General features: G+C 42.4%; 2 protein-coding genes across 7 annotated transcripts in view; both read left to right on the forward strand.

Annotated features, from left to right (window-relative positions):
* Nucleotides 1-43513, forward strand: part of tbc1d2b (TBC1 domain family, member 2B) — a 168255-nt gene extending 124742 nt beyond the window's left edge. For 3 of the 4 annotated variants that reach the window (XM_072553298.1, XM_072553301.1, XM_072553300.1), the window contains 6 exons: nt 13392-13585; nt 17443-17937; nt 32676-32793; nt 36286-36471; nt 36803-36924; nt 41472-43513. In XM_072553298.1, coding sequence (XP_072409399.1) covers nt 13392-13585; nt 17443-17937; nt 32676-32793; nt 36286-36471; nt 36803-36924; nt 41472-41670 — 1314 coding nt within the window. In that variant the 3' untranslated portion in view covers nt 41671-43513. The remainder of the gene's footprint in view (nt 1-13391; nt 13586-17442; nt 17938-32675; nt 32794-36285; nt 36472-36802; nt 36925-41471) is intronic. The other variant, XM_072553299.1, reaches the window with a different exon arrangement.
* Nucleotides 43514-48580: 5067 nt separating this feature from the next.
* On the forward strand, nt 48581-203616 carry dapk2b (death-associated protein kinase 2b). Of its 3 annotated transcripts, XM_072553305.1 has the most exons (12): nt 48581-48636; nt 67726-67867; nt 130316-130537; nt 157464-157602; nt 159404-159530; nt 164854-164902; nt 166324-166350; nt 166460-166612; nt 170746-170791; nt 195828-195917; nt 196031-196114; nt 198250-203616. In XM_072553305.1, exons 2-12 carry the CDS (start codon nt 67791-67793, stop codon nt 198328-198330), a joined length of 1095 nt encoding a protein of 364 aa, XP_072409406.1. In that variant the 5' UTR covers nt 48581-48636; nt 67726-67790; the 3' UTR covers nt 198331-203616. The 3 variants fall into 3 exon arrangements, with proteins under 3 accessions (XP_072409406.1, XP_072409403.1, XP_072409404.1); XM_072553302.1 differs by lacking the exons at nt 195828-195917; nt 196031-196114; nt 198250-203616 and adding an exon at nt 171515-172716; XM_072553303.1 differs by lacking the exons at nt 48581-48636; nt 195828-195917; nt 196031-196114; nt 198250-203616 and adding exons at nt 49952-50059; nt 171515-172716.
* Nucleotides 203617-247802: the final 44186 nt, after the last annotated feature.

Raw genomic sequence — 247802 nt, forward strand, 5'->3', positions numbered from 1 at the left:
CACACTCTCCCTATTCCTTGCCTCACTGTCACATGGCACCGGCAACAACCCAGCGATGACGACTCTGTCCGTCCTAGCTTTTAGCTTCCAGCCTAACTCCCTGAGCTCCTGAATGACCTCCCCACCCCTCTTCCTACCTATGTCGGTGCCAATGTGCACCACGACTTCTGGCTGAACACCCTCTCCCTTAAGGATTCTGACGATACGGTCTGAGATGTCTCAGACCCTGGCACCCAGGTGGCAACAAACCATCCGAGAGTCTCGCCCATGTCCACAGAACTGCTTGTCTGTCCCTCTAACTATAGAGTCTCCTTTTAACTAGCGCTCTCCACCTCTTTCTCCCTTTCCCTTCTGGGCCTCAGAGCAGGACCTTGTGCCAGAGACCCGGTCACTGCAGCTTACCCCTGCTAGGCTGTTCTTCCCCCCCCCCCCACCCAAACAGTATCCAAAGCGGTATACTCATTGTTGAGGGGAATGACCACAGGGGATCCCTGCACTGCCTGCTTTCTCCCCTTCCCATCTCTAACTGTTACCCAGCTACCTCTGTTCTCTGGCGTAACTATGTCCCTGTAGCTTCTATCACTCTCTCAGCCTCGAATAATCCTCAGGTCATCCAACTCCAGCTCCAGTTCCCTAACGCGGTCTGTGAGGAGCTGGAGCTGGCTGCACTTCCTGCAGATGAAGTCGGCAGGAGAATCGGTGGTCACCCCTACCACAAACATCCTGCAAGAGGAACATTCCACTGCCTGCGCTGCCATAACTCTACACTTAGTCTCCAAAACAAGAACACTAAATCTCACTGCCAACTTGATTATTTAACCATTGCCTGCTGTGACAAATATGCAAACTAGTCGATGCTTAAAATAGAATAAGTTAAATAGAACTGATCGTGAAGTGTAAAAGAAGAATCTTCCCCAATGGATAGCCTCCAACATCTCACCATTTAAATATTTTGCTTTCTTTCCATTAGCATTACAAATATTTTTCTCTTCCTCTCATCCAAGTTGTTGGAATGAAACAAAGACATTGCTCCAAATTTATTATTTTCCCATTTAAGTTGCTGATTTCCCCTCAGTTATCACTTGCTCCTTGAGTCTTCACGATGGTACCTTGGTATCACTAACACTTGATTTACCACCAGTTGTTTCTTTAATGCTTTTTAGCCCCTGACATTCAGCATTTCCTTCAGGTTGCTCAATTTAATAAAAAATATACAGGTACAAACTCAAAGATCACAAGGGAAAGCCAATATCATGTGGAACAATTTGTGTTTTATGTATTCTAAATCATATGTATTCTAAATCCTTGTCAAAAATGCAAGGCAGCAAGTGGTGTTTAGGGGATGTCCAGCAAACCAGCTTAATCCAACTATGTGTCTAAGTTACAGTATCTCTGCCATCAGCAGTCTCTGGTCATAAGAATTTCACTTTTTCCTTCTTCTGTATTTGTGGTAATGTGCATGATTCAAGCGGAAAGTTCTATGTGGTATAACTTAAGGTTTTTAGAGAGAATCTTGAGAATTGCCAAAAAAAGGGAATTTTGAATATTTTCTCTCGCTATTTTGAATTTTGCAACTTTTGAGATGTATGTGATTTCTGACTTAGCTGAGGTCTGTGACTGTTTCTTTACTTGTTTGGTAATGTTTTCAAATCAGGCTTAAAATTTAATTATTCACTACTTTTAAAAATTGTTCACCAACTTTCTCTCTTGAGCAGATGGTATAGGAAAGTATTTAATTGGGGGAGAGGGAATTACAATGCTATTAGACAGGAACTGTGGAGCATAAATTGGGAACACATTCTCGGAAATTACGACAGATATGCAGAGGGAACACTTGCTGTGACTGCTGGATAGATTTATCCCACTGAGGCAAGGAAGGGATGGTAGAGTGAAGAAACCTTGGATAATAAGAGATGTGGAACATCTAATCAAGAGGAAGCAGGAAGCTTACTTAGGCTGAGGAAGCAAGGATCAGACGGGGCTCAGGGTTACAAGGTAGCCAGGAAGGAACTGAAGAATTAATGTAGGGCGGCAAAGGGGATTGTAAAAGCCTTGGGTAGGATTAAGGAAAGCCCCAAGGCATTCTACACTTATGTGAGGAACAAGAGGATTGTCAGAGTGAGAGTAGGGCCAATCAGGGATAGTGGAGGGAACTTATGCCTAGAGTCAGGAGGTAGGGGAGGTCCTTAATGAATACATTGCTTCAGTATTCACTCGTGAGAGGGTCCGTGTCATTTTGTGAGGACAGCGTGAAACAGGCTGATGTGATCGAGCAGGTTGGTGTTCCAGGATGTGCTGGAAATTCTGAAAAATAAGAGGATAAGTCCCCTTGGCCAGACGGGATATATCCAAGATTACTATAGGAAGCGAGGAAAGAGATTGCTATGCCTTTGGCGATGTTCTTTGTCCTCACTGTCCACTGGTGTAGTAGCAGATGATTGGAGGGTGGCAAATGTTATTTCCTTATTCAAGAAAGGGAATAGGGATAACCCTGGGAATTACAGACCAATCAATCTTGCATCTGTGGTGGGCAAAGTATTAGAGAGGATTCAGAGAGACAGAATTTATTCTTTGGGAAAAACATAGTCAGTATGGCTTTGAGGGGCAGGTCATGCCTCACAAGCCTTATTGAATTCTTTGAGGATGTGACAACACACGTTGTTGAAAGTAGAGCATTGGATGTGATGTGAATGGATTTTAACAAGGCTTTTGATAAGGTTCCCTATGGTTGGCTCATTCAGAAAGTAAGGAGGCATGGGATACAGGGAAATCTGGATACAGAATTGACTGGTCCATAGAAGACAGAAGATGGGAAGTATTCAGCCTGGAGCTCGGTGACGTTCTGCTGGGGTCTGTTCTGGGACCTCTGCTCTTTGTGATTTTTATAAATGACTTGGATGAGAAAGAGGAAGGTGATTGGGTTAGTAAGTTTGCTGATGACATAGGTTGGTGGAGTTGTGATAGTGTGGAGGGTCGTCGTAGGTTACAACGGGACATTGACAGGATGCAGAGCTGGTTTGAGAAGTGGCAGATGGTGTTCAACCTGAAGTGATTCATTTTGGAAAGTGGAATTTGAATGCAGATTACAGGTTTAAAGGCAGGAACAGAGGGATTTTTGGGTCCGTGTCCACAGATCCCTCAAAGTCACCACCCAAGTTGATAGGGTTGTTAAGAAGGTGTAAGGTGTGTTGGCTTTCATTAGCATGCGGAGTGAGTTTAAAAGCTGCAAGATTATGCTGCAGCTCTATAAAGCCCCGGTTACACCACACTTGGAATATTGTGTAATGGTCTAGTTAAGAGTGCGCTGCTGGAAAGGCACAGCAAGTCAGGCAGCATCACTTTCTCCTAAGTTCTAGTTGCCTCAATATAGGAAGGATGTAGACGCTTTAGAGAGGGTGCAGAGGAGATTTACCAGGATGCTGCATGGACTGGAACACATGTCTTATGAAGAAAGATTGAGGGAGCTAGGGCTTTTCTCATTGGAATGAAGAAGGATGAGAAGCATAGATAGAGTATTTAGCCAGAAAGTTTTTCCCAGGGCAGAAATGGCTATCGCTAGGGGCCATAATTTTAAGGTGATTGGAGGAAGGTTTGAGAGAGATGTCAGAGGTAGGTTCTTTACACTATCAGCAGTGTTAGTGGAGTCAGACAAATAAGGACGTTTAATTGACACTTAGATAGGCACATGGATGATAGTGAATTGTAGGCTACTTTAATCTTAGAGTAGGATAGGTTGGCACAACATAGAGGGATGAAAGGCCTGTACTGTGCTGTACTATTCTATGGTCTATGATTGGTTATAAGTATCTCATTGCATTTTGTACTCATTTGCTACTTATTATACACAGTGGATGTAAATTACATTATAAAGCCAGGAACGTGTTCCTTTGACGATTGAAATGTAAATTGGCAATCCGAGTTTGAGAAAATGAAGCCTTCCATAGCTATATGGGTATGCAAATCAGAAGATACTGTCAACCAGTCATTTATTGAAGGTGGGGAGGGTGTAAGAAGAAACATTTGCTCAGTGTTCAGCATCTTGCCGAAGTGGTCTGAACCCTCCGTGTTCGTCATCAATTATTACCAATCAATTCCACCATAAATTTATATAGCTCCTTTCTCAGTAAAATGTTCAAAGGTGGTACACAAATGTGTTTGGACAAAAATTGACAGTGATTCACTAAAAGAAACATTAGTAATGCTTGGTTAGAGTAGATTTTAATCAGTACTGTAAAGGAAGAGAGGGAGAGGTAAAAAGCCAAATTTTGGTAAGGGAATGAGAGTGTGAAGGCCCTAGGGAGCACCAATTTGATAACTAAATTGCTGGTTTAACAAATTGACAATAAAACTAATTTGTCATCACCAAAATCTGTCTTGGATACATTTATTTCTTGCCTTAAATAAATTGTCCTGCATTTTTCGGTGTAGTTTGTGGTTTTGTGCAATACTTGGTTTGTGTCATCAGTCCTTTTCTTTTAGGAATTGACTGATCTATTATAAAGTTCTATGCAAGAATTTGTTCAGAAACAAGAGGCTTTTTATTTATGACTTGAGTTTAGATTATACTGATTTGCAGCACAGAAACAGGCCGTTCAGTTTAACCAGTTCCTACCGGTGTTGGTGCTTCATTTTTAAAAATCTATAATCATAACCCTTTTGTCTCTTCTCCTTCATGTTTGTATGGCTTCTCCTTAAAATACAGTTCATTTCAGATTCTGTCTGTGGGTTATCACCACTCTTTTTGGCTAAAGCAGCCTTTTCTCCATTCCCTATTGAACCTCTTATATCTTGAATTGGTAGACTCTTGATATCCACTTTTTCACATGTGAAAACATTGTTTCAGTATCCGTTCTATCAAAATCTTTGATAATTTGAAAGACTTTTGCTAAGTCACATTCACCCAAGTGAAAAGAGACCCTGCCTTGTCAGTCCTTTCCATAATGAGTCACTTTTGTTTTTAGAAAGTGCAGATAAATGTTGTCTACTACATTACCATTGTCTACTCTGTTACTACTTCAAGGTTGGTTAAACAAGCATTTCCCTTTGAAATCTATAGAATCTTGACAATTATATAAATGTCTTTTCTAGATCATCATCTTCCATTCTCTCCTTTTGTAAAACTGTCATTACTGTTCCTGCCATTGACATTAAGTTCACTGCTCCATAATTCCCTGGAGAGATTCTGCCTCCCTTTAAATACAGGAATTACATTACCTAGCTGCCAGTCCTCTGGCATTGCACTTCTTCATCTCGCCCCATCACTGGCCTTTTTCGAGATATTTCCTTTATGCATATGCAATTCACATCAAATACCCCATGTGATGCAAAGCAGCAGGCTAAAGTTTATGTTTATGGGATTGAAGGAAAGTTGTAGTAATTCTCGTCAACTTATTTGGTCGTATTGTGATACATCCTTCAGGACAGACTGTATCTCCTGGCTCAAAGGTATATACACGGCCACAATGATAGAAGCCCCTGTATGAAGACAACTATAACAATGAAAACAAAATACTATGGATGCTGGAAATCTGAGACCAGCATTATGCAGGAGAAACTCTGAATCTGGTAGCATCTGGGGAGAGAGACAGACGTAATGTTTCATGGTCGCACGATGGCTCAGTGGTTAGCACTGCTGCCTCACAGAACCAGGGTCCCAAGTTTGATTCCAGCCTCAGGCGACTGTGTGGAGTTTGCACATTCTCCCCATGTCTGCGTGGGTTTCCTCTCTCAGGTCCAAAGATGTGCAGGTCAGGTGAATTGGCCATGCTAAATTGTCCATAGTGTTAGGTGCATTAGCCAGAGGGAAATGGGACTGGGTGGGTTACTCTTCAGAGGGTCGGTGTGGACTTGTTGGGCTGAAGAGCCTGTTTCTACACTGTAGGGAATCTAATCTAATGTCCAGTATGCCTTCTGAAGAGCAAGGCAAGTCATACGTTTGGTTAAGAGGTACAAGGCCATGAGTTGGTGTTCATCTTTTATGTCTTTATCAATAGTCCTAGGAAGCCAAGACCATTGCTGTTCTGACCTACACTAATTAGTTTGATAATAGTTTATGCTTTTTTTAAAAAAAAGTCGATTGAGAAATTTCTTATTTTTGAATATGTTCAATATATAGTCCACGTTATTTACATAATTAATTTCATTAATTGAGTGACCTTTGCATTCCTCAATACTCAAAACTGTTGTAATTTGACAGAAATTCATCAAGTAGCCTGGTGCTGTTGTCCTCTCTGTGGTAAATATTTTGTGCATCTGATGAGAAATTTTCCCTTCAGCATCACTCTTGAAATACTGCTTTTGGGTCTAATTGGTTCATATTCTTTTTGCACAAAAGTGAAACAAATTGTAAAAACAATTCTTCACTTTTGGTCTGACCTTGAAACTATCCTGAGCCACTCTGTCATGGATTGTATCAGCAACTGCTCCTGTTCTAGTTGGTGCTTCAGGGGAGGCTTTGACATTAAAGGTCAAGAACTTCAAAAGCCTTGACAGTGCACAGGCACAACTCTAGCTTTTTGCTGACAGCCAGTCTTCACCAACCTAAATCTTACCTTGTGGATGTACGTTTGCTCATTAAACTGGAAGGTTCGTTTTTGGATGTTTCCTCACCATACTAGCTAACCTCATCAGTGAGCCTCTGGTGAAGCGTACATCCACAAGCTAAGATTTAGGTTGGTGAAGACTAGCTGTCAGCAAAAAGCTAGAGTTGTGCTGTGCATTGTCGAGGTTTTTGAAGTTCCTGACCTTTAATGTCAAAGCCTCCCCTGAAGGGCAGATGTTCTATCTCCCTTTCTATTTATGTTTAGATTTCCTTGGGTTCGTAATGTCATTTCCTGTTTCAATGTCATTTCCTGTTTTTTTGAGTATGGTAGATGGGGTCCAAATCAATGTGTTTATTGATGGAGTTCCAGTTGGAATGCTATGCTTCTAGGAATTCTCATGCGTCTCTGTTTGGCTTGTCCTGAGTTGATGTGTTGTCCAAGTCACAGTGGTGTCCTTCCTCAACTGTATGTGAGGATACTAGTGATAGTGGGTCATGTCTTTTTGTGGCTGGTTGACGTTCATATATCCTGGTGGTTAGTTTTCTGCCTGTTTGCCCAATGTAATGTTTGTTAGGATCCTGCAAAGTAAATGACGTTTATTTTGCCTGTTGCCTATGTGCATTAGCTGCTGTTTTAGTGTGTTGGTGGGTTTGTGAGCTACCATGATGCCAAAAGGTCTGAGTAGTCTGGCAGTAATTTCTGAGATGCCTTCAATGGAGGGGAGAGTGGCTACGGTTTCTGGACACGTTTTATCTGCTTGTTTGGGATTGTTGCTGAGAAATTGGCAAACTATATTCATAAGGTATCTGTTCTTTTTGAATATGCTGTATAGGTGATTTTTCTCTGCTGTTCGTAGTTCCTCTGTGCTGCAGTGTGTGGTGGCTCGTTGAAATAATATTCTAATGTATCTTTGTTTGTGGGTTTTGGAATGATTGCTTCTGTAGTTCAGTATTTGGTCCCTATGTGTTGTTTTCGTCCTCTTGTGAATTTTATACCAGTAAGGATATTATTGATGGTCTCAAGGTTTTCTCTAATTTGTTTCATTTATTGATGACAAAGGTGTTATCCACGTAACGGACCCAAAGTTTGGGTTGGATGGTTGGCAAAGCTGTTTGTTCAAGTCTCTGCATTACTGCCTCTGCTGAGAACCCTGATATCAGACCCCATTGGTGTTCTGTTGGTTTGTCTGTAGGTTTTGTTATTGAAAGTGAAGTGGGTGCTAAGGCACAGGTCCACGAGCTTGACAATGTTGTCCTTGCTGATGAGATTGGTGTTTGGTGTATGTGTCTTTGGTTCTTCTAATAACGTAGCCAGTGTTTTTTTTTGGCTAGGGTGACGTTGTTGGATGTGAACAGGGCTGCTTTGTCAAAGGAGACCATTATTTCATCCTCCTCCTATCTTGGAATCTTTGAGTCTTCTACTAAGTGTTGCAGTCTTTGGTGTAGTTCCTTGGCTAGCTTATATGTTGGTGTTCCAGGTAGACTATGGGTCGGAGGGGGCTCTTGAGTTGTGAATTTTGGGTAATCCGTAGAAGCATGGTGTGTTGGATCCAGCCGGTTTCATTTTTTTTGGGAAGTCTGTCTTGTTTAATTCTCCAGATTTCTCAAGTTTTTTGAGGAAGGATGTGATTCGGTTCTCTTGTTGTGGGATCGGGTCTACTGCCACCTGTTGGTACGTGTCAGTATTTGCAAGCGTTCACTTTCTTAATGTAGTCTGTTCGGTTTAAAATGACTGTTAAGCATCTTTTGCCTGCAGGGAGGATAACCATGTTTCTTTTCTGAGTCTTTCTAGTTCTTTCCTTTGTGTATGGAGTGTATTTCCTTTCTCCTGCTTAATGTTAGTGTGACTGTTTGATGGTTTGCTGAGTTTCTTCTGTGAGTTCATTGTCTTTGTCTTTGTCTTTGTTTGTTCAGTGTTGTTTCTGATGCTGCTAATATCTATCTTGTGCGCATCCCGGAAGTTGTAATTTAATCCACTTACTAGGATGGCTTTTTCAGTGTCTGTTAAGGGTTATACAGACCAAATACTGAACTACAGAAGCAATCATCCAAACGTCCACATACGAAGCTGCATTAGAGCATTATTTCAATGAGCTGAAAATGTGTTGCTGGAAAAGTGCAGCAGATCAGGCAGCATCCAAGGAACAGGAGAATCGACGTTTCGGGCATCAGCCCTTCTTCAGGAATGAGGAAAGTGTGTCCAGCAGGCTAAGATAAAAGGTAGGGGGGAGGGGCGTTGGGAATGCGATAGGTGGAGGGAGGTCAAGGTGAGGGTGATAGGCCGGAGTGGGGTGGGGGCGGAGAGGTCAGGAAGAAGATTGCAGGTTAGGAAGGCGGTGCTGAGTTCGAGGTTAAACCTTGTAGAGGGAGGAAAGGAGCTTCTTCAAGGAAGGCATCCTTGTAAGAGGATTCGCAGTAGGTTAAAATCTTCGAGGAGAAAGGTTAATCCTTGTAGAGGGAGGAAGAGAGCTTCTTCAAGGAAGGCATCCTTGTAAGAGGATGCCTTCCTTGAAGAAGCTCTCTTCCTCCCTCTACAAGGATTAACCTTTCTCCTCATTATTTCAATAAGCACACTGCAGCACAGAGGAACTATGAAGAGCAGAGGAAAATCACCTATACAGCATATTCAAAAATAACAGGCACCTAATGAACACAGTCTGCCGATTTCCTAGCAACAAGCAGACAAAACATGCCCAGAAACCCTAGCCACTCTCCCCTACATCAAAGGCATCTAGGAAATGACAACTAGACGACTAAGAACTCTTGGCATCATGATAGCTCACAACCCACCAATACATTAGAACAGCAGCTGCTGAACACAAGACCTATACAGACAACAAGCAAAACTAACGTCATTTACAAAATATCTTTCAAGAACTGTAACAAATACTACATTTGAATAAACAGGCAGAAAACTAGCCACCAGTATATATGAACATCAACCAGTCATGACCCATTATCACTGGTATCCTTATATACAGATGAGGAAGGATACCACTTTGGCTGAGACAACACATCCATCCCAGGACTAGCCAAACAGAGACATGCACAAGAATATCTAGAAGCATGGCAATCCAACCGGAACTCTTGTCGTCAAACACTTTAATTTGGACCCCGTCTACCACTCTGTGAAAAAGAATGGGAAATGACATCATCAACACAGGAAATGACATTACGAACCCAAGGAAAGCTAAACACGTAAATAGAAAGGAGGATAGAACACCTGCACTTCACCAGAGGCTCACCAATGATGTTACCTAGTATGGTGATGAAACGTCTGAAAACGAACCTTCCAGCTCAGTGAGCAAACTTACATCCAGAACCTTAACCTGAGCTACATGTCTTCTCAAAACCTGCTATCTTGTCTTGTTTTTCCCTGAACTCTCATCTTGTTCAGCTGTGTCATGTAGACTTTGCTTATGGGCTTTCCAAACTCCAGTATCAGTAATCCAGATCTATTAATGGCACCTGTCTTTGTGAGAGTCCTTCCAGGACCTTTCTAAGTCCTGACTGCAACACCCAGCTGTCTAATAACTCCTAATTGTCTAACTGAATTCTATCAGCACAGAGATATTCAGCTATTGTTGGGATTTGACTCTCCATCTCCTACATAGGTGTAAATTCAGTTTTTCTTCCTGAATCAACTCTTTTTGTCTTATATTCTTGAATGACCTCAAATCTCTAATTTTTTTGAACTGTTTTCAGTGATCCCTGCACCTTTCCTCAGTGACCTATTAAAAGCCTGCAATAAACTCTCCCCTCTTTGCAGACAGAATTTAATGTTGCCATTTAGCAACACTTTGAACTGCATGCGCCATGAACATTATCAGGCACAGGTTGCCAGTTTGCTCAGTACAAAAGAAAGAATACAGCTAGGAGATTTCATCACTATTTTAAATGGTTAAGCAAGTTACTTTCTCTGTCTGAAGAAGAAAGTAATAGAAATCAAAAAAGGTTAATGCAAGATTTCTGTTTCTGAAGCAGTTTTCACGATCACAATGTTTCAAAGCACTTCGTAGTCAATGATGTACCTTTTGAAGTGTAGTCACTGATGTAATGGAAATTGTAATGTTGTAAAAAAAATGTGACGGTCAATTTCTGCTCAAATATCCATAAACAACAATGTGAAAGTGGATAAATCTCCTCTTCAATGACGTTAATGTAGGGATAAATGTTGGCCAGAACACTGAAGAATTTGCCCGGCTCCACTTTGAAATGCTGCTATTGTTACTTTTACAACCACCAGTGCAGGAAAATAGAAATTCAGCTTAATACCCTCTGCATTGCACAGGAAGCTTTGGCTTTTGTACTGTAACCCTGGAGTGGGGCTTGAACCTAGAAATTTAAGATTCCAAAGCATGAGTGCTATCTACTGAACCACAGCTGTCACAGAACTCTGGATGGGATTGTATTGTTCAGATTTGAAGGAAGATCAATAGTATTTAGGAATTTAGATTTTTTTTGTTTGATGCTTGATACAGAGATATTCAAAAAAAGGAAATGTTCCACTAATTTTATATTTCTTGACTTTCATTGTCAAATTTCAGTACGTGAACAATGGGCAAGTTTACCCATTTGATATTGTAGGAAGCATCTGTTCTGATCAATCCCTTAGGAAATGCTTTAGAGTAAATTATATTTCCTTTTTATTACATTTCTGCTACCTTTTATTAAAAATAATGCTTTGTAACAGCCATGGGGAAAAAAAAATTACGGTCATGTTATAACTTAAAGCTGTGATGGAAATTAGAGGAAAAGCTAATTAAATCAGGAAGCTTTCCATCTTCTGAATCAAAATTACTGCATTCAATCTGGTTTATGTTATTTTCCAGGTTTGAGTATAGTTGCGAGTATAACTACCTTCACACTGACAGTCTTAACCTGACCTTGATGAAACCATCTATTTGGTTGAATAAAGTAACTGCATTGGTCTGATGCTGCTAAATCCATTGCTTGGTTTTCTGTAACTGTAACTGTATTTAATTGGAGGCGCTACCTTCCGAGCGCTGCTCCTTCATCCAATTAAGCCTGTTAGACTATAACCTGGTGTCATGTGACTTTTAATTTTTTTACACCCCAGTCCAACGCCATCTCCAAATCGCAACTGTATTTAATATTGTTGAGACCGTGTAATAAGTTGGCTGTCAGGCCAAGTGCCTGATTTTGGAATACAGTTGTAAAATTGTGATTATAACTTCTCCCTTTGTGCTCATGGTTCTGTGCCCAGTTAACTCATTGTGGGCAGTAATAAGAATGTTTCACAAAGCTTCAGTCTTCATCTTTGGCTGATGCCCGTGCGCACCTTCTGAAAATCACTTGAGAAATCCAAAGTACTAACTCAACTTGAAATGAGATCCTGACAGTTCCACAAACAGATTGCCAAGGAGATCAAAGGTAATGGGGTTGAATGGCAGAGCAGACTCAATGGGCCAAATGGCTTAATTTCTCCTGCTATGTTTTATGATCTTATGAATATTGATTGTGTGGTTCACACTTCAAATACGCAAGCTCTTTCAGTTTTTGGAGTTAATATGAAAGGTACAGTTTCGAGTGATTGAAATTGGTTTGTAGAAATACAGAACTCATCATTGACTAAAATATTTCAGTTTTGAAGCACTGGGGACTTTCTCAGTTCTGTGGAGCACAGTGCCAAGTGTTGCTCCAACTCACTAAGGCTGTTTTGACAGCCCCTTTCAAACCCTCTGCCACCTAGAATAAGGCAAGGAGACACATGAGAACAGTATTGCTCAAAATTATGCACTATCCTGATTTGGTACTAGATTACTGTTCTTCACTGTCATTGAGTCAGAATCCTAGAACTCTTTCCCTAATAACACTATTCATGTGGACTTCAATGGTTCAAGAAGACTGCACACCAATCAGCTGAGCAGCAAATGCTAATCAAAGTGAAGTAGAATAGAGTCCCAGGGAACAATACATCCCTACCTAACAAGCTCAATGCATTCTACACTCTCTGTGAGCAGAAGGTTAGTGAAATGATGCTACCTATCCCAGTGTCACAGTCTCAGATGCAGCTATACCCACAGTCTTCACTACAGAAGATCAGCTTTCTTGAGAGTGAATCCATGGAAAGCAACCAGCCCAGTGGAAGTATTTGTTGATATCTTTAACCTTTCCTAACTGCTTCAAGAAGGCCACCATCGCCCTGGTGCTAAAGAAATATCATGAGATTGCCTCCGTGATTACGGCCCAGTTGCTCTGACTTCCATAATTATGAAGTGCTTTAAGAGGTTAATCGTGGCTCACATCAACTCCAGCTTACCAAATTGCCTTGATACTTTGCAATTTGCCTGCTGGTGCAACATGTCCACAGCAGACATCATCTCTCTAACCCTGCACTCATTATTGGAACATCTAGATAACAAGTATACTTGCATCAGGTTATATTTGACTATAGCTCCGCCTTCAACACCATAATGTTTTGAGATAGGGAATCATAATTGGTCGTTCTACTGGGGTGCTCCTGATTCTGTACCACAGCCATTTTGGAGGATGTTCAAGGTAAGTTTCTTTCAAAACAAAACCCTCTAGTAGAACAATTAATGCCAGATATCTTATGCAAGTTTTTTTATTTAGCTGGAATTTTGATTTAGGCAGGTGTATGTGTCAGGGTGAGTCTTCAGCCTGTGTTGGTCCAGGTTTAATGAGAAATTCTCTACCTTGCGTGGGTAATGATATGGGAAGCCTGATGAATTTCCCCTCCCATCCTGATATGCATAATATAGGTTTAATTGCATGCCTTGGCTAACTGAAAATTGTTGCTAAAGGTTCTGGTGTTAAAATAAGAATGCTATCTTCTGATGGTAACTTTTTTTTTCTATTTCACTAGTACTCTGGCCTGGAAGCTAGACTGTGCCAAGTAGAGAGCAAGTACCTTGTTCTCCTTCAGGAAGTTAAGAATCCTATTTGTTCTGGAGGAAAGGGCCCTACACACGAAGTAATTTCCAGACTTCTGGAAGATGCTTTGAAGGTGGATAGTGCTGAACATGCTGAACAAACTACTCTCAAACCGCATCCTGTCAGGTAATCCCATGACTGCACTATAATTTAGTTTTATAAAATAGTTTTATGTTAAAGGTTCTGCTGACTGAAGATGAAAGATTCTGGATTAGTGGTGCTGGAAGAGCACAGCAGTTCAGGCAGCATCCAAATAGCTTCGAAATCGACGTTTCGGGCAAAAGCCCTTCATCAGGAATAAAGGCAGTGAGCCTGAAGCGTGGAGAGATAAGCTAGAGGAGGGTGGGGGTGGGGAGAAAGTAGCATAGAGTACAATGGGTGAGTGGGGGAGGGGATGAAGGTGATGGGTCAGGGAGGAGAGGGTGGAGTAGATAGGTGGAAAAGAAGATAGGCAGGTAGGACAAGTCCGGACAAGTCAAGGAGACAGTGCTGAGCTGGAAGTTTAGAACTAGGGTGAGGTGGGGGAAGGGGAAATGAGGAAATTGTTGAAGTCCACATTGATGCCCTGGGGTTGAAGTATTCCAAGGCGGAAGATGAGGCGTTCTTCCTCCAGGTGTCTGGTGGTGAGGGAGCGGCGGTGAAGGAGGCCCAGGACCTCCATGTCCTCGGCAGAGTGGGAGGGGGAGTTGAAATGTTGGGCCATGGGGCGGTGTGGTTGATTGGTGCGGGTGTCCCGGAGATGTTCCCTAAAGCGCTCTGCTAGGAGGCGCCCAGTCTCCCCCAATGTAGAGGAGACCGCATCGGGAGCAACGGATACAATAAATGATATTAGTGGATGTGCAAGTAAAACTTTGGATGTGGAAGGCTCAGGGAGTCCCTCTCCCACTGCAACTCCCAGGTCATTTCCTCCCCACCCCCACCCTCCTCTAGCTTATCCCTCCACACTTCAGGCTCACTGCCTTTATTCCTGATAAAGGGCTTTTGCCCGAAACGTTGATTTCGAAGCTACTTGGATGCTGCCTGAACTGCTGTGCTCTTCCAGCACCACTAATCCAGAAACTGGTTTCCAGCATCTGCAGTCATTGTTTTTACCTTGAAGATGAAAGACTTCTCTGCAGGAAGAGAAAGGAAGCCAAAGGAAGAATAATTTACTGACTCTTCTATCAGATTTCTCCTTCCCTACCCCAGAGCAGCAGACATCTTGCAACAAGATCTGGACAATATCCAGGCTTGGGCAACAAGTGGCAAGTAACATTCGTACCAGATAAATGCCAGACAATGACCATCATCAATAAGAGACACTATAACACTGCCTCTTGACATTCAATGGTATTTTCATCACTGAATTCCCCACTGTCAACATCCTTGGGGTTGCCATTGACCAGAACCTCAACTGGGCTCATCACATAAACAGTGGCTACAAGACCAGATCAGTGACTAAGGATACTGCAATGAGTAACTTCCCTCCTAATGTTCCAAAGTCTATCCACCATCTACAGAGCGCAAGTCAGAAGTGTGATAGAATATTCCCCACTTGCCTGGGATAGATGCAGCTCCAACCACACTCAAGAAACTTGACACCAGTCAGGACACAACAACCCGCTTGAATTGGGATTACAAACATTCAATCCTTCCACTACTGGCACTCAGTAGCGGCAGTATGTACTATCTACAAGATACACTGCAGAAATTTACCAAAGATCCTTAGACAGCATCTTCCAAACCTAAGGCCACTTCCATCTAGAAGGACAAGGGCAGCAGGTACTTGATAACACCACCACCTGCAAGTTCCCCTCTAAGCCACTCACCAGCCTAATTTGGAAATATACTGCCGTTCCTGCACAATCTTGGGTCAAAATCCTGGAATTCCTTCCCCACCAGCATTGTGGGTCAACCCACAGCAAATGGGCTGCAGTGATTCAAGAAGGCAGCTCACAACCATCTTCTCAAGGGCAAATAGGGATGGGCTATCAATGCTGGCTAGCCAGCGACACCCAAGTCCCACAAATAATTTTTTTTTAAAAGTACAGATTACCTCCTTGTTAGACTCTTATACATGGCATAGGGTGACTCGAGCACGCGGGAGAAACCAAGGAAAAAGATACCTTAAAACTGAATCGCTTATTACAAGGAATTGTCGTAGATAGCAATGCAAACACAAGCTATTCAACCCAAAAAGTTTTGAAAATCCTTATCAAACAATTTCTTCTTCTAACCCTCCAGTGAAAACAGCCCCACACTGTCTGTCTATTTATATTCCAAAGTACCAGCAACCCTCTGTTTCTGGGTTAAATTCTCTCTGCCTTAATATTCTGTTCAGTATTTGATTCCCAAAGCAGCACATGGTTCTCCAGATCTTACTAAAGATTTGTATAGATTCACTATTACATCTCCGCTTATGTTCTGGGCCAGTTCCTGTGAAATCCAGTATTGCACTAACCTTGTTTATGGCCTCATCCTTTTAAGGTTTTGTGCTTGATGGCTTATAAACCTTAACCCACAAATCCCCAAACTTCTCCACCAAAAAGTAGTCATTTTTTTTAAGATTAGATTACTTAGTGTGGAAACAGGCCCTTCGGCCCAACAAATCCACACCGACCCGCCGAAGCTCAACCCACCCAGACCCATTCCCCTACATTTACCCCTTCACCTAACACTACGGGCAATTTAGCATGGCCAGCCCACATTTGGAATATAATGAGCAGTTTTAGGTCCTGTATTTAAGGAAGGATGTGCTGGCCTTGGAGGGAGTCCAGAGGATGTTCACAAGAATTGTCATGAGAATGAAAGGCTTGTCATATAAGGAGTGGTTGAGTTCTCTCAGTCTGTGAAACTTATTGAATACTGAAAGGCCTGGATAGAGTGAATATGGAAAAAATCTCTCCACTGAGCTGAGGACACAGTATCAGAGTGAAGGAACAACTCTTTAGAACTCTGTGGAGGAATTTCTTCAACCAGAAGGTGGCGAATCTGTGGAACTAATTCCCTCAGAAGGCTGTGGAGGGCAAGTCATTGAGTGTCTGTGAGACAGTTTCTTGATTAGTAAAGGGATCGAACAGTGAGAAGGCAGGAAAATGGGGTTGAGAAATGTATCAGCCATGATGAAAAGCAGACTTGAGCTCAGTGGTCTAATTCTGCCCCTATATCTTATGGTCTTATTCATGATTGGTCCCCTGAAGGTGGATTACAGAATTTCTTTCCATATTGCTGCAATAGATTCTCTATTATAGCCATACAGATGTAGACTTGTGTGACTTCCAAGGTAAGCAATGCCCATCATTAGATACTACAAGTAGACATCACAGCACATTCCTTATCTGATTAACACACGGTTATTTTCAAGTTTGTAAGAATGACAAAGTATTTCTGGGCTGAGAAAATAATGTCTAAGTAATTTTAGATTTATAACTGCAATAGGACAGAACAAGTGCTAATGCTGTGGAATTGAATATTTCTTTTTGGGATCAAATGTCAGCAGATATTAAGTTCATAATAATGAACAGATACATGGTTTCTCCTGACAAATGTGTTGACTGCATCTGCTAAGAATCTTTAAGAGCGGAGAAAAGATCCTTTGGTGACAATTGTTTGCGTATAGTTAAATTTATGTTAGCTTCCACGTAGCCATTAAGTCTTCCAAGTTTCAAACCACTTGAAAATGAACAGTAGATGTCAGACAGAAACTCCTTTTGTATGATTATTGTGCATCAATCCTTGAAATTTGTAGTAAAAATATGGAATATTTTAGATCAATTTCCATAAGGAAGATCGGCAATTTAAATAATATCAAAAATGTCCTTTTCTGTGCTGATATGGAAATGGCAAGCAGAAAGACCTTGGGTCACAAGGGAATAAGAATGAACAAATATTAGAGCTTTAATATTTGAAGCTTTAGATTTTAAACAACAATTTCATGTTTTTTTTACTGTAAGTAGCTTAAAAAAAATCATTTATTGTAAAGCATTTGGTCTTTTTGCTTTCAGTGAGTACGACATTTATGGCTTCAAGACTGTCCCTGAAGATGATGAAGAGGAGAAGTTGGTTGCCAAAGTTCGGGCTTTAGATTTAAAATCTCTGTCACTCACTGATAGCCATGAGATATCTGTGGGAGTCAAGTGGGCAAATTACTTTGCTAGCACTATGAACCGAGAAATGGTGCGCACACCAGAACTGAAGAACCTAATTCGCTGGGGTGTTCCACATGAACATAGGTCAAAGGTCTGGAAATGGTGTGTCAACCTCCATGTCCGAAAATACAGGGATAAACATAATTCAGGGTATTTTAACTCTTTGCTGGAAAAAGCACTAGAGAAACAGAATCCTGCTTCGAAGCAGATTGAGCTGGACCTTATGCGCACTTTGCCAAACAATAGGCACTATGCCTCACCAACTTCTGAAGGAATACAAAAACTTCGAAATGTCCTGTTGGCATTTTCCTGGAGGAATCCAGATGTGGGATACTGCCAAGGCTTAAACAGGTATGAACTTGCTCTATTTGAATAATATCCTTGGGTTTACAGTAAGCTAGTTCTGTTCAATTACATTTTTCTTGTGCACATACCCTGCTTGTAGAAAATAACCTGTCTACAAAAATTAGAATCTGAAGCTGGCTTTCTTATATAAAAAAGTTACTTCTATTAAATTTCCATTGTTTAAGTTGTTGCACTGTTGCATCAAAATGCAGTTCAAAGCATAATCTATAGCCTGTTTAAATGTGTTGATGTATGATTTTAGTTTGGCAGCTCTATTAAATAAATTAGAATAGGGGAATTCCCAGTGACAGTTTGCTGTGCACACCAAGTAGTTAAATCCATTCTTTATGAACCATTTTATGATTTAATTACATATGGCATGGAAAGAGGCCCTTCGGCCATGTCTATACTGGTCGTCAAGCATCTATCTATTCTGGTCTTATTTCTCAGTCCTTGGCCTTTGATATAGCATTTGATGGTTTGGCTACTACTAAAATGTTGAGGGTTCCCACCTGTGTTACTCTCAGGCAATGATCTAATTTCTTTGTCTCTTCAAACTCACTCTGCAAACCACAGGGGCCTCTGATATCCTGTTATTAAGTGAATCTCAAGAAATGAAGTGAGGCTAGCTAGCTTGGGAAGCTCCAGATGATTGCACACTCAATTTCCCTGCATCTACATTGCTGTGATCACAGAATGTTACTTGCTTTCTGTGCTGATATCATGTTGAAAAACATATAGGTTTCTCAAAGGGAGAAATCAAAATTTCCAAACTTTTTAAATGGGTTGACTGCTTTTTAAACCATTTCTGTTGTTTTGGTAATTGATTCCAAATTCGTCTGCTGTTCACTCTGCTTGGTTATCTTGCATCCTGGAACCAGAACCAGGAGGAATCTGTCTCTAACTAGGTTACATGAAAGAGGAATTGACACCAGTTTGACTCATAACAGCTGTCTGAAATGGCCTAGCAAACCATTTAGTTGTAACAAACAACTACAGAAAAATGAAAAGGAATGAAAAGCTAGACAGACCATTTGGAATTGACTTGGCACTGGACCTGACAATGCTGAACCCTACTATAGAGATCCTCCTTAGTAACATCTGGGAGCTGCTGCCAAAATTGAGAAATCTTGTAGACTAGCCAGCAATGGTCTAACAATGTAATGCGATTCTGTGAATAGGACAATGTCCCAGACACTGTCATCACTATCTCTGGATATGTCTTGTACCACAGCGGGGGGAGGCCCCCAGTAAAGGCAGTACCACGTTGTTAAAATCTTGGAAGGGAGTTGTCCTGAATATTGATTTCCAATCTGACAAAGTCTTATGGTTTCAAATCAAACGTGGAATGGAAAATTCCTACTGATTAACTGACATTGCCAACAGTCACCTGAGGTTGGAATCGAACTCAGGTCTCTGGTGCTGTGAGGCAGCAGTGCTAACTATTGAGCCACCATGCCGCCCTTGAAGGAGGAAGTTTTGGTTATTCTAACTTGCATTAAGGTAGGCAAGTCCCCAGGGCCACATCCAATCTATCTCTAGTTACTGAGAGAGGCAAGGGAAGAAATAGCTGCGATATTGGCAGATATCCTCATGTGCTCTTAGGCGAGGTTCCAGAGGACTGAAGATTAACTAATGTTGTTCCCTTTTTAAAGAGAGAAAGCAGGGATTATCCAGGAAATTATAGGCCAGTGAGCCTGACGTCTGCTGTGGGAAAACTCTTGGAAAAGCTACTAAAGGACCAGATTTATGCACAGTTGGAAGAAAATGGACTAGTGGTTTGTACGGGGAGGGTCATGTCTCACCAACCTGACTGAATTTTTTGAGGAGGTAACAAAGATGATTGAGGGAAGAGCTATGGATGTGGTTTATACGGACTTCAGTAAGGCATTTGATAAAGTCCCATTTACAAAAACTAAAATCCAGAAAAATACGATGTGATGCATTTTGGAGGATCAAATTTAAATGTGAATTATGCTGTAAATGGCAGAACCCTTTAGGGACATTAACTTACAGACTGATCTGGGTGTGCAAGTCCACAGTTCCCAGAAGTGACAACACGGGTCAAGGTGATGAAGAAAGCTTATGGCATGCTTGCTTTCATCAGCCGGGGCATGGAGTACAAGAGTTGGCAAACCATGTTGCAGCTATATAAAAACTCGTGTTAGGCCACGTTTGGAGTATTGTGTGCAGTTTTGATCGTCTCACTATCAGAAGAACATGGAAGCTTTAGAGAGTGTGCAGAGAACGTTCACCAGGATGTTGTCTGGTCTTGGGGACATTAGCTATGAGGAAAGGTTAAAAAGACTTGATTGTTTTCATTGGAAAGATGGTGGCTGAGCGGAGAGCGGATAGATGTCTACAGAATTATGAGAGGCATAGATAGAGTAGATAGTCCAGAGGCTTTTTTCCCAGGGTTGAAGTTTCAATTACAAGGGGGCAAAGGTTCATGGTGAGAGGGGGAAAGTTTAAAGAAGATGTATGAGAGAAATTTTTCACACAGTGGCAGCAGTCTGGAATGCACTGCCAAAAGAGGTAGGGGAAGCAGACACATTGGCAACATTTAAGAGGCATCTGGATGGTCACATGAGGGAACAGACGGATATGGACCGAATAAGGGCAGAAGATTTGTTTAGTTTAGTTAGGATATGATTGGCCCAAGCTTGGGGGCCAAATGGCCTGTTCCTGTGCTGTACTTTTGTTGTTTGTTCAGATCTAGCAACTCAACTGTGTATCAGTGAAATGCTGAGGGCTATCATCAAAAAATTATGTTCCAACACAATCTGCAACAGCATGACCTGATATATCCCCCATTCCTTCAATGCTGTGAAGCTGGGTGTTCAGCCTTGGCGAAATGAAGTGTAGGAGGGCATACCTGAAATGAGATTAACAACCTGGTGAAGCTGTAACACATGACTACTAGCATGCCAAGCAGTGGAAGCAGTATTCAGTAGATAAGACTAAGCGATCGCCAACTGACAGTTCAGATCTCAGCTCTGCAGTTTTGCAACAACTAGTTGTGAATGGTGGTGAACAATTCAATAACTCACTGGAGGAGGAAGCTGCACAAGTATTTCCATTCTCAATGGTGTATCCAGCACATCAACGTCGAGACCAAGTTGAAACATTTCTAACTCTCTTCAATTGGAAGTTCTTAATAGATGGCCCACCCTGCTTCTGGTTGAGTGGCATGGCCATGGAAATGTACATGAGAATTTTATCGTCTCCAAACATTTGACAATTGACTGGTTGTTCATGAAAAGCAACATTAAGGGGATGTCATGTCTGACCAATGGTTGAATTTTCAAAATAGTGACCAGGCATGTACATGAGGGCAGTGGTTTTGATGTAGCCTAATTGAACTTCAAGGCTTTGATAAAGACCCATATAGGAGACATAGCAAAGGTAAGAACCTATGGGATCCAAGGAAATTTGGTAAATTGGATAGGCAGTTGGCTGAGTGGCAAGAAGCAAAGGTTGAAGGGTGTTGTTCTGACTAGAGGTCTGTGTCCAGCAGGATTCAATATGGGTCAGTGCTGGGGGAACTTGCTGTTTGTGGTTTGTGTGTCATTTAGACTTGAATGGACTAGGGTTGATCAGTAAGTTTGCAAATGACTCAAAACTTGGTGGTGTAGTAAGTAGTGAAGAGGATATAGACAGGCTGGTCAGATGGGCTGAACAGTGGCAAATGGAATCAGAGGCATCGTGGTGTGCATGTGCATGGGTCCCTTAAGGTAGCAGGACAGGTGGATAAAGTGGTTAAGAAGGCAGATGGTATACTTGCCTTTATTACCTAAGGTGTAGAATTTAACAGCAGGGAAGTTATGCTGGAACTGTATAAAACCTTGGTTAGACTGTATTATGAATAGTCTGAAATCCACATTGTAGGATGGCTGTGATGACACTGGAAAGGGTGCATAAGGAATATACCAGGATGTTGTCTGGATAGGAGATTTTTAATTATGAAGAGAATTTGGACAGACTTGCATTATTTTTCTTAGAGTAGAGGAGATTGAGAGGGGGTATGATTGAGATAAATTGAAATAGAGAGACATAGGATCGACAGAAAGAAATATTTTCCATTGATGGACTGACAAATGACTGGATAAATTTAAGCTAAAGTAAGGTTTAGAGGAGATGAGAGGAAAACATTTTTTTCAGAGGATGGAGGGAGTCTGGAACTTACTGCCTATAACAGTGGAAGCGACAGCAGCCCTCATCGCATTTTAAGTGTTTAGATATGCACTTGCAACCAAAAACTATAGTCACATTACTTTACATCAAAGACACATCAGAAATAACTTCCAGACTACTCGGACCCCTTGGCATCATGGTAGCCTACTAACAATGACTAAATGAATGTAAAGAATCCATTAGATGCTATCAGCAAAACTAACAAGATGCCACCCAAGAACTGTAAAATGACACTACGTCGAACAAACTAGCAGGAAACCTGCTCCCAGGATACATGAACACCAACTGGCTACCAAATGACATGACCCACTATCACTAGTTTCTATACATACAGAAAAAGGACACCACTTTGACTGGGACCACACACACACACACACCCTAGGACAGGCAAAACAAAGACACGCATGAGAAATCTTAGAGGCATGGCATTGAGTTGTGAATGCATGGAATGCATTGCCAGCCGTGGTGGTGGAAGCAGAGTTATTGGGGACATTTAAGCGACATGCACATGGATAGCAGTGAGTTGAGGGGTGCGTAGTTTAAGGTATTATATTTTACATTCGGATTAAACCTCTGCACAACTTCATGGGCCAAAGGGCCTGTTTCTGAGCTGTACTTTTCTATGTTCTATAACCAGAACTCCCCCAATAAACACATCGATTTAGACCCTATCTACTTTTCCTTGGAAAATAAAAACTGGAAATGATATCGTCCACCTTAAGAAACCAAGACCTCTAAATAGAGAGGCGGGACATACCACCAGCGTTTCACCGCAGACTCTCACTGATGATGTTACCTAGTATGGTGACGCAACGTCTGAAAACAAACCTTTCAAGCTCAGCGAGCTAACTTACATACTAATCAATCTGAACTTCAAATCTTTTCAAACATCTCTAATGCATTTGTCTCTTTACATCTGACAATGGTGTGGTTATATTTGCAGTAATTGTAAAGTCTCATGAAAATAAATTGACATCAATTGATTTTTAATATGACTTGGTCTAGTAGTAAGGAGAGTATAAGATGCTTACTAGTTTATGTTCTGCTGTACTTCTGGCATGGGTGGGCAAGGTTCATAATTTGAAATAACTTACCTTTCTCTGTCCTTTCCCCTTCCTTGTGGTAAAGCTCTTTAAGAAAAAGTCGACTATCGATGAATCTGTTACCTCTAATGACTAAGCTCCAGAAGTCATGATCACTGTCATTATTGTGGGGAAGCTCAGTTAGCTTGCAAAAATTTTCAATTCCCCTCTGGCCACAGGAGAGGTGCTGGATGACTGGAGTACAGCCAGTGTTACTGTTATTCAAGAAGGGAAGTAAGGATAAACCAGGAAACTACAGGCTGGTTTGTTTAACCTCACTGATGGCGAAATAATTCTGAGGGATAGAATTAATCTGCATTTGGAGAGACAGGGATTAATCAAGAGCAGTCAGAGAATGGGTTTGTTAAGAGGAGGTCATGTCTAGCCAATTTGATTGAAGTTTTTGAAAAGTTTTTGTAGATTAAGGACCGTGCTTTTGATGTAGTCTACTTGGGTGTCCGGAAGGCTTTTTATAAGGGAGACTGATGAGAAAAGTAAGGGCCCATGAGATCCAAGGAAACTTGGCAAATTGGATCCACAATTGGCTGTGAGTGGCAGGAAGAAAAGAGTGCTGATTAAGGTGTGTTTTTCTGGGGGAGGAGAAATGGAAGGATTTGACTCCCTTGATCCAGGCAGGAAAATGTTTGAGATTTATCTGAAATTAATTTTAAATTACTGAAACAGCTACTTGTATTTCTTTTTTGATTCATTCAGAGGATGGGCATTGCTGGCTGGGCTCACATTAATCGCCCACCCTAATGGCCCCTGAGAAAGTGGTCTGCCACCTTGAACTGCTATAATCCATTTGGTAGTGGTACACCCACAGTGCTGTTAGAGAGGGAGTTCCAATGTTTTGACCCAGTGACTGTAAAGGTAAAGTGATATATTTCCAAGTCAGGATGACGACTGGCTTGAAGGGGAACCCAAATGTGTCTGCTGTCCTTGTCCTCCTCGGCAGTAGTGGCTTTGAAAGGCCTGAAAAGGCTTAGTGAATTACTGCAGTGCATCTTTTAGATGCTTTTCTCTGCGTCTAATGAGCATTGATTGGTGGAGGGAGCAAATGTTTATGGATGTGGTGCCAATCAAGCTTGCTACTTTCTACTGGATGATGTCACATACCTTGCCTGGATGTGTGCAGCTCCCACAATCAAGTGGGCAATATTTTATCACACACCTGACTTGTCTTGTAGAAAGATGGTAAACAAACCTTGGCCAGTCGTGAGGTGAGTCACTTGCTGCAGGATTCCTAGACTCTGGATTGCCCCTGTAGCCATTGTGTTTATATGGCTCATTCATTTTAGTTTCCCATCAATAGTAAAACCTCTAGGATATTAGTATTGGGGGATTCAGCAATAATAATGCTGTTGAATATAATCATCTAGAGATGAATAATAGGGATGGTCTACACAGTTTTGTGAAGGGTAGGTCATGCCTCACAAACTCTTGAGTTCTTTGAGATGGTGACCCAACAGGTCGATGAGGGTAGAGCGGTTAATATGTGTTTGGATTTCAGTAAGGCGTTTGTTAAGGTTCCCCATAGTAAGCTATTGCACAAATTAGAGGCATGGGATTGAGGGTGATTTAGCAGTTTGGATCAGAAATTGGCTAGCTGAAAAAGGTGGTGGTTGATGGGAAATATTCATCCTGGAGTTCAGTTACTAGTGGTGTACTGCAAGGATCTGTTTTGGGTCCACTGTTTGTCATTCATATAAATGACCTGGATGAGGGCATAGAAGGATGGGTTAGTAAATTTGCAGATGACGACACTAAGGTCAGTAGAGTTGTGGATGGTGATGAAAGCTGCAGAGTGAGGTTTGAGAAGATTTGTAGCTCAGGTTGAGGTTTCATTTCCAGATATTTTACCTGAGGCCCACTGAAGGTGGATCACTTAAGGTGATGAAATGTCTGGAAATGAACCTCCCAGCTCAGCGAGCAAACCTACATCCATGAGCTGGGCTGAGAGGTGGCAAATGGAGTTTAATGCGGAAAAGTGGGGTGATCCACTTTGGAGGAGTAACAGGAATACAGAATACTGGGCTAATGGTAAGATTCTTGGTGGTGTAGATGATCAGAGAGCTCTGTGTCCTGGTACATAGATTCTTGAAAGTTGCCACCCAGGTTGATAGGGTTGTTAAGAAGGCATATGGTGTGTAAGCTTTTATTGGTAGAGGGATTGAGTTTCAGAACCATGAGGTCATGCTGCAGCTGTACAAAACTCTGAGGCCACATTTGGAGTATTGTATATAGTTATGGTCACTGCATTATAGGAAGGAGGTGGAAGTTTTGGAAAGTGTTCAGAGGCGATTTACTAAGATGTTGCCTGGTATGGAGGGAAGGTCTTATCAGGGACTTGAGGCTGTTTTCATTAGAGAGAAGGTTGAGACGTGACTTAATTGAGACATCTAATCAGAGGGTTGGAATAGTGAGAACACTTTTCCTCTGATGGCAATGGCTAGCACGAGGGGACATATCTTTAAATTGAGGGGTGATAGATAAAGGACAGATGTCAGAGGTAGTTTTCCCTACTCAGAGTAGTAGGGGCGTGGAACGCACTGCCTGCAACAGTAGTAGACTCGTCAACTTTAAGAGCATTTAAATGATCATTGGGTAGACATATGGACGAGAAAGGAATGGTGTAGGTTAGATGGGCTTCAGATTGGTTCCACGGGTTGGCGCAACATCGAGGGCCGAAGGGCCTATACTGCACTGTAATGTTCTACGTTATAAAGCTGGTCTAATTAGTAAGTTTGTGAACAATACAAAGATTGGTGGAGTTGCAGATAGTGAGGAAGATTGTTAGAGACAATAGCAGGATGTAGGTCAGTTGAAGGCATGGGCAGAAAAATGGCAGATTGAATTTAATCCGGCCAAATGTGAGATGATGCATTTTGGAAGATCAAGTACAGTTGAAAATTGTAGAGTGAATGGCAGAACCCTTAGGAGTATTGATGTGCAGAAGGATCTGGGTGTGCTGGTCCACAGCTCACTGAAGGTGGCTATGCAGGTAGATCACGTAATAAAAAAGGCTTGTGGCATGCTTGTCTTCATTGGAAGGGGCATTCTGTATAAGAACAGAGAAATTATACAGCAGCTTCATGAACTAACTAATGAAGTTAGGCCATACTTGGAATATTGTGTGCAGTTCTGGTCACCACACTACCAGAAAGATGTGGGTGCTTTGGAGAAGGTACAAAAAAGGTTTGCTAGGATGTTGCCTAATACAGAGGATTTTAGTTACAAAGAAAGATTGGATAGACTGGGTTTGTTTTCCCTGGAACATAGGTTGAGGGGTGACCTGATAGAAGTTTATAAAATTGTGAATAGCATGGATATGATGGAAAGATTCCCAGGATGGAAGGGCTAAAAATGTGTTGCTGGAAAAGCGCAGCAGGTCAGGCAGCATCCAAGGAACAGGAGAATCGATGTTTCGGGCATCAGCCCTTCTTCAGGAAGAAGGGCTGATGTCCGAAACGTTGATTCTCCTGTTTCTTGGATGCTGCCTGACCTGCTGTGCTTTTCCAGCAACACATTTTCAGCTCTGATCTCCAGCATCTGCAGTCCTGACTTTCTCCTCCCAGGATGGAAGGGTCAATTACTAGGGGACATGGATCCAAATGCAGGTGGGGAGGTGCTATGGAATTTGAGATATGCGAGGCAATATTTTCACACAAAGGATGGTGAGTGCCTGGAAAACATTGCCGGGGGAGGTGGTGGAAGCAGACACAATAGCAGCGTTCAAGAATTATCTGAACAAATACATGAATGGGAAGGGAATAGAAGGATATGGATTCTGTAAGTGAGGACAGGTTTAGTATGGAAAAGCAAACTGTGGCAGCACAAAAACATGGAGGGCCTTTGTTCATTGTTCCCTGATGTTTGGACCAACAGCCTGACAAATTGGAGACTCCAGCCGGTTGAGAGAGGTAGAATTGTGTGTGGAAACTAAAACTTTGCTTTTCTATGTTGCCATAAGCAACATGTTCACGAGAAATAAGAGGGATCAGGACACACCACTGAGAGGCTGGGTGGTACAGTAGCATGGTGGTTAGCACTGCTGCCTCATAGCACGAGGGAGCTAAGGTTCATTCCATCCTTAGATGACTGCCTATGAGGAGTTTGCATGTTCTCTCCAGGTCTTTGTGGGTTTTGCCTACAGTACAGAGGTGCAGATTAGGTGAATTGCTTGTGCTAAATTGCCCTGTAGTGTTCAGGGATGTGCAGGCCGGGTGGGTTAACTATGGTAAATGTGGGGTTACAGGGAGACAGTGGGATGTTCTTCAGAAGGTCAGTGCAGACTCAGTGGGCCAAATGTGCCTGTCTGCACTGGAAGGATTCTATTGATTCTATGAAGTCATTAAATATTCTTTCTCAACTTTATTCGAACAGATGAAAGGCTTAACAGCCAATCAATTTTTCAATGTATAATTTCAGTGACATCACACTAAATGTTTGCTATAAATTCTGTTAGGATTGAGCCCTCCACTATCACCTGATGAAGGAGTGTCGCTCCGAAAGCTAGTGTGTTTCCAATTAAACCTGTTGGACTATAACCTGGTGTTGTGATTTTTAACTTTGTACAACTCAGTCCAACACCGGCATCTCCAAATCATAACTGTGGAAAGGTTGCCATCTAGTGGTGGTTGTCAGCACCTCGAGATCATGACAACAACTATAACTAAGATCACAAACCTATTGTTTGTGTTTCTTGAAATTGAATCAGCTGGATTACTGAAGTTTTATTTTGGAAATGTTGCTATCTGCTGTGTTAAAGAAATCTAATGTGAAATGTTGATGGCTCTCCAGCAGTCTTATCTCAGATGTGTGTAAAATGAATTGCTAAGCTATTGAGAATTGATGAAAGTCAGTTTCTGAAATCAAGGCTCCAGACATGTGCCTGGCTTTTTGCTGTTCTTCGGCATAAGGTCAAGAATTGTATAGGATGCCGAATCTCCTTGAGTGCACAGCGACAACAATTAAAGCAAAATTAAACAAATAGCTGGCAGATATATAAAACAAAGCCACTGGTACTGAGAGTCTAATGACATTCTTCAGAACTAATAGTAGCTAGGAAGAGGGATATGCTCAACACTGGGATGCCACCACCGGACATACATTCCCTTCCCCTCCCTTGTCAGCATTTCACAGGGGCTGTTCCTTCTGGGACACTCAGGTCCACTCCTTCAGTCCAACAGCTCCCACACCCACCTCTGCATCTTCCCATTGCAAGCTGCAGAAGAAGTAACACTTCCCATTTACCTCCTCACTTTCCAAGCTCCAGGGACACCTTCCAGGTGAAGTAGTGATTTGCCTGCACAAAACATCCTGTAGACTCGCTACCACAGCCACATCTCCTTCCTCAGAACCGTCTGATCTCACACGGACTCCAGACCACATTCAGACCAACCCAGTTTGAACCAGTACACACTACAATCTGAAACCTTCAACAACGATTCTGTTTGTGGATCCACCGCCCCACGTTATCAGCCATGCACTGCCAGCTACTCTACCTGCAGTCAGTCCTGCTCCAGCTCAAAGCCTCACTTTCCCAGACCTGCAGCGGACCTCTGTATTTCTACATCCTCTGTATTTCTCCTGCTCTCAACAAACAGTATTTATCTACTGCATCAGACATAAAAGAATGTAAGCTAAACAAACTTTCATGCACTTCCCTCCATACATGGGCTCCCTCGAACCTTCCAGAACTTTCTCCTGGCCTCTGCAATGGCCCAGACACCATTAGCCAATGGCCATGCCTTCCATGATGGCCGGGGCATTCGATGATGTCACTTCCGCCCCCAGTGCCATCACGCAACCTGCAGCCATTGGCGACCACACCACCTCAGATCAGTGTCCACCCAACCACCTGCACAGCTGGAGAGAAGACTACCACCACAGGATACACCGGTACTGCTGGATTCACTATCACTGACGTGTTACCTACCTTGAACATCACGTCCGTCCCTGTAGTTGCAGCCGCGACGGTCTCTTTTGCCCAGCTGGTAGGGCCCATCGGTGACATCACTTCCATTGCCATTGACAGCAGCCGAATACTCTTCAGCAACGTTGCCCTTCCCACCTGTGATATCACTTCTGCCCCCATTAACTCTACCATCAGCACTACTTCCACCCCCTTTGTAAGCGTCACCTCCTTTGGGGGACATCACTACTGACCCCATAACCACACCAGTCAAGCCACTGTCTCCGCCCCCACCTTGAACTCCAGTCCCATCCAGGTCCCAGCTTCCATCCCTGCCATGTCTTCACCACTCCCCCAGACCTCCCCCTCACTGAGGACAAAAGTTCAGTCCTCAGTAAAGGTCTCACCTTTATCCCTCTTCAGTCCCAGATTAATGAGTTCGACATGCGTTGTGACGTTGAACGTTTCTTCCATTGCCTCTGCCTCCGTGCCTACTTTTTTTAACCAAGATACCTGCCCACCAACCGAGGAGCCCTTCTCCCACCTCAAACATACCCCATCCACCTGAACACCCTGTGCTGGCCTGCTACCCGCCGTTGACCTCTTCATTTCAAACTGCCACTGTGACATTGACCGCCTCAACCTGTCCAACTGCCTCCCCCATTCCAACCTCTCACCCTCACAACACACAGCCCTCAACTCCATCCGCTGCAACCCCAACCTCACCATCAAACCAGTGGACAAAGGGGGTGCAGTGGTAGTTTGGTGCACTGACCTCTACACCACTGAAGCCAGACGCCAACTCAAAGGCACCTCCTCTTACTGCCCCCTCAACCATGACCTCATTCCCCATCACCAAACCATCATCTCCCAGACCAAACACATCCTCATCATCTCAGGGGATCTCCCAACCTCATTGTTCAGAAACCCCGCACTACCCGATTCTACCTCCTACCCAAGATCCACAATCTTGACTACCCCAGCCGACCTATTGTCTCAGCCTGCTTCTGCCCCACCGAACTCATCTCCACCTATCTCAATACTGTCCTATCCTCTCTGTCCAATAACTCACCACATACGTTCGGGACACCTCTCACGTCCTCCACCTCTTCCAAGACTTCAGTTTCCCAGCCCCCAATACCACATCTTCACCATGGATATTCAGTCCCTCTACTCCTCCATCCGCCATGACCAGGGCCTCCATTTATTCCTCTCCCGATGTTCCCACCAGTACCCTTCCACTGACATTCTTATTCGTTTGGCTGAACTGGTTCTCACCCTCAACAATTTCTCCTTCCAATCCTCCCATTTCCCACAGATGAAAGGGGTAGCCATGGGCCCCAGCTATGCCTGTCTCTTTGTTGGTTACGTAGAACAGTCCATCTTCCGGAGTTGCACCGGCACCACTCCCCACTGCTTCCTCCGCTACGTTGACTGCATCGGCGCCACTTTGTGCTCCCACGAGGAGGTCTAACAGTTCATCAATTTCACAAACACATTCCATCCTGACCTCAAATTAACCTGGATGTCTCTGACGCCTCCCTCACCTCCTTAGATATCTCTATCTCCATCCACGAGGACCAACTGAACACTGACAGTTTTTCTTTACAAATGCACCGACTCACAGCTATCTGGATTACACCTACCTTACCTCCTGCAAAAATGCTATCCTGTATTCCCAATTCCTCTGCCTCCACCACATGTGCTCCCAGGAGGACCAGTTCCACCACACAACACACTCCTTTAAAAAAAACAAATTTTCCCCACACGTGGTTGAAGATGCCCTGTAACGCATCTCATCCATGTCCCTCACATCTGCCCTTGAACCCCCACCCCTCCAACCGTAACAAGGACAACATCCCCCACCCCCCCACCTTCCACCTCACCGACCTCCACATAAATCCCATCATCTGCTGACATTCCTGCCACCTACAAACGGACCCCACCACTAGGGATATATTCCCCTTCCTACCCCTATCCGCAAAGACAGTTCCCTCCATGACTACCTGGTCAGGTCCACGCTCCCCAACAACCCACACTCCTCAACAACCCACACTCCTCAACAACCAACCCTCCCATTGTGGCACCTTCCCTTGCCACTGCAGGAATCGCAAAACCTGCGCCCACCACCACCACCCGCCCCCACCTCCACATCCGTCCAAGGTCCTAAACTTTCATCTGCCCTTCCACACGTCATTTATTGTATCCATTGCTCCCAATGTGGTCCCCTCTACATTGGGGAGACTGGATGCCTTCTCGCAGAGCACTGTAGAGGATGGCACGGTGGCACAGTGGTTAGCACTGCTGCCTCACAGCGCCAGAGACCCGGGTTCAATTCCTGCCTCAGGCGACTCTCTATGTGGAGTTGCATATTCTCCCCGTGTCTGCGTGGGTTTCCTCCGGGTGCTCTGGTTTCCTCCCACAGTCCAAAAATGTGCAGGTTAGGTGAATTGGCTGTGCTAAATTGCCCGTAGTTAGGTGAAGGGTAAATGTAGGGGAATGGGTCTGGGTGGGTTATGTTTTGGCGGGTCGGTGTGGACTTGTTGGGCCGAAGGGCCTGTTTCCACACTAAGTAATCTAATCTAATCTAATTTCCGGGACACCCACACACCAATCAACCCCACCTCCCCATGGTTGAACATTCCAACTCCCCCCACACCTCTCCCCCCACCCCCCACTCTGCCAAGGACATGCAGGTCCCATATTATACACTCTTTTCCTATTTTTTTGCCCACTTGTTTAACCTATTGTCTCTCTCTGTATCTGTTTGTATCTTCTCACAACTTTCCTTTACACCTGTTTGTGTTACCTTTAACTTTGGAGAAAGTGAGTACTGCAGATGCTGGAGACCAGAGTTGAAAAATGTGGTGCTGGAAAAACACAGCAGGCCAGGCAGCATCCGAGGAGCAGGCGAATCGACATTTCAGGCATAAGAAGAAGGGCTTATGCCCGAAAAGTCGATTCCCCTGTTCCTCAGATGCTGCCTGGCCTACTGTGTTTTTCCAGCAACACCTTCTTTTACTTTTAAATTTGGCTACAATACATTCACTTCCTTCCTCCAAGTCAGGAATATGATCATGCTGTACATGAAAGTTAATGGAAACAATAAACTAAGATGTCAGATATCTTCACCACAAAGACTGCTGTGGTTCAAGAGCACAACTTATCACCATCTTCACAAGGTGCACAATCCCATGGATGAGTAAAATAAAATACATTGAAAATACGACATGGCAGCTGAAGGTAATAGTATTTATGTCATCTGGTCATTTCTCTTCCTATTAAAAACCACCAGATGTAATTGTAATTCTAAGGGCATCATGAACTTAAGATATAGACTTCATTATTGAGTAATTGTTTATTTTATTAATTGTCTGTAATTCTGTACACTGTTACAGAAGGTATAGGTCGCAAACAAGGGTGGCTTACTGTTCTTTGCACAGAATGGCTGCATGTAGAAATGTTAATTATTATATGTTAGCAGTGAGTGTATTCTGAGGAGAGAATCAGCAATTTAGCTTGTACTAAAATGTGTGAAATCTTTCGTATAGGTTGGCAGGAATAGCACTTCTGTACCTGGAACAAGAGGAGGCGTTTTGGTGTCTAGTTGCTATTACAGAGTGTTTTATGACTCCAGATTATTATACAAAGAACCTGATCGGGTCACAGGTGAGATCATTACACATTTGCTTTCTCTTTTTGATTTAATTTACCGTTGGTATATTTCTGCTGTGTATATGTAAATGAGGCCATGGCAAAGATGAAACCTTTGCTGACTTCCTCCATTTTTAGTGACCAGAGCTGTCACCTGCCGAAAGTGTCATTTAATAGAATCCAAAGATAAAATACTGTGCATTCTGGAAATGTGAAATAATCACAGTACTGCTGAAATTCAGTAGGTTTGAGGAGGGAGAAACAGAAACATTTTGAAGTCTGATATAGGTCTTCAGACAAATAGTGTCTGTTATGACCCTGTGGGGAGCAGAATATTCCACAGGGAAAGGGACTGAGCCAGAAGTTGTGATGCACGTCCGTACTAACAATGTGGTACCTGTCCTCTCTAACAGTCAGTTTTCAGGAGCTAGGAGGAATGTGTAAGAAGTACACTCTCTGATTATAACCTCTCCATTAATCCCATTACCACACACTAGTCAGAGTAGTAATAGGAATCTGTAGAGGATCACTGCATAGTGTAGAAGGGAGGGCTTCACACTCTTGGGACGATGGGACCAGCTCTGATAGAAAAGGAATAGCTGCCCGTCAACATGACACGGGGCCAACATCCTTGTAGAGTGAGTCACTACTGGACTATAGAAGTTTCATTTAAGAAACGACTTGAGAGTTACTACACCCTTAAGTGAGGAAAGAGGTTGAGAGGGGAGACACGGTTCATAGTAATAGAAGCAGGAGTAGGCCATTTGGCCCGTCAAGCCTGCTCAGCCATTCATTAAGATCGTGGCTGATCTATTCATCGTCTTAGCTCCTCTTACCAGCATTATCCCCATAACCCTTAATTCCCCTATCATGGAAAAACCCATCCAACTGTGTCTTGAATACATTTAATGAAGCTGGCTCAACTGCTTCCTTGGGCAGAGAAATCCATAGATTCTCTACTTTCTGGGAAAAGCAGTTCCTCCACATTTCTGTCCTAGCACTCCCAGATCCCTTTGCACTTTGGCAAAAAGAATAAAAGCACAGACTACTTTCTAAACGGTGAGAAAATTCGTAAAGCCAAAGTACAAAGGGATCTGGGAGTGAAAGTCGAGGATTCTGTAAAGGTCAACATGCAGGTTGAGTCTGTGATTAAGAAAGCGAATGCGATGTTGTCACTTATCTCAAGAAGGTTGGAATATAAAAGCACCGTTGTGCTACTGAGACTTTATAAAGCTCTGGTTAGGCCCCATTTGGAGTACTGTGTCCAGTTTTGGTCCCCACACCTCAGGAAGGACATACTGGCACTGGAGCGTGTCCAGCGGAGATTCACACAGATGATCCCTGGAATGGTAGGTCTAACATATGAGGAACGGCTGAGGATCTTGGGATTGTATTCATTGGAGTTTAGAAGATTAAGGGGAGACTTAATAGAGACGTACAAGATAATACATGGCTTGGAAAGGGTGGATGCTAGGAAATTGTTTCCGTTAGGTGAGGAGACTAGGACCCGTGGACACAGCCTTAGAATTAGAGGGGGTAAATTCAGAACAGAAATGCGGAGACATTTCTTCAGCCAGAGTGTGGTGGGCCTGTGGAATTCATTGCCGCAGAGTGGAGGCCGGGACGCTAAATGTCTTCAAGGCAGAAATTGATAGATTCTTGTTGTCTCGGGGAATTAAGGGCTACGGGGAGAATGCGGGTAAGTGGAGTTGAAGTGCCCAGCAGCCATGATCGAATGGCGGAGTGGACTCGATGGGCCGAATGGCCTTACTTCCACTCCTACGTCTTATGGTCTAAATCCACTTCCCCTAATCTTGAGGCCATGTCCCCGAGTTCTAGTCATATCCACCAAGAGGAAATAACTTGTCTGCCTCAATCTTATCTATCCCTTTCATAATTTTATATGTTTCTATAAGATTCCCTCACATTCTTCTAAATTCTAGTGAGTACAGTCCAAGGCGGCTCAACCTATCCTCATAGGGTAACCCCCTCATCTCTAGAGTCAATCTCCTCTGCACTGCCTCAAAGCCAATATATCCTTCCTCAAGTAAGGAGACCAAAACTGTGCACAATACCCCAGGTGTGGCCTCACTAACACCTTATACACTTGCAGCAGAACTTCCCAGCTCTTAAATTCAAACCCTCTAGCAATGAAAGCCAATATTCTGTTTGCCTTCCTGATTACCTGTTGCACCTGCAAATCAACTTTTGCAATTCATTGTGGTAACTTCAGCTGATGCAGGAGTTGAACCCACGCTGTTAGCATCAGTCTGCATCGTAGAGTAGCGATCCAGCCAACTGAGCTAACCGACCCATAAAGGTCATCTTGTGGTTGGAAAGGATTCAGACTAAGTTGACAGGGTTTAGACCCCAGTACATGCAAGTACAAAAGAGGAATAAGGTATCTAACGTAAGAGCGTTGGACTGTTTTAGAGAAAGTAGTACTAAATTTGATAGAAACAGATTGAAAAGGACCACAGAGAATGAAAAGATGAATGAACAGTCCCTGTGAAATGCTGACAAGGAAAAGGAAGGGAACATATATCTGGCAATGGCATTCTGCTGGAGGTGTTGGAAATGGTGGCTTATGATAATTTGAATGTGGATGCTGGTGGGATGGAAAGTCAGTACCGGGGGACCCTATCGGTGTTGTGGGAGCGAAGAGATGGTGCAAGGACAGACATTTGGGATGTAGGCGAGACACATCTGAGGGCCCCGTCCACCTTTAGTGCAGGGAGTCCTTGGTTGAGAAAAAAGATGGACTTTTCTAGAGGCCCCTGTGGAAGATGGCAACATCAGAACAGATGCAGTGGATCCAGAGAAACCGGGAGAGTAAAATGGAATTGTTACAGGAAGCAGAGTATGAGCATGAATAGTCAAGTAAGATTGTAGTGGCACAAGAGGGTCTGCACATTTTGGAAGAACGATCTCTCATTTCCCACTTGAACACACTGCCACTTTTCAGATGCTATTGAGTTTAATGATTGTGTAACCTCTATCGTTTGTGCATTCCCATACCCTGTCATGATACGGTCTGCTTTCAGCATAGCCAACCTTTCATTTTCAGCTTCTTGCAGGCCCCGTTATCAGTTTTTCTTTCTCCTTAGCTTATATTATTCATCCTTCTGTCTTTGCCTAACTGTCCTCTCTCGCTTTCCTGCTTGGTTTCACCTTCTCCTATCTGCTTACTGATCTGTTAAACTCCCCACCCACCTAGTATTCAGTATGTATACTACGTTTTCCTAGCGACAAACTGTTCTGACAATGGACCACTGGATTTGAAAAGTTAACCCTGCTTTCTCTCCACAGATGTTGTAGACCTGAGTTTCTCTGGCAATTTCTATTTTTTGTTTCAACTATTTCTTGGACCTCGTGTGTAAATTGGCAGCACTTCATTATAAACACATTTGCGCTGGAGAGTTTTGAGATATTTTGAGGGCATGCAAAATGCTGTATGAAAAGTTGAACTTTCCAAAAGACTTGAAATTGTCCCCTTCTCTACACTAGGTTGACCAGCGAGTATTCAAAGATTTGCTAAGTGAAAAGTTGCCGCGATTACACACTCACTTTGAACAGTACAAGGTTGATTTCTCTCTCATCACCTTTAACTGGTTTCTCGTGGTATTCGTGGATAGTGTTGTCAGTGATATCATGTTCCGTATCTGGGATTCATTCCTGTATGAAGGTCCAAAGGTAGAGTCTCTGATTCCCTCATTTAAATGGTCATCTTTGGGTTTAGAGTACTGTAGTTGGAATGTCTAATTTTTGTTTTCATTGTAACTGCTGATAATATTTATGATTCTTACAGAAATTTCAAATCAAAAATTAAGTTACTTTAGAACAGGTAGTGAACCTTGTACAAACTTGACTTTATCTTGGTGTAGCACTTAAGTGTATTTGTCATTTTCATTGGTTAATCTTAATGTGCTAATTTTTAAACTAATTGTAATTAGGATATTGCTAATTGTAGTCATCTGGAACTAAAGCTGTTTATTTGGTTAAATCACTTTCTGCATAAATACAGGTTATATTCCGATATGCACTTGCAGTCTTCAAATTCAAGGAGGACGAGTTTCTGAAGCTTCAGGATAATATGTCCATATTCAAGTACCTGAGATATTTCACCCACACTATTCTAGATGCACGGTAAGTTTAGTGCTATTAACCCCAATACAAACGTCCTGAGTTGATTATGAATTCTGACTGTTCTTTTCCCTCGCTTCTCGCTACCCTACTCTTCTGAAATAATGTAAACTTAATGTTCAATCACTATCCAGGCTATGTCACCCCTCATTTAGAATTTTTAAAAAAACTCTTTATAATGGGCAAGGCAAGCATCTTTAATTGTCCTTGAACTTGGCTGCAATTGGAGTACAGTTTTGGTCACTTTGTTATTATAAAGGATATTATTAAACTGGAAAGAGTGCAGAAGAAATTTACAAGGGTGTTGCCTGGACTCAATGGTCTGAGTTATAGGAAGAGAGAGGACCTTTTTTCTTTAGGGCATCGAGACTGAGGGGGAACTTTTATAGAGGTGTATAAGATCATGAGAGGCATGAATGCACTCCATCTTTTTCCCAGGGCTGGGGAATTGAGGACTAGAGGGCATCAATTTACAGTTAAAAGGGAACATGAGGAGCAACTTTTTTTACACAAGAGGGTGGTTCGCATATGGAATAAGCTGCCAGCGGAAGTGGTTGAGGCAGGTACATTAACAACATTTAGAAACCTAGAACCCCTACAGTGTGGAAAGAGGCCATTAGGCCCAAAAAGGCATTTGGACAAATACATGGATAGGAAAGGTTTCGAAGGATATGGGTCAAGTGCAGGAGATTGGGGTTAGTGTGGATGGATATTTTCGTCAGCATGGACCAGTTTAGGCCAAAGGGCCTGTAACCGTTCTGCAGAACTTTATGACTTTGGCTTGCTAGTGCCATTTCGGGGACAATTGAGAGTTGTGGGTCTGGAGTCACAAGTAGGCCAGACCATTCTGAAGAAGTCACTGGACCTAAAGTGCTTAACTTTGCTTTCTCTCCACAGATGCTGCGAGATCTAAGTTTTCACAGCAGCTTCCATTTTTGTGGCAGGTTCCCTTTTGGATAATCGGTTGCTGAGATTAGATTTCAATTCCAGGTTTTATAAATTGAATTTAAATTCTGCCAGCTGACTTTGGATTATTTGTCCACTGACATTATCACTCGCAGCCTAGTGCTACTAATTTTCTGGTACTTTGTGCTTAATGAAGGTGTTATCTTGTCTACATTGCAAAATTGATGTCCTGTTAAACTATTAGCGATAGAATCCTGGCATCAGACATTGAGCCCTTTGACGCCCTCGGTTCCTTCTGTTTCTTTGGTCCACCTTCCCTCTTAATATTTCCCAATATATCCCATATCATTCATTGGTAGACCATCCTTCAGTCTCTATGCCTGTGTTTTCTAGAGGATTTTTTTCTAACTCCTCCACACTTCCCAGTTTCAAATGAATCTTCAGAGCCTTCCTTTGACCTTCAGTCACTTCCCTTAATCTTATTCCCACTTTAGGGTCCCTTACTCCAAAATGCCTGGTAGGATTGTTTCATTCTTTTGTTGAATGTGAGCCATGGCACTTATTGCCATTCCCCCACATGCCAGTGAAGATGAGGTGGTAGCCATCTTCTTGAACAGTTGCAGACCATGGTGTGTATACTCGCCCAGACTGATTAGAGTAGCACAATTTGAGGATATGAATGCAAGTAATAGCAAAGGAATGGCAATAAGTTTCCAGACCAAGATGGTGTGCGATTTGGGGAGCTCTCAGAGACTGTTGCTCACGCGCGTTGCTGCCCTTGTCCTTTTAGGTAATCAAGGTCACCAATTGGATGTTGCCTTGATGTGTTATTGCAGTGCATCACGCACTGTGCATTGATGGTAGATGGGAGGCCAGTCAAATAGGCTACTTTGTCCTGGACAGTCTCAAGCTTCTGACTTATTGGAGCTTGTGGGGAGTATTCCATCAGGAAGTGAGATATTTACAGCAGAATATGTAACTTCTTAACTCCATTGTCTATTTAATGGCTGGTCTTGCAAGGTTTCTGGATAACACGTACCCCCAGAATATTGTTGATGAAATGTTTAGCATTGGTAATGCTGTTGAATCCCAAGAGTGATTGTCTTGGAGAGTGGATGCTCCATTTCTGAGTATATTTATGGTTGGCATTGACATATTTTAGTCTCTCAGTGAATTGAGGAAAATGAGGAGTAGGCAGGAATGGAAATTTTACAGCCCAAAATCAGCCATAATTGTATTTAATAGTGGAACTGGCTCGAAGGGCTGAATTGACTTCACCTGCTCTTTTCCTTATGTTCTTGGCCTTCAGGATTTCTGAAGAGAGAAGTTAGGGTACACTACACCACATGATTATGGCATAAAGCAAGGGTGAATGGAGCCATTTAGGGCATCATCATCTTATGCAGTGTGACGGAATGCTCCCTACTTGCCTGGATGAGTGCAGCTCCAACAACACTAAGGAAGCTAGATGTTATTTAGAACAAAGAAGTGCACTTGCTCGGTAGCAACAGGTGTATACCATCCACAAGAAGCACTGCAGAAATTTACCAAAGCTGCTTAGCACCTTTCAAACTCATGACTCCTACCATCTAGAAGGATAAGGGCTGCAGATACATGGGAACACTGCCACCTGCAAATTCCCCTTGAAATCACTCACTATCCTGACTTGGAAATAAATAATCATTGCTTTACTGTTTTTAAGTCAAAATCCTGGAACTCCCTCCTTAACAGAATTATGGGTCTACATACCTCAAGTAGACTAATTGGTTTATGAAGGCAATTTAACACCACTTCCTTGAAGGGTAGTTAGTGATGAGCATACATGTTGGCTTGGCCAGAGGTGCCCACATTCCCTGAATTACTTTTTTTATATAAAAGCTGGCTGTTGGAATAAATAGATTTCTGCATCAAATTGGGGTAGTCCATTCACGATATAGTTTTGTACTTCAGGCCAATTTGATTAACCATTCAGTGTACACCTGTAAATTTTAAGTTTTGAATAATTTAATCTCAAATCTCAATATTAAATGGTTTTGAGATTTTAACCACTCAGACAACAGGTGACAGTCTGTGCAGTAACTCAGGAAATTTTACTATGTTATAAATACTATCTATTAAAGCAGGCCAGTGACTTTATGGGCATACTATGGCTCTTGTTTTCTGGTTCAGCTTAGGGTGCTGATCAACACGGGGTCTCTGGCCCTCTCCAATGCCCTGATTTGAAGTCAAATAACTACAAAATTCTCTCACGCCTTTGACCAAGAGCTGCTGTTTATTAACTCTAAGCCACAAACCACAGCATGATCAATACATTCTGATTGGCCCAGGCTAGGTGAGACTTATAGCTAATTGGTTGAAAGATGTTTGCTCAATCTCTAATTGGCTCTCAAAAGTGATGGACATTGATGTCACCTCCCACTATCTCCTGACTGGCTCCTTAAGATGCCAGTTCTCAAAGGGTCCATCTACTTCATTATGTTTTGTTATAATTACTTACCAAGATAAAGTGATAGTTTGAAATATATTTTATAATAAAGAAGTAAAGAAAATGAGAGGGATTTGCTGTCAGGAGGTTACTGCACTCCAAGGTTGTGTGCAATGTGGTAGTGACTTTCATCTTGGAAGCCCACTCAGCTGGAAAGAAAATGAGAGAGAGCAATGGTAAAGACCCCGTGATCGATGTCTACAAGCTCATTCCTGAATCCTTATTTACTTTAGCAAAGTTCCCATTAAATCAGGTACTTAATACTGTCATTTACTATTTTCTTTTGACTCATTTGTTCTATTTGGTATTAGTTTTGCTGTGTTTGAATGCTTGGAAACAGTCTGTTTTACCTTTTTATATAACAACCAACATAGAAGCTCAGTGTACTAATCTCTACAAACTTGTTGTACAGGATATGTTGAAGTCTAAACAATTATACTTTTAAAATTTTAGACAGTGTTACAAAGTGAAATCTTAACTGTAGTTTTGCTGTTGTAATTTGCTTTAAGTCAGTGTAATTTTTGTATTAGAGTAAGATTTCTTGACAAGAACCGAAGAGCCAGGAGTATAGCATCTCAGTCTTAGTCTTAGTCAACCTCAGAACTCTGGGTTTAAGCTACACACAAATTAAACTGAGCCCCGTCATCCTTAGAGCAGTAATTCTAAAGCATCAGTGTATTATCTTCAGTCTGTCCACAATCCCATGGTGCATTTTTTTTTAATCAAATGAAGCTAAGTCACATGATACAGTACCAAGATCTACATTGGCTGCATTTAGGGTTAAATAGCCTTCTCCTGCTCCCTATTTGTATGTTAAAATTGGAAAAGGCCCATTTGACCTTGAGGATGCCCCAAATTGCTTTATTGTCTATGAAATAGTTTTGAACTGTTGTTATTGCTACAATGCAAGATATTTGGCAGCAACTGTGGAAAGCAAGCCCACATTAACAACCAAGTGTCAACTTGCCACCTTGGCTCCTGTGAATGCCCAGAATTCCTTGCTGATGGTTATAACTTAACAAGGGAGTTCTATGACTAATGCTGCATGTTTGACTAGGAATGAGGAGGGAGAATATTGACTGGGTAGTGGGGAGCTAGAGACAATGAAATGTTTCCCTGAAGTTGTTTCCAAATTCCTAATTGCTGATTTTTATTGTAGAAAACTTACCAACATCGCCTTTGTGGACATGAATCCCTTTCCAATGCGGCTGATCCATAGTCGCAGAACATTCCACTTGGAGAAGGTGCGCCAGGAGTTGAGTGAACTCGAAGCAATCCGCCAAGATTTTCTCCGGGAACGTGAAACTGCAACCCCGGAACGGAGGGATGTGATCAGTGATGACGACGAGGACACCTAAGTGCACTTGCAGTCCTATTTTCGGACTGAACGGCCTTTCTGCATAACAGAACCTGTAAGAATGGCCCAGAAACACACCTAGAATTTCCCAACTATCTGCTTAGGAGTTTGAGTCCCAGGGCTATCTAGTATGCTGAGCTGTTGGAGGACAGTTCCCTGGTTGTCAGCTCAGTCAGGTGGTGGAAGCTTTGATGAGGTGAGTGCTCCAACATGGATCACTATTCCCTCCTTGTTAGGCTGCCCACCTTTTGACGGCTAAGTATACCTGTATCAGTCATCTGCTTTCAACTGAATGTTCTAGCGAGGCCAATGGCTCTTTTTGGCAATCTCTTTATATATAAGAAAAAGTTATTTTTTGAGTTGCTTTTCATCCTCAAAGTAAACTTTATCTTCCATTATGAAAGAAATATGCTGAGCATATTTTGCTGTAAGTGCACATAATGGAAGATTGTGTCAAACTAACCTTTGGACTGACAATGGACATGTGCCAGATAGCAGCACTTAGAACACTCCGCTTACCTTTTGCTCTTAATGATGACAAAAACTGTCCATTCTGGTTAGCCAATTGTGGGACCAATATCTGAAGATCCTAACTAGCGTAATTTGATTGTCTGCATTGGCTTCGATCTTCACTTGTTTATCATATCAGTATTTTGGGAAGCGGGCTTCCTTAACAACCAAAAACTATTTTGTATTAAATATGGAGGAAAAGACTTTAAAATTATTTTTGCATGCAATTTCCTTCTAAATAGTAAGGAAAAGGGAAAATGTGCTCCTTGATGTAATTTAGCCTTGCTCAGACTATCAATTCACTACAATATTGTGCGTTTTGAAAATCTTGGTGTTGATAAATCTTGAATTAAGCTTCACCTCCATTGATTATTCAACTGAAGTATGATTTCATGTTTACACTCAGATGACCTTCATTTGATCATTTATAACATCAGTCAGCCCATTTGTCACTTCACAAAATGTCACTTGTGAATTCTATAATCCACATTATCTTCACAATTTCTTGAGGATTGTTTCCTCAGTTTACAATACTGGCTACAAAGTGGAATTTGAAATGTTTCACATTGGTTCATTTTTGAGGCTTGAACTTTTTTCTTGTCTGTATTGCAACCATGAATTGGCACTGGAAATTGTGTGTAGCTAAAATGACTGTGACACTTAAGTTTGGCAAAAAAACAAAATCTTAGCTGTAACCTGAGAGTGGAAGTTCTCACCCTGATTCACCTTCCACTGAAACAGCAAGGGAAGGACAAAATATGGTACAACATGGATCAACACCAAGATACGTATTATTTTGGTGAAACAAGACCATATTTCAAAACCCAATACTAGTTTCATGAGTTTGAGTTGTGTTTGATGTATACCAGACCAGGATTATTTTACACTTAGGATGTCTCATGCAAGTTTTGTCCCTGAGGTTCACTATAATTCAACTGTAGGGATGTTAGAGGAGCATGTAAGTACCTTTTGCTGGCAGTGGACCTCTATATTAAATGGTTATACAGTTGTATGCAGTCTTGTGTTCAGACTTTTTGCAAATGATATTTTCTTGACTGAAATGTAGGAGCTGATCTAAAGTCTGAATGTCTATAACCATATTGCTATATCTCCGGTACATAAACGTTTCGGGGTGAGCCCCACAAATTGAGTTTCCATATGATCGGTACCTGAAGAAAGCAGGAAAATATTTTGTTTATGCTGAATGTTGACTTTTTTGTTTAAAACATTTGTTTCCATATTCTTGATTTCAAAAGCACATCATTTTGTATGTTCAATAAAGTATAAAGGAAATTTGTTTAGTGATTCTGAACATTAAACTGATTTTTCCACAATGAAGTGTGTCTTGAATTCAGCACCTTTTAAAAGATCCTGCCTCAGTTATCTAATTTATTGGTACAGAAGATTAAATTTGTGCTGAATGTATGAAAAGTACAAGAACAGATTGTCCTTCAGAATTCAACACCTTTGCATTGATGCTGTGTTCTGTTCTAACCACAGCAGGGAAGGTTGACATAGACATATTTTAGTCTCTCAGTGAATTGAGGGATATGGGGAGTGGGCAGGAATGGAGACCTATAGCCCAAAATCCACCATAATTGTATTTAAAAGTGGAACTGGCTCAAAGGGCTGAATTAACTTTACCTGTTCAACATTTATTTCTCAATGGTTCTCCAAAACAAGACATTGGTACCCTTTAAAAGAAAACAAGACCACAGCTATATCAAAGATTTGCCCTCAAAATAAGCTATTCAGCTTTTCTGTGCTCATTAACTGCATTGTGTGGGATTGGAGCATTTTATAAAGATATACAGAGAGATGAAAATGGATGGGGTTTTTAAATTGTATTCTAGAAATTTGCACTGATAGTCTAAACATATTTATGTGGAGAAAACAGACTTCCTCCTGACTATTAGCATTCTTAACATTGGTTACTTACCAGCATGAATAGGGACTGTTCGGAGGTGGGGGCCTGACATATGATCAGGGACTGTGCTTTAGTGTGATTCACACTTAGTGTAATAGTGAATTTTGTTCATGTAAGTTTTTCTTGCAGTTAAATATAGATTAAACTAGATTGTGACATAGTATTAATGATCTTCAGGTAATTCAAATGACCTTGTTAAACAGGGCTGCTTAGATATTTTAATCAACGTGTTCACAGATATAATGCCCAGTCCAGAGGCAGGGATGCTACCACTGTGCCACAAGACCCCTAATGGAGATGCTTAAATCTTTTATTTTCTAATCAGCCTATTCAGAGATATCACTACACACCACCTGGAGCAGGTGAGACTTGAACTGGAGTTTCTCAGTCCAGGGATTGTGCCACAAGAGGGCCAACAGGGCTGCGAACGGTCAACCAGCTGAAAGTAGTTGACTCAAGTGATTATACCTGAGTGAGGCATAGATAGTGTGTCTAATAACAAGTTTGAGATTACACCTGGCTGTTTTATCAGGTTCAAGTGTTTGGTCAGTTTTTCTAATTGTCTCCAAATGAAAATGAGAGTTCCTATTCTGTTACTTCAGTTGTGCAATCTACTAGCTAAGTCCTTACCAAATTTGTTTATTTATTTAGTTAAAAAGTAGCAGGATTGGTGCTATGTTGACTTGCAGCATGTGGAAACCTGTGGAATCTACTGTAGTTTTGGACAGCTATTTCTGCAATAAGCGTCTAGCTTGTAGTTCAGAGTTGTTGAACTGGACTCAGAGTTGCAGACATCAGGGTGGAAAGACGTGCCTAGACACATTGTTCCAGAAGGAAGCACCCTCCCACCACAACCCCTGGGTTTGATTAGGTATGATCGGATAGGAGGATGTGACTGAGAGTTAGGCAGTTATGGGAAAGTAGCATGTAGTGATCGAATAGCCTCAGATCCAGTGCAGTTGGCATATGTTAGTTACAACTTCTGCAGGTGAGTGGGTGAACAGAACCTGGTGAAGGATGCCTTTCAAATGGACAGATCAAACAGTGATGTGATAATGATTAGGGACAACAAATCAGGGAATAGATATTGTTCTCTACAGCTGCAACAAGGAATTCTGAAGCTTGTGCTGCCCTATTGATGGCAGAGTTAAGGACATAGCTGAAGATGAACTTGGAGAGATGATCCAGTTGTAATGGACTATGTGGGAACTAATGACATAGGTAGGACTAAGAATTATGTTCTGTGAAAATAATTTGATATGCTAAAATGTAGCCTAAGCAATTGGGATAGAGCTGAGCAGAATAGAGAATTGTACAAATGCTCAGAGTGATGTGAGAAAAAGGGTTTTCTATTTATGGTGCATTAGAAGAGTGAGCTGTTTTGTTGAGATGGACCTGACTTAAATTGGACTGGGTAAAAACAATGACTGCAGATGCTGGATACCAGATTCTGGATTAGTGGTGCTGGAAGAGCACAGCAGTTCAGGCAGCATCCAAGTAGCTTCGAAATCGACGTTTTGGGCAAAAGCCCTTCATCAGGAATCCTTAAATTGGACTGGGACCAGCATCCTGGTGAATCGTATTCTATGGACAGTGGTTTAGAAATACAATTAGGGAAAATGTTCAGGAAAAGGGAGATCCAGAAGTCTAAAGATGGTCGAAGTATCTGTACAATATAACAATATGGTTAAAGACCAGCAAAGTGAGCAGAAAAACAAACAGTTTAACAAGAATTGAACATCAAATTTGATTATAACAGAAAATAGGAATGTAATTTTTTAAAATTTCTAATATGAAACGTCTTGATAAGACATCTTTGTAATCAACCTGTTTAGAGATGTTATTACACACTTCTGGAGCAGATGGGACTTGAGTCCAGATGTCCTCGCTCAGAGATATGGGCACAACAACTGTGTTAATGGTTCTAGTTCAAACTAGGCAATTTGCCTGTGGTCAGGTTATTGTTGTGGGGTTGCAGCAGGAATTGACTATCTTAAGAGCCCTTTCCTCATTTTGAAAAGGTGTAATAAGTAGGCATATTCAGTTGAATTTATCCTCCGTAAGTGAAATCTTCTACAATGGGCATGTATCATAGGTGAATTTCCTACCAGACCATAGATGTTTTCAAGTGTTTTGCTGTTTTGTGTAAATACATTAAAAATCCTTTTCCACATTAGTAAGTTATCTGGAGGTAGTGTAAAATATTAGCACAGAGTAATTGGAGGATACTGAGCAGAAAGAGGACATTGAAATGTATTTGCTAGTGACTGCATAGTGATGAAATAAACTTTTCAAAAAAAACTTGCAGATGCTGGAATCCAAAGTAGATGAGGATCATCGGAAAGTGGAGAAGTAACATTTTTGGTGTAATCCTTCTTCAGGGGTCCTGAGGAAGGGTTACACTTGAAACGTTGACTTCACTTCCTGATGCTGCCTGGCTTGCTGTGTTCTTCCAGCCTCCTGCTAGTCTACCTAGTGATGTCGTAAAGGTATTCACATATGTCTAGCTAGCAGGGCGAATTGAGATTGCAAAAGTTGCCTTTACTTTTCACTGATCAAGAAATTGGACCAGTTTTTTTCTTGTTCTTGTAGCCTGGTGGAAATACCACTAGAGGGAGTACCTTGAGCTAAATGCAGCAGTGAGTAATTGACAGTGAGGATGCAGTACCGTGGAAACTGTTAATAGACCTTGCACATTCCAGCGGCTGTGAAATGATATATAAGTACCATTACTTAAGCGAGTATTTATAAACTGGTGAAAATCTTAATCAGTTTCACATTCAATTGATATTTAATTGAATAATTATATCTGGTGCAGTGATGACCTATGACTCATTGGAGAGACACCATTTTAGGCCAAGGCTGTCTTATATATGAATTCGGCCTTTTCAAAATAGTAGGAGTAATTGGCGGGGGGGTGGTGTTGGAGGGGAGAGAAGAGGCGTTATCGCTTATTCACAAGGAGTTTATGGAAATCTATTGAATGGAAAACATAGGGGACTGTTTAAGTTTAAATATCTCAATCATCTTTTACATTCACTAACTGTAGGCATTACAAAGATGAACATATATATTTATCGCCCATCCCACTAAGAGATGTTTTAAGGTTTTGTGACGTAATATGTGGTTCATTTGTGACAAATTGATGTAACAAGATATGATATAGTTAGGAAAATACCCACGCCCTATTACCTTCTACCGCCCTATAGTCTGTTAAAAACCACCAATTCGACTGGGACAAGCTAAGCAAAGATATGCCAGAGAATTCCTAGAGGCCTGGCACTCCAACCACAATGACACAAACAAACACATAGATCTAATTACCGTCTATCAACCCCTCAGAAAACGAACAGGAGATGACATCACCACACACCCCAGGTACCCCATCCAGGACAAACCTATAAATAGAAAGCAGGTAAGACAGCAGCTTCCCTTCGCTTCACTTGGAGGTCGCCACTGATGATGTTACCTAGCCAGGTAATGAAACGTCTGGATATCAAACCTACAGCTCAGCGAGCAAACCTACAACCTAAACCTCAACCTGAGCTACAAACCTTCATAAACTTTGCAGTCTGTAAAATGTAATTTAACTATCAATATATTCAACAGCCTCTGCAGTCAAGAATTACAACACTAACAACCCTTTTAAAGAAGATGTTTCTTCTCATCTCCATCTTAAATGCTTCCTTTTCTCAAGTGGGTGTCCCCTTGTCCTAATGGAAAGTCTCTTGACATCACCCAGTCAGTCTCCCCCCGGATCTGATTAGATTATGGCCATCTGTGTGTGTGTATATCTCTCTCTCTCTCTGGATTTGTTGTATGTGGTGATGGAAGGGGTGAGGTTCCCAGCAGTAGATTGGCCCTCCTGTTATTGGTGTGTACACAGTCACAGTGGGGCATGTTGCACGTGCCAAATGTACGGTATTTGGCCACGCTCCTGGAGGATTCACCCGCCTGATCCGACCCAACCATCTGCCATTGGCTGATTGAGATGTCCGTCTCACTATGTCCAATCGCAAAGCAGGCATTCTTCCGATTGGCTGGCATCCAGCTACCAATTGGGTTTTCACTTTCATTCCCGCCCCAACACACCGGAAGTTCACAAAAACATCGCACCGTCTTTCCCCGGTTTCTGATTGGCTGCGGAAACTCTCCAATCCGAGGAGGGTTGTGAATGGGGCTCCCTCCCACTCTCAGCACAATACTTTCTGATAATGTGTTCGAGTGTGTTACAGTTTATTGCAGGTGGTTACAATGTATTTGGTTGCAGTTTGTTACAGTTTCCATTCTTCTGGCTACATTGTAACAATGCACTTTTCCGGGGACGATCGGGTAGACAGGCGCGTCCCCGGGATGTTTGCCAGCTCCTGGGGGGGCTATGCGCGCTCATGTTGCCGCAAAGGTGGTTCGATGCGTGCCCACGGTAGCGCGTTCACGTCCCCTGCCTATATGCGCGCTCCCGGCTGCGTTATAAACTCCCCCTGTCAGGGAAGCTCCTGCTAGTGGCAAGCGGAGAGTCGCGGGGAGCGGGTAAGTGAAGGCTCCAACTCAGTAACTGCTCCTTTTCCCTCCTTCCTCCAGCCCCGGCTCAGCATTTTGGGGCAGCCTCCCCCTCACTGTAGTCCCCTGTCCCTTACCCCACACTGTCAGCTCCCTGTCCCTTACCCTACACTGTCATCCCCCTGTACCTCCACCCGCACTGACTCCCTCTCACTGATAGTCCCAGCACTAATTAACCAACACAACTACAGTGACAACAAAAGCTATTCCGACTCTCAAAAATTCTGTAATCATCCCACTAACTGCTGTCTGACTGAAACCAGTCCTGTTCAATTTAAAGTAGACTTTTGAAGTCTATTCTCTCCTACCGATGTGAATATAACATTGCCTCAACCCTACCTTTTTATTTTTAATTATTTAGACTCGTGGATAAAATTTAAAAAGTCAGGCTTTTTATTTCAAATGTTATTCTTTTATTTTTGAACAGAAAGCTTGCAGATCTTTTGAGATAAAAAAAATCTCCCTTGTTTTGATAGTCTTAGAATATTCTCTATCGAGCTCAGTATAAAACAAACCTTTCACTGTGAAAGATTTTAAGGTGAACCCAGGGAGCTCTGAGTAGTGGATTGCTGGACACTCTATGTAATGACTTAGTGCCGTGTTATCTGATGCGGTGCACTCATAAAATTCTGCACAGTTTGCAGCGTTTCTCTGATGAGCCTGTCAAAAGCTAGGATAAAGATCGAGAATCTGCGTTGTCTTAAATATTGGAATCTGATTTATATAGCCTTTGCGAGGATGAGAGGTTTGACTCAGAAATGATCGATTCCTCGAAGTTGGCTTTCAACAGGTCGCTGCGAAGAGTTTGAATGATCTCCCCGCGAAGTGTTCATACCGGGAACAACGCATGGTCACACTTGGGTCTTCATGTTATTGGGATCATGAAATTATGTGCGGATAATGATTTTAAAAGACTAAAAACAATGCGTGATGAATGATTCGTTTATGCTCTCTCTGATCGGCCTGGAAGTGATCTTTTGGGGGGGAGGAAAGGGGGTTGAGTGGCCCTCGAGGGAGGGAGTCCCTCTCAGAAAGGGAGGTGATTATTTTGGGAGGCGGGGCAATGGTGAAAGAAGGTTTGGTGAAGGTATACCTCATTCTATTTAGTTGACATGTTGGGAATACATGCGAGTTGCTAATTCTCTCCCTCGAGCATGGGCTGCATCCATCAGTGTAGTTTACATGGTAAATCTGAATATTTCCAGAAAGAGTAATGGGCCAGAAACAGTAGAGAGAGGGGAATCTGGGACTATTGAGAATAAGGAAACTTGACTGTTTTTTTTTACTACAGTCCAGACACTGAACAGAAAATGCACAAAGGTTCCCATTTCCAAGTGACTCCGATAATCTGGTTCTGAATTCCTCTCGGGGAAAATCAACTGCATAAACTACAGTGAGTTCTGTAAATATTAGCCGGTTACAGCTACAACTAGCAATGCTGATGACAAAACACACTCTTCCACTGATCCAAATTCACCTGTCTGGTATATCCCAGATGTGATCACTTGGTTCAGGTCCATCCTTCTCATTACTGAACATTTAGATAGAGCATTATTACAATGAAGGAAGAAACCATTTCAAAATAAAAACAAAGTGCCGAAGAAACTCATCAGATTAGGGAGCATCCGTGGAGAAAGCAAGAGTTAATGTTTAGAGTCCGGTTATAACTTCTTCAAAACTGAAAGAGGCTTGAATGGTGGTTTTTATGCTGTTGACAGAGGAGATAGGAGGAGAGTGTGGAACAGATGGTGAGAGTGCCCAGACCAAAGAGAGTGCTAATGAAACAGATGGTGAGAGTGCCCAGACCACAAAGGGAGTGCCAATGGAATAGATAATGAAAGTGCCCAGACCAAAGCGAGTGCTAATGGTGGTAAGGGGGAGGGGGAATGGCAATGCTGCTCACTTAATGACAATGATGACATCTTTGTTTTTTTTTTCAGAGCAGTCACAAAGATGCAGGTTCGGGGGTGTCTACTTTTGATGGGTTTTTAGGGCCAATTTGATTATAACTAGCAGATATTGCCTCAGTCAAATGGCTTTCAAGTTTTTAAAAAAACACATATAAAATGAAAGGGGAGTGGCCAGTTCTCCAGCTCAGCTTTTCTCTGGTTTGGTTTTAGCAGTCTGACTGTTCACTGAAAGCAGCCAGTCTGTTTGAGGCAGCTGATTAAAGAAACAGCTACATGAAAGAAGGTGTTTCATGTTGAGTCTCTCTCTCTCTCTCTCTCGGGGTGTTTATGGGGATTGTTGCAGTATTTGGAACAGCATCATTAAGATGGGATTGTCTTCGCTTTCAGATAGGTTAGGTTATTCTATATTCTGTTCTCTTTTGTTTGTGTTTAATTTGGTAATCTTACAAATAAATTCTGTTTTGTTTAAAACTAAGTAGTTTGACCAGCTACAATATTCCTGGAATATCCACTTCACATATACTCAAAACATCGAGCAAAGTTAGGGTCTGGGCTACTTTCTTGAAATGTTCTGAGGGGATCTGGCCTGGTCCATAAAAATAGTAGTAAGTTAGGTAAAGGGAAAAATGGATTCACTGTGCTGAGTATGAAGTCGACAATGTATGTGGTGGGGTTTGTAATTAAAATAAAGCAGAGTGTTCATGTTCTGAAGTTGTTGGATTCAGTGTTATGTCCTGAAGGCTGTCAAGTACCTAAACAGAAAGTGAGGTATTCCTCCACTTTGAATTGATCTCCAGTGGATCATTGCTGTTAGCCTAGGATGGAAATGTTAGCATGGGAACAAATGGTCAAGCGTCTGGGAAGATTGTAGTCATTCTAACAGACACTGCAGAGGTGGTCTACAATGTGGATACCTGGTCTATATTCAATTGCTCCCAAGTAAAGCAGATTGTATTCACTGCTCACAATGCAAAGCAGCATTTTATTTATCCTTTCAGTCTAGTCTACGGTATTTGCTGCTTTTGCTATCTTCCAGGTTTTCAGCATCTGCAATATTTTACTTTTACTAAAATATTTCAAGATGTTTGTTTCTGTCTTAAAAAGTGAAGTAGAAACATGTTCAACTGTCTTCCACTTGTGTGTTCTCTGGTTCCTCAGGCTAATTGTTTTTGTTCATGCTGTCATTTGCAGAAGCTTGCGTCTCATATACTCAACTATGCTTTTAGAAACATACCCGTGGAAACTGTATAGCTGTGTTTAAATAGAGACATTTCCACTTTTGAGTCAGCTTTCAGTTGACCACACTCCATAGAACTCATATCCTACTGATTACTAGCTTCCAATATTTATACAACAAAAAACAAACCCAATTAACTCTCAATAAATATATCCCATCACCTGTCCCTTCATTCCATTAGGTACTCTCATGCTCATTGATGGTCCTTTGCAGGTGAGGATGACTCTCTCCCACTTTCAAGATGAGTCTGTAGGTGGTTGTATGGTCTGATATGGCTTCCATAGACTCTGCTACAAGGTGGTCATGGGAAGGGGGGAATGGGGCAGCGCATTGTTTTCGCCTGGCTTCCACTTGGGCTCGACACCTTCCTGCTATGGACCGTCTTTGGCCGGTAATTCCCAGGTGTCAGTGGGAATGCTGCGCTTCACCAGTAAGGCCTTGAGGGTATCCCTGAAGCACTTCCTCTGTCCACCTATGCAATCCTTCAGACCATATTGGATGACAGCATTACCATTAAAGAAAATGTGTACATTGCTGAATAAATGGTTCTGTAACCCAGCAGCAGTTTTGAAGAGCAATGGAAGCTTCAATTTACTATATTAACTGGGTTATTGTCTTCTGAAAAAGTTTAGGGAAAATGTTAGTTGTTTTTTCTAAGCACATGAGTTGCCATTTCTTTACCTTTATATCACTGTCAAAGAATTGACTATTCTGGCTACACTGCTACCCTCTCAAATCCATTCAGCTGTTTCCCAAATCTCAATGCCCCACAAATTCCACTTATCAACGCTCTTTTGATGTACTCTGACTGTCAGCCCCTGGGTATTTCAAACTTACTTTATTGTGTCTTGCTTTTCATTCACTCCCTAACTTGAAGATGTTCTCCGAATCTACAATTCCAATAAACTACCTGTTCCTCTGATTATGACTCCCATCACTTGTTTAATTCTCATGTTGTGGGATTCCCTCCTACCCACCGTCTCCCTCCCCTGCTGTCAATCTCTTTAAAATCTACCTCTTCTGCCAAACTTTTGATCATCTCTCCTGATAATTGTTTTTCTTAATTTGGATATTTTAAGTAGATCCTTTCACCTCTGAGCTGAAAATGTGTTGCTGGAAAAGCGCAGCAGGTCAGAAAGCATCCAAGGAACAGGAGAATTGACATTTCTGACATAAGCCCTTCCTCAGGAATGATTCCTGAAGAAGGGCATATGCCCGAAACGTCGATTCTCCTGTTCCTTGGATGCAGCCTGACCTGCTGCGCTTTTCCAGCAACACATTTTCAGCTCTGATCTCCAGCATCTGCAGTTCTCATCTGTACACCTCTGAGGCAATATAGAATGTGGTTTATCGTTTACAGTTGCTATGAAAATGCAAGCTGCAGTTGTTGAATGTTATCACTATGCAATAATAACATGACTACAGTGATGACATGAAATGATGTGTGTAGATTAGAGGAAAGGCTGGACAAGTGAGAGTGTAGGGAATAAGAAGTTTGTGAGGTTGAGTTAGGAGCAGGAATAGAAACAGTGTTTCCTGTTGAAGAGCTTTTGCCCAAAACATCGATTTTCCTGCTCCTCGGATGCTGCCTGACCTGTTGTGCTTTTCCAACACCACACTAATCTAGACTCTGATCTCCAGCATCTGCAGTCCCCACTTTTGCCTTAGGAGCAGGAATAGGACATTCAACTCATCTCACTTACTCCACCGTTCATATTATCATCCACTTCAATGCTTTCTTCCACACTATCTTCATATTGCTTCTGGATCATTGATATTCGGAAACCTATTTACTTGAAACAACGGAGCTTTCCACAGCCGCATGGGAGGAGGAGCTAAAACACCAGTTTAGACTGGTGGGGCTGACTGCTCTGACTCTGTGCTGTTACATATCTGAGAATGTGTCCCTGCTACACCACTACACCCAGAGGAGCCAGAAACATTTCCCACACCAGACATGGACCACATACCACACTGTGATCGTATTCAAATTGGCTGATTTACCTATGATCCTGGTACATCCCACCTTCTCAGTCTGCCTGCAGCATCTGCTCATTCCTGTGGTGCTGTCAGTTTTTACTCAGTGTGGTGGCAATCACCGTCTCCAGTGTGTTTGGTTAAGTTAAGCCCAATGAACCAGAATTGAGAAGCTTCTTTCAGCCAGGATCTTTGATCATTCCTAATACATTCTGGAAAACAATGGCCTTTATTTCTTATTGATAATAATCTTAAAGCTATGCTCTTTAGTTACAGACTCACTGACCATGATAATTATCTAATTCTCAACAGCTGGCCACCAGCTTTGACCTTGGCTGTCAGTTCCTCTGAACCCAAATTCAGGAAATGTTCATCACTCAGGACTGACGCTGCAAAGGTTGAAGTTAACTTTGCCCACTCCTCCACCCAAACATTCAATATTTGCCTATTATAACTGTGTCCATCCTGCTAGAGCCAACATCCAATAGAAGCTAAGATCAGGACTTGGTGGCAGGGCAGTGTAGTCAGTATGGTAAGGGATGGGTTTAAATCATCACCAGTGGCCCAGTCATGATATTAACACACAGCACCCTATCAATCCCCTTTACAAGGTGGTCATTAAGATCATACAGCTCCAAACTTGCTGTCCAGTGAGCCTTACTGCTGTTTCTATTGTCACAGAGTCATCATCTCACACAAGGTGCAGCAGAATGTTTAAAAGGATTTAAATGTTGACCTTCAGAACAATAATTGAATAATCAATGCACCTTTCCTGTAAACTCTCAGACTCCCATTGCCAGCTCTCCTAGTGCACACACTGCTTGACCTCGGGGTTAATTTCTTGCTACATTCTAAAGCTCAATCACACCTGATCAAGATGCTCAGGGCATGTCAGAGCAGATATCTGCATTCCAACTTGCAATGAATTTGCTGCAAATGATCTGTGTTTTCTGTTGTAAATTATCCAGAAATAACAATCACTACTGCTATATAGCAAACGGGTACCATAGTTGCAATATATTTTAAGCTGCTTATTTCTTTTGCTGGACACAACATGAAACAAACTCTTCTGATTAGAAAAATCAGTTGGGTGTTGTAAGCTCATTGCTGGAAGGCTATGTTTCCAATTACCTAACATCAAAGGTTCTTAGATATTGCTCTTTCTGCTTTTATTCATTCATGGGATGAGGAATTTGTTAGTGTGGCCAGTGTTTATTGTACATCACTAATTGTCCTGCACCGTGAGTCACAATGTGCTAGGGAGGAAGTTTCAGGATTTTGACCCAGCCACACTGCAGGAGCCATGACATTATTTCCAGGTCAAAATGATGAGTGACTTGCAGGGGAACTTGTAAGTGGTTGTATTTCCATGTATCTTCAGCCCTTGACTTGTGAATGGCAATGGTTGTAGATTTGGAAGGTGCCATTGACAGTGGATTTCTGTACTGCATCTTGTAAACAATATACTCTGGTGTTATTGAGTGTCAGTGGTGAAGAGAGTAAATATTGAAGATGGTGCCAATCAAGTGTGATTTGCCCTTGATGGTGTCAAGCTTCTTGTGTTGTTTGGAATTGCATCTGTCCATCACACTCCTGACTTGTGCATTGTAGCTTGTGGACAGGTTTTGAGCTGCTCATTACAGAATTCCTACCTTCTCACCTACCCACTCATGTAGCCAACTGTGTTTATGTGGCTAATCCATTTCAGTTTATAATCAATAGTAACCCCCAGAATGTTGATGATGAGAGATGGTAATTTTTTGAATCCTGTGGGAGAAGACCCTGCCAACCCAGAATAGGCCCACAAAAGCAAACTTGGCCAAACTGTACCAAAAAACACCCAGCATGCCTCAGCAGGGGCCAAGCAGGCTGACCAGCGAAACTAGACAGCATTCACAGACAAGGGAATACACTTCAAGCACCCACTAGCAATGACAGAGCACCACAGTTATCCCAAAGCTCCGAGGGCAGTTTCACAACCCAGCAATACCAAAGCCCCACAAACAGCAGGTCAGACAGAGAGGCACCAACAAGAGCATTGACCTCCAGACAGGACAATGAAAGCACCTCACCACTTTAGAGGAGACATAAGCACCTACCTGCGAAGAGGAATGGAAGCTCCGAACCCTTGGATACTGTCAGGATGTTGCTTTGTGTAGAGAATTAGGACATTCCTCTGATAACAGTTTTCTGATTAGCTTTATGGTAACTAGATTACTCCATTTCCAGATACATTGTATTTTCCCCATTTCTAATTAGCCTCATTGTACAGGATTATTACAAAAACTGGCTGCTTCTTCAGCTCGAGGAAGAGAAATTCTGATCTACCTGCACAGACTGTCAGCCTAGTCAATTTCTCTTCCAGCAATATGGATTGTAATAAACAGCATGTCAATTTCACCTGATCTGGTTTGTGTGGTCTCTAATTTATTGGGCAAATTTCTCCAACAAGTTCATTCATGGAATGTGTGTGTTGCTGGGCAATAAATACTGGCCTCGCCAATCTTAATTTCTAGAGCACAGTTAAGAGTCAACCACATTGCTGTGGGTGTAGAGTCACATATAGGCCAGATCAGGAAAAGATGGCAGTTTCCTACCTGAAAGAAAATTATTGAACCAAATGTCAATTTTCAGAAAAAGCCAATGGATTCATGGTCATCATTAGGCTCTGAATTCCAGATTTTGTTTTTTTTTCCTTTTGTGCCAGATATGTTTCAGTGGAGAGTTTCCCTCTGATTACCATTGACATTGAGTTACAAAGGCCCAACCACATCTATTCTTCCTCAGGCAGCTGAGAAAATTTGGCCTGATGGTGAATACCCTTGCCAAATTTTATAGGTGCGCCATCGAATAGCATTCTGTCTGGATGTATCACTACCTGGTATGACAACTGTACCATTCAAGATTGGAGACGGTTACAGAGAATGGTGAACTCAGCCCGGATAATCTCAAAGGCCAATCTCCCGTCCATACTATCCATCTACCAGGCCCGCTGTTGAGGAAAGGCCACCAGCACACTCAAAGATCCATCCCACCCTGGCAATGCTTTTCTATAACCTCTACCTTCTGGTAGATGTACAGAAGCCTGAACACACGCACCAGCAGTTTCAAAACAGTTTCTATCCAACTGTTGTTAAATACTGGATGGACTCACGACTCTTAGCATTCGCCTGTACCTGTGTTTTTCTTTTTGCCGCTGTTCACCTATTATTTACTTATCTATGCTATTTAACTCTGTGATCTGCCTGTATTGCTTGCAAAGAAAAGCTTTTCACTGTGCCTCGGTACACGTGACAATAAATTAAATTCAATTCAATTAGTTCACATTATATTTGTGAATGCTCTTTGATATATTTGATAAAATGCCAACTTGATGACCAAACACTGTCATTTCCACCTGCCATCTTAGGATCAGCTCCTTTTTCTGTGTCTAGATTGAATTTATAATGAACCCATACAAAGTGTTGATGAAAGGCTTATTATTGCGGAGTTGCTATTTGATAGCACCGACAATAACTCCTTCCATTATTTCAGGCCTGTGAACTGATTGGATAGTAATTGGCTGGATTAGATTTGTTCATTTTGTGTACAGGACCTAATGACTTTTCTTATATTTGGGAAGATGCCAGTGTTGTAGCTATACTTGAATAGCTTGGCCAGGGATGCGATTAGTTCTGGCAAATAAGTCCTCAATTTTATTCCCGAGTATTGTCAGTGCTATCAGCTTTGCATCATCCAGTGTTTTCAGTTGTTTCTTCAATTTGCCTGCTCTCAAAATAAGCCACTGTTCCTATTAGGGCACATTGGATTGGTGATCTGCACCGCACCGCAGTGGCCTGTTATGATATACTGTCCCCTGGCTGCCCTTTCCCTAAGGTACTCTTCACCCGCTCCACCTGAAACCCTATCAAAGTTTGAAAGTGAAAACCCAAAAGTCTGAAATAACTAATCCTTGAGTGGTGAGATTGAAACATTTAACGTTGTTGTATCAAATACATTTGTTTCTGGAGTGGAGTGTCTGTTGAGCAAGAACAATCCAATGATCAATTCCAAATGCATACGCTCACCTCCTCCATATTTTTATAGTCAGTTTGTAAATTGCAACGGTGGGAAGAAATGGAAACAGCTTTCCTATGTTTGACACCCCAAATATTTAAAGCACAAAGAACAAACTGAATAATTCCCGATAGATATTGACTATAAAAATAAGCCAGAACGTTTTTGAAAACTCTGCCATATTAATGCACATATTGGCCAACAACTAAAGGCAAGAATGAAATAATTACAAACTGGGGCATTTCACTCTTAAACTGTCATGATTAACAAATTACTGATTGGTTATCCATTTAAAGCTGTCACAGAAATCAAGGCAATTAAGTGTCAATTTTCTTTTTAAATGAGGAAAGATTGTTAATGACTGCCAGTCAAACACCCTGTACCAGAAGGTTAAGCACCTTAAGTGAGTCTCAATCAGCAGGTTGTGAATTGTTGTGGTGATTTAAAAATATCAAATTTTAACTTATTTTCTTTTAATTTCCTTTGTCCCCTTCCTCTTCCCTTAATCTAAAATTTGACTTAATTTGTACTTTAATTTGACTCTGGTTCATCTTTTCAGTCTCTTCCTGCTTACTTCTCAATCAAATGAATCTCGTTGATTAAGATTCAATTTTTTTGCATTGCTGCTTCAGTATCAGCTGATAATAACATAGTGAGCAGCACACACTGGAGCTGAAGGCTGAATGAGCTAGTTTAACAATCTATGCTGTGCACTGCTCCTCTGCAGAAATCCTGGACCAATATAACTTGATTGGCTGAAGTTAGGTTTTATTGTTCCTAGTATTTAATATTCTGCTTAAGGCCATAGAATAGGAAATAATTTTAAGGATGCTGATGCAGTCTGTACCTATTGATGGTCTCATCCCATCTAAATGTCATTACTTCAATCAACAGCTTGTGATGGAGCCTCCAGGGGAGCAGGCTATTTGGGACTTAGTGCTCTGTAATGAGCCAGACTTTATAAAAGATCTTAAAGTAAGGGAACACTTAGGAGGCAGTGATCATAATATGGTAGAATTCAGTCTGCAGTTTGAAAGAGAGAAGGCAAAATTGGATGTAATGGTGTTACAATTAAATAAAGGTAACTACAGGGACATGAGAGAGGAACTGACAAATCAACTGGAAGCAGAGCCTGACTGGGAAGACAGTAGAGCTACAATGGCAGGAGTTTCTGGTTGTATTTGAGAACACTGTACAGCAGTTCATCCCAAAGAAAAAGATTATCTGGAGGGGGATTAGACAGCCATGGCTGACAAAGGAAGTCAGGAAATCTATCAAAGAAAAAGAGAGCCTATAAAGTAGCCAGAAATACTGGGAAATCAGAAGATTGGGAAGACTACAAAAGCAAACAGAGGGTAACAAAGAGAGAAATAAGGAAGGAGAGGATCAAATATGAAGTTAGGCTAGCCAGTAATATTAGAACTGATAGTAAAAGTTTCTTTCAATACATAAAAAAGAGAGCCAAGAATAGACAGTGGGTCACTCCAAATTGATGCAGGAAGGCTAGTGCTGGGAGATAAGGAAATAGCTGAAGAACTTAATGAGTACTTTGCATAAGTCTTCACAGTGGAAGATGTGAGTAATATCCCAACAATTAAGGAGAGTCAGGGGGCAGAGTTGAGTACGGTAGCCATTACAAAAGGCAAAGTGCTAGAAAAGGTCTAAAACATAATAAATCTCCTGGCCTGGTTGGGCTGCATCCTAGAGTTCTGAGGGAAGTGGCTGAAGAAATAGTGGAGGCGTTGGTTATAATCTTTCAAAAATCACTGGAGTCAGGGAAAGTCCCAGATGATTGGAAAGTTGTTGTAACCCCCTTGTTCAAGAAAGGATCAAGATAAAAGATGGAAAATTATAGGCCGATTTAGGCTAACGTCAGTTGGAGGTAAAATTCTAGAATCCATTGTTAAGGATGAGATTTCTAAATTCTTGAAAATGCGGGGTCGGATTAGAACCAGTCAGCATGGATTTAGTAAGGGGAGGTTGTGCCTGACAAAGCTGTTAAAATTGTTTTGAAGAGGTAACAACTAGGTTAGACCAGGCAAACCCAGTGGATGTTATCTACGTAGACTTCCAAAAGGCTTTTGATAAGGTGCCTCAAGGGAGGCTGCTGAGCAAGGTGAGGGCCCATAATGTTTGAGGTGAGCTACTGGCAGGGATTGGCTGTCTGACAGAAGGCAGAGAGTTGGGATAAAAGGTTCTTTATCAGAATGGCAGCCGGTGACAAGGGGGTGACAAGTGGTGTCCCGCAGGGTTCAGTGTTAGGGTACAGCTTTCACTTTATATATTTAATGATCTGGATGAAGGTCGAGGGGAATTCTGCTGAAGTTTGCTGATGATATGAAGTTAGTTGGACAGGCAGGTAATACTGAGGAGGTGGGAAGGCTGTAGAAAGATTTAGATAGTTTAGGAGAGTCGTCCAGGAAATGGCTGATGAAATTCATCATGAGCAAATGCGAGGTTTTGCACTTTGGAAAAAAGGAATACAGGGATGGATTTCTTTCTGAATGGTGAGAACATTCATAAAGCCAAAGTACACAGAGATCTGGGAGTGCTAGTGCAGGATTCTCTGAAGGTTAACTTGCAGATTGAGTCCGTGATTAAGAAAGCAAATGTAATGTTGTCATTTATCTCGTGGGTTAGATTATAAAAGCAACGATGTGCTTCTAAGACTTTATAAAGCTCTGGTTAGGCCCCATTTAGAATACTGTGTCCAATTTTGGACCCCACACCTCAGGAAGGACATACTGGCACTGGAGCATGTCCAGTGGAGATTCACACGGATGATCCCTGGAATGGTAGGTCTAACATATGATGAATGGCTGAGGATCCTGGGATTGTATTCGTTAGAACTTAGATGGTTGAGGGGAGATTTAATAGAAACTTAATGCACGGCTTAGAAAAGTTGAATGCTGGGAAATTGTTTCCATCAGGTGGGGATACTAGGACCCGTGGGCACAGCCTTAGAATTAAAGGGGGTCAATTTAGAAGGGAAATGAGGAGGTGTTTCTCACTGAGAGTGGTGAGCCTGTGGAATTCATTGCCGTGGAGCGTAGTGGAGGCCGGGACATTAAATATCTTCAAGGCAGAGATTGATAAATTCTTGCTTTTGCAAGAAATTAAGGGCTACTGGGAGAGTACGGTAAGTAGAGTTGAAATGCCCATCAGCCATGATTAAATGGTGGAGAGGCCTCGATGGGCTGAATGACCTTACTTCTACTCCTACGTCTTATGGTCGAATATGTACTTTAATAAACAACTATAAAAAAAACTGCCATATTTACAAAGCATAACTTCATAGGATTTTATATCCAGCACATATTTAAGGTTTTCCCTGAGTATGTTCGCTAATTATTTCCATCACTATTTGCAAACATTATTGGTGAATGGGTGGACTAATCTGAATCATAATGATTGTTGTTTAAAAATTAATTCCCAGTCTGGGTATTTGTTGCTTATCATCAGACACCCATGGGGCAAAGATGGCACTGAACCATCTTCCTGAGCCACTGCAATCTTTAACGTGAAGGGGAATGTGCAGGTTGCTGTGTTCTGCTGCCTGAGTTCTTTCAGTTGGGAGAGGTTGATTTTGGTAGATGTCATCAAAGGAATCCTGATGAGTTGCTGCAGTGCATCACTGTGCATCAGTGGTGAAAGCAGCAAATATTCAAGGTGATAGATGTGGTGCCAATCAAGTTGACAACTTTGTCCTGGATGGTGAGATCCCTTTTGAGTGCTGAAGTTTATCATCCAGACAAGGTGCGAGTATTCCAACACACTCCTGACTTGTCAGTGGGGGAGAGATTAAAGCAGTCAGGAGATCAGCTGTTTTCTGCAGAATGAAAACCTTTGATATGTTCTGATAACTATGACATTAATGGTCTGGTTGAGTTTCTGGGCAATGTTAAGATTCCAGGATTTCTCTGGTGTTTCCGTGATGATGGAACTATTGAATGTTAGGAGGAAGCAGTTACGCTGTTACTACTGATAGTTGTTATCGCCTGACACTTGTGTGCTGCACATGTTATTTACCACTTATTAGCTCAGGTCTGGATGTAGTCAAAGTCTTGTTAAGGCAGGTATGAATTCTTTCCTTATCTGAAGAATAGAAAATAGTGCTGAACATCACACACTTCCTTCTGACTTTATGGTGGAGGGAAAGTCATTGATGAAGCAGCTAAAGATGGTCAGGCCCAGGACACCATCCTGAAGAAGGGGCTCTTGTGGCTTAGTGGTAATGTCTGCACCTCTCAAAAGGAGGGTCAGGTTTAAGTCCGACCTGCTGCACAGGTGTGTGATGACATCTCTGAACAGGTCTGCGAGCTGTGATGATTGACTTTCAGTTTTCAGGACTAACAGCCCTGTGACCCAATCATTGGAGAGTTTCCATACCATCTATTCAGACTTGTTCTCCTAGATTTATTTTTGCCAAATCCAATACTGCCTTAACATTGAGGGCTTTCACTTTCTCCTGATCCCCTGGGATTCTGGTCTTGTCGGCATATGGTGCTGTAGTTCTGGTCAAACCCAAACTGCGTATCAGTGAGCAGGTTACTGCTGAGTGAAAGTATGTTGAAGGAAAAATATTCAGAGATCTTACAAAGTGCTTTCCATACCCAGCAAGCTTTTTTAAAGACAAAAACAACACCAAATAGTGGGGTTGAATTTCCACTGTCCTGCACTCACAGTGGAGAATGATGGGTGTGACTTCCTCCTGGGAGGAGTGAGAAGATCTCTGGCCATTCTCTGCAAAGGTGTCCACTATGGCCATGGCTCTGCTGCAATGTGGGCCTGAAATTCCTAGTTAGAGCACAAAGGCATGACCTTTCCCTGGATACTGGAGGAATTCTCTGCTCTTTTTCCAGTTTTCAAAATAACACAACACCAGGTTATCATCCAATAGGTTTATCTGGAAGTACAAGCTTTTGGAGCACTGCTCCTTCGTCTGAAAGCTAGTGCTTCCAAATAAACCTGTTGGACTATAACCTAGTGTTGAGAGATTTTTAACCTTGCCCACCCCGGTCGAAAACCGGCACCTCCACGTCATGACTTTTTTTTTCACAGTGGGTGACCTATTCCAGTCCTGCACTGGGACCTGGACTGACTCTGACAGGAGATCACTCTCAAGGCAGGAGAAAATGGTATGTTCAGCTTTTGGTGGACATTCACCACCATGGAGGTGCTCCATTGCTACTCAACACAATTGGAAGAATGAGACGGGAGCATCGCTGAAAATCTGAACCGGGAATCTTGGACACAGCTTTTCCACACAATGTGGTGAACAATTGTGTAAATGCAAGGGGATGAGTAAAACCATCAGGATTGAGTTTGATGGGTATTTGTTCAGTAGAGTCACTGGAGGTAAGACCAGGCAAATGGGAATTGATAGGGAGAACAGGCATGAGGGACTGAATATCCTCCTGCTCCTGTCTAAGACCAAATGTATCATTGGTTCAGAGGTGCATTCAACATTCAGACGATGTATAATTTAAATATATTTTTATTGATTTAAATATATTTTACCACATTAAGCTCTTACAATGTATGAAGAATATGTCCCTTCACTTGGCCGGTTTCTGTTTTATTAACTGGCACAGGTTCTTGCTGATTAATGCACAAATAATTTCTCGCAGCATTCTGGTTAGAAAGCATTTTCTTTCACAGAAATTGATTCACAATAGAACAAGACTTGACAAGGCTCATTCACTTTATATTCCATAGTAATGACATCTTGGATGAATCATTCTGTCAATAATTCAAAGCTATTTTTAAAAAAAAATTTGAAAGTGCTTAAGATCTTTGAATTATCCATGCCTCTACTCATACAAAATACATCAAAGTCTGAGTTCAGTGCTAGTGTCATCCCTATACTTAAAAATGGAGGTTAAACAAGTTGAGAAAACTAGGCTAATTAATTTGACATCTGTGGTGGGAAAAAGAATGCAGTTATAACTAAAAGATGGACCTGGGCTCAATTCCACCCTCAGGCGACTGTTTGTGTGGACACTGTTTGTGTCGACTTTGCACATTCTCCCCCGGTCTCCGATGGTCATCAAAGGCAGGTTTCGTATGGGTGCTCCAGTTTCCTCCAACAATCCAAAAGATGTGCAGGCCAGATGAATTGGTCATGCTCAAATGCACCTATGGGCAATAGTCAGGGATAGGTAGAGGCTAGGGAAATAGGTCTGGATGAGTTACTCTTCGAAGGGTTGGTGCAGAATTGTTGGGCCGAATGGCCTGTTTCCACTCTGTAGGGAATCTAATCTTAAAAGAAAAAGCTAGCCATTTGGATACAGAACTGGCTCGAATGTAGAAGACCGAGGGTAATGATGAGGGTTGTGGTGTGCTCCAAGGATCGGTACTGGGTCCACTACATTTTGTCATTTATATAAATGATTTGGATGTGAACATAGCAGTATAGTTAGTAAGTTTGCAAATGACACCAAAATTGGAGGTGTAGTGGACAGTGAAGTAGATTACTTCAGAGAACAGTGGGGATGTTGATCGGATGGGCAATGGGCTGAGGAGTGGCAGATGGAGTTTAGATAAATGTGAGGTGCTGCATTTTGGAAAGACAAATCAGGGCAGGACTTATACACTTAATGGTAAGGTCCTAGGGAGTGTTGCTGAACAAAGAGCCCTTGGAGTGCAGGTTCATAATTCCTTGAAAATGGAGTTGCAGGTAGGCAGGGTAGTGAAGAAGGTGTTTGATATGCTTTCCTTTTTTGGTCAGAGTATTGAGTACAGGAGTTGGGAGTTCGTGTTGTGGCTGTACAGGATATTGGTTAGGCCACTGTTGGAATATTGTGTGTAATTCTCATCTCCTTCCTATCGGAAAGATGTTGTGAAACTTGAAAGGGTTTAGAAAAGATTTACAAGGATGTTGCCAGGGTTGGAGGATTTGAGCTACAGGGAGAGGCTGAATAGGCTGGGGCTGTTTTCCCTGGAGTGTCGGACGGGGGGTGGGGTGGGGTAACCTTATAGAGGTTTATAGAATCATGAGGGGCATGGATAGGGTAAATAGACAAAGTCTTTACCCTGGGGTGGGGGAGTCCAGAACTAGAGGGCATAGGTTTAGGGTGAGACAGGAAAGATATAAAAGAGACCTAAGGGGCAACGTTTCCACGCAGAGGGTGGTACATGTATGAGCTGCCAGAGGAAGTGGTTGAGGCTGGGACAATTACAACATTTAGAACATAGAACAATACAGCGCAGAACAGGCCCTTTGCCCCTCGATGTTGCGCCGACCTGTGAACTAGTCTCAGCTCGTACCCCTACACTATCCCATCATCATCATCCATGTGCTTATCTAAGGATTGTTTAAATCTCCCTAATGTGGCTGAGTTGACTATATTGGCAGGTAGAGCATTCCACGCCCTTACCACTCTCTGCGTAAAGAACCTGCCTCTGACATCTGTCTTAAATCTATCACCCCTCAATTTGTAGTTGTGCCCTCTCGTACAAGCTGATGTCAACATCCTAGGCAAAAGTCTTTCACTGTCTACCTTATCTAATCCTCTGATCATCTTGTATGTCTGCATCAAATTCCCCCTTAGCCTCCTTCCTTCCAATGAGAAAAGACCCAAGTCTCTCAGCCCTTCCTCATAAGACCTTCCCTCCAGACCAGGCAACATCCTGGTAAATCTTCTCTGCACCTTTTCCAATGCTTCCACATCCTTCCTGTAATGGGTCGACCAGAACTGTACACAATATTCCAAGTGTGGTCGCACCAGCGTTTTGTATAGTTGCAGCATGATATTGCGATTCCAGAACTCAGTCCCTCTACCAATGAAACCTAACACACTGTATGCCTTCTTAACAGCAGTATCCACCTGGGTGGCAACTTTCAGGGATCTATGCACATGGATTCCAAGATCCCTCTGCACATCCACACTACCAAGAATCTTTCCCTTGACCAAGTACTCTGCCATCCTGTTATTCTTCCCAAAGTGCATCACCTCATATTTAGCTGCATTGAACTCCATTTGCCCAATTCTGCAGTTTATCCAAATCCCCCTGCAACCTGTAACATTCTTCCACACTGTCCACTACTCCACCGACTTTAGTGTCGTCGGCAAATTTACTAATCCATCCACCTATGCCTGTGTCTAAGTCATTTATAAAAATGACAAACAGCAGTGGTCCCAAAACAGATCCTTGTGGAACACCACTAGTAACTGGACTCCAGGCTGAATATTTTCCATCAACCACCACTCGCTGCCTTCTTCCAGAAAGCCAGTTTCTAATCCAAACTGCTGAATCACCCTCGATTCCATGTCTCTGCATTTTCTCCATCAACCTACCATGTGGAACCTTATCAAAGGATTTACTGAAGTCCATGTACACCATGTAAACTGCCCTACCTCATCTACATGCTTGGTCACCTTCTCAAAAAAGGCATTTGGATGGGTATATGAATAGGAAGGGTTTGGAGGGATATGGGCCGGGTACTGGCAAACTGGACGAGATTAGGTTAAGGTATCTGGCCAGCACGGACACTTTGGACTGAAGGGTCTGTTTCATCTCTGACTCCAATTGGAAATACAGTTTCAATGTTTGTGTCTCCCTGGGTTGTGAAGGTGCGGTTTAATGTAGAGGATGCCTCTGATAAAACACAAGCAAGACATTAATAAACTTGCGGAGTGAGTGCACAATCATTGTGTGGTTATATATTGTAATGTGTGCTGTTGCATCCTGATAGGAAGAATTAAGGAGGCCACATACACATTGGAAAATCAGTGTGTGTGGGGCAAATGAAGGAGAGAAATCTGAAGGTACAAATTCACAGATTGTTAATTGTATTGGGTTAGTAAGTCCATTTGGAAGCAAACTAAGCACCGGGATACACCAAAGAACTGTGGATGTTGGAAACCTGAAACAAAAACAGGAATTACTGTTTAAAAACTCAGCTGCTCTGGCAGCATCCGTGGAGAGAAAACCGAGTGAAAGTTTTTTGATTCAGTGGCCCTCCTTCAGTTCTGAGACAGAAACCCTCAACATTTAAGACGTATTTCGATCACCTGTCGCATTGTATGCCTTGGTGTACAAGTGCTAGAAAAAGATTGCTTTTGACCAGGTATGGACTTGCTGGGTTGAAGGGCCTTTTTTCTGTGCTGTTAAATCTCTATTACTGAGTCAGGTGTAGAATTGGAAAAACACAGGCAGGCACCGGAGAATGTATGGAAAAGTTTACTAAACTGAGACCAGAGCTGCGCAATTATAATCAGGTTAAACAAGTTGGAGCTTTACGCTTCAGAGAAGAACCTGCTCAAAATTGAAGATTACAAAGGAGGTTGTTCAGGTTTTCTTAGAGAAGGTGATACCACTTGTAGAGCAGACCTGAACTGGGGATCATACAGATAGGAAACGACTAATCCAATAGAAATTCAAAGCAAACTATTTACCAGAGTGCTAAAATGGGAAACCTGTTACTGTAGGAATAATTGAAGCATCAAATGGATTTAAGGGAAAGACAGATAAACACGTGAGCAAAAGGAATAAGATATGTTGATGGTGCTGGATGAAGAAAGATGTGAGGGCAGCATAAATGCTGGCTTGAACCAATTGGACTGAATGTCCAGTTTTGTTTCGCTGGAATTACTCCCTGTAAATTCATAGAATCTGAATTACAAATAGACTGTGGTAGAGTTTGATGTTGCACAAGTTGATGAAATGTCACTTATAAGTGAAAGGTCTAATGGACTTTTTGTCCAGTTCATCCATTTGCTGCTGAACCGAACTTGCTGTGTTTCTCTAAGTTTTTCTTTAATTTAAGTGATACTTGCGAAGTTAAATCGCAATACTTATTGTAAAGAATGTTGAATATTTTGTGCCCCTCTGTAACTTCAGCATTTTCTAAGAATGTTTGTTTTTGTCACATAGGAGCCTGATGCTGACAGATTGTGGTCGTCCTTCCTGAATTATATGGTCCTCTGAACCACCTATCAATGAAGACATCTGGAATGGCTTCCTTTAAGCAGCAGAGAGTGGAAGACTTTTATGAAGTTGGAGAAGAACTGGGAAGGTTAGGAATGTTATAATTTGACATTGCAGACTTTGTTCAATGGAGCTACATGTTGAAGCATGAAATATGGAATGTGCTTCTGAAGTTGAATCAGTGTTGATCTTCACTCTGTGCCACCTCCAGTGCATAAACTAGAGTGAAGGCTTTGAATACTGAACTAGTCAAAACCTTTACTGTAGTTTATGCACTGGAGGTCACACGGAATGAAGGTCAACACCAATTCAACTTCAAAAACAAATTTTCATCCTTTTCCCATTTTTAACTATTTTTTTATTTTGAGTCTGTCTCTCTCTGTTGAGTTCACAGACCTCCCACCTTGTTGTTCCTGAGAGCCTGCCAGCTCTGCTCTGCAGCCAGTCATTACAAAGTAATGTGTGCAACTGGTATCCTGTCTCATGTTGTATCTAGCTAGTGTTTGCATTAAATTTCATTGTTGAATTTCTATTTCAGTATACAGCTAAATTACATTTTGTAGTATCTTCAATTCAAAAGCACTTTTTGGAAAAAAACCTTTTGCTCAAAATTTTTTTTTGTTTAAATGTTAGAAATTATAGCTAATTTCTAATAACCCTTGAGAAGCTAATAGTCCCTCAGATGAGTCTGTGGAACTACTCCCGTCTGAAGCATGCTGCCTCTTGATTAAAGAGCTCATTTTGTAATGTCAGGGATGAGTGGTTGATATAAATTGTGAGTGCCCCCATAGTGATGAAGCCAGGATTCTGGTAAGTTTGGCACATCTCTTGTCACCTTCAACACTCACTAACCATTCCTTTAGCGCTTATCTACTTTCCTGTCATGTGTGATTTCACGTCATTGTGTGTCCATGATATTTCTCTGTTGTCTACTCCATTCTCTCTTGCATTTCTGTCGAGTCTGTAGCGTGTTCCAATCAAATTGTATTGATTGAAGTCTGATATGTAGATTTTTTTGTACTCTTTCCCCCCCCCCCCCCCCACCACTACCACCACCACCACTACCACCATCACTGTCTCATTCCTCTGGCATGTTTCATAACATTAAGCATAAACTTAACAGACTTGTAAGGGAGAGATGATTATTCTCCAATCTATCGCTAACAGAACATCGTATCAGCCGATAGTATAATTGGTGACCTGGTATGGGAGTCACTTGCAAATGAAGAAGGCCACTTGGACCAGTTTTTATTTTGTCCATTTGGAAGCACTAGCTAATACCTCCTATGCACTATTCATCTGTCTGCAATTATTTTGCCTCAATTACAACCTTCTGGACTGCATTAAGTGTAAGACCTAACACCCAGGGGCTCTTTCACTGACCCACTTTTCACAGCATTCATTGAGTTATAAATGCCTCCTGTTGGTTTTCCATTTAATGTTCAACATCTTGTTTTGATCCACATTGAATTTCATCTGACATTTGTTTACCGTGTTAGCTCCATTTGTAAACTCTTGGCTTTTCATCAGAATCATTGGGCTGCTCCCAAATTCCAATTCGTATCAAGTGTGAGCCAGACAATTTGTAAATGAACTGCTGAATCCAAACCATGTGCGGCTTTCAGCAGTTCTGCATTGAATGGAATCTTCCATTCCTGTTCTACCTCCCAAAATCTAGCATTTTGAGTATAAGAATAAATGATGACAGCAATACCCAGTGAGGTTTGGACTTCCCATAAAAGAAAGTGCATGAAAAATACAGAGACCATACAGTGTAAATTACTGAGCTGATTAATGGGCTTTCAACCTTACTGATGTACAATGGTGTTTGCACTCATTTCCTGTACCCACTCTGCATTATGCCTCACCCCTCACCCCCCTATTACATTCTCAGAAATATGTTAAGCTTCCCTTGCAATGTGTCAATCTTTGCCTCCTTTGACCACACTATACAGAGGAACCAGAACGGTGTCAGAGAGTGAATATGTTAAATTTCAAGTCAATCATTTTACTGTGAGATAGTGGTGTATTTGGTGGGTTTTCTTTCACCGGGAATAGTGGAGCTTTTTGAATCTTAGATCAGGGCAGGGAGAGGAAGCAGGGCAGTGAGATTAGTTTTGGATTCTTTGTTGAGGCAGGAGAGCAGACACAGGCAGCTACTAGGCCTCGTTTGGTTCTGTTACCTTGATCGATGTGTTCTTTTTGGGCTCTCGTAATGATTAGTTCAAGTATAATATATGTAAAATAACATCATAATCAGTGAGAGAGGTTATTCAACATTATTCTCGACTCCTTAGAGATCGAAGCAGTCCATGTCTAAATGCAGCAATATCTGGACAAAATCTAGGCTTGGGCTGGTAAGACACAATTAACATTCATGCCACACAAGTGCCAGCTAATGACCATCTCTGACAAGAGACAAGTTATCCATCACATTCAAAATCAACTACCAACATCATGGGTTATTGCAATTGACCAGAAAATGAACTGGAGCTACTATGACTATAAAAGCAGGTCAGAGTCTGAGAATTCTGGAGTGAATCTTGACCCCTCTCTCAAAGTTTGGCTACCATCGAGAAGGCACAAGTCAGGAGTGTGATGAACACACTCAATTTACCTGGATGAACACTTAAGATGCTTCACACTGTCCAAGAAAAAGCACTGCATCCATAAATGTTCTCTCCCTCCATCACCAATGCTCAGTATCTGCAGTGTGTAAAATCTGCAGTTGCACTGCAGAAATTTGCCAAAGCTCCTTAGAAAACTCCTTCCAAATCCATGACCACTACCAACTTGAAGGACAAGGGCAGCAGATACATGGCACCTGCAAGACCTGCTCTAATCTACTCACCATCCCAACTTGGAAATATGTCATTGTTTCTTCACAGTTGCTGAGTCAAAATTCTGGAACTCCTTCCCTCAGGGCACTATAGGTCAACCCACAGCATGTGGACTGCAGTAGTTCAAGAAGTCATTCACCACCACTTTCTTTAGCGATCTAGAGACTGGCAATAAATGCGGGCCAACCAGTTACACCATGTCTCAGGAGTGGATTTGAAACAAAATGAGACCAAAGTTTAAGGAATATGTTAAAACTAGCAAATTTAAATATGTTAAATTTAATTTAAAGTTCGATTATTGCTCTGACATACTGTACTGCTCTGTTGATGAAATTGTGGCTTGTTACTTGTGCTGTTGAGAATCTGGGGGATCAGAGCAACACGATGGCTCAGTGTTTAGTACTGTTGCCTCGCAGTGCCAGGGAGCCAGGTTCAGTTTCAGCCTCCGGCAACTGTCTGGATGGAGTTTGCACATTCTCCCCACGTCTGCGTGGGTTTCCTCTGGGTGCTCCAGTTTCCTCCCACAATTGAATTGGTCATGCTATATTGCCCATTGTGTTCAGGGATGTGTAGGTATATACGTTATTTCAGAGTAAATGTAGAGTAATAGGGTAGGGAAATGGGTCTGGGTGGGTTACTCTTTGGAGGGCCAGTGTGGACTTGTTGGACCAAATGGCCTGTTTCCACACTGTAGGGATTCTATGAGGAAGCTGAAAATGTGTTGCTGGAAAAGCGCAGCAGGTCAGGCAGCATCCAAGGAGCAGGAGGATCGACGTTTCGGGCATGAGCCCTTCTTCAGGAATCTCCAGCATCTGCAGTCCTCACTTTCTCCTCAGGATTCTATGAGGAAGCAAGATAAAGGAAATAAACTGGTGGAAAAACACATTTTAAAAACCCAAAGGGAAACATATTTGCTTGGTAATGCTTTAACCCTTTCAGAATTGCATGAGCATACCATAAAGCAAGGTTTCTACCATCAAGTTTTTAACTGGATAACATTAATGAATATTTTACAGCTAGGGTTTAATTTTCCCTTTTCAGTTATGGATTTTTATTAACGTATTGGAGGATGACTAGACAGTTGGCTTTTGATGTCCAGCACTGAAGACCCTTATTCCTACTTGCAAAACGTCTATCATTAGCTTTGAGGAATCTGCAGGCAACAGCTGGTTACACAACCATCTGTGAGATTGTATCTTGTTTCAATGTCATTAGAATGACATAGGAGCATCTCTGGATTTTAACTTTTCAGAGATCAATAATTCACCTTTTGAGTAATCAAAAAGTTGTGTTTTCATAATTGAAATTCAGTAATGTCTTCTTAAAATGCACTTTTTGAGTTAACTTTAAGGCCCCAATTAACTAGCAAACCGATTGAAGCCCAAACGTATACTTATTTGAACTAAAATTCACCAATCATATTTATTGGAAGTACAAGTTAAAAGTGCAATGTCTTTCAGTTTAAAAACTGTAGAAAATATGGTAATAGGCTCTGACAAGTAGATCAACAAACACAGATCATAGATTTGGCAAAAGATCCGGAGAAGGTGAGGTGTCATTTGACATCTAGTAGTCGGGGTTTCCAAGGTTCAAGCCAAACCGGCAGTGGATGTTAATTCTGTCAATAATTTTAAAAGGAAGTTGGGCAGGTTTCAGGTGAAGGAGGCTCAGGGTTATGACAAAAAGCAGTGATGTGTAACCAAGTGCTCTTTCAAAAAGCCAGTGCAGGAACAATGGGCAGGATCTGCAGTATTATATATTTCTTTGATTCAATAAACTTACATTATTTTAGAATATCATTCTGTGCCTGACAGCTGTAAAATATTCATTAATGTTATCCAGTGAAAAACTTGATGGTAGAAACTTAGCTTTATGGTATGCTCATGCAATTCTGAAAGGGTTAAAGCGTTACCAAGCAAATATGTTTCTCTTTGGGTTTTTAAAATGTGTTTTTCCATCAGTTTATTTCTTTTCCTAAAAACGATTGCTCCCTTTGATATTCCCTCTTCCAGTGCAATCAATTAGATTCTAAATTTTAGAGCAATTTAAGAAACATTTTGTTTTGTTTTTGCAAGCAAGTTATTAAGATAATATGAAGAAACTTCTCTAAAGCTGAGAATGCTGAGGTCAATCTTTTGTGATGTTCATCCACATTGGGTTAGCTCACTGAGCCGTGAACAGATCTGGGGTTGCAACTTAACAGTGCTGTCTCAGTAATATGATCATGTTCACTATCCAGGAAAGCAAAAAGCAATGTCAATCATGGTTCTTCATCAGCATTAAACTTTGAATCACCTCCTACAGTAAACAAAACTCTTCCAAGCTATATATTTAACTCCTAAAACAGGACATAACTGATATCATGAAACATGCATTGAGTTTCTTCGTGCTGCTTGTATAGTCATGCTTATAAAAAAAATTGAAGAATGTCTCTTTTTAAAATTTAGAGTCTGATTAATTGATCTGGCAGGAAGAATATCATAGTGAACTTTTTTTTAGGAAAGGAAATAAACTTGTAGAGAACCAGATTCAAAAAAACCAAAGAGAAACATTTGCTTGAACATAAAGGTACAATTCTGTTCCTTTTTCACGTTAAGTTTAAACATTGCCTTAAGCAGGGCTGGCTACAAACAGGACTTCCTGTTACACCACTGTTTGAGAGTTGTTCCATCGTGGTCAGGCTGTGTCTTTACATGTCACTGCTGAGTCAGATAAACCCATAACTAACCACACTATTGTCCAACTCGCGAGTAGCTACAATTAGAGCTAATGTCTTTGTTAATATTCTGTTTCCTTTTGCTTGTCTTCTATCCTCTTCACCGGTTCAGACTAAGAAATGTTCTTATTTTCACTTGATAAACCTGCTTGCTATTACACTCTCATGTCCTTTTGTTTAAATTCATTCACGAGATAGCGTCACTGGCTAGGCCAATATTTTATTTCTCATCCCTAATTTCCCAGAGGGCAGCTAAGAGTCAACCATGTTGCTATGGGTCTAGAGTCATGTGTAGGCTCTACCAGGTAAAGGTGGCAGTTTCTTTCCCTAAAGGACATTAGTGAACCAGATGGAGTTTTCCAACAATTGGCAACAGTTTCATTCTACTCCTAATTCCAGATTTTTATTGAATTCAAATTCTGCCATCTACCATGGTAGATCTCTAACCCTAGTATCTAGAACATTACCTGAGTCTCTGGATTAAGAATCCTGCAATAATGCTAGTAGGCCATCACCTCTCCAGCATGTATATCCAACACTTTGTACAGAGAAGGCTCTATGTTCAGATCTGTGGGATTTTGGGGTGAATTTTCACCTTGTCATCTTGGGATCACAAAATTAGCTACCATTGATGTAGAATCAACCAGGACTTCAATTTCTCCACCTTTTTGAAAGTCTACTCGTAACCCAAGCTACAACACAAGTAGGCGAGGACATGCTTTAGAAGGTGAAATGTTCTGAAAATCTCTTGACATGAGACATTGCTGGTTTTTGGTGGATGAAGTGGCAGAACAACAGGATCCTGTGAGAGAACTGAATGCACCAGAGATATGTAAATAATTGGGATTCAGATCAGACGTATGGGTGTTTGAAAACAGCTGTTGCCTCTAGATTAAAGGACAGAGCTAATGACGTGAAGGACCGCACCACAACACAGGAAGGTAGTAAATAGCCAATTAAATTCAACCTAGTGAATCATGAGATAGACTCATTCAGTGAGAGGAATAAGGAGGCCCTTATTCCTTAGAAATAAAATACTTGGTACAGGGGAATTGCAAAGAAAACATAGAAGAAATGTGAAACTGGAAATACCCTTCAACAAATCAGTCAGAACAGCAAATAGAGTTGAGCAGAAAGAGGAGCACAATGGGCTTGAAATACCAGCATTGTTAGCAGTGAGTTCAGTGATAGCTATTCAAACTGAAGGGAACATTTACTATAGTTTCCCATTTACTTTCAGTTGCACCTTCTTTCTATGTTAGGTCAGTCTGAAAATGTCTATTTTAGGCCTAGCTCCTTCTCTCTGGATTTCCTTTAACAGTTTAATGCAGCAGGTTTTGAGTCCCACCAAGAGGATCCCAGCGTCAGCTGATTTTAACTTGAAGAATCATGTGGACCTTGGGAACCTTGGATGAAGGAAAGCAGAAATTAAAGTGTGGTTGGGTTGATTTCAGATTCATGAACATATGTACATTCAATAGCCAATTGTCTCCTGCATTTAGGAATACCAGTTAGACTGGATATTGGAAAGTAGTCCTGGAACCGTGCCATATTATGACGTACAACTTTCAAAGGTAGAAGATAGATAATTGACAGGGGTGAAAGCTTCTCTTTGTAATATTGTTAATAGACAATGCTTAATTTGTTATTCATCTTGGCATAAGTAGAAGGTTATATTCTATAATGACCATGATGTTGGAGAAGTCTATCTGAGTCAATAATTCTAAACAATTAGAGCACATTACTGTTGTGTTTCTTTGTATCATGTCTGGGTTAATGTTTTCAGCAGAGGATAGATTTGCAAAACAAAAATCTGAAAATTATCTGCACTTGGCATATCCTACTAGATCAGAGTCTGGACATACGGGAATGATTATGTTAAATGTAAGTGGTATTCTTATTCTTGGAAATATCAATCAGGTGGATTTGACAGTTAATTTTGCACTTAAGATGCAATAATTTGTAAAGTACACCATACATGTATCACATCTGTAGTGAATACCTTCATAAAAGCATGGTTCAAATAAGGTTACTCATTGTGAATGGGAATTGGTTCACTCAGTTGGCCAGGCAGCTGGTTTACAATGCAGAGTGATGCCAACAAGCTGGTTTCAATTCCCACACCAGCTGAGGTTACCGTGAAGGATTCTTCTCAACCTGTCCCCTCACCTGAGACATGGTGACCCTCAGGTAAAACATCTAATGAGGGAGCAGCCTGTGGTCTAGTAAGAATATGGCAAGTTTATCTTTTACAGAGAAAACACTGTCAGCTGGTGTGGTACATGCAGAATCTGTACACTTTTGTAGAGGGAGCAGGATTCATAGTCTTCCAGTCATAGAGCAATATGGCATGGAAACAGACCCTTCAGTCCAACTTGTCCATGTCAATCAGGTATCCCAAACCTAACTGGTCCCATTTGCCTAAATTTTGGTCCATATTCCTCTAAAACTTTCCTATTTGTGTACCTGTCCAAATGTCTTTAAAGATTGTAACTGTAACCACCTCTACCAGTTCCTCTGGAGGCTCATTCCATACACCAGCCACCCAGTGAAAACGTTGCCCCTCAAGTCCCTTTTTAACTCTTTCTCCTCTCGCCTTAAAACTATACCATCCAGCTTTAGACTCCTCCCCTCTTCGAAAAGGATGATGGCTATTCAGCTTCTTCATGCCCCTCATGATTTTATAAACCTCTATGTTATGTCACCCCTTAGTCTCTGATGCTCCAGGGAAAAGCCCCAGCCCATCCAGCCTCTCTCCATAACTGAAATCCCAGTAATATCCTTAATTTTGTTTTCTCCACCCTTTCTAATTTAACAGCATTTTTCCTACAGCAGGGAAATCAGAATTGTACGCAGTATTCCAAAAGTGGCCTCCCAGTTCTTGTACAGCTGCAATGTGGCATCTCAACTTCTGTTCTCTATGCTCTGACCAATGAAGGTAACCTTTTTAAGGAAGTATGATCCTGCACCTCTGGTTCCCTCTGTTTAATAACACTCCCCAGGACCCTACAGTAAACTGTGTAAGTCCTGCCCTGGTTTGCTTTGCCAAAAATGCAACATCCCTCATTTAACTAACTAGATGTAACAAGCAAGGAGGATGGATAATGGGAGCCCATTCAATGTACATTTATAATATATTTGGACTTCCCATCGGCCTCATAAAAAGTTACCACACAAGATGAAGCTGATACTTTTAAGGGTGAAATTTTAGGACAAACCGAGGAATGGTTAACTAACAGAATTGCGATTCAGCCTTGACTGAGGCACTCTGAAATTAGCTGAGGGGCTTTACAATTAAATCTTGGTTGATGTAATCTCCTGGACTTGTTCTGATTAACTTCTGGTTGTGAGAGAGGAATTATACAGAGTACTTTTTCTTTCTTTGTCCTTGGGAATTTCTCCTTGTTTGCCTTTTTTTGCAAATTTAGATGTCAGGGCTGCTGATTTACCCTGGCTGTGGGGCAGAATTGGAAGAATTGAGTCAGGTATGAATGAATCAAGGGTGATTTACAAAGTGATTGTTAGTTTATGGAATGCACTGCCTGGAAAAATAGTGGAGGTTCAATCGAGACATTCAAGAGGGTTTTGAGTGGTGTTTTGGATAGAAATAGTGTGCAGGGATGTGGGAACATGCAGGAGATTAGCATTAGGGTAATAGAGTCGGACTAAATACTAGATTTGGTACAGTCATACGTGGCTGAATGGCCTCCTTCAGCACCATAATCATTTTGTGATGGACCATGTTGTCTTTTCCCCATGTGTCAGTATCATCTGTTGGGATACCTGTCCCAGGAGTGATTTATACTGAGTCATTGGGGCTGGAGGTTCTCTGATTATCTCCCTGCACTATGTTGTATACATGCGGCTATTTTCACCCTTCCTGGAACAGTCAGTCAATTAACATCCAGCACCATCGGTTAGACAGTTGCAGTCAGGGATAGTTGGTAAAATCAGGGTTTCAATCCTCTTGGCTATTATTTATTGTTTAGGCTTGTACAAGGATAGCCATGTGGGTGAAATGGATAAGAACTTCTGGGCCTGTGGAATTCCATTGGGCTTGTGGGAAATCTCTACTTTAGCATGATTCGTCTGAGGCAGAAAAGAAGAGGAAAGTAGTCAAAATGGCTGTGCCTCAGACTTGCTTCAAACACCTTAACTTGATTTGTTCAATTAATTGAGAAAATTCGACAAGATGCTGCAGTAACTCTAAGGCTATTTAGACAGCCTCTTCCAAACCCACAACAACTACAATCTCGAAATGCAAGGGCAGCAAAGACAAGGGAATACCATCACAGTAAGTTTCCCCTCCAAGCCACACACCATCCTGATTTGGAAGTATATTACCATTCCTTCACTGTCACTGGCCAAAATTCTGGGGAGTTTCCCTCCCTAACTGCATTGTGGGTCTGTCTACACTAAATTGACTGCAGTGGTTCAAGAAGGCCGCTCATTATCACCTTGTCAAGGACAACTAGGGCTGAGCAATAAATGCTGGCCCAGCTAGCATGGATATAGGATTGACTAGGTAATCGGGAGAAGAGTGTAGAAGTAAATGAGTCCTTACTAGTTGACAAGTCATAACTAGTGGAATGTAAGAGTGTTAGTTAACTCAGTCAGCTGGAAGGCTGGTTTGTTTTGCACAGTGACACTAACTGTGTGGGTTCAATTCCCACTGGCTGGGACCACCATCAAGATCCTGCCTTAATCTTTCCCCTTGCTTGAGGGGTCTTGACCCTTGGGTTAAACTCACCGCTTGTTGTTTCTCTCTAATGAGAGATTTTCCCTACAGTCCTCTGGGATCTTATTTTCCACTGGAGTGCCAACAGGGATCATGCGGTCATATAGCACAGAAGAGGCCCCGAGCCCATCGTGTCAGCAATGACCTATGTTTATAATATAATATATTTTTACTAAGAAAAAATAGATTTTTAAATATTCAACAAATACAAAACAATGCAATTCAAAACAGTACAAAACTAAACCTAAATAATAAAAAAGATTCCCCAACCCACCCTCCTATACGAATGTATAAACATATATAGAGAAATATAAAATAAAAAAAAACCTTTACTAGCTATTTCACTAACTAAATAAATACCTAACAACAAACAAATAAATAGTAATAACTCAGCCCAGCCAAACAAAACACTCATACATTCACAGTTCCTCCTCCCTGGATATTGGACTCATGAAACACAATCATTACAGATTTATAAAAGCCCTTGTTAGTGTGGCAGATAAATCTGTGTCCAGGTATTTCAAAAAGGGATGCCATGTCTTGTAAAAATTCTCAGTTTTGTGGTGTACCATATTTGTGAGAAAATCCAGGGGAATATGCTCCATAACAATCTCCCGCCAACCCGACAGGCCTGGGGGGGTTTTCTGATATCCAACCCAGCAAGATATTCTTCCTTGCACAGAATGTAAGAATATTGAAAAGTTTTTTCTTATGCGAGTCTGCAGGAAATATAATGGGTAGGCCCAAAAGGAGAGAAATAGGGTTCTTCCCCACCCCTACACCCAAAATCCTCTTCTTTGCACCCACCACAGCACTCCAATATGTTTGAAGCCTGTCACAAGACCAAACTGGTTTAAATTTTGACAAACGGTCTGGGGCTAAGTGGACCCTGTGGAGAATCTTCAACTGTGAAGCATGGATCCTATTGCAAATTGATATCTTCCTTGCATTCTCCCAATTATCCTCCCATGTCTCTGAAGAAACTTCAACACCCAGCTCTCTTTCCCACATCTTGCAGAGTCGATCAGACTCATCGCAATTGTTACGGCTATATCACCCAATTGGTGATATAGAGTACTGACAGAGAGTGTACTCTTAGCCCTTAGTACCCCTCTTTCTATGTCAGATTTGTAGGGATCAGTCAAAAGTGTGGTCCTTTTTTGAATAAAATCCCTAACTTGAAAAAAAATGAAAGAGGTCTCTATTAGGTAACTTGTACTTCCGTAATAACTGATCAAAGGACATCATTACATCTCCCTCAAATAAATCACCCATGCAAGATATACCCCTAGCTGCCCAACGTTTAAAACCTGAATCTATCATACCTGGTTGAAAACTCGGCATACCCACCCAAAGGTGTAAACAAAGATGTTTTGCCAATATTACCTTCCCTCTGCCGAATTGCCCTCCATGCTTTAACAGTATTGATGACTATTGGGTTATGGAAATATTCCCTAACTGTCCTCACCTTGTCCAAAAACAGCAAACTGGTAAGGGGGCACCTTGCCTGGGAGACTTCGATATCTAGCCATATTGAAAGAGGGTCCCCACAAACCCAATCACTCACGTAGGTTAAAAGCGAGCTTAATTGGTAATTTTTAATGTCCGGAAGGTCTACTCCCCCCAATCTGTGAGGCAACTGCAATTTGGCTAATTTAATGGGGGGCTGTTTGCAGTGCCAGATAAAGGAGCTAAACCAACTGTTCAGTCTCCTGAGTGTCTGTTTATTGAAAATCAGGGGGAGCATCCGTGTAGGGTATAGCAAATGAGCGAGAATATTCATCTTAATAAGTGCTATCCGACCCAACCATGAGACTGGAAGTGCCTCCCATCTTTGGAGATCTTGTTTAATGTTTTCAAATAATTGAGTAAAATTGGCTTTGAGCAGCCAATCCAGAACTGGAGTAATGAATATGCCCAAATACACAAAACCCCCCTGTGACCACTGAAATGGGAATCTATAGTCACTCTCAAGAGCCAACTCTTTTGTAAGACGACCCATAGGCATAGCCTCTGATTTAGCAAAATTAATCTTATACCCTGAAAAAGCGCCAAACGCGTGAATGCATTGTATCTGACAAGGCACTGAGACTGCTGGATTTATCAAGAAAATTAGAACATCATCTGCATACAGCGAGATCTTATGTAATTTTGCCCCCACTTCTGGAGCTGATATATTGAGATCCCCACGAATGGCCTCTGCCAATGGTTCAATCACCAACGTAAAAAGTAATGGTGAAAGGGGACAGCCCTGCTGGCTGCCCCTAGAAATATTAAAATTGCTTGATCGTACCCCGTTGGTAATGACCGCAGCGAGGGGTACACTGTAGAGAACCTTTACCCATCTTATGAAAACTTCGTCCAGACCAAACCGGTCTAGAGTATAGAAAAGGTACGGCCACTCAACTCGGTCAAATGCCTTCTCTGCATCTAAAGAAACCACCAATCCCTGTATTGACTGCTGTTGGCATGCTTGAATTACGTTAAGCAGCCTCCTAACGTTATTGGAGGATCTGCGATGAAGCCCATCTGATCCTCTTTAATAATAGAGGGTAACACAGTCTCCAGCCTTAACACAAGAGCCTTAGAGAGGATCTTAAAGTCCACATTTAAGAGCGAGATGGGCCTGTATGAAGCACAGTCTTCTGGATCCTTCCCTTTTTTAAGGATAAGTGAAATATTGGCCTCTCTCAGAGATGGTGGGAGACAAACATGAATGTATGAATCATTAAACATATTCAGCATCGGGCCTGACAGTATACTTAGAAGTTCCTTATAGAATTCACTGGGAAGTCCATCAGAACCGGGCGCCTTTCCACTCTGAAGCTGCCTTACAGCTTCCTGCACTTCTTGCTCTGATAATGGAACATTGTGAAAGGACTGTTGTTCGGGAGTCACACCCGGGAGCTTCAGGTCTCTAAAAAAGGATTCCATTTTAGCCTGCCCCTCCTCACAATTCTCAGACTGATATAATTTAGAGTAGAATCTCTGGAACGCCACATTAATCTTTTTAGAATCATGTTAGGTTCCCAGACCCTTCCCTAATCACTGTGATGGTTTGTGGGTCACTTCTCTTTCTGGCAAGGTATGCTAAGTATTTCCCTGGCTTGTCGCCATGCTCATATAACCTTTGCTTTGCAAAAGCCAACTCCTTCTTTGCCGTCTGCGTGAGCACGAAGTTTAGTGTAGACTGCAGTGCCGTAATCCTCTGTAGTTTGACCAACGAAGGTCTGTCAAAAGAGGCCTTCTCGGCTGCCTCCAACTGTGCTTCAAGGAGATGTTGCTGCTCACCCTTCTGCCGCTTCCTACTTGTGGAATATGAAATAACTAACCCTCTGGCATAAGCTTTGGCAGTTTCCCAGAGAACAGATGAGCTATCAACCGAGCCTATGTTGATGTCTAGGAATGCCCGAAATTCCCTAGAGAAATTCCCATGAGAATAAAGGGGTCCATTCGCCAGTACCTTGAATCCACTGTAACATCCTTAATTTTAACCATGAGGTACACTGGAGCATGATCAGAGGTGGCAATATTACCAATTGTACAGGATGCCACCAGATCTAGGGTTACCACAGGGGTCAGAAAAAAAATCAATTCTCGTGTGACATCTGTGCGGATTGGAGAAAAACGTGAAATCCCTACCTGTAGGGTGGAGACACCTCCAGACGTCCACCAATCCTAATTCCCCACACAAACCCAATAATTGTTTAGTTTGTGCAGAGGATATCGAGGGGTCTTTAGGCAACCTGACTACTGTGGGGTCCATGAGGCAGTTAAAATCTCCCCCTATAATGATGTGCTGAGACTTGAGACTTATCAGTTGAGAAAAAGCATCTACCAAGAATTTAAGAGGATGAGCTGTGGGACAATAAACATTTAAAATGCCATATTCTTCCCCATTTATCAAGGCTTTAAGAGTTACAATCCTCCCGTATGTATCTTTAACACATTCCAACAATTTAAATGAGAGATTTTTCCTTACCAATATAGCCACACCCCTACTTCTGGTATTAAATGATGAAAAATAAACTCGGTCAAAGCCATTCTGCTGTAATTTCAGATGCTCCTTGTCATCCAAATGTGTCTCCTGTAACAAAGCAATATCCACCTTCTCCTTTCTAAGACTCAAGAGTACCTTCTTCCTCTTAATTGGTGAGTGACTTCCCTCGATATTCCAGGTACACCATTTAATCAAATCATTAGCCATAATCTTCTGCAATTACATTTAAATTCCAGAGCAGAGGAACCTGAACCACAAATTGCTGAGCCTTAGTGTCGCATGATCCACCAAATATAAAAACTACATAAACTAAAACCACTACATTTAACAAACATACAAAATTATTAAAAATAAGAAACAACAAAAACCAGAAAACAAACCAACATATAAAGCGCCAATAGCGGTGAGTAGGGGAACTCATCCCCTGCCTGGAGGGGGCAACTACCCATCCTGAACTGCCCATAAATAGGCATCTAACCATCTCAACTACTTTCACTTCTCCCAGCTAGAGCCGCATCGCAAGCACAATCTAAAAAGAATAAACATCCCATAGAATATCAATATGAATTTAAAAATATTCTTTTATATAAAAAAAGGGGAATAAATACCCCACCCATCCTTTGGTATGTCCTAACTTAGAAATTTAAAATGTACATCTTAACCACTGCTAGACATAGTTTGAACCAAATTATTATCAATAGAGGAAAAAAAAGGGGAAAAACAAAGCTCCAACCGGATTTCCTCCATTTCTTTTACAGAATGATAAATGCATACCCAAGCAACAATATTTAAATTAGGTTAGTTTGTCCACAAAGTCTCTTGCTTTCTCCGATGTGTCAAAGAGATGCATGGGTCCATCTAAGGTGATCCGAAGCACTGCCGGATATCTCAGGGAGTACTGAATCCCAAGCTCCTTCAATCTTCTCTTGACACCATCATACGATTTTGGTTTCTGGATCACCGCCGCTAAAAAGTCCTGAAAAAACATTATCTTAGAGCCCTCGTAAATTAGGGCCTTTGGATCCTTCCCCTGGAGTCTGGAAGCCTCCATGACTCTCTCCTTATCCCAGTAATGATGGAACTGTACTAGGAATGGATGAGGGCGTTGACTTAGACCCGACCTCCGTGCTGCGACCCGGTGAGCCCTCTCTATCTTCAATCCTCTCATGCCAGTCTCCAAGTCAAGGAATTTTGGAAGCCAATCTTCAACAGATTCCGCAGGCCACTCACCTTCCTTACCCTCAGGCAGACCGATGATCCGAATGTTTTTTCTCCTGCCCCTGTTTTCAAGATCATCCACTTGGTCACGCAAATTACGGACCTGCATCTTCAGGGTTTGGATCTCTTCCTTGAATGAACTGGCATCAGCTTCCACCACTGTGACTCTGTGCTCCACCTCATCCATCCTCTTCTCCAGGTCTCCCAGCTGCTGCTCATGCTTCTGCAACATGAGAGAGACTGGAGCCAGCTTCTCTTCAATCTGTTTCCCCAACATCTCGTGAGATTTCGAGAGCCGGGTCACCAGGTCCTGGAGAGTAATCGGCTCCGAGGCTGCTGCAGGCTGAGCTGCAGGCCCGACCTCAGATGCTCCTCCTCCCTTTTTAGGCATTTCTGGACAGCTGAAAATACAGGTAAGGCAATTTTCAAATGTTTCTTGGGGCTCCACAATCTTTCCAACGCCCCAAGAAATCCTGATGATCTGGGTTGTGTGGGTTATAGGACAGTCCCGCTCCTGCTGCGATGCGAAGCTCTGCAGTGTGATCTTCTCAGATCGCCGCCATCTTGGATCCCCCAGCAATGACCTATCTATATTACACTCATCCCACCTGCAGTGCTGGAGCTTCAACTGTTTACAAGCTATACCAATGATTTGAAGAAGGCATCAAATATATGGTAGATACATTTGCTGATCACACAAAAGGTGGGAAAGTTAGCCGTGAAGGGGCATGCGATCTGAAAAGGAATGTAGATAAGAGTGCGTGGGCAAAAGTTTATCAGGTGGAGTATGATGTGGGACAATGTGAACTTGTGCACTTTGGCAGGAAGAATAAAAATGCAGCATTTTAATTGAATGAATGCAGAGGGAGAAGGATACATGAATCACAAGAAAATTAGTATTGTAGGTGCAGCAAATTAGCAACCCAAATGGAATTTTGTTTATTGCAAGGGAATGATATTTGAACACAGGGAAATTTTACTGCAGATCTACTGGGTATTGGTGAGTCAACATCTGGAGTACGGTGTATGTTTTGGACTCTTTATTTGATGAAAGATACACTTGCATGAGAAGCAACATCCTCAGCAGTAAAGTGCTGGAAGGGGTCATCAACAATGCTATCAACAGCACTTGCTTAGAGATGCCCAGTTTGAGTCTCGCCAGGGTCTCTCAGCTCCTGACCTCATTACGGCCTTGGTTTTAAACATGGACAAAAGAGCTGAATTCCAGAGGTGAGGTGAGAGTGACAACCTTTGACCGAGCATGGCATCAAGGAGCCCTAGCAAAACTGGAAACAATGGGTATCAGGGAGCAAATCTCCTGTGGTTAGTCATACCTGGCATATAGGAAGATGGTCAAGGTTGTTAGAGGTCAGTCATCTCAGCTCCAGGGCATCTCTACAAGAGTTCCTTAGGGTAGTGTCCTCGGCCCAACTATCTTCAGCTGCTTCATTAATGACCTTCCCTCCATCATAAGGTCAGAAGTGGGAATGTTCTCTGATGAATGCACAGTGTTCAGCACCATTCACGACTCCTCAGACAATGAAGCAGTCCATGCTCAAATGCAACAAGCTCTGGACAATATCCAGACTTGGGCTGACAAGTGGCAAGTAACATTCGCAACACATAAATGCCGGGCAATGACCATCACCAATAAGAGACGATCTAAACACTACCCCTTGACATTCAATGGTGTTACCATCACTGAATCCCCCACCATCAACATCCTGGGGGTAATCATTGATCAGAAGCTTAAGTGAACTCACCACATTGGCTACAAGAGCAAGTCAGAAGCTAGGAGTACTGTGGCAAGTCACTCACAGGAGGTTGTGGGTTACATTACTCCCAAAAGTCTGTCCGCCATCTACAAGGCACTCATCAGGAGTGTGATGGGATGCTCATCCTTGCCTTGACAACATCCAGGACAAAGCAGCTCACTTGATTGGCACAACATCAACAAGCATCCACTCCCTCCTTCATCGATGCTCAGTAGCAGCAATGAATACTATCTACAAGATGCACTGCAGAAATTTGCCAGAAATCCTGAGACAGCACTTTCCAAACCCATGACCACTTCGATCTAGAAGGACAAAGGCAGCAGATATATGGGGTCACTACCACCTGCAGGTTGCCCTCCAAGTCACTCACCATCCTGACTTGGAAATATATTGACGTTCCTTCACTGTCGCTGGGTCAAAATCCTGGAATTCTTTCCTTAATGGCACTGTGGGTCAGCCCACAGCAGGTGACTGCAGTGGTTCAAGAAGGCAGCTCACCACCACCTTCTGAAGGGCAACTAGGGATGGGCAATAAATGCTGGCCAGCCAGTGACACCCATATCTCACAAATGAATTCTTTTTTTTAAAACAAGTTCAGAGACCATTCACTTAACTGATTCCTGGGATGTTGTGTAGGGTTTGCTTGAAGGAAAGTTGAATATGTGGGCCAATATCACTTGGACTTAAAAGAATGAGAGGTGATCTTATTGTAATAATGGAGATCCTGAGGGGACCTGACCAGGTAGACACCAGGAGGATGATTCCTCTTGAGGAGACTGGAACATGAATAAGAGGCCTACTAAGGTGGAAATGAGGTTCCATTTCTTCTCTCATGAGTTACGTCTATGAAATTCGGTTGCCCAGAAAGTTATATATAACCATTGGATATATTTGAGGCTGAGTTGGATTATGGTAACCAAACTCTAAGCAGGTCAATTACATTATATAACTTAAACTAATCAAATACACTGCAAATAAAGACTTGCGCTTATATAGCACCTTTTTGTTTTAACTTTACAACCGATGAAGTACATTTTGAAGTACTATTAATAATGTAGGCAATATAACATCAATCTGCACGCAACAAGCTTCCACACACTGTAACTATAGAACCTATTTTAATGATATTGGTTGAGGGATATTTTTGGCTCCAGGATACCTTGGAGAAAATCCTTTGTCCACCTTTGAGAAAGTGCCCTGAAAGAGTCTCAAATAGACAGTAGTTTTCATAGTGTTGTCTTTCTTACAGTATGCATCATAGGAGTATTGTGTTAGGACTCTGGACCAACATTGCAGTGATGTCAGAGATACTCCCCAGTGGACATAAATAATACAGTGGGCAGAATTAGTGAGAGATTGATAGAAGCACATGTGCAGAATATTCTATCTGTATGGGTGTAGCACGATGGCTCAGTGGTTAGCACTACTGCCTCACAGTGCCAGGAATCTAGGTTCGATTCCAGCCTCGGGTGACTGTCTGTGTGGAGTTTACACATTCTCCCTGTGGCTGTGTGGGTTTCCTCCTGGTGCTCCCATTTCCTCCCACCATCCAAACATGTGCAGGTTAGGGTGAATTAGCCCTGCTAAATTGCCCATAGTGTTCAGGGATGTGCAGGTTAGGTGAATTAGCCATGCTAAATTGCCCATAGTGTTCAGGGATGTGTAGGTTAGGTGCATTAGTCAGTGGGAATGGATCTGAGTGGGATACTTTTCGGAGGATTGGTATGGACTTGTTGGGAATTCTAATTCTAATGTCACAGTAAAATTGCATCTTGGTATATCGCTTATTACTGCGAATAAATTTAATTTCATATTTGTCTGCAATAAATAAAGCCCTAAAGAAGCCTTTAATCTGGAAGACCTGGCTTAATCTTCCCCAGTCTGTGTTGAACCCAAACTCTTCGATGTGGGCAGAAAACCACATGTCCAAAGAAGGACATGATGCATGATCACCATCACTTACAAGCAGCAATTTGTATCTGCTGGCTAAAGAGGTTAAATCTTCACTTCTACAATGATGTTTTAATTTGAGCTTCATGAGATTATCAGCTAAATAGTCATTGGAATGTGGCTGTGTTTGAAACCTAAGTGTAATGAGACCGGGCAAGAGTGCTCCTGAATGAGCTGTGTTGACAGTGTCTGCTATTCCTTTCCATTTTAAAAGAGATTGCAGACTGTTATTTTTCACGGTTTGTCTTTTCCTGTCCCTTTTTATCTCTTTTTGGTTTGGCTCTTTGTTCCTCTGATGTGGTTTGTTTATCATTTCTTTCTAAAAGGTGTGGAACAATGTTTTTGACAGACTCTGATGGAAAACACCTGCAGACAGGTTTAACAATGGCTTGCTGCGCAGACTGGTTGGGAAGTCTTTGTATTTTCATTCATTTTGTGGGTGTCACTGACTGGCCAGCACTTATTACTGATCTCTGATTGCCCTGGAGAAGATGGTGAGCTGCTGCCTTGAAACATTGCAGTCCATTTGCAGTGGGAATGCATTCAGTGTTGTTAAGGAGAGTGTTGCAGGATTTTGACTCTATGGTACTGAAGGAACAGCAATATATTTCCAAGCCAGGATGGTGTGTCAGGAGGGAAACTTGCAGGAAGTGGTGTTCTGTTGGCCTTGTCCTCCCCAACAGTAGAGTTCACGGCTTTTGAAGGTATGGTTGGAGGAGCATTGGTGAGTCACTGCAGTGCATCTTGTAGATGGTACGTTCTGCTGTTACTGTGTGCTGGTGGTGAATGATTCTGCTGAAGTATTATCCTGAAATGTTCGCGTTAAGCATTCATTTAGAATAGAGTGAATTATATAAATATATTTCTCAAGCAATTCAGACTGACTTAGCCAATATCTTCCCTTCACAAATTGCTACTTTACTCTGCGATGCACAGAAGCTGACCTCGGGCCTTTCATTGCAACTGAATCCTATTCATTTCAAGCACATACTTTTAACACAAATACAGAATGCTGAAGTAACTCAGCAGGCTTGACAGTATCTGTGAGGAGAGAAACAGAGTTAACAACAGCATTTTCTGTGCTTGTGTCTGATTTCCAGCATTCACAGTATTTTGCATTTATACACTTTAATACTATCTGTATGAAAAGTTCAGAATGGCATAAGCCCACTGGCAGATCTTGTCTTAATACTAATTCTGCCAGGTACTGTATTAATTTTAGAGTTTGCACCTCTTTAGCAACTACCACACCCACTGAAGAGTCACACATACTTCACAGCCAATGAAGAATTGTAAGTATAGTACACAACGACACCCCCATGGATAATGCATTCCTCATCTCCTCCTGCTTCTTACCAGCATTTCAAATGTCATGTCTTGACCCCTGTGAACTGTTAAAATGTAAGTAAAACTCAGAAAACGATGGTTGTGGAATTGAGCAACAACTGACCGGGCAATTTTACCTCTTCTTGAGGCCCACTTGTTCAGGATTGCTCTGAGTCTTACCAAGTAAGTGAAAGTTACTGAAAAGTTTGTTTTGGCTGGATGGGTATTGTCTTTGACTTATATTTTTGGTCTTTAAATTATTCCCCTCTGTACCTGGAAGGAACAACTAGTATTTGTTGAATATCATTTCCTGTAATATCATTTCTGACATTAAATCCGGTTTTGTTTTGTAATCTTTGTAACAGATAACTGTTTCAACACATTCAGTGATGTGTTCATCAAACTGCAGCCTCTTCGGGGGGAAAGGAGGTAAATTATTATATCAGTTCTGTCAAGGGATCATTGATAACTTCAGGCTCTCTCATCCCCATGACAACTTAATATAATCAAACTGCTTACCTTTAGAAAGTTTCTAAAAGGATATTTTTTCTGCATCTAATATTGCCTTATGGTGAATTAATGTCAATTTCACTTGCACTGTACAACGCATGTGTTTGTCTGAGCCCCAGGACTATTGTGATGATCATAGCAATAAGTCTGGCAAGTAACTATATGCTCATTTATTGTATTATATCAAATAAAAGCATTACATTCGACATTCACTAATGCATTTGTTGATACCAATTCTTCAAATATCTGTTACTCGCATTTTTTAAATTAGTGCGGCACGGTGGCTCAGTGGTTAGCCCTGCTGCTTCAGTGTCAGGGACTGGGTTCGATTCCAGCCTTGGGCAACTGTCTGTCTGTGTGGAGTGTACACATTCTCCCCGTGTCTGCGTGGGTTTCCTCCAGATGCTCTGGTTACCTCCCACAGTCCAAACATGTGCAGGTAAGGTGGATTGGCCGTGCTAAATTGCCTATAGTGTTCTGGGATGTGAAGACTAAGTGCATTAGTCAGGGGAAATGTAGAGTAATAGCATAGGGGAATGGGTCTGGGTGGGATACTCTTTGGAGGATCCACGTGCACTGTTTCCTCACTGTAGAGATTCTATATCCCCATATCCTTTCATTCCTCTTTTGCAATATTTACCCAATGTGTTTTTAAGCCACACATTCACTGCCTGATTTACGATAATGCATTCCATCTTCTGATGCCTCTGCCTCTGCATTTTCCTCTCCCAGTTTAGAAAAGAACCCACCGAACTATACTCCTGTAAACCTGCTGTTCTTTACCTCGATCTGCGCCCCCTGTTTGTTGCTCCCTCCATCAATGGGGAAAAGTCCCTCTTTATCCATCCTATCTATGCTCCTCATAATTTTATACATGTTAATCATGTCTTCTTTCGATCCCCTGAGCTCAAAGGAAAATAACCTCAGTCTGCCAAATCTCTCTTCACAACTGGGAAACTATCCAGCCCGGGATCCATCCTGGTAAATTATTTTCCTCTGCGTCCTCTCCGGTGCTATCACATCCCTCCTATAATGTAGATTCCAAAACTGTGCACAATACTGCAGCTGTGGCCTAACCAAGGTTTTATACAGTTCCAGCATAACCTCCCTGCTCTTAAACTCTATACCTCAACTAATAAAGCCACTTTAACTGCTTTATCCACCTGTCCTGATACCATAAAGGGACGGTCTGCTCTCACTCCGAGGTCTGTCTGATCTTTGGTGTTCCCAGGGTCCTACCATTCATCATGTATTCCCATGCCTTGTTTGTCCAGCCCCACGCACATCAGGATTGAATTCCATTTATCACTGTCCAGCCTCTTGTAGTCTAAGGCAGTCCTCCTCACCATTGAACACCCATCAATTTTTGTATCATCTGTGAACTTACAAGTCCAGCCCTGCCAGAGTTTTGTTTCAATGAGATTTCCTCTCATTCTTTAAAATTCCAGCGAATGCAGGGCCAGTCAGCCTAATATCTCCTGATACGACAAAGCTGCTATCCCAGGAACCAGTCTGACGAACTTTCGCTATTCTCCCTTTTATCACTCATTTGTCATCAGCCTCCACTGTAAGATTCTGCTCTGCTTTAAACATCCTGTATACGGATCTCAAACATCTGCAAAAAAACAATCAATGGATATTATGCACATCCTTTGTGCATCAACCTTTCTAAGTCTATCACCAGTTGAATAATCCTGTCATTCTGTTTTTCAAACCGAAATGGATAACCTCACATTTATCTACATTATACTGCATCTGCCATACATTTGTCCACCCACTTTCTAATGCTTTGAATGGTTGGGGGTTTGGAAGGTGCTATCTTAGGAGCCTTGGTGTATTTCTGCAGTGCATCTTGTAGATGGTACTCATTGCTGCTATAAAGTGTTGGTGGTGGAGGAAGTGAATGTGTAGATGTGGTGCCGATCAAACAGGCTGTTTTGACCTGGATTGCCTTGAGCTTCTCAGTATTGGGACTGCACTCATCTGGCCAAATGGGGAGTATTCCATCACACTCTTGACTTGTGCCTTACAGATGGTAGACAAGTTTTGAGGAGTCAGAAGCCGAGTTATTTGCTGTAAGATTTCTAGTGTCTGACCAGCTGTTGTAGCCACAGTATTTATATAACTAATCAAGTTCCATTTGAAGTCAGTGGTATCTGCCAGGATGCTGAGAGTGGGGGATTCAGTGATGGTAATGCCATTGAATGTCAAGGAGTGCCTTCTCATTGAAAATACCTTCAAACATGTAATGTGGCCCTGTTCAATTGGGATGGATTTCAAACACATCTGGCAATGCAAGACTGATATCACAGCCATCAGTAGCAGCAGAATCTTGCTTCAACAAAATGCAACATCATTTTGAGTTGCTGGTCTGTCCCATTTAGCACAATAGCAGTGTCATGCAACACAATGGAGAGTATTTGCAATGTGAAGGCAGGACTTCATCTCCACAAGAACTGTGCAATGGTCACTCTTACTGATGCTGTCTTGGACAGATGCGTCTGCAGCAGGCAGATTGGGAAGGTTGAGTCAAGTGTGTTGGTATTGTTGGTTTCCTTACCACCAATCGCAGAGCCAATCTAGCAGGAATGTTCTTTAGGACCTGACCAGCTTGATCAGTTGTCCTACTGCCAAGCCACTCTTGATGACAAACACTGAAATCTCCAACCCAAGGTATGTTTTGAGTCCTCATAGACTCTTCCAAATGTTATTCAGTATGGAGGAGCATTGATTCTTCAGCCACTTTTGGGAGGGGAGTGGTATGTGGTAATTAGTAGGTTCCCTTTTTTATTTACCCATTTTTGACCTGAAACTATTTGGAGCTGAAGTTGATGGGAGCTAGAGACTGAGTGCTTGCTCATAGATTTCTGTGAAACTTCAACTCTGTCTTTAAGAGATCATTAGCTCTGATGCAAGATGAGAATGTCTTGCATTAAGACTGTCATTCTGGTTCAGAAGCAGCCTCTGAAGGTTAACTTACTTTGGGCTAGGCTATTTGCATTCATGTTTAGCACAGGGTCCACATAGTTCCTATTTCCATTTTAAATAGTTTAGAAATTTCCAAAATCCATGACCTTCATAACTATCACTCCAATGAAGGAAGTCAGGCTTTTGTGATCCACGTCTTTAGGTTAATGACAGATTTCCTGTCCTTCATTTTTCATTTTCATTCCCAGGGTTTATCATCTATGAATTTATTCTAATGTTTTAAATAACCCTTTGACCACGAAATTTCTTGAAAGAAAAATTAATCCCGAACTATAAAATTTGAATTGTGCAGATATCTTGATTGAGCTGCTGTATCTGTGTTATTACTGATATTTTATTTATCCAGCTTTCAAAATGAAATGCATGTAAACTAATTTCCAAAGATGTAAACTCTGTACTGGACGTTGAGCACTCTCTCTGGGTGCTGTAAGTGGGCACCTGATCTTTAGCTCCTTATGTTACTTTCCTCAGCAATGGTGTACAGTCTATAATATTCAGGATCAACATCACCAATCAATCTCGTTGGAACAATGGCCACATCCTGAAAATTGTGACACTGTTTGCATTCCTACCTCTGGACCAAAGGCTCCAGCTTCAAGTCTCACTTCAGGACTAATTGGGCACAGAACAGAATTCAAACAGCTGGTCAAACAGCTGATCGATTTACTGTTTCCACACTCTGAAAGGGAAAAAGTGTGTGAAGACACACCGGGGAAAAGATAATCTGAATAAGACCTAAACTGTTTTATATTTCCAACAAAGTCTATACTAAGCTTGAAAGAGTTACCTTAATAATTCCCAACCTCTGCATAATATCTTAAAAGGATTGAATGCAAAATCTTTGGATCCACATTTTAATTTAATTGTCTTCCAATGCTTTGGCTTGAAGTCTTATCACTAATTTTAACTTGTGATGTGCCCTGCGATGTTTCTCTCCATCTGCTAGAGAGGCTTTCAAAAGGAAATTGCTGTAACTATTACTGCAGTTTTACCCAGAGAGTGGTGGGAGCATGGAATGCGCTGCCTGTGGGAATGGCAGATTCAGATTCATTGGTGACCTTTAAGGGGCAATTGGATATGTACATGGATGGGTGCTTAAGCTAGGATAGATGTTCGGCACAACATCGTGGGCCGAAGAGCCTGTTCTGTGCTGTATTGTTCTATGTTCAGTGTCAGTCTTGTGGCTCAGTCTCCTGTTTGCAGTATGATCAAATCATAGAAATCGCACAGGGCAGATAGATACCATTCAGCCCATTGTGTCTGTACTATCCCTTCAAATGAGCATCATTACCCAGTGCCAATCTTGTGCTTTCTCCCCATATCCTTGTATATTACTTTTACAAAATAACCATCCAATGGCCACTTGAATGACCCTAATTACTCTGATTTTTTTTCCACAGTGCCCTTGCTTCTTTGGCAAATCACTTTCAATCTATGTCCTCTCATTTTTGTTTCTTCTATGAGTAGGAATAGCTTCTCTCTTTCTACTCAATCCAGCCCACTTGTGATTTTGAAAGCCTCCATCAGAATATCCTCCCAGCCTTCTGCTGTCATGGTAGAGTGGGGATATACTGTGTTTGCATTTTGTGTTGGAGTATGACTCTGCTGCTATTAATGGTCCACAGCGTCTCTTGGATGCCAGTCTTGAATTGTTGAGTCTGTTTGAAGTCCATCCCATTCAAAAAGGGCCAAGTAATGCAATTTAAGGTATTCTTGATGTCACATGGAGAACAGTCCCAATTTTTTAAATCTACTCTCATAACTGGAGTTCCTCATTCCTGGAACCATTTTTGTTAAATTGCTTTTGCATGCTTCTCCAAGGTGTTTACATCCTTCATATAAAACAGCACCCACAAATGTGTGCAACACTCCAGCTGAGGTCGAACCAAATATCTTACACAAGTTCAACATCACAGTTCTGAGGAAAGGTCACCAGACCTGAAATGTTAACTCTGATTTCTCTTCACAGATGCTGCTGGACTTGCTGAGCTTTTCCAGTAGTTGTAGTTTTTGTTTCTGCTTTACAGTATCCGCAGTTCTTCAACATCTCACAAACCTTATTGAATTCTTTGAGAAGGTGACGAAGGAGGTAGATGAGGGGAAAGCGGTAGATGTAGTATATATGGATTTTAGTAAGGCGTTTGATAAGGTCCCCCATGGTAGGCTACTGCAGAAAATACAGAGATATGGCATTGAGGGTGAGTTGGAGGTTTGGATTAGGAATTGGCTCTCTGGAAGAAGACAGAGGGTAGTAGTTGATGGCAAAGATTCATCTTGGAGTGCCGTCACTAGTGGTGTTCCGCAAGGATCTGTTTTGGGACCATTGCTGTTTGTCATTTTTATAAATGACCTGGAGGAAGGGTTAGAAGGTTGGGTGAGCAAGTTTGCGGATGATACGAAAGTCGGAGGAGTTGTAGACAGTGAGGAAGGATATGGCAGGTTACAGCGGGATATAGAGAAGCTGCAGAGCTGGGCAGAAAGGTGGCAAATGGAGTTCAATGTAGCTAAGTGTGAAGTGATTCACTTTGGTAAGAGTAATAAAAAGATGGATTACTGGGCTAATGGTAGACTACTTGGTAGTGTGGAAGAGCAGAGGGATCTTGGTGTCCATGTACACAGATCTCTGAAAGTTGCCACCCAGGTAAATAGTGCAGTGAAGAAGGCATATGGCGTACTGGCTTTTATTGGTAGAGGAATTGAGTTCCGGAGTCCTGAGGTCATGCTGCAGTTGTATAAGACTCTGGTGCGGCCGCTTCTGGAATATTGTGTGCAGTTTTGGTCGCCATACTATAGGAAGGATGTGGAGGCACTGGAACGGGTGCAGAGGAAGTTTACCAGGATGTTGCCTGGTATGGTAGGAAGTTCCTATGAGGAAAGGCTGAGGCACTTGGGGTTGTTTTCTTTGGAGAAAAGAAGGTTTAGGGGTGATTTGATAGAGGTGTACAAGATGATTAGGGGGTTAGATAGGGTTGACAGTGAGAACCTTTTTCCGCGTATGGAGTCAGCTATTACAAGGGGGCATAGCTTTAAATTAAGGGGGGGTAGATATAGGACTGATGTTAGGGGTAGGTTCTTCACTCAGCGAGTCGTAAGAACATGGAATGCCCTGCCAGTAGCAGTAGTGGACTCTCCCTCTTTATGGGTATTTAAGCGGGCATTGGATAGGTATATGGAGGATAGTGGGTTAGTGTAGGTTAGGTGGGCTTTGATCGGCGCAACATCGAGGGCCGAAGGGCCTGTACTGCGCTGTATTGTTCTATGTTCTATGTTCTATGTTCTATCACCACCTTGGTCTTACCTTCCATGCCCCTATTAATAAAGTCGAGGATATTGTATGCTTTATTTACACCTGTCCTGCCACTTTCAATGACCGGTGCATGTATGCGCCCAAGTGTCCCTGCTCCTGCATCCCCTTTTAGAACTATGTTCCCTATTTTATTATCTTTCAACATTCTCCTTACCAAAATGCATCATCTCACACTTCTCTGCATCAAACTTCATCTGCCACCTCTCTGCCCACTCCACCAACTTGTCTATTTGAGCCAGAAACGTATTGGCTCAGGTCCTACTCTACGACTGGAGCATAGAAGCCGAGGCTGAAGCTGATTGATGAGATATTAAACTGATTTTCGGCTGGTGTAAATCGTTTCATGGCACTATTGCATAGAAGAGGAAGAGAGTTGTCCCTGTGTCCTGGTCACTATTTTATCCCTTGATCAATATTACAAAGGAAGAGATTCTACGGTTGTTATTGGAGATGTCTTGCTAGGAGGTTTGCGGTGGACACATTTGCTCCTCCCACAGCAATGTCTTGGTTTCTCTGCCTGAAGCCAGATCCTTGATGATTGTTGCAAAATGTTGAGAGATTTCTTTGTCCCAGTGGGTGGAATGAGGAGGCAAGCCCCTAGTCTACCTCAGCCAGAACAGGAATAATGCAGCCATACTCCTTCAACCGAGCCAACCAAACCCCCACATACAGTGACTGACTTTAAAGCACTTTGAGATGTCCAGAGGTCATGAAAGGTTCTATATATGTATGCAGGTCTTTCATTCAATTCGAAATTGGCATTCTTTCATTCCCAATACATTTCCTCAGGTTTAATACTGTCTTGTTCCACTGTAAAGATTCTGTTTTTGATGATTAGTGGCATATAGTCAAAGAGTCGTACTTCAGGAAACAAACCCTTTGGTCCAACCAGTCCATGCTGAACATAATCCCAAACTAAACTAGTCCCACCTCCCTGCTCCTGGCCCATATCCCTCCAAACCTTTCCTGTTCATGTATCTGTCCAAACAATCTTTTAAACATTGTAATTGTACCTGCATCCACCACTTCCTCAGGAAGTTCATTCCACATGCAATCCACCCTATGTATATTAAAAAAAAATTGACCTTTTATGTCTTTTTTAAATCTCTCACCTTAAAAATGTAACCCATGGTCTTGAAATTCCCCATCTTCGGGGAAAAGACAACTACCATCAACTCTATCTAATATTTCTCATCATTTTATAAACTTCTATCAGGTCATCTCCCAACCTCCTCCGCTCCAGTGAATAAAGCCAGCCTATCCAGCCTTCCTTTATAACTTGAACCTTCTATACTCAGCAACATCCTGGTAAATCTGTCTGAATCCTCTCCAGCTTGATAATATCCTTCCTATTACTGGACAACCAGAACTGGACACCGTATTCTTGCAATGGTCTCACCTGTATAACCTCTACATAACGTCCCAACTCCTAATCTCAAAAGACTCTGCAATGAAGGCAAGTGTGCTAAATGCCGTCTTAACCAACCTGTCTAGATGTGGTGCAAGCTTTAAAGAATTATGAACCTGGACCCCATGTCCCTCTGTTCTACAACACTATCCAAGGCCCTAGCGTTAACTGTATAAACCCTACCCTTGTTTGTTGTACCAAATGCAATACCTTGCACTTATCCAGACTGAACTCCATCTGCTGTTTTTTAGCCCATTGACTCATTTGATCAAGATTCTTTTAAGGTTTGGGTCTGTGAGATTTTCCTCTCACTAGGCCACATTCAACTTCTCTGTGCAAGGAAGAGACAGAAGGGCAGAGTTGCCAGTGTTATCATTTGATGCAAACCTGCTATCAGGTACCTATAGGTCATACAACATGCACCCATGCCTTGTGTCTGTAACCAATCATTGTAGTTTAAAATATTGTAGCCTTTGTGTTGTGCCAGCAACATAGAACATAACAGCGCAGTACAGGCCCTTCGGCCCTCGATGTTGCGCCGATCAAAGCACACCTAACCTACACTAACCCACTATCCTCCATATACCTATCCAATGCCCGCTTAAATACCCATAAAGAGGGAGAGTCCACTACTGCTACTGGCAGGGCATTCCATGAACTTACGACTCGCTGAGTGAAGAACCTACCCCTAACATCAGTCCTATATCTACCCCCCCTTAATTTAAAGCTATGCCCCCTTGTAATAGCTGAAAACATCTCTCTCTAGTTTGCACTTCCCATCCTGCTAGTGGGTTAGCTGATCATCTTACAGTCAAGTGTTATTCATAGCTCACTTACCTTCAGGCTCAGAAATGATCACTTTGAATTTATCCTTCCAATCTCTAAATGTTCACATCCTGTGACCAGAAGACCATAAGGTTGACATTTGCGATAACTGAAGAACACAGCCTGTTTAACTCGAACGGACTTTAGACAACGTATCTTTGGCCAAATGCAGGCAAGTGGAACTAGTTCGGTTTAGAAGACCTGGTCAACGTGGACGAGTTGGACCAAAGGGTTGATTTCCTGGCTTGATGATAATGGTGATATGGGTTGTGATATGCCAGGCCATGAGGTTACAAATAGCGAGGCAAAAGTGAGGACTGCAGATGCTGGAAACCAGAGTTTAGATCAGAGTGGTGCAGGAAAAGTACAGCAGGTCAGGGTTAAGTACAATTCTGCTGCTGCTGCTAATGGCCACAGCACTGCATGGGATTGAGTCTTTTGAGTTCTGAAGTAGGAATGCCTTATTGCAGTTATGTATGGCTTTTGTGAGACCATGTCTGAAATATTTCATGCAGTTTTGGTCTCCTTATCTAAGAAATGATTTACTTGACATGGAAGGAATGCAGCGGAGGATTACTTGGCTGACACCAGGGATGGCAGCACTGTCTGAGAGGAGAGATTGGTTCAATTGGACCTGAATAAATTAGATATTAAAAGGCTGAGGGAAGATCTGATTGAAATGTATAAACTTCTAACAGCTGAACAGAGTAGATGCAGGGAGGATTGGACAGAACAAAATCTCAGCATATTGATTATGCCGTTTTAGGACTGAGATGAGGAAAATATTATTTTCTAAAAGGTTAGTGAACCTGTTACTAGAAAGGGAGAGATACCTTTTCAAATTTGAAAGGTATGATGGGGAGAAAGCAGGAAAATGGGTCAGCCATGATATTGAATAATGCAGGAGGGTGGAAGGGCCTCCTGGTCTGAGTTTCTGTTCATATGTTTCTATCTGTTATGGGAATGGTGGGAGTGAGAGGAGACAGTGGTGCAGGGGGAGGGGTTTTCATGATCAATAATCAACAAGGGCTCTCCTTATCTCATGAGAGCTCATGGGATTTGGAGTCAATGTTGAGGACTCCTAGGGCAGCTCCCTCCCAAATTACATCCTTTGCCAGCATCTCAATGGGACAGGACTTACCTGGGGATGCTGATGGAGTCTTGAGCATGAGCTGTAAAATAGTGATTCTGTGAGTATGACTATGTCATAGAATCCTATAGCACGAAAACAGGCCGTTCGGCCCAAACTAGTCCATGCTGACAAACATGTTCATCCACATTAACTCCATTTCCCTGCACTTGGCCCATATCCTTCTAGCCCTTTCCTATTTGTATATTTGTCCAAATGCCTTTTAAATGTTGTTAATGTGCCCGCCTCAACCACTTCCGCTGGCAGCTCATTCCACATGTGTACCGCCCTCTGTGTTTAAAAAAAAAGTTGCCCCTCAGGTTCCCTTTTATTCTTTCCCCTCTAACTTTAATCGGATGCCCTCTAGTCCTCGATTTCCCCAACCTCTGGGGAAAAAGACTGAGAGTGCATTCACTGTATCCATGCCTCTTGTGATCTTATACACCTCTATAAGATTCCCCTCAGTCTCCTTCACTCCAAAGAAAAAAGTTTTGAGCTTATCCAAGATCTCTCTATAACACAGATTGTTGAATCCTGGCAACATCCTTGTAACTTTCTTCTGCACTCTAGTTTAATAACATCTTTCCTATAGCAAGGTGACCAAAACTGAAGACAATACTCCAAGTACATCCTCACCAACATCCTGTACAACTGCAACATAACTTCCCAACTTCTATACTCAATGCCCTGACTGATGAAGATTAGTGTTCTAAAAGCCTTATTCACTGCCCTGTCTGCCTGTAACTCCTGAACCCCAAGATCCCTCTGTTCAACTACACTCTTTAAGGCCCTACCATTTACCATGAAATTCCTCCCTTGATTTCACCTTCCAAAAAGCAAGACCTCACACTTGTCTATATTAAACTCCATTTGCCATTTCTAGGCCCACTTCCCCAGCTGATCAAGGTCCTGCTACAATTTCTGATAACCTTCCTCACTGTCCATACTACCACCTATTTTAGTGTCATCTGCAAACCTCATAGATTCTCAACCAAATCATTGATACAGATAAGAAACCGCGATGAGCCCGGCACCGACCCCTGAGGCACTCCACTAGTCACAGACCTCCAGGCATCCTTCCACTTTTATCCTCTGTCAGGCTGTTGCTTGACTAGTCTCTGAGAAGCTCCTCCAAATTCTGGTGCCAAGGTCAATACCAGGTCTCCTGTATAGTTTTACTCCTATTCACTTTGTCTTTCGCTTCTGCTGAGTGGCTGCTTCAGAGGACAGTATAGATTACATCTAGGCTAGACTGGGTAAGGACAGCAAGTTTCTTTCCTGAAAATGTATCAGTGAACCAAACGGGTTTTCATGACGATTTTGATCTTCGTTGCCACCGTCACTGAAACTAGTTTTTTTTTTAATTCTAGAATTATTAACAGAATTTAAATTGCACCAGCTGCTATAGTGGGACTTGAACCAGTGACCCCAGAAATTGAGCTCTGGATTACTGATCCAATGATGCTTTGACAATCCTAACAAGGAGCTGGAATAGTCCATTTGCACCCTCAAGCCTACTCTAGGTATATCTTCTATTTATTCCTATACTTCCCCCATCACCATGGCCCTGGGAGACTGGCTCTGTGTCAGTTGGAGCATTGTCTTTTTGTCTTATGTCAGACTTTGCAGGGCCTATTTCTCAGGTTTAAGTTTCTTCAAAATTAAAATCCTAAGCCTTGGTCCAATGATAGCTAACTGACTCGTGTTCTTTCTGGGTCTGAACCAAATGGTCTCAGAACAAGAGGCCATTTGTGCCATTATGTCCATGCTGTCTCTCTGCAAGAACAAATCAGCTGATTGCTCTCCCTAATTTTATTTTCTCTTCAAATGATCCAAGTTCCTTCTTGGAGATGTGGGGATAATGTTTGACCTCACTGCTAGGAGAAATTGTGCAGGTTCTGTACAGAAGGAGCTAACTCACTTCACAAGATCACCAAAATACCCTGCCCCTCAGCGACCATTTGGAGACAGCATAATGCTTAAATGTTAAATGTTTTATGACATTGGTTGCCATGTCGTTAAACTATGTGGAGAAGAATTTCATTGAATTAATTTATCCTACGTGGTTATTTTATTTGCTGTCTGAGGTAATTGAATGAGTTTATAGCCCTGAAGTAGACTGTTCAGCCCATTTTGTATTTGTGTTTGCTCTTTCAACAGGCTATCTCATTAGTCTTACTCTGTTCAATCTTCCTTTGATCATCTTTACTCAAGAGAGAACAACCTCAGTTTTCCTAATATTATGTCCAAGTGGAATCATAGTTACATAAAATACTGATAATATACAAAATAATATTAGAAAAATGATTAACTTATATTTATGATATTCTGAAGGTAAAGTAGTAATTAATAAATCACTTGGAACATTCTTGACAGTAATGTCTTTCTACTAGTTAGTGTGTAACCAGCCTGTCTCCAGACACGACATTGGTTAGATTCCATTGTTCTGGCCCAGGGATTGAAATGGAGCAGTGGTGCTGCAGATGGTAACACTAAAATGAGAAACACATGTCCCCGTTCACACTGTTTGCTGCTGAGGCTGAGAAAAAAGTTTGGACTAAAGCCAGGAGCTAACTGGGAGGAAATTGATAATAGAAAGTTACTGTAAGGTTGAACACATGTGAGACATTTTTCTTTGGATCTGTACAGTGTGAATTTCACTTGTGGAGTATCATTTGGGTATTTAATGTTCAGTATACATTGCAAACTTAAACAGATGTTGTTAGCAATTTTGTTTAGGTTTATGGTTATCTGCCCAGACATGAATAAATTAATTTGTGTCAATGATTATGTGAGCTGGGCCACCATTTATTGCCCATCCCTAACTGTCCTTGAGAAGGTGTTGGAAGCTCCTTTTTGAGCCACTGCAGATTGGAGTAGGGAGCCCCCAGTGCTGTTATGGAGGGAATTTTGACCCATCAACAATGAAGTGAAGTGTATTATTTCCAAGGGAAGAAGATGAGTACCTTTTAGAGGGGAATTTGCAGGGGGTAGTTTTCCCATGTATCTGCTGTCCTTGTCCTTCCAGATGGAAATAGTCATGCATTTTGAAGGGTATGTCTAAGAAACCTTCGTAAAATCCTACAGTGCATCTTGCAGATGATACACACTGCTGCTACTGAGTGTCGATGGTGGAGGGAGTGAATGTTTGTGCATGTGGGGCCGAACAAGTTCTTTGTCCTAGATGGTAGCAAGCTTTGTTACTGCTGATTGTTTATTGTGCAAAAGGATTTAACAGTTTTCTCACAGAAGTTCCTTTGTCAATGCTTGGGGAAGTTGTCTTATATTTTGATATATGTAGCCTGTTTATTTTAAAATGAATTTTCTGGATAAATCTATTGGCCATTCTTAGACTCAGCATGGATAAGGGGGACCTGGAAAAAGCACAGCAGGTCAAGCAGCATCAGAGGAGAAGGGGAGATCAATGTTACAGGTTGTAACCTTTCATCAGGACTGGGGAGGGTAAGGGGGCTGCGAAGTAGAGAAAGGGGGTGGGGCTAGGGGAAAAGTGTGAGGGATGGTGATAGGTGAATGCAGGTAACTGTGATGGTCAGTGGGAAGGGTGGAGGGGATAGGTAGTTAGACACTTAGAGTATAGAAGGAGGCTCTTTGGCCCATCATGTTTGTGCCAGTCTATAAAGATCTAATGACACTAATCCCATTGCTATGGCAACATGTGTGAATCTCTAAACACGTGGGTGGCACGGTGGCACAGTGGTTAGCACTACTGCCTCACAGCGCCAGAGACCCGGGTTCAATTCCCACCTCAGTCAACTGACTGTGTGGAGTTTGCACATTCTCCCCGTGTCTGCGTGGGTTTCCTCCAGGTGCTCTGGTTTCCTCCCACAATCCAAAAATGTGCAGTTTAGGTGAATTGGCCATGCTAAATTGCCCGTAGTGTTAGGTGAAGAGGTAAATGTAGGAGAATGGGTCTGCGTGGGTTGATCTTCGGCGGGTCGGTGTGCCGAAGGGCCTGTTTCCGCACTGTAAGTAATCTAATCTAATCTAAAAAAACTGCTTAAATGTTAAGAGTTTCTGATTCAAAGATGCTCTTCTGGCAGTGAGTTACATACTCTCACTACCCTCCTTGTCTAAGTCTTTCTCCTCAACTCTCCTCGTAGCCTTCTACCTCTTCCAATCCACCTACCCAAGCTCTTCATAATCCTACATACTTCTACCAGGTCTCTCCCAAACCTCTCTGCCCCAGGGGAAACAGTCCCAGCCTCACTAACCTTCCTTCACAGCTCAGGTAACACCCTGGTAAATCTCCACTGCAATAAAAAAATCTGAAATGGAAACAAAGCGCTAGAGATACTCTAGATTTTTAGGGAGGAAAAAATAATTAAGGTTTTGAGTCCGATGAAGCATAATTGGACTCAACCTTAACTGTGCAATTAGCATTGTCCCTACAATGTGCTGACCAGAATTACACAGTATTCCAGTTGTGATCACCAGTACTTTATTTTTAGATTAGATTAGATTAGATTACTTACAGTGTGGAAACAGGCCCTTCGGCCCAACAAGTCCACACTGCCCCGCCGAAGCGTAACCCACCCATACCCCTACATCTACATCTACCCCTTACCTAACACTACGGGCAATTTAGCATGGCCAATTCACCTGACCTGCACATCTTTGGAGTGTAGGAGGAAACCGGAGCACCCGGAGGAAACCCACGCAGACACTGGGAGAACGTGCAAACTCCACACAGTCAGTCGCCTGAGGCGGGAATTGAACCCGGGTCTCTGGCGCTGTGAGGCAGCAGTGCTAACCACTGTGCCACCGTGCCACCCAACTCTCTGGCATTTTCTGGCATAATCTGCTTGGTCTTGCATTTTATTTTACACCTAATGAAGACAACCATCCCATGGAAAAAAGTGAGGACTGCAGACGCTGGAGATCAGAGTCTAGAGTGTGTTGCTGGAAAAGCACAGCCGAGGGTCAGGCAGTATCCAAGGAGCAGGAGAAACAATGTTTCGCGTATAAGCCCCTCATCAGGAATGTCGAGCATAAGCTTTTCCTGATGAAGTGTTGATTCTCCTGCTCCTTGGATGCTGCCTGACCGGCTGTGCTTTTCCAGCAACACCCTTTTTTTGACCACAATAATCCCATATGCTGCCTTATTCACTTTTATCTGCATGCCCTGCAACCATCTGATCTGAAGGGGATGAGGAAGTGAGTGAGACAGTTGGTGACAGTGTCTACAGCAAAAGACCAAGTGAATGCTACTGGTAGTAAGGCAGAATTTGAGATGTGAGATCGGTGTGAATGATCTGTGTAAAAAGGGTAGAAGCTCACAACACCAAGTGAAGTCACCTGACAAAGGAGCAGCACTCCACAAGCTTGTGATTTTAGATAAACCTGTTGGACTGTAAAGTGGTGTTGTGTGACTTCTGACCTTGTCTACACCAGTCCAACACTGGCACCTCCACAACATGAAAACGAGAACACTGTAAACAGCTTAGGCTGAAAATGAAGTGTTGTTCCTCAAGATTGTGCTGAGCTGGTTGGAATACCACAGCAGGTTCAAGATGGAAATGTTAGAATCAGAGCAAGATGGTTTATTGAAATGGCAAGCACCTGGGAATTCAAGGTCCTTCCTACCATTTAGAGGGGAGGTATTCCCCAAAGTAATCTCGCATTTTTGTTTGATTTTGCCAATGTAAAGGAGTGAGCAGCGAATACAGGCATTTCTGCCGCTTCCAGCAGGATACCATCATCAAGCATATTCTCCCATGTCTCTGCTGACAACATTTCACTGGTACTATTCTTTCTGTGCCACGCTGGTCATCATTTCAAACACATCTAATTCCTGCTTCCACACCCCCCTCCCAAACCATGGCACTTTGCCATGGAATCACAGAAGATGTAAACTTGCCCTGTTATCTCCTCCTTCCTCACTGTCCAAGGTGCTTCCAAGTGAAACAGCATTTCACTCTCAATCTCGCCTACTTGATTCACAGCTCACAATGTGGTCTCCTTTACATTGGTGAGACCAGATGCAGACTGGTGCCCACTTCCCCCTCTGTAGAGTGTAAAATCTAACATTTACCAGCTGCCTTTGAATCTGGTATGTTGTGTCTTCTGAACTAATGTTCAATCTGATCCTTTCTTCAGAGTTGCTGACACACTTGCTGACTCTTTCCAGGATTCTGTTTTCATGTGCACATTGTTGCATAAACCAGGGCAAAGTGGAATTCAGTCTGATGAATAGAGAGTGTGCAACTCACCCTACACCTCTTTTGTATTATTTCCTTTGCATTAAAATCGAAGGAAATAAAAAATTGAAAGAGATATAAATCTTTATTCAATATTTAAATTCAATATTTGCTGATTCATCACCACCACCCATTGTATCAATTGCTCAAGTACAGATCTATCTCAATGAGTAATCAGACTGAACACACAGGGAGGACTCTGACTGTTCTTAAAAAAAAATTTAAACCAGCGCTACCCAATTTGATGGGATGACCTTTTTTTTTATATACAACGTGAAATGCAATTGGGGAAGCTGGGAGAGCTTAGCAGCAGCTGCAGTTACTTTGACATTCCTGCTCATACCAGAGAAGATTGTGCTGTATTTAGAAATCTTCCTGAATGCACCTGCATGTGAAGATTAAGAATGTTTTACTGAAATAGGAGTGTTAATTAGAGAGTTAAATGCAGAGTTTGGGTTCGCAATTTGCAGCTGTTGGAAGAAAAGCCCCTGAGAGTGGAATTGAGCTGAGAAATCCTGCCCTCCTTTGTTGGAATGAGCCCTCTCGTCGCGCTGTTGAGAGCAGCTGGTGAGGAGCCACATTTAGAGTTTTAAGTTTCTTACTGAACTAGTGGAACACAAAACTGCCTGACTCAACATATTTTTCAGTTAGCTGCCCAGACGTTAATTCCTTAAAACAAAGTTGTGATTATTAATATGAATATATTCATTTAGAGTTCCATCCATGTTTAATTGAGTTAATTTTGTGGTTGCCATTGTTACCAGTAACAGAGGGTGCTCTATCTTGGATGTTGGGAGCTCCCAGTGAATCTGCATGAAATCCTGAGCATTTTGGGATGGTTTAGTTTTGTTTTGTGCTAATGTTGGCTGGCCCCGGACACGGTTCATCAAAGCTTCCACTTGATCAGGAGAGGACAGAGAATGGTGAGGATGTCCATTCCTGCAAATGCCATTGTGCTTGAGGGAAAGCTACAAGGTGTACCTAATGGAAGGGTGAATGGTAGTATGTTTGGAAGGCAAATTAGGAATTGAGAGGAGGAGGAAGAGGCTTATGTAGAGTAGTCACTTGTCCAGAACAGTTGGGCAGGTTGGGCTGTTTCATTGCTTCAAATTCTCTGAATCCTATTCTGTCAACAAGAAGATCTACATCCTGTTCAGATGTGGAGAGTTTTCTGTTGTGCTGATCCACTTACTTCCTTTAATCAGCAAACATTCCAAGGGGAAATGAAATTTCTTTAGTGATTGGATGATCTGATGGAACGATATGTGTCAGTGATAATTTTTCCTGATTGCAATTCCTGGTCACCTAGCACTTGGCTGTTTACTGATCTTTCACCTGTCGATGTTAATTGACTCCAGGTGTGTTGAGTGATACTGAGAAAGTTGCAAAATAATTGTTACCTTAAAATTTACAAAGAGAAGTTGTGCAGTTTACATTGTATATATGTCATTGTATTTTGGTTAATATAATCTTCAAAGTAAGAAATGGATTTGAGTGAAGTTTCTCATTTTTAAGATAATAAATATGAATAGACTTTAATGCTAGGAGAGAGTGAGGACTGCAGATGCTGGAGATCAGAGCTGAAAATGTGTTGCTGGAAAAGCGCAGCAGGTCAGGCAGCATCTAAGGAACAGGAGAATCGACGTTTCGGGCATAAGCCCTTCCTGAAGAAGCGCTTTTCCAGTAACACATTTTCAGACTTTAATGCTAGGCCATGATTACTGTATACCAATCTCTTCTGTAAACTTCAATAATTTTATTTAAATATACACATGGACATAATAAAAATGTTCTTAATTTTTTTTAATCATTCATAGCATGTGATCACTTCTGGCTAGGACATTGTTTATCGTATATCCTTTATTCACTTCAAGAATGTTGAGATGGCTTCTTGCACCTCTGCCTGTAATTTTCCTATAGAGATTTGAAACAGTTGAGTGGTTTTACTGGATTTTTCTCAAGGCAGGTGAGAGTCAACCACATTGCTGTGGGTCTGGAGTCACAAGTTGGCCAGCCAAGAGAGGATGGCAGATTTCCTTCCCTAAACTGCATTAGTGAACCAGGTGCCACTAGTAGTGGTTATTAATAATAGCAACTCTTTTTAGTTCAGAGTTTGTTTAATTGATTGAATCAAATTATCAGCTGCCATGATGGGAATTGAACTCACCTAGCTTGATTATTATAGTAGGCTTCTGGCTCACTAGGTCAGTAGTGTAACTATTATGCTATCATCAAATTATTATCCGGAGTTAAAAACAATTGCCCATAGTGTTAGGTAAGGGGTAAATGTAGATGTAGGGGTATGGGTGGGTTACGCTTCGGCGGGGCGGTGTGGACTTGTTGGGCCGAAGGGCCTGTTTCCACACTGTAAGTAATCTAAAAAAAAAAAAAAAAATTTGCATAAGTATTGTTCAGCAATGAAAGTGGCACTTGTGACCCCATGTAGTGAAGTCAGAGAGACCTATTGAATTTCAAAAAATAATTAGTGATAAATGAATCTGTGTGTACCTGTTTTTACATCCAACAATTGCAAAAGTAATAAACGGTCATTTTAATCTGTAAATTGACACTTGGAGATGTCAGAATAAATGACAAGATAATCACTGCACTTTGAGTAATGTGAAATTAAACCACTTCACAGCAATACAGCATATACATGGTTTTGGTATATTCTATACACTGTACAAAATCAGACTTCATGCAGTGCATATTTCACCCTTGATATTACCAAAAATCCATAAATTTACTGATTAATGCTGATTTTTGTTTGCATGATCAGGAAGGAGATTCCTCTTTAGATTATAATCTTACCTGGGCTTAAAGAGAAAGGTCAAGTAGAGAGTGTGGTGCTGGAAAAGCACAGCAGGTCTGGCAGCATCTGAGGAGCAGGAGAATAGACGTTTCGGGCAAAAGCCCTTCATCCGGGTTGATTGTCGTTTGAAAACTATTCTCCTGCTCCTCGGATGCTGCCTGACCTGCTGTGCTTTTCCAGCACCACACTCTCGACTCTAATCTCCAGAATCTGCAGTCCTCACTTTTACCTTGAAGAGAGAGGTGGTGAACCAAAAACTTGGATTTTTTTGGAGGTGAGGAATATGTTGACCCACTTTCTGCATTTGCTGAGCTTTCAATGACCTGCTGAACAACAACTGAGGTTTGCATGTTGATTTAATTTAAAAACAAAACTGCAGATGCTGGTATTCTGAAATTAAAAACAAATGGATGCAGAAACTCAGCAGGTCTGATTACATCTGTGGAGAGAAAGCAGCGTTAATATTTCAAGTCCAGTGACCCTCCTTCAAAACTAATGTGCTGATTGTCTGGCACCTTTTATCACTAATCAAGTGACCAAGAAAGCTTTGTGTGTGTGTCTAGTCTATGCTGGAGGTTGTGGTTCACGGTGTTCATTTATCACAAGAGGGTTTGGGTAAAGGGAGTAAAGATATCTTTGACCGCGACATCCGTACCAATATCAAGATCCTGCTGTAAAAGGCAGTCAACCTCCGTACTCTCTTTTATACAGCTCTGAAATTAGAGCTACTTCTAGACTCCACTTCAAGGCCATTGAGGAATACCATTGATGCTCTCTGAGATGGATTTTCCACATCCGCTGGGAGGACAGACATACTAACATCAGTAACCTTGAAGTTACCAATAGCCTCCGCATCGAGGCCGTGATCATCTAAAAGCAACTCGACTGGGCCAGCCACGTTCTTCAGATGCCTTGAAAAAACCCATTGGCAATAGGAAGTATGGGAAAGGAATCTGAGATAGGAATGCCAAAAGTCTGAAGGTCAAGGACTAATTACACCTCCCAGAAAAACCAACCAAATATCTGATTGGAGATGCAACTCTATGATCAGGTTTATCAGCCACATGGGACTCACAGAATCAGGCCGAGTAACATGGAATTTCCTAGGTGGACTGTCATGCTGGTTAGCGAGTGATGGTCAATGACAAGTTCCCAATATCCTTTTGTGTATGACCCTCTGTTCTGAACACCCCAGTCATCAAGAGCATGCTTCCTGCATACCCTGTCTAATCCTGTTAGAATGTTACAGATTTTGAGATCATAGAACATACCCCTGCTCCTGTGTTCCAAGTTTGCACTAACCAGTTTCCCATCTGGTTGCTTGTTGGGCATGTGTCTCATTCTACACGAATGTTCCAATGTGCAGTACTCTAATGCACAAGCGACTTCTTAAAATCTTTATCTACACAATGGCCCCATGAAAAGAATCTTCTGTGGTCATGTATAAAACAACACATTCTAAAAATATCCTCTCTGATGTGCAGAGCGATTTGTGAAATGTCTTTCTTTTTTATAAAAAGACCAAGTTCGTTCTTTTCAAAGCAGGATAAAGATTAGAAATTAATTGAATCTATTTCCGAGAAGTCCAGGAAAACTCTGGGCTGTGTTTTGAAAATATTTGGTGTATGTCGGTGGTCCCATTGCAGATGGGCCCATGAGGGGCCCAACTCACCTTGTTAGCATGGACAAATGTTCAATTGTACTTGATCTAGCTCTGTATGGTAAGTCTAGTGTTTGTTTCTGCCTCTTTGCCTTCTTCAAATTGGCCACTTTAGGAAAATACACTAACATTAAAAAGAATCTTCCCCAGTTTCTGCTGAACAGTGGGAGTTGGAAGTATCTGTTTTCAGTTTCCTTCTGTGTGAGAGGTTATTCCATTCCTCAGTTTATTAATAAATTAACAGAAAACAGATTCAAATGCAGCTGGATGTTCAGGGAGAGGTGAGCGCCGCAGGGAGTGGAGTGCATCATTTCCCCGTCCAACTCTATTTTGATTTAGTCCCTACCCTCCCCTTCACTGTTTTGCTCACACAGCATTGCCCTTTGATGTGAAGGGCAGTGCTTGTCACTGGCCACTTGGGTGTTTTCCTATCTTCCTGGTGGTGGAAATTGAATAAAGATTCGTGCACCTTGTGTCTCTCACTGTGTCTCACACCTGCACACACACACCATGGGTGCTGGGGAAAAAATAAGCACTACCGCAGTTAGGCGGCAGTGTGGGGGTTAATAAAAAAAAACAGGAGTGTTAGCATTAAAAAAAAAACAGGGATGGCAAACATCCTGAGAAAAAGAAAGTAAAGAAAAAAAAATCAAATACAGCTGGAAGGTGAAGCTAGTAGCAGAAAGTGCAAAAGAAGGGAGGTTTCTTTATAGATTCCCTACAGTGGGGAAACAGGCCTTTTGGCCCAACAAGTCCGCACCAACCCTCCGAAGTGTAACCCACACAGACCCATTTCCCTCTGACTAACGCACCTAACCTATAGCATGGCCAATTCACCTGACTTGCACATCTTTGGACTGTGGGATGAAACCAGAGCACCCAGAGGAAACCCATGCAGACACTGGGAGAATGTGCAAACTCGCCTGAGGCTTGAATCGAACCTGGGACCCTGGTGCTGTGAGGCAGCAATGCTAACCACTGAGCCACCTTGCTGCCCCATGGTTTTGGTGAACCATTTTTTAAACCAACACTAATTTGGCTTTGACTGGACCACAGTTTATGAAAATATTGTAGAGGATTCAGGAAAGATTCTGGAGAATAGCTCCAGGGATGAGGAGGTTAGATTGACTTACTGGGCCTGTTTCCATTAGAGAAGAGAAATAGTATTCAACTTCGTGAGATAGATGAACATACTGTTCCTGTTGGTGGAATGGTCAAGAATCAGAAGTCACAGATCTGAAAGAATTGGAGGTGACATGAGGAAAGCAGTTTTACACAGTGAGTGGTTGGTTCTGGAATGAACCACATGAGTCTGGGGCAGGCAGGTTCAGTTGAGGCCACCGAGGAATTTGGACAATTATCAGAGAGAAGATTTGCAGGCCTATATTGAGGAACAGGATCCACTAAGTTGCTGTTGTTCACACAGGTCCTCTGCATGGCAGGCTAAATGGTCTTTTTCTCTCCAGCAACCATCACTGATTACATGATCTATTAGAGATGGACAATGATGAGTTTGATTAATTTATTGATGTCACATGTACCAAGATGCAGTGAAAGGCGTTGTTTTGCGTGTTTTACAGGCAGATCAGACCATAAAAAGTACGTCAGGGTAGCAGAACAGAGTGCAGGATACAGCATTGCAGCCACAGAGAAGGTGCAGAGTGAGAGATCAAAATTAACATTGGAGGGGTCTTCTGCCTGATGGAAGTGAATGGAAGAGAGTAAACCAGGGTGAGAGGGGTCTTTGGTTATGTGGTTGCTTTCCCAAGAGAATTCCAGATGGAGTCAGTGGTTGGAAAGCTGGTTTGCGTGATGGACTGGGCTGTGTTGATGATTCTCCGTACTTTCTTGCAGTTTTGGCAAGAGCAGTTGCCATAGTATACAATAACACATCCAGATAGGATGCTTTTTATAATGCATCTATAAAAATTGGTAAGAGTCCTTTAAGGACATGTCGAATTTCCTTAGCATTCTGAGCAAGTAGTGATGTTGTTGTGATGTTTTGACTGTCATGTCAACATGGGTGGACAAATGTTTGGTGACCATCACTCCTCGGAACTTGTGGTAATGAATTCCACAGGCTCACCACACTTTGGGTGAAGAAATATCTCTCCTCATCTCCGTCCTAAATGGTCTCCCCTGAATCCTCAGGCTATGATCCCTGGTCCTAGACATATCCACCATTAGAAACAGCCTCCCTGCATCTCCCCTGTCTAGTCCTGTTAGAATTTCATAAGTCTCTGAGATCACCTACCCTACCCCACCCCACATGCTCACCATTCAAATGAAACCCAGCAAAAACATTGCCTAATGAATCTCTTAGGGAACTGTGCACACAGCATTGCGAGCCATTGGTGTTGAGGATTATGGTGGAGGAGGTATTGTTACCTATAGTTACTGATTGCACTCTATAGATCAGGAAGTCGAGGATCCAGTCGCGGAGCGGAGACCTCAGTCTTGGAGTTTAGAGATGAATTTGTTTGGAATTATGGTGTTGAAAGCAGAGCTGTAGTCAACAAGTTGTAGATATCCTTGTTATCTGGATGTTCCAGGGAGATGGTGTCCGGGGTGGACCTGTTGCACCAATAGGCAAATTACAAAGGATCAAGGCAATCCGGGAGGCAGGAGTTGTGAGCCATGACTACCTCTCGAAGCACTTCATAATAATACAGGTCAGAGCCACCAAGTGGTAGTCATTTGAGGAATGCTGCATGATTTTTCTTTGGCACTGGGATGATGGTGGTCATCATGAAGCAAGTGGGGACTTCAAATCGTTGTAAGGAGAGGTTAAAGATGTCTGTGAATACTCCCGCCAACTCGTCTGCACAGGGTCTAAGTGCATGGCCAGGGACTGTATCCAGGCCAGTTGCTTTCTATGGGTTCACCCTCAAGAAAGCTGTGTAACAGCTGCAGCAGTGACCGTGGGTGCATTGGAGGCTGTTAGCATAGGCGACATTGTTCCACTGATCTTCTGTTATAATTGAGTCTGCAATTCCTTGAGCTTGTTGGGTTGGGATTGTTGCCCAGGATTCTGCTTGACTTTGTAGCCCAGTATGTCATGTGAGCCTTCCCATATTTGGCGTGTGTCCATGTGATTGGTCTGGATCTCCAGCTTAGTTTGGTGTTGCCTCTTGGCGTCTGTGACATCATGCAGGTCATACCTGTGTTTCCTATATAGGTTAGAGTTGCCCGACTTGACCGCCTCAGATCCATACTTCAGTAGGGAATAGATCTCCTAGTTTGTCTATGGTTTCCAGTTGAGGAACATTTGGATTAACTTCATCGGCAGACAGTCTTCGACACATTTAATAACGAAGTCTGTGACAGTGCTGGCATACTCATTTAGATTGGCTGCTGAGTTCTTGAATATGGACCAGCCCACTGACTGTAAGCAGTTCTGTAGAAGTCCCTTCCATTGCCTTAGACCAACACTGTACTACTTTCTGCACTGGGACCTCAATTTCTGGTTGTAAACTGGGAGGAGGAACACAGCATTGTCATCTGACTTTCCTAATTATGGACAAGGGATGGGGCATAATGGTTGTATAATAATGGTCAAGAATGGTGGGATCAGACGAAGCATTGATTGTGTATTGGTAGCATGTTCTTGAGGTTGGCCTGGTTGAAGTTACCAGCTACAATGAACAAGGCCTCATATTCTGTTTCAAGACTGTTTGTAGCGTTTTGTATTTTATCAAGTGTGCTCTTCACTTCCACATGTCAGGATAGTGGAGATTAACTTCTGTGGCAGATAGTGTGGCACAGTGGTTAGCACTGCTGCCTCACAGCACCAGAGACCCAGGTTCAATTCCCGCTTCAGGCAACTGTGTGTGGAGTTTGCATATTGTCCCCGTGTCTGCGTGGGTTTCCTCCGGGTGCTCCGGTTTCCCACAGTCCAAAGATGTGCAGGTTAGGTGAACTGGCCATACTAAATTGCCCGTAGTGTTAGGTGAAGGGGTAAATGTAGGGGAATGGGTCTGGGTGGGCTGCTCTTTGGAGGGTCGGTGTGGGCTTGTTGGGCTGAAGGGCCTGTTTCCACACTGTAAGTAATCTAATCTAATCATAGTAGGGACGACACTTCACTGTAATATATTCTAGGTGCGGGATACAGTAACCTGCCATGGTCATGATATCTGAGCACCAGGAGGCAGACCCCACTGCACCTGAGGATACCAAGTGAGCCGTTTGGTGAACTGAGAATCCCTCTGGTTATAAGGCATAGTCAGGTGTAGCAGGTGTGAGCCATGTCTGTGGAAAACAGAGCACAGCTCTCTCTCTATTCCCTTAGGAAGGTGAGTCTACCTTTTTAAATTCATCCACTTGATTGCTAATGGCTGGATGTTTTCCAGTTGTATGCTGGGGAGGGGGTCTTGAAACCCTAAGGTTTGCCCCAAGTGGCAGTAACTTGGTCATTGGTGTGGCATGTTTAGATGATGATTATTAATCATTGATGTTCATTCAATGTCACTGTGAGACTCCCAATTAACTCCCTCCAATCCTGATGAAGGGTTTTTGCCTGAAATGTCGATTTTCCTGCTCCTCGGATGCTGCCTGACCTGCTATGCTCCAGCACCACTCTAATCTACAGTCCCAATTAACTTCAACCCATTATTATATGGTAGAAGAATGAATTTTCACAGAAAAGGCAAGGTGTACCAAAGGAGCTCAGTGCCCTTTGTGGCAGTCTTGCTGTGGTGTTTCCAAATTGTGATGCATTTAATTTCCATTGACAAGTGGTTCAGTGAAAAATAATTGTTAGAAACCCCATGATTCAGCAGCAAATAGTAAGATAGTATGGAGTTTATTATTGTTCTATTCCTTACCACAGTCCCTTCAGTCATTTGTCCTGAAAGCTGTTTCATAGGATGAATCATTTCCCTACAGTGTGGAAACAGTCCATTTGGCCCAACAAGCCCACCCTGACCCATTTCCCTATGTTATTACTCCACATTTACCCCTGACTAATGCACCTAACCTTCACATTCCTGAACACAAGGGGCAATTTAGCATGGCCAGTTCACCCAACCTGCACATCTTTGGACTGTGGGACGAAACCAGAGCACCCGGAGGAAATCAATGCACACACAGGGGGAATGTGCAAACTCCACACAAACTCGCCCAAGGCTTGAATTGAACCCGGGTCCCTGGTGCTGTGGGGCAGTAGTGCTAACCACTGAGCCACTGTGCCTTTTCCCGTATGTGTCTTATGTCCCACTTTCTTTCTTTCTTCTGTCAGGCTCTCACTCAGTGAGACCGAACCGACACGGGTCCATTTCCATCTCGGGTGACCGAATCAACACGGACATTTACTATAAACCGACCGACTCCCACAACTACCTAGACTACTCCTCCTCCCACCCTGCCCCCCCTGTAAAAACGCCATCCCATATTCCCGATTCCTTCGTCTCCGCCGCATCTGCTCCCAGGAGGACCAGTTCCGAAACTGTATCACCCAGATGGCCTCCTTCTTCAAGGACCGCAATTTCCCCCCAGACATAGTCGACGATGCCCTCCACCACATCTCCTCCACTTCCCGCTCCTCCGCCCTTGAGCCCCGACCCTCCAACCGCCACCAGGACAGAACCCCACTGGTCCTCACCTACCACCCCACCAACCTCCATGTCCAGCGTATTACCTGCTGTCATTTCCGCCCCCTCCAAACGGACCCCACCACCAGGGATATATTTCCCTCCCCTATCAGCGTTCCGAAAAGCCCACTCCCCTCGTCAGGTCCACACCCCCCACCAACCCAACCTCCACTCCCGGCACCTTCCCCTGCAACCGCAAGAAATGCAAAACTTGCGCCCACACCTCCCCCCTTACTTCCCTCCAAGGCCCCAAGGGACACTTCCATATCTGCCACAAATTCACCTGCACCTCCACACACATCAACTGTTGCATCCGCTGCGCCCGATGTGGCCTCCTCTATATTGGGGAGACAGGCCGCCTACTTGCGGAACATTTCAGAGAACACCTCTGGGACACCCGGACCAACCACCCCGTAGCCCAACACTTCAACTCCCCCTCCCATTCCACCAAGGACATGCAGGTCCTTGGACTCCTCCATCACCAGACCATGGCAACACAACAGTTGGAGGAAGAGCACCTCATCTTCCGCCTGGGAACCCTCCAACCACAAGGGATGAACTCAGATTTCTCCAGTTTCCTCATTTCCCCTCCCGCCACCTTGTCTCAGTCAAATCCCTCGAACTCAGCACTGCCTTCCTAACCTGCAATCTTCTTCCTGACCTCTCTGCCCCCACCCCACTCCGGCCTATCACCCTCACCTTGACCTTCCTCCACCTATCACATTCCCAATGCCCCTCCCCCAAGTCCCTCCTCCCTACCTTTAATCTTAGCCTGCTGGACACACTTTCCTCATTCCTGAAGAAGGGCTTATGCCCGAAACGTTGATTCTCCTGTTCCTTGGATGCTGCCTGACCTGCTGCACTTTTCCAGCAACACATTTTCGGCTCTGATCTCCAGCATCTGCAGTCCTCACTTTCTTCTCACTCAGTCTGGACTGAAACTGCTTCAACAATGTTGTGGACTAAATGTGAAGAGTCTCTCTTAGGAACTGAAAAGAATGTTCTTCCTCTCACTTCTCTGGTTTGCATCTCAACTCCACCTCCTGTCAGCCCACTCTTCTGTCACCGCCAACCCACCCTCAACAAGTGCTACATTTTGAGCATAGCACCAGAGCTGGTTGACCTGATTAAACCAACATTGATTCATAGGGATATGGATATGTTACATAAGTGGGCAGTAAGGTGGCAGATGGTATATGAAGTTGGGAATATTGATGTTATTCACTTCGGTTGTCAGAATAGAAAAACAGAATACTTTTTTAAAACGCATGAAACTTGTACATATTGATGACCAGAAGGATTTGGGTGTCCTCATACAAGAACACAAAATTAACTCTTATAAACAGCAGGCAATCAAGAAAATTGATGATTTGGAGATGCTGGTGTTGAACTGGGGTGTACAAAGTTAAAAACCACACAACACCAGGTTATAGTCCAACAGGTTTAACTGGAAGCACACTAGCTTTCGGAGCAAAAGCTAGTGTGCTTCCAATTAAACCTGTTGGACTATAACCTGGTGTTGTGTGGTTTTTAACTAAGAAAATTAATGGCTTTTTGGCTTTATAGCAAGAGGATTTTGGTGCAGGAATAAAGAAATTTTATTACAATTGTGCAGCATTTTGCTAAGCCCATATTTGGAATGCTGTCTGCAGTTTTGTTTCTGAATTTGAGGAAGATACTTCTATTGGAGAGAGTACAGGAGGAGGTTCATGGAATTGGTCCCTGTAATGAGGGGGCTGGCCTACGATGAGTGATTGAATGAATGGCCAATGTTCCCTGTAATGGGAGGCGATCTCATTGAGACAGATAAAATTCTGAAGAGGGGTGACAAAGTAGACAGTCAGGCTATTTCCACTGGCTGGGGAATCTAGAATATCCTGGGGCACATTTGAAGCAAAAGGGGCTGTGAAAATTAATGGTGGAGTGAAGAAATTCATCCTCGTGGTTAAAATTGGGAAGAATTCTCCACTCCAGAGGGTTGAGAGTATGCCATTGTTGACCGTGTTTAAGGCTGAGAGAAACTGACAGTTTTGGTGCTTTGGGAACTGAGAGGCACAGGGAATGGGCAAAGATCAATTTGGCAGGCAAATCTTAACCAGCCAAGTGGACTACGCCTGCTTTTATTTCTTCTGATGACTCAGCAGGCTAACGAAACACACAATTTCTGTACACAATATACGACTTGTTGCGTTTGGACCCGAAGAACGTTTTTGAGTTCCCTGCACACAGACTCCCACCACCCACATTGAAAAACTCAGTCTGGAACCTGCCTATAAGAATACAAGCCACTCTGCAGCCATTTTGAACCTGACAGGGTGTTGATTGACTAAGGATGGGACTTCTGCCCCTTTTGCGAAGGAGGCCCTACTATAGAGGGCTGCTGGCCAGTCAGATTAGCCAGAAGCTTGACAGGGCCTGCAGCACCAGGTGGGAGTAGTGGACACTGTAATATCAGCCTGTACCTGAAGACAATGATGGTCTTGGAGGCCTTTTTTTTGAAGGGAGGTCTGCAGTAATGAAAGCATCAGTCAGGTTTGAATGCTCAGGAACAAGACGTACGAAGAAGGATTATGACCTTGAGCAGGAAAGGGAGGCAGGTTAGCCTCTGATGGACAGAGGATCCCCAAAAGTACATCTGCCACACTCCCCTAGACACCAGCTCAACTACTGGGTCTGTGCAGTTGCCAGCTGTGGAGAAGATAGCAGTGGTTGCTTAAGAGGACAAAGTAGGCCTAAGGGTGAGCTGGCTGCTTTACCTCTCTCCCCCACCCTGTTCTGGTTTGTGTTGGGAGACAAGGCAGGTGACAAGGAGTTACACTGTCTTTTATGATATACCCGTACTGTTTTAACCAAACCCTCCCATTGGGAACCAGGCAAAATGGACAGCAGCACTGGATTTTACACCATGTCGAAATTATGGAATTAGAGTTGACGTCATCAGGATGTTAAAATAGCATTCCATTTGATCCTGTAAAATCCTGTTTGACAGGTGCTTTCAAGTTACCCTTCATTAGAATTTAGTTTCAATTTAAAAGCGTTTACAGAGCCACAGTATATATAAAACTATATATATATATAGTGCTGGTGACATGCAGTGGATCAGATGGGATATCTATGATGCATATGTTTTTCAAAGCACTTTTAACTCTTGGTTGTTTTTCTCTGCTGTGATGTTGGTTTGCAATAGGAAAATACAATACAGGAATTGATTTGTTCACCAAGTAGTTACCACATTCCTGCTGAAATCATTGATTGTTTTCGCTTACAACTATCTGTAGGAGTTTGGAATGAATTGGGATGTTCTAAGGTCTGACAGTGATCCCTGAGACTGAAACAGAATCAGGGACAGGTGTTCGTTTGATATTAAGAGAGAGAGATTTGGGGAGTAGAGTGCTTAACTGGTGGGGAGCAAGTAACAGATTGGTTAGTTAAAGTTAGTGAATGTGTAAGTTGAAATAAAATGGAGTATCTGCCTGGACTCAGTCAAACAAGCTTTTAACCTCTGGAGTGTAATACAGATTCAAGGAGGAAAATCAGCAGGTTGGAAAAATGATGCTTACTCAATCTCAAGACTTCCCGCTTGAACAGCTAGTTTTAAAATTACTCTGAATGAGAATTTATTGGCCAATCTGAGTTTCTAGAGCAGTAGCATGTATGTCATTAAACGTTTCTCTCATTATCCTCTCTAATTGGGGCTGTCCTAACTTCAGTCCAGGTATGAGCCCTGAATCCTGGCAATGCACTTCCTGACATTCAGATAACTATCCTGTTAGTGCTTCTATTCCCTGAGAACTTATTCCATTTGAATTCTCTGGCTTGTTCCCAGAGTTGTTTTTCAATGCCAGATGGATTCTAAATAGAGACATTGCAGACTGTGCTAGTATCTGCAGTTTGAAATAACTGAATTATTCAGAACATAATTTCAGCTTTATATGTGACCTGTGAGATGCCATGTTGTGAAATTCTGCTCTGTGCAGAGATAAAAGACTTAGTAGCTACTGATCAAAATGATCTTGAAATGGCCTGATCATATGATAAATTCAAAGCATTTGGCACCAAATAGTATAAACAGGTGCTTGCTTAAAAACACATTTTCAATACTGACACTAAAGCATCCTGATAGTCCTGAGATCGGTTTAGCAGGATGAAGGAGTTCATAACAGACAAGTCCTTAATCTCAAGAGGAAGGAAACATGTTGACAAGCCTTGTGCGACTGAAGTCACTCTCTGGTCAGCTGTTAAAGGAATAACATTCCCAATAGTAGCCAATGTGCTGATAGTCTGGATATCTTTGCCCAGCTCACATACTCTTCCAAGTTTTGTCATCTGCAAATTGTGAAGTTGCAGACACCCAGGTTTAGGTCAGTCATATGTATTGAGAAAAATAGGGATCCTAACATCCTCGGGTATCCTCAGCTGTGTACCTTCCTCCAGTCTGCAAAGCAATATTTATCCCTACTCTGTTTCCTGTCACTCAGCCAATTCTAGTTCCATGGTACGTTTTAGTCAGTAGTCTCTAAGTTGCTAATGGGTTTCTAAAATGGCACTTTATCAAGGACCTTTCGGTACCGTGCCCCATGCACCGTGTCTAAACATTACCTTCCTCAACAACCCCCTCCCAATTACCTCATTTTAAAAAAACTCCAAGTTAGTTAAAGTCAATTTGTTATTAACAAATCCAGTCTGGCTTTCTTTAATTAACACATTTGCTCAAATGACTATTTATTTAATACTAAATTATTGTTTCCAAATCTTGCCCACCACAAAGTTTAAACCAACTGACCTGTATTTGCCGGATCTAAACTTACATTCTTTCCTTTAAGGGTGTAACATTTGTAACTCTCCAGTCTTCTGGCACTACTCCTCAGTCTAAGAAAGAACATTGAATTGAACAGTACAGCACAGGAACAGGACCTTCAGCCAACCAAGACGCCATTCTAAACTAATCTCATCTGTCTACACATGGTCTGTATCCCTCTTCCCTACCTTTTCACGTCTCTATCTATATAACTTCTTAAGCTTTGCTAATGTATCTGTTTCTATCACCTCCCCTGGCAGTGCATTCCAGGCACCTGCCATCCTCTTTTTCAAAAATATTTTCATCACACATCTCTTTTAAACTTTCCCCTCTCACCTTTGAAACTATGCCCCATAGTATTTGATATTTCCACACAGGGGGAGAAATGCCTCTCAGAATTTTATATACTTCTGTCAGGATGCCCTTCAGCCTCTGAAGCTCTAGGATGAGACATTTCAAGTTTATCCAACCTCCTTGTAGCTAATACCCTCCAATCCAGGCAACATCCTGGTAAACCTCTTTTGCACCCTCTTCAAAGCCTCCATATCCTTCCTATAGTGTGGCAACCAGAACAGCACACAGTACTGCAAATGTGGCCTAACTAAAAGCTTTGTACAGCTGCAACTGATTTGCCAGCTTCTGTATGCAATGTCTCGACCAACGAAGGCAAGAATGCTGTATGCCCTCTTTACCACCTTCTCCACTTGTGTTGCTGCTATGGACTTAGACCCCAATAACACTGTGTATATCAATGCTCTCAGGGGTCTTGCCATTTACTGTTTTCTTTTCTCTTGATTTAACCTCCAAAAATGCATCACCCAAGATATTATAGCCAGTGCTTCTGCAATTTCCACCTTACTTTCCTCAGTGTCCTTTTGCAGCCGGTGCAATTTCAAAAGATGCGTCACTTTGGAAATGAGTCACATGAAGTCAGAATATGGCTAACCTTCCAAACACCATTACTGAGGTACTGGCCACAATGTTCCATTTTTAATGGTTACAATCATGCGTTGCCATTTAACCTGGCTGGACAGAAAGGGAATAATTCAAGCTGTGTGGGATAAGGGGAATGGAGTGAGGAAAGGGTCTTCACAGGAGGATATAAAGTCAGGTGGAATGGCAGGACTTTTGCCAAGGGTAGGGGAGGCTCCAGGCAGCCTGTTTAGTTGTGGGCCTCAAATGGCCAATTAATAGCATCTTAAGAGGTGATAAACAGGCCATTTGTCAATACACTTTGGGGAGATGGATATTTGTTGTGGTAATATGCATGCAATGGAGGCCCCCACAGGTGGTCTTCCATCCCATCCATGTGTTCCCCCTACCCTGCAAAATCCTCGTGCCCCTCACAGGGACTCGCCAGGGAAATCCTGGACTTAAAGTCCAGAAAAAAATGGCTCCTGTGGGAGGCTACCTGTAGTTCCAGCACTGGCCATCAGACCCAGTGGTGCTATTGGGATTGAAAGCTCATCAGATATTTGGCTGGCAATTCTAAGTAAACTGGAGTGAGTCCATTATCGTAATGTACAACTCCCCTTTCCCGTGCAGTATCTCTGTTATCCATTCTTTACCACTTACTATGTTGGAGTTTCTCAAATTTAACAGTGAGGGAAACTTTCAACCACATCACATGGGAATGGGTTAACATGACTCATGGATCTTAAATGTTTGTGGGAACAGCACATGATAAGTTATTATCGCACTCACCAAGATGCTCAGTTGTAGGAAAGATCTAACTCAGTATTCTTGTTAGATTCTCCATCTGAAGCTTGTGAAAGAAAAAGATGTGATTTTGTGGTTATTGCAACTTATGTCTCTGTTTAAATTTTGAATTAACAGTGCAGCAAACTCCAGGCCACAGAACTCCTAAAACACATTGTTCCCTCGGATACTTTCAAAATGTAGGTGATATCGGAAAGCCTGCACACACCCAGCTTCCACAAGCAGTAACGATTATATTGATTAAGGGATAAAGATTGGCCGGGATGTTAGGAGTAACGTTATTTCTTCTTCAAAATAATGCCACGGAAGCTTTGACACCACTCCGGGTTCTATGGCAGCTCCGTCTTTGCAGTACATTCTTAGTACTGCAATGGATTAGGATTTTAGTGTTTAAGTCCTGGAGTTGGACTTGAACTGGAAATCTTGGACTCCAAAGACAAGCGTGTTTCTAACTGAGCCCCAGCTACCACTTTTCAACAGGAAGCCCTTAAATAATTCTTGAAATAGGAAGAAACCCAATAGGAAGAAATTTATTTTCACTTTGAGTGGCACTGGCTCACGTTATTTTTCAAAACTATACCTCTATGGAATAAATGGAAGCTCAGTCTGTGATGTATCTTTTATGAGTACCTGATAGGATAAAGGAAGGAATAGCTTGGTTTTAGAGCTTGGCAATTGAATTAGGAAACCATTTTGGAATTTTGAAATATATCGGAAAGTTTCTTTATAAAACATTTACATGTATGGAGACTGCCTTTTTTAAAATGTGTCCATAAAGTATTCATTTCAGTTTACAATCAAACTGCAGTGACAGTTTTGGGCATTTCTGTCCTTGTTGTTGACCTACATTGTATCCAATGGATGGTTTGGGTTATAAATACTTCCTGGCTCAAAAATCAACATTATTCTTGCTCCTCCTGGTAACCCTTCCCAATGAGTCTGTGCACACTCTGGCCCACTTATTCCAGGGATGGAATGAATCGTCCTTCATTACACCCACACAAATGATGCTTTAATTGGTCTTCGTAGGTGACCCAATTGGTTTGTAGGTTACACTCTTAAGTGCAAATTGCTACCAGATGTCTCCCATGTTGCTCTGAGCTAAGTAGTTGTGTGTTAACTGTCCATAGGGACATAGTAAGGAGTTTTTTATAATATTTAATTTATTCATAGGATGTGAACATTGCTGGCTGGGCTAACATTTTATTGCCTGTCCTTAACTGTGCTGAAGAAGCTGGTGGTGAGCTGCCTTCTTGACCTGCTGCAGTATTTGTGATACGCAGGCCCTCTGTTGTTAGGGAGGGAGTTCCAGGCTTTTGAAGCAGCAACATTGTAGGAATGGCAATATATTTCAAAGGCTAGATGGTGTGCATCTTGAAGGGAAGATGGTGGTGTTCTCATGTATTGCTACTCTTGTTTTTCTAGACTGTAGCCATGGGTTTGGAAGGTGCTAACTAAGGAGTCTTGATGAATTTTTGTCGTGCATCTTGTCAATGGTACACACTGTTGCGGTACTGAGTGTCAGTCGGAGAGGGAGTGGATGTTTGTCCTGGATGGTGTAGAGCTGCTTGTCTGTAGTTAGAGCTGCACTTACCTCCGTATGACTCAAGCGGGAGAAACGTTGAGATGGAGGTTTCTGCGGTTAGAGAGCAGCAAGGTGAGGTAAAGATTCTCCATGAACTAAAAAGGTGTCCACAGGCTTTCTCACCTGGACTTGATCAGGGCTGAGGCAGGAAGTGATAGAGTCCCCTTCTGAATTACTCCTGTCTGATTTTAAATGCCCTGTGCCAGCAAATCTAGGGTGGGCAGGGTATTAAATTCTGTCTGAATTTCCTATCTTGTCACTCTATAGAACTGGCAGACAGTTGGCACTTGTGCCCAGCTAGGTTCTTGTCCTTTTTTTTGATGGTATTAAAATTAAAGGGGCAGCACGGGGGGTGGGGGGGGGGGGGGGTGGTCATTGGTAGCACTGCTGCCTTTTATTTCAAAATTCCAAAATGGTTTCCTAATTCAATCGCCAAGCTCTAAAACCAAGCTATTCCTTTCATTATCCTATCAGCTACTCACAAAAGGGACCTGAGTGACTGTCTGTCTGTCTGTCTGTTCTCCCTGTGTCTATGTGGGTTTTCCTCTGGGTACTCTGGTTATCTCCCACAGTCCAACGATGTGCTGGATTAGTTGTGCTAAATTGCCCATAGTGCCCAGGTATGTCCAGACCAGGTGGATTCGCCATGGTATATGTGGAGTTACAGGGATAGGGTGTGGGTTGGGTCTGGCTGGGAAGGGCAGGGCTGACTCGATGTGCCAAATGGCCTCTTTCCACACTGGAGGGCTTCTATTAGTAGTTAACAACACAGCAGCTCTTGTTGTTCATATTGATTTAACTACTAGTTTTAAATGAAACTGGAAAGTAACTTTATTATCACATTTTAAAATTGTTCTTCCTTTCTCTAAAGCCTCCAGTGGGTGAAGTTTGGCATCTAAAACCTCAGCAGCTTCACTGTGAAAACACAGACCTTCAAAATAAACTGAAAGTTTAAAGGTTTATGAATGATTAACACATCCAGGATTCTAATCTCTGTTTTCCAAGTCGCATTGATCCATTTATTTTAAATTAGTTTGCAGCTATGGCTAAAACAGTCAATAGAGAAATTCGTATGTACATGAATATTCCTTCATCTTAAAGATTGTTGTGTCTGCAAAACTGAGCAGGCAGAGGGGTGACTTTAAAGGTAAGAATAGTGAAGACGTTTGCACCTGTAGGTTCATAAGATGCTATGAAATCCAATAAGAAACATAGGAATAAAATGAACTGCAGACACTGGAAATCTGAAACAAAAACAACAGTTCTGATAGAGGGTCACTGGACTTGAAATATTAACTCTGTTTTCTCTTTTTGTGTTTCATAAATGCAAGGTTAACTGATTCCTGGCCCTCTGCCATCTGTAACATCTATTTCAATGTTGGTGAGGCAAATAACGTGTATACATTTAAGTGTTATTATCTGGTAGAGTCTTGCAGGAATGTCTGAGACCAACTGGAATATATGATATGTTAGCTATGGGATAATTTGATGAAAATGAGGTGTATATGCTACTAAGTATGAATGAGTAATCAGTGAAGTTGAAGTTTGAGCTGAGCAGAAATAAGAGTCTAGATTAGAGTGGTGCTAGAAAAGCACAGCATGTCAGGCAGCAACCGAGGAACAGGAGAATCGACATTTTGGGCAAAAAGCCCTTCATCAGGCATGGACACACCGTTGCTGAGTAGAAATAAAACTGACAGTAAAGTAGATGTCTGGGCACTGTTTAACCAGCATTTAGCATCTGATATTAACTTGATGGGAAAGTAATGAAGAATATAGGGGCTGAGACAGGAGGAGGCTGAAGTGGCCGAACCCAGTGAATCAGTTGCACTAAGCGATTGCGCTGAGCTATCCGCTGACTGCAGTTCTACATTTTGAGTCTTGTGGGAATTTTGATGTGAAATGTAAACTGATAGCACAGAACTATGTCAAGGAAGTCAGCAAGATAAGGATATGAAAACATTGCTGTATTTGTATTTGGAGAGGGAGGGGGTTATATAGGTATAGACCATTTTAACAAAGTTTAAAAGGACAGGGTTCAGCTTCAAGGCTGATGACATGTTCCAGGTGTGTTGACAGAATAATGCATTTGTGCTGTGCTTTCCAAGAATTCCAACAATTTCGAGTATCATTAAAAAAACTTATTAGACAAATAACATTTGAAAAGATCCTGCCATAAACAGCAAAAGAAAAGATTCAACCCTTTTTTTTCCCAGCAGCATCTATTACAGACACTCAATCCCAATGAAGAACTGCATCTACTTTCTCTCTTTAATTTCATACTCTACTAACAAGATCTCAAGTGTTTCTTTCTGCTGACTTTCTGCACATTCACCGGATGATGTGATTCTTCCATCTCTCCCAAGTCTCAGAGACACAGACTAATTTACTAAGTTTTGTCGCTGAAAAAAGACAGGGTTTTTTCCAGTTACTGACTATCCTGGGACTACTAAACAGCACACTTGTTAATATGGATCTTTTCTAAACTGAAAACTGTTTTGCTCTTTCTACTTTTCTGGATCACCAAAGCTCAATTTAGTAAACCTTACCTAATATGTCACATATAAGGACCTATAAGTCACATGATTTCTTAGAAATGCTGCTTTTAAAATAAAAGGTCCTGACCACTTTTTTTTAAAAAAAGAGAACCAAAACATCGTTTACCTTAACTTTATCTATTTGCACCACAATACCCACATTTAATACAGTTTAATATCCATTGGGTTACAGTAATTAATCATTCAAGACTCTTTACCTGCTTTCTTTGATAGTCTTTCATGTGAATTACTGATCCATGCTCCTATCGTATCTGATTGTGCTTTCTCCTGCTTGAACCTCACCGTTAGCCTTGGAGTCACAAAGCCCTGGAGATTCACTTTGTTTTAAAGCTGAGCCTACTGCTGGGCAGGTGCCAGTTCATTACTGAAATTTTAAAAAAGAGGTTGTTGGCAAAAATAATTTTGTTTTTAATGTGCTGTTTTAGCTCTCTGGTTAATGAGCAAGTACACCACCGTATGAACAAGGAAGATTCCTTATCCTCTTGTCGTCTTTAGATCATTAACTTTTTTTTTACTCCAGCCAATATGGCTATGAATCACTCCAGTTGAGCACATAACTCTCAGGCAGGAGACTACCCACCACCCCCCTCCCCTCCCCCAACTACAGAAGAGCTTGTGTGTAAATATTTGAGGCTACCTTAGTGGAATGTGGCATAATCTTGAGAGAATACACAAACAAGTCAATCATTTTACCACTTTCCCTTGTTTGGTTAGTGCCAGTACTCCATCAAACATGAATGAGCAGGCATTGCCATATAAAAAAATTGAGATAATTATTTGGCAAAAATTGGCAAAGAGGGATCTATCTCAATTTTCCTCAATTACAAAGTTAACTTCACTAAATTCAACAAAGTGAAACATTTGAATTGATCAAAGTCATCACTTTAATCGACTTCCCCAATCAGCTTTTCTCTGCAGTGAGCAGTTTGCATAAAACTAGCCTTTTTCTTCCACTTACTGCCCACATTAAATAGGGAACTTGATACTTTTGTTTTAAATTCACAGAAATGAAAAGGAAGCTCAGGATCAATTATCTTTTTTAAAATTTTTGTTAGGTAGAATAGTCAGTCATCTGTCTAAAACATGGTTTCATCTTCGTTTTGCTTGAAGATCTTAAACAGATTATTATTTCTTGGATTTTTCAAACAGGGAAGTCCAGTTGTAGATGAGCGTTAAGTGACCTCCCAGCATTCACTACTGGCACTCATGTCTGCAGCAAAGCAGATGAATTGTGAAAATGCTTGATCCCATAGAATCTACATTTCTCAATCCACCTACTGGAGAAGGGGTTTGAAAGGCTGTGGTGCACAGATGGGGAAAGTGCAATGTCTCTCAACATTCAGCCTTCAAGGGGCTGCTAAACATTTTAGGTGAATGTGTATTTCTTAACTTTTACCATCTTGGTTTCAGGTTGTATAAACTGCTGGCTGATTCCTTTGGAATGTCAATTGATCCATGGAGAGCTTGTGATAAAATAGGCATTTTATAAGACAAAATATATCTTGATGAAAAACAAAAATGATTATTTCCCAAGGGAATGGGTCTGGGCGGGTTACTCTTTGGAGGGTGAGTGTGGACTTGTTGGGCCGAAGGGCCTGTTTCCACACTGTAGGGGAACTATGATTTTTGCTATAAATTGGAAGATTAGGAAAGTTGACAAGCAGTGGATACTAACAGCAGAAATGCATTGTTAGTTGAGAAAGGAATGTCATGCACTTACATTGCACCTTTCACAACACTGACATGCCAAATGGATTAGAGTCAATGACGTACCTTTTGAAGTGCAGTCAGTATTGTCATGTTGGAAATGTGGTAGCCAATTTGGACAAAGCAACGTCCCAAAAACAGGACTGTGACAATGACCAGATACTGTCTGTCTTAATATGTTGATTGAAGGAGAAATATTCTATCGGACATGAAAAACAACTCTTAATTTTTCTGAAATATATCAAGGATACTATTGTTCAGTGAGAGTGGCCAGGATCTAGCTTTTGAGTCTAACTGAAAGACAACACCATCAACAGTGCAGCACTCTCTGTGAACAGGCCATTTGGCCTTCTATGTCTATGCTGACACCATTCTAAAGTAAACCCATCTACCTGCATGTGGTCTGTATCCCTCTATACCTTGCCTGTTCATGAATCTGTCTAAATGCCTCTTAAACATGGCTGTCTGTTATTTTCCAAATACAAGTAAATCCTGTCTCTAAGAAACTTCTCCAATAATCTCCCTGAAGGCTTACTGCCCTGTAATTTTGCAGATTATCACTTTGTCCTTCTTAAACAAAGGAACTTTCTTAGTTAATCTCCAGTCTTCTGGGACCTCCCCTGTGGATAAAGAAGGTCTAAAGATGTCTGTTAAGGCCCCAGCAATCTCCTCTTTTTCTTCCTTCTGTATCCTGTGATATATCCCAACAGATCCTGAATGTGGCATCAAGGATCCCAGCAAAACTGGAGTCAATGGGAAACACTGCTCTCTGGTTGCAATCATCTCGACCACAAAGGAAGATGGTTGTGGTTGGTGGAGGCCATACGTTTCAGTAATGCCTTTTAGATTAGATTAGATTACTTAGTGTGGAAACAGACCCTTCGGCCCAACAAGTCCACACTGCCCCGCCGAAGCGCAACCCATCCATACCCCTACATCTACCTCTTACCTACACTACGGGCAATTTAGGATGGTCAATTCACCTGACCTGCACATCTTTGGACTGTGGGAGGAAACCGGAGCACCCGGAGGAAACCCACGCAGACACGGGGAGAACGTGCAAACTCCACACAGTCAGTCGCCTGAGGTGGGAATTGAACCCGGGTCTCTGGCACTGTGAGGCAGCAGTGCTAACCACTGTGCCACCATGCTGCTGCTTAATTTAGCTGCTTAATTGATGACCTTCCCTCCATCATTAGGTCAGAACTGAGTGCAATCAACAGCAAATGCACCATGTTCAATACACATTTGTGATTTCTCAGAAACTTATGCAGCAGGACTTGGACAATCTCCAGGATCGAGAGCATGGTGCTGGCAAAGCACAGTAAGTCAGGCAACATCTGAGGAGCAGGAGAATTGATGTGTGCTTGATGATGAAGGGCTTACATCCGCAACGTTGATTCTCCTGCTCCTCGGATGCTGCCTGACCTGCTGTGCTTTTGCAGAACCACTCTAATCTTGAGTCTAAGCTCCAGTCTTCTCTTCCACCTAGAGTATCTGACCATATCACCCAGCCATTGAAATGGCATTGTCATCACTGAATCTCCCATTAACACCATGCCCTGTTACTACTGACCAGAACCTGGAGTGGATCAGCTATGTAAATACTGTAGCTACAAGAGGAGCTCAGAGGCTGAGAACAATCTGAAGAAGAGTTTTTTTGATATATAATTGGATTGATCAATTCTGAAACAGGACATTATTTCCGTTGGATCAAGTAAAGAACTAACTTCACATTTAACTGTGCCGTGTGGTTGCTCATATTATCAGCAAGATGTTTCCAGCATATCAAAGTTTCAGATGAGGTGTTAGAAAACTGTGCAGCATTTTCTCTGGCTCAAATACTGATACTGGTTAATTCTACAAAAACGAGGACGAAAGACAAAACTGTCGGGGTTTCTTGAACAAACAACTTTAAATCATAATAAGCGCAGAAAATACTGAAATCACCCAGATTAACGTTTTGGGCCAATGATGCTTTTAAACAAACACAGGCTAGAGGAAGAATAGGATGGGCAAAGAACAAAGCTGTTGGAGTGGAATGCAGGAGTGAAATTATAATAAAATCAGGAGGAGCTGGAGAAACTTAGCAGGTATGGAAGCATCTGTGGAGAGAAAGTAAAGTCAATATTTCAGGTCCAGTGACCCTTTTTCAGAACCCTGAAACACTAACTCTGTTTTCTCTCCTTTAAAAGTACCAGACCTGCTGAGTTTCTCCAACTGCTTAAGTTTTTATTTCTGATTTCCAGTGTTCACAGTTCTTTTGTCTTTTGTTTAGTAAAATTGTAATGTTCACTTCAGTGACAAAATATTGTCCACAACCTTGCAGAAATTCCTAAAATCAATATCCCTTTAAATATTCATTTGTTTTTTAAGCAATAGAAGCATTGTTCCATTTTAATATCATCCTGTTTTTGTTTTTAGTAATGGGTCACTTCCCAGAACGATTTCAACTTCTTAAATAAGTAATGGTGGACTGTATGTGAGAAAAAAATCTTCTATTTTAAAAAAAATCACCCCCACCACAACTCCCCTTGCAGCAGTAAGTAACTTGAGTCACGATTTGTGGTCTATGTAGAGCAACTTGAGAAAAAGTGAGACTTTAAACTTATGGTTCCTAAAACTCTCTGCCACTTCCTCATCTTGTGCTTGGGTTTGTTTTAGAAGAATTGGTGGAAATTGTTTGGTATTATTAGAGAACAGTATTAATTATAAAAGATTCATGTTTGGTGGGATTCTCCAATACTTTAGAAGTATTTTTAATCAATCCGGCATGCAAGTGTAGATGCTGGATACGTGAAACAAATGAAAACAGAAATAGCTGGAGAAGCTTAGCAGCTCTGGCAGCATCTTTGGAGAGAGAAGCAGATTACCAGTCCAGTGACCTTATTCAGAACTTCTTGCTGTTTCTTGGGCCTACTAGGTCAGATGTAGGTGAATGAGAATGTTCTTTGTGGTTTTCTTCTTTTATTCTAACACTTCCAGTGGCCAACCTAACATCTGCTCAGTGACTGAAAGAAATATGGAGGCCTGGAAACCAGGAAAAATTCCTGCTCTTTTAACATTTTGGTTTCACCTGAAAATCTTCTGATATTTATAACTTCCAGCTGATCAAATTACTATTTCTGACTTTGTTTTCTTTGCTTCTCTTTTTGTTTCAGTGGTCAGTTTGCTATCGTGAAGAAATGCTGTGAGAAAAGCTCTGGAGTTGAATATGCAGCAAAGTTTATTAAGAAACGGCAGGTTCGAGCCAGTCGGAGAGGAGTGAGACGTGAGGAAATTGAACGAGAGGTGAACATCCTGCAGCAGATCCAGCATTCCAACATTATCACCTTACATGATGTTTACGAGAATAAAACAGATGTGGTCCTCATTCTGGAACTGTGAGTAAAGAGGATTTCCGTTTCTGTTGCTGGGATAAAGAAAATCAAAACAGGAAGGGTTGTATTAATTATTCCTAATGATGAGCAACTGAAACTAAACTCCCTTTACTGTTGAGAATTAGTTCCGTCAGTGCTAATGAGCTGCAGCAAGTAACATCGATGCAATACAACATTATATTTAAAAGTAAAGTTAATCCTGAGAGAGTTTCTTCTCATTTTTCAACTTTCAGTTGTTTTGTTTTTCTCTCCACTTTTCTATTCTCTTTCTCACTCACTCCAATGTCCCTGCCGAGTGTACCTTATGACTAGTTAGGTACATGGTGATTTGGAAAATAAGCTCTCCTTTTTGGATCATGTATTTACAATGAGAGTATTTTTTTCTCAAAAGGTTTAGATTAGATTAGATTACTTACAGTGTGGAAACAGGCCCTTCGACCCAACAAGTCCACACCGACCCGCCGAAGCGCAACCTACCCATACCCACTCCCCTACATTTACCCCTTCACCTAACATTACGGGCAATTTAGCATGGCCAATTCACCTAACCTGCACATTTTTTTTGGACTGTGGGAGGAAACCGGAGCACCCGGAGGAAACCCACGCAGACACGGGGAGAATGTGCAAACTCCACACAGTCAGTTGCCTGAGGCCGGAATTGAACCCAGGTCTCTGTCGCTGTGAGGCAGCAGTGCTAACCACTGTGCCACCGAGCCGCCCTTTAACTCTTATTCTCTTCAACTTGTAAATGATACCTTGATATTCCCCGTTCATCATCTCCCTAGGTTCTGGAAGTCCCTGGATTGCTGCATCTCCCTCTACTTCTTTGTCCAAGATTCTGGCCTCCTCTTGCCAATCTCTCCCTTCCAGCTATGATTTAACTGATACCACATCAATTAGTTATTGTTGTCATCATCGTTGTTGTTGTTTCATCATACTTCCTCTGTCCCCTATTGCTGTTTCCCAAGCCAACAATGCACACTTACTGCAAGTGATAGGACACAGATTTCATTTTCATGAAATAGCAAAGTGCCAATGAAGACGTTGATGAATGTAAATGAAAACTTTTATCAATTAGCAATTTCAAATTAATTTCCAGTCCATGAATAGTTGATTTGTTTCTATTTTGGTTTGCTACTACAATCTGAGTCTTCCAGAATCTTTCCAGCTTCCTCCTCCGTATATACGGTGAAAGTTGCCCTCTGTAGACTTGGTGTGTATTGTATTGTTGCTGTGCTGACCGGAATCAGTCCTCCTTCTTGGTAATCTAAGTAGCTATTACCATGTGGGAAGGATACCCACATAAATTCTTCAGCAGAATCTGGCTTAATCTTGACAAATGGTGATGATTTAAAACATAGTACTTAATAGCTATTTACGTTACATCCAAAATAAATGATAGTCACTTATAGAACATAGAACATAGAAAAATACAGCGCAGTATTTGGCCCTCAATGTTGCGCCGACCGAAGCCCACCTAACCTACACTAGCCCACTACCCTCCATATGCCTATCCAATGCCCGTTTAAATGCCCATAAAGAGGGAGAGTCCACCACTGCTACTGGCAGGGCATTCCATGAACTCACGACTCGCTGAGTAAAGAATCTACCTCTAACATCTGTCCTATACCTACCACCCCTTAATTTAAAGCTATGCCCCCTTGTAATCGCTGACTCCATACTCAGAAAAAGGTTCTCATGGTCAACCCTATCTAAACCCCTAATCATCTTGTACACCTCTATAAAGTCACCCCTAAACCTTCTTTTCTCCAATGAAAACAACCCCAGGTGCCTCAGCCTTTCCTCATATGATCTTCCTACCATACCAGGCAACATCCTGGTAAACCTCCTCTGCACCCGTTCCAGTGCTTCCACATCCTTCCTATAGTATGGCGACCAAAACTGCACACAATACTCCAGATGCGGCCGCACCAGAGTCTTATACAACTGCAACATGACCTCAGGACTCCGAAACTCAATTCCTCTACCAATAAAAGCCAGTACGCCATATGCCTTCTTCACTGCACTATTTACCTGGGTGACAACTTTCAGAGATCTGTGTACATGGACACCAAGATCCCTCTGCTCATCCACACTACCAAGTATTCCGACCATTAGCCCAGTACCCCATCTTCTTGTTACTCTTACCAAAGTGAATCACCTCACACTTAGCTACATTGAACTCCATTTGCCACCTTTCTGCCCAGCTCTGCAGCTTATCTGTATCCTGCTGTAACTTGACACATCCTTCCTCACTGTCAACAACTCCACCGACTTTTGTATCATCCGCAAACTTGCTCACCCAACCTTCTAATCCCTCCTCCAGGTCATTTATAAAAATGACAAACAGCAATGGTCCCAAAACAGATCCTTGTGGAACACCGCTAGTAACTGCACTTCAAGATGAACCTTTACCATCAACTACTACCCTCTGTCTTCTTCCAGCCAGCCAATTCCTAATCCAAACCTCCAACTCACCCTCAATGCCATACCTCCGTATTTTTTGCAGTAGCCTACCATGGGGAACCTTATCAAACGCCTTACTAAAATCCATATACACCAAATCTACCGCTTTACCCTCGTCCACCTCCTTAGTCACCTTCTCAAAGAATTCAATAAAGTTTGTGAGGCACGACCTGCCCTTCACAAAACCATGCTGACTATCCTTGATCACATTATTCCTATCCAGATGTTCATAAATCCTATCCCTTACAATTCTCTCTAAGACTTTGCCCACAACAGAAGTGAGACTCACTGGCCTATAGTTATTAGGGTTATCCCGACTCCCCTTCTTGAACAAGGGAACCACATTTGCTAGCCTCCAGTCTTCTGGCACTATTCCTGTAGACAACGAGGACATAAAAATCAAGGCCAATGGCTCTGCAATCTCCTCCCTTGCGTCCCAGAGAATCCTAGGATAAATGCCATCAGGCCCAGGGGACTTATCTATTTTCACCCTTTCCAGAATTTCCAACACCTCTTCCCTACATACCTCAAAGCCATCCATTCTAATTAATTGTGACTCAATATTCACATCGGCAACAATGTCCTGTTCCTGAGTGAATACTGACGAAAAGTATTCATTTAGTGTCTCCCCAATCTCTTCAGCCTCCACACGCAACTTCCCACTACTATCCTTGACTGGACCTATTCCTACCCTAGTCATTCTTTTATTCCTGACATACCAATAGAAAGCCTTAGGGTTTTCCCTAATCCTACCAACTAAGGACTTTTCATGTCCCCTCCTTGCTGCTCTTCGCTCTCTCTTCAGATCCTTCCTGGCTACCTTATAACTCTCAATCACCCCAATTGAACCTTCATGCCTCATCTTTACATAGGCCGCCCTCTTCCCTTTAACAAGGGATTCCAATTCCTTATTAAACCACAGCTCCCTCACACGACCCTTACCTCCCTGCCTGACAGGTACATATTTATCAAGGACACTCAATAGTTGCTCCTTGAACAAGCTCCACATATTAATTGCGCCCTTGCCTTGAAGCCTACTTTTCCAAGCCTAAATCGTGCCTCACTGCATCATAATTTCCCTGCCCCCAGCTATAACTTTTGCCCTGCAATGCACACTTATCCCTCTCCATCACTAGAGTAAAAGTCACCGAATTGTGGTCATTGTCCCCAAAGTGCTCACCTACCTCCAATTCTAATACCTGGCCTGGTTCGTTACCCAGAACCAAATCCAGTATGGCCTCACCTCTTGTTGACCTGTCTACATATTGTGTCAGGAAACCCTCCTGCACATATTGGACAAACACCGACCCATCTAACGAACTCGAGCTATAGCTTTCTCAGTCAATATCAGGAAAGTTAAAGACCCCATAACAACCACTCTATTGCTTTCACTCTTCTCCTGAATCATCCTCGCAATCCTTTCTTCTACGTCTCTAGGACTATTAGGAGGCCTGTAGAAAACTCCTAACAGGGTGACCTCACCTTTCCTATTCCTAACCTCAGCCCAAACTACCTCAGATGGCAAATCTTCATCCATCGTCCTTTCCACCGCTGTAATACTATCTTTGACAAGCAATGCCACACCTCCCCCTCTTTTACCCCCACCTCTGACCCTACTAAAACATTTAAACCCTGGAACCTGCAACAGCCAATCCTGTCCCTGTTCTACCCATGTCTCCGTAATAGCCACAACATCGAAATCCCAGGTACCAACCCACGCTGCAAGTTCACCTACCTTATTTCGTATACTTCTTGCATTGAAGTACACACACTTCAAGCCACTTTCCTGTTTACAGGCACTCTCCTTGGAGATTGATGCCATGTTCCTAACCTCCCTACACTCCAGGTCCTGCACCCTAAAGCTACAGTCTAGGTTCCCATGCCCCTGCAGAGTTAGTTTAAACCCCCCCCCCCCCACCCCCCCAAGAGCAGTAGCAAACCTCTCCCCAAGGATACTGGTGCTCCTCAGGTTCAGGTGTAGACTATCCTGTTTATAGAGGTCCCACCTTCCCCAGAAAGAACCCCAATTATCCAGAAACCGGAATCCCTCCCTCCTGCACCATCCCTGTAGCCACGCATTTAACTGTTCTCTCTCCCTATTCCTCGACTCTCTATCACGTGGCACGGGTAACAAACCAGAGACAACAACTCTTGTTTGTTCTAACCCTGAGCTTCCAACCTAGCTCCCTGAAAGCCTGCCTAACATCCTCAGCCCTCCTCCTACCTATGTTGTTGGTGCCAATGTGGACCACGACCTGGGACTGCTACCCCTCCCCCTTAAGGACCCGGAAAACACGATCAGAGACGTCACATATCCTTGCACCTGGGAGGCAACATACCAAACGTGAGTCTCTCTCGCCCCCACAAAACCGCCTATCTGTGCCCCGAACTATTGAGTCCCCAATAACTATTGCTCTACCTTTCTCCACCCTTCCCTTCTGAGCAACGGGGACAGGCTCCATGCCAGAGGCCTGAACCCCACTGCTTACCCCTGGTAAGTCCCCCCCCCCCCCCCACAAGTATCCAAAACGGTATACTTGTTCTTGAGGGGAACGGCCGCAGGGGGTCCCTGCACTGGCTGCTTCCTCTCAGTCCCCCTCACTGTCATCCATCTGTCTGCAAGCTTTGGAGTTACTACTTCCCTAAAGCTCTGATCTATGACCCCCTCTGCCTCCCGAATGATCCGAAGTTCATCCAACTCCAGCTCCAGTTCCCTAACACTGTCTTGGAGGAGCTGGAGATGGGTGCACTTCCAGCAAGTGTAATCAGTAGGGACAACCATGGCATCCCTCACCTCAAACATGTTGCAAGAGGAACATTGCACTGCCTTCACTGCCATCCCTCTAAAAGTAACCTTTTTTAAAAGAAAGACAAACTAGGTCTAAAGAACAGAACAAGCAAAATGCAGCACTTACCTACTTCCCACAACGGGTCTTATTATTAGGTTAGAGGAGGAGGGCGGGTGGGAGGCACTACCTCTGTAGTGCCTCGGGTTCCTCTTCTACGCGCTTTTATAGGGAAAAGAAAACCTACCCAGGTAAGCTTGCGCTATATCTGCTTCCGGGTCCCGACTGCCCCTCTGGTCTTCGTCACTTCCCCCTGCTGCTCCCGCTCTTTCTGTGAAGGAAAAAAAACACCGCTGCCCACTACCGGTAAGTAATTTTAAAACAAACTGTCTTACCTTAGCTGTAGCCTTCCGGGTTCGTTTAAACTCAGCAATTTTGCGGATGATACGAAAGTCGGTGGAGTTGTTGACAGTGAGGAAGGATGTGTCAAGTTACAGCGGGATATAGATAAGCTGCAGAGCTGGGCAGAAAGGTGGCAAATAGAGTTCAATGTGGGTAAGTGTGAGGTGATTCACTTTGGTATGAGTAACAAAAAGATGGGGTACTGGGCTAATGGTCGGATACTTGTGAGGTATCATGGTCAAATGAAGTTAAAAATCACACAACACCAGGTTATAGTCCAACAGGTTTAATTGGAAACACACTAGCTTTCGGAGCGTCGCTCCTTAATCAGGCGGTAGTCTACCACCTGATGAAGGAGCGTCGCTCCGAAAGCTAGTGTGTTTCCAATTAAACCTATTGGACTATAACCTGGTGTTTTGTGATTTTTAACTTTATACACCTCAGTCCAACACCGGCATCTCTAAATCATGGTCAAATGAAGAGTAAGTACAAGGTTATTGTTACTGCACTGGGAGGATAGGAATACACCAACAAATACAAAACCCTGTTAGCTCCACTCTTTATAACCTAGTGGGTGGGACTTCTCTTGTATAAGGCAACAAGTTGATATCACAAACTTCTGACGAACTCTGTGAATAAAAGACTGAATTGTGCTTAAACTTGCAATTTCAGAAGGGATTTTATGTTATAGCTATTGCTCCTTCACCTAGAGACTGACGACAGTCTGTTCCCAGTGAATGTGGACCCTTGCGAACTTTGCTTTTGGGCATCAGTAATTATTGAGAATTGCTGTAAGCGACACATATCAACAAAACTTTTCAATCTCTTGTTCATCAGGACAGATACAAGAATGCTATAATTCAAATGAGCACAATAATTTCCTTTATGGAGCTGATATCAGCATACTTTTTTTTGTCCTGAAGATTTGAATTTATGTAGCACCCTTCATGATCACAGGACAAACTTTTCAGTGAATGAAGTGCTTTATTTGATGTACAAGAAATGCAACCGCCAATTTGCATAAAGTATGTCCCAAAACATTCAGTAATGACCAGGTAATCTGCTCTAGTCATGTTGGTTAAGAATCATTTAGAATCTCTACAGTGTGGAAAAAGGCTATCAGACCCAACAAGTCTACGGAGTTTAGATCAGAGTGATGCTGGAAAAGCACAGCAGGTCAGGCAGCATCCGAGGAGCAGGAAAATCGATGTATCGGGCAAAAGCCCTTCATCAGGAATAGAGGCAGGAAGCCTCCAGGGTGGAGAGATAAATGGGGTTGTGGTGGGGGTGGGGTCGGGTGGGGCTGGGGAGAAGGTAGCAAAGAGTACAATAGTTAAATGGGGGTGGGGATGGAGGTAATAGGTCAGAGAGGAGTGTGAGGGAAGGTTGCAGTGAGAGAGAGAGACTCACTAAGATTCTTGTGGAGAGAGGAGGAGAACTTCTTCAAGGTAGGCATCCTTGGAAGAGGATTCACAGTGAGGTTAAAATCAACTAGGCAAAAGTGAGGACTGCAGATGCTGGAAACCAGAGTTTAGATCAGAGTGGTGCTGGAAAAGCACAGCAGGTCAGGCTGTTCTCCTCCTCTCTCCACAAGAGTCTTAGTGAGTCTCTCTCTCTCTCACTGTAACCTTCTCTCACACTCCTCTCTGACCTATCACCTCCATCCCCACCCCCATTCACCTATTGTACTCTTTGCTACCTTCTCCCCAACACCGCCTCCCCCCCCCCCCCCCCCCCCCCCCCCCGCCCCATTTATCTCTCCACCATGGAAGCTTCCTGCCTCTATTCCTGATGAAAGGCTTTTGCTTGAAATGTCGATTTTCCTGCTCCTCAGATGCTGCCTGACCTGCTGTGCTTTTCCAGCACCATTCTGATCCCAACAAGTCTCCACCAACCCTCTGAAGAGTAACCCACCCTTCCAAGAGTAACCATTCCCCTACCCTATTATTCGATGTTTATCCCTGAGTAATGCACCTAACCTACATATCCCAGAACACTAAGGGCAATTTAGCATAGCCACTTCACCGAACTTGCACATCTTTGGATTGTGGGAGGAAACCCACGCAGACACGGGGAGAATGTACAAACTCCACACAGACAGTCACCCGAAGTGGAAATTGAACCTGGGTCCCTGGCACTGTGAGGCAGCAGTGCGAATCACTGAGCCACTGTGCTGACCATGTTGAGGGAGAACTATTGGCCAGAACACCAGGGACAACTTCTCTCCTATTCTTTGTATTAGTGCCTTTACATCCACTTGAGAGTTAATATGTGATTTAACATGTACCCTAGCAGATGGTAGCTTTGTGTGGCACCCCCTTAGCACTGGACTGTCATGCCCAGGAGACAGGTTTATCTTGGGTGACAGTGCTTATAGCAGAGCCATGCTCGCACTAGTGCAGTGTGGAGACGATGAAATATAGAAGTAGGCAAATGTGAACCAGCCACTTGCAAAGATGGGGAGTGGAGATGCACGGAAGAAGAATGTGGACAGGTAATGACAACCAGAACTGATCAGGAAAAAATTGAATTAGAGTCAGAAACAGAGGATGCTGGTTTTGTTCATGAGCAATCATTCATGATTAATCTTTATCCCTTTCATTATAAAATATTATACCCTAAGTTTACAATGAGCAATAAAATGGAAAATATACAGACATCCCTTGTGATGCAGTGGTTGTGTCCCTTCCTCTGAGCCAGGATACCTGTTTTAGAGATATGTAATAACATGGAGGAACAGGGTGCTTAAAAATATCTACCTAACATCAACCTAATAGTGTCAATAACAAGTGAGATCCCAACCGATGATCTCTCACTCAAAGATGGACTTCACAATGATCTATCCCTTTGTGCTTTCTGTGCTCTTCAGTCTAGTTCAAGTTTACTCTGTATATTGAAAGTCAATTAATTTGAATCTAATGATGTGAAACAAAAGCCTCTTGGGGCCCTTTTGTGGCAGTGGTAATGTCCCTATCCCTGTACTGGGAGACCTGGGTTCATATCCCTCCTGATCCAGAGGTGTAAAGTAATATCTCTGAAAGGTTGACGAGAAAAACAGGTTGAATAAAAATAATATATTTTTAAAAGTCTCTATTACTCGGCCAGTTTAAGTCCCACATACAATATACCAACTCAGCAATGGAAACTTCCTTTGACCTTGGGGCAGGGGTTTAATAGCATTGTCCAGTTTCTGATCAGGTTTGTTTACAATTTAATAAAGTACAGTGCTGTTGAAATGAATGAGGAATGAGAAGCTTGAATAAATCAGAATAATATCCAGTTTTGGCCTGAGAGAACTTGTTTATCTAGTACTTCTCGGGGCCTTGGGATATCCCAGCGTGTTTCCCATTAATTTTGCAAATTTGGACAAAAGCAAGTTCTACAAACCACTATGTGCTAATCCGATCTTGTGCTGTTACCTGAGAGAGAAATCTTGCCAGACCACAAACAGACTTCCTTGCTGAGATTGTTGACTTGCTAGCTGAGATGGTAAGTTTGTTTGCAGATGTTTCATCACCATGCTAGGTAACATTATCAGTGAGCTGCTCGTGAAGCATTGGTGTTCTGTCCCACTTGCTATTTGTGTCTGGGTCTGCTGGGGTTGGTGGTGTCATTTCTGGTTTTTGTCAGGTCAATCTTTTAAGTAGATCAATAGCTTCCCATTCCCCTGTGGATGTGGTCTTACCTAGGGACTTGACGGTCTGATAGGCATTAATACAACGGATACTCTCAAAAAATGTAGCATTAGGCTACCCCCTCCCCACTGCCAGATTTCTGACCAGTGAGCTAGACTTCCCATCCACTTAGAAAAATTTTGAGACTGACAAAAATGTGGGCAGAACCACTGTGTGAGGAGGAGTTGGAGTGTGGAGTGAGGCCCAAATGGAAGTGGGTCATTTGTTTCACTAGGGTCATAGTTTAATTTCAGATAATTGAAGGATTGTAGAAAAAAAAGAATGAATTTAATTGGCTATGGTTCACCTTTTTGAATGGCCTCCTATGCTATCCGATTCTATGATTTAACGCTATAAAGGAAACCAAACGAAACAAGGTGGTAGGAACAAATTCCTGCAACTGCTGGAATGTGCACTGAAAACAATAAATGCTGGAGATCAGTGGATCAGGCAGCATCCATGGAGAGAGAGCAAGCTAATGATTCGAGTCTAGAATCAAAATGGTACCTTGCGCGCGCTCTCTCTCTCCTCTCTCTCCTTTCTCTCTCTCTCTCTCTCCATGGATGCTGCCTGACCCACTGTGATCTCCAGCATATGTTTTCAGTTCCGAAATGAAATGGTGACTGCTTTTGATGTACTGAGTTTGAGAAAAAAGAAAAGATACTTCTGTGTGGAGACAAAACTGACCAAGTATCACCCTGGGAATGTTAATGGGGAAATGCCCAGGGTTCATATTGGGTTGCATTTGACAGAATGTTTCAGTTGGTGTTTCCTTTCATGAGCATTCTGATTCTAAGAATAATACAAATGGATTGAGGTTGGGGAGAAATTCTGAGCATGTTGAGGTGATGACTCAAGGAAGCTGATGTCCAGATTTCACTGAGATGGGAGCAAGGGGCAGTCTGCCTTCTACCAGGATAGGATCAGTATTCTCGAAATGTTAGAGGCCAGCTGGGTTTCTTGGGCGTGGGGACAGGGTGTAGCTTGAGTGATGGCATTAAGGAGAAGCCTAGTTCTACCTCCAACTGCCTTATGGATCAAACAGAACAGATTGCTGCTTCCCCACATAGTACCCTGCCGTCAATCAATCAATCATCACTTCCTCCCCCTGCACCCCCCCCCCCCCCCAACCAAAACCCCTCCGATTTCCTTACCTTGAGAATGTGAGGGGTGGGTCAGACATTAGGTCCTGTTGCCTCCCCTGGAGCACTCCCCCCAAACAATTACAAACCAAACCTGTCAGCTAGGCTGACTTCGCTGTTAGGAACCTGGAGAACTCTTTCAAAGAGCCAGCACAAGCATGAAAGGATGAATGACCACTTTGTATGCTACCTGATTCTATATGTGAAATTTAATACCCTCCCCTGGTGACTGGTTTAGTTGCAAGGGGCATTTAGTCAGTCAAGGAGGGGATATCCTACTGCCTTCACCCCAGTTCTCCCTTCCCAGCCCAATTCTGATTGTGGCAGGAATGCCTGGAGAAAGCTAGTGCCCCCCACCACCACCACCACCACCACCACCACTCCAAATCTTGCTGCTTCCCATCCACAAGATTGAGTGACAAAACCCCAACTCGAATGGGCGTTATGTAATGGCTATCACCACCACCTGTAGGGAGCATTACTGTTCACTGGAGCTGCCAGTCTCTGGCTGGCAAATAACAATGGGCAGGATCAACCCTCCCCCATCAAGATGGCGAGAATGCCATTGGCTGTCCTGTCATATGCCTGATGGGCACAGGATGGGACTTTGTATAAAAAAATGGCACAAAGCTCTTGCCAGCTACCATCTCCATTGATAACGGCCATCTTCACCTGATGTTGAGGTGCCAGTGTTGGACTGGGGTGGACAAAGTTAAAAATCACACAGACATCAGGTTATAGTCCAACAGGTTTATTTGGAAGCTTTTGCAGTGCTCTGAAATCTTGTATTTCCAAAAAAATCTGTTGGACAATAACTTGATGTTGTGTGATATTTGATCTTTACCTGGGAAATGCGAGATTGAATTCTGGCTCTTTCACAACATCCGTTCCTGTAATTTTACTGCGTCTTTGGGAGTCCCAGAACATTTCACAACCAGTCCATTGCTTTATAACTGTAGACAAACAGGTTTACATAGGAAGCAGCAGCAGCCAGTTACCTCTCTCAAAGGAAGATTGTTGACACGCACACCTCTTGGCTATTGATTTCACAAGAGCATTGATTGGAATGTATGGAATTGCAGTGGGCGTGCTGCTCTCTGAGCAATTTGACACATTTGCTGAACTGTTGCACCATGACTACAATAAAATAATACAGGAAGGGAATGGCAGAAAATTGTAACCAATGGCCCAATTGTAGCCTGACTAACGCAGACTATATTACCAGTATTGGCAAGGAATCTGTCCCTATAGTTTGTACTTTGAAACTGAACTAAACAAATTGTTATTTACCTCACCTTTTGGTGCTAACATCCACCCTATGAGGTGAAGTGACTTTATTTGTGAATACAATGTGAATCTAATAGTATAAATATTACTGAAAAGGTATCAGAAGGAATGGCAATGACTCAGTGGGTACAGATTTCAGCAACAAGACATGGGAAATTAAAATTCTATTGTCATTTGAAGTATTGGATAAGAATATTTTGGGAGTGCAGGAAGTTTTTTTAATTCACAGAACTGTGGGTGTCATTGGCCAGCTCTTATTTCCCATCCTGAATTTTCCTGATGGTGGTAGGCCACTTCTTGAACCATTTCAATCCACATACTGCCAGACTGCTGTAGAAAGGGGGAGTTCCTGGATTTTGACCCAGCAACAGTAAAGGAGCAGTCATAAACTTACCAGTCAGGGTGGTGCATGACTTGGAGAAAGGCTTGCAGGATATATTGCCCATATGTTGTTTTCAGTCATCTGTGAGTGATCAAAAGGGTCAGCAGCATTTGTTCAGCCTGTTCACTGAGGGTTCTGCTAAGGCCACTCGCTCCTGGACTGGGGTGGTCCAGCCTTGGTTCAAACATGGACAAAATCACTGAACGTGAGAAGTGAGGTGAGATTTAATAGTCCTTAAAAATTGTACTAACAATATAAATACTGTGGCCACAAGATTAGGTCAGAGGCCAGGAATCCTGCGGAGTGTAACTCATTTCCTGATTTCCCAAGGTCTGTCCACTATTTACAAGGTAAAAGTCAGGAATATTAACTATGGAATACTCCTGCTTACCTGGATGAGTGCAGCTCCAACAAGGACACCATCCAGGACAAAGCAGCCCACCCGATTAATGCCACATCTACAAGCATCCACACCTTCTGCAACTGACAGTAGCAGTGATGATGCTACAAGATAACAGTACCTTCCAAATTCTGATCACTTCCATTTAGAAGGCTAAGGGCAGCAGATATTTGGGAACACCACCCCCTGCAAGTACCCCTCCAAGCCACTCCTCGCGTTTACTTGGAAGTATATTACCCTTCATTTAGAATTATTGGGTCAAAATTCTGGAACTACCTCTCTAAGGGCATTGTCAGTCTACCTATAGCAAATGGGCTACATTTGTTTAAACAGGCAGATCACCACCACCACCATTCGCCAGGGCAATTAGGGACTGATAATAAATGCTGGCCAGCCAGCGATGCTCTTATCTCCTCAATTTTTTTTAAAAAGGATTGGTGTCAAAGAAGGAGATTGTGTTGGTGAGGGCAGGGTAAATTAACATTAACACCACATGTAACTCAGAGTTTAGAGTTCATCTCCTATATAGGAGGAGGATCACTTATAGGGGTTTTCTCCACTTGTCTGCATGAGTTTCCTCTGGGTGCTTCCATTCCCTCCACAATCCAAAGATGTGCAGGTTAGGTGAATTGGCCATGCTAAATTGCCCTGAAAAATGTGTTGCTGGAAAAGCTCAGCCGGTCAGGCAGCATCCAAGGAGTAGGAGAATCGACGTTTCGGGCATAAGCCCTTCCTGAAGAAGGGCTGTGCTTTTCCAGTAACACATTTTTCAGCTCTGGTCTCCAGCATCTGCAGTTCTCCTTCTCCTCCATGCTAAATTTCCCATCATGTTCAGCAACGTGTAGGGTAGATGTCAAGGTTCCAGGATTGAGGCCCCAACTGGGAGCAGAGCTTGTGGCAAGGACCAGTGGAAGTAACAAAGCTCAAGTTCTGTATCTTCCAGCAATGCAGCTGCCCTGCTGAGAGTCACTGCTTTTGAGCATTCATTCTGATCTGCAAAAGTGACAGATGTTGAGCCCCAGGTTATTGAGAAATAGCAGAATATAATATCCTCTAGGAGCAACATCTGTCTGTTTTGTGGCTGAGGTGTTTGTGTTACTTTCAAGAGGGCAATTTCCTCAATGACTTGTCATGTGTTACTGAGTCATTCAGTCCTGTAACTTGCCAAGGTTGCTACTGACTTTAGGCCTGTATCCCATGGACGCTAAGGGCAAGTGTTGTGCTGGGACTCGTCGGTTTGATCTCGACAGCTGTTTAATTTCCCTGTCAAAACGTGCGTGGTGTTGCAACATAAGTTTTCGTGACCCACGGCTGTATGTTGATGATTGAGTGGGACGTGGTGCTGTGAAGGCAAAAATACAATGTGCATGCTCTGGAAAGAGGTGACATGCAGGAAATCTTCATGTTGATGGGTAAACTCTTGATGTTTTATCACTTGCATCTGAGGGATATCCCTTCCTGAAGAATCTGTGCTGTACCAACATGTAGCAAGAAGTTAAAAATTACACAACACCAGGTTATAGTCCAACAGGTTTAATTGGAAGCACACTAGCTTTCAGAGCACTGCTCCTTCATCAGGTGGTTGTGGTTCACCTGATTAAGGAGCGTCGCTCTGAAAGCTAGTGTGCTTCCAATTAAACCTGGTGTTGTGTGATTTTTAACTTTGTACACCCAGTCCAACACCGGCATCACCAAATTATAGCAAGAAGTGACAGTGATAGTTTTCTGCATTATTTTGGAGTTTGGAACATAAACACCTATTTGTGCAATATGGTTAAAGTGCAATGAGACAATAAATCACAGATCACCCAGTACTGGCAACACCTAAAGAATAGCATACAGTGGAACAGTGTCTGTAAATGCAAGCCAGTTGGATCATTAAACAAAAAACAAAAAACTACAGATGCTGGAAATCAGAAACAAAAGCAGAAATTACTGGAAAATCTCTGGACATCTGACAGTACCTGTGTAAAGAAAGCAGAATCAATGTTTTGGGTGTATTGACCTTTCCTCCTTCAGTACTAAATTCTTCCAGATTGGACCATTACCTTCTCCTCTTACAGCAAGTAACGGGCTTTCAAGACATCCAGGCTGAGTGAAAGCATATCCTAATGGTCTAGTTCCAATTCATTCTTAACAGCAGTGGACAAAGTGATCTGTTTCTGAGCAACAGTTTACAAGATCGCAACACAGCTGAGGGGCTCGACAGCATCAAAAGTGACCCAACTGGAGTTCTGTGGTTTCTGAAGTCGGAGAGATTTGTGTTAAAGTCAGCAATGCAATTTCTCAGCAACCTGTTTGCATACAGAATTCCCACTGTGTTTTACCACTTGGGCTTGGCTGCATTGTGTTTCGTTAGGGTCACAGGATGGTGTCAGATAGGTACAAAGATGAACTGAGTGACGTAGGGAAGAATACAAATATTGTGAGCAAAGACAATCAAAGGGCACTATGTCATGTGACCAGGCAAGGACATAGCTGTTTAAATGTCTGTTCAACTTCATGATGTAAGGTATTGATTACTGTGTGCCTGTCTGCCTGTGAATAGTTACCTCAGTAACTGAAACTAGCTTCACAAACTTGTAACTGAGCTTCAAAAGAATCTGTTTGTTATTATTCAGCATTGGGCTCAGTTTCATCACACTCATTTTTTTTTCTCTTCTAAAGTGTTTTTAGTATTCTTGTTCATGGGTTGTAAGAATATAAAATTAAATCGCCAGAAGCTGGTATTGCTATTGCTCCTAGTAAATAGGCTTCTTGATCACTTACATCCAATAGCGAAGGAACTCTTCCTTCCTGCATTGCTGGGGTGGTTTCATAGACATAATCTTCACTGCTTCCCAAATTATGAATAATGCAAGGAACAGCACCAGTTGCTGTGCGTGGCTTTGTTCAATCTCTCAAAAACCTTTTGATTCTGTTAAATGTGATGATATGTAACATGGAGTATCCTGATCAAACCTGGCTGCTGTTAGGCATTTGTCTCATTTTGTCCCTACTCCACAGAGGTGTGCAAGTCCTAAACCTCACCATTCAAACCTTCATCGTCCCTCCTTCACATAGATCTATAAAAAGACACAATTTGTTGTAGCTTTTCGTCTTTCGTTTATTAGAACAAATCAAAATAATACCTAATTGAGGGGAAGAACAGGTGTACTTACACTGCATGAGAGGAGAGTGTAGATTGGTTAGGAAGTGGACTCTAGTGTAAGTGTTGCCATGGGAATGCACAAGTTAATGATAACTACTGTTAATTACCAGGCTTTATTTAAATTTTAAACCAAGATGGTTGGCTCTGGTCAATGGATTGCACTAAGAAATGAACTATGCCCTATTTAGTTGAGTTCAGCAGGTGCAATAGTTGTATGGTACATGTCTTTTTGTCTGCAGAGTGCAGGGCCCTATGAATTTAGTGCATGGAACTTCCAGTACATGCAAGTACATCACACTGCAAACCTGATTGACAATCCCAAATTAGGTGCCAATGTAATTCTTTGCACTCCATGGATTACCCAGCAAACATTCATAGAATCATAGGATCTTTCAGCATGAAAAGAGGCCCTTTGGGCCATCATGTCTGTGCCAGTCAATAAGCACTTGTCTGTTCTCACCCCATTGCCAAACATTTGGCCTGGGCCCTGGTGTGCTGTGCATGAAGATTTCGGCTAAATACTTCTTCAAAATATTTTATTGACGTACTCTCTACTACCATTGAGTGTTTCAGGTAAAACATAATTCTTCCTTAAAACCCCATTCAACCCCTATCTCTTCCATCTATGGTCCTTTGTTATTGACCCCTGTAATGAGGGGAAATGTTTCTTCCTACCTCAGTCGCAGTTATGGAGTCATAGAAGCCTACAGACAGATAAAGGCCCTTCGGCTGACCAAATTTGTCAAAACGTAAGCATCTAATTGTTGTAAGTCTCCTGTAGTCCAAACATCTGTGATGCCTTTCCCTATCCCTGCTCCATCTCAGTTAATACTGGGGTCATAAAGGTCCAACTATCTGCCCCACCCTCCTATCACCTTCACCACTACCTTCAACTCCTTTTGCATTCCCAGCTACCTTCCCTCCCAGCCCCACCCCCTCCCATTTATCTCTCCTCTGTCTTGGGCCATCCCCTCATTCCTGATGAAGAGCTTATGTTTGAAATTTTGACTCTCCTGCTCCCCGGATGATGCCTGACTGGCTGTGCTTTTCCAACATCATGCTCTTTGACTCTTATAGGTCTGTGTCATTGTACTAGCCCTCATCTCCAACTCCCCCACTGCTATAGTACCCCTCACCTCCAGCAAACTACTGCCTACAGGTGTGTGGAAACAGAATTGACTAGAAACAGCTCAACCTGAACTGTCTTCATTCTAAATCCAAAGTCATTCTAAGCTCAGACGTTGCACTTCAGTATGCAGGTGATCTGTGTGCGTGCTCACCGAGAAGCAGATCTCCAAATCACTGTCCAGTCCCCCTTGAAGCAAATGTGAAGATGTGCCTTTCTCTCAACACTGAGAAACTAAAGTCCTCTTCCGACCAGCTCCCCTGTCGATCTTCGAGCAGTGATGAGATCCTGGATGGAATGGGCCATTTTCTATACCTTTTTGGGACCCTCATCTCAGTGGATGCAGACATGGATGATGAAATCTGTCATCACCTTGTCATGTGTGAGCTCAGTCTGAATAACAGAGTATGTGAGGACTCCGTTTCAAAGTGGAAGCTAAGATTGTGGTATATTGGGCAGCAGTGATCGCAACATTTCTATAGGCATTGGTGATTTGGACAATCTACAGCAGACATCTCAAAACACTGTAGAAGTCCACACACAGCAACACACGCTCCTCCAGATCCTGTGGGGGAGAAAAGCAGAGACCTGTCTTGCATCAACATCCCTACTGACGAGGCACTCATTGCGGTTCAAAACTGACTCCATTGGGTGGGATATGTCTTCTTTATTATATCATCAATTGTGTGCCACCAGGTTCTCTCAACTATAGCTGGGTCATGGCGGCAGGAGGAAAGAGGATGTCCTCAAAGCATCACTGAAGTGTTCAAACATCCTCACTGATTCTTGACAGTCTCAGCCTGGAGAAGGTTCATTTGGGAAAGAATCTGGGTTAGAGTGGTGATGAAAAAGCACAGCAGGTCAGGCAGCATCCAAGGAGCAGGGGAATTCGACATTTCAGGCAAAAGCCCTTCATCAGCTCATTCCTGATGAAGGGCTCCTGCCCAAAACGTTGATTTTCCTGCTTCATGGATGCTGCCTGACCTGCTGTGCTTTTCCAGCACCACTCTAATCTTGACTCTAATCTCCAGCATCTGCAGTCCTCACTTTTGCCTCATTTGGGGAGGAGCTAAACACATCCAGGGAGTTTATTGTGAATGTGACATAATGCTGAGTCAGGAAGGGCCCAAAGACCTTTTCTTAAAAAAAGAATTTCCTTGTCTATCCCTTGGAGCACCACCTGCCCCACTTGTGATAGGTCCAAAGCATGTCTTGTAGACTCTACTAGCTGTCCCACAGCTCACTGAACAGGGGTGGGAGTAAGGCATTCTTGATCTCAATGAACAGCCACAGAGGAAGTGATGTTGCAATCACCTTTTGCACATGGATGTTTCATGAGTGTTTATGTTCCTGGTTGCTGTGGGTGTCTTGGAAATTTCATTATATTGTGAACATTAATGACCGACACTATTATATTGACAGAGGCACTCGAACAGTAATCGCCAAACCACAATTTCATGCAAGAATTTGGATGACACTGTAAATTCTAATATGAAAGTTAATCAGTTTACAATCCCTTTATCTGAATCTGTGTAATTAGCCTGCGTGTAGTAGTCATGTTGGTATGGTTTCTGTTAGCATTTATTATTTTATATTCATTGTTGTGGCTATCTGGAGTGTTCCATTTTACTTTTATATTAAAGAAATAAAAAGATTTCTCGGCATTAAAGGTGATGAGGGGAATGAGAAAAGAGTGTAAATGTTAGGATAGAGGATCAGCCATGATTATATTGATTCTGGATTAGTGGTGCTGGAAGAGCACAGCAGTTCAGGCAGCATCCAAGTAGCTTCGAAATCGACGTTTCGGGCAAAAGCCCTTCATCAGGAATAAAGGCAGTGAGCCTGAAGCATGGAGAGATAATCTAGAGGAGGGTGGGGGTGGGGAGAAAGTAGCATAGAGTACAATGGGTGAGTGGGGGAGGGGATGAAGGTGATAGGTCAAGGAGGAGAGGGTGGAGTGGATAGGTGGAAAAGAAGATAGGCAGGTAGGACAAGTCCGGACAAGTCATGGGGACAGTTACTGAGCTGGAAGTTTAGAACTAGGGTGAGGTGGGGGAAGGGGAAATGAGGAAGCTGTTGAAGTCCATATTGATGCCCTGGGGTTGAAGTGTTCCGAGGTGGAAGATGAGGCGTTCTTCCTCCAGGCGTCTGGTGGTGAGGGAGCGGCGGTGAAGGAGGCCCAGGACCTCCATGTCCTCGGCAGAGTGGGAGGGGGAGTTGAAATGTTGGGCCACGGGGATGATTATATTGAATTGGAAACTAGCCTTGATGGACTGAATGGATTATATTGAATTGGAAACTAGCCTTGATGGACTGAATGGCTGATTTTCTATGTTGCTTTTGTGCTGGGAATATCTTTCATTGGGAAATTAGTAGTTGTGTTCTGTGACGCTGATCAGTGGTGACCAACTCGATGCCTTTGTTCTATTTTATTCACTCAAGGAATGTGAGCGTCACTGGTTAGGCCAGCGTTTATTGCCCTTCCCTAGTTACCCAAAAGGCAGTTAAGAGTCAACCACATTGCTGTGGATCTGGAGTCACTTGTAGGCCAGACCAGGTAAGGATGCTGTTTCCTTCCTTGAAGGGTTTTTTATGATGATTAACAGTCACCTTTGTGGTCATCATTAGACTCTTAATTTCTGGTTTCTATTGAATTCAAATTCCACCATCTGCCATGGAATGTATATGAAACTTGCACGCCAGTTGATGCTGTTCTGGGAAAGAATTTTCTTGGTACAGGATAAATCTTAGATGAAGCTTGGAGGTGTACCACTAAATTGCATTCATATGATACCCTTTTATAAGGTAGAACATTCCTAAGGTCCTTCTCAGGAGCTTTGCTGTACCACTGAGCCAAATGAGGAGATATTTCTGCAGATAGCCAAACGTGATTAATATGGAAGATTTTGTATGACTTTCATTTGGTACATCTGAATCTGGGTGTGAATTTGTGGTTGCTCAGATTACCCATTAGGGGTGAAATCACTCTCAGACCCTGCCAACTGAATGCCCAAAATCACAAGCTGTTACTGCTAGCTGAAAGGTTTTACATCCATGCTAAACACAATGATGAAATATCTAATTGAGCCAGTGCAGAAGCAGTGATGTGGTAATATTATGGCAAACATGATGAAGTCTGTCCCATTTATCACTGTGATAGTGCCACACCCACGGGCCTTGTTCCTGGTTGGGGGCTTGTGCCCAGGGCATCGATTCTCCTGCTCCTCAGATGCTGCCTGACCTGCTGTGCTTTTCCAGCAACTCTCAACTCTGATCTCCAGCATCTGCAGTCCTCACTTTCTCCTAAAGTCCATATACAGCCACATCCACTGTTCTAGTGGATTTGACAAATAGCAGTTAAAAGTATTAACTTTGTAATATTTTAGGGCATCTTTAGGTTTCTAAACTGGCATGTTTAATGTTTTGTAACAGGCATAATGGCAATTCACATTGTAATTATTTTCTTTACTCAATTGCTTATCAGCTCATAGTAAAAGGATTAACTTTGCAGATGATGGCTGTTCCATATTGATGTTCTGTTCGCAATAGTGGCTCCCAAACAAATGCTTTCAGGGTCTGAGAAATGCCGCTGACACCAAGTTGAAAAGTTAGGGTGAAAACTTTAGCACCCCAATAGGCAGTGAGGTCATAACGTTTAAGAACAAGGAACAAAACAGCACTGGGATCAGGCCCTTGTCCCACCATTTCTGTGTTGATAATGATACCATCTGCCTGCATGTGGTCTATTCCTTGCCTATTCATGTATCTGTCTGAATGCTACTTAAACGTTGTTAGCCTATCTGTTTCTCCCAATTCCCACAGCAGTGTGTTCCAGGCACCTACCACCTTTGTGTAGGGAAAAATGTTTCCAAAAGGATTTTTGGAAAAGAGTGCTTCCAAATAAACCTGTTGGACTGTAACTTGATGTTGTGAGATTTTTCACTTTGTCCACCCCAGACCAACAATGGCACCTCCAAATCAATGGTTTCACACATTGGTTAGGCCACTGTTGGGATATTGCATGCAGTTCTGGTCTCCTTCCTATCGGAAGGATGTTGTGAAACTTGAAAGGGTTCAGAAAAGATTTACAAGGATGTTGCCAGGGTTGAAGGATTTGAGCTACAGGGAGAGGTTGAATAGGCTGGAGCTGTTTTCCCTGGAGCGTCGAAGGCTGAGGGGTGACCTTAGAGGTTTATAAAATCATGAGGGACATGGATAGGGTAAATAGACAAAGTCTTTTTCCTGGGGTGAGGGAATCCAGAACTAGTGGGCATATGTTTTGGGTGAGAGGGGAAAAGTGCAAAAGGGAGGCACGGTGGCACAGTGGTTAGCACTGCTGCCTCACAGCGCCAGAGACCTGGGTTCAATTCCCGCCTCAGGCGACTAACTGTGTGGAGTTTGCACGTCCTCCCCGTGTCAACGTGGGTTTCCTCCGGGTGCTCCGGTTTCCTCCCACAGTCCAAAGATGTGCAGGTTAGGTGAATTGGCCATGCTAAATTGCCCGTAGTGTTAGGTAAGGGGTAAATGTAGGGGTATGGGTGGGTTGCACTTCGGCGGGGTGGTGTGGACCTGTTGGGCCGAAGGGCCTGTTTCCACACTGTAAGTAATCTAATCTAGATCAGGACCTAAGGGGCAACTTTTCACACAGAGGGTGGTATGTGTATGGAATGAGCTGCCAGGGGAAGTGGTGGAGGCTGGTTCAATTGCAACATTTAAAAGGCATCTGGATGGGTATATCAATAGGGAGGGTTTAGAAGGATATGGGCCAAGTGCTGGCAAATTGGACTAGATTAAGTTGGGATATCTGGTCAGCAAGGACGAGTTGGACCAAAGAGTCTGTTTCCGTGCTGTACATCTCTGACTCTATGACAACATGATGGGGGTATTCTCAATGTGAAGGCTGGACTTGGTCTCCACCAAGCAGTGGTCACTTCCACTGGTAACGCCATGGGAAGTGTGGTAAATAGGACAGCTCAAGTATGTTATTTCTTGTTGGTTCCCTCACCACCCAGACACAGTCAAGCAGCTATATCTTTTAATATTTGACCAGTTTGTTTAGTAGTGGTACTCCTGAGTCACTCTTCGTGACGGACGTTGAAGTCCCCCTCCCAGAGTACATTGTCACCCTCCGTGCCTTCTCGAAGGAATGTTCAGCATGGAGGAACACTGATTCGCCAGCTGAGGGAGGATGGTGCATCGGAATCTGCAGGAAATTTCCTTGCCGTTGCTTGACCTAATGCTAAGGGCCTTCATGGAATTGGGAGTCAATGTTGGGGAGTCCCGGCAACTCCTTCCTGACTGTATACCACCATTCACCAACTCTGCTGGCTCTGTCCTGCTTGTGGAACAGTTCAGATCCAGGAATAGTGCTGGTGACTGAGACGTTGTTTGTAAGGTATGATTCTGATTCTGATTATGTTAGACTGTTACTTGATTAGTCTGTGAGACAGGTCTCCCAATTTTGGCACTAAAGCCCAGATATTACGAAGAAGAACTTTGCAGGGTTGATAGGGCTGATTTTCCTGTTGCCTTTTCTGGTCTGTCCACTTTCATTCCTTTTTTGAGAGTTTTCTTATGGTTGATATAACTAGGTCATTTTAGTGGGTAACTAAGAGTCCACTACATTGCTATAGGTCTGGAGTCACGTGTAGGCCAGATCAGGAAGGGATGGTAGATTTCCTTTCATAGAGATTTTTTGCAACAATTGATAACAGTTGTATAGTTGGTTATCATTAGATTTATTCTAATTCCAGGTTTTGTTTTTGGTTTAGAATGGGAGGGAGAGGGTTATTATCAAATGATTGTAGTGATATCAGTGATGATTTCTCCATTGAATGCAAGGGATCGCTGAATCTTTTGTAACAAGTTGATCCGTATATCTAACCCCTAAGCTACCACAGATACTGGTGGCATAGCAGGCCACCAACCTTAGCTGGGGCGACAGAGCCATTGGAACCTCTGCTGGGATCCTGATGGGAAGGCACTTCAAGTCAGAATAATCTTAATCTGATTTCCAACAGGAGCAGATGGTAAACTGCTGCTCCGTGAAGATTGGCACTGCAGCTACTGATACTTCGCTGATATTTGAGCTGAATTATTTGGATACTCAGCTGCTGTTGCATTTTTCACAGAAGTAGCCATCAAAGACCATAGGAGATCTGCTTTGGTCGCCACTCCCCTGGTGATTTGTTACATCATAGAACAGAGTTGCTGCTTGTATAATAAAGTTCTGACTTTGTCTTTTTCAGGCAGAGGTAAATAGATCCTTGAGAATTTTTCATTCCATTGTTTATCAGCATTTAATTAGTTTTATTGTTGAAAAGTTTGCCCTGTATAACTTTAACAAAATTCTAGCCAGGCTCCACTAAGTTTAAAGGTAGTCTCTCAAATCAATGACTGTTTGTTTAGAATTGGCCTTTCCAGGGGAGTTAGTGAAACATTGCCTACACTCGTGTTCAAATACGTTGATCAAATAAAAAAAAGTTAGAAGTGCAGTAGAAAGGAGGGAAAAGAAATGTTGAGGGAACCAGATGCAAGCGATAGATTCGTTTTCTTATCAGGAGTGTTGGTTCCAAAGTGGAAAACCGATTCTGTTGGTGACATTAAACACAGCTGCCAGAGGGTCAGAGCACAAGTATTCACTGGAAACAATGACTATAAGCAGTGCAATTCAATCTGTGCTTGAAAAGGAACTTGTTTGAAATTTCTCATCTTTTTCAGAAAGGTCTCTTGTCCAAAACTGATTCCTGGCAAAGAATTAATTACACTTAAATTTTGTGTATCTGTTGACAACGGGTTGGGAGTGGACCTTCAGAATTGTCAGCAACAGAGAAACAATTTCTCAACTTGTAAGGCAAAACAAGCCAGTAGGCAAACAGTGTCATCACTGCCTTGTTCCAGGGTAAAGTGTTAACAAAACAAACACAATACAATATCGAGTCAGGTATTTCTCTTGCACTAGTAAAGAAAGGTCATTTTAACACCAGTCAAAAACTCAGCCTGCAGCCTAAAGCTCCTTCCAGTTAAATCTACTCTGCAGCTCCCCATAGTCCACACTGCACCCCCCATACAGCACACCGCTCATTCCCATACACCACACTGCACCCCCCCATACGCCACACTGCACCCCCCCATATGCCACACTGCACCCCCCCATACGCCACACTGCACCCCCCCATACGCCACACTGCACCCCCCCATACGCCACACTGCACCCCCCCATACGCCACACTGCACCCCCCCATACGCCACACTGCACCCCCCCATACGCCACACTGCACCCCCCCATACGCCACACTGCACCCCCCCATACGCCACACTGCACCCCCCCATACGCCACACTGCACCCCCCCATACGCCACACTGCACCCCCCCATACGCCACACTGCACCCCCCCATACGCCACACTGCACCCCCCCATACGCCACACTGCACCCCCCCATACGCCACACTGCACCCCCCCATACGCCACACGCCACACTGCACCCTCCCATACGCCACACCGCTCATCCCCATACACCACACCGCTCATCCCCATACACCACACCGCCCCCCTCAAACACCACACCGCCCCCCTCAAACACCACACCGCCCCCCTCAAACACCACACCGCCCCCCTCAAACACCACACTGAACCCCCCATACAGCACACCGCGCCTCCCCATTGTCTACACTGCACCCCCCATTGTCCACACTGCACCCCCCATTGTCCACACTGCACCCCCCCATACACCACACTGCACCCCCCCATACACCACACTGCACCCCCCCATACACCACACTGCACCCCCCCATTGTCCACACTGCACCCCTCTCCTATACTCTACATTCCGCCCCCATGCCACCCTATACTCCATGCTGGATTCCTCCATAGTCCACACTGCACCCTCCCCCATCGTCCACACTGCATCCCATGCTGCACCGCACCCCCTATACTCCATGCTGCACCCCTCCCACATAGTCCACACTGCACCCCACCTCTATAGTCCACACTGCACTCCCCCATAATCCACACTGCACCCCTGCATAGTCCACGCTGCACCACCCTTTACTCACACTGTACCACTCCCTATACTCCCAACTGCACGCCCCCAGTCCATGCTGCACCCCCCAGTCCACGCTGCACCCCTCCCCTATTCCCCACGCTGCACCCATCCCCTATACTCTGCACTGCCCCCCATAGTCCACGCTACACCACCCTATACTCTGCATTGCACCCCCCATAGTCCATGCTGCACCACCCTATACTCTGCACTGCACCCCCCCCAGTCCACGCTGCACCCCTCCCCCATTCTCCACACTGCACCCGTCCCCTATACTCCGCGCTGCACCACCCTATACTTTGCATTGTACCCCTCCCCCATAGTCCATGCTGCAACTCCCATAATCCGCACTGTACCCCTTCCCTATAGTCTACATTGCACCCCTCCCCCATACTCCACGCTGCATCCCTACCGCTATAATTTGTCCTGCATCTCCCTATACTCCACGCCGCATCTCCCTGTAGTCCACACTGCACCCCTCCCCTACAGCCTGCACGGAACCCCCCCCCATACTCCACACTGCACCTCCCTCCGACTCTATGCTGTACCCCTCCCCTATACTCCACACTACACCCCTCCCCCTATAATTCATCCTACATCTCCCTATACTCACACTGGACTTTGTTAAATGACATGTGCAACTATGCTTTTTCCTCTCATTTTAAAATGCTTGTGAATGTTCCGACTTCACAAGGCGACTGATAAAATTGTGTGGATTGTATAAAGTTCTGATGATCGGTCACCTTGACCTGCTCTCTCCAATTATGATTGCTGCTGAATATTTCCAGCATGCTCCATTTTAAATTCAAGTTTCAAATGTCCACAGTATTTTGCTGTGGATTAGGGAAGATGGTGAAACTTTGCTCTCGAGTTAAACAAACCCAATATATTGCTGGACCAGGAATAGATCAATGAAGCTTGAATTTTGCTCAGGCAAGAATTCCTATAGGCTGTCCTACTGCAGCTTTGAATATTCGTTGCTCTTATTATGATTTGGAAGAACCGGTGTTGGACTGGGGTGTACAAAGTTAAAAATCATACAACACCAGGTTCATCACCTGATGAAGGAGCAGCATTCCGAAAGCTAGCGCTTCCAAATAACCCTGTTGGACTATAACCTGGTGTTGTGTAATTCTTATGTAATCCTTGGACTGGGATAAGTATTGTTGTGTTCTGAATGTCACACAGGAGAATGATGTGGAAATTCTCATAGGACACAATGATGGAGAGTTTAAAAATACATTTTCATTCAAAAACATTGTGCTTTCTATCTGTGCAGTAAATATAAAGATCATTAGACTAGGCTCTGTCTTTTGGCTTACACTACAGAACAACCTTGATTATCCAAACAAGATGGGCAGGGAGTATTTGTTCAGATAACCGATTGTTCAGATAACATTTTGACAGGACTTTGTTCGGATAATTCATGTTCAGATAACTGAGGTTGTTCCATATTGGGTTCCTGGTGTCCTTTGTTATTGCATCATTTGGGAATCTGCTTTAACCTAAAGACAAGGATTGCAATGATTTGAGAAGGCGACTCCTCCAGGGAAACAATGATGGCTAGTAAACGTAGGCCCAGCCAGTGATGCCAACATACTGTGATCAAATTAAAAACCATCACAGCAGGATAGGTATTTGACTAACTGATGGAGCAGATGAAGAATGTGCTGTCCATCCCAGTCTTGGCAGAATTTAATGCCCTCCTCTTGAGTGGGTTTGGAGGTGTGGGTTATTTGGGTGGAGATGCTGCTGCCCTGCCACCACCACAAAGGTCTCCTCCTGCCACCACTAGCAAGTTTCATTGACAGGAGCAGTGATTTGCGAAGGGAGCCTGCACTAATAGAGGGTTGCATACAAATATGGCGGCGTCTTGTTTACCACTGACATAATTATATGTGCTGAACTTGTCTCCATAGTTAGTGGAGAGGGTGGCCATTACCTTATTAAATTGTGAGCAAGCTTGAGGAACTGACTGGCCTTTTGCTGCTCTTTTATATTTTGCGACTTTGTGTCGCTCAACTCTTGCTTCGTTTGATGCATGTTATGAAGAAAAAGGTTTTTTTTTCAGGGTATCTGGAGGAGAGCTCTTTGACTTTTTGGCTCAGAAAGAATCTCTGAGTGAAGAAGAAGCGACTGCGTTTATTAAACAAATCTTGGACGGAGTGAACTATCTCCACTCCAAAAACATTGCACACTTTGATCTCAAGGTAGAGTTTCTTTTCAATTTAACTCTGTGGAACATAACCCCTTTTCATATTTTTAAATTGCAGCAACATTTTATATTTCTCCCACAGTTTACATTTTAATAGATTGTGTAACTGCTTAGAGCTCTGCACAAATCATAAATATGCTCATGGAAATTTAACAGCATACTTTTTTAAGGGATAATTGGAATTCCGTGGTAGCTCTGTCTTGCATCCTAATTCAGAGGTTGTGGCAACCCCATTGTGAGAACTTTGGAGAGAATGTTACATTGTTGGAAGTGCTGTCCTGAGTATAAGATGCTAAACTGAAGATTCCTCAGACAGTAAACAATTCAGAATAAACAGGAGGGTTCTTCCCAAGCCTGGGTTAACATTTACCCTTCAAAATTTCCAACATTGGACAATATACTCCAGAAAGTTGCTATTTAAATACTATGAAGAGACACCTTTGGGCCAAGATGCATCAGCTTTCTTGATTCAGCAGTGAGGTATAATTGCTGGAAAAAAGGAATTGTTGAAGAAATTCCACTGTCCTACATCAGGACAATTGATAAGAAATACCAAAGTGAAGGAAAAGTAGCCTTCATACTAAATGAAGTGGATGTGTTGATTGGTTCACAAGTAGGATTGCGATTGGTAGATATGTGCATCTATTAATGATGACTAACTTGTCACTGCCATTGTTTAAATATTAGACCAAGCAATTTGAATCTAATTGCCCCAAGAGACCAGAGAATGGCTGTCAACTCATTTATACTCTGTTGAAGCAGGTTCAGTGTGCACATATATTCCTTCTGTCTGCAAAGTACAAGGCCAAATATAGTTTCCAGAACATACAAGTATTCCACATTACAAATCCAACTGACAATCCTAAATTAGTTGCCATCATAATTATTTTGAACTTTGAATAATATTTGCTCAATAATCCCATCATATCTAATATTGAATACTATTGTGAGAGTACAAGCACAGACTGGTAGGGTAGATAGATGTGGTTAGTACCTCGCTTACTAAGTCATATACTGCTTGAAAAGTTCTGAACATTTTTGGAATATATGGCCGACATACCTGGCACCACACTAGCACTAGAATCTGTCCCTTTTGGCCTAAGAATCCCTGTCTTCCTCAGATTACTATGGGATATTGTATTACTAACATTTAAGCAATAAGTACAGTTGTTTACATGCTACTACAATGCTATAACAACAGGAGTGGTGTTCACCAGCAACAGGATGCTGCCAAAAAGCTAAAATGACATTCTGCCTAACACAAATGAGTAATGTGGTGTATGACTTTCAATTTGGTGTGATGCCAGTTACGTAGCCTGCAAATGCCAACAGCTTCCAGGTCATTTTTTTCAGTTTAGATGGGCAATCAGACTCACAATTTAAACAAAACTTGGCAGTTAACTGTCAGTCATCATTAACTGGTGTATTCTCCATGGAAACACTTCCACTAGTCACTTCAACTTGCCAGCCAATCTGCACTCTTCTTGCATACAGTTGAAATGCTGTTTTCTTTTTTTACTTTGGTATTCTTGCAAGATGCTAAGTTTCAACAAAATGTACCTTTCTTCAGCAATACTGAAGTTTTATACTACCAAAGGATGAATTAAACATGAAAAGTACAAGAAATTTTATTGAGAGCATAATGTTTCACAGTGGTTTGATTTTACTGGGGTGGGGTTCCAAACCTTTCCTAATGTAATCTATTTCAAATAACTCTCAACTGAAGGCTTGGCACCAAAACAGGACTTCATGATTGCTATGTTATAAATATTCTTCTGTGTGAAATATATTTTCAGCCAGAAAACATTATGCTTCTCGACAAGGTACCAGTGCCACATATCAAGTTGATAGACTTTGGCCTCGCTCACACAATTGAAGATGGAGTTGAGTTTAAAAACATATTCGGAACCCCTGAATTTGTTGGTAGGTATTTAAAAACTACAGTTTTCATAATTTCAGCTGTAGATCCGTTATGGTTGAAAGAAAAAAAAATGCTTCATAAGTGGGGTAAGATGGTGAACAATATGTAGTTAAATTTTGGATGTAGGTTTGCTCACTGAGCTGAAAGGTTCATTTCTAGATATTTCATTACCTTATTAGGTAACATCAACAGTAGGCCTCATGCGAAGCAATTCTGAAAATTCCTGCTTTCTATTTGTATGTTTGGGTTTCTTTAGGTTGGTGATGTTATTTCCTGTGGTGAAGTCACTTCCTGTTCCTTTTCTCAGGGGGTGGTAGATGGAGTCTAACTCGCTGTGTTTGTTGATAGAGTTCCGGTTGGAATGCCATGCTTCTAGGAATTCTCGTGCATGTCTTTGTTTCGCTTGTCCAAGGATGGATGTGTTGTCCCAGAAGAAGTGGTGTCCTTCCTTATCTGTATGGAGTTAAATAATGCTGAATGTTAGAGAATATTTATTGTCATGTTTGGTGAAACTGAATGGGGTGACATTAGGAGTAGCTGTGGACCCTGGTCACAGATTCACATTCCTTGCTCATTATACTTCCAGCTGATCTGCATATACTGACTGTCTACTCGGTGTATAACAGGTGGTTAATGTGGTGCTGTCCATTTTATATTCCTGTCCTTGTCCAATTTCACCCTTAGTGTATTGAATGTAGTAATTTCTTCTGATTTCCAAGGTTCCAGAAGTAATTGGTATTTTGTGTGTTGCATGCTTAATGCTTTGTAAAGTATTTTCCCAAGTTTTCAATTCAATGTGGGAGACCTAGAGTGAGATGAGGGTGAGTTTGGTTTAATTGAAGCAAAAAGCTGTCTTCTGTTCAGACCTAGTTAATCGATGTGAAATGCATTGAAAATTAAAGAATATTAGCGAGAAAGTGTGCCTATGAATAGTGAACAGGAGACTGCTGGTCACACTTATATGTATATGAGCTATGTTTCAGGTAGGGACTTCACCACCACAGGCCTCTGTGTCGATAGCAGGCCTTGTGATGTTCCTCTAATGAGGACCACACTCAGAATGGTGAAAGGACAAAAGATTTTGGCTATTCCTCGAAATATTATGAGAAATGAACAATCCAAGAAAGAGAATGTTATCACAAAAGTGAAAATGGAAATGAAACTTTGTAGATCTTCCTGTTCTGCAATAATGATAAAAATCACACAACACCAGGTTATAGTCCAACAGGTTTACTTGGAAGTAGGAGGCGCTGCTCCTTCATCAGGTGGTCGTGGAGTATAAGATCATAAGACACAGAATTTATAGCAAAAGATTACAGTATCATGCAATTGAAATGATATATTGAACAAACCTGGATTGTTGCTAAATCTTTCATCTTTTAGAAAGGGTTGCAGGTTTTGGTTCATTAATATATAAATCCCAGAACTGGCATATATGATGTTTGGTATGGGAAACACAAGGACCTCCAATTTGCTTGTCTGTCTTTCTACTACCACCTCAATTAATGTTATCTTGACCCTGCACTATCCCTTTACTGTTCACTCAGTTACTGCTGCTTCTCACTCTCACTTTTTCAGAATTTTCTTGATTTAGATTTCAGAATCTTCACTTGCTCTGCTTTCCTAATACATTCCTCCCCTCCCTGAAATTCTTTTGCCATCAGTCAGAGAGTTTCCAAGATTTCCATTGCCTCCTACAAATGGCTTAATTTTATATCTTCTCATCCTATCTCTGTTGTCAAGAATGCTATCCTTCTCTTCCATTTCTCCAACTGATGATTTCACTTTGCATTCTGGAGTTCTTGAAATGTTGTCCTGCCCTGCCAATTTTCACCCACCCTACTGAATCCCCATCCTGTTCATCAAGTGTTTTCTGTTCATGTGGTCTTTTAAGACCATAAGACTTAGGAGCAGGAGTTAGGCCATTCAGCCCATCAAGTCTGCTCTGTCATTCAATCATGGCTGATAAGCTTCTCAAACCCATTCTCTCGCTTTTTCCCCATAACCCTTGATCCCCTTGACAATTGAACCTATCTATCTCAGTCTTAAATACCCTCATTGACCTGGATTCCACAGCCTTCTGTGACAGTGTATTTTATAGATTCCCCAATCTCTGGCTGAAGCAGTTTCTCCTTATCTTTATTCTAAAAGGTCTTCCCTTTATTGTAAGACTATGCCCTTGGGTTCTAGTCACTCCTACTAATAGAAACATCTTCCCAACATCTACTAAGTATTCTCTAAATGTCAATTAGATTTCCCCTCATCCTTCTAAACTCAGTATAGACCCAGGGTCCTCAAACATTCCTCATATGTTAAGCTTTTCATTCCTGGGACCATTCTCCTATGAGAATACACCACGGCCAGTGCATCCTTCCTGAGATATGGAGCATGAAACTGTGCACAATACTCCAAATGTGGTCTGACCAGAGCCTTATAAAGCTTCAGAAGTACATCCCTGCTATTATATACAAGTCCTCTCAAAATAAATGCCATCATTGCATATGCCTTACTAAGTACTGATTCAACCTGCAAGTTTACCTTGAGAGAATTCTGGATTAGAACTCCCAAGTCTCTGCATTTCAGATTCTGAAATTTCTCCCATTTAGAAAATAATCCATGCCTCTCTTCTTCCTAACTAAATGTGTGACCTCACACTTTCCCACATTGTACTCCATCTGCCATTTCTTTGCCCACTCCCCTAACCTGTCTAAATCCTTCTGCAGCCTCCCTGCCTCCTCAATGCTACCCGTTCCTCGACCTATCTTTGTATCATCTGCATACTTAGCCAGAATACCCCCCGTTCCTTCATTTGGATTGTTAATGTATAAAGTGAAACATTGTGGTCCCAACATTGACCCTTGCAGAACACCACTTGACACCAGCTATTATCCTGCGAAGGATCCTCTTATCCCCACTCCATGCTAACACTTTGCCTCTAACACCGTGGGCCCTTATCTTATTCAGCAGCCTCCTGTACAGGACCTTGTCAAAGGCCTTCTGGAAATCCAGGTAGATAACAACATCCATTGGCTCTCCTTGGTCTAACCTGCTTGTTGCTTCCTCTAAGAATTCTAGCAGATTTGTCAGGCCTGACCTCCCCTTGATGAAACTGTGCTGCCTTTGCCTTATTTTATCAGACACTTTCAAGTATTCAGAAATCACATCCTTCACAATGGATTCCAGGCTCTTACCCACAACCGAGGTTAAGCGAATGAGTCTGTAATTTTGTCTTTTTCCTTACTTCCTTTTTAAACAGGGATGTCACATTAGTGATTTTCCAGTCCTCTGGGACCCTCCTCCCCTCCCCTCCCCTCCCCTCCCCTCCCCTCTGATTCTAGTGATTCCTGAAAGATCACCACTAAATCTATCTTCAGCTATCTCCCTTAGAACTCTGGGGTGTAGTCCATCTGGTCCAGTTGATTTATCCACCTACCGGCCATTCAATCTTTCTCACACCTTCACCTTGGTGATGACCACCATACTGAGCTCTGCCTCCTCACTCACTTGAATTTTTTGGGATATTACTCGTGTCTTCCACTGATGTAAAGTAATTATTCAGTTCCTCAGCCATTTTCTTGTTGCCCACTACTATCTCTCCAGCGTCATTTTCCAACGGTCCAATGTCCATTTTCACCTCTCTTTTGCCCTTCATATATCTAAAGAAACTCTTAGTCTTCCTGTATATTACTGGCTAGCTTACTCTCCTATTTAATCATCTCCCTTTTTATTTCTTTCTTCATTGTCACCTGTTGGACTTTGTAAGCTTCCCAATCCTCTGGTTTCCCATTGTCCTTTGCCACATAATATGCTTTTTCTTTTGCTTTTATACAATCCCTGACTTCCCTAGTCAGCCACGGTTGCCTCATCCTCCCTGTACCATGCTGCTTTTTCCTCAGGATGAATCTCTGCCGTGTCTCCTGAATTACTCCCAGAAACTCCTGCCATTGCTGTTCCACTGTCTTTCCTGCTCTGCTCCTCTCCCAGTCAGTTCCACCCAGCTCCTCCCTCAGGCCTCTATAGTTGCCTTTATTCAGCTGTAATACCACTGATTGTATCTTCTCCCTCTCAAATTGCAGAGTAAGTTCTATCATATTATGATCACTGCCTCCTACGGGTTCCTTCACCTTAAGCTCCCTTATCAAGTCTGCCTCATTGAACAACACTAAATCCAGTATTGCCTGTTCTCCATGGGCTTCACCACAGACTGCTCCAAAAAGCCATCTCATAGACATTTCTCAATCCACTACCAACCTGATTTTCCCAGTCCACCTGCATATTGAAATTCCCCACAATCACTTTAACTTTGCCTTTCCTACACATCTTATCTACCTCCTTGTGTATCTTGCGTGCCAGCTCCTGACTCGTGCTTGGTAGCCTGTACATAACTGTAACTATAGTTTTTTTACCTTTTGCTGTTCCTCCATTCCACACAGATTTGATACCATCTGACCCTACTTCATTTCCTACCATTGATTTAATTTAATTTCTTAATAAAGGGAACCCCACCCCGTCTTTTTTTTTGATTGGATGTATATTCTTGAATATTCAGCTGTCAATCCTGATCTCCTTGCAGCCACATCTCCATGATGACTACCATGTCATACCTGGTAATTTCAACCTGCAGTCCCCACTTCTGTCCATGCTGGAACTTGTTGGACAAGGACAGGGGCTAAGGCTCCTGTAACTCTACCTCTCTCTATCTGCCTCACTCTCAGCCACACCCTCCTGTCCCTGACCACAGGCCGAACTTAAGTTAGTTAGTCTAAGGGGTGTGACTATCTCTTGAAACAAAGTGTCCAGGTAACTCTTTCCCTCCCTGATGCATTGCAATGTTTGAAACTCAGATTCCAGGTCAGATTCTAAGCTGGAGATTTTCCAGCAACCAACATTTACTACAGACATGGTCACTGGGAAACAGAGAAGGGTCCACTATTTCCCATATCATACAGAAACAACATATCACCTGACCCTCCATTCTCTTATTTTATTTAATTAGATTTGAATGTGTTTTTTTAAAATATTTAACTGTTGTAATATCTCTGCTTATTTTCTTAATCTGAATGCAAGTTATGACCAATACAGGCTCAAATTTAGCAGGCTCCCTATTTACTTTTGACCATGTTCACCCATTTCTATGGTTCCCACTTCCCATTCTGAACTAGTGCACCCCACAAAACTTCAGCAAAGATATTGGAGGAACTATTCACAAACAGTGGTGTTGATCTAATCTTGTAGGAACATACATTTAAAATTAGTGTGTATCTGATGGAATTTATGAAATAGATTTCATATTACTAATCTTTCTTTATTTTGTATATGTTCTAGCTCCAGAAATTGTGAATTATGAGCCCCTTGGGCTTCCTGCAGATATGTGGTAAGTCAACAAAATGCATGGACAATTCTGTGGGAAGTGAGTGAAACTTAATGTCATTTCCAGCCCACGCTGGTTAGGCTTTCAAACTACCTTTCCATCTTTTCTCTCGTGGTTTAAATGGGCCAGAGAACTTTTAGGGTGAAGTTAACACATGAGCTTCTCATATTTGATAAAACTGTTGTTTATAACATTATACCTAAAATAAATTTTCACCAATTTTGATAGTTTTACTAAGTTAATATTGTAGAATCCCCACAGTGTGGAAACAGGCCATTCAGCCCATCAAGTCTGCACCAACTGTCCGAACACCATCCCACCCAGACACAAACCCCTATCCTACCCCTGTACATTTCCCACAGCCAGTTCACCTAGACTGCATAACTCTGGATGGTGGAAGGAAATCCATGCAGACATGACGAGAATGTGCAAACTCCACATAGACAGTCACCCAAAGATGGAATCAAACCTGGGTCCCTGGTGCTGTGAGGCCTCAGTGCAAATCACTGATAGTAATGTGATAATAATAGCACCAGCTTGGTTGCCTGAGTAGCTGAAATATTCAAATCTTTACTGTCATTGCCAATTTCAGGATCAAAGTGATGGGCTTGAATTTAGTCAGTGTTTAAATGGGGCACTGTAAACAATTTTCTTTTTTTTCTAATGTAATCAAAGGCCACAGTTACTGACCTTATTACATTAAAATTAAATCTTCATATTGCTGAGAGGTTATAATCTTTATCTATGCAGTGATTCTTCTGCTGAGGAAAGAAGGAAACTATTGAATCTGTAATTTTAGACATTGCTATCTCTGTAATCTCCTTGACTGGAAGCTCGGCCATTGAATATATTCAAGGCTCAGTTCGAGAGATTGAATGTCGAGGTCATGGAAGACTGTCTGGAAATTAGAGTTGAGGCCATAACCAGATCAGCTGCGATCTTATTGAATGATGGAGCAGGTCCGAGGGGCAAAATGGCCTGTTGCTGTTTCTATATTTTATGTCACATTAATGATCCAAGCTGTCTGCTCATCTAACTCTGCCTTCTGGGGCATCCCTGATTTTAATCACTCCCTTTGTTGGTGGAGACATATCTCTATCACCAAGACCCTGAGCTCTGCAATTTCCTCCCTTTGTCTCGCCACCACACTGCCTCACTTCCCTTCTTTAAAGCATCCTGTAAGTTGGAATTATCCCTTCGCCCAAGCTTTTGGTCACTTGATCTTTACTTTCTAATGTGTCTTGGTATCATATTTTGTCTTCTAATGATCCTCTGAAGAACTGTTAAATATTCCACAACTTTAAAAGTGCTATATAAATGTAAGTTGTTGTTAATGTTAGATATATTTCTGGCATGTTAAAGGAATTTTTGTTTATGGTGCTTTAAATATTGTGCAGCCTCAGTTTGACATTTTATTTTTGTAGGAGCATAGGAGTCATTACCTACATACTGTGAGTATGTCACAAATTATTTACAAATACTGACATTGTTAGCAGTTTGAGGTGAACATCACCTTTCTGGTTTTTAACCCGTGAATCTGATTTGTCACCTATCGAGCAGGTTAAGTGGTGCTTCCCCTTTCCTTGGTGACACGAAACAAGAAACCCTTGCCAACATCTCTGCAATGAATTATGACTTTGATGAAGAATTTTTCAGCCACACCAGTGAATTGGCTAAGGACTTCATTAAAAAGCTTCTGGTGAAAGATACTAGGTGAGGAATTATACTTGGATCAATTGGTAGTGAATGTTAAGAGAATAGGATTGACAAGATGCAGGATCTTTTGTAATTAGTGTCTGTTGATAAAATCATTTAGTCCAGGTGTAATATGGCCACTCCACAAGGTCAGGAACACAGAAATTATTAGCTGGGAAAGCCAAAATATGCAGAAATGAGTTTTGTGTTCAGAATTCTGAACAATTTGGTGTAAAACATTAGTGCTATTTTTAAGTAAAGAACAGGTTACGGTGCAACTTTGTTCAGTTAGTCTCCATATGCAAAGGGGAGGTTGTCCATCAGTCTACTCCTGATCATCAGTCATGTGTTGAAGGAGTCCTCAATGGTGCTATCAAGCAGCACTTGCTTTGCAATAACCTGCTCATGAACACCCAGTTTAGGTTCTGCCAGAGTTGATCAGTTCCACCTTGGTTCAAGCATGGACAAAAGAGTTGAACTCAAGAAGTGCTGTGAGGTGAGAGTGACTGTCCTTGATGTTGTGGCAGCGTTTGACTGACTGTGACATCAAGGAGCCTGAGTAAAACTGGAGTCAATGGGAATTGGGGGGAATCTCTTTACTGGCTAGAGTCATACTTGACACTTTAGAAGATGGTTGTGATTGCTGGAAGTCAGACATTTTAGCTGCAGGACACCTCTAGAGCTCCTCAGGGTAGTGCCCTAGGCCACCATTTTCAGCTGCTTCATCGATTACCTTCCCTCTGTCATATACCAGGTAAGGAGTGGAAATGTTCATTGTGCAATCACCAATGTTCATACTTGCAGTTCCTCAGATAATGTACTAATTTGAAGCCAAGTAGATTTAAGTTGACAAGTGGTAAGAACCTTTTGCCCACACAAGTGGCAGGAGGTGACTATCTCCAACAAGTGAGAATCTAGCCATCACCCCTCGATGTTCATTAACATCACCATCACTAAATCCCCACAATCAACATCAGAGGGTTTACTATTGACCAGAAACTAAACTGGTCAATATAAATAAAGTGGTGATAAGAGCTGATCAATGACAAGGAATTCAGCAGCAAGTAATTTACTTCCTGACTTTCTAAGGTATGTCCATATTCTAAAACAACACCGAGGGAATGTGTCACCACCCAGGGAAAAACAGCTTGATTGGCATCCGATTCATCACCTACAACGTTTACTCCCTCTCCCACCGATGCATAGTGGCAGCAGTATACACCACCTATAAGATCCACTGCATTAACTCACCAAGGCTCCTTCAACAACACCTTCCAAGCCCACGACCACTTCCATTTAGAAGGACAAAGGCAGCAAGAACAGGGAGATACCACCATCTGCAAGTTCATCTCCAAATCATGCTTGAAAATATATTGCTGTTCCTTCAGTGTCACTGGGTCAAAATCTTGGAAATCCTGAACAACACTGTTGGGGTCCCTACACCAAATGGATTGCAGCAGTTCAAGAAAGCAGTTTGCCATCATTTACTCAAGGACAACTAGGTTTGAACAATAAATACTAGCCCAGCCAGTGATGTCCACAATCCACAAATGATTAAAAGATAATAAAAATGCCTGACTTATTGAACCTGTGAGAAATTCTTAGCAATGTGTTCTGTTTAATAATTTAATAATATTGCTTCACATCATGCACTAAGCTCCATCCTTCAGAGTGTGTTCAACACAAGCACAGGAAAGATCTTGTCCAATGAAGCACTTAGGAAATACAGTCACTGTTATAGGAAATGTGATGAATATTTTGGGCATAGCAAGCTCTTACATTTTACTATTGAGGTAGTTTATTTTGGTGATGCCTTTGAGGAGACGTGATATCCAGGTTGATTCTGATAGGTCAAGACATGTCTGTTGCTTTTCATTGCCTTTCAATGTTCCCATAGGAACATTGAAACTGCATCATTGAAACTGACGTGAAATACTGTGCTCAGATGCTGTTGTGGAAAGATCACCCTATACCATGAGAAAATTACCAGGCGATACAGAAAATCCTTCATGAAGTTAAAATTTTATTTGCAAATACAAGCTGTGGCAGTCAGAAAATATCTCTCCTCTCTGCCTACCCCCCTCTTGGATCCTCTGCAGTTTATCTGTTTCTAGTTCCCGCGTTTATCTGTGAATTAACAGAACCAATCATACCAGCTTGCTTTGTCTTTCTAAACTAATCATCTTCTGCCACACTGGTCTACTGCTTACACTTAACCTATCACATTACACTATCATTGTCTTTAGCATTAGCTCATCCATCACGTGATTTATCATAGTGGGCTACCATTATCCATTACCAGAGTCCAGCTATTGCGCATCTGTAACGTGATCCTATACATGCATTACTCCACTAAGTTAGCTGCATAACTGCCAAATTAACTTCCATATATTTCACAATGCTTATGAAAATTGATTCACACAGCTTGGGTGGGTCTAGATTATGTAGTACTGAAGCACAGTTGTATATGTTTCTTTGATTGCTGGCCTATTCACCAATGTTGAAAATGTGTTGCTGGAAAAGCGCAGCAGGAATTCCTGAAGAAGGGCTGATGCCCAAAACGTCGATTCTCCTGTTCCTTGGATGCTGTCTGACCTGCTGCGCTTTTCCAGCAACACATTTTCAGCTCTGATCTCCAGCATCTGCAGTCCTCACTTTCTCCTATTCACCAAAGTGCCGATGTCAAGTCACTACATGGAATACAGCATTGCAGTTGATATAATAAATCCGTAAATTGTCTGTCCCAAAGACTTGTGCCTGTCCCTTGAATGTCTGTCTTTTGCTGCTGGTTATGTACGTTATAGATTTGAGTGTGAATCAAGAGGTATAATTAATAAATCTTCAGATGACACAAAAATTGGTGGTGTTGTTGATAATGAGGAGAATGGTCTGAAGCTACAGGCTGATATTAATCAACTGGTAATTTGGGCAGTGCAATGACAGAATTTAATTCTGATAAGTGTGAGGGGATGTATTTTGGAAGTCTAATAAGGGAAGGAGATACACAATGGATGGTAGGTCCCTTGGGAGTACTGAGGAGCAAAGGGACCTTGGTGTCCAAGTCCATAGATCCTTGAAAGTGTCAGCACAGGTAGTGAAGAAGGCTTGCCTTCATTAGCCAGGTTGTAGAATATAGGAGCAAAGAAATCTAATTGCAACTTTATAGAGCTTTGGTTAGGTCACAAATATGCAATTGTGGTTGCCACACTATCAGAAGAACATGCTTGCACTGGAACAGAGTCAGAGGAGATTCACTAGGATGTTGCGTGGGATGAAAAGGCTCAGTTATGAGGACAGACTGGATAAGGCTGGATTTGTTTTCCCTGGAGCAGAGGAGGCTGAGGGGGATCTGATTGAGGTGTACAAAGTTATGAGAGGCATAGACAGAATAGATTGTGAGAATCTTATCGCATGTCAGATGCCTTTAAGACCAGAAACATAAATTTAATGTGAGGGCAAGTGGTTTGTAGGGGATTTAAGGCACAGCACTGGAAGAGAGAGAACCATTTGTTATGGGTGAGGAAAGTGTAAAGGATTAGCCGAGTGTCAGACTTTGATCTTTGATTTTTTTTCTGTTCAAGAAGCTAGACTACCTCATGGGAATGTCACTAAAATACAGTGTTCTATCCTATCTAAAATAAATTCAGTTAATATAAAGTTTTTAAGAAAAGGATTTTATTGATCCATTGCTGTTCAGAGACATGGCATTAATTGTGTTAATTGAATGAGATAATTTCAAGGATTAGAGATTGTAAAATAAATGTTGTTCTTCACACCATCCTAAATTACCAAGACCTTATCCAGATGTCTGCAAAGGCAGTTGGGATTAATCTATATACTAACTCCAATTTAAAAGCTGTTTTTGAAAGAAATTAGAGTTTTGAAAGATTCCAAAATGCAATTAGCACCAAATAATTGTTCAAATTTTGGAAAGGTCTGAGAATTCAAAAATATTTCTTTTTTCCCAGCATGCCACTTCTCGCCTCATCTTTCTGTTTGTGGCTGATAAGCTTCATTCTAAACTAACCATACCATTACTTTCATACAGTTATAGACAAATTTATTTTGTATTTTGCTGACTTTTTATCAGAATTAATAATAAAATACAATTTTACATATGTCCATTTCTAATGCTGTTTCATTTTATTCAGGAAAAGGCTAAGCATAAAAGATGCTCTTTCACACCCATGGATAATGGTGAGTGTTAACATTCATGTCAAATTAAATTGCATTTCCTGTTGACAGCTATGTGATGTTGTGAATTGACAGCCTGCACATTAACTTGCATGCACTGAAGTAATTGCAGTGATCTTCATCTTTACATCCCAACAGTGACATAAAATATTGGTTCCCCGATGCCATTTAAACTTGACCTTTTCAGATTTGTTTTCCTTTTTTTCTCAAGCTATTTTATTTAATGCCTTTCATGCAATGTTATGGGATGGGGAACTGTTTCAAATACTGTTTTATATTTGGCATTGAATTCCAAGTTTGTATCTGCAGCAAATCTATCACATTATAAATCATGGAGCATTGGATAAGGTCTGGTATTTGCAATTCTTGTGTTTATTTCAGTCATAGTATACTCATTGAGTATACTGATTCATTTAATTCATCTGTAGTCTGGAAGCCATCTAGAATTCCAAATCTCTATCTGTATTGAACATGAAACTAACCCCATCAGTTTGCATGTTATGGTAAGTAATGAGTGCTGTTTGAAATGTTATTGTGTGACTCACTGCATAATCTTTAACATGGAAGCATTTGTATGGAGTGCCACTAACTGCCTTGATGTGAGGAGTGCTGAAATTGGACTTGGAGCTACTTACCATCATCTAGATTAGTGCTACATCTGTGCAACAAAATCATGTGTATTTTAATTACCAATAACCTAAAACCCTTCTGTCTGACCCACTGAAGTCTCACCAAAAGAAAGAAGAACAGAGAAATAAGGAGAACAAGACACAGCATCGCAGGCAGCTGAAGACCAAGCGTCTGAAAGAATACACCATCAAATCCCACTCGAGCATGCCACCCAACAACACCTACGTGAACTTTGAAAGATTTGCCAAAGTGGTGGAGGACCTCTCTATGATGGAGATGACCTTCAGTGGGCTTACATCATCACATGATTCTCTTCAGGAAGACATTGATGCATTAATTTCAATTTATAATGAAAAGGAATCCTGGTACAAGGAAGAAAATGAAAATGTCCGGCATGATCTTTCCCAGATCAGATACGAGTATCGTAAAGCTGAATCCAAGAAGAAGCAACTCCAGGATGAAATAAAAGGTGTGAATAATGTGCTGAATACAGTCAGTACAAAATATGATGAACTAAAATCTCATTTTGAATCTCTGAGTCAAGAGATCTCTGCTGAATTGAAATGGGTCCAGGAAGTAATCGCCTCTTTTCAGACTGAACACATCAGTGAAGGATACCTGGATGGAAACTTTGCTTCTGTCTTCAACAAAGATCTGAACGAAACCCTGAAGGATCTGTTAAATAGTACATGTAATGGAGAACTTATCACCAGCCTAACCGCATCAGAGTCAAGTCGTTAAAGTTAACTAGAGGAAGACTGATGACACCAGGTTCATACATGATGTTAGGACATGGAATCCAGACCATCTTAGAGAAAGATAACAGTTTGAGGCAAATGTATTCCAGTTAAACCAAAGTACTCAGGATGCTGGAGATCTGAGACAAAAACAAATTGCTGGAGAAACTCAGAAGGTCGACAGTATTTGTGGAGGGAGAAACAGAGCTAATATTTCAAACCCAATATATAATATTATAATAAATTTTGGAATGAGTCTGGTATGTAATATTGTATTTGTCTGTAATATATAATGTACAAGCATAACAATATTTCGGAATGAAGGAGAGCAATACCGGACTGAATGTTAGCTCGGTTTCTCTCTCTATAGATGCTACCAGACCTGCTGAGTTCCTCCAACACTTCCTGTTTTCATTTTATATTTGTATTTTACTTCTACTTTATTTAAATTCTGAGTAGGGCAAAATTCAAGTACTCAGTCATCTAAATTGAGAACTATTTGTGTTAACCTGTTTATACAATTGGTTTTCAACAAAATAAAATCAGAACAAGTTTAATTTTTGACTGCTTTTCAGCATCAAATTTTAATCAAGTTGAATGAAGCACACTTAAACAAAGAACAATTATTAACAGAAGAGATGGAACAGTAAATTCAGCAGTTCCACTCTCCTAGCCAAGAGGTTACCCTCCAATTTGTGAGTTAGAAAATCAGTGATACACTGTTGGAGTTATTTTCCAGTGCATTCGTCCTTTCGTATTAGCTCTCATAGAGAATGGTGAGTTTATCAAATGATTAAAACAATGTCAGTGTTCCACAATCTTTTAGTTCTACTTATATCTATTTGTGTTGTTTTATGGAAGAATTTGATCTGAGTGTTGTGGGACTGAAAAATGAGAATTATCCTTTCAATGATGTGACTTTTATCTGTGAATGGCTAGTGATGGATGGATGAGGATGGTGATTATATCTGAGGTGAATTATATATTATATTTGAGGTGAAATACCCTCTATGTATTTAGGATTACAAACCCAAATTGCTATAGCTGGCTGCTTTTAGTTGTTGCTGCGTTTCTTACTGATCAAGTATCCAAGTTCAACCCGTGGTTGACCTCTTGAATTATCAGCCCATGAAGAAGAGAATTCCTACTGCCAGCTCAGCAAAAATAATACAGCTCCAATTGGAATTGAGAGTATGTCACAGACCTCAGACAAGCAATTTGATGCCTTTTTACATCACGTAATAATTCATTATAAACCCTGCTGAGCTGGAAAATACATTCAGTAGAGGTCATGTTGACTTCCACGAAAAGTCATTTTTCCTTGCCCTCAAAGCACAAGTGAGGCCTCGGGTAATTGGACAGGTACCTGATGTTTCCTAGGTTTTGAGATATGGATGGTGCCAGGACAGGACTAAGCTAAATTAGCATAGTTTATTGACTGCTTTCTTTTGACACAAACTTGGGAATGAGATTGAGAAATTACTGAATTATGTTATGGCACAACATTAAGCATGTTCATCAAATTCTCCTCTGTGCCTAACTGAGATGTGCTCAACACACTTCCACTGGCGCAGAATTAAAATCAGGCCCATTAGCTCATACAAAACACAGGAGTTCAAACAGTGGAAAGGTGAATTTTGTTATCAGCATATCAAGTGCTGGAACAGTAAAATTAATGGAAGGCATCTTTAACCTCTGTCATACTACACTCTATTTCCAATGGTCGCAGAAAGTTGAGGGTTTCTCTGATGTATCTATCCCCCACACAGTAAATTTGACTAAGTTAAATCCTGTTCTGTTAGTACATTTTAGAGTGTGTCTAGTTTTCAAACATCACTTGTGATTTATGATTGCCAGTGGGGACACTTTTAGTCCTTGGGCATGAGTCAAAACCACTTTGAGACTGTCTTCTATGCATCCACTGGCATGTACACCCATGAATACACCAGGAATAGGGTATTAATCATTACCTTTCATGACTTTCTAACTGTAGCTATAACAAGTCAACAGTTTTTTCAGCATGTAACAACATCTAAGATAAGGAAAGAACTTGCTTTTATAAAGCACCATTCATGAGGATACTCTGAAGTTTTTTAGAGTCAGTAAAGTACTTTTTGAATGGTGAGTCCATTACGTTAACAATTGGATATTCTCCTGGAATATTCAAGAATTACTGTCTGCCGGCCTGGGTACCAAATAAATTTTGCCTTTTGAAACCATTTGAGGAATCAATCCTGATATTTGCTTTTCCAGGGCTTAATGTGAGAAGGAGATTAACTGACTAAATCACTGGGGGTTGACCGATAGACTCTCTGGTAGAAATGCAAGTTTTGTAGTTTATGGGAGACCAATTGGAACAATATCCCTTCTTTATTACAGATAGAGACCAAGGACATACAAGTATAAACAGCTATGCTGTTTATAGGTGTTCATTAATCACAGCAGCTCAGTTAAAATAAATTACATTTTCATAAATGCAGGTAGTCAGACCTGCCGATATGTACTTGCGTGTCACACGTAGTAATCAATGTTCTGCTCCTCTTAACACTGTTAATGAAATTGCTTCCTGTATTTTGTCAGTTCAAAAAAATTCAAATTAATGGAGTCTGAGGAGGGTTTAAATAAAGGCCAGGGTATTTAATAATTAGCTGAGCTTATCTCTATATTTTTGTATTTGGAAAGAACTTTTCCAGCCTAAATGAGGAGGGTTCAGATGACCAAAAATTGATTTATGCTCAGGGTGCTGACATCATTCCCAGTAAGAAGCTTTCTCAGTGAAACGGACGGACTTTGTTGACAGACTGACATTTTAAAAATTGGCCTCTTTCTTTGCTCTGTACCTGTCTCCATCTGGCCTCTCTTTCTCTCTCACTCACCCCTTGGCCTTCCTCTGGCCCCTCCGTTTCCTTCTCTGCTGTTTTCCTGTCTCTTGTTTTCTCTTCTGTCTATCATCTCTTCCCCTTCCTCCACTGTCTGTCTCGCTCCCCTCCTGATCAGGCAGGGAAATCAACGACAGAGTAATCTTTAACACTCCCACCTGCACCACCCCAACCTCGTGGACTGGGTATAATAGAGGTTGAGCTTAAATATCCTAGGCCAAGAAAAATTTAGTAAATGCCTTGAATATATTAAACATGACTTTGTCTTGCTGCCCTGTCCCATGTGCCCAATCGTATGCAGGTCAAGAACTGATCTGTTCAGTCACACGATGATCCATGCCAGAAGCCTTCCTACTCTGAATAAACAACATCCTCGATACCAGGACCAGCCAATGATGACTGAGATTGAGCTAGCGTTGAGATGGAGGATCTCATTCTCAATAAAATAATGAAAAAAGGACTAGTGTTCTGCTGGCTCGAACTTGGTACCGAGTATTTGGTACAAATTGCCATTCAGTCTACTGACCTAGGGTATAGCTTTGCTCACTGAGCTGTAGATTTGATATCCAGACATTTCATTACCTGGCTAGGTAACATCATCAGTGGTGACCTCCAAATGAAGCGAAGCTATTGTCTCCTGCTTTCTATTTATATCTTTCTTCTGGATGGGGTTCCTGGGGTTTGTGGTGATGTCGTTTCCACAAAAGACATCACCACACACCCCAGGAACCCCATGCAGGACAAACATATAAATAGAAAGCAGGAGACAACAGCTTCGCTTCCCTTGGAGGTCGCCACTGATGATGTTACCTAGCCAGGTAATGAAATGTCTGGATATCAAACCTACAGCTCAGCGAGCAAACCTACAACCTAAACCTCAACCTGAGCTACAACCCTTCACAACCCTTCACAACCCTTCACAACCCTTCACAACCCTTCACAACCCTTCACAACCCTTCACAACCCTTCACAACCCTTCACAACCCTTCACAACCCTTCACAACCCTTCACAACCCTTCACAACCCTTCACAACCCTTCACAACCCTTCACAACCCTTCACAACCCTTCACAACCCTTCACAACCCTTCACAACCCTTCACAACCCTTCACAACCCTTCACAAACCTTCACAAACCTTCACAACCCTTCACAAACCTTCACAAACCTTCACAAACCCTCACAAACCCTCACAAACCCTCACAAACCCTCACAAACCCTCACAAACCTTCACAAACCTTCACAAACCTTCACAAACCTTCACAAACCTTCACAAACCTTCACAAACCTTCACAAACCTTCACAAACCCTCACAAACCCTCACAAACCTTCACAAACCTTCACAAACCTTCACAAACCTTCACAAACCTTCACAAACCTTCACAAACCCTCACAAACCCTCACAAACCTTCACAAACCCTCACAAACCCTCACAAACCCTCACAAACCTTCACAAACCTTCACAACCCTTCACAACCCTTCACAACCCTTCACAAACCTTCACAACCCTTCACAACCCTTCACAACCCTTCACAACCCTTCACAAACCTTCACAAACCTTCACAAACCTTCACAAACCTTCACAAACCTTCACAAACCCTCACAAACCCTCACAAACCCTCACAAACCCTCACAAACCCTCACAAACCTTCACAAACCTTCACAAACCTTCACAAACCTTCACAAACCTTCACAAACCTTCACAAACCTTCACAAACCTTCACAAACCTTCACAAACCCTCACAAACCTTCACAAACCTTCACAAACCTTCACAAACCCTCACAAACCTTCACAAACCTTCACAAACCCTCACAAACCTTCACAAACCTTCACAAACCCTCACAAACCCTCACAAACCCTCACAAACCTTCACAAACCTTCACAAACCTTCACAAACCTTCACAAACCTTCACAAACCTTCACAAACCCTCACAAACCCTCACAAACCTTCACAAACCTTCACAAACCCTCACAAACCCTCACAAACCCTCACAAACCCTCACAAACCTTCACAAACCCTCACAAACCCTCACAAACCTTCACAAACCCTCACAAACCTTCACAAACCTTCACAAACCTTCACAAACCCTCACAAACCCTCACAAACCCTCACAAACCTTCACAAACCCTCACAAACCTTCACAAACCCTCACAAACCCTCACAAACCTTCACAAACCCTCACAAACCCTCACAAACCTTCACAAACCCTCACAAACCTTCACAAACCCTCACAAACCCTCACAAACCCTCACAAACCTTCACAAACCTTCACAAACCTTCACAAACCCTCACAAACCCTCACAAACCCTCACAAACCTTCACAAACCTTCACAAACCTTCACAAACCCTCACAAACCCTCACAAACCCTCACAAACCTTCACAAACCTTCACAAACCTTCACAAACCTTCACAAACCTTCACAAACCTTCACAAACCTTCACAAACCTTCACAAACCCTCACAAACCCTCACAAACCTTCACAAACCTTCACAAACCTTCACAAACCTTCACAAACCTTCACAAACCTTCACAAACCTTCACAAACCTTCACAAACCCTCACAAACCTTCACAAACCCTCACAAACCCTCACAAACCTTCACAACCCTTCACAAACCTTCACAAACCCTCACAAACCTTCACAAACCCTCACAAACCTTCACAAACCCTCACAAACCCTTCACAAACCCTCACAAACCTTCACAAACCTTCACAAACCTTCACAAACCCTCACAAACCTTCACAACCCTTCACAAACCTTCACAAACCCTCACAAACCTTCACAAACCCTCACAAACCTTCACAAACCCTCACAAACCCTCACAAACCCTCACAAACCTTCACAAACCCTCACAAACCCTTCACAAACCCTCACAAACCCTCACAAACCTTCACAAACCCTCACAAACCCTTCACAAACCCTCACAAACCTTCACAAACCTTCACAAACCTTCACAAACCTTCACAACCCTTCACAAACCTTCACAAACCTTCACAAACCTTCACAAACCCTCACAAACCTTCACAAACCCTCACAAACCCTCACAAACCTTCACAACCCTTCACAAACCTTCACAAACCCTCACAAACCTTCACAAACCCTCACAAACCTTCACAAACCCTCACAAACCCTTCACAAACCCTCACAAACCTTCACAAACCTTCACAAACCTTCACAAACCCTCACAAACCTTCACAACCCTTCACAAACCTTCACAAACCCTCACAAACCTTCACAAACCCTCACAAACCTTCACAAACCCTCACAAACCTTCACAAACCCTCACAAACCTTCACAAACCCTCACAAACCCTCACAAACCCTCACAAACCTTCACAAACCTTCACAAACCCTTCACAAACCCTCACAAACCTTCACAAACCTTCACAAACCTTCACAAACCTTCACAAACCCTCACAAACCTTCACAAACCTTCACAAACCTTCACAAACCCTCACAAACCTTCACAAACCTTCACAAACCCTCACAAACCCTCACAAACCTTCACAAACCTTCACAAACCTTCACAAACCCTCACAAACCTTCACAAACCCTCACAAACCTTCACAAACCCTCACAAACCTTCACAAACCCTCACAAACCCTCACAAACCCTCACAAACCTTCACAAACCCTCACAAACCTTCACAAACCTTCACAAACCTTCACAAACCCTCACAAACCTTCACAAACCCTCACAAACCTTCACAAACCCTCACAAACCTTCACAAACCTTCCAAAAACATCTACTGACCACTGGCTCTGAAATTACCCTCCTCTTGTCTTAGGTTATCTAACCTTTGAGATCCTTCTAGTTCTTGCCCTCAAGTGTCTTATAGAGACATAGTGATCTATAGCGTAGGAAAAGCTCTTTGACCATTAAGTCTGTGCCAGTCAAAAACAAACACCTATTATCATTCCAATTTCCAGCACTTGGCCCATAGCTTGTGCCCTTTTGATGTCAAGGCATACATCTAAATACTTCTTAAATGTTATGAGGGTTTCTGCCTCTACCACCCTTACAGACAGAGAATTCCTGATTCCCACCACCCTCTGGGTGAAAAGGGTTTTCCTCACAGTCCCTCTAAATCTTCTATCCCATCCCTTAAATCTACGCTCCTGGTCATTGATCCCTCCATCAAAGGGAAAGGTTTCTTCTTGAATACCCTGTGTATGCTCTTCATAATTTTATATGTCTCCATCATGTTCTCTCTCAATCTCCTCTGCTCTAAGGAAAGCAATCGCAGTCTGTTCAATCTCTCTTCATAACTGAAACACTCAATGCCAGACAACATCATGGTAAATCTCCTCTGCACCCTTTCCAGTGCAAACACATCTCTCCTATAAATGTGGATTCCAGAACTACACACCTTATTTAACTTTATTTTAAATGCATCCGTGACATTTGTATTGATTGGTCCAAGAAGCAGTAAGTTCCACAGGAACATTTTTTTTCTTGAACTCACCATTGGATCAATAGATTACTCACAATTTTGGAATTTGCTTTCAGATCCTGATTAGTTTATTGGCTGTTTTATTGGTGGGTTTCAAATTGTGCCAATCTGAAATCTGAGTGGTTTCAATTTCTGGCAAGTATCAAAGGATATCATCATCTATTTAATTACATTATACTCTGAATAGCATTGTTTAAATCATCAACAGGTTCGTGGGTATCAGATAGCCTGTTTAAGAATAACAAACATCTCCTCATTTTGTGACCTTGAACTCACCTAATTCTGAGCCGTTAACTCCAGAATGCACTAAGGCTTTCCTTTAGATTAGGATTGATCCCATGGTCACCCTGAGGTTGTGTTGCCAATGAGAAGAATGTTGAAGGTCAAGTAAAGGCTATTTTATCCAACATCTCACTGCATAAAGGTGGTGGTTTCTAAAGAAAAATCTCCAGGAGTGATCATTTTAATCTCTTGTGTGATGATTATTTTCTTTTGTAAGACACTTGGTGTCTTGCTGTGTTTTCTGTCGCTATGTCTTATCTATCTTGTAAATAAATTTGATTATCACTTTTAACCTGAATGCAGTGGTGAGATTATGATCACACTATGTGGAGTCAAAACACAATCCAATTTGGTCTATAGGGTGAGATACTGCAGTTAAGTTGCAATTGTTTCACATGGATGATGATGGGATAGTCTAAGGGGATGAGCTGAGATTAGTTCACAGGTCGGTGTAACATTGAGGGCCGAAGGGCCTGTTCTGTACTGTATTATTCTATGTGGTACCTGAAATTCTTGTTCTGCCTCTGTAAACTGCTTGCTCATTAAACATGTTGGGGGGTGTGGGAAGCACCAATGAAGATATTTCAATTGAGAAATCTTGAACCTTTTGGGTATAGTATGTATTTATATTCAATTGAACAAAGTCTTTTTCAAATTGGTAGGCAGTAACTAGTGGGGTTCCGCAGGGATTGGTGCTGGGACCCCAGCTATTCACAATATATGTTAATGATTTGGATGAAGCAACAAAATGTAACATCTTAAAGTTTGCAGATGATACCAAGTTGGGTGGGAGGGTAAACTGTGCTGAGGATGCAGAGATTCTTCAGCATGATCTGGATAGGTTGGGTAAGTGGACAGATCAGTGGCAGATGCAGTATAATTTGGATAAATGTGAGGTTATATACTTTAGAAGCAAAAACAAGAAGGCAGATTACTACCTGAATAGCAGAAAATTAGGAGAGGGGAAGCGTGCAGTAGGACCTGTGAGTCCTTGTCCTGAGTGTCCTACCTCCAGTCGCTAAAGGTAGTCATGCAGGTGGGGCAGGTGGATTAGAAGGCAAATTGTACGTTGGCCTTCATTGCAAGAGGTATTGAGTACAGGAGCAGGGATGTGTTGTTGTAGTTATACAGGGCTTTGGTGAGACTGTACCTAGAATATTGTGTGCAGTTTTGGTCTCCTTTTCTGAGGAAGGATGCTCTACTCAGGCTGATGCCAGGGATGGCAGGACTGATGTATGAGGTGAGATTGACATGTTTAGGATTGTTTTCACTGGAGTTCAGACGAATGAGGGGGGAAACTCATAGGGACATATTAAATTCAAACAGGACTAGGCAGGGTAGATGCAGGGAGGATGTTCCTGATGGTGGGTGTGTCCAGAACCAGGGGTCACAGTCTGTGGATTTGGGGTGGACCATTTAGGATGGAGATGAGACATTCCTTCACCCAATGAGTGGTGAGCCTGTTGAATTCATTATCACTGGGAGTATTTGATGCCAGAACATTTAATGTATTCAAAAGGCTTCTAGATGTAGCATTTGGGGTGGATGGGATCAAAGGTGACAGGGAGAAAACAAGATTAGGCTATTGAGTTGGATGATCAGCCATGATCATGATGAATGGCAGAGCACACTTGAAGGGCTGAATGGCCTCCTCCTGCTCCTACCTTCTATGTTTCTACATAAAGCACATTTATTCACATCTAATTTCTGGGAAGGAAGAAGAGAAATGCAAGGTAAACTATTTTATTACTACATTGTCCTATTGGTTATAACTGGCCAGCTATCCTGTCACAGACAAATGGAATGGGGGTGAATTTAAATTATGATTGCTTTTTCTCTCAAATCCAAGACAGCAAGGTAATGTCTGACTTGCTCCTTTCTATTTTCATTCCTGTCCCTTACTGAAGTAGGCTGAGGTCTGTTCCTCAAACCCTGTTCTTATTTTTAAGTTTTGGTCTTAGGAATAAATCCATAATGAAATCAAAAGCAGAGTTCGTTAACCACAAAATCAAAATGGAGGGGCATTGCTTCACTACTTCATTCACGCACACAAGCATAAAAGAGAGAAAGATAGCAACGCTCACATCCCATGAATGAATAATTAAAAAGAAAGAGAATGGAAAGGAACGACAGTCTAAAATATGAATTTCTTAAAAATCAAAGCTGTCAGTCTTCGTTTACATGACCAAGAATCTATAACACCTTCTGATATAGGAGTAGAATTGGACTATTCAGTTTATCGAGTCTGCTCCACCATTTGGTTATGCCTGATCTGTTTCTCATAGAACGTAGAACATTACAGCACAGTACAGCCCTTCGGCCCTCGATGTTGTGCCGACCCGTGAAACAAATCTGAAGCCTATCTATCCTACAATATGCCATGTTCATCCATATGCCTGTCCAATGACCATTTAAATGCCCTTAAAGTTGGTGAGTCTACTGCTGCTGCAGGCAGGATTTCCCATGCCTCTACTACTGAGCAAAGAAACTACCTCTGACATCTATCACCCCTCAATTTAAAGTTATGTCCCCTCATGCTAGCCATCACCATCTGAGGAAAAACGCTCTCACTGTCCAACCTATCTAACCATCTGATTATCATATTGGCCTCAATTAAGTCACCTCTCAACCTTCTCTCTAATGAAATCCACCTCAAGTCCCTCATCCTTTCCTCGTAAGACCTTCCCGCCATACCAGGCAACGTCCTAGTAAATCTCCTCTGCACCCTTTCCAAAGCTTCCACATTCTTCCTATAATGTGGTGACCAGAACTGTACACAAGACTCCAAATTCGGCCACACCAGAGTTTTGTACAGCTGCAACATGACCTCCTGGTTCCGAAACTCAATCCCTCTACCAATAAAAGCTAACACACCATATACTGCCTTAATAACCCCATCAACCTGGGTGGCAACTTTCAGGGATAACCCCATTCTCCTGCTTTCTCCCTGTAACTTTGATCCGTTTATACGTCACAAACCTATCTATCTCTATCTTTAATGCACTCAAAGTTTTGGCCTCCACAACCTTCTGCGGTACCAAGTTCCATAGATTCACCACTTTCTGGCTGAAGAAATCCCTCCTTGTCTCAGTTTTAAAGGGTTGCCTCGGAAATGAGTGTCTCCGACACGTGGATAATCTCCTCCATGTCCACTCAATCCAGGCCTCTGAATATTCTGTAAGTTTCAATAAATTGCCCCCCGACCCTTCTAAAATCCATTGAATACAGACCCAGAGTCCTCAACTGCTGCTTATCTGACAAAAGCTCTTTATCTCTGGGATCATTCTTGTAACCTCCCCTGGACCCCCTCCAATGCCAGCACAACCTTCCCTGAGATACAGGGGCCATAACTGCTCATGATATTTCAAATACAGTCTGACCAGAGTCTTATAGGCCTCAGCAGTACATATCTGTTTTATATTCTGACCCTCTCCATGAAATGAATACTGCCCTCCCCACATGCCATCTGAATCAGCATGTTAACTTTTAGGAGAGTCCTGAAGTAGACTCCCAAGGCCCTTTTGTGCTTCAGCTTTCCAAAGCCTTTCCCCATTTAGAAAAGAGTGTAACCTCACGCTTTGCCACACTGTATCCCATCAGCCACTTCTTTGCTGAAGTCCCAGACTGTCCAAGTCCTTCTGCAGTTCCCTACTTCCTCAACATTACTTATCCCCCCCACCTCAGTACCTTTGTCCTGATCGTTATTGTATAATATAAATAGTCGTGGTCCCAACACTGACCCCTGTGGAACTCAACTAGTCAATACTTGCCATTCTGAAAATGACTCCTTTATTCCTACTCTTCTGTCAATCTGCCAATCCTCTATCCATGCCAGTGCCATGCCCCTAATACCATGGGCTCATCTTATTTCGCAGCCTCCTGTGTGGCACCTTGTTAAAGGCCTTCTGAAAATCCAAATAGATTACATTCACTGGCTCTCCTTTGTCTAACTTGCTTGTTACATCCTCAAATAACTCTAATAGATTTGTCAGATATGATGAAGCTGTGCTGATTCAGCCCTATTTTACTGTGCACTTTCAAGTACACTGCAATCTCAACCCAGTTGGTGAGAGGTGGGGATTATGAAACAAAACTGCCTACAAATGAGTTTTGGCTGAGAAACTCACCGCAAAGCTGATTGGTGAGAAGAATAGTGGCACTTTAAATCTACTGCTGGGATTGCCTGATACAGATACATGATAGGGAAAGTAGAAACAATTTTGCTTCCAACAATCTGAACACTATCCCATCAAAGATATGACAAAAGTAGATACTTCCAGCAACTGCAAGATTGTCATACCATTAATTATTTGCTGACTTTAGTTGGTGCAGTGACTGTGCTACCAAATCAAAAGGGAACCTGAGGGGCAACATTTTTACACCGAGAATGGCATGCAAATGGAATAAGCTACCATTGGAAGTAGTTGAGACAGGTACATTAACAACATTTAAAAGGCATTTGGACAAATACATGGTGAGGAAAGGTTTAGAAGGATATGGGCCAAGTGCAGGAAAATGGGGTTAATGTTGATGGACATTTTGGTTAGCACGGACCAGTTTGGGACGAAGGGCGTGTCTTGGGTGCTTTCGGACACTATCAATAACGCCGTTCTCCATCTCAGTGGATAGAAATATTGGGGAAAATGCTACTACTCAACAGAAACACCCAGCCCCAGAAATTGATGGAGGAATTTCTTTTGAGTGTTTGTGGGAGTGGTGGGGTGTCGGGAAAGTAATGGTTGATATATTACAGGTAAATATTGTTTCCTGTCCCCTCATGTAGCTTTAATTTTGGAAAAACCTCTATATTTAGTATAGCAAATGAATCTGACTTGACAGAATCAATTGGTCTGCAGGACACATGATAAGGCTTATGAGACTGTAACAGTGACAGCCTTCATAATACCAGCATAGCCAGAGAATTCTCGCTCTCTCACTCCCTTCCCCCTCTTTAAAATAAAACAATCAAAGGCCTGATGTTAATGGAAAGTGTATAGCTAACTACAAGGAGAAAGTGAGGACTGCAGATGCTAGAGACCAGAGTTGAATAGTGTGGTGCTGGAAAAACACAGCAGGCCAGGCAGCGTAAGAAGGGCTTATGCCCGAAACGCCAATTCTCCTGCTCCTCGGATGCTGCCTGGCCTGCTGTGCATGTTTTTGGTGTGCAAAAGAAGTGTGGAGCAAGAGCTAATGCATGAGACAGGCATTGCTGGATATTTAATTAGGTCTTAACTTGTCTTTCAAGAAGCATTTGCTACTTTTCCTCAGCTCCCCTCCAACCCTCTGACTAATTGCTTTATTCATTCTGTTTTTTCAATTATTGACCTATGATGCAAATGGGACTTTGTCTGCAATCCACAATATTTTATACACCTTAATGAAATTTCCCTTCAGCCTCCAAAGAAAATAATCCCAGTTTATCTAATCTTTCTGCAGATCTAAAATTCCCCAAACCTGGAACCCTCCTAATCTCATTAGTGTAATAGCATTCTTCTTGTAATGGGTTACACACTAGAACTGTATGCATTTCTCTAGCTGTGGATGTGTCGACAGGTCTAGCAGAACCTCCTTTTTCCTATATTTTACACCTCAAAAGAATGAAAGTATTCCATATTGGGTGAGTCACTCTCTGACTCCCAGAATCATAAGTGAATAATAAATGCTGTGAACTGAAGTCTATTTAACAGTGTCCTGCCGTGAGATGACCATGTTCATTCAGGAAAGGAATATGATGAGGACAAGAACAATATAATAACATCCTGTCAAAATGGTGAGATATCTAAACCAGAAAGACAGTGAAAAGTGATCTGCAGATGAGGTCTGATAGGATATTAGAGGGTTTTAGAGTTAGAGTGGGGTTTTTGCAGCTAATTTCACACAGGTTGAAGTCAAAAGAAAAGGCGATCGAACAAGGTATAAAATAAGCTGTTGATTTGATATCACCTGCTTTGCATTAACAATGAAGTGTGGCTCTCCAACTGCTTATGGGGCAGGAACTAGATAGCTTGGATTGTCTCAGCTTGTTCATTTAGAGTTGAGAAATGGTTCTACATTATAAATGTCTACATTTAAGACGGTGAATTTCAGAGTATCCAGATTCAGCAAGACTCATGCACAAAAACTAAATGCATGTGTGCCACATATTTATGTCACTACTTTTAAGCAGGTTGCTCTGTGGAGAGGTAATGCCATAGGGAAGTAAGGGTGTTGCGTGTTACTGCCACACCTTTGTCTGCATGGCCTATTAACTTTCCTGAAACAATTCCAACCACTGATTACATTCAACAACCCACAGGAACCTTTACAGCAGAAATAATAAAGTAAAAATGAGGTTAAGCCAATCAAGCACTGATTTATTTTTTTCCCAATTGGTGAACTGGATTTTTAGAAAGGAAGCAGTGATATTGTACCAGGGTAAAGCTGATCATATAGCAATCAGCAGAATTTTAGTGAATGATGGTTCAAGAGGGGAACTTAAATCTCTGAAATTAAAGTGGCTTCAAATCCTGCCACACCATTCAATACGCTGGTTGAACGCTTCAATGCCTTTCACTCATCCTATCTCCAGAACGCTCTGCACCATTGGTAATCAGAAATCTATCAATCTCTATCTTAAACACACTCAAACACTGAGCTTCCACAGCTTTCTGTGCTGGGGAGTTCCAAAAGGTCACCACCCTCAAAAATAAATTTCTCCTTATCTCCTAACCGCATGGCAATTCTCTTGTTTAAAAATTGTGCGGCTGGTTTTAAACTTCTTAACCAGGGAAACAGCTACATCTGCCCTGTCTATCCCTTTTAAGTATTTGAAGTTTCAATCTGATCACTTCTCGTTCTTCAAATCTGTGAGAATACAGGCCCAGTTTGCCCAAATTTTCATCACAGGACAGTCCCATCATCCCAGGAACAAGGCTGGTGAACATTTGCGACATTCCCTCTAAGGCAATTATATCTGTTCTGAGATAAGGAGACCAAAACCAGGTATGCCAGGTATGGTCTAAACATGCTCCAATTCAAAAGAAGAAAGAATTTACTTCTCCTGTACTGAAATCCCCATGCAATTGAGGCTAATATTCCATTAGCATTCCTAATACTTTGCTGCACTGCATGTTAGGCTTTAGTCAACAAGGACACCTAGATAACTTTGTAAATCTTAACATTACAGTCTAGAATTGAAGAAATGCAGGACATTGGTTAGGCCACTTTTGGAATACTGTGTGTAATTCTGGTCTCCCTTCTATAGGAAGGATGTTGTGAAACTGAAAAGGATTCAGAAAAGATTTACAAGGATGTTGCCAGGGTAGGATGGTTTGATCTACAGGGAGAGGTTGAACAGACTGGGCTGTTTTCCCTGGAGCATCAGAGGCTGAGGGGTGACCTTAGAGATTTATAGACTCATGAGGAGCATGAGTATGGTAAATAGACAAGGTCTTTCCCTGGGGTGGGGGAGTCCAGAACTAAAGGGCATAGGTTTAAGGTGAGAGAAGAAAGATTTAAAAGGGGCCTAAGGGGAACTTTGTCATGCAGTTTAGATTAGATTACTTACAGTGTGGAAACAGGCCCTTCGGCCCAACAAGTCCACACCGAATCACCGAAGCGCAACCCACCCATTCCCCTACATTTACCCCTTTACCTAACACTACGGGCAATTTAGCATGGCCAATTCACCTAACCTGCACATCTTTGGACTGTGGGAGGAAACCGGAGCACCCAGAGGAAACCCACGCAGACACGGGGAGAACGTGCAAACTCCACACAGTCAGTCGCCTGAGGTGGGAGTTGAACCCGGGTCTCTGGCGCTGTGAGGCAGCAGTGCTAACCACTGTACCACCGTGCAAGTGGTCTGTGTTTGGAATGAACTGTCAGAGGAGGTGGTGTAGGCTGACACAGTTACATAATTTAAAAGGCATCTGGATGGGTATATGAATAGGAAGGGTTGAGAGGGATATGGGCCAAGTGCTGGCAAATGGGACTAGATTAGTTTAGGATATCTGGATAGCATGGATGAGTTGGGCATCTCTATGAATCTATGTAGTCTGCACATGTGTTTTTCCTACTAAAGTGGATAACCTAATATTTTTTCCCATTATATTCCATCTGCCATTTTCTTGCCCAATCACCAAATCTGTCCAAATTCTTTTTAAGCTACTTGATATCTTCCTCAGAACACACATTCCACTTGGTGAATAGCTAGGGGCCCAAGTACTGATCCTTGTGATACTCCACTAGTCTTAGCGTGTCAATTCAAGAGAAATCATTTATTTCTACTGTCTGTTTTCTGTCTGTTAGCCAATTATTTATCAATGCCAGAACATTATCTCCTATCCCATATGCTTTAAAACATTTATAACCAGCTTCCAGTGGAAAGCCATCAGCTATCCTTTATCAACTTTATTAGTAACTTTAAAAAAAAACTCCAAGGTGTTTGTTAAGCATGATTTCCCATTCACAAATCAATGGTTTTCCCAATTTGATCATTACCAACCAGGTGCCTTTCTCCCATCCTTTATAATAAATTCTAGAATTATCCCTCATGCTGATGTAAGGCTGATCCCTAAGTTCATTTCTCTACTTAAATAGTGTGACGATGTCAGGTATCTACTAATCCAAAGGAATAATTTCAGAATGTTATAGAATTTTGGAAGATAATTACCAATGCATCAACAGTCTCTATAGCCACCACCTCCAATTCTCTGGGATGTAGATCGTCAGATCCTGGAGATTTATCATCGTTCAACACCATTAATTTCTTCAGTACAATCTTCCTACTGATCCTAATTTTGTTTAACTCCTCAATCTCCCCAGAAACTTGAATCTGTAATACTGGGAAATTTCTGGTATCTTTCTCCATGAAAACCGACACAAGGCAATCACTTTGATCTCTGTCAAATGACATTGCTGTTTGTCATTTTTATAAATGACCTGGAGGAAGGGTTAGAAGGTTGGGTGAGCAAGTTTGCGGATGATACGAAAGTCGGAGGAGTTGTAGACAGTGAGGAAGGATATGGCAGGTTACAGCGGGATATAGAGAAGCTGCAGAGCTGGGCAGAAAGGTGGCAAATGGAGTTCAATGTAGCTAAGTGTGAAGTGATTCACTTTGGTAAGAGTAATAAAAAGATGGATTACTGGGCTAATGGTAGACTACTTGGTAGTGTGGAAGAGCAGAGGGATCTTGGTGTCCATGTACACAGATCTCTGAAAGTTGCCACCCAGGTAAATAGTGCAGTGAAGAAGGCATATGGCGTACTGGCTTTTATTGGTAGAGGAATTGAGTTCCGGAGTCCTGAGGTCATGCTGCAGTTATATAAGACTCTGGTGCGGCCGCTTCTGGAATATTGTGTGCAGTTTTGGTCGCCATACTATAGGAAGGATGTGGAGGCACTGGAACGGGTGCAGAGGAAGTTTACCAGGATGTTGCCTGGTATGGTAGGAAGATCCTATGAGGAAAGGCTGAGGCACTTGGGGTTGTTTTCTTTGGAGAAAAGAAGGTTTAGGGGTGATTTGATAGAGGTGTACAAGATGATTAGGGGGTTAGATAGGGTTGACAGTGAGAACCTTTTTCCGCGTATGGAGTCAGCTATTACAAGGGGGCATAGCTTTAAATTAAGGGGGGGTAGATATAGGACTGATGTTAGGGGTAGGTTCTTCACTCAGCGAGTCGTAAGATCATGGAATGCCCTGCCAGTAGCAGTAGTGGACTCTCCCTCTTTATGGGTATTTAAGCGGGCATTGGATAGGTATATGGAGGATAGTGGGTTAGTGTAGGTTAGGTGGGCTTTGATCGGCGCAACATCGAGGGCCGAAGGGCCTGTACTGCGCTGTATTGTTCTATGTTCTATGTTCTATGTTCTATGTCATTCCTCTATTCTCCATCATAAATTCTTCTGACCCTATTTGTAATGGGCCCACATTCGTTTTAATTAGTCGTAGAGCCATAGAGATGTACAGCATGGAAACAGGCTCTTCAGTCCAACCCATCCATGCCGACCAGATATCCCAACCCAATCTAGTCCCACCTGCCAACATCCGGCCCATATCCCTCCAAACCCTTCCTATTCATATACCCATCCAAATGCCTCTCAAATGTTGCAATTGTACCAGCCTCCACCACTTCCTCTGGCAGCTCATTCCATACATGTACCACCCTCTGCATGAAAAAGTTGCCCCTTAGGTCTCTTATATCTTTCCCCTCTCACCCTCAACCTATGCCCTCTAGTCTTGGACTCCCCGACTTCAGGGAAAAGTCTTCGCCTATTAGCCCTATCCATGCCCCTCATAATTTTGTAAACCTCTATAAGGTCACCCCTCAGCCTCCGATGCTCCAGGGAAATCAGCCCCACCCTGTTCAGCCTCTCCCTATAGCTCAGATCCTCCAACCCTGGCAACATCCTTGTAAATCTTTTCTGAACCCTTTCAAGCTTCACAACATCTTTCCGATAGGAAGGAGACCAGAATTGCATGCGATATTCCAACAGTGGCCTAAATATTTTATTTTTACATATTGACAGAAGTTTTTACTTCCTGTTTATAAGTTTTTGCGAGATTGTGTATTCCAATTCTGTTCTCATTTTCCTCATTGATTTCTTCATCCTCCTTTCTTGTATTCCACAAACCTCCCAATCCTCAGATTTCTTGTAATTTTGACAGTTTTATAGGTCCAATGTCACTTCGTTCTCTTGTGGTTTCCTCCAAGGTAAATTCCATGGAAAATCCTGAGGTATGGTAGAGAAAAAAATTGGGATAATTAAATTGAAAGGCTTTTTATCTTGGATTCCTCCTTTGCCAAGATGGATGAGTCACAGGCTGCAGTTGCACCTCATCAAGGTGATATCACCTTTTATTAACTGAGAACCTTCTCTGTAATGTTTACATTAGGTTAGGCTGAAGTTGCTTTCACTTCTCAGGGGGAGGTGCAATATGCTCCCACTATGCAGCCATAGGCAAGAGTGGACAGTGTGCAAATAGACTGTGGGTGATTGCTTCTTCACACTGAATTTCATGCTACAATCACCTGCCAGAGTCCCTTTCAATGGAGATCCTCCACTGTTTGTTTGTCACCCAACCCAATTGTTCTGGACAGATTGGAGAATTGTGAGGCTGACTGATGAATTACATTCGTCTGGAAAAGAGTAATAAGTTCAGTGAAGTTGGGTCAAAATCTTGGAATTCTCTCCCTGACCAGATTGTGGGTCCATCTACAACACATGGACTGCAGTGGCTCAAGAAGGCAGCTCACCCCCACCATTTTAAGAGCGATATGCAGTAAGTGCTGGCCCACCAGCAACAACCACATCCCACAATTTAAGATAAAATTAACCAGTTGGGTTCGTGACCAGAAATTTTCCTTCCGGCAGGGACTATATTCACTAGATTCTGCCCAAAGTCTGATTGAACAGCAGAATAAACGGTGGGAGAAAAGTAATCCTTTCCCCCATATTGTGACACTTACATGAATTTTGATCTCTCTGCATAATGGAATGTAGTTTGGGCAGGTGTAAGCAATCATCTGTGAACTTTGTTGGCTGTAATTTCAGCCCTTTTCATGTCTGATTTGCATGGTAGAAATTTCCAGACAGCCCAGTTGGAATCTAAATTTTCCCTTGTCTGGCAGCTAACTTTCTTTCACTTACCTGTGGGCTTGTTGTACAGCTCCTGGAGTTTTTATTACTATTTCACAGACATAGACAGAAAGTGTCAGCTGTTTGACTTGCTCTACCCAGAGTCCAAGAGTCATGCTTTACTTGATATAAACTTGGTCCAAATATATATAAAAGAGCTGAAAGGAAGATAGTTGTTAGCGAGTTCTGAGAAGATATGTAGCTTAGGTTGAGGGTCTGGATGTAGGTTTGCTCGCTGTGCTGACAAGTTCATTTTCAGATGTTTTGTCACCCTAATAGGTAATATCTTCAATGAGCCTCCAAATGAAGCACTGGTGGTGTAGGCCGCTTTCAATTTATATGTTTGAGTTTCCTAGAGTTGGTGATATCATTTCCTGTGGTGACATCATTTCCTATGGTTACGTCATTTCCTGTTTTTTTCTCTCTGGGTGGTAAATGAGATCCAAGTCAAGTGTTTGTTGATAGAGTTCTGGTTGGAATGCCATACTTCTAGGAATTCTCGTGCATGTCTCTGTTTGGCTTGACCTAGGATGAGGAAGGGCACCACTTCGACTGGGACAACACATCCATTCTCAGACAAGCCATGCATGAGAATTCCCAGAAGCAGGCATTCCAACTAGAACTCTATCATCAAACACTTTACTTGGATCCCATTTACCAATCAGGAAAAAAAATCAGAAAATGACATCACTCTATGAAATAACATCACCAACCCTAGGAAATTTAAACATATAAATAGAAAGCAGACTACCAGTGCTTCATTCGGAGGCTCACTGAAGATGTTACCTAGTATGGTGATGAAACGTCTGAAAATGAACCTTCCAGCTCAGCAAGCAAACCTACATCCAGAAGATAGTTGTGGTTGTTGAAGGACAATCATGTCATACCTGACATTTCAGCAATTCCTCATGGTAGGATACTAGGCCAAACATCTTTAGTTGCTTCATCCATCATTCGGTCAGAAATGGAGATGCCCATCAATGATTGTGCAATGTTCAGTACCATTTATTACTGGTGTAGTCCATGTCCAAATATAGTATGATGTGAACAATATACAAGTACTTGGATTGATGACCACTGCCTCTTGAAATTCAATGGCATTGCTGAATCCCTCAGTGTCAATACCGAGGTTACCATTGATGATATACTTCCCAAAGCGTATCCCAAGCATCCATAAGGCACAAGCCAGGAGTGTTTTTGTAAATCCAATAACAGGATGTGGCTGTTGTAGTCTAGGCCAGCGTTGTTCCCCATCCCCATTTGCCCAGAGGCTCTTAAGAGTTAACCACATTGCTATGTGTCTGGAGTCATATGTAGGCCAGACTAGATAAGGACAGCAGATTTCCTTTCCTAAAGGAGGATCAGCAGCAGTTTTGTGGTGATCTGTTTATCCCAGATTGTATTGAATTTAAGTTTCATTATCTGCCACAATGAGATTCAAACTCATGTACCTGGAACATTGGCCTGAATTTGTGGATTACTAGTCCAATCACATGACCAGTATACACCTACCTATCTTTTATGTTGGAATACTCCCTACTTCTCTAGATGAGTGCAACTCCAACAGCACTCGAAGCTCAATACCATCCAAAACAAAGCAGTCTGGCATATCTTTGAACATGAAACTATATCAGCGTTTCTTCTTCCCTGCATCAAAATACTGCAACTCCACCCCAAACAATCTATGGTTCCTTTAGCACATAGACTGCAGCAGTTCAAGAAACTGCCTGACCACTGTCTTCTGGGAAAGTAAGAGTGGGAGGAGATCATTCAGCCCTTGAGCTTGCTGTACAATTCCAGATCAAGACCAACCAACTCCCTCATATTTCCACATTATACTAAAATCTTGATGTAACTAGAAACCTGTCTGTCCTGAACCTGTCCAAGTACTGAGCTTCTACATAGAGAATTCCAAAGATTTACCTCTTCCTGAGTGAAGAAACTCCTTATCATGTCAGTCGTAAATAATTTGCTCTTCTTTCTGAGACTGTGTCCTTCACTTTGAGAGCCCCCAGCAATGGACAACCTCTTATTCCTGAAAGACCTTTGTAGATTTCAATGAGATCACACTCATTCTTCTAAACTCATGGCTCAGTCTCCTCAATCGCTCCTCAGGAAATTCCCACCATCCCAGGAATCAATATGGCCAACCTGAGCTGCACTCACAATGTGGCAAGTACATATCCTTTCAGCAAGGAGATCAGAACTGCACATAATACTCCAGGCAAATCTCAGCAGTGTTCTATACAATTGAAGCAAGACCTCTTAGCTCCTATAAATAAATCGTCTTCTGGTAAAGGCTAATATGTCTTCTGAACGGCTTGCTGAACCTGTCTGTAGCTTTCAGTAACTTCTGAACAAGGACATCCAGGAACATTAGACACCAACACTTCAAATCTCACTCCATTCAAGAAATAATCTGCACCTTCATTTCTCCTGTCTCACACTTATCCACATTATATTCTGTATCTAAACTCCCTTGAAGCCTTTTGTCGTTCTCCCTACATTCATTCTCACCAAGTTTTAATCATCTGCAAAGTTGGAAATATTATAATTTGTCCCTACATCAAAATCATTGATAAAGATTGTAAAAAGCTGAGGCCAAGCAGTGGACCTTGTTGTACCCCAATGGTCACAACCTGCCTATGTGAGAATGATCTATTTATTCCTCCTACTTAGTGTTTTAACACTTCTAAAAGGAGAAAGAAGGAAAGATCTTTTTTACTTTTGTGCTTACCATGACTGGGATAAAAGGACCAGACTTGAGCAAAGAAACATCAATTTACAGAACATGAGAAGAGGGTGCAGATTGGTTGGGGCCATCATTGATATTGGAAATGCAGGAAAAGCAGTTAACTGTCAATCTTAATTCTCAGAGCAGGCAGGTTGATTTTGATTGATGTTGCCAAGGAGATGTAGCAGACAATTGGCTGTCTGCATGATACTTTTTTAAATTAAGAATGTGCAATGTGTTTTACCAATTCTTCTTGCATGTATAGAACAGACCGAGTATTTCAATACATAGCTTCTAGTACATGCAAGTACATCACACAGCCAGTCCAACTGATGATCTTAAATTGATGTAACTCTGAACACAATTGGGATTATGTATTAAACAATTTTCAATGTCATAATCATATTTGAGGTGGATGTACTTTTTGGATAATTGCAAGCCTCATTGATCCCAATCAGCATGCCTCTGGCTGTGAATGGTCAATGGTACATGCTGTTTGATACTGCCCTTTCACCCTATATTTCATCCTGCCCTTTCACTCTCTGCTTATTTCTCATGTTAACCTAAAAACAGTGAAGAAATAACATCTACATAAGAACCAGGAGCAGGAGTAGGCCATCTGGCCCTTTGAGCCTGCTCACCATTCAATAAGATCATGGCTGATCTTTTCATGGCCTTGGCTTCACTTACACACACTCTCACCATATCCTTTTGTTGTTCCTTTGTTGTTCAAAAAAAATCTATCTTTGTTTTCAAAACATTTACTGAAGTAGCGCCAACTACTTCATTGGGCAAGGAATTCCATAGATTTCCAACCCTTGACCTATGGAACAATCGAATGCCGCCACCTTTGCCAATACATTATGGTCCCTCATGCCACCATGATCTGGTTTGTGGGTCTTTGTGTCACCCCATGCTGCCTCCTCAAACTTGTTGAATATCAGTCTGGATGTTTGTCCTGTGGCAAAATGCTGAGGATCGAGTGGGCAATGCAGTCAAATGTGTCTATAAGAAGCCTAGATGGTCCACTGTTTTTTTTTCAAAACTGGTGGACAGGCTCCTGATTTTGGTGCCTGCTCGCCTTCCATCCCAGAAGGAAAATCCTATGAACCTGGCAAATAATATGAATTGGTCCCACTTGTCTGGTACTCTCCCAAGTGGAGCTCCAGTATGACCAGACTGTTCACAACTGGTCTCTTACTGGCTTTTCCCTCTGCACACAATTGCATACAGCAAGATGCTGAATCCGTGTCATCACGCTGTATTTAAATCTGGAATTAAGGGTCTAATGATAATTATGAAACTGTTTTTGATTATTGGAAAACCCCATCTGGTTCACTAATGCCCATTTGAACAGGAAACTGCCATCCTTACCTGGCCTGGCCTACATGTCACTCCAGACTCTCAGCAATGTGGTTGACTCTTAACTGTCCTCTGGTCAATTAGGGATGGGCAATAAATGCTGGCCAAGCGTGATTTTTTAAAAAAGTAGCACCAACGGAGACAGGTTCTGACTGGTAGCAATAAAACCCAGTCCGTAGATATAGAATTTAAACTTTGTCGATTCACTTTGAAACCTCAATGTTCTGTCCAGCAAGTGTAATTTCATTTTCTGGAATCCTGTCAGATGCTGCCTGGTGAACTGTAGCTGGCATGTATTTTAATATCTGGATTCTTCAGTCACTGTTTTCAATTCTTTTCCTTTCAGCCATTGAATAAATGTCAAGCACTCGTGAGAAGGGAATCTGTGGTTAATTTGGAAAATTTCAGGAAGTTATATATCAGGAGGAAATGGAAAGTAAGTGAAATCCAATCTCCGCAATGGTACTAAAATAGTTGTTTCTGCTGTTTTGTGCTAAACCGTTTCTTCGAACTTCCTTTGTAATTCATAAATCTCCCTTTTCTTTTTAGCTAACGTATCGGATTGTGTCATTTTGTAATCATTTGACTCGTTCCTTCCTTAAAAAAGATTATCTCAAGACAGGTGAAACTTCAGTAAGTACATTTAGAATGCTATATCTTGTCTACAGCAAGTCTGTTTCCTGAAATTTTTTGGTTGTGGCTTACATTTTCCTCTTATTTCTGTTAGGAAAGAATTAAAACTTTGACAAGATTTCTTCACCTCTTTGGGGAACTGCACCTTTCGGTTAGTCCAAAGTGAACGTTTTCGCCCCCTTCTCTGTCACATCAGCTCACGGTGAAGCTTGATTTCTTTATATTTCCTGCTGATATCTCCACACAGTTCAGTCAGATATCACAATCTCACAAAAGGTCTCTGCACACCTTCCATTAGTAATTCCCCATCTGAAGATCATTGTCCATTTTCTCCAATCCCTTGCTTCACCCTATCTCTATGATATCCCCCACTCTTGTAATCCACATCCTTTTCTCTTTCATCCAATATCTTGTTTTGTAGTTCTTATAGCAGCTGATCTGGGGTATTTCTAATCCTGTCGGTTTAGTGACAAAGAAGGGACAACTTTATCATGGGGTGACAAAACATTAACTCTGCTTTCTCTCCACAGACATTGCCAGACCTGCTGAGTTTCTCGAACAATTTCTGTTTCTGTTTCTGTTTCATAATTTAAGATTGCCTCAACTTATTCATGTCAGCTGCCAGACAAAGGAGCATTATTCAGGACTAAAATAAAAGGTGGAAAGGCAGGTTGTGAGAGGGATACAAATAGTTTAGAGAGATATTGTTAGGTTAAGTAAGTGGGCAAAAAGTTGGCAAATAGAGTATACCGTAGGGAAAGTGTGAAGTTGTTCATTTTAGAAGGGAGAACAGTATTATTTAAATGAATGAAAGCTGCAACACAAAGGCACTTGAGTACTTGTGCAGAAAGCACGGAAAGCTAGTACAGCAGGTAATCAGAAAGGCTGGTAGACTGTTGGTCCTCATTTCAAGGGCATTGGAGTATAAAAGTAGGGAAGCCTTACTGCAACTATACAAGGTGCTAGTGAGACCACACCTGGAGTCCTGTGAGTAGTTTTGGTTCTTCTATTTAAGGAAAGATAATATTTCTTTGAAGGCAGTTCAGAAAACGTTCACTCAGAAGATTCCCAGTATGTCTTATGAGCAAAGGTTGAACAGGTTGGGACTCTGCTCACTGGACTTTTGAACATTCTCTGGAATCCAATGAGGTGATTTCATTCAAATATATGGAATTCTTAAAGGGCTTGACAGGATGTTTCTCTAAAACCAGAGAGCAGAATGAAGGGACACCAATTTAAGAATCAGTTGAGGAGGGATTTCTTATGAAGATTGTGGATCTTTGGAACTCCTTGCCACAGAAAACTGTGGGGATATGTTTAAGGCTGAGATACATAGTTTGTTGATCAGTTGAGAAATCGAAGGTTACAAGGAAAGGGTAGGAAGGCGGATATGAGGAATATCAGATCTGCCGTGATCCTATTAAATAATGGAGCAGGCTCAAGGGTCAAATGGCCTATTCCTGTTCCTACTTATGATCTTGTGGGGTGCCGTGCTGTCTGGTGGTCAGCACTGAGGGAGTGCCATGCTGTTTGACGGTCTGAGCCGAGGGGGTGCCGCACTGAATGACGGTCGGTGCTGAGGGGATGCTGCGCTGTCTGACGGTCAACACTGAAGGAGTGCCGAGCTCTCTGACTGTCAGTGCTGAGGGGGTGCCGCACTGTGTCTGATCGTCGGTGCTGAGGAAGTGCCGCGCTGTCTGATGGTCGATGCTGAGGGAGTGCCGCACTGTCTGATGGTCAGCACTGAGGGAGTGCTGCACTGTCTGATGATCTGTGCTGAGGGTGTGCCATGCTGTCTGGTTGGTCCCGAGGGAGTGTCGCACTGTCTGACATTTGGCACTGAGGGAGTGCTGCACTGAGTTTCATCTGCATGCAGATGGACGCTATTTTAAAGAATAAAAGAAGTGCTCTCTAGATTCCAATTCAATACTTATTTATTTCACCAATGTCTTTAAATGCAGATTTTGTCATTTTTATCACATTGCTGTTTATAGGGTGGTGTTAAATATTGGGCTGTCACATTTTCTACACTCCAGTAGTAACTATTGAATTGGCTCTTAAGTGCTTTATGAAGCCCTGAGAAACTCTGTGATGAGGCATGAAATCCAACGCAAGTTATTTCTTTCTCATTTTAGAGACAGTATGACAGTGACAATGAGGATGTGAGCTTCAAAAGAAGGCCTTCCAGACCAAGGAGACGCAGCAGCACATCATAAAGCGATCTCTGATTGGGTGACGCCAAAAATGAGGCAGCCCTAAGGACAGGTGGACCATTGTACTGTTAGAATCAACAAAACCTGAACCTACACCAGTGCTGCTTGTACCTGTTGCTGGGACAATACCAGGCATGCTCAACAGAAAAATGCCACTTTGAACGTACCCATGCTCCCACACACACGCAGACCAGATGAATGATGCCAGGCTTTGGTACCTACAAGCCAAAGTGTGCAATACAGTTTTGCAACTCAGTGTATTGTTTATATCTGCTATTTTTAAATTAAGGTTTTAAGTGTCACAATTCTGTCCTTTTCACATACAGCTCTTGGGATTGCACTGATGCATTGCATGTCAGGAATGGTGTGATGCAGTTCTGGAAAAACTCAGCAGGTCTTGCAGCGTCTGTGGGGAGAAATCATAGCTAATGTTTCGGGTCCTTCAGCACTGGAGTTCTTCTCCAGCTGTGAGGAAGGGTCACTGGATCTGAAACATTAACTCTGACTTCTCTCCAGTAATGTTGCCAGACCTTTGAGTTTTTCCAGCAATTTCTGTTTTTGTTTCTAATTTCCAGCATCTGCAGTGCTTTCCATTTTTGTTTGATACCATGTAGTTTCCTTATCTTGTAATGGGTCCTCCGTTTCAAGCCTGTTGCTGTGGGTACTTTGAGTGGCGATCAGGCACTTTACCACAAGCAATGGGCAGGAAGAAGAGATATTGGAACGATGACTTCATTCAAACTGTACTTTCTACCATGCCAAATGTTGCTTGGGCAGAATGTGAACCACAGGCTCTAAGTGGAGGTTAGGAACATATTGAGCAGTAATTTGGGAAATGAGTATCAGCAAATGAGGCAGCCAAGCAGACAGATGTTTGAGCCATGTTGAACATTGTTGGTTTCAACTAATATTCTTTTAATGTAAGCATTGTTTCACATCGTTTTAGATAGTAGACTTTTTTTTAAGTTTACTGACTAAAAAAAAACTTTATATGGTATACCATGAAGCTTTCAGCATGAGATTAGAAGAGAAACTATTCCTTGTGAATATATAACCTCAACAGGAATTCACAAAAGCCTGATTCCTGAAATGAGTTGCCTTGACATGTTTTTCAACCACTGTTTACAGGAATCGAGATAATAATATTGTCTCCCCAGCAAATCTTTTGGGTGACTTTTCTTGGGAAAATAATACTCACTTCAGTGTTGCCTGTTTTACAACAATGCAAATAGACTTTATGTAACTGTCTTTTCAATAAAATCCAAGTGGTTAATTAGGTTTTAGCCAGTTCATTAGTTGAATTATTTTGAAGGAAATGATCCTTAAATGCAGTGTGGAGCTCAGAAAGGTGGGCAGCATTGTTTTGGGTGTGGAGAATCTTTTGAAGAGTTGAAATGAGAAAAGATGAGAATGTTGGGCATTGAAGTGAGAACGGCTGTGGACTGTGTCAATAATGGATTGGATGTTAGAGAGAGGAAGCTGAGTTCACAGTCAAGCAGTTCAGAGGTTTTGCATTTCCTGACTTGGCTTCAGAAGGCAAACAGGAAGGAGGTTGGACCTCAATCTAGAGATGCTAAAGGAAGTTCAAGAAAAGGCTACCTAGCTCTTCCCTTTACTTGGAGAGTCACAAGCAGTCCAGTCACATCCTATGTGTCCTCTCTAACCAAAGCAGCCCAAAAGTTATTCAAGTCCTGAGTTGCTGTCATGATTTAAAATTGTGAAGCACCTTGAGGTGCAAGTGTGAGGTGAAAATGTTCAGCTTATCTAGCCCTCCAACAAGGAGGGTGTCCCTCTTATTCAGGTCAACATAGATGCTGAGGAGTGAGCACAGTGAGTGCCTAAGAGAGCTCATTATGTCCAACTCATTTCCACACAGGAAGACATTGAGTTCCTGTATTTGTTTCTGAATTAACTGACTAAAAATAAAAAAGAACAGCTGGGTCGATAACGTTCAAAGGTCCCACCTGCAGAGAAGTCTAGATTGGTAGAATTGCCCTTAACATCCTCAATGGCTCGATAACTGAATTGGCAGCTGAATAAAGTAAATTTACAGGTGAAGCTCAAGTAAAACAAGCAGCTTTGTGTTGTATTGTTGTCTCCTTTTCTCGAGAATTTTTGAATTTTCAGTTTTCTACTTTTCAATCAAAAGTAATTTACCGCAAAGAATTATGGGAAAGATTACTGCTAAAATTTCATTCCCAGTTGCAGGGGCTGAAGTTCCTCACTGACCATGTGACCCTGATCACAATGTGACTGGGAGGGGACCTATTGATGCCATCAGTGTTTGACCGGCTGATATTGGAGGCATTGTCATTCAGATGCACTGGACTGTAACTGGGAGTGCATTTAGAGATTTTATCCTGTCTCCAAATGCCTCACCAGATCAAACAGTCCACCTGACTCTAAATATTTTCATAAGTGGTATTCAGAAATAGCCAAACAATCCTTTTTTTTTTGATAAAATATCCCATTTTCAACAATGAATCCCTTACCCCTGTTTCATTATCTTCTCGAGCCTGAGACACTCTGTTAGTCTCTTTTGAAAATAAATACTGTAAGTTTGTGTTTATTTAGTGTTGCCTGTTATAGTTGGATGGTTTTTCAGGTCTGAGCTGAGCTGGTTGGTCCCACATCCACTCGTGTCACCAACCATACTGCTCTCCACAGAGACGTCTGGGCAACATTTCTAGCTCAGTGATAGGAACTTGCAAATAAAATCAGTTAGCAGGAAACATCTTCTACTCAAAATGTTACTGCAGTGGTCTATCCTGAGGAGTTCAGTCTTTACAGAAGAAAATGGTAGCATGTGCCCCAAAATATTCCTTCAAAATCTATATTTTTTAAACAGATTTTTCTGTAATATTTTTTGAGAACAACTGCTAACTAAACACTGCTGAAGCTGGAGCTCGAAGGAACCATTTGATCTTGCTCCATAACCAAAGTTGGGAGATGGCAGGTACTCCCGTCATCCATCCCTCCGCTTCATCCAATCTTTCAGAGGCAGGTTTCTTCTGAGAAGTATGTCAAGGTTGAGGAAGAGCACTGGCACAGTTAACAGTTGGCTGGAACTTAAACAGAAAGCAGGCATTGTCGGTAGAATTGGCCATTTGTGTTGTCACTGCAGTGGGACTTGTTAATTAAAATTTTAAGATTAAAAGTAATTCCAGAGCACAATAACATTCCTGAAATCATAAATTCACCTTTTTGATTCCCAAGCCAAAATAGAGCTAAAGAGCTCTTCATTCAGCTTAAATCTTACCTGAAGACTAACTTCAAAACTGACAGCAATGTTTGTGAGTGTACTTACTTTGTAGCTTAACAAACTCAATCTTTTAAAGATTAAGAAACTTTGCCACTTCCTATGGAAGTGATCTAATCTATTTGACTTGTTTACTGGTGTTCTGGCCACATTTCAGCTTTATTATCAGATGATAATTGAGAGATTACACTTTAATTTATGAATCCTGATTAGAAATGTTTTTGAGACACCGGAGAGTATACGTTAACGCACCAATTTTGACAACGTTGTTATCCGACTTAGAAATTATTCTTTGTAAATTCTAAAAATCAAATATTCGAACATGATATTTGCATGCTATGGTACTTCCTAAAAAATCTGTCCTTGGGATGTGGGCATGCTTGGCAAAGAGTACTGAAATTTATTTCCCATCCTTAATTGCCATTGAGAAATGGACTGCTAATGTTGGCCTTAATATTGGGATGCTTTCATCCCATTAATGAATAACAAAACGTCTTTATTCATAACGTACTTTGACTTAACATATAAATTTTAATCTTATACATATTTTAGTTGCACTGTTATAATGTTTCTATAGGTCCTCGAAGGTCTTTTGGTTATTTGGCCCTAACCAGTCCTTCCTGACTGTTTTGCGGTAAAAGTGGTTGGGTACTCCCAGTGGAAAGTAACATTCCTTAGGACTGCACAGCAGAAGGTCTGGAGCAATTAAGTTGCTGGATCCTGGGAACACCTCCTATATCTTCGAAATGTTTCCATAATACCAGCACCTGCATCCTGTCAGGGAAAGCACTGGTTATCACCCACTTAGAAATTATGTAACATTTTTTCAGATTATCTGAGAATCTGAATAATACTATGTCACCAAATTATGCTTTTGATAATGTTGCACTGCAAATCAGATTTGTAACTATTGATTCCACCATTTACACTGTGAAACTTTTGTCTTATGAATTAATTGCTAAGTTCTTGGATTTGCTTCACTTATTCAGATAGATTCAGACGTTAGCAAAGGGATATTCATGTATGTATCAGACATGAATGGGGGGGGAAGAAATGTTCACATAGGAAACAAATGCAAGCTCATCTGCCATGGATGTTAATGGGAGCATCCAAAAACTATGATAACAGACTATCTCCACACCAGAAATGTTTGGGCAGCATGGTAACTCAGGGGTTAACATTGCTACCCCACTGAACCACCCTCAAGCGACTGTGTCTGTGAGAGTTTCCCCGGGTGCTCTAGTTTCCTCCTACTATCCAAAGATGTGCAGGCTTGGTGGATTGGCCATGCTAAATTGCCCATAGTGTCTAGGGATATGTAGGATTATGCAGGATTATGGGAAATGCAGGGTTCTCAGGATGGAGTGAGTCTGGGTGGGATGCTCTTTGGAGGGTCAGTGTGGACTTGTTGACCCAAATGGCCTGTTTCCACACTGTAGGGATTGAAAAAGTTGTGTTTTTAATTACAGACCTTAACTCATATATCAAGGACACCAGAGCATGGAACTTGAATGCTTTTTATGATCAAAGAATTATGATCACAGCAATAAGTAACCTCCCTGTGTATGTGGGACCCTGCTTAGTTCCAACTGCCTGTTGTGCTGCTGCCATTGATGTTATGGTAATCTATAGAACGTTATCTTTGCACAGAAACTACAGTTCTGTAATTAACAGTGTAATGTTCTAAATTAGCATGATGAACTTGGAATAAAATTAATATTTCAAAAGTGAATATGTAAATTTTTAAAGCATGTTACTCTATTTGACAAATGGCAGCAACTTTAAACATTGTACTTGTCATTTCTGCAATTTTTACATAAATTTAAAGTTTCAAATAAAATTAAAGGTTTAGTGAATGTAGATTTAACTAGGACTATTTTAGGTTGATGGAGCCAAACTTGTGATAACAGAGCAGGGATTTCTTGTTTATGATATTGATTAAAACTATGTTTATACTGGACTGTCCATATCTAAAGACTGTGTTTGCAACATTAAACAGTATTTTTCTATAAATAAAGTGTTGAATACAACATTTTGCTGTGGTTTAATGTGATTGCACAGATGCAGTTGCATGGTTTGTTTTCACAACATTTAAATAAAATCCTGGTGCCCTGGAGTAATCTTTCCAGAATGTACAGGGAGATTTTTAATGGTGGTAATTGATCAAGTGCTCTCAAGAGCCCTCAATGGATTGAGGAGAATTGAATGGCCATTACAGTTATTGATAGATAACTATAGAGAAAATTACAAATTCAGTTGCAAAAGTGGTCAAGAAATATTTTTAGAATCAAAACGTGAGACACATTTGGTGTTACTGTATTCCATAGGGTGAATGCTTTATGAAGCCTAATTGAGAATGTTGTTTTCACAAGTTGGGCATTTGATAATAGTGCTGTTGCTTTTCATTTCCATCTGAGGTTTGTTGCATTAGTTTCTAGGGGCCAAACAATGGATTTTTTTTTTCTAATCCATACTTTAAGAATCGGAAGGAGTATGGTGCTGAAGGAGGCTGTTTGGCTCATTCCGTCTGCACCTGCAATCTGAATGAATATTTTTTACCTTTTTTTTTGCCAATTTTTTACCTTTTCCCTACAAACTTAAAAAATATTTTATATCCGAATAATCATCCGGTGCCCTCTTGAATGCCCTCAGCTGAACTTGCCTCCACCACATTTGTACGCAATACACACCATACTTTAACCATTGTGTGTGAGGGGAAAGTAATCTACCGCTTTTGTATTTCCTGTAAACCCTATATGTTGTACTAGTACTTCAATTACCTCTGCCTTTTTAGTTTGTATAGGCAATTGTACCTCCAGTTTACCCATCAAATTGATCAACTTCTGTTTCGAAATTTGCCTTGGGATTGCTGGGGACAACTCTGCCATCTGCAGGAAATCCTTTCCTTTTTTCAGTCCCATTTCTTAAATGCAACACAGAACCTGGTGTTTTCCTTCACCTGTATTATAAAGGTAGTTCTTCTATAACACGATGGTTACATTCTTGTGCAACTCCACGTTATAGAAAAATTGTGCTTTAGAAACAGCGCTTAGTGTTGGCAATGTAATCTTGTTACAGCCAACACACTTTTTAAAAGTTGGCGCTTTAGAAACAGTGTCCCTAATTCATCAATCATATCACAAAACTCATGTTAACAAAACACGCATTATAACAGAATGACCTGTATACTAAAACCACACCCAAATCCTCATTGCCTCGGTTTCAAATCTAACCTTGGCCAAGTCTTTACAATACACTGAGTCACATAATGATATTGGGATGCTCATAAAACTGTCAGGATAAAGAAACAATCATTGAATTATACAATCATAGACTCATACAGCGTAGAAACAGACCCTTTGGTTTAACCAGTCCATGCTGACCATAATCCCAGACTAGGTAAAAACAATGACTGCAGATGCTGGAAACCAGATTCTGGATGAAGGGCTTTTGCCCGAAACGTCGATTTCGAAGCTACCTGGATGCTGCCTGAACTGCTGTGCTTTTCCAGCACCACTAATCCATAATCCCAAACTAAACTAGTCCTACCTCCAAATCCTTCTTATTCATGTACTTATCCAAATGTCTTTTAAATGTTATAACCTTCATCCACCACTTCCTCTGGAATTCATTCCACATCCGAATCACTGTCTGTATTAAAGAAATGTTGCCCCTCAGGACCTTTTTAAAATCTTTATCTCATCTTAAAAATATACCCACTTGTCTTGAAATCTCACGCCATTGGGAAAAGACCCCTGCCATTCACCTTATCTATACTCCTCATGATCTTAAAAGCCTCTATAAGGTCACCCCTCAACCTTCTACATTCCAGTGGAGAGACCCTAGCAGCCTCTCTCTCAAACCTTCCATTCCTGGCAATATCCTGATCTTTTCTGTATTCTCTCCAGTTTGATAATATCCTTTCTATAACAGGTTGACCAGAACTGGACACACTACTACAGAAGAGGCCTCTCCAGTGTTCTGTACATCTTCAACACGACTTCCCAATTCCTGTACTCAAAGGTCTGAACAATTGAAGGCAAGCATGCTAAATGCCACCTTAATTACCCTGTCTACATGTGATGCAACTTCAAAGAATTATGTATCTGAACCCCTAGATCTCTCTGTTCCACAACACTACCTAAAGCCTTAGTTTTAATTGTACAAGTCCTGCCCTTATTTGTGTTACCAAAATGCAATACCTCGCATTTATCCAAACTCCATCTGCCACTCCTCAGCCCATTTACCTAATTGATCAAGACCTCTTTGCTATCTTAGATAACCTTTTTCACTGTCCAATATGCCACAATTTTGGTGTTGCCTGCCAACTTACTGACAAACAAAAACAGAACCAATACCGATCCCTGTACAACCCTGCTAGTCACAGGCCTCTAGTCTGAAAAACAACCTTCCACCATCATTCTGTCTCCTGCCGTTCAGCCAATTTTATATCCAATTGACAAGCTTACCCTGAATCCCATGTGATCTAAACTTACTGATTAGTCCACCATGTGGACTAACCTTGCCAAAGCTTTACTAAAGTCCAAGTAGACAATGTCTCCTGCTCTGTCATCAATCTTTTTAGTTACTTCCTCAAAAATGTCAATCAAGTTTGTGAGACATGATTTCTCTTGAACAGAACCATGCTGATTATCCCTTTATCTTTCCTTTCCTCTCCAATGCATATAAATCTTATCTTTCAGAATCTGAAAAAAAGTCATTGAAAATGTATAAGGGGAAAAAGACCTTACCCTTTTAAAACCTTATAAAACTGCCAAGATAAACAAATATTGAAAATCAGCTTCAAAAGAACATTAACCTAGAACAAAATCCATAAAGTTGTCAAAATATCTGTCAAAATAACTTCCAAGCTACCAACAATCTGTTTCTTCAAGTGATATAATTTGATATAAAATCTCTATTGTTTTACCCACTAATTAGATTTTGATTCTATTTGATGGATTCTCAGCAATATCGTTGCTGACTGGGAAAATTGCTTGAAGAAATTGGGATGTTCATGCTCATACCATTGGAATGTAGTCCAATGTTTAACAATTTAATAATGGTTTACATATTATTTGAATATGTTTCTTTTGGAGTCATGACAAAAGGAATTAAATTAGTTTCAATAAACATGGTGCTGTCAGTGTAGACTGAGTAAGAAACCTTAAGTCTTAGTGGAACTTAATAAATGCTGAAATGTTAGCATGCAGACAGCCAATCTCCCTATAACCGCCTAAACCCAATAATGATCATTGGTACATTCTGCCCTTCCACCTTAGACAAAAATAACCAGAAAGCAATGAACTTCCTGTGGGGATAACCCACATTATTTGATTTATGAAAATACCCTGAGAAACAATGCAGAGTTGAATGTTATAAATCAGTTAATAGGCTCTCATCTACACAACATTCTGTCTCAAAGCCTTGCTCCCAGTTTCAGTTTAATCACCGGACAGAGATAGACCATGTATTCTTAATGTGAATGAAAGGCCCTTGGGATAGTTATTTCCTCAAATAACCTGTGACGAATCAGAATTGACGTAATTAGCCAAGAACAATAACACCGTTTGCAGCAAGTTGTCCATTAGATTAATTGTAGTCCTATGAGATAATCAAGGATTAGTCAGCCCTCTTGTAGACCGAAACTATTGAAATTATTTATCTGCATTCCAATGAAAAAAAAAGTCAAATCTCTGGCCCATATAACCATTAAAAGTAAATGTAAAACAAAAACTTCAATGAATTAATCAACCTCTTCAAGAAAAATATTTCAAAAATGAAAGTTCTTGTTTGATGAAATTTGACTAAATCACGGGACAGTATTTCCCCTCTCCATGGCAACAAATGAGACAATAGATTCTTGACACTGATTTCCCCTCAAGCCTCAAATGTCAATTTCTGAATCTCACCATTGAGCTATGCCTACATTATTTCATGAATTTGCATTTAATTCCTTGCAACTCTCCTCCCTACAAATTCCCAACATGTAAGACAAGGGCAGGTATTGGCAGCTGAAGCTCATCAATTGTTAGACAACGCCTTTTGAACATTGTCACCTCATGGTCCACCAGCCAGCATCCTCCTTGACCTTCTTCCATGCAACTTGGCATCAGCCTGACCACAGCATCATTCCTGCTCTCAAATCGACGCTCACACCAACCCAGGCCTTCAGCGGTGATGTGGAGTTCACAGACACCTATAACTTGTATGTTTCTTGCTTACATAATTTATGAATGGAGGTAGCCACAAATCTTCTGCATCATGTTTTTGCACCAACAGAGATAGCTGCATCTTAGGGATGTTAGCTTGTCTTTCTTAGCCCTCGGTCACTTTACTTCATACTAGAATCTGCCAGCCTCTACCTACTTCATGTTGCTTTCTTAACACAAACTAACATGCCAGCCTGTGCAATTTAGTATACTTGTTAACCTAGAATGAGAGGCAGGCAACTTGTGATCATGTAGAACACTGAACAGTCAAACTAATGAACTCACAAAGGGTGGGGTGCCTTCCTCCCTGAGGACCAGAAGAAGAGAGCACAATGCTAGACTCTGCCAGCCTGGCCCGAGGTTGGCACTTGAGACAGTGCAGTCTCAGTTGTCTGGAGGATTGCCCAGCACTGTAGGGCTAAGGTTGCCTTCACTCTGCCATGATAAATGCCATCATCTCCTCTCTAATACCTTACTCTGTCTCTGCTCCTGCATCCATCTGTCACCAAGGCTCTACCATAGAACATAGAATGTACAGCACAGCAATAGCCCACCATGTCTATGCCGACTATGATGACATTCTAAACTAATTCCATCTGCCTGCATAGTGTCTGTAACCTGTTCATGTTTCTGTTACACTTTTTTCATGTGCCTGCTTCTACCACCTCCCCCTGGCAGTGCATTACAAACACCAACTACCCCCAACGTAAAATATAAACCTCGCACATTTTTTTTAAACTTTCACGCTCTCACCTTAAACCTAATGCCTGCTATTTGAAATTTCCATCCTGGGCAAAAGACTCCTGCAATCCTCCTATTCATGCTTGCAGAATTTTATATACTTTGATCAAGTCACCTCTCAGCCTCTGATGCTCTAGTGAAAACAATTCACGTTTGCACACAATGCACCACTATTGCTTGTAACATCTATCCACACTCACTGTCGCTGACTCCATCCTTGACATCATTAACCCCTGCATTCCCTCTGTGTTGCCTACTCTCTCGTTTGGGACACCTCCCTAACTGCACCAACAATAACAGCTATGCCACTCACTCCCACCTCCTGTAATAGCTGCCTGTCTCTCATTCCAAGAGGGAACAGCCTACAATAGGGCAGTAAGGGTCACAGTGGGTTGTGGACTTCGATATTCAGCTGCTTGCCCCTCCTGACCCTGATCTCCCTGACTGTGTCCAAACCCCCAGACTGGTATTGGGGATTACCCTTGGCAGACTCTGCTGGCAGCCCCTGAGTGAAGGCTATCTCCCTTCTCTTAACTGAAAGCTACAGGCCATCATGACAAGCTTCTTGGCTTGGTGTCTGTGCTAAACAGCACAGCAAAACAAAAAATACTATGATCCTGGTTACTGAGGGAGAAAAGTGCAAAAAGGCAATACAAGGCAGGAATGCTGTAAGATTTGATGCAGAGTGATTGAATGCTATGACAGTGAGTGAACATGCCAGAGATACAGCCTGGTCCAGTTCATGATCTGGGTGTCCCTGAGCACACAGTGTCCTTGCTGCAGCATTTCAATGATAGTTACGGTACAACCCAAGATGCAGCACAGAAGTGCAGAAGCATCTTGTAACTGGATAGAAGATTTTCTATGAAGATTCTTTTTTTTTACTCTAATTTCATTTTATTAACTGTTTGCAATGTATGTGCACAATATTGTGTTTTAATGTGAATCCCCTGTTTATATTTTTTTTTCTTTTTTTTTCTTTTTTTTTCTTTTGGAAGGAAACACTCGAGTGGCCAGTCACAACTCCAGGGTGTTGGTGGACACCGCGTGCTCCTTCTCCAAGGACACCCGGGCCAATCCCCTGTTTATATTTTTTTGTTTCTCATGGGAAGGAAACACTCAAGTGGCCAGTCACAACTCCAGGGTGTTGGTGGACACCGCGTGCTCCTTCTCCAAGGACACCCGGGCCTCTATGAAGATTCTTAGAGGCTGGCATGTGTCAGATACCAATTGCCATGGTCATGAGATGCATGTGGCCACGGAATGTACCCTGAAATATTTGTGCCTGTTATCCAACACAGAGCTCATCTGGAGCAAATTGTGAGCTTAAATCTCCATGTAGCTGCTCCGTCTTCGATCTTGTTAATTGCTGAAGTCTAGTTTTTTCAGTCAGCTCGAAGTCTTAACTTTTCAGTCTTAACAAGGCGAGTTGTTATGTTGATAAGCAATGATCTCCTTCAATGATAATTTGCCAACTGAGAAGCTCACCTATTGCACAGCAGATACATAAAAAATGCAGTCAGTTGGAAGGTCACAGTCCAGACTGTTACACTGTTCTGGAGCAGTTTGTAATTCTACAGACGGAGGTAATGAATTGTGAGGTGTTCTGTCAATATTTCAACAAGATAATCAATTTCACTAGAACTAGACAATGACGTAGTATTGTGGACTGAATGCTAACGATCCCTTTCCAAACAACCAACTCGAGTGATTACGTAATGTTGCTCAGTTTGACTTTGATGGCAGAGGTTTTTTTTAAAACTTGCTTCTCATATATTTCCACAGCTGCCAGCTCAATTGTGAAGGAAACCCTATTTTGGCAGCTGCACCGAGTGTTAATGATATCTGTTCTGTAAAACCAGCCAACACTTTGGGAATGTGATTCATACTGAAAGAATTCATACCAGATTGCAATACGTGCAGTATCATTCAGTCAGTGATGACGAAAGTCATACCAGAGTAAAATAGGAAGATAAGTAAAAACATAGCAGGCATCTGATAAAGCAAATTGTGATACAATGACAGCATGTTAGATACAGCTCTCAGATATGTCATCGTGCAATGATATTTGTTCTCCAGAGCAGCTAATATATCAATATTCAACTTAGTTGAGAGCAAAGATATTAAAATGTCAATTTGAACACATATGTTACCTGGTAGGAGCCTGAATTGGACTGAGAGATAAAGTAGTTCCATTATTGGTGCATTAATGGTGAATAGGCTTTCAGGCAGAACAACTGAACAGAAACCCTGTGTTGGCACAATCCATCTCATCCAAATACTGCTGGAACTTAATCTGATTTAAGAACCACAGAACTGGTCACCACTTTCAAAAGGAAGTGAAAGCAGTTCCTGCATGGTCAAGAGAAAAGTAATCAAAATACTCCAAATCTGTTATTTTAGCAGAGGCAGACAATAGATGAAATTATATTGAATGCATGTAAGTATAATAAAGGAGAGATTTTGACGAGAAAGGTTCCACATGTAGGCCAGATGAGGTAAGGATGGCAGTTTCCTTCCCTAAAGGTCGTTAATGAACCAGATGGGTTTTTCTGATAAATGGCAATGATTTCATGTCAAATCTTAATTTCAGATTTTTATTAAATTCAAATTCCACCATCTGCCATGGTGGGATTCAAACTCCAGTCCCCAGAATATTCCCCAAGTCTCCAAATTAATAGCCTAGGCCATCACCTTCCCTTACATCTCCCTTACATCTCCCTTACATCTCTTGTGCTGTTTGGGACCTACAGATATCCATGCTCTCTACTCTTTTATGTTTATTATCTCCACCCGCATAGATTCCATATCATAGTTTTCCAAACCAAAATCCTTTCTAACTATTGCATTCATACAGATTAATAACAATTCTACCTCACCTTCTTTACCTAATCCTCTGTCCTCCCTAAATATCAAATAGTTCATCAAAGATGAGACATCATTGACTGTGGCAGCAGAGAGACAACATGCCATCTTTATTGATTGCAGAAACTCCTTTCTATTCCCCTCACTATTGAATCACCTCTCACTATAGCCCTACTATTCTTGTTCCTCCCCTCTTGTGCACAACAAACAGCCCTGTTGTGTTGTTTTAAGATGGTGGCAATCTGGGAGCTCAATGTGCAGGCACCACACTCAGGACTCCAGAGCTCATTTAGTCCATCTGCTTTATTTTTCTTTATTTCTATGCTTTTGTTTTAAAGTGTTTGCATTTATTATCTTACCTCTCTTTCTTTCAACGACTTTGGCAGAAGGTGTCTTCTCCCGGCCTAGGCCCAGAGATGTGGTGATTTCCAATGGCCCAGAAAGGCAGTATAGGCCTGGTGCCTGGTGGGGCAGCCTTCCAGTGTGACGGTCCCTCAGTGTGATGGTCTCCCAGTGTGGCGGTCTCCCAGAGTGATGGTCACCCAGTGTAACGGTCTCCCAGTGTGGCGGTCTCCCAGTGTGATGGTCACCCAGTGTAACGGTCTCCCAGTGTGGCGATCTCCCAGTGTGGCGGTCTCCCAGTGTGATGGTCTCCCAACGTGACGGTCTCCCAGTGTGGGAATCTCCCAGTGTGATGGTCACCCAGTGTGACGGTCTCCCAATGTGACGGTCTCCCAACGTGACGGTCTCCCAGTGTGGCGGTCTCCCAGTGTGACGATCTCCCAGTGTGACGATCTCCCAGTGTGACGGTCTCCCAGTGTGACGATCTCCCAGTGTGACGATCTCCCAGTGTTTCGGTCTCCCAGTGTGATGATCTCCCAGTGTGACGCTCTCCCAGTGTGGCAGTCTCCCAGTGTGATGATCTCCCAGTGTGATGATCTCCCAGTGTGACGATCTCCCAGTGTGGCGATCTCCCAGTGTGACGGTCTCCCAGTGTGGCGATCTCCCAGTATGACGGCCTCCCATTGTGGCGATCTCTCAGTGTGGTGGTCACCCAGTGTGACAGTCTCCCAGTGTGACGGCCTCCCAGTGTGGCGGTCTCCCAATGTGATGGTCTCCCAGTGTGACGGTCTCCCAGTGTGACGGTCTCCCAGTGTGACGGTCTCCCAGTGTGACGGTCTCCCAGTGTGGCAGTCTTGTGCAGGAGGAGCAGTCTTGGCCTAGTGTGATGTTCTTATCCAAGTGTAGAGGTTTTGTCCCATTATGGAGGTTTTTATTGGTGGCTTCTGGCAATTCCAGCAGCCCAGTGTGAAGGGCTAGTTCCAGATCTTGTTGTTGCTTTGGAGGCAGCTTCCAGGTATTCCAGCAGCCCAGCGCAGAGGTTGAGTCTTGGCGCAGAGGTCTCATCTCAGTATGGCAGGCTGGTATCAGACTGGTGTTGCGGTCTCGTTCCGGCCCTGCGTGTTGGTTTCAGCCTTGTTTTTCAGCGTGCCCTGAACCTGGGAGCAGTTAATTGGACAATGATGAACTTTAATTTCTTTTTCTTCTTATTTATGACTTCTATCGTTAATTTAGGTGCCATAGCTTGGCAACTTATAAAACTTTTCACTTTTTTTGTAATAATGCACGTGACAATAAATCATTATTCTACTCTACTCTGTACCATAGGCTTAGCTTCCACTGATATTCCTTGAGAATCTGTCTCCCCAAGACTATCCAAAACGATATCTCTGAGAGAGCAGGAGACACAGCACCACCTGCCTTCCCCTAGTTGCTGGGTGGCCACTAAACCCATTTCTGGCTGTTCAGTCTTCACTTCCAATGTGACCAACTCACAGCAACCTCAGCATCCCAGTGACTCCAGCTCTGAAATGTAGCTACAGCTGAACACATCTAGTACATACATGGTTGCAAAGGACAGACAGCAGAAGGAGGAGACCTTAGCTTCCATTACTTCCAATAGACTGAGCTTGTTAGCTACTCCCTTTAAAGAATACCAATCGCACAGGGACCTTTTTCCCACTCCAAACACTTTCACTATTCAAGTCATTCTGTTATTACGCGTGTTTCGTTATTCGCTGTATTGCAATTGATGAATTGGGGATACTGTTTTAAAAGCTGTAACATGATTACATTGCCAACACTTTAAGTGCTGTTTCTAAAGCTCTATTTTTCTACAGTGGGAGGTTACACAAGGACACAGCCATTGCTTCATAGAAGAATGAACTGCAGACCAAAGTCTTGCTAACCCTCTGCGCACTGTGCCCAGTCTGCTTCACAGAAATGCTAACCTCTGCACACTGTGCCCATTCTGCTTCACAGCGATGCTATCCCTCTGCACACTCTCTCTAGTTTGCTTGACAGCAATGCTTCACACACCAGTCCTTTTTTATTCTGAATGAGAAACTGTAAGAAAGAGTGTGAGCAGCCCTGAGATGCGGTCTGCACTAATCCATGAGCTGGCTGCCTGTCTTTGTATGTTAACTCTCCTTGAATAGCCTTTCAATGCCCATTGCTAGTTGCTGAAATGTAGCAGTGAACCAATGAACAGCCAATAGCAATCTAATGGCCATCTGTTTGCTGGCCAGGCATCTTCGGCCTTATGTTTACAATGGACCAAAGAGGCTCTTGAGTGGTTGGCGATTGTCAGGTATTGACATCTAGTGCCCATGTAGAGTGCCTTAAGAGGCTGCTGACCAAAGTGGAGATTGTTTGGGCCAAGTGTTTCGCTAAAGTTGCCAGGTTCCTGCTCTGATTTCCTTGTCAAAACTTCTCGGCCTCTAATTTGTTCAACAGTTTCGGTAAGGTTCAAAGCTGCATATTAATGAGGTGGGATGTCAGTTAATAAGGTCATGAACAAACACTTATGATTCCAAGGCATACAAGGCTATGGGCCAAGTGCTGGAAAGTGGGATTAGAATAGTTATGTGGTTGTTCTTGACCAATGCAGACTCAATGGGCTGAAGGGCCTTCTTTGGTGCTGTAGACCTCCATGACTCTAATAAGGTGTATAACAAGGTCTAACCCCCTCTTATAGGCAACCCATCAATACCTCGTAAGAAACTCACTTCAAAGTCCAGCAGTTGCATAAAAGATGCAGTGAGTTGCTCACAAAGTTGAGATAGGCTTGCTGGACTTCTCTGCCACATTCCTCACCATTTCCCATCTGTTCAGATCCTTAAAGATTCTGCATGATGGGCTGAATGTCTTTTTACTGCTCTGTAAGAATACTACTGTTCTATTATAAAATGTGAAGGAAAACTGCAAATTGAAAATGCACAAATATTCCAAACAAAATTACACCAAAATCTTTCCAAAATTGGCTTTTTTAAAATCCCAGTTTAAAGCCTTCAGGTGAAAATAATACTTACATTGTAAGTGACACATTCATCAAATCTGTACAAAACACTCAATGTGGCCTACGGAACTGTTTGCAAGATAAGACACTTTGATTTGGAATTTAGTTTTGGTTTACATTATAATGGGGTGGAATTTCAATACAATCTCCACATTTCCCAATGATCTTTAGTCATAAACCCTGTGGGAATTTTCAAATGGAGTACCCCGGAGAAATTCAGTGCTCAACATGTTTTCAATATAACTCAGGAATCTGAGGAATTATTCTCTAAGGTCCAACTTATATTTTTTAACTTGACAGAGACAGATGGCTAGGAGCAAAAGGTGACTTTAAGTTCTGAAGAATTTTTCCTAATGAAAATGAATTTTTGCTGAAACCTGGTATTCATTATCAGATCGAAACCAATTCAAATAAACATGGTCTAGCTAGGTCGTGTGATTGACAGCCTGTCTCACTATTCCCAGGCACAGAGAGCTGAGGGAGGGTCAGATTTCATATTATTAGTTTCCTACTGAGAAGAAGCAAAAGATTCTGCACAAATCTGGGCTGGATTTCCAAACCCTTCCCTACTACCACCACTTCCAAGGTGGGGTGGCATTTGGAAGGGATGTGTTTAGTGGGGTGGTGATGATGGGGATATAGATTAAATTACTTACAGTGTGGAAACAGGCCCTTCGGCCCAACAAGTCCACGCCAACCCGCCGAAGCGCAACCCACCCAGACCCATTCCCACCTACACTACAGGCAATTTAGCCTGGCCAATTCACCTAACCCGCACATTTTTGGACTGTGGGAGGAAACCGGAGCACACCCACACAGACACGGGGAGAATGTGCATACTCCACACACAGTCAGTCGCCTGAGGTGGGAATTGAACCCAGGTCTCTGGCGCTGTGAGGCAGCCACCATGCCTCCCACAACAGTGCCACCATGCCTCCCACAACAGTGGGTGGCACGGGCGGCAATATTGCAATGTCCTAGGCAAAAGTGAGGACTACAGATGCTGGAAACCAGAGTTTAAATTAGAGTGGTGTTGGAAAAGCACAGCAGATCAGGCAGCATCCAATAAGCAGGAAAATCAACGTTTCGGGCAAAAGCCCTTCATCCTGCTTGTTGCCTAACATCACTCCATTGGTATCTTACCCATGGTGAGGAGTGCACAGTCCGGGGTCTAACTGTCCAAATTGGACCTCCTTCTGTCACCAGTGAGATTTTATCCATGGCAAGGGAGTCCGGCATCGAGTGTCTGGGCCACTAGAGGGTGCAATGGCCAGATGAGGTGATGTAGGTGTGCGGTGTGCCCATTTTGCACAGTGGGCCCCCTCAGAAACTTCCACCCCACCAACTTTTTGCCTGGTCCTTCCCGAGGGTAAAAGTTGTAAAACATGCAAACACTCCAGTGAGGAACTCCAGTAAGACCAGTACATTAATTTCCAAGAATCACTGTGTTTCTCACTTGAATTTCCTCTTGGTTCATTCCACACCCCTTTCTGCTGATTCTAACTGCCCCTCCTCCCTACTTACACCCCAACCCACCCCCCAGCACCTACTTGTCTGTGAAGACTCTGGAATTACACACCATCATGGCACTTTCCCTCCTCTCCAGGTTGAGATGGGAGATGATGTTTGATTGGTCAACAGATCTTGGAAGTGATACCTGTCAGCAAAACCAATGAACAGCCAATAGCCGTCAAATGGCCAGGCCTGTTTACTGGCCAGACAACCTCGGCCTTATGTATCATACTGGGATGAGGCTCCCACCATAATTTTGTAAAAAGCAGTGGTTGATGTGACAAACAGTCACAGGCCTATAAGACAACTGTGGATAGCATCTTTGCCATGCCCAGTTAAGACATCACATTTAAAACATGATTGTATTTAATGTAGAATTTTCTAGAACTGCCATTTCTTTTTCAAATGGAATTTGAAAAACAGCTAGAATAGCTGCTGAAGGCCAGGTGATTCAGAATGATCTTAAGTAACTGGAAAGTCCCTAATAATAGACCATGGGTGAGGTGTCTCAATGGACATAGCAAGACAAAAGCGTTGGTGGAATTCACATCTTCCCCTGTGTATGCACATACCCAAAACTCAAGCCTCCACAGACAGCTGTGCAAAAATCAGTTCATTGCAAATAGGTGTGAATAACAATCAATTTCTGCATTCTGTAGTAATGGCTTTGGAGTTCCAAGCTATTCTGAGTGAACAATAAAAGTATTGGTTATATTAATATTAAATATTGATGGTTTTCTTCAACCGGAAAGACTCACTCTATAAAAACCCTGTGTGTGCATGAGAGAGTGAGTGTGTTTCATTATTTTTTTGTTTCAGAATAGCCACCATCTTTTCTTAAATTCATATGAAGGCCTCCTCATGTACATTACTGTCAATCAACAATACCCATGATGTTACAGACATCCAAGAAGTGACGAATAAAGAGAAAATAGTCCCAACATCTCTCTCTCTCTAATCTTTAACAGTTTATCTTTCATTGACCTGAAATGATAACTTTGTTTTGCCCTATCAATGCTGCCAGAACTGTTAAGTATTTCAGAGGAACAGAGAGATCTTGGGATAATTATTCATAGCTCCCTGAAGTTAGCAGAACATGTGAATAAGGTAGTTAAGAAGGCATATGGGACACTTACTTTCATGAGTCATGGAATTGTGTATAAGAGCAAGGAGTTAGGATTCAAATTGTACAGACCATTGGTCACGCCACAACTGGAGTACTATGCACAGTTTTGGTTACCTCACTACAGGAAGGATGTGCGAGCACTAACAGGGTTACAGAGGTGGTTCACTAAGGTGTTACCTGGATGGAGCAATTGAGCTATAAGGAGAGACTTCTTTAGAGCAGAGAAGACTGATGGGGATGGAATTGAGGTGAATTGAGAGGTTTGGACAGGACGAATACAGAGCAGCTGTTCCCTTTGGTTGAGGGGTCAATCACAGGGGGTATTGTTTTAGGGTAAAGGGCAGGAGATTCAGAGGGGATTTGAGAAAAAGCTTTGTCACTCAGAGGGTGCTGGAAATCTGAAATGCACTGCCTGGGAAGGTAGTAGATGATGGAAACCTTACAATCTTGAACAAATATTTGGATGAACACTTGAAATATCATAATATTCAAGGATATGGGGCAAGTTCAGAAAATTGGACTTAGCGTTCTTTTAGTGGTAGTTGTGTTGGTGCAGACTTGATGGGTCGAAGAGTCTTTTCTGTACTGTATGATTCAATTATCATATTTCCAACATTTTCTGTTATTATAGGTCCTGAGAAATGTAACTTTGTTAATTCTTTTTCAAGTTTTACAAAGTATTATAATTGAAATTCACTGAAAGTTTATTGCTTTTGTTTGGGATAAATCTGATCACAGAGGGGGCACAAAAGATTAAAACTCAATTTAAAGACCATTAATTGTCACAAAGGTCTCTGGAAACAGGATGTTTTTGTTTCAGCAAAGACTTCAGGGAGACCTCATTAGAGTTTAATAGCTGAAGAGACTGGACTATGTCACATGAATTAGATAAGGAGACCGACATTGTGTAAGTGTAAAACATGGTTCAAAGTCAGAGGGTATTTTTCAACAAGGGTCATAATCTTTGAGATAGATTGCTGCTGAGCCAGTGAATGTGGATTCATTGTAAACATTCAAAAGTTGCCTGCAATAGAAATCAGGGCAGAACGTTGGTCAATGAACTTTGAGATTGATTTTACTTCTCGGAATGGATTTTGACTACCTTTATGGACCAGAGAGAAATCATTTGTGTTTTATTTTCTTAATGGCTCTTGCCTGTAAATCTATTTTTGGAAGGTCACTGTCCTGAGCTGCAACTGAGCAGATAGACTCAATGGGCCTTTAAAATAAAGCTGCTTCATTTGCAATTGATTTGATTTGATCAGAATATATCAGTCTGTCTTTCAGGCTGAAAATTTATTCCCTTATTGCTGCAATAGCTTGCCACAAATGTCTTAGAGTAATATACTATGAAAGCAAGTTATGCTAAACTGTATGGAATAATGATTGGCTGCCAGTTGGAGTGTTGAGTTCTGCACTGGTCACCACACTTGAGGGAGAGTGTTAAGCCCTCGGGGACAGCACTCAAGAGATCTATTGGAATGGTTCCAAGAATGGGGTGCTTCAGTTATGTAGATGGTCTGGGAATGCTGGAGCTGTTTCCCGTTTGGAGCAGAGAAGATCAAAAGGAGATTTAATCAGGATTTTCAATACCATAAATTATTTTACTGAAGGACATTATGAGAGGCTATTTCCAGTGGCAAAGCACTCAGTAAGGAGTGGGTACAGATTTCAGATGTGTGGCAAAAAAACAAGAGGCAACATGAGGACATTTATCTTTACACAGTGAGATGTTGTGATTTGCATGGTGCACTGGATTTGAAAGTATAATTCCTTAAATTACAATAATAAACATCACACTAGTAAAGTTACAAGAGTAACATTCAATAGCAACATCGTAATAATGATATACAATAATAATATCCAATTATAACATTACAATAGTAATACTATACTTACATAATAAGAGTAATATTCAATAAGAACATTTAATATTAATCATGCAATTGAGTATTAAATCAGTTCTTGAAGGGAGTGAGTTATACAACTCAATGGAAAAAACAAGGGAGTGGATAGATCTACCAACTGCACAAATACAATGAGCTGAGTGTACACCTTTTGTGCTGTATTATTCTATGGTTCTACATTAACAATAAAAGGCAATAGAGTTCACCTTCCTGACTTTGGGTGTGGGGGCCACAATTAGTGGCACGATGGTACCCATTCAGGTAGAAGGTTTGTAAGATGCAAGATTCATCCAAACATATGGGCTGCAACCAGACCAGGGGTAAAGACTGGTGCATCTAGTCTTTATTCATGTGACACAGTCCAGTCTCTTCAGCAGCATGGTAGTTCAGTGGTTAGACTGCTGCCTTACAATGCCAGGGACCCGGGTTTGATTCCAGCCTTGGATGAGTGTATGGAGTTTGCATGTTCTCCTTGTGTCTGCATGGGTTTCTTCCGGTTTTCTCCCACAGTCCAAAAATGTGGAGGTTAGGTGGGTTGGCCATGCTAAATTCTCCTGTGGTGTGCAGGCGAGGTGGGTTTACTATGATAAATGTGTTATTCTGGGGATAGAAGGTCAGTGCAGACTCGATGGGCCAAATGGCCTCTTATCTGCACTGTAGCGATTCTATATGTTTCATCAATGAAACAAATACCAAAATTTACAAAGGCCTCCTCTAACGTATAGCAAACAGATTATTAATTACTAATATGTAAACTTAAACTTTATCACCTTTTAATCCAAGCACTCACACTCACAAGAATTGAAAGTGAAAGGCAGAAGGTTTGGCAAATCTCTCTCATCCAGAAGGTACTGGAGGTCTCCAATGCATTGCTTGAGATAGTAATTGAGCTGTGAACCTTCTCAACCTTTAAAACATACTTGCATGACCACTTGATGTGTCATGCCATTCAAAGCTATGGATCTAGTGCAGGAAAGTGAGACCAGTGTAGGTGGTACTATATTTTTGGCAGTACAGATTCATTGAACACAGAACACAGAACAGTACTGAACAGTACACACCCTTTGGTCCTTGAAATTGTGCCACCCTTTGGTCCTACTCTCTTAGATCAAACTAAACGATATACCCTCCATTTTACTATCATCTATGTCATACCTAACAAAGAGTTGCTTAAATGTCCTGAATATATCTGATTCCACTACCACTGCTGGCAGTACATTCCATGCACCTCCCTCTGACATCTCCTAAACCTTCCTCCAATCACCTTAAAATTTTGCCCTCTCATCATAACTATTTCTGCCCTGGGAAAAAGTCTCTGACTATCCACTCTATCTGTGCCTCTCATCACCTTGTACACCTCTATTATGTCCCCTCTCATCCTTCTTCGCTCCTTTGAGAAAAGCCCTAGCTCCCTCAGCCTTTCTTCATCAGACCTGCCCTCCAGTCCAGACAGCATCCTGGTAAATCTCCTCTGCATCCTCTCTAAAGCTTCCACATCCTTCCTATAATGAGGTGACCTGATCTTAGTGCAATATTCCAAATGTGGACTAACCAGGGCTTTATCGAGCTGCAGCATAATCTCACAGCTCTTAAATTCAATTCCCTGCTAATGAAAGTCAATAGACAATACGCCTCCTTAGAACCCTAATCAACTTGGTTGGCAACTTTGAGGGATCTATGGCCGTGGATCCCAGGCTCCCTCTATTCCTCCATACTGCCAAGACTCCTGCCTTTAGCCCTATAATCTGCAATCAAATTCCACCTTCCAAAATGAATCACTTCACACTTTTCCGGTTTGAACTCCACCTGCCACTTCTCAGCGCAGCTCTGCATCCTGTTAATGTCCCGTTGTGACCTACAACTGCCCTCCACACTACCCACAACTCCACCAACCTTTGTGTCATCGGCAAACTTACAAATCCAACCTTCCACTTCCTCATCCAAGTCATTTATAAAAATCACAAAGAGCAGAGGTCCCAGAACAGATCCCTGCAGAACACCACTGATCACCGAGCTCCAGGCTAAATACTTGCCATATACCACTACCACCATCTGTCTTCTCTGGGCCAGCCAAACCCGGTTTCCCTGTATCCCATGTCTCTTTACTTTCTGAATGATCCTTATCGGGAACCTTATCAAATGCCCTGCTAAAATCCATATACACTTCATTCACTGCTCTACCTTCATCAATGCATTTTGTCACATCCTCAAAGAATTCAATAAGGTCCCTCACAAAGCCATGCTGACTATCTCTAATTAAACTATGGTTTTCTGAGTAATCACAAATCCTGTCTCTCAGAATCCTCTCCAATAATTTGCCCACCACTGACATAAGACTGACAGAATGTAAGTCCCAGGATTATCCCTATTACCTTTCTTGAACAAGGGAATAACATTTGCCACCCTCCCATCATCTGGTACTACTGCCAAGTAGACAGTGAGGATGCAAACATCATTGCCAAAGGCACAGCAATCTCTTCCCTCCCTTCCTGTAGTAACCTTGGGTATATCCAGTCTAGCCCAGGGGACTTACCTACCCTTATTTTTTTTAAAATTTCCAACACATCCTCCTTCCTAACATCAAGCTGTTTGAGCATATCAGTCTGTTCCACGGTGTCCTTACAAATGATAAGGTCCCTCTCACAAGTTAAAACCGAAGCAAAGTATTCATTAAGAACCTCCCCTACCTCCTCCGACTCCAGGCACAAGTACCCCCCAATATCTCTGATCGGCCCTACCCTCACTCTGGCCATCCACTTGTTCCCCACGTAATGCCTTGGGGTTTTCTTTAATCCTACCCACCAAGGCTTTTTCATGCCCCCTTCTAGCTAAGTCCATTTTTCAGTTCCTTCCTGACTACCTTATAACCCTCTAGAGTCCTGACTGATCCTTGCTTCCTCAACCTTAAGCAGGCTTCCTTCTTCCTCTTGACTAGATGTTCCACATCCCTTTTCATCCAAGGTTCTTTCACCCTACCATCCCTTCCTTGCCTCAGTGGGACAAACATGTCCAGCACTCACAGCAAGTGTTTTCGAAACAATCTCCACATTTGTGTCATGCATTTCACTGAGAACATCTGTTCCCAATTTAGGTGCTCCAGTTCCTGCCTAATAGCATTGTAATTCCCCCTCCCCCAATTAAATACGTTCCAATACTGTCTGCTCCTATCCCTCTCCATGAGTATAGTAAACAACATGGAGTTGTGATCATTATCACTGAAATGCTCTCCCACCGAGAGATCTGTCACCTGGAATGGTTTGTTGCCATGCACCAAATCCAACATGGTCTCCCTCTAGTCAGCCTATGTACGTATTCCTGATGAAGGGCTTTTGCCCGAAACGTCGATTTTGCTGCTCGTTGGATGCTGCCTGAACTGCTGTGCTCTTCCAGCACCACTAATCCAGTATGTACGTATTGTGTCAGGAGCACTTCCTGGACACACCTGACAAAATCTGCTCCATCTAAACTATTTTGACTACTGAGGTTCTAATCAGATTTTGAGTGCGAGCAGCAGCGGAGGTAAGACGAGCCCGGAAGACTGCAGCTAAGGTAAGGCAGTTTTTTTTTTAATTACTTACCGGTAGCGGACAGCGGTGTTTTCCCTTTCACAGAAGGAGCGGGAGCAGCGGGGGAAGTGACGAGGACTAGAGGGGCAGCCGGGAAGGTAAGCAGTGACCATATATATCAGCAAGGTGGCTAAACCCGAGACTCTACAACTGTAGTGTCTCCCACCTGCCCTCCTCCTCTAACCTAGTTAATAATGTAAGGTTCATTCTAAACTTCCTCTATTGAATATAAGTTTGCTATTAATTTTATAGCAACTTGAACTAAGCTTTCTACTGTAGTACTGAGTTGGTGTTCAGATAAGTCGGGTATGGATGCTAGGGCAGTTGCTTGCTCCTCCTGCAGAATGTGGCAGGTGGGAGACATGACACACGTCTCCGCTGGCTACATCTGTGGGAAGTGCACACAACTCCAGCTCCTTGAAAACCGTGTTAGGGAACTGGAGCTGGAGCTGGATGAACTATGGATCATTCGGGAGGCTGAGGGGGTAATTGAGAGGAGTTACCGGGATGTAGTCACTCCCAAGGCTCAGGACAAGGATAGATGGGTCACAGTTAGGGGGAGGAAAGGGGACAGACAGACAGTGCAGAGATCCCCTGTGGACATTCCACTCAGCAATAAGTATACCGTTTTGGATACTGCTGTGGGGGAGGGGGGGGGGGGGGGGGTGGGAGGGGGGGTGACCTACCAGAGGAAAGCCATAGCAGTCAGTTCTCTGGCACTGAGCCTGACACTGTGGCAAAGAAGGGAAGGGGGCAGAATAGAAGAGTACTCGTGGTAGGGGGCTCATTAGTTAGGGGAATCGAGAGGAGATTTTGTGGTCAGGATCGGGATTCCCTGAAGGTATGTTGCCTCCCTGGTGCCAGGGTCCGGGACGTCTCCGATCGGGTGTATAAGGTTCTAAAAGGGGAGGGCGAACAGCCAGAAATCGTGTTACATATTGGCACTAATGATCTAGCCAGGAAAAGGATCGAAGATATAAAAAGTGATTTCAGGGAGTTAGGGTAGAAGCTGCAAAGCAGGACGAACAGTGTAGTCTTCTCCAGTATACTACCGGTGCCACGAGATAGTGAGGCAAGGAACAGGGAGCAGGCGCAGCTTAACACGTGGCTGCGCAGCTGGTGTAGGAGGGAGGGCTTCAGATATGTAGATAATTGGGATGCCTTCTGGGGAAGGTGGGACCTGTACAAGAAGGACGGGTTGTATCTGAACTGGAAGGGGACCAATGTCCTGGGCGGAAGGTTTGCTCAAGTAGATCGAGAGGGTTTAAACTAGTATGGCAGGGGGGTGGGAACCTGAGCTGTATACCGGTGGTGAGAATTGATGCAGATGAGGCAATAGCAAGAGGTAGACCAATTAGTAGGAAGGATTTTCCTGGGAAGGAACCAAGGTATAATTTAAAGTGTGTTTGCTTTAATGCAAGGAGTATCAGGAATAAAAGTGATGAACTTAGAGCATGGATCAGTATCTGGTGCTATGATGTTGTGGCCATAACAGAGACATGGGTTTCTCAGGGGCAGGAATGGTTGCTGGATGTTCCAGGGTTTAGAGCATTTAAAAAGAATAGGGACGGGGGAAAAAGAGGAGGGGGGATAGCACTGCTAATCAGAGAGGGTATCACAGCTACAGAAGATTATCGAGGAAGATCTGCCTACCGAGTCAGTATGGGTGGAAATTAGGTACAGCAAGGGAGCAGTCACCTCTTTCGGGGTTTACTACAGGCCCCCCGATGGCAGCAGGGAGATGGAAGAAAGCATAGGTCAGCAGATTTGGGAAAAGTGTGGACGTAGTAGGGCTGTTGTAATGGGTGACTTTAACTTTCCCAATATTGATTGGAACCTCCTTTGCGCAGAAGATTTGAATGGAGCTGTTTTTGTAAGGAGGGTTTCATAACACAGTACGTTAACAGGCTGACGAGGGGAGAGGCCATTCTAGACTTAGTGCTCGGAAACGAGCCGGGGCAGGTATCAGATCTTGTGGTGGGAGAGCATTTTGGTGATAGTGACCACAACTGTCTCACATTCTACATAGCTATGGAGAAGGAGAGGATTAGGCAAAATGGGAGGATATTTAATTGGGGAAGAGGAAACTATGATGCGATTAGACATGAGTTAGGAAGCATGGATTGGAGCAATTGTTCCATGGTAAAGGCACATGTGGAGACTGTTTAAGGAACAGTGATGAAGTGTAAGTGATGAATAAATACGTCCCTCTGAGACAGGCAAGAAGTGGTAAGATAAAGGAACCTTGGATGACGAGAGCGGTGGAGCTTTTCGTGAAAAGGAAGAAGGTAGCTTACATAAGGTGGAGGAAGCTAGGGTCAAGCTCAGCTCTAGAGGATTACAGGCAGGCGAGGAAGGAGCTTAAAAATGGTCTGAGGAGAGCCAGGAGGAGGCACGAGAAAGGCTTGGCAGAATGGATTAGGGAGAACACAAAGGCATTTTACACTTATGTGAGGAATAAGAGAATGGTCAAAGAAAGAGTAGGGCCGATCAGGAATAGCATAGGGAATTTGTGTGTGGAGTCTGAGGAGGTAGGGGAAGCCCTCAATGAGTTTTTTGCTTCTATCTTTACGAAAGAAATGAACTTTGTAGTGAATGAAACCTTTGAAGAGCAGGTGTGCATGCTGAAATGGATAGAGATAGAGGAAGCTGTGCTGAAAATTTTGTCAAACATTAAGATTGACAAATCACCAGGCCCGGACCAGATTTGTCCTTGGCTGCTTTGGGAAACGAGAAATGCAATTGCTTCGCCGCTTGCAAAGATCTTTTCATCCTCGCTCTCCACTGGAGTCGTATCTGAGGACTGGAGAGAGGCAAATGTAATACCTCTCTTCAAGAAAGGAAATAGGGAAATCCCCGGCAATTACAGACCAGTAAGTCTCACGTCTATCATCTGCAAGGTGTTAGAAAGGATTCTGAGGGATAGGATTTATGACCATCTGGAAGAGCATGGCTTGATTAAATGCGGTCAACACGGCTTTGTGAGGGGCAGGTCATGCCTCACAAACCTTATCGAGTTCCTTGAGGATGTGACTAGGAAAGTTGATGAGGGTCGAGCGGTGGATGTGGTGTATATGGATTTCAGCAAGGCATTTGATAAGGTTCCCCATGGTAGGCTCATTCAGAAGGTCAGGAGGAATGGGATTCAGGGGAACATAGCTGTCTGGATACAGAATTGGCTGGCCAACAGAAGACAGTGATTGGTAGTAGAAGGAAAATATTCTGCCTGGAAGTCTGTGGTGAGTGGTGTTCCACAGGGCTCTGTCCTTGGGCCTCTATTGTTTGTAATTTTTATTAATGACTTGGATGAGGAGATTGAAGGATGGGTCAGCAAGTTTGCAGATGACACAAAGGTTGGAGGTGTCGTTGACAGTATAGAGGGCTGTTGTAGGCTGCAGAGGGACATTGACAGGATGCAGAGATGGGCTGAGAGGTGGCAGATGGAGTTCAACCTGGATAAATGCGAGGTGATGCATTTTGGAAGGTCGAATTTGAAAGCTGAGTACAAGATTAAGGATAGGATTCTTGGCAGTGTGGAGGAACAGAGGGATCTTGGGGTACAGGTACATAGATCCCTTAAAATGGCCACCCAAGTGGACAGGGTTGTTAAGAAAGCATATGGTGTTTTGGCTTTCATTAACAGGGGTATTGAGTTTAAGAGTCGTGAGATCTTGTTGCAGCTCTATAAAACTTTGGTTAGACCGCACTTGGAATACTGCGTCCAGTTCTGGTCGCCCAATTATTAAGAATGATTAAGAATTGCTTTGGAGATGGTTCAGAGGAGGTTTACCAGGATGCTGCCTGGACTGGAGGGCTTATCTTATGAGGAGAGGTTGACTGAGCTCGGACTTTTTTCATTGGAGAAAAGGAGGAGAAGAGGGGACCTAATTGAGGTATACAAGATAATGAGAGGCATAGATAAGAGTCGATAGCCAGAGACTATTTCCCAGGCAGAAATGACTAACATGAGGGGTCATAGTTTTAAGCTGGTTGGAGGAAAGTATAGAGGGGATGTCAGAGGCGGGTTCTTTACACAGAGAGTTGTGAGAGCATGGAATGCGTTGCCAGCAGCAGTTGTGGAGGCAGGGTCATTGGGGACATTTAAGAGACTACTGGACATGCATATGGTCACAGAAATTTGAGGGTGCATACATGAGGATCAGTGATCGGCACAACATCGTGGGCTGAAGGACCTGTTCTGTGCTGTACTGTTCTATGTTCTATGTTCTAATATTAGGGAAGGTGAAGTCACCCATGACAACAACTCTTGTTGCTTCTGCACATTTCCAAAATCTGCCTCCCAATCTGCTCCTCCGTGTCTCTGTTGCTATTGGGGGATCTGTAGAAAACTCCCAATAAAGTGACTCCTTTCTGACTTTCACCTATACTGTCTCTGTAGATGAACTTTCCTTGATGACCTCCCTTTCTGCAGCAGTGATATATCCCTGATTAGCCATGCCACACATCGTTTACCACCCCTCCCCACTATTCCTTTTGAAACATCTAAACCCTGGAACATCCAACAACCATTCCTGCCCCTGTAATATCCCCGTGCTCTGAGGTTATCACCCTTATTCCTGATACTTCTTGCATTAAAATAGACACATCTCAACCCATCACACTGACTGCACCTTTGCCAATCTATTTTAAACCTTCCCGAAAAGCTCTAGCAAACTGCCCATCCAGGATATTGGTGTCCCTCCAATTCAGGTGCAATCTGTCCTTCTTGTACAGGTCCCACCTTCCCCAGAAGGTATCCCAATGATCCACATATCTGAAGCCCTCCCTCCTACACCAGCTCTGCAGCCACGTGTTCAGCTGGACTCACTCTGTATTTCTAACCTCATTAGCCCATAACACCTGTAGCAATCCTGAGATTACTAGTCGAGAATGTGGTGTTGGAAAAGCAAGGCACGTCAAGCAGTATCCAAGGAGCAGGCGAATCGACATTTCGGGTATAAGTCCTTCATCAGGATTGAAACTTGTGAGCTGAGGAGGCTGACAGATAAATGGGAGGGGGGTGGGGCTGGGGGGGGTGCAGGTAGCTGAAAGTTCGATAAGTAGATGACGTCGGGGGTGATGGTGAGGGTCAGAGAAGAGGCTGGAGCAGATAGGTTGGAAGGAAGAATGACAGGTAGGACAGGTCATGGGGGCTGTGCTGAGCTGGAAGGTTAGATCTGGGATATGGTGTGGATAGGGGAAATGAGAAAACTGGTGAAATCCACACTAATCCCTGGAGGTTGGAGGTTCCCAAGGCAGAAGATGAGGTGTTCTTCCTCCAGGTGTCGGGTGGTAAGGGTTTGGCGATGGAGGAGGCCCAGGACCTGCATGTCTTTCTTGGAGTGGGAGAGGGAGTTCAAGTGTTTGGCCATGGAGTGGTGGGGTTAATTCATGTGTGCGTCCCGGAGATGTTCTCTGAAGTGTTCTGTAAATAGGCATCCTGTGTCCCCAATGTAGAGGAGACTGCATCAGGAACAACAGATAAAGTAAATGATGTGTGTGGAAGTGCAGGTAAAACTCTGATGGATGTGGAAGGCTCCTTTGGGGCCTTGGATGGAGATGAGGGAGGAGGTGTGGATGCAGGTTTTGCAGTTCCTGCAGTGGCAGGGGATGGTGCTGGGATGGGATGGTGGGTTGGTGGTGGGGGGGGGGGGGGGGGGGCGTGGACCTGATTAGAGAGTTGTGGAGGGAATGGTCTTTACAGAGCGCAGGTAGTTGTGGGGCGGGAATTATATCTCTGGTGGCAGAATTAGTGGAGGATGATGAGATGTATCCGGAGGTTGGTGGAGTGGAAGATGAGGACCAAGAGAGATTGAGATAAAACCTTATCAACCCACCACACAGAGTCTTTTTTTTTGAGTTAGAGGAGGAGAACGAATGTAGTGTCTTGGGCTTAGCCACACCAAATATATCAGCAATCCCTGTGCTGCAAATGGAGGCCGCTGACTCATGAGGTAAGAATATAACGGGAAAACCTACCTTCCCGACAGCCCCCTGTTCCGTGCTCTCACCACTCCCGCTGCTGAAATGGTTATTTGCAATGCTAGCCATTACGTTAATTGTAACTGGAGAAGTAGAACCTATATTTTAGCAATATTCCTCAAATGGCCTTTGAAGAACCTTTAAAGAGAAGAAACTGTCTGTGACCTATGAGTCTCTGACTCACCAAACCCCATTCACTCAGGAATTCCAGACAGCCAAAATGACCTTTGAATGTTCGGATATCATCTTAAAAGCAAGGACATTTATAAACTAATATCACTCAGTTGTTTTGTCCTTAATTTGTTGCTAACTGAATAATCTCTTTATTCTTTTTAATTTGATCTCTCCTTGTTTCTGCTTGCGTGTTCCTGTGTTATGAAGTATTCTCCCTGCAACCTTTATGTCTTAACAGTGTTCAAAATAAACCCAATTTCTAGTTTAACTTTGCAACTGTCCCTTGCTCTTAGACTCATAGAGTCATAGAGATGTACAGCATGGAAACAGACCCTTCAGTCCAACCCGTCCATGCCGACCAGATATCTCAACCCAATCTAGTCCCACCTGTCAGCACCCGGCCCATATCCCTCCAAACCTTTCATATTCATATACCCATCCAAATGCCTCTTAACCGTTGCAATTGTACCAGCCTCCACCACTTCTTCTGGCAGCTCATTCCATACACGTACCACCCTCTGTGTGAAAATGTTGCCCCTTAGGTCTCTTTTATATCTTTCCCCTCTCACCCTAAACCTATGCCCTCTAGTTCTGGACTCCCCCACCCCAGGGAAAAGACTTTGCCGATTTATTCTATGCATGCCCCTCATAATTTTGTAAACCTCTATAAGGTCACCCCTCAACCTCCGAAGCTATAGGGAAAACAACCCCACCCTGTTCAACCTCTCCCTATAGCTCAAATCCTCCAACCCTGGCAACATCCTTGTAAATCTTTTCTGAACCCTTTCAAGTTTCACAACATCTTTCCGATAGGAAGGAGACCAGAACTGCATGCAATATTCCAACAGTGGCCTAACCAATGTCCTGTACAGCCGCAACATGACCTCCCAACTCCTGTACTCCATACTCTGACCAATAAAGGAAAGCATACCTAATGCCTTCTTCACTATCATATCTACCTGCGACTCCACTTTCAAGGAACTATGAACCTGCACTCCAAGGTCTCTCCCAAGGACCTTACCATTAAGTGTATAAGTCCTGCTAAGATTTGCTTTCCCAAAATGCAGCACCTCGCATTTATCTTAATTAAACTCCATCTGCCACTTCTCTGCCCATTGGCCCATCTGGTCCAGAGCCTATTGTAATCTGAGGTAACCCTCTTTGCTGTCCACTACACCTCCTCCAATTTTGGTGTCATCTGCAAACTTACTAACTGTACCTCTTTTGCTCACATCCAAATCATTTATGTAAATGACAAAAGATAGAGGGCCCAGCACCGATCCTTGTGGCACTCCACTGGTCACAGGCCTCCAGTCTGAAAAACAACCCTCTGTCTTCTACCTTTGAGCCATTTGTGTATCCAAATGGTTAATTCTCCCTGTATTCCATGAGATCTAACCTTGCCAATCAGTCTCCAATGGGGAACCTTGTCGAACGTCTTACTGAAGTCCATATAGATCATATCTACTGCTCTGCCCTCATCAATCTTCTTTATTAAGTCTTCAAAAAACTCAATTAAGTTTGTGAGACATGATTTCCCATGCAAAAAGCCATGTTGACTATCACTAATGAGTCCTTGCCTTTCCAAATACATGTGCATCCTGTCCCTCAGGATTCCCTCCAACAACTAGCCCACCACCGAGATCAGGCTTACCAGTCTATAGTTCCCTGGCTTGTCTTTACCTCGCTTCTTAAACAGTAGCACCACGTTTGCCAACCTCCAGTCTTCCGGCACCTTACCTGTGACTATTGATGATACAAATATCTCTGCAAGAGGCCCTGCAATCACTTCTCTAGCTTTCCACAGAGTTCTCGGGTACACCTGATCAGGTCCTGGGGATTTATCCACCTTTAACCGTTTCAAGACATCCAGCACTTCCTCCTCTGTAATCTGTACATTTTGTAAGGTGTCACCATCTATTTCCCTACAGACTATATCTTCCATATCCTTTTCCACAGTAAATACTGATGTAAAATATTCATTTAGTATCTCCCCCATTTTCTGTGGCTCCACATAAAGGCTGCCTTGCTGATCTTTGAGGGGCCCTGTTCTCTCCCGACTTACCCTTTTATCCTTAATATATTTGTAAAAGCCCTTTTGATTCTCCTTAATTCTATTTGCCAAAGCTATCTCATGTCTCCTTTTGCCCTCCTGATTTCTCTCTTAAGTGTACCACTACTTCCTTTATACTCTTCTAACGATTCCCTTGATCTATCCTGTCTACACCTAGCATATGCTTCCTTCTTTTTCTTAACCAAACCCTCAATTTCTTTAGTCATCCAGCATTCCCTGTACCTACCAGCCTTTCCTTTCACCCTGACAGGAATATACTTTCTCTGAATTCTTGTTATCTCATTTCTGAAGGCTTCCCATTTTCCAGCTGTCCCTTTACTTGCGAATATCTGCCCCCAATCAACTTTCGAAAGTTCTAGCCTAATACTGTCAAAATTGACCTTTCTCCAATTTAGAACTTCAACTTTTAGATCTGGTCTATCCTTTTCCATCACTATTTCAAAACTAATAGAATTATAGTCACTGGCTCCAAAGTGCTCCCCCACTGACACCCCACTGCCCTGCCTTACCTCCCAAGAGTAGGTCAAGTTTTGCACCTTCTCTAGTAGGTACATCCACATACTGAATCAGAAAATTGTCTTGTACACACTTAACAAATTCCTCTCCATCTAAACCTTTAACACTATGGCAGTCCCAGTCTATGTTTGGAAAGTTAAAATCCCTTACCATAACCACCCTCTTATTCTTACAATAGCTGAGACCTCCTTACAAGTTTGTTTCTCAATTTCCCTCTGACTATTAGGGGGTCAATAATACAATCGCAATAAGGTTATCATCCCTTTCTTATTTCTCAGTTCCACCCAAATAACGTCCCTGGATGTATTTCCGGGAATATCCTTCCTCAGCACAGCTGTAATGCTATCCCTTATCAAAAATACAACTCCCCCTCCTCTCTTGCCTCCCTTTCTATCCTTCCTGTAGCATTTGTATCCTGGAACATTAAGCTGCCAGTCCTGCCCATCCCTGAGCCATGTTTCTGTAATTGCTATGATATCCCAGTCCCATGTTCCCAACCATGCCCTGAGTTCATCTGCCTTCCCTGGTAGGCCCCTTGCATTGAAATAAATGCAGTTTAATTTATTAGTCCTACCTCCTCCCTGCCTGCCCTGACTGTTTGACTCACCTGTGTTCTCAATGTACCAGTCTCAACTGTACCAGCCCCCCCCCCCCACCTTACTAGTTTAAATCCTCCTGAGCAGTTCTCGCAAATTTCCCTGCCAGTATATTAGTCCCCTTCCAATTTAGGTGCAATCCGTCCTTCGTGTACAGGTCACTTCTACCCCAAAAGAGATTCCAATGATCCAACAATGTGAATTCTTCTCCCATACACCTGCTCCTCAGCCATGCATTCATCTGCTCTATCCTCCTATTCCTGCCCTCACTAGCTCGTAACACTGGGAGTAATCCAGATATTACTACGCTTAAGGACCTCCTTTTTAAATTTCTGCCTAACTCTCTGTAATCTCCCTTCAGAATCTCAACTTCCTCCCTCCCTATATCGTTGGTTCCAATGTGGACAATGCTGCTTGCTGGCGCCTCTCCCCCGTGAGAACATTCTACACCCTCTCTGAGACATCCTTGATCCTGGCACCAGGGAAACAACACACCATTCTGTTTTTTCTCTGCTGGCCATAGAAACTTCTGTCTGTACCTCGGACCATAGAATCCCCTAACACAATTGATCTCTTGTTAGCCGACGTACCCCTCATTGCAGTAGAGCCAGTCTTAACACCAGAAACTTGGCTGTTCGTGCTACATTCCCCTGAGAATCCATCACCCCCTGTATTTTCCAAAACAGAATACCTGTTTGAAATGGATATATCCATAAAAGACCCAGCGACCTCTCTCACCCTTCCTCGAGTTAATCCATCTATGTGACTGTATCTGAGACTTGCCCCCTCTTCCTATAACTGCCATCCATCACATACTGTTGCTGTTGCAAATTCCTCATTGCTTCTAACTGTCTCTCCAACCGATCTGTTCGATCTGATAAGATTCACATCCAACAGCATTTTTGGCAGATATAATCTGCAGTAACCCTTAAACTCTCTTTAAACTTCCATACCTGACAAGAAGTACATATCACTGCAAAGGCCATTTTTGCTCCCTCACAATCTACAGACCCAGAAAATAACACCATCTTATTCCTCTACAAACACTGCCCCAGGTTAAATTAATAGCTATGGCTTATATTTAAGTTTAATCAAGAGACTTATCTATAAAAACATATAATCAAGAAAGAACCCACTTTACTCACTACTGCAGCCTATTGGACAGACTTAAAACAACAATTAACTTATCTGATTCTGTGCTGTGAACTTCACCCAAACAGGTTCCTCCAAGATTAGTTGTGAATGTCACTGTTAGTTATTTTTCCCAGATGCACTCAGAACTACAAACAGAGAGAGTTAGGAAAATGCATCACTACTGTCAAAACAGGGGAAAATTGAATTCTAATTACTTCAGGATAGATGGTAAGAAAAGGGAAATAGAGCTGTGTCAGAGCTTGCAATCTATCTATAACATCTATCTCCCACTGCATAGTCCATGGGGTTAGGCACAGGATGAAGTTCCAGGATTTTGACCCAGTGACAGTAAAGGAACAGTTATACGTTTCCAATGATGGTAAATGGCTTGGAGTTCCCAAGTATCTCCTGCCCTTATCCTTCTAGATGGTACAGGTTTAGAAGGTACTGTTGAAGGAAGTTGCCAAGTTGCTGCAGTGCATCTTGTACATGGGACACAGTGTGATGAAGGGAGTAAAGGTTAAAGGCTTTGGTGCCAATCAAGCAGACTATTTGGTTCTGGTGCCAAGCTTCTGGAGTGTTGTTAGAGCTGCACTGGGGAGTCCTGACTTGTGCCTTGTTGGGCAGGCTTTGCAGAATTAGGGGATAAGTTACTTGCTACAGGATTCCCAGCATCTAACCTGCTATCATAGCCACAGTATTGATATGGCTGGAGACAAAAGAGAATTGACGCAGTGATGCTCATTAACTAAACATTCATAAATAATTCAATCATTTTTCTCCTTTCTGCTGTACTCCGAATGGAGATTTTTTTCATAAGCAACCTCAACAATACAAATAACACTGACATTTTTATCTTATTAACCAGAAGTTGCACATTTTGAGCAAGCTTTCCTGTACTTTAAGGGGAGCTGGAATACATTTTAAGTGCTGGTAAGATTGTTACTGTTCCTTTCCTGTTGCATTATTTATATCTAATCATGTCTTGAACAGAACTGTACTTTGAAAAGAATGAATTATCATTATAATGCAATTTGTAAAGTTTGGTCTCTGGGCTTTCCATGTGCACATTATATATTGATGGGGTGAAATTATGTCCACTTCACCACCTTGCCTCTGCCTCCCCCTTTATCTGCAGCTCCCCCCACACCCCACCCCCTAATCCTGAAGAAGGATGACACCTGATTCTCTTGCTCCTTGGATGCTGCCTGACCTGCTGCGCTTTTCCAGCAACACATTTTTCAGCTCTTTACACCTGAAATGTTGACTTCTGCATCTCCTGATGCTTGCCTGGCTTGCTGTCTTCTTCCAGCCCCCTGCCTGTCTACTCTAGTGAGGTAATACCAGCCAGTTTCTGTTTGTGGCTTTGGCTGGTAATGACAGACTTTTCAAATGTCTTGTGTCAAGTGTGACAAAAACTTCAATAAATTACATGGCCAGAGCACAGAAAATTCCAGGCTTCAACTGACCAGAAGTTCAACAGCAGCAAAATCAGGTGAACTATGTTTCATTTTCCATCTGCATTGTTTAAACTGGACTCTGGGATCAGGACAAATGTTTATAGGTTGAGAGCCAAAAGAATAGGCAGAGGATCAGCCTAATGGTAATGCCAAGTCCATTTGGCAATTTCTGCTGCAAGACCTTAAGAAAATTGTGTTTAGAAAAACACTTACAAATTAGATTCTAAAGAAATGACTTGTGTGACATGACTTTCTCCTCTCTGGTATGTTTGTATAAGCATAGCACTTGCATTTAATAAGTTTGCTATTTCTAGCAAAGATATGTTGTAATATCTCTTACACAGTCAGTTGAGTAAGTCTTCTTACTGTGTACCAATACGTAATGGCCAGATAAATTCACCGACCTTCTAATTGTGCAATTCATTATCCACGAATAAACATTTGTAAACACTTTACTCATTGTAGGTGTTCTACTTCACAGTGTACACTAGTGAACAAACCAGCTTTTGTCATCCCAATAAACTGTAAAATAAAAATAAAATACCATAAATGCTGGAAATATAGATATAAATAGAAGGTATACAGGATGAATAAAAAGTGATGTAACGTATGTCATTCACTTATATTTTACGTTTATTTATTATAGAGTTTGGATTATGAATTAATTTTAGGCATGCGAGTTTTACTCTGTTATATGAAGGATTTTAATGACTAACTTGCAAGTATTCCTGTAACTGTGCTGAATTTATTTTAAAGACAATATTAGAGCACGTTCTTGGAGGCCAAAGGAAATGTGTTTACATTGGGAGTGTAATTAGGCTTCAGTTAGAATTTAATGGAAATTGTGTTTTTGTTTTGGGCTTAGAAGAAACATCCATACTTTGAAGAAAGCTCTTGGTTTTCAGTTTGGCAGAAGTCTTTACTCCGCAAATGATTTAAAACTGTCAATAAATTAGTCACCTTAGTGTAAACAGTTTAGTTAGGAGGTTCCAGATCAGAAATGTTTGTTTAAAATCCTGACAGTGTCATTTGAAGTTAAGAAAGTCAAAGTTCAATTGTATAAATGTTGAAGGGAAGGGCAATTGTTTTCTCAAAATCTGGGGATTGAGAATATAGAGGTCAAATCCTATTTCTGATAGGGGAATTTTTCTTTGGTGTTTGAGCACCACAAAGTGGGCTGTTGGGATTAATAAAGTTACTTTTTGAGATTTATATAAGTGATTTGGATGTGAATATCGGAAGTATGGTTAGCAAGTTTGCAGATGACACCAAAATAGGTGATGTAGTGGACAGTGAAGAAGATTATATCAAAGTACAACAGCACCTTGATCAGATGGGTCAATGGGCTGAGGGGTGGCAGATGGAATTTAATCTGGATAAATGTGAGATACTAGACGACATAGATTTATAGTAAGAGGTGAAAGAGTTAAAAGGTAACTAAGGGGCATTTTTTTATGCAGAGGGTGGTGCATGTATGGAATGAACTGCCCCAGAAAATGGTGGAGCCCGATAAAGTTTCAGTATTTAAAAGGCATCTGGATGGGTATATGAATAGGTAGGGATTAGAGGGATACAGGCCGAGTGCTGGAAAATGAGGTTAGATTAATTTAGGATATCTGGCATGGATGAGTCGGGCCGAAGGGTCTGTTTCTATACTCTATAACTTCTAGATTCTATAATAGGATTGTAATTTACCACATACTTCAAAATGTTTCAACCTTTGTGTAATTTTATTTATCTATTCTATATTCATTTTGTTTACTCAATAAACTTCTGTTTTTCTGATAAACAAAATCTGCATCCTTGCTTATTTGTGCTACACCTTGTTAAAACCAAACAATAAAATCAATTATGATCTATCAAGAAAGATTTCAGTCTCGTGTATAATTTGCCCAGTAGTACACCAGCTGGGATTATAACAACTCAAAATGTTAACTCTGTTTCTCTCTTCAAGACGACTGTCAGAACTGCTCAGTCTTAGTCCTAACAAAATTTAGATTTTGAATTTATGAAAATTGTAAGACAACAGGCCAATCAGCCCAAGCTGCTGATGCTTTGATCCCATATCCCCGTCTTTTTAAATCTGTGATTGTGGAAGTTCTCACTCTGCACGAACTCCCTTTCAAAATTCCCCTCTAATTCATAGAAGTGTCTCCTACTGGCTGGTCAGCAAGAGTCTGGATGATTACTTTTAATGATATTGCTAGCCCTGCCGTTTCAGAATGCCTATCACTTAGTTAATATATAATGTATTAATGCCACCTAGAGTCTGATAAGGATAATAGTGATATTCACCAATGATATAAAACAAGTGTAACACTGTTCATAATAAACTTTCCTTACTGATTTCAATGGAAATTAACATTGGTGATAGAGACAGAGAGGTCTACAGCACTGAGAAAAGCCCTTCAGTCTTGAATCTGCACCAGTGAAAAAACAACCATATTTTCCTGAGCTTGGCCTGTAAGCCTTGGCACAGAAGGCCAAGGACCAAATGAGTGCCCAACAGGGTTTTTTGTTGGACTGTAGTGGAATGCCTACACCTGGGTCAGCTGGCTTAGGTTCAACTGCCAACTGCAATGATATTGTTGCTGGACTTGTAATCCAAACAGTCATAGAGTCACAGAGATGTACAGCATAGAAACAGACCCTTCGATCCAACCCGTCCATCTCAACCCAATCTAGTCCCACCTGCCAGCACCCGGCCCATATCCCTCCAAACCCTTCCTATTCATATACCCATCTAAATGCCTCTTAAATGTTGCAATTATTCCAGCCTCCACCACTTCCTCTGGCAGCTCATTCCATGTAATTACCACCCCCTGCATTAAAAAGTTGCCCCTTAGGTCTCTTTTTTATCTATCCCCTCTGACCCTAAACCTATGCCCTCTAGTTCTGGACTCCCCAACCCCAGGGAAAAGACTTTGCCTATTTACCCTATCCATGCCCCTCATATTTTTGTAAACCTCTATAAGGTCACCCCTCAACCTCCGAAGCTCCAGGGAAAACAGCCCCAGCCTGATCAGCCTCTCCCTATAGCTCAAATCCTTCAACCCTGGCAACATCCTTGTAAATCTTTTCTGAACCCTTTCAAGTTTCACAACATCTTTCCGATAGGAAGGAGACCAGAATTGCATGCAATATTCCAATAGTGGCCTAACCAATGTCCTGTACAGCCGCAACATGACCTCCCAACACCTGTACTCAATACTCTGACCAATAAAGGAAAGCATACCAAATACCTTCTTCACTATCCCATTTACCTGTGACTCCACTTTCAAGGAGCTATGAACCTGCACTCCAAGGTCTCTTTGTTCAGCAACACTCCCTCGGACCTTACCATTCAGTGTATAAGTCCTGCTAAGATTTGCTTTCCCAAAATGCAGCACCTTGCATTTATCTGAATTAAACTCCATCTGCCACTTTTCAGCCCATTGGCCCATCTGGTCAAGATCCTGTTGTAATCTGAGGTAACCCTCTTCGCTGTCCACTACACCTCCAATTTTAATGTCATCTGCAAAAATACTAACTATACCTCTTATGCTTGCATCCAAATCATTTATGTAAATGACAAGAAGAAGAGATCCTTGTGGAACTCCACTGGTCATAGGCCTCCAGTCTGAAAAACAATGCTCCACCACCAAACTCTGTCTTCTACCTTTGAGCCAGTTCTGTATCCAAATGGCTACTTCTCCCTGTATTCCATGAGATCTAACCTTGCTAACCAGTCTCCCACGGGGAACCTTGTCGAACGTCTTACTGAAGTCCATATAGATCATATCTACTGCTCTGCCCTCATCGATCGTCTTTGTTACTGCTTCAAAAAACTCAATCAAGTTTGTGAGACATGATTTCCCACGCACAAAGCGATGTTGACTATCCCTAATCAGTCCTTGCCTTTCCAAATACATGTACATCCTGTCCCTCAGGATTCCCTCCAACAACTTGCCCGCCACCGATGTCAGGCTCACTGGTCTATAGTTCCCTGGCTTGCCTTTACCACCCTTCTTAAACAGTGGCACCAAGTTTGTCAACCTCCAGTCTTCTGGCACTTCACCTGTGACTATCGATGATACAAATATCTCAGCAAGAGGACCAGCAATCACTTCTCTAGCTTCCCACAGAATTCTTGGGTACACCTGATCAGGTCCACCTTGACCGTTTCAAGACATCCAGCACTTCCTTCTCTGTAATCTGTACATTTTGCAAAATGTCACCATCTATTTCCCCACAGTCTATATCTTCCATATCCTTTTCCACAGTAAATACTGATGCAAAATACTCATTTGGTATCTCCCCCATTTTCTGCAGCTCCACACAAAGGCAGCCTTGCTGATCTTTGAGGGGGCCTATTCTCTCCCTAGTTGCCCTCTTGCCCTTAATAAGGGTAAAAGCCCTTTGGATTCTCCTTAATTCTACTTTCCAAAGCTATCTCATGTTCCCTTTTTGCCCTCCTGATTTCTCTCTTAAGTATACTCTTACTGCCTTTATACTCTTCTAAGGATTCACTCGATCTATCCGATCTATACCTTACATATGCTTCCTTCTTTTTCTTAACCAAACCCTCAATTTCTTTAGTCATCCAGCATTCCCTGTACCTACCAGCCTTTCGTTTAACCCTAACAGGAATATACTTTCTCTGGATTCTTGTTATCTCATTTCTGAAGGCTTCCCATTTTCCAGCTGTCCCTTTACCTGTAAACATCTGCCTCCAATCAGCTTTCGAAAGTTCTTGTCTAATAATGTCAAAATTGGCCTTTCTCCAATTTAGAACTTCAACTTTTAGATCTGTTCTATCCTTTTCCACCGCTATTTCAAAACTAATAGAATTATAGTCGCTGGCCCCAAAGTGCTCCCCCACTGACACCTCAGTCACCTGCTTCTGCCTTATTTCCCAAGCATAGGTCAGGTTTTGCACCTTCCCTAGTAGGTGCATCCAGATACTTAATCAGAAAATTGTCTTGTATGCACTCAAGAAATTCCTCTCCAGCTAAACCTTTAACACTATGGCAGTCCCAGTCTATGTTTGGAAAATTAAAATCCCCTACCATAACTACCCTATTATTCTTACAGACAGCTGAGATCTCCTTACAAGTTTGTTTCTGAATTTCCCTCTGGCTATTAAGGGGTCTATAATACAATCGCAATAAGGTTTTCATCCCTTTCTTATTTCACAGTTCCACCCAAATAACTTCCCTGGATGTATTTCCGGGAATATCCTTCCTCAGCACAGCTGTAATGCTATCCCTTATCAAATATGCCACTCCCCCTCCTCTTCTGCCTCCCTTTCTATCTTTCCTGTAGCATTTGTATCCTGGAACATTAAGCTGCCAGTCCCACCCATCCCTGAGCCATGTTTCTGTAATTGCTATGATATCCCAGTCCCATGTTCCCAACCATGTCCTGAGTTCATCTGCCTTCCCTGTTAGGCCTCTTGCATTGAAATAAATGCAGTTTAATTTATTAGTCCTACCTTGTCCCTGCTTGCCCTGACTGTTTGACTTACTTCTGTTCTCAACTGTACCAGTCTCAGATTGATCTCTTTCCTCTCCATCTCCCTGGGTCCCACCCTCCGCACCGCCTCCCACCTTACTAGTTTAAATCTGCCCGAGCAGTTCTAGCAAATTTCCCTGCCATAATCTTAATCCCCTTCCAATTTAGATGCAATCCATCCTTCTTGTACAGGTCACTTCTACCCCAAAAGAGATTCCAATGACCCCAAAATGTGAATCCTTCTCCCATACACCAGCTCCTCAGCCATGCATTCATCTGCTCTATCCTCCTGTTCCAGCCCTCACTAGCTCATAGCACTGGGAGTAATCCAGATATATACTACTCCTGAGGCCTCCTTTTTAAATTTCTGCCTAACTCTCTGTAATCTCCCTTCAGAATCTCAACTTTTTCCCTTCCTATATCATAATGCACTGTGGGTGGCACTGTGGCTCAGTGGCTCGCACTGCTGCCTCATAGTGCCAGAGACCCAGGTTCGATTTCCACCTTGAGCCACTGTCTGTGTGGAATTTTTACATTCTCCCAGTGTCTGCATGGGTTTTCTACAAGAGCTCTGGTTTCCTCCCACAGTCCAAAGATGTGCAGGTCAGGTGAATTGGCCATGCTAATGTTAGGTGCATTAGTCAGAGATAATGGACCATTGCTGTTTGTCATTTTTATAAATGACCTGGAGGAAGGGTTAGAAGGTTGGGTGAGCAAGTTTGCGGATGATACGAAAGTCGGAGGAGTTGTAGACAGTGAGGAAGGATATGGCAGGTTACAGCGGGATATAGAGAAGCTGCAGAGCTGGGCAGAAAGGTGGCAAATGGAGTTCAATGTAGCTAAGTGTGAAGTGATTCACTTTGGTAAGAGTAATAAAAAGATGGATTACTGGGCTAATGGTAGACTACTTGGTAGTGTGGAAGAGCAGAGGGATCTTGGTGTCCATGTACACAGATCTCTGAAAGTTGCCACCCAGGTAAATAGTGCAGTGAAGAAGGCATATGGCGTACTGGCTTTTATTGGTAGAGGAATTGAGTTCCGGAGTCCTGAGGTCATGCTGCAGTTGTATAAGACTCTGGTGCGGCCGCTTCTGGAATATTGTGTGCAGTTTTGGTCGCCATACTATAGGAAGGATGTGGAGGCACTGGAACGGGTGCAGAGGAAGTTTACCAGGATGTTGCCTGGTATGGTAGGAAGATCCTATGAGGAAAGGCTGAGGCACTTGGGGTTGTTTTCTTTGGAGAAAAGAAGGTTTAGGGGTGATTTGATAGAGGTGTACAAGATGATTAGGGGGTTAGATAGGGTTGACAGTGAGAACCTTTTTCCGCGTATGGAGTCAGCTATTACAAGGGGGCATAGCTTTAAATTAAGGGGGGGTAGATATAGGACTGATGTTAGGGGTAGGTTCTTCACTCAGCGAGTCGTAAGATCATGGAATGCCCTGCCAGTAGCAGTAGTGGACTCTCCCTCTTTATGGGTATTTAAGCGGGCATTGGATAGGTATATGGAGGATAGTGGGTTAGTGTAGGTTAGGTGGGCTTTGATCGGCGCAACATCGAGGGCCGAAGGGCCTGTACTGCGCTGTATTGTTCTATGTTCTATGTTCTATGTTCTATAAATATAGCATAGAGGAATGGGTTTGGGTTGATTACTCTTTGGAGGGTCGGTGTGGACTTGTTGGGCCAAATGGCCTGTTTCCATACTGTAGGGAATGTAATAATGGTAATTTGTGGAATTTGAATTAAATTAAGAAATCTGGGATTAAAGCTTGTTTAAGATTGTGACAATTAAAACTCTTCCAGTGCACTAATGCCCATTACAGAAGGAAATCGGCAGTTGACTGTACATGTACCTCCAGACTCACAGCAATGTAGTAGATGCTTAAATCCTAGCAAGCCATGTAGTTGTAGCTTAACAAAGGGAGTGAAACTGAATGGCATTCTTGGCATTCACTTAGGCAGAAGAAACAGCAGCAAACCCAATGCTGCCAATCCTTCGTAATGGGTTCAAATTTGGGTGAACTGGCTAACAGACTAGTCAAGCAGCTGCCTGGGATAGACAGGCGACACCATCACCAACCTGTCCCACTGGCAGAACAGGACCTCAAGAGCTTGTGGCACAGTGATGTACTTGAGATGGAGTTGCTCTGAGAGTCCTCAGAATTTACTGAAGATTCCAAAATGTCTCACAGCATCAGCAAGATAAGCTCCTGCTGACTGTTGTATAAAGGCACTAGGTCTTTGAAGCAACCTTGCATTAATGTCATAGAGCTGAGTATAAATTGAGAGAGTGGACTGAGTTAGAGTACTCTTCATTCAGAAACAGACCCAAACTGCAATGTGGATATGAGTGTGTGAAGATTTTAGACTAGCCCTTGCCAAATGTGAGTATAAGTCAGAGCAGGTTATATTGATGACTACAATGTTCAGCAGTATTTAGTTCTCATGTATAGTAAATGGTATTGCTTAGAAGGTTAAGCCCAAAGACAGTTCTTAACACTGTGACAATGCTGCTCCTTTAACAAAGTTATGTTGTCTTTGGGATTTATTTTCAGTGAGGGTCGTAAAAAACACAGACTCTGAAAAGTCTAAGTTGAAGGGTTTGATTATAGCTAACAGATACCACTTCAGGAAACAGTTTTTCAAGTTTTTGTAAAAAAACCCCTGTACAATGAAAGGGGAGTGGCCAGTTCTCCCAGCTCAGTGTTTTGCTGGTTATATAGAACATAGAAGAATACAGCGCAGTCTAGGCCCTTCGGCCCTCGATGTTGCGCCGATCAAAGCCCACCTAACCTACACTAACCCACTATCCTCCATTTACCTATCCAATGCCCGCTTAAATACCCATAAAGAGGGAGAGTCCACCACTGCTACTGGCAGGGCATTCCATGAACTTACGACTCGCTGAGTGAACAACCTACCCCTAACATCAGTCCTATATCTACCCCCCCTTAATTTAAAGCTATGCCCCCTTGTAATAGCTGACTCCATACGTGGAAAAAGGTTCTCACTGTCAACCCTATCTAAACCCCTAATCATCTTGTACACCTCTATCAAGTCACCCCTAAACCTTCTTTTCTCCAATGAAAACAACCCCAAGTGCCTCAGCCTTTCCTCATAGGATCTTCCTACCATACCAGGCAACATCCTGGTAAACTTCCTCTGCACCCGTTCCAGTGCCTCCACATCCTTCCTATAGTATGGCGACCAAAACTGCACACAATATTCCAGATGCGGCCGCACCAGAGTCTTATACAACTGCAACATGACCTCAGGACTCCGGAACTCAATTCCTCTACCAATAAAAGCCAGTACGCCATATGCCTTCTTCACTGCACTATTTACCTGGGTGGCAACTTTCAGAGATCTGTGTACGTGGACACCAAGATCCCTCTGCTCTTCCACACTACCAAGTATCCGACCATTAGCCCAGTACCCCATCTTTTTGTTACTCTTACCAAAGTGAATCACCTCACACTTAGCAACATTGAACTCCATTTGCCACCTTTCTGCCCAGCTCTGCAGCTTCTCTATATCCCGCTGTAACCTGCCACATCCTTCCTCACTGTCTACAACTCCTCCGACTTTCGTATCATCTGCAAACTTGCTCACCCAACCTTCTAACCCTTCCTCCAGGTCATTTATAAAAATGACAAACAGCAATGGTCCCAAAACAGATCCTTGCGGAACACCGCTAGTGACGGCACTCCAAGATGAACTTTTGCCATCAACTACTACCCTCTGTCTTCTTCCAGCCAGCCAATTCCTAATCCAAACCTCCAACTCACCCTCAATGCCATATCTCTGTATTTTCTGCAATAGCCTACCATGGGGGACCTTATCAAACGCCTTACTAAAATCCATATATACCACATCTACCGCTTTCCCCTCATCTACCTCCTTAGTCACCTTCTCAAAGAATTCAATAAGGTTTGTGAGGCACGACCTGCCCTTCACAAAACCATGCTGACTATCCTTGATCACATTATTCTTATCCAGATGTGCATAAATCCTATCCCTTACAATTCTCTCTAAGACTTTGCCCACAACAGAAGTGAGACTCACTGGCCTATAGTTACTAGGATTATCCCTACTCCCCTTCTTGAACAAGGGAACCACGTTTGCTAGCCTCCAGTCCTCTGGCACTACTCCTGTAGACAAAGAGGACACAAAAATCAAGGCCAATGGCTCTGCAATCTCCTCCCTTGCTTCCCAGAGAATCCTAGGATAAATGCCATCAGGCCCAGGGGACTTATCTATTTTCACCCTTGCCAGAATTTCCAACACCTCTTCTCTACATATCTCAAAGCCATCCATTCTACTTATTCGTGCCTCAGTATTCATATCGACAACAATGTCCTGTTCCTGAGTGAATACTGACGAAAAGTATTCATTCAGTGCCTCCCCAATCTCTTCAGCCTCCACACGCAACTTCCCATTACTATCCTTGATTGGACCTATTCCTACCCTAGTCATTCTTTTATTCCTAACATACCTATAGAAAGCCTTAGGGTTTTCCCTAATCCTACCCACTAAGGACTTTTCATGTCCCCTCCTTGCTGCTCTTAGCTCTCTCTTCAGGTCCTTCTGGGCTACCTTATAACTCTCAATCGCCCCTATTGAACCTTCACGCCTCATCTTTACAAAGGCTGCCCTCTTCCATTTAACAAGGGATTCCAATTCTTTATTAAACCATGGCTCCCTCACACGACCCTTTCCTCCCTGCCTGATAGGTACGTACTTATCAAGGACACTCAATAGTTGCTCCTTGAACAAGTTCCACATATCAATTGCGCTCTTGCCTTGGAATCTACTTTTCCAATCCACACATCCTAAGTCATGCCTCACCGCATCATAATTTCCCTGCCCTCAACTATAACTCTTGCCCTGTAGTACACACTTATCCCTCTCCATCACTAGAGTAAAAATCACCGAATTGTGGTCACTGTCCCCAAAGTGCTCACCTACCTCTAGTTCTAATACCTGGCCTGGTTCGTTACCCAGAACCAAATCCAGTATGGCCTCACCTCTTGTTGGCTTATCTACATATTGTGTCAGGAAACTCTCCTGCACACATTGGACAAACACTGACCCATCTAACGAACTTGAGCTATAGCTTTCCCAATCAATATCAGGAAAGTTAAAGTCCCCCATAACAACCACCCTATTACTGTCACTCTTCTCCTGAATCATCTTCGCAATCCTTTCTTCAACGATTCTAGGACTATTAGGAGGCCTGTAAAAGACTCCTAACAGGGTGACCTCACCTCTCCTATTCCTAACCTCAACCCAAACTACCTCAGATGGCAAATCTTCGTCCATCGTCCTTTCCACCGCTGTAATACTATCTTTGACAAGCAAAGCCACACCCCCCCCCTTTTACCCCCACCTCTGACCCTACTAAAACATTTAAACCCTGGAACCTGCAACAGCCAATCCTGTCCCTGATCTAGCCATGTCTCCGTAATAGCCACAACATCGAAGTCCCAGGTACCAACCCACGCTGCAAGTTCACCTACCTTATTTCGTATACTTTGGTTTGGTTTAGTTTTAGCAGTAGTGTTGTTAACGCTGCTGGACTCAATGAAGCAGGTCCATGCTGGTACTCTCTCTCTGACTTCTCTTCTGTAAGACCCTAGGTTTTGTGCCAAGGGGTGTTCATGGGGATTGTTGCATGTATTGGGAACAGCATCATTAAGGTGGGATAATCTGTTGGGTTTTCAGATAGGTTAAGTTATTTTGTATCCTGGTCTCTTCTATATGTGTTTCATTCAGTAATCTTGTAAATAAATTCTGTTTTGTTTAAAACTAAGTGGTTTGACCAGTTGCATCCCTCCTGGAATATCCATGTTACACCTGCTTAAAACAACTGGCAAAGTTAGAGTCTGGACGAACCTCTGGAAATGTTTTGAGGGGTCTGGCCTGGTCCATAACAACATTGTCATGTCCTCAACCAAGCTGTAAAGAAACCATCGCATAGTTTCAAACTTGACTGAGCTGGTTAAGTCGTAAAGGTGAGGGTTCCAGCAAAGTCCAAATGAAAATAGGAGAAGCAACACTTCCGTTTTTGCTCAGGCATTTTATAGCCTCAGGATTCAACATCGAGTTCAACATTGAGTCATAGAGATATACAGCATGGAAACAGACCCTTCGGTCCAACCCATCCATGCTGACCAGATATCCCAACCCAATCATTCCCATCTGCCAGCACCCGACCCATATCCCTCCAACCCCTTCCTATTCATTTACCCATCTAAGTGCCTCTTAAATGTTGCAATTGTACCAGCCTCCACCACTTCCTCTGGCAGCTCATTCCATACACGTACCACCCCCTGCATGAAAAAGTTGCTTCTTAGGTCTCTTTTATATCTTTCCCCTCTCACCCTAAACCTATGCCCTCTAGTTCTCGACTCCCCAACCCCAGGGAAAAGACTTTGTCCAATTATCCTATCCATGCCCCTCAAAAATTTGTAAACCTCTATAAGGTCACCCCTCAGCCTCCAATGCTCCAGGGAAAACAGCCCCAGCCTGTTCAGCCTCTCCCTGTAGCTCAAATCCTCCAACCCTGGCAACATCCTTGTAAATTTTTTCGGAACCCTTTCAAGTTTCACAACATCCTTCTGATAGGAAGGAGACCAGAATTGCACACATTATTCCAGTAGTGGCCTAACCAATGTCCTGTACAGCTGCAACATGACCTCTCAACTCCTGTACTCAATAGTCTGACGAATAAGGGAAACCATACCAAATGCTTACTTCACTATCCTATCTACCTGCGACTCCACTTTCAAGGATCTATGAACCTGCATTCCAAGGTCTCTTTGTTCAGCAACATACCCCAGGACCTTACCATTAAGTATATAAGTCCTGCTAAGATTTGCTTTCCCAAAATGCAGCACCTCGCATTTATCTGAATTAAACTCCATCTGCACTTCTCAGCCCATTGGCCCATCTGGTCAAGATCCCGTTGTTATCTGAGGTAACCTTCTACGCTGACCACTACACCTCCAATTTTGGTATCATCTGCAAATTTACTAACTATACCTTTTATGCTCACATCCAAACCATTTGTATAAATGGCAAAAAGTAGTGGACCCAGCACTAATCCTTGTGACACTGCACTGATCACAGGCCTCTAGTCAGAAAATCAACCCTCCCACCACCACCCTCTGTTTTCCACTTTTGAGCCAGTATTTAGCTACCTCTCCCTGTATTCCATGAGATCTAACCTTGCTAACCAGTCTCCCATAGGGAACCTTGACAAATGCCTTACTGAAGTCCACATAGATCACATCCACCACTCTGCCCTCATCAATCCTCTTTGTTACTTCTTCAAAAAACTCAATCAAGTTTGTGAGACACACTTTCCCACGCACAAAGCCATGTTGACTATCCCTAATCAGTCCTTGCCTTTCCAAATACATGTACATCCTTCCCTCAGGATTCCTTCCAACAACTTGCCCACCACTGACGTCAGGCTCACTGGTCTATTATCACCCTG

This window comes from Chiloscyllium punctatum, chromosome 33 (genome assembly GCF_047496795.1).
Source record: "Chiloscyllium punctatum isolate Juve2018m chromosome 33, sChiPun1.3, whole genome shotgun sequence".
NCBI classification, from domain to species: domain Eukaryota; kingdom Metazoa; phylum Chordata; class Chondrichthyes; order Orectolobiformes; family Hemiscylliidae; genus Chiloscyllium; species Chiloscyllium punctatum.

Coding starts and splice junctions, on each gene's coding strand:
- dapk2b (XM_072553302.1), top strand. CDS start 67,791: ATGAAGACATCTGGAATGGCTTCCTTTAAGCAGCAGAGAGTGGAAGAC. Junction 130,538..157,463: donor GTGGTCCTCATTCTGGAACT/GTGAGTAAAGAG, acceptor TTTTTTTTTCAG/GGTATCTGGAGGAGAGCTCT. Junction 166,351..166,459: donor GGAGTCATTACCTACATACT/GTGAGTATGTCA, acceptor CCTATCGAGCAG/GTTAAGTGGTGCTTCCCCTT.